This window comes from Taudactylus pleione, unplaced genomic scaffold (genome assembly GCF_031769625.1).
Source record: "Taudactylus pleione unplaced genomic scaffold, aTauple2 ptg000186l, whole genome shotgun sequence".
Taxonomy (NCBI): Eukaryota; Metazoa; Chordata; class Amphibia; order Anura; family Myobatrachidae; genus Taudactylus; species Taudactylus pleione.
Genome location: NW_028284588.1, coordinates 13,600,394 through 13,888,751, shown reverse-complemented (window position 1 = coordinate 13,888,751; position 288,358 = coordinate 13,600,394).

Here is a 288,358-nt window from a genome sequence, read left to right as displayed (position 1 = left end):
TGTTGGTGATGTCATTGCGCTGCAGTCGCGATGTACCAGGGACGCATGCTGATGATGTCACACATCATGCGCCTGGTGGTCAGCACACGGAGGTAGCACCAATCACTTGTGACACCCTGTTATATAGGTAAGTTGTTTGATCATCTAGTCTGTGTTCTTGATAAAAGACTGTATTGACTGAAACGTCAGACAAGATTTGACACACTTGTCAGTGTGATTCTTTTTCAACAAGACCTGTGAGTGCCGCCATTTATATTTGACTTTGCGGATCTGCGGATGTAGTGACAGGGATCATGCAGATTCCCAATTATCGCCTGACTCGTACTACACATGTACAGTTCGGGTCTGTTATCTCAAATGCAGTCTGGCAGCAGACTTTAAGTGATTGACAGTTGGCTGCCATTTCTGGGTGGGGAGCGGGTGGTGATGAACTCTGGGCCTGATTCAGACCCACTCGTGAGCGCTGAGTGCTCGCAAGCGGGCCGATGTTGGCCAACTGCGCATGCGCATAAAGGAGCCGTCTCAGTCGTGTGCATGCGCGAGACCCGCATAGCGACGGGCAAGCCGTCGCTATGGGTCTCGCTACAAAGGGGGCGTGCTGTGGATGTTGAGTGACAGCACGCCCCCTTTGGTGGGCGTGCCGGGAGCGTTGCTGCCCAGACGGAGGCGTTGCCATGGGAACGCCTATCGTCTGGGGCTGGCCCCACTGACATCACACATGATGTCAGTGGGAGTGCTTTTGGCTCTGATAGAGCCAAAAGCACTCCAGGGCTTGCGGCAGACGAGACCTTACCACAAGGGTCTCGTCGTAAGCCCGATGGTCGCGATTGTCTTGACCATCGCGACCATCTTTTTGGCCGCTCGCTATTGCTGTGGGTGGTCACCCACAGCTATGCGAGTGGCCAGGAGGCCGCTCTAAAAAAAGAGAGGGAGGGCACTGATTCAGAGCGAGGGGGGATGAAAGGCCAGGGGATTTACTGGCATATTTTACTAAACTGCAGAGGGTGGCTTGCATGAATCCATAGCCAAAGGGATTGCAGATGATCCAAAGCTGGGTCCCTGGATGCAGCTTGCATAAGTAATGCATGCAGGAGGCGTGATGCATCCTACATCATTACCATATTACAACTACAGTATTGCAGCTGCAAACATTTTAGCAGCTGCAATAACATATCTGTCTGCAGCTGAATCACCCACTCTGTTCTGCAGTAATTTCTAAAACTCATGTGATTTCGAAAGCTATACTGATTCCTGTTCTGTAAGTCAGTCTGCTCCTGATATACCCCAATCCAAATGGTATGAGAATATATCTGACTGCACTGTAATTGACATCTAATTTGCATAGTTATCCAGGTTATAGATGAGGACAATGTAAAAAATGATGGCTGCATGTATACTTCAGGGTTCAGTTTTCAACCCGGGCAATGCTGAGTATCCCAGCTAGTATTTTTAGATTTATATATTAGTACAGTACATAATAGTTTACACCCTAGGATTTTCGTGGGCAGGGCACATTTGAATTGTGAAGGGCAACATTTTGGATGCATTGTTGGAGCTGATGTATACAGTTATATGTCCATCAGTAATATAACATTAATATACTGTAATCAATGTTACATTAATGTATTGTAATATAAAGGGTATGCTTTCGGCATCCCAGAGGTCGGGATGCCAACGCTTACATTACTGGTGCCAGAATATCGACGACGGTCAGAATACGGGCGCCGGCATCCTGACTGCCAGGATGCTGAAGGTAAGTAATGGGGTGGTGGAGAGGGTTAGGGTTAGGTTTAGAGGTTAGGGTTAGGCACTAGGGGGAGGGTTAGGGTAAGGCACTAAGGGGGGAGGGTTAGGTTTAAGGTGCAGGGAGGGGAGAGGGAGGTTAGGTTCAGGCACTAGGTGGGAGGTTACGGTTAGGCACCAAAGTGGAAGGGTAGGGAAAGGGGGAGGGTTATCATACCGACCAGCAAGTACTGGTATGTTAACCCTGTTGGGATCCCGGCATCAGGATTCTGACTGCCGGATCCTGACTGTCGGTGTTTCATACCGATTCCATATAAAGCCCCCAATTCACATGCCACACAATAGTGCCCCTTCACATAACATCACACAGTAGTGACCCATATTCACATTATACCACACAGTAGCGCCACGTATTCTTTTTATACCACACAGTAGTACCCATTATTTTTGACCAACAAAAATATTTATTTATTAACTTTACAGTTATGTAAAGCTAAGTGCCTGTCTGATAAATCATTGTGGAATTGTCATATGATTTCATGTTGGAGATTTTGTGTAGGTATTAGGGGTGAGCGGGTTCGGATTTCTGAAATCCGAAACCCCCGAGCCTCCCCGATCCGAGGCAGATCCGAGTCAGGCTCGACTTTTCCCGCCTGACTCGGATCTGAAATCGAGGCAAAACGTCATCATCCCGCCTTCCGAGTCTCGCGGGTTTTGGAACCTATATAAGGTACCCGCGTCTGCGCCATTTTCTCACTCGGCTGTGGACAGTGAAGAGAGAGGGTGGGAGTTAGGGCTGGCAGGGCTGTGTAGTGTAGTGTAGTGCAGAGTAGTGTTGTGCTGTGCTGTTCTGCGCTGTGCTGCTGTTGTCCACTACTTCAAAGTCCATAGGGGCTGGCTGTGTTGTGCTGTGTTGCTGTTGTTAATAGGGGCTGTGTCCACTACTTCAAAGTCCATAGGGGCTGGCTGGACTGTGTTGTGCAGTCAGTTCTCCATAGGGGCTGTGTCCACTCCAAAGTCCTGTGCAATGTCCCAGTCCTAAAGGGGTGCTGTAGTGTTGTCCAGGGAGTGCTCTGTCCATCAGGGGTGCTCCCCCCAAGTGCTAAAAAAATAATATTTTTTGTGTGTTTGTGAATTGTGTGTGCAGTAGCCGCACGTGCATCAACAAAGTAGTGACAAGCGTGCGCCTGTGTCATAAGTAAAGGGCCGGCTGGCTTGACCATTAAAGGGTGCTGTAACCCCCAAAGTACACTCCAGTCCAAACCAAAAAAAAAATTATTTTCTGTGTTAGTGAATTGTGTGCGCAGTAGCCGCACGTGCATCAACAAAGTAGTGACAAGCGTGCGCCTGTGTCATAAGTAAAAGGCCGGCTGGCTTGACCGTTAAAGGGTGCTGTAACCCCCAAAGTACACTCCAGTCCAAACCAAAAAAAAAAATTATTTTCTGTTTGTGAATTGTGTGCGCAGTAGCCGCACGTGCATCAACAAAGTAGTGCCAAGCGTGCGCCTGTGTCATAAGTAAAGGGCCGGCTGGCTTGACCGTTAAAGGGTGCTGTAACCCCCAAAGTACACTCCAGTCCAAACCAAAAAAAAATATATTTTCTGTGTTTGTGAATTGTGTGCGCAGTAGCCGCACGTGCATCAACAAAGTAGTGCCAAGCGTGCGCCTGTGTCATAAGTAAAGGGCCGGCTGGCTTGACCGTTAAAGGGTGCTGTAACCCCCAAAGTACACTCCAAACCAAAAAAATATATATTTTCTGTGTTTGTGACTTGTGTGCACTGTGGCTGCACGTGCATCAACAAAGGAGCAGCGCCAAGCGTGCGCCTGTGTCCCATAAGTAAAGAGCCGGCTGGCTCATTTCTTAAAGGGTGGTGTAACCCACAAAGTGCACTACTCTCCAGCAAAAATAAAAAAATATTTTCTGTGTTTGTGTGCGCTTTAGCCGCACGTATATATCAATATAACATAAATGGAGGACCAAACTTTCTCCAATAAAAATAAAATAGGGAAACTTCAAGAACCACTTCCTCCTAGTGCTATTGCTGCTGCTGGGAGTTGTTCATCATCCCAGAGATGAAGTAGGAACATCACTACTTTTACTAAACAATTGACCCTCCAACAGTCCCTAGCGATGAGAATGAAGTACGACAGCAGTCATCCTGAAGCAAAACGTATAACTGAGGCCTTGACTGCTATGTTGGTGTTAGACGTGCGTCCGGTATCCGCCATTAGTGCAGTGGGATTTAGACAATTGATGGAGGTAGTGTGTCCCCGGTTCCAAATCCCGTCTAGATTCTACCTGCATTCTCAAAGCAGCAGCGACAAGCGTGCGTCTGTCTGTTAAAGGGTGGTGACACCCTCAAAGTGTGCTACACAAACAATAAAAATATTGTTCTTTTTTTTCGGTCTTTGTGAAATGTGTGGGCTGTAGCCGCACCTGCATCCTTAAAGCAGCAGCGACAAGCATGCGTCTGTCTGTTAAAGGGTGGTGACACCCTCAAAGTGTGCTACACAAACAATTAAAATATTGTTCTTTTTTTTTCTGTCTTTGTGAAATGTGTGGGCTGTAGCCGCACCTGCATCCTTAAAGCAGCAGCGACAAGCATGCGTCTGTCTGTTAAAGGGTGGTGACACCCTCAAAGTGTGCTACACAAACAATAAAAATATTCTTCTTCTTTTTTCTGTCTTTGTGAATTGTGTTGGCTGTAGCCGCACTTGCATCCTCAAAGCAGCAGCGACAAGCGTGCGTCTGTCTGTTAAAGGGTGGTGTAACTCTCAAAGTGATCCAAAATATAAAAAACTATTTTTTTAATGGGTTTGTGACTTGTGTGCGATGTAGCCGCACTTGCATCCTCAAAGCAGCAGCGACAAGCGTGCGTCTGTCTGTTAAAGGGTGGTGACACCCTCAAAGTGTGCTACACAAACAATAAAAATATTCTTCTTCTTTTTTCTGTCTTTGTGAATTGTGTGGGCTGTAGCCGCACCTGCATCCTTAAAGCAGCAGCGACAAGCGTGCGTCTGTCTGTTAAAGGGTGGTGTAACCCTCAAAGTGCGCTCCACAAACAATAAAAATATTCTTTTTTTTTTTTCTGTCTTTGTGAATTGTGTGGGCTGTAGCCGCACTTGCATCCTCAAACCAGCAGCGACAAGCGTGAGTCTGTCTGTTAAAGGAGTACATCGGTGACAGCATCCAAGTAGGCATGTCAGACAGTCCGTACCTGTACTGGCAGGAAAAAGAAGCAATTTGGAGGTCCCTGTACAAACTGGCTCTATTTTACCTGAGTTGCCCCCCCTCCAGTGTGTACCCCGAAAGAGTGTTTAGTGCAGCCGGGAACCTTGTCAGCGAAAGGCGTAGGAGGTTGCTTCCACAAAATGTGGAGAAGATGATGTTCATAAAATGAATTATCAACTCTTCCAGGGAGACCAGCCTCCAGAACATACAGAGGGACCTGTGGTTCCAGCGGGGACGAATTAATACTCTGTGAGGATGAGGATGTACACACTGAAGAGGGTGAGGAATCGGTGGATGAGGAGGATGAGGATGACATCTTGCCTCCGTAGAGCCAGTTTGTGCAGGGACAGATTAATTGGCAGCTTGTTTTGTGGGGGCCCAAACGAACCAATCATTTCAGCCACAGTTGTGTGGCAGACCCTGGCGCTGAAATGATTGGTTTGTTAAAGTGTGCATGTCCTGTTTATACAACATAAGGGTGGGTGGGAGGGCCCAAGGACAATTCCATCTTGCACCTCTTTTTTTTCTTTGCATTATGTACAGTTTGGGGCCTAGTTTTTCAAACTGCCATCCTGTCTGCCACTGCAGTGTCACTTCTAGATGGGTCACGTGTTTGTGCCGCCCACTCGTGTCGCTTAGCATAGTCATCCAGCTACCTCGGTGCAACCTTTTGGACATAAAAACACTATTGTGAGGTGTGAGGTGTTCAGAATAGATTGGAAATGAGTGGAAATTAAGGTTATTGAGGTTAATAATAGCATAGGAGCAGAAAAACCTACAAATTCTGTGATTTTAGCTGTTTTTATGCTTTTTTTCATAAAAATACAGATCCAAAACACAAAACCCAGAACCCAAAACACGGAAGGGTGGTTTTGGCAAAACCAATCCAGATCCAAAACACGAAGAAAGATCCAGATCCAAAACCAAAACACAAAACACGAAAAGTGGCCGGTGCACACCCCTAGTAGGTATGCATAAGTTAGTCTTGCAGAACAAACATGTGTCAGCTTAATTCGCAGCTCTGGGGTAACCTTTTTCAACTTCAGGAAATAATCAAAACCTGGGTGGTAGTTGTGAAATAATGCAAAAAGAACACTGACAACATAGTGATCACTGCTCCTTTAGGGACAATAGGTTGCAAACAATGGATTACGGTATCGGAAGTATCAAATTGCCAAAATAAGGCATCTCCCTTTATATTGCAAGTGCCAGATTGATATTTCACAGGGAACTAAAATCACCCAAAGATTAAAGCCCAATGAGATTCTCAAGAGTTCAGTTGTCTGGATGCCTAAATATATTGAAAGCTTTTATGGTAAGCAAAAACTGTAAAAAGAAACAGGGGCCCTTCTAATAGATGACACTTTTTGAAAACAGCTTTAAAAGCTCAGAAGGTGGCCTGATTCAGATATAGGAATAGAAGGCCTGATTCATTACGGAACGCAACTGCGAATGCAATAGCGATTACACACGCAGTTCAACTGCGATAGCATGCAAATTCATTGCGATAGCAATGCCGCCGCACCACTACATAAGGACGTCCACTATACCTGACACACATCCGTAATGTTTAGCAAGACTGCAAAAACAACTATTCAATCGAGTACCATCGCAGCCTCACGCACACCTGCACAAGCTCTGACCTTACTCAGGGATTGCTAACTCCAACGCATGTTATCAGGCCTCAGGCTGCATATGGCATTACCGTGGATAATTTATGCACGTCCATGCAACGGCGTCCAAATGCACTGACACGCCTGCGTTTCCCCGACCACACCCTCGTCACCACCCACAAATGGCACTTCCTGTCAATCACTCTGCGATGGGTATGCATAGTCACTGCGATTGCAATCCTGATCGCAATGGCTAGTTTGTGCACGCACACTGCGATTCACATGCATGTGCAGTATACAACAATTGGCCGATTGCATGTGTATTAGCAACTGCGTTCCTTGCTGAATCAGGCCCAGAGTATGCTAGAGCAAGTAACTTTGTACCTGGACAAACCATGTTGCAATGCAAGGGGTGCAATACATATATTGTTTTTGCACCTTGGGTAAATACTGGCTGCTTTTGCATGTAGCCTACAAATACTAGATAGCTTTATTTTTACACTGCAATTTAGATTTCAGTTTGGACACACCCCTCCCAAATCTACACATTTTATATCTGCCCCACCTGCAGTGCAGCATGGTTTTACTTAGATGCATAGTTACTTGCTCTATCTTACTATGGGGGTCATTCAGACTCGTTCGCGAGCAAAGGACTCTTGCAAACGGGTCGATGTTGCCCCACTGCGCATGTGCACGACGGAGGGAGCTCCGTCGAGCGCATGCGCGAGACCCGGATAGCGACGGGCTCTCCGTCGCTCCGGGTCTCGCACCAAAGGGGGCGTGCTGTCGATGTTGATTGACAGCACGCCCCCTTTGGTGGGCGTGCTGGGGGCGTGACTGCCAGATGGAGGCGTTCCCATGGGAACGCCTACCGTCTGAGTCCGGCCCCACTGACATCAGTAATGATGTCAGTGGGAGTGATTTTGGCTCTGATAGAGCCAAAATCACTCCTGGGTTTGCGGAAGCGAGACCGTACCGCAGGGTCTCATCGCAAGCCCGATGGTCGCGATGGTCTTTGACCATCGCGACCATCTTTTTGGCCGCATCTTTTTGGTCACCCACAGCTATGTGAGCGGCCAGGAGGCCGCTCCAAATTTAGCTGGGACGGCCCTGATTCAGAGCGAGCGCTCTGAATCAGGCCCAGAGTTCTTTATAACCAATCCCATAAGTTTACTCAGCTGGTAGCCCTCTTTTTGAAAATAATGGAATAGGAATGAAATGGAGAACTATTTTATTCACTTTTCTCTGTGACAAGAAAACTCCTAGAGCCTGATTCAGCAAGGAACGCAATTGCTTTTACGCATGCAATCGGCCAATTGTTGAGTACTGCGCATGCGTATGCATTGCAGTGCATGTGCATGAACCAGTCATTGCAGTGGTGATGCAGACCAATCGCAGAGTGATTGACAGGAAGTGCCATTTGTGGGTGGTGACAGGGGGGTGGTCGGCGAAACGCAGGCGTGCCAGTGCATTTGGACGCCGTTGCATGGGCGTGCATAAATTATCCAGTGTGAAGCCATACGCAGCCTGAGGCCTGATAGTGTGCGCTGAAGTAAGCAATTCCTGAGTGAGGTCTGACCTGCCTTACCTGTGCGTATGGGTCTGATGGTACTCAATTGTACCGATGTTTGCACAGCCTTGATAACCATTAGGGATGTGTGTGTAAGGAAAATTGGGCAACCTTATATAGTGTTGCGACAGCATTGTGATCGCAATAGATTAGCATGCAATCGCACTGAACTGTGTGTGTATGCTATATTGCATACCGCAATGAATCAGGCCCCTAGAGCAGAAGTTCACAAACTTGGGGCCTCAGGGGAGACATGGAGGCTGGAGCTTTTTTAACACTGTGTGGCTGGATATACACATAGAGCCTGGAGCTTGTGAGACACTGTGGGGCTAGGGAGAAACACAAGAAGGCTGGAGCTGGGGAGACACTGTGAGGGTGGAGAGACACAAGCGGGTTGCAGCTAGGGAGACACTGTGAGGCTGGGGAGACACAATGGTGCTGGGGAGACACAAGGAGGCTGGAGCTGTGTAAACACTGTGTGCCTTTTGAGACAGAAGGAGGTTGGAGCTGCGGAGACAATGTGGAGCTGGAGAGACCCAGCCTCCTTGAGAGACCCAGTAACATGAGGCTAGAGGAACACAAGGGGGCTGGGGCTTCAGTGACATATGGAATGAGGCTTGAGCAACGGGGCTGGAATGACACGGGGATGAAGCTGAAGTGAACTGGGGGGAAGGAGCTGGAGATTATCCACAACTAGCAGAATTAGAAGGAAAAGACTAGGGATCAGTAATCTTCGTTGAGGCACCAATTCTAAAGAAACCATATTATTAATACAAATGGTATACAAAATTAGCAAATACAGTTTAATTATATAAACTTGTATGATCAGGAAAGTACACATTTTCCCCTGCACCAAAACTTCTGTTACTATGTATTAGCTATTTGAGCATTTGTTATATGATTATGACATTGTTTATATTCCTATGCAAACATGTGATCTCCTATGTCAACAGTGAATATTAACTGATGTCACCATCTGCCCAGGGAGGATCAATTTCTTCAGAGGTTCCCCATCGCAGAGAAACCACCTTATAGGTAAGGAAGAATCTCACTTATGACAAATCACACAAATATCAGAGAATATCAAGTTAAAAACTGGCATATCAGGGGCAAACAAGGCTGTTAGTAGAAAGTGTGTCCAGCAGAGGTGCATTCTATGAAAAGACTTGTGTGCCCCTTATATACCAGTTTTGTATCTGCATTAGTATAAAGCAGTGATTCCCAACCTCGGTCCTCAAGGCACACTAACAGTCCTGGTTTTAGTGATATCCATGATTGTGCACAGATGGTTAAATCAAAATAACTGAGGTACTAATGAAGTGAGTTGTGCTCAAGTATGGTTATCCCTAAAACCTGGATTGTTAGGGTGCCTTGAGGACCGTGGTCGGGAACCCCTGGTATAAAGTCACAGACACAACTGCAGCAAAAGATGCAAGGAAGGCCGTGGCTTCCTTTGACTCAGAATCAGGCACTATGAGGAAGAAGAATCCTGCCTCCTCCACAGATCCACCCCCCTTTAGGGCTGCTTCCAGAAATTTCCCAGGCTGGTTTTCCATCCCAATCCGCTCCTGCTGCTAACTGTCAGTTTCTGTCCATTAGCTGGGTCTAGTCTGCAGATCAGTCTTTGTTGCTATGGCAACCTCTGCCTAATTGCCCTGATGAATTGTGGTACTTGTAGTTTCTAATAACTGTGGCTTCTCTGCAACTGTGAGCAAGAGGTTGTGCAGTTCACAGTTTTGTGATATCTCACGAGAATAACAAAAGCAACAAATTTTCAAATGAGTCTGTAATGCAGGGTACATATGCCTCACTGTTATAACTCAGAGTTTAACAATGGTGTCCATCGCAAGACTTTTTGGACATCTGAAACTTGTGTTTTTGGCTGTGAATGGAATGGGCAGGTAAGTTCTTAGGAGAATCCTACTATAAGTAATAGATTACCAAAAGCCCTGACAGGACATACTGTATTTAGATAAAAAAATTATATAACGTTTAATAATAATACAAAACAAATCTTTAATATGTATCATACTTGCTGACTTTCGATAACCCCTTCCCTTCTAAGAGTGTTCTGGAGGAGGCAACCCTATTAATGTGTGGGTGACATGGTGCCCCATTCTCATAATTTTTGCCTTACCCCCAGTTTTTTAAACTTGCATTTAACATTCTTTAATGAGGAGCGGGGCTAGGATGACACGATTCAAAGTAAACTGGATGGCACTGGGATACTGGCCAACTCTATCAGGAGGTCCAGGATAGCTGCCCCAAATTTGGGAATCTCCCAGACCTTCCTCGAGAGTTGCCAAGTATGACCTGTATGAAGTATAATGTGTCTGGTAAGCTCACATTTCCCACCAAGTAAATAAGAATAGTGCTTACACAACCAAGCATTGTATCATAAAATGTGTTATGCTATTCTGTTTTTAGCTTCGTTTGAACTCATCATGCAAAGGAAAAGTAATTTAAAATTAAATAAATTATGATAGTAATACTGAATGAAGTTCTCAGTAGGTTTAAGACACCACCCTTAATTTATTTTAACCTTTTGTTGCTCTTCCCAAATTCCTTTCAGCAATGCTAACAGATCCATTACCAGAGGGAAAAAATGTTCTTAATGGCGTTATTAAAGTTTTTTGGCAACTGTTAGTGTTGTGTGCAGAGCTGAAAATTATTCTCATCGTGTGAGTCCAACATTTGATCCTAGAAAATTAATGATACTTTAATTAAACAGAACATACAGTTTTCTGTATTATACAAAGGTGTCATTTAATCTTTTCACTTGATTTATTAAAATATGTTCTTACTTGTTTCTTATCCTTTATCACTCTTTATATCAAACAAACATTGTTAAAGTATGAATGTAAAGTCTATAAAATGTATTGGAACCAAATATGCATTAATTGTATCATTCAGAAAGTCAAGCTTGATAATTGTTGGCCCACAAGAAAAGCACAAACAGAATATAGCATGTGCTTGTGATTAGCTAAGCACAATTAGACTGCATGTTTGAACAGCATTATACAAGAATAAATTACCTTAGATTTGTTAAATACAAAAGTAAAACATGTCCACAAACATTTAAAGACTGTGTTAACATTAATGGGCTTTTAAAAAGCAACATGGAACATATCGGTGTAAAAATGTTTTTTTAGTATTGAATGAAACAGAGAGGGTGTTGCTGTTTTCTTTTGCTTGGATATAAACTTAAAACTATTGTATTAATCTATTAACGATACTGGATCAGAACCTCTATATACCCCTGCCTATACCTTCTAATATCCTACCTATAAACCTCTAAGGATGACGCTAATTTGTGTACGCAGTCATACAGTTAATAAAGACTTAAGACCTGGAATCTGTGGTTCCAAAGCACAAGTATTATTCAAGTAAAAGTACAGTCAGTTACACGCTATTGATCCAGACACAATTAGGCGCAAAGGATTTATACAGACCCAAGTACAGTATACATACGCAGCGCTTCCGGACCAGATGTTAGGCATCAGCAAGAAACCCTCGTCTATCAGCATACAGCACAAAGACTAAAGACCCAGTGTTGGAGCACACATATTTATACCCCCCAGGAATAGACAACACAATAGGGATGTTTGTTGCTGATGCTATTGGTTCCCAAGGGGGATCCATCTGTGACAGAGCATTTAACAGGCTGATTCAAATAGACACAACCCAGCCTCCAACAACTGATGGTCCCTAGATTCCCGCCACATGCAACATCCTAACAGTTATTCATATCATATACATTTTGTTGCTTGAAGTCTCTGCGGTCCATAAGTCGAGAATGCATGATGCGATCTCCCCACCGTTAACACCAGAATACTATGGAAAGAGTACACATCAGTACAAAACCAAACATGGCTTACTTATCATGTATAAAACCTTAGTTACCAAACAATCTTTATTTCATAGCATCTATACTAAATGAACAAACTTAAATCTTATACCTTAAAGCTTATGAAACCTTGTATGTGAATATGTAATGTGTGAGTATGCGGGGTTTGATATAAAGATGCTAGTTAACTTGGTGCGGGTGCGTGCGCATTTAGCTACTAAGAGGTTTTTGCATATAGGATCTTATGCATTCACTAATATGAGACTAGTTAACAGCGCAATTGTGCGTATTAAGGTGTATATGAGAAATGGTGAAAGATGCAATCACATGATGCTATAAGTAATATCGCCATATGTACTTAAATGTGAGTTTATCTAAAATGGCGCTTGGGTGGCCATTCGCAAAATGGCGTCTTGCGATCTCATTTCCTAGATGGCATCTTGCGACCAGTCGCAAGATGGCGTCGCCGCGATCCAATTTTAAACTGATCTTGTCTCAGCCAATTAGCCAGCTTTGACAGTCCACCCTTTGATAGCAAACAACATGCTATCACAATCTACTCTTTGAATTTAATTTAGGCTTACATTTACATATTATTTACTGTTATTGTGGGATGGCACAGGGTGGTTCTTAATCCATCAATAATGTGTCTCTGGGTGGGGACATAAAACTACTATTATATGCACACCGCGGATCTTGAAAGATCATGTGAAAAGTGTGGGAATGCACCAGTCTTATAAAAGCAGTCTTGAAGGGGAATTGAGACTTTACATTATCTGAGGTGTTCTAATAATAACATTTCAATAATACATTCTATGTACGTCTAAATATAATACATCAAATGATGGTATTTCCTAGTTCAGGGTTGTAATGCAGTTCTATATTTACCTCGGTATTCATATTGTCATTACTGACCACCATCATAGTTTCGTTCTTGCGTTTTACTCTATTTTTACATTTTCCACACTTCAACACAATAGGAACACACCGGACGCATATGCCAATTATTATGATGACAATTAGTATAAGGATCAAGAATTTGCCTATGCTGGCGATCACTTCCTGGACCCATTCCCCTAGACCTGAGAACTATTTTACTGGGTTCAGCCATGAAACCCATCCTTCTATCTATTCCCCTACTTCAGCCACTGAAGCGTTATGGTTCTTACGAAACTCCCATTTTAGCTGCAGAATTTCATCCATCTTCCGGTCTATCACTTCCTTAGGGTCGCTGGTATCATTGGTGACATAGGTGCAACATTTTACTCCAAACTGGGTGGCTAACGTTATGCAATACCCTCCAGTAACAGCAGTTAAATAATTCAACACTAGCCTGTGTTGCACCAGTTCTTTCTTGTACGCTTGCAATTCTCTCCCTGTATACCTGAATGTGTCATCGTACAACTCGGTGATATTATCTATCAATTTAGCAAGTTCCTGAATATATCTAAAATTTTATGTACCCCGAGCAATCCTGGTGGGATCCAATGCGACTAAAACTTGAAAGCCAGTTGTCTCACTGATTAACTGAGTGGCTTTATGCACGTCACCAGGTATCATATTTCTTTTGCCTCTGTGTTCATATTGCGTGTGAAGATATGGTGATGGTGTGTTCTTATGTATACCAAGCATTTCAACATGTGTGAGGGTCATAACTTCTGGGACTACTCTTCCCAGGTAACACAAACCTTCGAAACTTGGGGAGAGCCATTTATACGCTTTTCTTCCACATATGAAATATACATTATCAGGGAGAACATAAGGAATGGTATGCATCATTATGATTAAGCACATTTCCCTTGCAAACAATCCTATTTCTGGGTCTTCCATCTGGTACATGCAAGTTTCTGGCTGTATTATTTTAGCACAATAACCATTTGGCACCTTACCAATAATTTCTTTGGTGGAACTCAATGTATACCAATACCTAAAATGTTTCCCACCAGATTTAATTGAGCATAACAGATCATGGTTTATGGGCTCATTATCAGCTCTTTGTGAGAAGGCCATCGTCTGGTTATTCCCCGTCACTTCCCAACTCCCGGGTTTATTGGGGTTTATTAAGTTTAAACACAAAAGTGATCAATCTACTTGGAATTGATAGAGTTTGAAATAAGGTGGTTTGGATGAGAGGAACTTTCCATCCAATGTTTTCCCTTTCTGTAATTCTAAAATTTCCGTGATATTCAGTGGAAATGGCACCAACCCTACATTATGCTGTCCCTGTGGCACATGTGAACACACCCAGCAATCAGTTTGATTTAACACTTTGCCTACCAAGCTATGATAATCCTCTAAAAGATACCCACCCCAGTACGGGTTATATTTAGGTTGGCACCGTTGGATACAGTTCTCATCAACTAGGGACCCACATAGCTCACAAATACAGGAATCTTCAGACGATAAACCTCCACACCTTCCCCGAGTATCTGGAATGAATGCTCTCTTAACAATAACAGTACTAAGATTGGTCAGACACTCCCCTGATTGGCATTGCACTCCTCCTGACTCCACTCCATGAGCACTGCCATCAGCTCCCATTTCCTCGATTGGTCTCCCATCACAGAAATTGGATATTCCCGAACCGACCAAGATGGTGAACATTCTAAAAGAGAATATGAAAATGAACACAGCAGGCCTGTCCATTGTCACAACAAGACCTGCAAGTTTCTTTTAGTTCAGGTATCTCACTACAACCTTTTCAATCCTCCCGGAACAAGCTCGTGAGCGACAGGTCCACACTATCAGCCTTGTCTCCGACTTGTTTCTCCACCGGTTGATTGACCTTTTTGCAGTGAGTGGAATGGACCCAGGTATCTTTCTTGGCCACCTTCAAAGATGTAGTACTTGTCAGCAGCACCTGGTACAGACCTTCCCACTGATCAGTCAAACAACCTGAATGCAAGAAATTTCTGATCATAACATTTTCTCCTGGTTCAACATCATGACAGTTAGTTTCAGGCATATCATTAGACAACAATTTCAGTTTCTGCTGCTGTTGCTTTAACTGCTTACTCATTGATATAAGATACTTTACAGTTACCTCGTTGTTACCCTTCAGGTCTTCCTGTGGACTTATAATCGAATGAGGTTGTCTACCGAACAGTACTTCAAATGGGGACAGATTTAGAGGGGGTCTATGAGTGGTCCTTATGCTATGTAGGACCAATGGCAATGCTTCTGGCTATCCTAGTCCAGTTTCTGCCTCGAGTCAGTGTAAATGTTAGCAGATTTGCCTGCTGCCAGTTCACACACTCTAGTTAGTGCTACTAACTCTGCCACCTGGGCTGGGTGAGGAGGACCAAGAGGTTTAGCTTCTATGATGTCTGTGTCATTTACAACAGCATAACCTGTACATAATTCACTTGTGTCTGTTTGTCTATGACAACTCCCATCCATATAAAATGTCACATCCACATTCTCTAAAGGTGTGTCATGTATGTCAGGTCTAGCAGTAAAGGTCTGATTCAGATATGTCATACAATCGTGCATATCATTATGTCGGCTGAACTCACCTCCCACCAGCAACTCCTCTCCTTCCACCCTTTGTACATCATGTTGTACATATGGTAAATACGTTGCTGGATTCAGCGTGCTGCAACGTTTAACAGTAATGTTTGCGGGTACGATTAGAGCTAATTCCCATTTGGTAAACCTAGCCAAAGAGATGTGTCTGGTTTGAGCTGAGTTCAACAGAGCAGATACAGCATGGGGAGTGTAGACAATCATATCATGACCCAATACTACATCCTCACTTTTACTCACCAATAGAGTGGTAGCTGCTACACTTCTCAAACAGGTGGGGAGTGATCTCACCACAGTGTCCAATTGGGCACTGTAGTATGCTATGGGCCTACTGGCATCACCATGTTTTTGTGTAAGGACACCTGCAGCACAACCATCAGCTTCCGTACAATACATATCAAAAGGTTTTTCATAATCAGGTATTCCCAAAGCAGGAGCTTTTGTCAGACTATCCTTAAGATTAAGGAAAGCCTGCTCTGATTCCTCTGTGTGTACAACATGATCGGGCTTTGAGGAAGAGACTAATTCCTGTAAAGGTAAGGCCAAAATCGAAAAACCTGGGATCCACATTCTACAGTATCCACACATTCCCAAGAAGGTACGAATATGCTGTTGATTCTGCGGCAGTGTCATGTTTTGTATGGCCTGGATTCTATCTGTTGTAAGATGTCATAAACCCTGGGTTAGGCAGTGTCCCAAATATTTTACTCTGGATTGGCATGGTTGTAGATTGTCCTTAGCCACTTTGTGTCCTGTATGCGAGAGATGAAGTAACAAAAGTTTAGTATCATTTAAACATGACATAAACGAGTGAGAACATAGCAATAAATCGTTCACATATTGAATTAGAACAGATCCATTGGCAGGTTGAAAAGATTGTAAACAGTCGTGCAATGCCTGGGAGAAGATACTGGGGCTGTCTATGAAACCTTGAGGTAACCATGTCCATGTGTATTGTAAACCTCTGTATGTAAATGCGAATAGATACTGACAGTCAGGGTGGAGAGGCACAGAGAAGAAAGCAGAACAGAGGTCAATGACAGTGAAATGGGTTGCATTTGGTGGGATTTGCATCAGAATGACAGCTGGATTTGGCACTACCGGGAATTGGCTCTCTACCACCTTATTAACACCTCTAAGGTCTTGTACCAGCCTATAACCCCTCCCACCACTCTTTTTCACTGGAAAAATGGGACTGTTGGCTATACTAGCTGTTCGAACTAAAATTCCCTGTTGCAATAATCGCTCAATTATTGGAAAAACTCCTAATTCTACCTCCTATTTTAGTGGGTACTGGGGAATTTTTGGAGCTTGCCTACTGCCTTTTAAATTTACCATTACAGGGCTTCCGTTTGCCATTAATCAAGTGTCCTGTCCATCCTTAGTCCAAAGGGAATCTGGAATTTGGGATAACATTTCATCTACCTGGGATGGATTTTCATTTAGACTTGTAGAGTGATACATTATCCTTTGGGGAGTGTTCAATATATCCCGCACCTCGTGTGAAACTCTCTGGGATATCTAAAAATGGACCATCAGGGGTGTAGTATATAACACATCCCATCTTACATAATAAGTCTCTACCCAGCAGGTTAGTAGGAGCCGCAACAGCCAGAAGGAAAGAATGCCTGGTATGCAATGGCCCAATAATAACCTCTGTGGACTTTGTTAAAGGATAATGTTCCACTTTACCTGTTACACCCATTGTTGGTACTGTCTCGTTGGTCACCTGTAAATTAACGAGAGATTTTATCACTGACCTGGTCGAACCTGTGTCTACAAGAATAGGATATTCAGTACCAGCCACATCAACCATCATGACCGGTTCTTCCCTAGTACTTCCCGTTAACCTGACTATCTGTAGACTACAGGTATGACCTGACCCCTAGTGTTGGCTACCATTCTCCAATAAAGCATTTACGGCCACAATTGGAGCTGGTGCTTGCTGGACATTTGCTGGTCTCTGTGCATATCCCTTATAGGGATATCCAGGTCTTCCCTGATTTGGGGTTCCTACTCTTTTTACTGTACAGTTTCTACTTAAGTGTCTTGTTTACAGTTAAAACATGTTCATGGATCGGTTGAAGACATGTGTTGTTGTGAGGTTTGAGCAGAGGGTAAAGGTGGTGGATATGGGTAAGGATAGGGAGGGTAAGGGTATTGTGGGGGATATGAGGTTTGTGAGTAGTATGGGACCTGTGGTTGTATAGGGTTAGTGGAATAGAGCTGTGTTTGTTGTTGCGTGGGGTTAGTGAGGGCATATACTTGTTCAGATGTAAGTGTGTGTGCAGGAGCAAGTGTGTCTGTTGGCTGTGATGTTACCATCATTCCCTCCAGAGCTTGGATACTGACAGCCATTAGTTTTTTGCTCTGGGCTTCTCTCTTCTTTGAGATGCTTTAATCATGTTCGATGGCGGATTCTATGAGGGTATCTATTGTGAGTCCCCACCAGCCAGGCTGTGAGGTCTGAACCCGAGTCTTTAAATTCTATTTCAGACCGTCCATTAGTACCATGACTATCATTCCCCTGTGGTGAGTGCTATCGTTTATATCTTCTATCCCAGTGTACTGGTTGATAGCCTGCAGAGCCACGATCGCAGTAATCTTCTGCAGTTTCACTCTCCTTTGCTTAATGGTGAAAATTTTATTCCAGTTAACTACTACTGGAAAATATATACCCAATTGAGTTACAATACGGGAAATGTTACCTTGGTTTACTTGGTCTGTTTAGGGAACGGCACCATCCAATACACAATCCGTGATAAATTTTGTCACGTCGGTATTGCGTGGTAGACAGGCCCTTAACACCACACACAAATCTTTATTAGTGGGCTCATGTGAACTACCCAAATTTCTCAAAAATCTTTGACATTTAGCTAGTTCCTTTTTGGGATCGGGGAAGTCATTTATGATAGAATTTAGTTCTGCTCTTGTCCAAGGACAATGCATTACTACTTCCCTCGTGGGCACTACACCGTTCGCATCTGCATTTCCATTTGGAACGGTTATTGTCCGAATGGGATGCAGACCGGTAGCGCTGCTACCTTTGACCTGGTTACCTGGCTGGGGGTTTAATCTGCTGCTGCTACGTATGGTATGAACAACTTCCTCTACGGATGCAGAGGGTGTTAACACTTCCCTTGCTGTTACCGATGGAGATGGCGGTACCACTCGTGATTGTGGTGATGCAGCATCTATAATTTGCACAGCATGGTAAATGGCAGACATTACAATAGGCTCATCATCCACATCATAAACATTGTCTTTATGGTTGCTTAAGAGACGGTACAAATTGCTTGTTACATTTTTATGCTTATTATTGGTAACTGTACTTGCACCTCCATCCACATAAGGTGGGGGAGGTGAGCGTGAACTGCTGGCAATACTCTCTGCAACGCTACCTTGCTGCAAGTGCGCGCCATTTTGCGGCTCGCCCATTATGCAATTTAGCGTCGCGGATGTATTCTCTGGCAATGTGCTCGCGACTCTAGTTTGCGTCGTTTGCACATTATTAAGCCACGCATCCCCTTCATGCTGCCACAGTTTTAAACATTCATAATATTTAACCTTTTTCTCTTGGGAGCGCATCAGACTGATATGATCCCGGACATTATCTAATACATTTTTATCAAAACTACCAATTCTGGGAAACGGTCTAACACTCTTTATCGTCATTTTAAACCATACATCACAATACCTTATTGCATAAGTACCCTACTTAGTATGCATAATACGATGAGCCGATCCGATCAGCGCCTCCATTAGCAGCACATCATTATCTAACATCTCTACTGTTTGCGCAGCTCCCATTCTGAGACAAAAATCCTACGCTTTTCAATAAAGATTTAAACTGGTGAAAGACTATCAAGATACTTTCACTTACCTGTGGACGATTTAAGTCGGCGGCGCCCACACACCTGGATAAGATTTGAAAAAGGCACCTTCCACACCCGGATAAGATTTAGTAAGGCAACTTCCACACCTATGGAAGTTTGTATGTCGGCTACTTCCACATGTACACCTGCTACTGTGTATAGAACGGTAAAGCTGCTTACTGAGCGACTAGCACTTAGCCCTTAAAGGTCATATGGTACCTCTAACTGTAGGGAACAAGTTACCCCTACCAACAAACGCTCACTGTTACACACTTTTTCCTGCACAGAAAAATACACGTTTACCCACATATTGATAATAATTGAAAAATGCAAACCTCAACGGCTTTATTTAAACACGTGGCAGCACAACCAGAAGTACGTATACGCTATTGTGCGACCCGTCGCATACACAATGATGCGACTACCGTGACAACCTTTTAGCTGCGTACACAAAAAGTGAGTCTTAGCTGTGCGCAAACCTGCGACTCAGCCGCATACTCAATACAGCGGCACCCCTTTAAACGTTAGGTTCTATCAACAGAGGAAAACAAACTTTTTCCTCTCTTGTCCCTGGATTCTAGTCAGCTTCCTTGGTTCACATGGAGACGGATAGTGACCTTTCAGCACAAAGCAGTTGCAGGTAAACCCTGCATGTGGCCACTCCACCCTTTGCTGAAATATCGATAGCCGTATGTACCGTGTGAAGCAGGTAAGTGACTTCACTACGAGCCCCCAACTAACAATACTGGATCAGAACCTCTATATACCCCTGCCTATACCTTCTAATATCCTACCTATAAACCTCTAAGGATGATGCTAATTTGCATACGCAGTCATACAGTATAATAAAGACTTAAGACCTGGAATCTGTGGTTCCAAAGCACAAGTATTATTCAAGTAAAAGTACAGTCAGTTACACGCTATTGATCCAGACACAATTCAGCGCAAAGGAGTTATACAGACCCAAGTACAGTATACATACGCAGCGCTTCCAGACCAGATGTTAGGCATCAGCAAGAAACGCCTCGTCTATCAGCATTCAGCATGAAGACTAAAGACCCAGTGTTGGAGCACACATATTTATACCCCCCAGGAATAGACAACACAATAGGGATGTTTGTTGCTGATGCTATTGGTTCCCAAGGGGGATCCATCTGTGACAGAGCATTTAACAGGCTGATTCAAATAGACACAACCCAGCCTCCAACAACTGAGGGTCCCTAGATTCCCGCCACATGCAACATCCTAACAGTTATTCATATCATATACATTTTGTTGCTTGAAGTCTCTGCGGTCCATAAGTCGAGAATGCAAGATGGATCTCCCCACCATTAACACCAGAATACTATGGAAAGAGTACGCATCAGTACAGAACCAAACATGGCTTACTTATCATGTATAAAACCTTAGTTACCAAACAATCTTTATTTCATAGCATCTATACTAAATGAACAAACTTAAATCTTATACCTTAAAGCTTATGAAACCTTGTATGTGAATATGTAATGTGTGAGTATGCGGGGTTTGATATAAAGATGCTAGTTAACTTGGTGCGGGTGGGTGCGCATTTAGCTTCTAAATGGTGTTTGCATATAGGATCTTATGCATTCGCTAATATGCGACTAGTTAACAGCGCAATTGTGCGTGTTAAGGTGTATATGAGAAACGGTGAAAGATGCAATCACATAATGCTATTAGTAATATCACCATATGTACTTAAATGTGAGTTTATCTAAAATGGCGCTTGGGCAGCCATTCGCAAAATGGCATCTTGCGATCTCATTTCCAAGATGGCGTCTTGCGGCCAGTCGCAAGATGGCGTCGCCGCGATCCAATTTTAAACTGATCTTGTCTCAGCCAATTTTCCAGCTTCGACACTATTGTATATAATAAAGATGATTGCCAATTAAAATAAGGTGACCAAATTGGTTTGACTGTGCATTGGACCTTACATACACAGCACGTGCAACTTCGCTGTCAATGGTCACGTGCTGAGCATGCCTCCATCCGGGCAACAGCGGAACATCATTAGTTGGGTCAGTGCAAGTCTGTTCTAATGTGCACCACCAATGATGCTCTGCTTGTGACTGGAGGTGTCTGAAAATGGTAAGAGGACTGGATGCAATGTAAATGTAATAGAAGCATTAGGGGGAAAAAGAGGCTGTGGGGCAGGTGAGAAAGATAGAGGCAGTCATAGGAAAAGGGATATAGAGGTGAAAATAGAGATGAAAAATCTCTGGCAATGCCGTGGATAACAGCTAGTTTATGGTAAATCAGTATCTCAGTCTTCCACTGAATTGTAATTTGATAATGGGACCATATTAATACTAAGGAACCTAACAGCTGTGCTTTAAAAAACAGACTTCTATTATTTTGCAGAGAACATTTAGGGGAATATTTATCAACACTGTTTTTGAGGAAAGCCCCCCAAAAACAGCTGGTTACTAAGCATTAATCATCCTCAGAATATAAGCATCTGCAGAATATAAGAAGGATGGATCTGGAGGATCCCTCTCTGGTAATGTCCTATTGTGCATGCGCAGTAGCTTTGCCAGATCAGAACCAGAAAATAAAGTGACCACGTGATAGCAGAGTGTCTGAGTAGTGAGAAGACCAAAAGCAGATTCTTTTAAGGATTTTCTTGCCTGTATATACAAATGTACAAAAGTATTTTAAATCATGCCGTGATTGCCAGTTGTGTTCCATTTTTGTAGTCGGCAAGTGCCATTCCCAATTATAGATGTTCCTATTGAAAAGATTTCTATGGATCTCATTGGTCCTTTAGTTAGGTCCACTAGGGGGCACCAGTATATTCTGGAAGTATTGAAATATCCCACCCGATTTCCAGAAGCAATTATTTTTAGAACCATGACCTCTAATAATATTGTCCAGAAATTAATGCATACTGTATGTTCACCCTGTGGGAATTCTAAAATAAATTATGACAGATCAGGGACCTATGTCTCCAATATTATGAAGAAGTCTACTGTTGAAAATTTAACATTTCCAAGCCTTAGTCTATCATCCCCAAATAGACAGTGTCATAAAAAGTTGTAATAAAATGTTAAAAAGTATGCTTTCAAAAGTGATAGCTAAGGATGGGGAAGTTTAGGAGGACAGTCTCTTATTTGCTGATTGCTAATTTAGTGGTACCCCATGCTTCCATGGCCTTTCCCCCATTTGAATTGTTGTTTGGTTGGTAGCCAGTTAGTCAACCTCTCCATGTGCACAGATGGAACATGCAGGGCTGTAGCCGCTCTATGACAATTTGAAACTTGCTGTCTAACAGAATTTCTTTTACTAACAAGCTTTGCACATACAGTACTCGCCTACTTTTTAAAAAAGCATTTCAGGGAGATTGTGAAAGCATGCGGTAAATGAGCGCGGCGGTAAAGTGGACGTGTACTGCTACATCTGAGAGGTGTGTCATAATACTGACTTACATCCACATGTAAATGAGCCCCAAAGCAGTTAGTAAGAGCTACTTGTTGATGAAAACACACTGATACTTTTCAGAAAATGCATGTAGCCATAGGATTCATTGTGTCTTATATCAATGCAGGGAAAAGATACTAATGGTCCCATTTGAATGTATATATATATATCTGTCTTTTGATAAATTCTAACAGCTACATAATGGGGGTAAGGTGCAATCAGGGAGATTGCTAGACTCTTCAGGAAGTCAGGGAGTTTGCTACTATTTTAGGAAGTCTTCCTGAGAATCAGGAAAAGTTGGCAAGTATGGCTTTGTATCCATTTTCCTTTATAGAAGTAACAAACAAAAACTTCAGTTTACTCACCCTCCCATGGGCTTTTGCAGAAATGTACATCCAATTAGCTGTTTCTACCTTTGTGCACTTTTAAAATGGATGTATTCCAACATTAGCTGCACAGATCATTTTTTGCAAGTCAGTTATCCACCAAATGTAGAGCTATCAATCCTTCACAGGAAAAGTCAGTACAAAGACATACAGTATGTACAGCCATGGCCAAAAGTTTTAAGAATGACACAAGTATTGGTTTTCACAAAGTTTGCTGCTTCAGTGTTTTTAGACCTTTTTGTCAGATGTTACTATGGTATACTGAAGTAAAATTACAAGCATTTCATAAGTATCAAAGGCATTTATTGACAATTACATTAAGTTTATGCAAATAGTCAATATATGCAGTGTTGACCCTTTTTTTTCAAGACCCCTGCAATTCGCCCTGGCATTGGGTTTATAAATCCAACAGCACCAGCAGAAATATCACTCCACAAAGTGCTGATTTGATGAGTGACGCTCCCATGCTCTAAGCCAATCAGTGCTTCCCCATTTATTTCTATGCAGTCACCTGGCGTGATCCTTTCACATTCATGACGGGACCCTGCAAGGGTACATGTGGAAGCTACATGGAATGAAGAGGAACTGATCTAAGGATTTTGTGAGTATTAAAGTGGCGAATGTGTGGGGAGTGATTATTTATTCAAACTTTCAATGGTGGGTGTTTACCTTGGGGGTGTTATCTGCTCTAATGATGAGAACCTTGATGTTTTACCAGTTGTATGAGAAGGACATAATATTGGTGTTGTTAATTAAGTAAAGGTCATGGTCACTTGAGACTATTGGCCATAATGAATTGCTTTTTTGTTAGCTACTGCACTAACATGCTTATAATGATTAATCCAGAAATTCTTTTGATATCTGGTTTCTTATTTTTAGGGGTCATCATCTTAGCTCTTAAGTAGGCTGTTAAGTAGCTTTTCTTTGAGTGCTATAAGCTTATTATATTTATAGTCTCTATACACAAGAGGACATCAAATGTAGTTGCACTTTTGTTAACTTTTTGATACTCATAATCGTACACTTGTAAAAATTACAAATATGCTAGTTCCTCCTTGAGTGAACGAGGGTGGAAACTGTTGTGCAGCAACACAGTGTTTCTATCCGTTGGTTCTGTAAAGATAGTTGTTTCCATCACAGAACCTTGCTTTTTAACGGAGATGTCCAAGTTGTTGAAATGTTCTCCCTGGTGTGTGGTGAACGTATTTATATTGTATCGTGTTCTATATGTATCCCTGAAAAAAGAACCATACACAGTACTGTATTTCTGAAACGTTGGAGTCCTTAACTGGTCCCTTTGTATCTTGATGTCACGAGTGCCGTATCAGACTGTGTGTGTTGGTAACCAGAGATGAGTAAATTAGAAATGAATCACTAAAGTGTTTATTCATGCATAAACCGTAATAGTGACACTTCAGGAAATGCAGTGCCCTTTATCAAGCAACACTATTGTGCAAGATTGAATGTATTGCTAAGCAACATAAATTGAAAATTACACCATAAAAGGCTAAGTGACGTAACCACAATATCATTCTGCTACAAAACACCACCCAGTCAATGCAATTCAAAAACAGTAAACAAGAATGTAATTTAAAGATACTGTCATGTGGAAAATACTTAAAACATGGATAACAGTTACAGCACAATAAAACAAATTAATTTAATGTCATAATGTATAACCAAAAGGTGGCTAGCTAAACAAAATAAACTTGAGCATGAATGTGAAGAAAAGGGAAACAACTAGTCAAATAACTCACAGGCCTAACATGTAAAGCAATCGTAGCACAAAGAGCAGCATCAATGCTCAAGCACAGTGACACTGCTATTAATTTAATTTAATAGAGTCACATATATGACATATAGGGGACATTAAAATTACCACCAAGAGATACTTGGTACATATGATAGCTACATTATACATGGAAGAAGAGACAGAAGGCATTTAATATGTCTGGTGTAATTTAAACCTCTATGCATGGATCATTTAGTAGAAAGGGTTAACTGTCTTTTAAACAGGTTTGTCTTTTTTGTGGTATGTTTTTGTTTCTGCCCCTCTGGGATGTTTGGGTGTGCTGTGGACATTTTTAGGTGCTTAGTATCACTGTACATGGAGCTGTGAGGTACTGTGTCTTGCTTCTGTGATCATTTCCATCCACCTGCCCTTATCTTTTTATTTTACTGTCAGCTTTACTTGCGGGTAAGAATGTTAGCAGTGGTTGTCTTGATGTGCTCTATCTGCCAATACATGGATTTGGCATATTCTACCTTACTGGGGTCAGCACCACTGGTAATGATGGGCTACTTGAATGTCATTGGAAAGGGAGATTGGATACCTTAAGTTGTTGGTAATGGGCTTGCAGTTGGCCCCCATTTAAGCCACTTAGGCCCTGATTCAGAGCCGGACGCGCTTTGTGAACGCTCGCTCTGAATCAGGGCGTTTTGTTTTTTACCCCCCATCTCCTCCAGACCTCTCGCTAAGCTGTAGGTGACCACCCACAGCTTTAGTGGGCAGCCTGGCGATGGTCACAATTATTGCGACCATCGGGCTTGCGATGAGATCCTTCTGGTAGGATCTCATCCATCGCACGCAAGCCCCAGTGAACTTCCTGCTCTATTAGATGATAATGATGTCAGTAGGGCCACCCACAAACGGCAGGCATTCCTTCAGGAGTCCCTCCATTTGTCTAGACACCACCCCTGCACCACTACAAAATGGGGCAAGCTGTCAATCACAATCGACAGCTACCCCGTCTTGTAGTGAGTCCCGCAGCGAGTGAAAATCCACTCGCTCTGGGGCTCGCGCACGCACGCAGTATGCAACACCTGGCCATTGACCCACTTGCGAGCGGGTCTGAATCAGGCCCTTAGTTCCATCGGACAGTTATGCTGCATGATGGGCTGTACTTTCTTTACCACCATACCCTTCCCCATTTCTTAAAAGAAATTAAGTTGACTTTTTTTCCTCATCAATGTATCCCTAAATCATTATTTTGCTTTATTTGTGTATAAATGTGGGCTGGCATTATTTATCGCCAGAGTTTAACACCAGTGATTAAGACAAAATATAAGTAGAAATATTTTTTTTTTTAGAAAATAACCACATTAAAAGAATATGGTAGGCTATTATGTTCATTCATACCATGGGAACAGTTCATCCTAAATGTATAAATATAATGTGCTTATAAATATCGGACAAGATTGGAATTGTCCCCTTTCTGAGTGGGGATGTGGTCAATGCCAATATGTCTTTGGGTCTATTTACTAAGCTGTGTTAGGAGATAAACTGAATGATGATAAGGTATCAGCCAATCAGCTCCTAACTGCCATTTTTCGAACACAGCCTGTGACATGGCAGTTAGGAGCTGATTGGTAGGTACCTTATCACTGTTCACTTTATCTCCTAACACAGCTTAGTAAATAGACCCCTGAGTGAGTAATCTTTGTGCCTTAGTTGGTGAAATGTCCCACCACTGGCTGGTAACTTACTCATGCTGAAATTGCCTTCTTGATGGCTGCTTTATGCAATGCTATCTTCTCACAGACAGTTCTTTTTGATTTGCCCACAGTAAACAAACTGCAAGGACAAGTGAGGTAATACACCACAAAGGTGCTGAGGCAGGATTAGTAATATTTTATCTGAAATGGGTGTTAAAATGTTAGATGTGAGAAAGAGTTTCCCATCAGCATAGACTTACAGTCAGGACAAGTGCTACCATTTAGGCGGCTGTCTAGGGGCGCCGACCACTAGAGGGTGCCACTGAGTCCACAAAAAAAAGAAAGATGTCTCTTTCAGTCCCAGCTGGGTCTACTGATGACCAAGGCTGATGCAGTTGTGTGTGTGTGTGTGTGTGTGTGTGTGTGTGTGTTAATGAGTGCAGACAGGCTTAGCGTGGGGGGGGTTTATTGAGTGCTGACAAGGTAAGTGCATGTGTAGGTTTAATGAGTGCTGGCAGGGTAAGTGTGTGTGTATGTGTGGGGGGGAGGTTGATGAGTGCTGACATATATTGGGGCACAGATGTGTTGCATAAATATATATTGGGGTATGGATGTGTAGCAAAATGTATTGTGGGCACAGTTGTATGGCATATAAAGAATTTGGGGCAACTGTGTGACATATTTATTAGGGGCATGGCATAGTATAATTCATGGGTATGTGACACAATACATTTTGTGTACAGCTGTGTAGCATATTGAATTGGAGGCATTGATGTATAGAACAATTATGAATTGGGGATATAGCTGTGTAGCATATAATGAATTTGTGGCACAGATGTGTGGCATATTATGAATTTGGGCAGTGTTAAGAGACCTAGTATGATTTTGGGGCTCTGCTGTGTGGCATATTAGTTGGGGAATTTCTATATAGTATATTATTAATTTGGGACAATGCTGTGTGGCATATTATATATTTGCATCACTAATGTGTGGCATAGTATTGGAGGGATCAGGGGCATTGGAAGAAATGTTGCCTAGGGCGCCCAGACACCTTGCACTGGCCCTGTTTACAATTCATACATTTAACACATTTGGAGCATCCATTTGCTTTTTGTGATGCCACTTAAGGGATAGACCAGTATAGTCAGGGCCAGTGCAAGGTTTCTGTTCACCCTAGTAACATTTAACCCAACCCTCCCTGCTCCCTCCAATTCATAATATGCCACACATCAGAGTCCATTCATACAAAGTAGGGGCAGTATATTACCATGCACAATAAACTGGATATAAACATCCTCCAAAACCACCACATAGAAGGAAACACCAACTTCAAGCAAAACAGGCAAATGATGATGTGGGTGGGAGGGATGGCGCTATTACCTCAGAAGATGTTTGTAAGAACATATCATCCAAAAACCAGGATAATTTTTAGACAAGAGAACAAATTTATTACAAAAAGACATTTTTACATAAAAACATATATCAATAATGGGGTGACCATAAACAGCATCTCACCATAATAAGGTGCTGCGGTGGGCTTAAATGCAAACAAAGCATAAAGGGTCCTGGGCTGTGCAGCTTGGCACCACCTCAGAGAGCGTATTTAATCCAGATTGGCTCCAGATTTACCCTGTAGCATGCAGTCCATAACACTTTTCGAATTGGATAACAGCAGGTATAAGTCCAATTGGTTGGCTAAACTGCAGTCTTGTTTATTGATGGTAAACTCTGTTATGCTTAGAATTCATCAAAAGGATACAGTATATTTTTAATCAGGATTCATCTCCTATGTCTTATCATAATGATGCCAGAATTATTAGTTATGTGATACTTTGATTCTTCCAGATCATTAGGGCTCGATCCAAATAGGTGCGAATTGCAAGTAGCGAGTTTGTTTCTTTAAACTCGCACACATCGCCGCAAAGCACGCTATCGAGAATTCTCCAATCCAATTAAAAATGCCTTCTTCGCACTACTCGCAGCGGAGGGGTGCGAATTGACTGCCAAATGAGATTTACGGGAAATGCATGAAAATGTGTGGAGACCACCCTGGAACCCCCAAAATGGATAATTTTGTTAGCAGGACTGTATAAACGGCTGTTTGTGGCCATTAGGAAGTTACTAGAGGTTTTGAAATGGTGTAAAAAAGCCGATTTGTCCTTTTTTTTTTTAAATGCAAGAAAATGATAAAAAACAAACTTTTTCATTTAATCTCAAATGAATTAAACGAAAAATGCAAAAGAAAGTAGGAAAAAGGGTGATTTTGGGGTACTTTGAGGGTACCTTGAAAAATGGAAAAAAAATTATAAAATCAATTATTTTTCAACTAAAAAATTATTGTAATTTAATTTGGGGTGCCTAAACTAGCGAAAAAGCTGATTTTGGGGTAATGACATTTCTTTTTTACCACAAAAATTATATGTAATTATTGAACTAAACAAGCTAATTAGAAATTTCCAATTGCCTAATTGGTCATTAGGGGGGTGTCCAAGGGGTTCAGCACAGTGTTCCCACATTTTAACCCTAAAATAAAGATTCTCCTTTCCATCTCCCACCCTCAGGGAGGTGCGAGTGTAAAGTTGCAAATTCAGTCTCACTGATCAGTGTGAGCTGCTAATTGGATTGCATAATTAATTCGCTATGTGAATTCGAAATGAAAATCACAACTCGCACCTCGAATCTCACAATTCGCACCTAATAGGATTGACCTCTTAGACTTTTATGTTCACTTTTTTAAAAATAATTCCTTGCTTGTACTAGTGAGAATTGTTTGCTATATTTTGACTTGTTTCTCTATGGCATAATGGTTTTGTATTATTGAAGTGCATTTTTGTCAAAGAAATTATGGCCCTCATTCCGACCCGGACGCAAGTGGCCGTTCGTACGCTCGGCGTACGTACAAACATATGTAAATTCAAGCACTCGCTCGTATTTTCGAACGCAGCTAAACATCCTCCCCAAACTCTACCGACCCCTTCTCTAACTAACGAGCGTGCCAAATAGCGAGCGTACATCCCCAAAGTGGCTTGAAGGGAATGCACGCACAAGTACAAACCGGAAGTGGGACTGTCAGATTCCGATTACCTGCTCCTTTATTCTGCCTACCTCCCTCAATCGTATCATGCCAATCAATATATCAATTAGCTTAATTGTTTTTTTTTTTTTTGGGACAATGCAATAAACTTTAATCTTGTCCGTGTTTGTGTTTACCCGCAGAATACGTACGGCTTAAACATTCGCTTTTCTTTGTCAAAATACATGTTAGAGCCAATTAAACATTTGTTTTATTTGTTTTTAACCACGCATATTTTCCTTGGTTCATTTATTTATTTAAATTTGCTTACGCATGTCACTGCATCAAGCCTATCATAACTCTCAAGAGATTTGTGGCCCTGTTGAACACATGACTCATACACTAACCAATAGAATTGGTCCTGTTAATTACCCAAATACATTAGCCAATCAAATTTAATTTCGTGTCTTTATTAAAAATGCTTTTTACCAAATACACCATTGCCATCATGAGAGCCTCGGCATTCACCAGGCGCGAGCTGCTGGTGTTAACCGAGGTGATGGATAGGCGGATCACCAGCCAGCCTCCACCCATCACAAATAGAGAAAAGCGTTCCGCATATGCGGAGGTACATGGCGGCCTGCGTTCCTTCGGCTCACGCCGCCAGATCGGCCAGCTGGAGCGCAGGTGGTCCGACCTGCAACGGCGGACGCCCCGCTTGCTGGCATGCTTTCGCATGCAGATCGCGGAAAGTAAGTTTTTGGGACTGTGGTTTTCATGTTTATCTTTGTGGCCCTAACTGCGTGTGCATGTTTTCATGTATGTCCTATTTATTCATTGTACTCATATCTGCATGGCCATGTTTTCATGTATGTCCTATTTATTCATTGTACTCATATCTGCATGGCCATGTTTTCATGTATGTCCTATTTATTCATTGTACTCAAATCTACATGGCCATGTTTTCATGTATGTCCTATTTATTCATTGGACTCATCTGCATGGCCATGTTTTCATGTATGTCCTATTTATTCATTGTACTCATATCTGCATGGCCATGTTTTCATGTATGGCCTATTTATTCATTGTACTCATATCTGCATGGCCATGTTTTCATGTATGGCATATTTATTCATTGTACTCATATCTGCATGGCCATGTTTTCATGTATGTCCTATTTATTCATTGGACTCATATCTGCATGGCCATGTTTTCATGTATGTCCTATTTATTCATTGTACTCATATCTGCATGGCCATGTTTTCATGTATGTCCTATTTATTCATTGGACTCATATCTGCATGGCCATGTTTTCATGTATGTCCTATTTATTCATTGTACTCATATCTGCATGGCCATGTTTTCATGTATGGCCTATTTATTAATTGTACTTATATCTGCATTGCCATGTTTTCATGTATGGCCTACTTATTCATTGTACTCATATCTGCATGGCCATGTTTTCATGTATGGCCTATTTATTCATTGTACTCATATCTGCATGGCCATGTTTTCATGTATGGCCTATTTATTCATTGTACTCATATCTGCATGGCCATGTTTTCATGTATGGCCTATTTATTCATTGTACTCATATCTGCATGGCCATGTTTTCATGTATGGCCTATTTATTCATTGTACTCATATCTGCATGGCCATGTTTTCATGTATGTCCTATTTATTCATTGGACTCATCTGCATGGCCATGTTTTCATGTATGTCCTATTTATTCATTGTACTCATATCTGCATGGCCATGTTTTCATGTATGGCCTATTTATTCATTGTACTCATATCTGCATGGCCATGTTTTCATGTATGGCCTATTTATGCATTGTACTCATATCTGCATGGCCATGTTTTCATGTATGGCCTATTTATTCATTGTACTCATATCTGCATGGCCATGTTTTCATGTATGGCCTATTTATTCATTGTACTCATATCTGCATGGCCATGTTTTCATGTATGGCCTATTTATTCATTGTACTCATATCTGCATGGCCATGTTTTCATGTATGTCCTATTTATTCATTGGACTCATCTGCATGGCCATGTTTTCATGTATGTCCTATTTATTCATTGTACTCATATCTGCATGGCCATGTTTTCATGTATGGCCTATTTATTCATTGTACTCATATCTGCATGGCCATGTTTTCATGTATGGCCTATTTATGCATTGTACTCATATCTGCATGGCCATGTTTTCATGTATGGCATATTTATTCATTGTACTCATATCTGCATGGCCATGTTTTAATGTATGTCCTATTTATTCATTGGACTCATATCTGCATGGCCATGTTTTCATGTATGTCCTATTTATTCATTGTACTCATATCTGCATGGCCATGTTTTCATGTATGTCCTATTTATTCATTGGACTCATATCTGCATGGCCATGTTTTCATGTATGTCCTATTTATTCATTGTACTCATATCTGCATGGCCATGTTTTCATGTATGGCCTATTTATTAATTGTACTTATATCTGCATGGCCATGTTTTCATGTATGGCCTATTTATTCATTGTACTCATATCTGCATGGACATGTTTTCATGTATGGCCTATTTATTCATTGTACTCATATCTGCATGGCCATGTTTTCATGTATGGCCTATTTATTCATTGTACTCATATCTGCATGGCCATGTTTTCATGTATGGCCTATTTATTCATTGTACTCATATCTGCATGGCCATGTTTTCATGTATGTCCTATTTATTCATTGGACTCATATCTGCATGGCCATGTTTTCATGTATGTCCTATTTATTCATTGGACTCATAACTGCATGGCCATGTTTTCATGTATGTCCTATTTATTCATTGTACTCATATCTGCATGGCCATGTTTTCATGTATGTCCTATTTATTCATTGGACTCATATCTGCATGGCCATGTTTTCATGTATGTCCTATTTATTCATTGTACTCATATCTGCATGGCCATGTTTTCATGTATGGCCTATTTATTAATTGTACTTATATCTGCATGGCCATGTTTTCATGTATGGCCTATTTATTCATTGTACTCATATCTGCATGGCCATGTTTTCATGTATGGCCTATTTATTCATTGTACTCAAATCTGCATGGCCATGTTTTCATGTATGGCCTATTTATTCATTGTACTCATATCTGCATGGCCATGTTTTAATGTATGGCCTATTTATTCATTGTACTCATATCTGCATGGCCATGTTTTCATGTATGGCCTATTTATTCATTGTACTCATATCTGCATGGCCATGTTTACATATTTGTGTTGTCATAAATTAGTGTTTAACTAGGTTTTGGTTGAAACTAACCACAATTTGTTTCACATCTTTTAGGGGCAGAGCGAAGACTACGGCGTCATCGGCATCAAAGACGGCGCTCTCGCCCACTCTCCCCAACCCCAAGCCAAACCTCCACACCCCCAAATTCACGTATTTCCCTCTCCTCCCCAGCCTGCACAGACCCTGTGGAGGATGTTTCGGGGCTCCTTCCCCTCCATCCCAATTCCCCCTCTCCTCCAACCACCCCTCTTGTAACTACCCCCTCCCCTGAATCCCAAATCACCCCGTCAACCTCGTTGGGGAATGGAGGCACCTCCGAGGAGGACGAGGGAGTGGCTTCTGGAGCGGCCGTTAGTTTGAACGGTATGTTTTTTTTTAGTTTAGTTTTTTGCAAAAACTGTTTGTATGTAATCATGTGTCTGTGCCTTTTTTTGTGTTTTTTTCTGAGAATTTGTTGGAGTTTTCGGTTTGTCTTTACCTTTTACTGCTGATTTCCCCATACACATATCACACCTGTCTGAATCTGATTTTTGGCCTTGTAATTTTTGTGGGGACCATTTTTGGGTGCTTGGTATTTTTGGTGTAATTCTGCTTTGGGTCACAATATTGACATTTTTGGTTAGCTTGGTTTGGCTTGTTTTTTAATGTGGTTTCATTATTGATGTATTTATCCCCACACTTTTCTAACCCACAGAGGAACAGAGGCGTATGGCGGAATTAGCCGTATGGGTTGGACGGATGCGTGCCCACGTCATCGGGCTGCTGGTGGTCCTTGACCATATGTCGGTCATCCTTCGTAACTAATTTTAGGATTTCATTTTAAAAAAGTTTTATAAATTAAAAAATTAATCGTTCTGTCTCATTCCTTGTTTCCAAATCAGAGATTGTTTACACTGACATAAGTAGACTCTTCCAGCAAGGATTTGCAATTATTGTCACTAAGATTGTGTGTTGTATTTTTTAGGAAAACAGGCAAAAGAAACACCTAACAGTAACAATCTGATTGGCCATTTTTGGTGTTTTACAAATTATATATTACTACATTTTACAGGTTCCAATTTGGGGGGGAACCTGCTTAGGCTGATATTACAAAGCCAACTGATTGTACAGGATTTCTTTTGGTGTTGGTTTTGACCCCGAAAACATCTTACATTTTAGCTCAACTTGCGTCATTACAGGATTACCCCTTAGGAAATTTTAACGTGGGTGAACCTGGTTACACTTGCTTGTAATGGGCAATAAAATGTACAAAATTACACTCTCAAAACATTTATTCACAACATAACTAAAATAACAAAGTGTTCACTCACAAACAATACACACAGTGATAATCATAAATACAACCCATACAACAACATTTTAAAATAAAAAATAAAAATCAAGAACTGGTTGACGAAGGACCATGCCAACATGATTCCACAAATGTGGCATTGCAATATGGGTTCCATAATATATTTCCAATGTGTCCCCATGAAGGTTTTTTTTAGGGTAGCAGGAAGTAGTCATCGTTGGAGTCCCAAAGACCTCCCTTCCTGCAGGAATATCAGGATCCTCCACCTCTGGTACAACATCAACCAATCCTCCAAATGTGCCTAGCCCTGTGCCTAGTCCAGAGGCCACAACATCTGCCTCTGGACAGGCCTGCCCGATGACATCCCGGACCCGGTCTGGCGCCCTCCCTCCCCCTGCCAAACGGGGGAAAAAACGTTGACAGCACTGGCTACTTTTCCCACACTCCTTCTGTGCTTGCCCCATATTCCTTTCTGGCCAAAACTTCCCTCTCCTTTCTTGTGAATTGTTTTTAATTTTTAGCTTTACGTTTCCATAACTTTTATGTTTGCACAATTATTAAATTTTTTGGGAAGAACACTGCAAAAAATGTTTGGGCAAAAAATGTGCATGAAATTGTTTTTATTTTCAAATAAATTTGAAAAAAATGTACGACATTGTATTGTGACATTATTGTAGAAATGGTTTACATTTAATCCTGGCCCACAAGGCAAAAACGCGCTCCACCAACATTTTACCAGGAAAAAAAAAAGGGCTCTTTAAAGAACGTTTTAAAATTTACATAAGGACGCAAATTCACCAGCCAAAAGCAAAATGGCAAAAAACACACAAACATGATGACGTTATTGTTACAATAGGCCAAAAACAAAATATCAACCCAAAACAAAACACCCACAAATGTACGCTAATTGATTGTGTAATCCTGACATTAGCAGCTATGATTTCCACCTGCGTACGGTTTTGTGCTAACCCAAAAAACTGATTTCAAAACACATTCCAAGCCGGTTTTCAATACAACACTAATTGATTTTCTGACAAGCCGTGATTAATCGATGCAACATCGTGGAGTGCCGGGACGGAGGAGAAGGCCATCGCCAATGTGGTCGAGTAATCCAGACCCTAAACTGTGCGAGCATTTTGAACGGAAAGAGGATCATCCAGTGACGTATGAGTTAGTACGAACACATTTGACGTTCGCATCTGATAATGTATGTACGCCCCAAAAACGCCTCGCCACGCCTGCGTTTTTCCATCTCCACCCCCGTCAACGCCCAAAAACGCCCTGTTCTGTCAATCACATTTGACATGTCACTTCCTGTACGCTATTTGACGAACGAGACAAAAAAAGCTCGCAATATGCTGTACGCACATGCGCAGTGTTACACCGACGCATGCGCGCTTTCTCAACATCGGAACGCAACGAGCGTACTGCTGTTAGCGAACGGCTCTGAATCAGGCCCTATGTATTTATTTACAATAATTGTTGTTGCACATTTCCTGTTTACACATAGCTCAACTCACAAGTGAGTAAGACAATTTGTTCCAATTAATATAGACAGTATACTTTTCAGCAGTCCTTAAAAGCTTGCTCACCCCATTCAATGTGTAAGAGATTTGCTCTAAGATCGCAACTGCTTAAGCATACACAGATGGGCGATTGTTGTGTATTACACATGCATATGCATCGCAGCGTGCGTGCACGAAGGCATTACTGCGATCGCACTGCGATCACGCAGACCATGGAGAGTCATCGCAGAATGATTGACAGGCAGTCAGCATTTGGAGGGGGTGATGGGTGGTGGTCGGCGAAATGCTGGCGTGCCTGGCCATTTGAATGCCATTGCATGGGCATGAATAAATTAGCCATTTTGACGGCATACGCAGCTTGAATACTCTCTGCATACAACGAGGTTAGCAATTTCTGAGTAAGGTCAGACCTGCTGTAATTCTGCATGAGGGGCCAATGGTACTCGATGTTGCCTATATATATGCAGGACTGCAATGTATTGCAAATGTGAGATAGTGGTAGTGGGCAGCAGTGGGCATCTATATGCTGACTGTGCAACTGACTTGCAAGAGCATTCATTAGCATATTTTTGCAGCAAATCTGCTTGAGCAATTCGTAGGGAAATGAGGTCCACAGTATGTATCCTAGACTCCAATCTATACCCCTTCAATGCTGGAGAAACCATAATTTAATTTATATTTATTTTTATATATAACACAGTCATGCATCTTCTGTAACTTCAAGTTCAATGTGTGAGTCTGACATTTCTGACACTGTAATCCTAGAGAAGTGCCCTTCCACCATTTCTGCACCCTCTGCAAATCTGATGATGAGTAGCAGTAAAAATAATGATGGAAAAAATGAGGTTGCCACTGTAGAGGTGCAACAGGGTGAGGGGAATATTTGTGTATCTGATACATAAAGCTGTTGATAATGAATATGTTGGACAAGAAGAAGTTGATAAAATTTAGGAAAAGGATGTTGTTTTTTCTCAAAGTAAGTCAGCCACCAGTGGCTGCAGTTCTTGCCAGTGATAAGAAGAAGGCCATTGCCGTTTCTGGCAAGAAGACCTAAAAAGTCACCTCTTTTGTAAATCCTGACAACATTTGTCAAGCCATGACAAATGTACCATTTGTGAGGGCCAAAGTGGAGGTAGGGACCATATAGACACCTCCTCCCTTTTATGTTAATTGCAGTCAGTTCATGCAAATTATTTGGAAAAGTCTAAAAAATCCTGTAAAATAAAAACAAACAGTACAGAATCAGCTAACAGCATGGATAGATCTTAACACATGCAACCTCCACCGCCAACACCTTCATCATAAATCTCCTTATTAATGATCAGAGGAGGCAAAGGTTAGCTGACTCCTCCTCTATCCAGGATTCCAAAGAAGAATCATTGTCCACTAGAGTTGCTGATGCAGCAGGGGGGAATCTTCATCACAGAAGTGACCAAGAAGACTAGTAGTTTCAAACAACAATTATTTTCAAGAGAAGGCAAGTATGAAAGCTGTCATCCAGTTGCACAACAGATCACTGAAGCCATGATTGCTTTGCTAGCATTAGATTAGGCTTAACAGAATTGCACAAAATGATTGACACCTCTACTGTGACTTAATCTGATACAGTAAGCTTCAATAGAATGGTGGAGGATTATTTTAATGACTATGTACAAATTAGCATGTCACACAGTCCCTTTTAATACTGGAAGGAAAAAAGGCAAATTAAAGTCCCTTGTGCAAACCAGGTTTGCTTCCCTTTAGCTGCCCACCCTCCATTGTGGATTTAGAAAGAGTTTATCACAGCCAGGAAACTTGTGTGATTGGCGTAGGATGCTACTTCCAAAATATGTGGAAAAACTGATGTTTATAAAAATGTACTACAAATTCTATGAGGAAGACCTTTGCCACCAGTACATAGACTTCTGTAATGGTGGGGTCCAGTGGGGATGAGATAATAGTATGTGATGATGATATTAACACTGATGAGGGTGAATATGAGGATGAGAATGACATCTTACAACTGTAGAGATGATTAAAAACACTATTAGTTGCCATAAAGCCACTTGTAGCTTGTTTTGTGGGGGCCCAAACAAACCAAGCACTTCAGCTATAAAAGTGTCAGTCCCTGTTGCTGAAATGCTTGTTTTGTTAAACTGTACAAGTCATTTTTAATACACAACATAAGAGTGGGTGTGAGGGCCCATGGTTAATTTCATCATGCACCACTTTTCATTATGGGCTATGTCCAAGGAATGTTGCGCCATCTATTTGAAATGACCCACCAAGCCATTGTGAGTTTATGCTGCTCACATTTTGGTTACAGCTGACTTGACCAAATGATACATATGGTACAAGTGCTGTGGCAATGTTACTATGGTGCTAAAAATATTTTGTTGTTATTGTTTTGTATTACTATGATTATGATTATTATTAATAATTATTTTATTTATGACAACATGCTATGCAGGACATTGCAATGTATGTTTTAATCATTTGCATCACTGTCTCAGATACTGAATGACACTTATTCTTTAGCTGCACTCATGAAAATTATAGGTAGAGTGATTTACTGTTCCAAGTAAAATGTGAACACAGTTGTCCAAAGGTCATGCTGACTGTCCTAATTAGTTTTATATTTATTTTGTGAAGGCTAATTATACTTTTAAATTCTCCTACAGATGTTCATGAATAAAATGAAAAATAATTGGATGTCATAAGTAAAAAGACAGTATGTTTTAGTTACATTTGATCTTATTTTTTTAGCATACATTAGAAAATGTAATAACACATTATTTAATTTAATATTAAAATGACACATCATGTGGCACAAATTGTTCACAGTGCCTTCCATAATATTAATTAAAGCTGAAAGATGATAAACTATAGTGTCAAGAACACCTCAAATGTCATTTTGACATGGAGAAAGCAAAAGTGGGTGGGATTTACTTTGGTGTCAGCAGCAATCCATTGCATGGGTAATGTCACACACCTCACACATTTTGTGTTTAACAGTGACACCGATCCAATTGCATGCCGCCAACTGTCTAAACGGATTTCAGCCATACATGGATTTTGTAGATTGTGATTAATATAAAATTCAATGTTTAAGTGACCTTTATATTCTGTTACCAACATGAAGGTGATGCAAATGTCTTTATTTTATGTTTAATATGTAACACTCCATAAACAAGTTAATTTTAGATTGCACTCCATTCCTAATAACTATGCTATTGACTATTACACCTTATTGAGGATATAAAGAAAAATATTTTATATATACAATATGAAAAAAGCTAATTTAAAATTAAACAACAGTTACAATACCTTTTTTCTATCTAATGGTATTCCATATAATTATATTGAGAGATCTTTTGGTACATGTTTGTAAAGCAATAGAAATCAGTATATACAGTATGTTGACATGCATAGGTGACAAATATATATAGTGACATTTTGCAGAATATGATGTACAGTATGTATCTAGTTTTGACTGCTACATAAGACCTAACTGGTCATCTGGCACTTTGGCAAATGCCAGAAAGGCCGATAACCAGATGGGATGGTCCAACCTGAAAACCTGACCAAGTAACTCTTCTTCCCAACTGTCTGCTCGGTCAATATGCAGAGAGCTTCACAGCATGCATATACAGAAATGCAGTCTCTACTCTGCTTCCAAGGTTTGAGTTGCTGTGCAGTATCTGAATTACAACCCCAGCCATCCTTGCTGCTACGGGTAAGTAAGCAAGAAAGTAAAGAATTAGTTAAAGCACTCAATGTGATAGAAAAATTATTTTGTCAACAGTAATAGTGCATGATATAAGTTATAATTAATTCTAATAGGAACAATTTCCAAAGTATTGCATAAAAAATTGTCACTAGAGAATTTGCTTCTCTGTATTATGTAGCTATATGCACTAGCGCAGAGGTTCTCAAACTCGGGGCCTGATTCAGAGCCGCTCGTAAGCGGCCGCTCGTTCGCTCCGAGCGATGTTTGCCCAACTGAGCATGCGTACGGATCGTTATACGCATGCGTGAACCAGTTAGTGTGGCCGAAATTCGTTTGTTCGCTAAACAGCGAATGCCTGCTATTTTGAGTGACAGGAGGAGGCGTATGTGGGTGGTAACAGGGGAAGGTGCTTGAAAGCGGGGAGTGGAGATCCGAATGCAGGCGTGCTTAAAGGTCAAAACGGGCGTTTTAAGGGTGTGTATAATTAATACAGGAGCGTCATTGACCACATCACTGGGTTATTTTATAGCCAGAACTGCTCGCAAGATTGTGGTAGCAAAAACCAACCACAAGAATAGCGAACAGTTCATACACTGGTCGATGTACTCGATTAATCTAATAAATAGCGGACATGACGTAGGATGCAAGCGGCCAGGGGATGTATTTTTCCAAAAAACGACCGCAAGTTTTGTTCGCTCATTCAGACCTAGAGGCGTGAACAGACCGCAAAGAGCGAACGGTTAATTTGAATAGCCACCCCTATTTTCTGGATGAGCGAGCGCTAATTGCGTCCGGCTCTGAATCAGGCCCTCGGTCCTCAGGACCCCACACAGTTCACTTTTTCCAGTTCACCCAGCAGGTGCACAGGTGTGTTCATTACTCACTGACATGTTTGAAAAGATCCACAGGTGCAGCTAATTATTTCACTGGTAATTATGTGAGGAGACCTGCAAAACATGCACTGTTTGGGGTCCTGAGGACCGAGTTTGAGGAAAGTCCATAATTGACATCAGGGTTCCGATAACATGCCTTGCAGTGCGGTGTGATACTGGAGTCAGACGTGAAAAACTAACTGTCTCTCCCTATATCTGCCTACCTTTAACGGCTTCCGCTCCGTCCAGCTGGTTCCCTGCACGGGGTGATCGTCTTCTTCGTCCGTGTAAACGGCCCGATGCTGCAAAGGTGCAGTGTGATGACGTCACTATGTCTCTGCTGTGTGTCAGATGTGCGCTAAAACCAACGCGTTTCAGGCTCCTGGCCCTTTTTCAAGGATAGCGTTCCATCCTGTGTGCTCCATTTTATTGAAAGATTTAATTGATTCAATTAAAAACCTAATTCTATAACTAGAGCACAGGTTCTCAAACTCGGTCCTCTGGACCCCAAACAGTGCATGTTTTCCAGAATCACAAGTGAGATAATTATCTCCACCTGTAGATCTTTTAAAATGTTTCAGTGAGTAATGATTACACCTGGGCTCCTGCTGGGTGACCTGGAAAATGTGAACTGTGTGGGGTCCTGAGGACTTAACAGTACAAATACAATTTGTAACTTTTTTATGTTTTAAACTTCTTTTGCTGACAAATATGGAGTCACACTGTGAATGCAGTGGGTGGGGCCTGTGGAGTCAGTGCAGCACCAATGTGATGGAATTAGACTAAGGAGACTGGACACAGCTTCTGGATGGACACAGCACAGCCACTTAGATGGACACAGTGACAGCACAGCCCCTTGGAGATGTACACAGTAACAGCACAGCCCATTACAGATGGACACAGTGACAGCACCACAGCACCTTAGAGATGGACACAGTGACAGCACCACAGCTCCTTAGAGATGGACACAGCACCAGCAGCACATCTCCTTAGAGATGGACATGGCCCCAGCAGCACAGCCCCTTAGAGATGGACACAGCACAACTTGGACACTGCAGAGCAGAGTGCAGCATGCACAAGTGTGACTGGACTGGAGTGAAATGGCGCAGAGAACCAGCCACAGCTCCTTACATGGAATCCGATGCCGGGAGTGTGACAGTCGTCCTTGATCTGACATCCGAGCCTGTCAGGAAACCCCAAGCCAGGACTCGGATGCAGTTCTGATTAACAAGTTTGGAGCAGTCCGGATTCAAGGTAATTTTGACTGTCCATCTCTATTACTAGATACCTTTGTGCTGCAGTAACACTGGTCGTGACTGGTGCTCTAAAATATCCATATAATATACTGTTTAGCTACTGGATTGCCTGTGACAACACACTGATTTGCACTATTCATTTGGGTCTTTGAGTCTTTATGCTGCATCTAGCTACCAAGTTTCTTGCATGGTTCTTTTTATTATATTGTAGCTGCACTTGCCTATCTGTATACAGTCTGTTGACACTCCTGGCATACTTGTACCACATCATGGACAAGAGTATTCATTCCTACAGTAATAATAATTTGGAGAATTTTCTATGATCCATAATCTGTGCTACTTCTACTAACATATATCAACCTTCCCACAACCAGCCCAGTAACCTTTATTGGGCGTGCCACTGAGTGTGAATGATGGTACTTTTGCAGGAAGTTTTACACCACACAAATATGTGTGGTGTTAAAACTAGTGAAGTACGTGTTGACATATTATTGATTTACAAAAAGCAGAGAAAGATGGGGGAGGCAGAAAGCTGCATATCTACCTTGAAGGGTATGCAGTCGGGAAGCCGGTGGACCTAATCCCGACAGCTGGCTTCCCAACTGCTAATCCTGGTGAGGGTTAAATGACAGGCGTCTGAAACTAGACGCCTGTCATTTTACCGACGCCGGGAGACCGGCGCCCCGGCATCCCGATCGAAGTGATGCTGGGCGCCGAGCGTGGACAGCCATGGGGGGAAGGGTTAGGTTTAGGGCTCCAGGGGGAGATTTAGGGTTAGGCACCCCCCCGGGAGGTTAGGGTTAGGCTAGGGGAAGGTTAGGCTTAGGCTAGGGGGAGGGAGGGTTAGGTTAGGCACCCCCAGGGGGGACTTATGGTTTGGCACCCCCCCGGGGGACTTAGGTTTAGGCGGCGGGGCAGGGGGCACTTTGAGGGGGGATTAGGGTAAGGCACTGGGGGGGAAGGTTAGGGTTAGGAGGTAGAATAGGTTAGTGAATACTTACCTTTAGGATGATCAGGATTTTCATCCTTGTCGGGCCGCCACTGTCAGGATTTGAACTGCCGGCCTGGGGTCTGGTGGTAAATCATACCGATTCCACCTTGAAGGATTCCCTCACCATACTGAAGGGCGAAGTTTGGAATTTCAAATGATAGTATTCAAGCAATGCTTGTCCAAAAGTGATGGTCAGTTTAAGAGTAATAATATCTGTAGGCTTGCTCGAAAAATTTGAGGGTGTGACCCTGGAGGATTTTTTATTTAGTAATGGCTACTTCAGGTGTTTGGAAGGGAATTCTTCTCAGCACAATTTTCAATTGACAGATTGCCTTGCATCCCTTCCCATGCACTGCCCCTGGGGCACCTCCCCAAAACTTCACTAAAAGTTCCCTAACAAAGATATATATATATATATATATATATATATATATATACAGTCAGGTCCATAAATATTGGAACATTTACAGAATTTTCAGATTTTGGCCTCTATTCACCACCACAATGGTTTTGAAATGAAACAAACAAGATGTGCTTTAACTGCAGACTTTCAGATTTAATTTGAGGGTAATTACATCCAAATCGGGTGAACGGTGTAGGAATTACAACAGTTTCAATATGTGCCTCCCACTTTTTAAGGGGCCAAAAGTAATGGGACTATCAACTCAAAAGCTATTTCATGGACAGGTGTGGGCTATTCCCTCATTATTTCATTATCAATTAAGCAGGTAAAAGGTCTGGAGTTGATTCTAGGTGTGACATTTGCATTTGGAATCAGTTGCTGTCAACTCTCAATATGAGATCCAAAGAGCTGTCACTATCAGTGAAGCAAGCCATCATTAGGCTGAAAAATCAAAACAAACCCATCAGAGAGATAGCAAAAACATTAGGTGTGGCCAAATCAACTGTTTGGATCATTTTAAAAAGAAAGAATGCAACGGAGAGCTCAGCAACACCAAAAGACCCGGAAGACCACAGAAAACAACTGTGGTAGATGACAAAATAATTATTTCCCTGGTGAAGAAATACCCCTTCACAACAGTTGGCCAAATCAAGAACACTCTCCAGGAGGTAGATGTATATGTGTCAAAGTCAACAATCAAGAGAAGACTTCACAAGAGTGAATATAGAGGGTTCACCACAAGATGCAAACCATTGGTGAGCCACAAAAACAGGAAGACCAGATTAGAGTTTGCCAAACAACATCTAAAAAAGCCATTACAGTTCTGGAACAACATCCTATCGACAGATGAGACAAAGATCAACTTGTACCAGAGTGATGGGAAGAGAAGAGAAGGAAAGGAACTGCTCATGATCCAAAACATACCACCTCATCAGTGAAGCATGGTGGTGGTAGTGTCATGGCGTGGGCATGTATGGCTGCCAATGGAACTGGTTCCCTTGTATTTATTGATGATGTGACTGCTGACAAAAGCAGCAGAATGAATTCTGAAGTGTTTCGGGCAATATTATATGCTCATATTCAGTCAAATGTTTCAGAACTCATTGGACAGCACTTCACAGTGGAGATGGACAATGACCCGAAGCATACTGCAAAAGCAACCAAAGAGTTTTGTAAGGCTAAAAAGTGGAATGTTATGCAATGGCCAAGTAAAATACTTTGCTTGCCTGTTTGTCTGTACTGTTCGGTGATAGCATATGTTTCAGATGGGCGTGACCATGGGAGGAAGTAAGATATGTGTTTTTTATGTATTTTCTCCTTTTTAATCATGCTTAAAAGCGTACGGGGGAAATTTACAAAGAATCATGTCTGGATGTGATCCATTTTCACACATTTTTGCTGGAACAATTTTGCACATTAAAATGCATATTTACCAAGATTCGTGTTTGCTTGTGTTTTGTCATTTGATGGTGTAACTAGTCGTGTTATGGTGTGTGCAAGATTAGTCAATTCAGGGGTTTATCTCAACTGAGTTTGCAAAAAAAAATCAACAATTGTTTAGTAGTGTAAGTTGTCTTTTGTATTTCTGTAATCTTGTAAGTGTTTAAAGTCTGTCATTTATTTGTCCTGTCATATTTTTTTATAGTCTTGTCATTGTTTGTGAGTGTCTGTAGTGTGTGTAAGTGGTAGCAGGAGGGCAGGGGTGATGGAATCAGATGTGGAGGAGTTTTCAGTGCAGCAGCCTTTGCTGGAATCTGGCTTGAAGGAGGAAGATAAAAGTACAGTGGCCCACGGCAAATCAAAACAGGCCTCAAAGTGCGTTTTGCTTTTGAGGATAATGTGGTCCTTGGAAATGGGGTCATGAAGCATTATGACCATTTTTTCGGGTGATACTCCTCCCGCACAAGTGGTTGGAACAAATCACTGTTGTGGAAACAAATTTTGGATCAGGTCAACTGCTCCAAGACGCTGAAACACACAGTCGATGTCTGTAAAAAGCCATTCAGCAAAATGTAATTCTGATCAATGTCAATAATTAGCATGGCAATTATATGCTGCAGATAAAGAGACACCCTAACAGTGATTTTTTTATACATGAATTCTATCAAATAGATGGGATGCTGATCTTGAAATTAATTAAAATGATTTTCACATATCATGAATTGATCTTCTCTGGACTCATGTCCTTTGACCCCCATTAATAAACATACTTGATGATTCTATTTATTAAGGATGTCATGTGGCGGATTTTGCCTAGGGTCTGTGAGGCAGCAGCTTCCCCAGCAAAATCCACCACTTCAGTGTAGTCAGTGCAGTCTGTGACTCCACTCTCTACACTGTGACTGGCAGTGGCTTCGTATTGTAAGCACCACCTGCCAGTCACATATACAACAGGCAGCCCCAGGGGGGGGTGTCTCCTCCTCCTGGGACTACCAGTCTAGGCTGCTAGTAGCAGAGAGTGGCTTCCAGGAGGAAGCCACTACTCTGTCTTTCCGCCAGCCCTAACTGGCTCCTAGGGGCTGCAGGCGATGCAGCCCCCTGGATGGCTGTGGCATGCGCGGCTCCCCACCACTAGTGCGCATGCGCCAGGTCTGGCGCTTGACAGATTGATTGCGCAGGCGCCTGGACCTTGTGAGGAGGCTGGAACCAGCAGTGAGTGACCTGGTGGCAGTCCCCGTCATCAAAGAGGGTAGGAGCCGCCGCTGGTTATGTCATGTTACTTTGTGTATGGGGCTAGAGGACAATAAATCTTGTGGAGTCATTGTCAATGAAGAATGAAGAACTTCTGTAGCTGCCAACTGAGCTACAGAAAAAGTACCATGTGTTATGTTCTGGGTTGTTTGTGGACCCGGGGTGGTAGCAGGAGCGATCATATAAGCGGGTTTGAATATAAAACTAGGTTTTTTAATAAGTGCTTGAGTAGACATAAAATATGGCAGTAAATAAAAGTCCAGGTATATATAAACGTGCACTATAGTTCTGTGGTGGGAGTAATGGGTTAATGTCCAAGTAGAAACAATTAGAACTGTCCAGGTGTGCAGGTAGTGAGACTGGAATAATCAACCAGGTATGCAGGTAGTGATGCAGGAAAATAATAAGCCAGGTATGCAGGTAGTGAACTAAGGCAATGAGCAGGATGTCAGCAGGCTCTGGCACGGGCAAGGGTGGTGGAGGAAGCGGGGTAGTCCAGCGGAAGCTAGGAGCTGACAGGCAGACTGGCAGACAGTGAATTTCACAGGAACTGGATAAGCACAGAGAACTCCCTCTCAGCTAAGCTGAGATACACGTTGCACTGGCAAAGAAGGAAGGCATGGACCCTTCCTAAATACCCCATGCCGTGCTGTTACTGGCTGGAGGGAACATGTGACTCACCAGGAATTGCCAGCCGCATCACATGGCTAGAAGGCTAAATGGCAGCACCCATGCCAAACGGAACAGAGACGCCGCCAGGCCTTACCAGCGCAGAGTGACAACAGGCCCGCACAACAATGCGTGCAGCCAAAGCCCCCCGCCAGACACCAGCTCCGCCACCAGACAGCCCACGTCACAACGACCTCACAGGTAACACCCGCCTAGCACCATGCTGAAATACCCTGGCCGTGACACCATGTAAATCTAACTTGTCTGTGCCGACACCAACACCTGGGTACCACTGATTCATTGGGTGCGTGGCTTCTGGCCAGGTTCAGAGAAGCATAGAGAGCATCTTTTGGACAAGTATTGCATAGTCAGAACATTGAACAGTCACAAACACACTGCAAGCAATGTTGCTATAGCATTCTTGGCCCCCAGTTCTGCTTTGAAAAGCATACCTCACTCAGAAGAGTACAGTGGGGTGGTTGGGGAGTGGCAGTATAAGCTTACCACTACTCTTTTCCAAGAGCATTCAAGTCCAATCACTACCACTTTTGTCAGAGATGTCATTGATGAGCCAATCATGCCAAAGGTGCCATTGACAAGCAAACCATGACTAGTGGGTGCCCGGCCAGAGATTGCCATGGCAAATTAATCCCAGACTGCCATGTCATCTCCGCACTCACAGGTGGCAGTGGGGAGTTCATTGATGGAGAACTGCAGAGAAGAAAGCCAAGACCTAGACCAGCATCCTGAAGAAAGATGCTCCTAACTGTTAAAAAAAAAGCTGTCAGCCAATGAAGAAGCTGATGAAGATGCATAAAACCCTGAGTTAGCAGTGGCCATTGCAAAAAAGCTGCTGTGATTCTCATTGTGTTGTAATTTGTTGTAGCTACCCTGCCTTTCATGTGTTAAGTTATCTTAAATAGTGTTGATTAAATAGTTATATTGTAGTGCATGACACCCAGGGGTAAATATACCAAAGTGAGAGTTTTTAGAAGTTTTAAAAGTGATGTTGCCCATAGCAACCAATCAGATTCTACTTAACATTTAACTAGCTCCTTCTAGGAGATAATAGTTAAAGTTATATTTTAGCAAGGCCAGTTGTGTGCTTGTAGTTCAGTGTGTTGTGTTAATTAATGGGTTGGACATATTGTTAGGATCTAGTGGTTAGATAGCCATGATGGAGGATATGTTCTCACCCACAGATCACAGAATGTATACCTCACAATAAGAATGTTAGGGGTATTTCCAATTAGGTGCAAGGTTTTTGACTGAAAAATTACTGCTGGTATCGCACCCATTTTTTCAATAATGTGTGTATAATGTGTGTATTTGCTATCCAATTGAAAGAAATTGTTGTCATTTTTCTGAAAAAAACCTGGGTGAATTTTTTAAAAAAATTAGGGAAGTCTGTACCCTAAAAAAAGAAAAATAAATATAACAATATAGATGTCTATTAATGTCCCAAATAAAACAATTAGCATTTTTAAAAAGCATAAAATGGCTGATTTGTGCATTTTTTTAAAAGTTAAAAAATGTTAAAAATAAAAAAATATTTTTTTGAATACAAAAGATTAAAACACAAAAGTTGAGGCCATTTTAAATAAAAAAAAATGTAAAAAACAGCAATTATTTTTCACTTAAATAAATACTTTAAATTTGGTACATAAACAAAGAAAGAAATAGATTTTGGGGTAATTTGAGGCCATTCATTTTTTTTCACCACAATAACTTCAAATTTTCTAATTTGTCTTTGTAGGAGTGGCCCAGGGGTTCTGAACAAAGTCTCGAAATATTTACCTTTAAAATAAGGATTTTCCTTGACTTTACACCTGTTCTGGAACTGTGAGAAAAAAAGCTGTGGTAATTACTAAACAAATTACCTAAATTTCTCTCAGCAAATTGAATGGGAAACTCAGCGCCGCTGGAAAAATTAAGATTTTTGAATATGCCCCATAGTGGTGAGTGTAATTTGCCCCATAGTGATGAGTGTAATGAATGTGAGTGTTGTCTTCCTTTCCCCTCGCCCCCCTCTCAGTGAAAGATATAGGTTTTACCATAGAGCAAAAGTTCCATCAGGTGATAATTGTGGCTCTGAGGCCATTTTGCTAGTAATGACCATTTCCCTTCCATGGTAAAAGGGCACCATCATTCTAAGAGTTTTCTGTTGTTCTAAGGGTTTTCTGTTTGCTCAAGGAAGAGGCTGTGCTATTTTTATTCTTGTAGAAACAGTATATTCACATGTTAGCAGGAACCACCGTTGTCCAAGGGGAAGTACCCACATTGGACCCTCCCTTTGGACATTTCAGAGCCCCCTTAGGGTTGTGACAAGAGGCCTTAGGGAATGATGTGTGGTCCTTGGGGATGGGGGCTCAGAAAGGCATAATTCTGCACCCACTGTAATTCTGCCACTGGGCAAAACAATTGTAGTTTGGGGAATTCTGCTGCTTCATGTGGAGGACACTGCTGTGAATAACACATGAGGATTCAAGCTACTATTCCTCCATATTAGATGATGATCTCATAAGAGATAATGAAAATAAAATAGCAGTTGAATATTAGATGAAGTAGAGATGTTTTATAATAATTTGTTCATATTTGTAATTTGTTCATATTTGTAATATGTCTGATTTTAGGTATTTGGGAGACCTTAAATAAATGTCAGACCAGTTTCATGATCATTTGTAAAAATACAAAGTTTGCAATTGTCACTAAATATATTTTTTAATATTGATCAATAGTACAGTAAAATGTTTATTTTTTGCTTTTAGTCTTTTGCTGCTCTTTAATTCTTAATGTTTATTTTGGGAACATTATATATTTATATTCATCACTGAAGAATAATAAAAATGCAAAAAAGTATGTTGAATCCAAAATATGGAAACATAAATAATAGCATTTTGTTCCTGAAGGGTCAATGAGGTAGTGTTTGATGTGACAGTCTTACCTACTATATCAGAGTGTCTCTGGAATGTTTTTAAAATCTTGCCAACACTGCATTCTACTGAAAAGAAAAAAATCACCAAAAGTGCACAATAGCTTTGAGTGTTAAATTTCTGTGAATCCCACATTTCCAATTACAGTGTCTTTTTTCTGAATAAGCTTCGTTACTATAAACATTTTTTTTAAGTTTGCCAGTACTTTTTAATTAAATTGTTTTCAAACTATTTTAAAGGACATGATTCTTAACAGTCTATCATATCCCATTTTGTGATACAAGATAGGCTTTTGTGATACAGTATGTGCACGAAAAATCTTCCAGACAGAGCATTATATATTTTGAAAAAGGAAGTGAGATTGCAAAAAAACTTCCTCAATGCAATGGGCATATCTAAAAGAATGAATAAAACAGTGTATACTACAATGCATAATACTATTGGATCAATGACTTTCCTAAATCTTTTCTTTTGTCCAAAATGAAAGGTGAAAGTTTCATCCATTGGATTCCTACACATAATCATAAAAAAAGAGGTGATATAAAAACAAATAAAAAAAATTAAACTCAATTTTTTTTTGTTCAACAGTTTTAAACCAGTGGTTCTCAAACTCGGTCCTCAGGAACCCCACACAGTAAACGTTTTCCAGGTCAATGAGCAGGTGCACAGGTTTATTCATTACTCACTGACACATTTTAAAAGATTCACAGGTGGAGCTAATTTTTTCACTTGTGATTATGTGAGGAGATCTGGAAAACATGCACCGTTTGGGGTCCTGAGGACCGAGTTTGAGAACCTGTGGATTAAACCAAATGAAAAGTTACAAGTGAGAGAATCAAAATGAAAATGCAAAAGGACATCCAATTGTAGATATGCAATTCATGTTGGCTGGACATCTGGAAATTAAAAAAAAAAAAAAATTTCGGTAAACTTACAAAACATTTTGTAAAAGATTTGTCTGAATATTCTTTTATAGATATATGCTGATTATGCTTTTATAGATACTGGTACAAAGCCTGTAATTGTGATGAAATGAGAGGATAAGTTTATATCACCATTGCTGTGCCTCAGTTCTCATGAAGGGCCTGATTCAGAGATGGACGCTAATGCGATTTTTCTGCAGCGTATAAGCCGCACCGCACGTGTGCAGCAATCGCATTGCAGATATGGACAAACAGAGGAAACTTTTGCAAGTGAGTGACAGGCTGTCAGCAATTGGGGGTGGTAAAAGTGGGGTGGTTAGAAAACGCAGGTGTGTCTGACGGTTTAAACGCCGTTACATGGGCATGCATAAATTAGCCTTTGCAATCTCCTATGCAGCATGAGAGCCCTTTGCATGTCAGGAGAGTTGCCAAATTTGCAGCTGGTCAGATGTGCGGCAAGGGCAAGATGGCCGCTCGATATACGTCAATGTTACAGATATTTACGCTGGTAAGCAACATCATATGCATAGGAGAAGGCAGCAGTGGGCGTCTTTATGCTGGCTGTGCTTCGGCATGCATTAGCAGATTTTCGCAGCTGCGTTCTGTGCAAAATCGCAGCTGTGATCACATTAGCGTCCATCTCAGTATCAGGTGCAAAGTGCAGACTGTAATCATCACTCTTTTTAGCCCTTTGTTCTCCCAGATCCCCTGCCATGTTTTAAACCATGCATTCAAGGTACAGCTTTAGAGATTGCTTTCTTTTACAACAGAAGGGCTATCTGTGTGCATTTGTATCGTATCTAAATGATACATTGGGGGTGATTCAATTAAACGAGAATTGAATAGCGCCGGGAGAGAGCACCCGGAGCTAATCAATTCAGTGTGCTGTGTGGTCGGAGAGTGCCGGTTATCGCAGTCATCACGCCTTAACAAGGGTGTTAAGACACGGTAACCGGCATTCTCTGACCAAAGTGCCGGGCGCTCCTCTGTTAGCGCCACGCTTTGCAGAAAAACAGCCGCGCACCTGGCACTTTGGTCGGATTTCTCTTCGCATCCACACGGGGGTGCGAGAAGAAATCCTTAGCACGACCAAACAGTGCATGTATCGAATAGCTTCAGGAGTCCCTCCCATCACTATTCAATAGCGCGTTGAATTGAATCCCCCCCGTTGTTGTTAAATTACATATGGATATAAATTTCTGATATTTTATCAGTATATATTGCTTAAATACTGATTTTAGATACCCTCCTGTGCCCTGTTATCAGTCCACCCCTTCTGATGTTCATCAGTAATATGCAATATCCCTGTGATGCAAGTCAGCTTGTTTGCAGGATTAGAGATTAGTGAGCCACCGAGCCCGAAGCATGGTGAGCAAGGCAAGCCCACGAGGGGACAACTTTCTTCTTTAGATGGCCTTTATGGGCATAGAACCACACTTCCGCCCTCACTCACATCACTTCCAGGTCCCTAGCGCGAAGGGGAAATAAACTAAGCAAGAAATTAACTGGTCATTCTCCTAAAGGTCCATTATCCCAGTGAAACCATGTTTGTATTCCCTGGCCCTGGACAGGCTGCACTCCCTGACATATTGGCTGTTCTGTTCAAGCACACACCAGGTGCTTGAACTAGTGATTATTTTGATTTATGACTGGGACAGGTGGTTATTTAAATGTATGAGTGGCACAGGGATTTATATAATGAGCACATGCTTCTGTATCTCAGTCTCTCTGCAACCTGGAAGAATGGAGTGTCAGGACTGATGTGGTTCACAGGCTCCAGCTGGACTGAAGACTGAGGTGTTACTGAATGAATGGAGGACCAGCGAATCCATGTTTCGGTGTGAACAAGCCCAACCCTAGTGCACCAATACATTTGTGGATTCAGGTGCTGGCATTAGCATTTTCCATGGCAAAACAAAATGTACACAAACAAACAGAGAAATTGAAGGCTTGTGTGGACATCATATGTTGGCATATACAGTAAGAATATAAATAGCTATACTTTATGCACATATTTTAACCAGTTATTTACAAGAAAATATTTTTTAAATTTATATTATTTTAAGACAAAATACTTAACTAAATGTGTTATATTTGCCTTTAGTATTAAACATTATTTGTTTCTGCAGTAAAACCTATAGTGAAAGGAAATGCCAAGCAGGATACAATGTACACTAGCCACATAGGTGAACCTGAAGCAGTATTACATTCCTTGAGTGCAAAAAGACATATAAGTGATTATTGATAAACCTGTTCAAGATTTTTGACCAGCGACTTTCCTTTCCCATGCACCAGTCTTGTCCTGGTGAGTCATGGCAAATGACAGTGAAATATTAATGTCCTAGGGGTGTGCACCGGCCACTTTTCGTGTTTTGTGTTTTGGTTTTGGATCTGGATCTTTCTTCGTGTTTTGGATCTGGATTGGTTTTGCCAAAACCACCCTTCTGTGTTTTGGGTTCTGGGTTTTGTGTTTTGGATCTGTATTTTTTTGAAAAAAAGCATAAAAACAGCTAAAATCACAGAATTTGTAGGTTTTTCTGCTCCTATGCTATTATTAACCTCAATAACCTTAATTTCCACTCATTTCCAGTCTATTCTGAACACCTCACACCTCACAATAGTGTTTTTATGTCCAAAAGGTTGCACCGAGGTAGCTGGATGACTATGCTAAGCGACACGAGTGGGCGGCACAAACACGTGACCCATCTAGGCGTGATACTGCAGTGGCAGACAGGATGGCAGTTTGAAAAAATAGGCCCCAAACTGTACATAATGCAAAGAAAAAAAAGAGGTGCAAGATGGAATTGTCCTTGGGCCCTTCCACCCACCCTTATGTTGTATAAACAGGACATGCACACTTTAACAAACCAATCATTTCAGCGCCAGGGTCTGCCACACAACTGTGGCTGAAATGATTGGTTCGTTTGGGCCCCCACAAAACAAGCTGGCAATTAATGTGTCCCTGCACAAACTGGCTCTACGGAGGCAAGATGTCATCCTCATCCTCCTCATCCACCGATTCCTCACCCTCTTCAGTGTGTACATCCTCATCCTCACAAAGTATTAACTCGTCCCCACTTGAATCCACCACCACAGGTCCCTCTGTACATTCTGGAGGCTGGTCTCCCTGGAAGAGCTGATAATTCATTTTGATGAACATCATCTTCTCCACATTCTGTGGAAGCAACCTCCTACGCCTTTCGCTGACAAGGTTCCCGGCTGCACTAAACACTCTTTCAGAGTACACACTGGAGGGGGGGCAACTCAGGTAAAATAGAGCCAGTTTGTACAGGGGCCTCCAAATTGCCTCTTTTTCCTGCCAGTACAGGTATGGACTGTCTGACATGCCTACTTGGATGCTGTCACTGATGTAATCCTCCACCATTCTGTCAATGGTGACAGTATCATATGCAGTGACAGTAGACATGTCAGAAATTGTTGCCAGGTCCTTCAGTCTGGACCAGATGTCCAAACTTGGTCCTGCCTGCCCTGCATCACCGCCAGCCCCAGTTGCGGGAGAAAATGAAGAAGGAGCTGTTGACGTGTCACGTTCCGCTTCAGCTGACAGTGTATTCACCAGCAGGTCTTTGCACCTCTGCAGGCTTGTGTCGGCTGGAAAGAGAGACACCACATAGGCTTTAAACCTAGGATCGAGCACGGTGGCCAAAATGTAGTGGTCTGATTTCAACAGATTGACCACCCTGGAATCCTGGCAAAGCGAATGAAGGGCTTCATCCACAAGTCCCACATGCCGAGCGGAATCGCTCCATCTTAGCTCCTCCTTCACTTTCTCCAGCTGCTTCTGCAAAAGCCTGATGAGGGGAATGACCTGACTCAAGCTGGCAGTGTCTGAACTGACTTCACGTGTGGCAAGTTCGAAGGGCTGGAGAACCTTGCACAACACGGAAATCATTCTCCACTGCGCTTGAGTCAGGTGCATACCCCCTCCTTTGCCTATGTCATAGGTGGATGTATAGGCTTGAATGGCCTTTTGCTGCTCCTCCATCCTCTGAAGCATATAGAGGGTTGAGTTCCACCGCGTCACAACCTCTTGCTTCAGGTGATGGCGGGGCAGGTTCAAGAGTGTTTTGTGGCGCTCCAGTCTTCGGCACGCAGTCGCTGAATGGCGAAAGTGGCCAGAAATTTTTCGGGCCACCCAAAGCGTCTCCTGCACGCCCCTGTCGCTTTTCAGAAAATTCTGCACCACCAAGTTTATTGTGTGAGCAAAACATGGGACGTGCTGGAATTTGCCAAGATGTAATGCCCGCACAATATTGGTGGCGTTGTCAGATATCACAAATCCCCAGGAGAGTCTAAGTGGGGTAAGCCACTGGGCAATGATTTCCCTCAGTTTCTCTAAGAGGTTGTCGGCGGTGTGCCTCTTACTGAAACCGGTGATACACAGCGTAGCCTGCCTTGGAACGAGCTGGCGTTTCTGAGATGCTGCGACTGGTGACGTTGCTGCTGTTGCTGCGTAAGGTGATACATCTACCCAGTGGGCTGTCACAGTCATATAGTCCTTAGTCTGCCCTGTTCCACTTGTCCACATGTCCGTGGTTAAGTGGACATTGGGTACAACTGCATTTTTCAGGACACTGAGGACACTTTTTTTGACGTTTCTGTACAGTCTCGGTATCGCCTGCCTAGTGAAGTGGAATCTAGACGGGATTTGGAACCGGGGACACACTACCTCCAGCAATTGTCTAAATCCCACTGCACTAATGGCGGATACCGGACGCACATCTAACACCAACATAGCAGTCAAGGCCTCAGTTATATGTTTTGCTTCAGGATGACTGCTGTCGTACTTCATCCTCCTTGCTAAGGACTGTTGGAGGGTCAATTGTTTAGTAAAAGTAGTGGTGTTCCTAATTCCTCTCTGGGATGATGAACGACTCCCAGCAGCAGCAACAGCAGCAGCGGCAGCAGTAGGCGTAGCAATGCAGGATCCTCCGGAGGAATCCGGGATAGGAGAGTCAGTCATGCCAGTGACATGGCCTGCAGGACTACTTCCGATCCTGACTAAGGAGGAAATTGACGAGGAGGGAGTTGACGGTGTGGTTTGCAGGCGCTTGGATACAACAGGACAACGGGATTTAGGTGTCCCTGGACTGCTTACGGTCTTAGCCAAAGTTTCTGAACTTGACAGTAACTTATTATGAACGCGCTGCAGGTGCCGTATAAGGGAGGATGTTCCTAGGTGGTTAACGTCCCTACCCCTACTTATTCCACCTTTACATAAGGTACATATGGCAAGACAGTTGTTGTCCGGATTTAGATAGAAATATTGCCAGACCAAAGAGGTGGAATGTTTGGTCTTCTGCCCAGGCATGACCGTGATGGGCTTTTTCATCCCACGGACAACAACTGTCTCCCCCGGAGCCTGATTTAAACAAACCACATCACCATCAGAATCCTCCTCGCCAACTTCCTCCTCAGCGCCAGCTACACCAGTATCCTCATCCTGTTGTACTTCAACAGTGACATCTTCAATTTGCATATCAGCAAGTGGACTGTGGGTGCTCCTTTCAGCACTTGCAGGGGGCGTGCAAATGGTGGAAAGAGCCACCTCTTCCCGTCCAGTGCTGGGAAGGTCAGGCATCGCAACCACCACCACACTTGGACTCTCCTTGGGGATTTGTGATATCTTCTTAGAAAGCACAGTTCTTCGCTGTGCTTTTGCCAGCTTAACTCTTTTGAATTTTTTAGTGGGAGGAGGGCTTCCATCGTCATGTGAAGCTGAACCACTAGTCATGAACATACTAGGGATCGACCTTAGCCGTTCCTTGCCACTCCGTGTCGTAAATGGCATATTGGCAAGTTTACGTTTCTCTTCAGCTGATTTAAATGTCTTTTTCAAGGTCATTTTCCTGAACTTTGCCATTTGGGATTGTATGTGCCCTCTACTATGACATTGGGCATCGGCCTTGGCAGACGACGTTGATGGCATGTTATCGTCTATGTCATGACTAGTGGCAGCAGCTTCAGCACTAGGAGGAAGTGGTTCTTGATCTTTCTCTATTTTATTTTTATCGGAGAAAGTTTGGTCCTCCATTTATGTTACATCGATTTGATATATACGTGCGGCTAAACACAGAAAATAATTTTTTTTTTGGTTTGGACTGGAGTGTACTTTGTGGGTTACAGCACCCTTTAACGGTCAAGCCAGCCGGCCCTTTACTTATGACACAGGCGCACGCTTGGCACTACTTTGTTGATGCACGTGCGGCTACTGCGCACACAATTCACAAACACAGAAAATAATTTTTTTTTTGTTTGGACTGGAGTGTACTTTGGGGGTTACAGCACCCTTTAACGGTCAAGCCAGCCGGCCCTTTACTTATGACACAGGCGCACGCTTGGCACTACTTTGTTGATGCACGTGCGGCTACTGCGCACACAATTCACAAACACAGAAAATAATTTTTTTTTTGGTTTGGACTGGAGTGTACTTTGGGGGTTACAGCACCCTTTAACGGTCAAGCCAGCCGGCCCTTTACTTATGACACAGGCGCACGCTTGGCACTACTTTGTTGATGCACGTGCGGCTACTGCGCACACAATTCACAAACACAGAAAATAATTTTTTTTTTGGTTTGGACTGGAGTGTACTTTGGGGGTTACAGCACCCTTTAACTGTCAAGCCAGCCGGCCCTTTACTTATGACACAGGCGCACGCTTGGCACTACTTTGTTGATGCACGTGCGGCTACTGCGCACACAATTCACAAACACAGAAAATAATTTTTTTTTTGGTTTGGACTGGAGTGTACTTTGGGGGTTACAGCACCCTTTAACGGTCAAGCCAGCCGGCCCTTTACTTATGACACAGGCGCACGCTTGGCACTACTTTGTTGATGCACGTGCGGCTACTGCGCACACAATTCACAAACACAGAAAATAATTTTTTTTTTGGTTTGGACTGGAGTGTACTTTCGGGGGTTACAGCACCCTTAACGGTCAAGCCAGCCGGCCCTTTACTTATGACACAGGCGCACGCTTGGCACTACTTTGTTGATGCACGTGCGGCTACTGCGCACACAATTCACAAACACAGAAAATAATTTTTTTTTTGGTTTGGACTGGAGTGTACTTTCGGGGGTTACAGCACCCTTTAACGGTCAAGCCAGCCGGCCCTTTACTTATGACACAGGCGCACGCTTGGCACTACTTTGTTGATGCACGTGCGGCTACTGCGCACACAATTCACAAACACAGAAAATATATTATTTTTTTAGCACTTGGGGGGAGCACCCCTGATGGACAGAGCACCCCCTGGACAACACTACAGCACTCCTTTAGGACTGGGACACTGCACAGGTCTTTGGAGTGGACACAGCCCCTATGGAGAACTGACTGCACAACACAGTCCAGCCAGCCCCTATGGACTTTGAAGTAGTGGACACAACCCCTATTAACAACAGCAGCACAGCACAACACAGCCAGCCCCTATGGACTTTGAAGTAGTGGACAACAGCAGCACTACACTACACTACACTACACTACACAGCCCTAACTCCCACCCTCCCTCTTCACTGTCCTCAGCCAAGTGAGAAAATGGCGCCGACGCGGGTACCTTATATAGGATCCAAAACCCGCGAGACTCGGAAGGCGGGATGATGACGTTTTGCCTCGATTTCAGATCCGAGTCAGGCGGGAAAAGTCGAGCCTGACTCGGATCGGACTCGGATCGGGGGGGCTCGGGGGGGTTCGGATTTCAGAAATCCGAACCCGCTCACCCCTATGTCACAGTAAGGTGAATCCTCATATGGCTGCCATTTTGCTGGGTATATTGACTCTGTTGGACAAATTGAAAGCTGCAGTAGTGGATTTGGCAATTCTTTTTTTTTCTACAGTATTCCAATTTGCATATACATCACTACTGAGATACAGTGACGTGCGGTGAGGTCAATGGCTGGGGAGGCATACATGAAGATGAGTCTGAGTGCTGGGAGCCTGTCTCACCCCCTACTCACTGTAACTCTCCCCTCACTACACTAAGCTTCAGTGTCAATTGATTCTCTTGTTTCTGCTGACCGAACTCTGATCTCTAAAAACTGCAGTGCACTTCCTGATCTTATGACACATCCAAGATGTCCATGAGGGCTCAAGGCACGCCCTCCCCCCATACTCAGAGGTATCCCTCTATTAGCTCTCTTTCAGAGCAGCTTACTGTACATGGTGTGGCCCTGCCCACAGCTCTGCAAGCAGTGTCTGACTATACAGAAGTGAGACTAAGCTGTTGCTGCCCCATCTCTCATTTCCCTGCAGTCCCAGGGAGCTCCACAAAGTTGATGAGTGTCAACTATACAAATGATTACAATAAACAAAGAAGATGTTATAAATATCATCTTTGTATTATTCGAAACATTTTTATATCAAATCTCATTCCTTCTGAGATATCTCAGGGATATCTACATTATTCCACTATTTGTATGGACTCTAGACTTGTCTCAGTTGGATTTAGTATTAACAGTATTTCACTCTATTGATGACAATATTTTGACTGGCACTTCCACACCTCATTGCACACATGGAATTAAACAGACATAAACTAGTCGAAGGTATCAAACCCTGCCCAACCTGGGTATTATATAGGCCAAATGAAAACTTTTCCACATCCTGTATCAGTTGTATATTTCCAGAAAATAAAACTCCTGCAAAAATCTTTAACATGTTTGATTTTGGTGCATATTTATGGGTTGGGTATAGGATCCCAATGGTCACAATGCGTATGGTCAGAATACCAACAGCGGCATCCCGATGGTAAAAATCCTGACAGATTTTGGTAAGTATTCTAAATCCAATCTTAACCCTAACTGTCCCCTCCCACAGCCTAACCCTAACTGTCCCCTCCCGCAGCCTAACTCTAACTGTCCCCTCCGGCAACCTAACCCTAACTATCCCTTCCCGTAGCCTAACTCTAGCGATTCCCTTCCGCAACCTAACCCTAACTATCCCTTCCCGTAGCCTAACTCTAACTGTCCCCTCCCACAGCCTAACTCTAACTGTCACCTCCCGCAACCTAACCCTAACTATCCCCTTCTGCAGCCTAACTCTAGCCATCCCCTCCCACAACCTAACCCTAACTGTCATCTCCCGCAGCCTAACTCTAACTGTCCCCTCCCACAGCCTAACTCTAACTGTCCCCTCACGCAACCTAACCCTAACTATCCCCTCCCGCAGCCTAACTCTAGCCATCCCCTTCCGCAACCTAACCCTAACTGTCATCTCCCGCAGCCTAACTCTAACTGTCCCCTCCCACAGCCTAACTCTAACTGTCCCCTCCTGCAACCTAACCCTAACTATCCCCTCCCGCAGCCTAACCCTAACGGTCATCTGCCACACCCTAACTCTAACTGTCCCCTCACGCAACCTAACCTTAATTGTCCCCTCCCGCAGCCTAACTCTAGCCATCCCCTCCTGCAACCTAACCCTAACTGTCCCCTCCCGCAGCCTAACTCTAAACCACCCCCTAGTGCCTAACCCTAAACCTAACACATACTCACAGCCAGATTCTGTCAGAATTCTGACCGTCAGGATCCAGACTACATCCCACATTTTTTAGCTCATAAAGAACTGATATTGTGGCCTATCTATGATGTTACCAGTAAAAAGATTGTGTTCCCAAAACATCTATACCAAGACAATGTCCTAAAAACTGCTAATAAGACAATCAGGACACACAATCGGTTATGGCCTTAGCATCCAAATCAGCCTTCCATTTATGTAATGAAACTGAGCATCGATTCCCCTTGGATTTCTGGCAAAAAGGAACAAAGAGGGGCAAAAGATTTATTAGTGTTTTGGTTCAAACTATTTAGAAAATATATTCTGATATGTTCTGCATATACACTACAAGTAACGCTTTTTCTATACCTTCTATACCTTCAGTCAGTGATCTACAAAGCCAGCTCCAGGCTTTTGCATGGCTGTTCTTATGGACAAATCCTGCTGCAGGTGCAGCTTCACCAGCTCTCTCCTACCTCTAGAGCTGGTGAGTCACACTGCATAATTATTGTGTATCATCACTGCCATTGGATTCACACTGTATTTGGCAGTGACACCTAGATAACATAGACAATATGGACAACACTGACATGGCATTGGATATACAATGGCAGGGCCGCTACTAGGGGGGCTAGAGGTGCCGGATTGCAGGGGGTGAAAAAAGCTGACACGAGTTGGCTTGTGGGGGCTGCACACTCAGATAACAGACATCCAAAAATGGCCGCCGCCAAAGAGGAGACAAATGCTAGAGGTCCTTACTTGCCCTCTAGTGTCTGTCTCCTCCTTGGCGGTAGCCATTTTTGAATGGCCATTTTCAGCAAATTCCATGCGGCCTAGCCATCCACATGGACTCTGCTGACAACGGCCATCCAAAAATGGTCGCCGCCTAGGAGGAAACAGATCTAGTGTCTGTTAGGCCAGCGCAATTCACACAGCATTCCCAGCACTGGGAACACTGGTGCTGCTGGGAGAAGATGCTGAAAGCTGCATTTTCTCCCGTGAAACCCCCTGGCAGCGAGCATAACCCCCCTGGCAACGAGCATGAAACCCCATGCCAACAAGCATAAACCCCATGGCAACTAGCATAAACCCCATGGCAACGAGCATGTAACCCCTGGCAATGAGCATGTAACCCCTGGCAACGAGCATAAACCCCCTTGTAACAAGCATAAACCCCATGGAAATGAGCATGAAACCCCATGGCAACAAGCATGAAGCCCCATGGCAACGAGAATGTAACCCCATGGCAATGAGCATGTAACCCCGGACAACGAGCAGGTAATTTTAAAGAATTAGAAGCCTTACTGTGGGGTATAAAATGGTGTTGGCCAAATATGTAAGTGGCACTTTGGTAATAGGCATTACAGTGTGTGGCATAATGTGTAATGGGCATTATGGTGTGTGGAATAATGTAAGTTACAATATCAGGGACGTCTGAGTAGTGCACTGCCTTATGGAGGAGCAAGGACAAACTTCAGGTACAGGAAGGGAGGGGGCGCAAAATTGCCTTCTTGCACCAGGTGACAGATATCCTAGTTTCGGCCCTGACAACGGGATATATACCCCATCATCATTGTATGGGACAAATCTGATTTGTCATGGCCTTTATTCATGAGGCCACGCCATTTTAATGGGTGTGCATCTTATGTCCCTTTTTGAAAAATAAGGAGGATGTTAATGCTCTTTCTGGCCCAGGGCACCAAAAAGTTACGGCCTTGACTACCTTTAACTGTAAGAATGAATTTAGCCATTGAAAGTATGGCTAAATAAGAAAGTTTTGCCACATGAACAATCACAGCAAAAAGTAGCCTGATGAAATGCTAGTTGTACATGCCAGAAATGGGGATAGTTTATTTGGTCACAGGAGTGAAGCTAGGTTTTCTGTCACCTGAGTCATAGAAATTTTTGACCCAAATCTACATCAGGTCCTTTAAAACATTAGTGATGCTATTAGTACCATTTCCCTATTAGATACTGGCTTACTATTGTTTGGAATAGGCACATTAGAGACACGTCACCTTACTTTTGGCTCTTGTACTGAGCAGTCACAAACGTTGAGCTCTCCACTCGGAGGCAAAGCATTTCCTATAAAATGGGCCCCTGATACATCTAGAGGCACCCAGCACCCACACAGAGGTGAAACAGTCTAGAGCTGAGACCCTCGCAGACTCCAACTATTGATTCCTACCTATCTATACACTCTAATATGTCACTATTTAGCGTAATAAGTTGCACAAGAAATAATTGCTCTCCAGACTTTGATTGTGTTTCCAAAGCACAAAAAGATATTATTCACCAAAAAGCAGATAGTTACACGTCTTGATCTAAAATACAATTGGCGCAAAAGATTATACATAAACAGGGTACAGTCAATACATTACGCAGGCACTCTGGATCCAGATTTCCGGCATCAAAGGTGAAGCCTCCGTCAACTGAAAGAATATGATGACTCCCTAGCAGGTTCAGGGAGCTTGCATATAAACCCTTGCAGAGATAGGTAATACAATAGAATAAATTGGCATAATCCCATTGGTTCTTCTTCCTGGTTCTCCTGTTATGATGCAGTTCATAGGTCGGTTTGTATGATCACAGTCCAGCCTCCAACAGCTCTTTGTGTCCATTTTCCCACTGAAGAACAATTGGCTGCATTAAAGAGTACATTTTAATGCCTATCTCTCTATGATCCATAATTCCCAGACACATGTTGCGATTTCCTCACTGATGGAACCGGAAATCTGCAAATATACAGTGGTTTAGAATAGCACCAAACACGGTCTGTTTATCATGTACTAAACATGAGATCTTAAATACAGTCGCTTTATTACATACTTAATAATGAATTAACCTTGATTATTAACCTTAATGCTAGGGAACCTTTTTAAGTGTGCAATGTGTAAGTGTAAGAATATTGCATAGTTTCGCTAATATGTGTGGTGTATTTATGTGTTTTGTGCTTTGATATATTTATATGTTTTATTTAATGTGTGTATACATGTAAGTCTATGTGTGTGTGTTATGCATGTAAGTCTATGTGTGTGTGCTATGCAATTCAGTGTATTTATGATGGATTTAATATATATATTATCCCTTCCTAATATATTTTAAAACTACAGTGCAAGGTGTTACAAGCAGTGAGGTTCACTTTCAAGCAGAGTGGATACCTCCAGCTGACTGCCGTTGCCACTTCGTCTGATAGCTAATTCAAAGGTTTCCCTCTGCCTATTTAGAATACACTTGTCAGTACTTCTTAAGCAAACCTCCGACCATTGTTCCTAACTTCTCATTCAGACAAATTCAATTGTGCATATCAGTGTCTGGGTTATATTTCAATTGCCACAGCCATACTTGTCTGTATCCGGGGCTTCTCAATTTATATGTAAAACACTCACAGTATCCTGGTGTATATATTTTTTAATTACTTTTGTCAGACATGTATACAGAAGCTGTTTCTCATTACTAACTAAACTCTGCATGAATATTGTGTTTGTCAGTGTGAGAGTGTTGTATATTATTCGCTATTTAGTGTTGTGCGAATGTGTGGCTACGTGCGCACACTGGGTGCGTGAGCACGCAATGGTGCATCATGACTTGTACCAACATAAATCGGACAGTGGACGACCAAATCATCCGATAACAGTTGAATTGCTGTCGCATGCAATTATTCGACTTTGACACAACCTACTCAAGGCAGCCAATGGAAACAGAGACCCAAGCAGAACCAATCTCTTAGCTGCTGAATATGAGAGTTGTCTAGTGACTAAGCCACCTCCTTCCACCTGCCAGGACCTCAGTTACCTCCTAGCACCCACTGGGGGGGGACTTGGTGTCTCAGAAAGATGGCACAAGGATCCTGCATACCTACCTCTCCAGGTGAGCAGGGAGCTGAGGAGGAAGAGCACTGGGACTAGGTTGTATCTGCCATCTTGCTGCCTGTATGCTTCCCTGCTGCTGAGAGGCCACCACTGCAGCATTACTGTCAGTTTCCACCTGTATTTTCTGTCATACCCGACCAGTGGCTGCACCAGGAGAAAAGAACAAACAGGTGGCCTTTTGGTTCAACACAGCTCACCATCTTACTGCCCACTCCCCTGCACAGCTGCCTCCATGATCCAGGGCTGATTCACCTACCTGGACACCGGTGGGCTCCACACCAAGCAGTACAGGCTGTCAAAACTGTGGTGAGATCCATTTAACAACAGTCCAGCCAGCTTCTTTCATGGGTAAACAGCAGGCTATTTTATTTGGTTTTATTTAATGGTTAACATATTTAAATCCCCTACTAACCACTTGTCCCTTACCCTCCTATTGTGTCTTCGCACCCCCCCCCACCATATCTGCTTCCATTGTTATAAGTTGGACTTGGTTCTATACACATGATTTAGTATTTTCTTTATGCCACTTGCTCAATCTTCTGCTTGCAACATTTTAATCTAGAACTATCATTTATTCTTGTTTAGATGCTATTGTATTTTTTCCTGCCCTTACTGCTGCATTTTGGACTCCACCTCAACTGTTCTTTTTTCTTTCTCTGCAATTTCCCACTGTTTGTCACACTTCTATGAATTGTGCATCCTGCCCACTAAAACCTAAGCAATGACCGTAGATGGCTGAATCACCTGGTACTTTCAAGGGCAGGATGAAAGTACTGCTTATGCAGTGGGTATCCTATTACTGTAGTTTACTGTTCATTTTTTCCTGGTTTGTCTTATTCAAATGTACTCTTTATTTTCACATTGTAAGTAACCAATTGTAGAGCGTCCAACATGGCTGCTTTGCCTGGTACTCTGAGTAGAATGAAAAATGCATGGTTCTGATGAATTTGCAATGATCTTAACAAGTATTTTTATAAGTCCCATTATGTGTCATCAATTCTAAGCATTGCCTATTGTGCCCAGTATATTCCTATATAATCAGCGTAAAATGGCTGCCTCATCTGGATCATTCATGGGTAGGATGAATAATTCTTGCAATTAATGGCCAAAAATAGCTTCCACATCCTTTTGTAGTATCGCCTTGGTCTCTGTATTTCTTGCAAAGCTAAACCTTTTTTATTATGTCCATAGTTTCTGTACTGCATTATATTCTTACTGGCTGTTAAGCACCTTGAGTCCTATTGGTGAAAAAGTGCTATATAAATAATAAGTATTAATAATAATAATAATAATAATAATAATAATAATAAATAAGGATATGCACCGACCCCCATGTTTTGGTTTTGGATCTGTATCTCCTTTGTGTTTTGGATCTGGATTTGGTTTTGCCAAAACTGCCCTTGCGTGTTTTGGTTTTGGATCTGTATTTTTTTTTTAAAATTGATACAAACCACTAAAATCACATAATTTGGGATTTTTTTTTGTTCTTACAGTATTATTAACCTCAATAACATTAATTTCCACTCGTTCCAGTCAAATTTGACCAGCTCACAATATTGCTTTCATCCGGTTTAGGCCCAAAATTTGCAACAAGCTAGCTGGTTAACTAAGCTAAGCAGCAGCAGTGGGCGTCACACAAACACGTGGCAGTTTAACTTCCAACATGGCACATTAGGAAACATTTGTTTACATTAATCAAGAGGCCTGAGGAAGATCAAGTATATATGTAGTTGAAGGGTTGATTGGTAGTAAATTTAATTACATTTGTTGATTCCAAAGCAAATTTATGAGGGAGGAGGGGCAGTGGCGTCCCTCCCCACGGTGACACCCGGTGCGGGGAGGGACGCCATGCGCTCGGCACCTGCCGAAATGGGGGCGTGGCCTTCGGGAGGGGGTGTGTTGGAGGCGTGGCATCGCATGGCGGGCCTTCGGGAGGGGCGTGGCCTCGCGGCGCGAACCCGGCTCATGGCCGTGGTTAACAAAATGATACATTAGGTATCAATGGGGTGATGCCCGGCGGGGGGTGCAGGAGGTGCAGGCATGGGCAGTGCCGGCTCCCTCACTGACAGGAGCCGAGTGCTGCACTTAATGCTATAGTGCAGCACCCGGCTCCTGTCACTGAGGGGGATCCTGCACCTTGGTGTCACCCCTTGGCGGGTGACACCCGGGTGCGGGCCGCACCCCCCGCACCCGCCTTGTGACGCCACTGAGGAGGGGAGAGCATGGGTGAACAATATGTCCCATGTTTTTCCCACAAAATCTAATTTTTTTTTTTTTTTTATATAATATTTATTGAAGGGTTTTACATGGTAAAAATAAAACAGATCATACATAAAATGACACGACTCTAGTGAAGTAATCATGGGCGTCCACGAATACCTCTACGTCTATTACAAAAAAACTTAAAAGCACACTTGCTTTTCAAAAAGTAGCTTGTAAGCGATTCTAATTAGACTCTAGGTAATCTATGTAGGGGTGGCTAATATCCATCTGGACTTATAAAATTATGACAAAATAATGTAATGAAATAAAACGGAGACAGCAAACAAATATATAGATTTGTCAAAAAAAACATTCATACGATGTAAAGGTATCATATTCAATAATACTGATCAACTTGTTCAGGAAAGTATAATGCTAGGAAGAGTAGCTCATAGAAAATTGCTTCTGAAAGATTTTTGGACAAGAACCAATCAGTGTTCTCGAACAATATGAAGATATGCTTTTGGGCATCATCGTCTAAAGACTTTATGAATGGTTCCCAATAAGTATAAAATTTTTCTCCTCTTTTATCTAGCTCAGGTATGGATGATCTTCTATTGAAGTAAAGAAGACGAAGCAATTTCTGTTTAACCAAAGCTAATGATGGGGTGGATTTAGAAGTCCAATTGATTAAGATTGCTTTCTTACCTAAGGTTAAGGAATTAATCAAGAACGGTATCTTGTTTTGTTTAAGAGGGCCCAACTCCCAGTTCCTGAAGTTTAAAAACAGACATGCTAGCGCATCTGGGAGTACTTCTATGGAAAGAATTTTCTTAATATAAGCAATCAGCTTATTCCAAAATTTTTAGATTTTTCTACATTCCCACATGTAATGGATAAAGTTTCTCATCGAGTGCCCACACTTTAAACATTTTCTGGTCTCATCTGGAACCATGTGTTTGCGTTGGGAGGGGGTAATGTAGGCTCTATGTAAAGTACTGAAATGCACTTCCTGTAGGTATGCAGATTGAAGATGTTTTAAAGAAGATTCATAATGATCTAGCAAACATTGAATTCCTTGTAACTCTGGTATATCAGACTTCCATTTATCAAACAATATAACCCATTGACCGGAGGTAACATTGGGAATTATGTTTGGGTAGATATATCTGGTTCTAAAGGTATTATTGATCAAAAATGTTAGCGTTTTATCTATGTAGTTGGGTTCAGAGTCAATAGGTATTACATGGTCAAGAGAATTTAGGTAGTGGCGAGTCTGTAGGTACATGTAAAAATGTTGATTAGGAAGGTCAAATTTATGCTGAATTTCAGAAAATGAGAGAATATTTCCCCCAGGGTCAAAAACTTTAGAAGTACAGGAAAGGCCTTCTTTGCGCCAAATTTGGAAAGTGGAATTCACTAATGAAGGGGCAAATGATGGGTTTCCCCATAATGGCAAATATTGTGTGACAGACGGATTTCTGCCTTGTTCTTTATTAAGAGCCAACCATGCCAAATATATGTCTTTAAATAATAAATTATTTAATATGTTATGAGGTATGTGGGATATTTTTGTCTGAGTAAGAGCAGCTGGTGCATAAGGGTGAAAAAGAGCTATATCTAAAGCTTTATCTGTATAAATTTCCTTTTCCAACAGCCAGTCACCGGGGATCTAAAAAATACTGCTAAAGAGTATGCTTTAATATCAGGGAATAATAAATCCTCCTTCTTTTCGCAATACTTTTAATTTCTGTCTTGCTATCCTCGGTCTCTTGTTTTGTCAAAGGAATTTTGAGAAGATTGCTTCGATTTTTAAAATATCTCTCTGTGTTATAGAAACTGGGAGCATCTGGATAATATAAAAATTTTTTGGAAATATGATGCTTTCTATTACTGCCATTCTTCCTAGTAGGGATATTGGTAATGACTTCCAATTATCAAGAAGAAGTGAAATTTTCTCCATGACCGGGTTAAAATTCAATTTGTATAAGGCAGAGAGATCTGATCCTATATTAATCCCCAAATAATTTATATGAGATGAAACTACTTTAAATGGAGGAAAGTTTTCTATCACTGGTTGTTCTGTAGGAGAAGTATTAATATATAAAATTTCCGATTTGTCGGTATTAACCTTGTAACCCGACAAGGATCCAAAAGAGGTAATTAGTTCCATAACTGCTGGCAAGGATTGCTCAGGTTTAGATAAAAATAGGAGAGCATCGTCTGCAAACAAAGCAATTTTCATTTCAATACAGCCAACTGTGATCCCCTTTATCTCTTGGGGAAGAACGTATTGCTGCTGCTAGGGGTTCTATTGCCAAGGCAAATAAAAGAGGTGACAATAGGCAACCTTGTCTAGTACCTCTACAGACAGCAAATGGAAGGGAAAGATAACCATTACAAGAGACTTGTGAGAGAGGCGATGAGTATAAGGTGCGAATAGTCTCTATAAAGTCTCTAGGGAATCCACATTTTTCCAGAGTGAGAAACAGGAAAGGCCATGAAACTAAATCAAATGCCTTTTCTGCATTTAAGGCTAAGACAACTTTGGGTTCTTTAATAAGATTAGTTGAGGATTTAGTGTGTTGGATAACTGACAATAGTCTTCTGAAATTTATCACCGAGTGTCTCCCCCAGATGAAACCAGTCTGGTTGGGGTGTATGATATCGGGCAGAAGAATCTTAAGTCTTTCCGCTTATATTTTTGTGAGTAGTTTGTAGTCAATATTAAGGAGTGATATTGGCCTATATGAGCCAGGAAGAGTAAGGTCTTTACCTGACTTGGGTAGCACTTTGATAACCGCAGAGTTAAAGTAATGCGGAATGTCTTTACTATTCAGTATTTGATTAAAAAAGGCAAGAAGATGTTCACTCAGTCTAGGAGCGAGTATTTTATAGATCTCGCTTGTGAGGCCATCTGGGCCTGGTGCCTTAGAGGGTTTTAATTTCTGAATGGCCGAATTAACTTCTAATAAAGTAATAGGTCCCACTAACATTTGACCCATTTCAGATGATATCTGAGGGAGAGGAAGTGATGACCAGAATGGTGGGAAAAATTGTGAAGCAGGTATGTCAGGTAGGCGGTTTTTCTGGAAATTGTGTCCCATTTTTTACTGGAGAATCACTGATTAAAGAGTTAGGGTGGTGTTGTGGAGAGGAGTACAGTGACTTATAAAATTCTGACATTACCTCAGTGATCTGGCTGTTGCAGGTGGTAAGTGAGCCATCAGCTTTAGCCAGAGGTTGAACCACCATTTGTGGACGAGAGCCTGTTAATAAATTTGTAAGGAGTTTACCGGTCTTATTTCCAAATTTATGAAATTTATAGTTAATTGCAAATAAATATGTATCACCCATAATGTTAAATAGTTCTTCAAAGTGAATTTTGGAGTTAAGTTATGTATTTTTAGACTCTAAACTTGGGGACAATTTATAGTTCTGAAAGGCCTCCGAGAGTTTATGCTGTGCTACAATATACGAGTTTGCTCTCTTTTTCATAATGTTGGCCGAATATGAAATGATCCTTCCCCGCAAAACTGCCTTCGCTGTTTGCCAGAATATGGAAGAGTTTGTTGTAGCATATGAAAGGTTGTCAAGTTTGTATTCTTCCCAGTAATATTCTATTTTTTTGCGAAAAGTAATAGATTGTGCTAAATGAGTCAGAAACCTCCATAACCTGTTTGGGCATTGTTCTATAGTAAATCAGTAAAGCTCTGTCTCCTGTGCTTATCCCAACCCTAACTAAAATCTGTAATCTCTCTCTCTCTACTGGCATCTTTCCATCACTGTTCAAGCATGCAGTGATTACTCCTATTCTGAAAAAACAAAACTCTGACCCCAACACTCTCTCAAATTACCGTCCTATCTCCCAGCTCCCATGCCCCTCCAAGCTACTTTAGAGACTTGTCTACACTCGCCTCACACACTTTCTTAACTCACACAACCTATTGGACCCACTTCAGTCTGGCTTCCATTCCCAACACTCCACAGAGACAGCACTGACTAAGGTAGTAAATGATCTGGTCACTGCCAAGGCTAAAGGCCATTACTCACTCCTAATTCTTCTAGATCTCTCTGCTGCTTTTGACACTGTTGACCACTCTCTTCTCATACAAACACTACAATCCCTGGGTTTTAAGAACACTGCTCTTTCTTGGTTCTCTTCCTACCTATCTGATCGCTCTTTCACTGTTCATTTTTCTGATTCTGCCTCCTCTTCGCTACCTCTATCAGTTGGAGTACCTCAAGGCTCTGTGTTAGGGCCTCTGTTATTCTCAATCTATACCTCCTCTCTTGGCAAACTAATCAGCTCTTTTGGATTTCAGTACCATCTGTATGCGGATGATACTCAAATCTACCTATCTTCCCCAGATTTATCACCAACTGTACTAGTCCGTGTCACTGAATGTCTTTCTGCAATTTCATCTTGGATGTCATCTCGCCACCTGAAACTTAATATTTCTAAAACAGAATTAATTATATTTCCACCAGCCAACAACAGTTACCAACATGATCTCTCTATCACAGTTGACAAGTCGACAATCCACCCTGCCCCACAAGCTCGCTGCCTTGGTGTCATCCTTGACTCTGAACTGTCCTTTGTTCCCCACATTCAATCTGTCTCTAAATCATGTTACATACATCTAAAAAACATATCCAAAATTCGACCATATCTCACACAAGACACTGCAAAAACTCTAATCCATGCACTTATTATTTCCCGCCTTGACTATTGCAATAGTTTCCTTACTGGTCTTCCCAAAAACAGGCTATCGCCATTACAATCAATTCTGAATGCAGCTGCAAGGCTTATCTTCCATGCCAAACGTTCATCGTCTGCTGCCCCGCTCTGTCAGTCCCTCCATTGGTTGCCGGTTTTCTACCATATTCAATACAAAATACTCTTACTTACACATAAGGCTATTAACCAAACCACACCAACATACATCTCTTCAGTCATCTCAAAATATCGCCCTACCTGACCTCTCCGCTCAGCACAAGATCTGCGTCTCTCATCCCCATGCATTACTTGCTCCCACTCACGGTTACAGAACTTTCTTAGGGCTGCACCCACTCTATGGAATGCCTTACCATGCAAAATCCTTCAAGCGATCCCTGAAAACTCACCTCTTCAGGCAAGCTTATCAGATCCCAGAACCGCCCTCACAACCTTCATAGTTACCATATCTAATTACATCCCCTTTTACAGTCCACACATAACCTCACACATTGTCTTTCTCTCACATCCTCATGACATTTGGCCGACATTCCTGTGTGACTGGATCATGCAGCCAACCAAGAAACTGTGCATTGTGGCTGGACCAAGATGCAATATATAGCACCTATCCTTGTGTATTACTGCCTATTTCCCTATAGATTGTAAGCTTGCGAGCAGGGCCTTCCTACCTATATATCTGTCTGTTATTACCCAGTTTTGTTCTATCAATGTTGACAATTGTAAAGCGCAACGGAATATGCTGCGCTATATAAGAAACTGTTAATAAATAAAATAAATAAAAATAAATTGGAGATCAAACCATACAAGACCATGATCCGAGAGAACTATGGGTTCAATTGCAGATTTATTTCCTTTAGAGAAAAGGTAATTAGATATAAGTGTATAATCTATGCGCGACAATGTGTTGTGTGCTGCTGAAAGGCATGTGAAATCCCTTTCTATAGGGTGTAAGGGTCACCATATATCAACGAGATTAAGCCTTTTAGCAAACAAAGGGACTCCAAATTTAGGGAGCGGTGTGGGGTGCTTAGGAGGATTGGATCTATCCAAATACGTAGATGCTATAAGATTAAAGTCACCGCACACAATAAGTGTGTTGGGAGCATACATCAGCAATTTGGCTAGTATAGATTGGAAAAAAGACTTTTTATAAACATTTGGGGCGTAAATGTTGCATAAGTGGAATTTGACCCCTTTGACCAGAATTTCAACAAAAACATATCGACCTTCTGCGTCTATCTCAGCCGATGTCACATGTACCCCCAGTTCTTTTCTTGCTATTATAGCTACACCTCTAGCCCTAGAATTATATGGGGCAGCTGCTATTAATGACCATTGTAACATTTGAAGTTTCTTTGTCTCTATAGATGTTAGATGGGTCTCCTGTAAAAAAAACAAATCCATGGTATGCTTTTTCAAATACATTAAAATTTGTCTACATTTGGCTGGGGAGTTAATCCCACCCACATTAAGTGTGCCAATTCTCAGGGAGGCCATACAATTACAGAGACTAAGAATTCAACATGAAAATGTAGACCAGCGTAAAGAGACACCACATAGAAATCCCGGGTTGGTAAGAGGGGGGTAAGGAAAGAGACATCACAAAACACTGGAGGGACATAGGAGACAGTAAAAAATAAAAAAGTAAGATAAAAGATTGAGCAGAACATTTGAAGTCATGAAACTTCCGGAATGATGTTCTAAATGTATTGGAACACATGGTATTCATTACGAGCAATAAAGAGGAGCACGGCTTCCCGCCGCCCATTTATAAAAGATAACAAAGAGGCAGGTACCTGAAAAGGCTATTCCTAACCCTTAATATAAGATAATGAAAAACTATTACCCTCATAGGGAAAACTTGAAAATCAACCTTTTAGATTGTAACAACTAAGACAAGTTATCACATATTGTGCGATAATAAAAGGAGAACAAGCATCTCAAATATCTTAACTTCTAGTATTTCAGTTCACAGGTGTTGGGACGTCATGTATCAGCTCTTCCTTCTCTTCATTCAGGAATGCCATTGCATCTGCAGGATTAGTAAAGTTCTTCTGGGATGATCCGTCAAATATGCGCAAACGTGCAGGATACATCAGGGAATATTTGCGTTTACTTGCAATTAATGAGGCACAAATAGGAGCAAAGGCTTTCCTGGCTCTAGAAAGTTCCACTGAATAGTCTTGGAATATATATAACTTAGGCCCTCATTCAGAGCCGTACGCTCTGAGCAGAGCGCACGCTCTGAATGAGGGCCGCCCTCCATAAAAATGGAGCGTCCTCCTGGACGCTCGTATAGCTGTGGGTCACCACCCACAGCCTATACGAGCGTGCAGTTTGATGGCCGCGATGGTCTTGACCATCGCGACCATCGAAACTGCGAGCCGGAGCCTGCGGTTGAGGTTTTCAACCGCAAGCTCAGGAGTGATTTTGGCTCTATCAGAGCCAAAATCACTCCCACTGACATCACTAGTGATGTCAGTGAGCCAGCTTCTGACGGGAGGCGTTCCCTTAGGAACGCCCCCGTCAGGGAGGCACGCCCCCGGCATGCCCACCAAAGGGGGCGTGCTGTCAATCAACATCGACAGCACGCCCCCTTTGATCAGACACAACGAGCGAAGGAAAGTCCTTCGCTCATCGCGTCTGGCGCATGTGCACGACGGAGCTCCCTCCGTCGTGCGCATGCTCAGTGCAGAACATCGACCCACTTGCGAGCGGACAGCAGCTCGTGAGTGGGTCTGAATCAGGGCCTTAGTCCCTTCCCACATTAGCGGGAATTTCTTACGTGAAGCTGACCAGATGAGAGATTTGTGGAGATAATTCAGGCACTTAAAGAGTGTAACTCTAGGCTTCGCTGAAGCAGATGACGAAGGGATCTTGCCAATTCTGTGGACCCTTTCTATGACAAGGTCTGTGCAATCAGATTCTATCACTAACAGAGTGGGTAGAGTATTGCATATGAGATGGGCCAGGGCTGGGCCTTTCACCGACTCTGGGATTACCACCACCCGTATATTGTTGTGGCGTGACCTATTTTCTAAGTCATCAACTTTGTTCCACAGCTGCCAGTTTTCTTTTTCTAGATCACAACATGTCTTTTTCATCTGCGCTATGTCACGAAAATTTTCACCAATACGTGTTTCTGCTGAGTCAACTCTGTGAGTGAGATGTTGAAGCTGGGAAGTGATATCACTCACTGCCTGTGATAATAGGGGTGTCATGGTCAACTTAATAGCCTCTACTATATCACTATATGTGACTGGAGAGTCAGATAATCGCCGTACCTGGGAAGGGTCAAGATCCAGTGAGGCATTAGAGATTGCCTTCTTAGCTGCTGGGGACCCTGCTGCTTTATCAGCGTCCGGCGCCATGTTATATTTAGCGCAGCGTTTCTCCTGTCTGGGAGGTAGCGGCTGTGAGGGTTGCGGCGGCTGGTGCTTCCGGTGCAGAGATTTGAGATACCTGTCCATCAGCAGATAGACAGGAAGATTGAGGCTATTTTGCCTGCAGTGAGGCTAATATCTTAGCCGAGAAAAGGTTAGGCTCATGGTAGAAGACAGAGCTCACGGAGGCTGCTGCTCACACCTCCATACCAGAACCAGAAGTCCAATTTTTTTTAATTTAAAGGGGCATGCAGGAGATGCTGTCTGTGGCCATAAACATTTCTCAACATTTTTGACATTCAGAAACCACATGTCAAAGATTGCAGCAGCTGTGGCAGTTCAACTTCCAGCATGGCACATCAGGAAACAAATGTTTTTATTATTCAAGAGGCCTGAGGGAGTTGGAATATGTATATAGTTGAAGGTTGGGAAAGGAATATTTGATTAGTAGTAAATGTAATAAAACATTTTTATACCAAAGCAAATTTATGAGGGAGGAGGAGAAGGGAGGAATTTACAAAAAAATATTTAAATCACATCAGTCCTTGCCTCAGTAGAAGAGTCCTTGAGTGCTATGCCTGCTGCTGCTGCTGGGAGTGGATTTTCATCACAGAAGGGGACCAGAAAGACTACTAGTAGTACTTTAAAAAACAATTGAATGTTTAAACAATTATTTGCAAAGGGGAGCAAGTATGACAGCAGTCACTCAGTTGCATAACAGATCACTGACGCCATAACATCTATGCTAGTATTAAATGTGCGTCCAATATCTGCAAATAATGCAGTGGGTTTTAGACAGTAAATTGAGGTCCTGTGCCCCTGCTACCAAATCAAATCTAGATTCCATATCACTAGAAAAGCAATTCCCAACCTGGCAGCAGCCCCTTGATGAACAACACAGCACCCCCTTATGGACAACAAAGCACCCCTGTGGAGTGCGGATGGATCACCTGCAGAGTCACAAATATGTGGATGATAAACTGCAGTCTGGCCGGCAGTGTTACAGAACAAAAATAGTGTAGCTACTAGCTACAGTAGCACACGCAAAAAAAAAAAAAAAATAGATATTTTTTTTTTGTGGAATGATAATTTTATTTAACTTTTATTTTTTTAACACTGGGGAAGTGCCCCCCTGGATGAGGCAGCAGCCCCTTGATGAACAACACAGCACCCCTTTATGGACAACAAAGTACCCCTGCAGAGCAGTGGAGTGCGGACAGATCACCTGCAGAGTCACATGTACATGGATGATAAACTGGCCGCTATTATTGTCCAGCAGTGTCGCCGAACAATAATAGCGTAGATACTAGCTACAGCAGCACACACACAAAAAAAATCAAAACAGATTTTTATTTTTGTGGATTGAAAATGTTATTTAACTTTTATTTTTTGAACACTGGGGAAGAGCACCTCTGGATTGACACAGCACCCTGTTATGTACTGAAGCCCTAGCACCTTGATAGACAGGACAACACAGCAGCACCATTTTATGTACTGCAGCCCCCCTTTAAGTACTGAAGCCCCTTTATGGACAACACAGAAGCACCCATTTATGTACTGCAGCCCCCCTTTATGTACTGCATCCCCAGCCCGACAACACAGCACCCTTGAACAACAGCAGCACAGACCTCCAGCCTGACAACACTGCACCCTTGAACAACAGCAGCACAGACCCCCAGCCTGACAACAATGCATCCTTGAACAACAGCAGCACAGACAGAGCACACCTGTTCTGCACACTCTCTACAGCCACTGGCTTCACTAGGGGGGTGCGGGCCACACTGGGTGACACCATCCAAGGGGGTGACACCAAAATAGGAGAGCTGCTCTGCTATTTTGGTGTCACCCTATTGGATGGTGTCACCATGACATGGAGAGAGGAAGGGGAGAGATTGTGGGCTGCCCCAGCAGCTGCAGGAGCGCTGGGGAAGCCCACTGTGTGCACACGCCTCTGGCGTGCAGAGCATTTCAGTCCTGCCGCACTGCAACGGGTGTCACAGAGGTAAAATCCAGTACCCGCTAGAATCAGACAGCAGGAGGATGACATTTTGCCTCGTTTTCGGATCCGAATCAGGCGGGAAAACCTGAACCGGTCTTGGATCCGACTCAGAATTGCAGTGTTCGGGTGGGTCCGATTCTCGGAGAGCCGGACCCGCTCATCTTTAATAATAATAATAATATGGTCTTCTTCCCAAGTCACCATCTGACTGTTCACCCCGTGCTTTTAGAATGTAAGCTTGCATCCCTCTTGTTTTTCCCCTTTCACCATACTTGTGCATATGCCACAGTTGGCGACCAACATACATTTTAAAATAGTTCATACTTGCTAAATCTCCTGGAAGTCCTGGGAGAGTCCCAAACTTAAAGATGTTTTCTTAGCCTCCCAACAGAGTTGCTTGCCCATTTCATGTTGAATCACATCATCCTAGCTGCTGCCATGGCTTGTCTATTATAGTCAATGGAGCTGACCGAAAATTACCTTAAGCAGGGCCGAAACTAGGATTTTTGTCACCAGGGGCAAGACAGTAATTTGGCACCCCCCATGTAATTCCCCCTGCAGTAGTGCCCATATTGTAATGCCCCCACAGTAATGCCCATATGTTAATACCCCCATAGTAATGCCCCTGTAGTGCCAACCATACAGTAATGCCCCCCTATAGTGCCCATGCTCCCATATTAATGCCCCTGTAGTGCCCATGCTTTCATAGTAATGCCCCTGTAGTGCCCATGCTCTCATAGTAATGCCCCTGTATTGCCCATACCCACATAGTAATATCCCTGTAGTGCCCTTACAGTAATGCCCCTGTAGTGCTCATGCCCCCACAGTAATGCCCTTGTGGTAATGCCCCTGTAGTGCCCATGCCCCAATAGTAATTCCCCTGTAGTGCTCATGCCCCATTAGTAATGCCCCTTATTGCCTATGCCCCCATAGTAATGCCCCTGTGGTAATGCCCCTGCCCCCAAAATAATGCCCCTGTAGTGCAGCTTATTAAAAAAAAAAATACTTACCTTGAACCCCGCCCCTGCATCCAGCGTCGCGTCCGGTCCGCCGGCTGCTCCTTGGAACTATGGGGGAGATGTCATGACGTCTCCCCCATAGTGCCCGTGGGGAGAGCCGGAAGCTGGAGTTTGGGAGAGAACTCCAGCCTCCGGCTCCGGCTACACCGCGTCGCTGCAGAGAAGGAGCCGGGCGCCCGCTGGTAATAAATATTACCAGCGGACGTCCGGCTTGGAGCCTCTCTGCAGCGCCGGGCTGGAGGTCACTGGCACCAGGTACAGCGGCTCACCCGGTGCACGTGCACCTCCAGCCCCCCCCTAGTTGCGGCCCTGCCTTAAGTCATTTTGGGTAGCAGCAGGCACTGTCCATGGAATCACAACTGTTTTGGTATTTTACTAAGACCTAGGGCTTCTACTGGAGAAGTGGACCTACTTCCTTCAGAGATTAGGTAAGTACTGTATGTAGAGTGAATGCGGGTGAGTGAGTGAATGAATGTGTAATAAAGATGTACAATATTCAGTGTGTGTGTACTGTGTTTTGTTTAATATTTTTTTTCACAGTGGAGATACAGGTGCCACCGGCCTGCTGGCACTTCTCATACTACAAGTGCCAAACGGCAGGTTGAATAGTGCGTGTTGTTCCAATGTGAAAGGATGCAGGGAAGAGCTGGTTAATGATTTGGGGAGTGCCCACTTTGTAAGGATTGCCAACCCTGGGATGACTGGTTTGGGCCTAGTTTAATGCTTTGGAAGCAGGACCAAACGCTGTGTGTCCTCCTGTTGTGGCATTACCACCCTGGCCCATTCAGCCTGATGGTGGTAAATGGAATAAAGGAGGAACCACACACTGTTTTCCCCCCAATTTACCATGACCAGACTGGGCTAGAAGGTCCAGGGCTGGTTATGAAATTAGGGGGGAACCCCATGATGTTTTTTGTTACATTTTAACTGTTTAACTGCTTTAATACACCATCTCTCTTTACTTGTGCTGGCCTTTGGTCACTACTCTAGCTCTTGATTAATTAAAACCTTCCATAGCATTGTATAATTTATATTAACTATCATCCTGTCTGCCACTACAATGCCATTATGTTTCCTATATGTGCTATATTCTTTTTTAAACAGCCATGTGTTTGTACTGCTGCTCTGTCGCTTAGTTTAGCCAGTGAGTTCATTGCAGCCTTTGGCCAATATGGGTGAAAACAATATTGTAAGCTGTGAGGTTGTCAACATTGACTGCAAATGACTAGATATTAATGTTGTTATGATTAAAAATACTGTAAGAACAAAAATAGGCCAAAAAATACACAATTTTAGCTTTTTTTATCAATTTCGTTTACAAAAAATCCAGAACCAAAGCCAAAACACTTAAGTGTGGTTTTGGCAAATCCAAAACCAAACACGATAATGTATTAGAACCAAAACACGGGGGCCCACGTACATCTTTACTAGTAAGTCTAAATGAAAGCTGAAAAGAAAATGAAGAGGCTTCATGAACACATGAGTATTTGCCAGAGAGCAAAAGATTTGTAATCCTAGTAACAACAAAATCACTTCGATAAAATGTTTGAAATACAACTTCACGCAACCACAATAGAACACAAAAGCATATATATATAATATACATGTGTCTGTTTTTTTTTTCATTTTCCACATATCATCATATTTTACATTATTTTTTAACTCTCTGAACCACACATCTATGATCTTTTGAACTCTTATGTTTGGATAGTAATAAGGTAGTTTATCAAAATGACTTTGTATTCCAAAATACAGTGGATATATACTAAAATATTTAGAAGTCACTATTCAATATTTAAGACTCTGAAGATCCTCTGAGAAAGTCATATCATACCCACTGGGGTTGCGTTACAGAAAAAGCAAGTTTTAATAGACTTCACACATTAAAAAGTCAGCCATGGTTAAGTCACAGTTCAACCTAGAGCCAAGGGGCACAATATGTTTCTTAGGTCAAAAGCACACGTCCTGAAGGAACGAGTGAACTGGAACAGTGTCTTGGTGTTATTAATCCGGAAATTGCATTTCTGGAACATTGCTGCTTACTAGTGGCACTAATTCCTCCCCTTTTGGCATAGTCACTTCAAGTTTGCTCATGTCTATTGTACATTCAAATATATCATTCTGATTTTTAATCAGTAATCAATAACATATACTATTTATAAGTGAGGGAATGATATTGTATGTTCCTCTTGAATATTTTTATTTTCATGTCTTTGTGTTTGAATTGAGAGCATTGTAATTAATAATGCATACACAAGGTTTACTTTGAATAAGGTTTGTTTATTTCAATATTACCACCTACTGTTTTTAATATTCTATATGTATGTTGCAACTTACAAAATATATCTAATATGGGAACTAGAATATAAGGTTGAAGAGCACTGCATAAAATAAGTATACAGATGTCAAATATTTTTAGGAGGTTAAGGGTAATGCAAAATCTATGCAGACCTTAACAATTAGTATAACATTTAGTTTACTTTTGCTCTTCAGATATTATTTAGGAAGTTTATAAATTAACCCTTTCACTGCTATAGTGTTAGAAATTTTGTGTCTCAGGTGTCCAGCTATTATTTCAGATATTTAGTGTACATCAGTTTAGGCCTTATTCATGAAAACAGATTTCTGCCTCCACAGTATAAATATATTTTTCCAGGACAAGATTAGTTTTTACTTGCACTTTACACAGTTATGGGTCCATAAATAAAACATCAAATGTAAACATAATGGTGGTATTCTATACATTTTATTTCTGTATTGGCAAGACACAGTTAAAAAGAATATACATTTTGGAAGTCTGAAATCCCCTTACTACATACAGTATATGAGCAGCTATCACAGTACAAGTAGCGTTCCTGTGATAGATAGTTAGAGTGACTGTAATGATTACCCTGTGAGGAGGCTGGACAAAAAGGACCTTGGAGAACGCTGATGATAAGTGTTGTGCTGAGGCGGTGTTAATGAGTTTCCCAAAACTCCCTTATTAGCAAAAAAGCTGTCAACCGTTTTGTTTATAAATTAGAAAGCAAAGATTATTTTCTCTATTTAAGAAGAAGGCAGCCATATAACAATATTACACTTGTATCAGCTTATGTTTTTAAACCTTAGTTTTCAGAAATCATTTATGGTGATAACATAGAAAGGTCAAATGTCTGCATGGAATATCTGCCATATTGTAGTCACTAACTTGCTCCATTTTATTTGTGACTGAAAGCCACTGATGTCATAACCCTGTATGTGAGAAATAGTAAGAGTTTTATTTTACTAACATTGCACTTTAGTGCAATATTCACAGAACATAATTGCAACTAGGGGTGAGCGGGTTCGGATTTCTGAAATCCGAACCCCCCCGAGCCCCCCCGATCCGAGTCCGATCCGAGTCAGGCTCGACTTTTCCCGCCTGACTCGGATCTGTAATCGAGGCAAAACGTCATCATCCCGCCTTCCGAGTCTCGCGGGTTTTGGATCCTATATAAGGTACCCGCGTCGGCGCCATTTTCTCACTCGGCTGTTGACAGTGAAGAGGGAGGGTGGGAGTTAGGGCTGTGTAGTGTAGTGTAGTGTAGTGCTGCTGTTGTCCACTACTTTAAAGTCCATAGGGGCTGGCTGTGTTGTGCTGTGCTGCTGTTGTTAATAGGGGCTGTGTCCACTACTTCAAAGTCCATAGGGGCTGGCTGGACTGTGTTGTGCAGTCAGTTCTCCATAGGGGCTGTGTCCACTCCAAAGTCCTGTGCAGTGTCCCAATCCTAAAGGGGTGCTGTAGTGTTGTCCAGGGGGTGCTCTGTTCATCAGGGGTGCTCCCCCCAAGTGCTAAAAAAATAATATATTTTCTGTGTTTGTGAATTGTGTGCGCAGTAGCCGCACGTGCATCAACAAAGTAGTGCCAAGCGTGCGCCTGTGTCATAAGTAAAGGGCCGGCTGGCTTGACCGTTAAAGGGTGCTGTAACCCCCGAAAGTACACTCCAGTCCAAAGCAAAAAAAAAATTATTTTCTGTTTGTGAATTGTGTGCGCAGTAGCCGCACGTGCATCAACAAAGTAGTGCCAAGCGTGCGCCTGTGTCATAAGTAAAGGGCCGGCTGGCTTGACCGTTAAGGGTGCTGTAACCCCCGAAAGTACACTCCAGTCCAAAGCAAAAAAAAAATTATTTTCTGTTTGTGAATTGTGTGCGCAGTAGCCGCACGTGCATCAACAAAGTAGTGCCAAGCGTGCGCCTGTGTCATAAGTAAAGGGCCGGCTGGCTTGACCGTTAAAGGGTGCTGTAACCGCCAAAGTACACTCCAGTCCAAACCAAAAAAAAAATTATTTTCTGTGTTTGTGAATTGTGTGCGCAGTAGCCGCACGTGCATCAACAAAGTAGTGCCAAGCGTGCACCTGTGTCATAAGTAAAGGGCCGGCTGGCTTGACCGTTAAAGGGTGCTGTAACCCCCGAAAGTACACTCCAGTCCAAACCAAAAAAAAAATTATTTTCTGTGTTTGTGAATTGTGTGCGCAGTAGCTGCACGTGCATCAACAAAGTAGTGCCAAGCATGCGCCTGTGTCATAAGTAAAGGGCCGGCTGGCTTGACCGTTAAGGGTGCTGTAACGCCCAAAAGTACACTCCAGTCCAAACCAAAAAAAAAATTATTTTCTGTGTTTGTGAATTGTGTGCGCAGTAGCCACACGTGCATCAACAAAGTAGTGCCAAGCGTGCGCCTGTGTCATATGTAAAGGGCCGGCTGGCTTGACCGTTAAGGGTGCTGCAACCCCCGAAAGTACACTCCAGTCCAAACCAAAAAAATAATTATTTTCTGTGTTTGTGAATTGTGTGCGCAGTAGCCGCACGTGCATCAACAAAGTAGTGCCAAGCGTGCGCCTGTGTCATAAGTAAAGGGCCGGCTGGCTTGACCGTTATGGGTGCTGTAACCCCCGAAAGTACACTCCAGTCCCAACCCCAAAAAAAATTATTTTCTGTGTTTGTGAATTGTGTGCACAGTAGCCGCACGTGCATCAACAAAGTAGTGCCAAGCGTGCGCCTGTGTCATAAGTAAAGGGCCGGCTGGCTTGACCGTTAAAGGGTGCTGTAACCCCCAAAGTACACTCCAGTCCAAACCCAAAAAAAAATTATTTTCTGTGTTTGTGAATTGTGTGCGCAGTAGCCGCACATGCATCAACAAAGTAGTGCCAAGCATGCGCCTGTGTCATAAGTAAAGGGCCGGCTGGCTTGACCGTTAAGGGTGCTGTAACCCCCGAAAGTACACTCCAGTCCAAACCAAAAAAAAAATTATTTTCTGTGTTTGTGAATTGTGTGCGCAGTAGCCACACGTGCATCAACAAAGTAGTGCCAAGCGTGCGCCTGTGTCATAAGTAAAGGGCCGGCTGGCTTGACCATTAAAGGGTGCTGTAACCCCCAAAGTACACTCCAGTCCAAACCCAAAAAAAAATTATTTTCTGTGTTTGTGAATTGTGTGCGCAGTAGCCGCACATGCATCAACAAAGTAGTGCCAAGCATGCGCCTGTGTCATAAGTAAAGGGCCGGCTGGCTTGACCGTTAAGGGTGCTGTAACCCCCGAAAGTACACTCCAGTCCAAACCAAAAAAAAAATTATTTTCTGTGTTTGTGAATTGTGTGCGCAGTAGCCACACGTGCATCAACAAAGTAGTGCCAAGCGTGCGCCAGTGTCATAAGTAAAGGGCCAGCTGGCTTGACTGTTAAAGGTGCTGTAACCCCCGAAAGTACACTCCAGTCCAAACCAAAAAAAAAATTATTTTCTGTGTTTAGCCATACGTATATATCAAATCGATATAACATAAATGGAGGACCAAACTTTCTCCGATAAAAATAAAATAGAGAAAGATCAAGAACCACTTCCTCCTAGTGCTGAAGCTGCTGCCACTAGTCATGACATAGACGATAACATGCCATCAACGTCGTCTGCCAAGGCCGATGCCCAATGTCATAGTAGAGGGCACATACAATCCCAAATGGCAAAGTTCAGGAAAATGACCTTGAAAAAGACATTTAAATCAGCTGAAGAGAAACGTAAACTTGCCAATATGCCATTTACGACACAGAGTGGCAAGGAACGGCTAAGGTCGATCCCTAGTATGTTCATGACTAGTGGTTCAGCTTCACATGACGATGGAAGCCCTCCTCCCACTAAAAAAATCAAAAGAGTTAAGCTGGCAAAAGCACAGCGAAGAACTGTGCTTTCTAAGAAGATATCACAAATCCCCAAAGAGAGTCCAAGTGTGGTGGTGGTTGCGATGCCTGACCTTCCCAGCACTGGACGGGAAGAGGTGGCTCTTTCCACCATTTGCACGCCCCCTGCAAGTGCTGAAAGGAGCACCCACAGTCCACTTGCTGATATGCAAATTGAAGATGTCACTGTTGAAGTACAACAGGATGAGGATACTGGTGTAGCTGGCGCTGAGGAGGAAGTTGGCGAGGAGGATTCTGATGGTGATGTGGTTTGTTTAAATCAGGCTCCGGGGGAGACAGTTGTTGTCCGTGGGATGAAAAAGCCCATCACGGTCATGCCTGGGCAGAAGACCAAACATTCCACCTCTTTGGTCTGGCAATATTTCTATCCAAATCCAGACAACAACTGTCTTGCCATATGTACCATATGTAAAGGTGATATAAGTAGGGGTAGGGACGTCAACCACCTAGGAACATCCTCCCTTATACGGCACCTGCAGCGCGTTCATAAAAAGTTACTGTCAAGTTCAGAAACTTTGGCTAAGACCGTAAGCAGTCCAGGGACACCTAAATCCCTTTTTCCTGTTTTATCCAAGGAATCGGTGGATGAGGAGAATGAGGACGACATCTTGCCTCTGTAGAGCCAATTTGTGCAGGGACACATTAATTGCCAGCTTGTTTTGTGGGGGCCCAAACGAACCAATCATTTCAGCCACAGTCATGTGGCAGACCCTGGCGCTGAAATGATTGGTTTGTTAAAGTGTGCATGTCCTATTTATACAACATAAGGGTGGGTGGGAGGGCCCAAGGACAATTCCATCTTGCACCTCTTTTTTTTCTTTGCAGTATGTACTGTTTGGGGCCTAGTTTTTCAAACTGCCATCCTGTCTGCCACTGCAGTGTCACTCCTAGATGGGCCACGTATTTGTGCCGCCCACATGTGTCGCTTAGCATAGTCATCCAGCTACCTCGGTGCAATCTTTTGGCCATAAAAACAATATTGTGAGGTGTGAGGTGTTCAGAATAGACTGGAAATGAGTGGAAATGAAGGTTATTGAGGTTAATAATTGCATAGGAGCAGAAAAACCCACAAATTCTGTGATTTAAGCTGTTTTTATGCTTTTTTTCAAAAAAATACAGATCCAAAACACAAAACCCAGAACCCAAAACACGGAAGGGTGGTTTTGGCAAAACCAATCCAGATCCAAAACACGAAGAAAGATCCAGATCCAAAACCAAAACACAAAACACGAAAAGTGGCCGGTGCACACCCCTAATTGCAACCAACTAGTATAAAGTAAGAAAATAAATGCTAAAATATCTCACGCTGCATCAAAATTCAATGTTAAAAAATAACCCTCACATTAAGGTGTGACAGTGGGCAGGCAATGGGCAGGAGGTCACAAAACCAATAATTTGTCTCATCTATATAATAAGATCTCCTGATGATAAAAAAAATGATGTTATTGCATTGCCATTACTTACTCATCACATGTCACCTCATGATGAAAACAAAGACACTCCTGAAACTCATCCAATAAAAGTATCACAACATTATCCACAACTGAAAACATATAACAACATGGAAGAATGGAAAAAGACACACCAGGATTCACAGGCCACATACAGAAAGGAAAAAAAAAACACTCTGTAGAGGAAAAAAATGAGGACGTCCAAAAAAGGTGCTATAGAAAATTTGAAAGGAGAAAAATAATGCTAAAGATAATTAACATAAAAACTTAAAATATTCAGAGTGCTAACAAATTTAATTTTGTGCCTATCAGACCTAGGGCCTGATTCAGAGAGCCGCTCGCAAAAAGCGACCACTCGCTCTGAATCAGGGCGGCTAATTTTTTTTTTAAAGACAGGTCTCCTGGCCGCTCGCTTTTGCAAGCGGCCAGGTGATGGTCACGATGGTCACGACCATCGCAACCATCGGGCTTGCGACGAGACCCTTGTGGTAGGGTCTCATCTTCCGCAAGCTCCAGTGAGCTTCCGGCTCTAATAGAGCCAGAAGCTCACTACTGAAATCTCTCATGATGTCAGTAGGGCCGCCCTCAAACGGCAGGCGTTCCCTCAGGAACGCCTCCGTTTGACCAGCCACACCCCCCCCTCCCCGCCTACAAAATGGAGTGAGCTGTCGATCGACAGCTGCCCCGTTTGTAGCAAGCCCCAGAGTGAGTGAAATTCTCACTCGCTCTGGGACTCGCACACTGCCCAGCCATCGACCTGCTTGCGAGCACATAGCACTTGCGAGCAGGTCTGAATCAGGCCCCTAATGTGCACATTGAGCACCTAGCACTGAGTCTTCTTTAAAAAAAAAGCTTCCACTCTCTCTGAGCATCCGACAGCTCTGCACCACTCCCCAAAAAAGAAATACAAAACATTTACACTAGCCCTCCATAAAGTATAAAAACATAATTAATTCATGCAATGAGCCTGTGGAAGTGGAGGTACAGAAGTAGTAAAAAAAAAAAAAAAGAAAAGAGAAGAGAGAAAAACAGAAATAGAGGGGCAACAAAGCACAAGGGATTAAAAGAGCAAGGCAGAGGAGGAGTAAACGGAGAGAGAAAGGAAGGAGAGAGACATAGAAGTGGGAGAGAAAGAAAAAGAAGAACAGGAGAGAAAAAGGGGGAAGGAGAGAGAAGAAAGGGTTTGGAAAGAGAGAGATGTAGTAAGATCGGTAGACAGGAGGATGACAAGTGAGGTAGCACTGAAGAGAGAGAGAGAGAGAGTGAAACCCCAGGCAACAGTGGGGACAACAGCTAGTAGTCAATATAGCGGTAACAAATCTAAATAAAGCAGTTTCTTTACACCTACTTTACATTTGTTCCTTAAATAAGTGCACTATAAATTTTGGTTGTACCTGACATTTTTTGACATGTCATTTTTTTCAGCTTTCCTGGAAAGAGGTTCTTCCTGTTACCACCATGGTTGTAGACTTATCTTATTTGTGTACTCATATTGGATTTTTAGATCTTACTACTGGCTTTTTGGGCTTGTACATCATCTTACTACCTCCACCTTCTGATCTGCTTTGAAATTACATTATTGGATGTCCTTCTGAGTTTTTAATTAGCCATTATATAATGGTATGCTTGTTATTGCACATCATTTGCATTAAGTTTTGATTTGTACTAATAGCATTTTGAAGCTATTCTTCTTGTTGTGACCCACTTAATAAATATTATTTTCATTTTTTAATTGTGTCAGATCTTACACATATGCAGTCATGATGTAGAAGTGGAGAAGAAAAATGGAAGGTGCACTAATAGTATATTACAAAAAAACAATTTGTATTGGTATTATGAGATGCGTGTTGGAGGGTATGGTGTTGGTAATGATCGTTTAGTGTAGCACTTACCTGCTTTATAGCTTTCACTTTCAGGATGCTCAATGTTTTGCCATAAGTCCTGGAATACAGGTCAGACAACACTAAGAAGAAAGAGGAACATTATGACCTGATTTTACCAACCCATCACAGCAGGAGAAGACCTAAAACCATCCACCTATTAACCAGGATTTATGTAGGTCATCACTGGCACAAGCTCTACAGACACCTTTTATCTCCTACAGAGTACTTGCACTAATGCCTCACAGGAGTTTACACTAAAGGAGTATACTCACAAGGGGAATCTTTGTCAATTTAATGGAAGATGCATCTTAGCATCTAGACATAGCACATACCACAGCCATCCCTCATGGCTGCTCTATTCTAACTTGATTTCATCTGGCTTCCACTTGTACATCCTGGACTGGGATATTTGCTGAAAAGTAATCAAGAGCATCCCTTGACCTACTAACATGGTGCTGTATAGGAAACCTATTAAACACCAATACCTTGATTCCATTCTGGATAATTAGGGACTTTTGCTCTAGCCATACATAAACTAATGGCTGGTTTGTTGCTTCCATTCAGGGGCGGATTGGGATGGAAAACCAGCCCAGGATATTTATGGAAGCAGCCCTAATGGGGGTGGGGTCTTTTAAGGGGATGGGGTCTGTTGAGAGGGGTGTGATACCTTCTCATATGGCCTGATTCTGAGTTGGACACAGTCCCGAAATTCCTTGTGTCTTTTGCTGCAGCTGCGTCTGCAACCTATTTGCTAGTTCTGCTACAAACCTCTTCCCTAGAGTGCATCAATGTGTAAAAATAAGCAATATAGAAATCTCAGACCAGCAAATAACTTTTGGCTGTGATAAATAATAGGGAAAGCTCTGGTCACTGCTAGGTCGGATTCTCACAGGTTTTGGATTGTATAAAGGTTCCCTGCACTCGCCGACATTTTCATTCTGGCTGTGGAGAGTGAAAAGGACGCAAGGGAGGGGCTGTGCTGTTGCGTTGCATAGGGGCAGGCTGCTGTTGTCATAGGGGCTGGCTGCTGTTGTCTATAGGAGCTGGCTATTGTCATAGGGGCTGGCTGTTGTCTCCCAGTGTGAAAAAAAATAAAATAAAAAGTGTTTTTTTTCTGTGTGCGTGTGTGTTAGCCACAATTATCAGCAACGTAGCTGTGCAGGGGTGCTGTCTGTGTCATTTATCAAGGGACTGCTGCCTCATTCAGGGGTGCTCTCTCCCCCCCAAGTGCCAAACAAAAATTAATTAATTAATAAAATAGTTTTTTTTCTGTGTGTGTGCATTAACAACACTTATCAGCAATATAGCTGCACAGGGGTGCTGCCTGTGTCATTTATCAAAGGGCTGCTGCCTCATTCAGGGTTGGTCTCCCCCCCCAAGTGCCAAAAATATATATTTTTTTTTCCTGTGTGTGTGTGTGTGCACATTAGACATACTTATCAGCAACATAGCTCTGCAGGGTTGCTGCTTGTGTCATTTATCAAAAGTGCCCCCAAAAATTAATAAATTAATAAAAGTGTTTTTTTTTCTGTGTGTATGTGTGCATGTTAGCCACACTAATCAGCAACATGCTGCCTGTGTAGTTTTTCAAGGGGCTACTTCCTCATTCAGGGGTGCTCTCCCCCAAGTGTAAAAAAAAAATTCATCAAAGTGTTTTTTTTCTGTGTGTGTGTGTGTGTGCGCATGTTAGCCACACTTATCAAAAATGTAGATAAGCAGGGGTGATGTCTGTGTCATTTATCAAGGGGCTGCTGCCTCATTCAGGGTTGCTCTCCCCTTAGTGGAAAAAAAAAAAGATGTTAATAAAAGTATTTTTTTTCCTGTGTGTTTGTGCCGCGTTAGCCACACTTTTCAACAACGTAGTAGCACAGAGGTGCTGCTTGTATCATTTATCAAGGGGCTGCTGCCTTGTTCAGGGGTGCTCTCCCCCCAGTGTAAAAAAAAATTAATCAAAGTGTTTTTTTTCCTGTGTGTGTGTGTGTGCGCGCACGTTAGCCACACTCATTAACAATGTAGCTGTGCAGGGTGATGCCTATGTCGTTTATCAAGGGGCTGCTGCCTCATTCAGGGGTGCTCTTCCCCAGTTTTATAAATATATATATATATATGCATTAGCAGCAACTTAGCTGCACCATATTTGCTTGGTGACACTGCTGCAAGACCACAGTGAGTATGCATTACAGTCACATGACAGGAAAGCAGGAACCACATACCAGTCTTGTAGCTGCTAGCAGCAGTCATGATGACGATGCAAGGCCGTCAACATCATCTATGAAGGCCGATGCCCCAGGGCTTAAGTCAGGCCATGTAAAATCAACTTTTACCCTGTTAAAGAAAAAAAAATCTAAAGCTAAGTCAGCTTTAGAGAAACAAAAAATTGGCAATATGCCATTCACTACATGAAGTGGCATGGAATGGATAAGGCCTTGGCCTTTATGTATGACTGGTGGTTCTAGTTGTGATGATTTAAGCACTTCTGCTTGTAGTAGAGGTATAAAAAATATTAAAATTGTTAAGACGAGTAACACACCGGAACCAACTGTGTGCTCCAAAAAGTCACAGATCCCTGAGAAGAGTTGAAGTGTGTCCACAGTTGCCATGTGTGAGCCTGACCTTTCTAATACTGTACTTGAAGGGTATCCTCCTTCCACCATTTGTGTGCCCTCTGCAAATGTGGGGATGAGCAGCACAATTCAACATGCTGATGTTGAAATTGAGGATGCTTCTGTGGAATTGCACTAGGAGGATGAAGAGGATATTTATATAGTTTGTGATAACAACAAGGATGATGTTGAAGATTATGAGGATGTTGATGCCGATGATGTTTGTGTAAAAACTGTAAATCAGGCAACAGTTGCTGCCCATGATGGAAAAAATCCCATTGTTGCCATGCCTGGGCAAAGGACCAAAAAAGCAACTTCTAATGTGTGAAATTATTTCCACCCAAATCCGGACAACCTTTGCCAAGCTATTTGTAACCATTGCCAAGTAACAGTGAGTAGAGGTAAGGACCTTAACCATTTAGGAACCTTCTCCCTGTTACATCACTTGCAGCGCATTCATGAAATTGAAAAGGGTTTTTAAAATTCAGAAACTTTGGCTACAAAAAAAACCTATCAACAATCAGTCCAGTGTTACCTAGCTGCTCCCTTCTATCAGGATCCAAGTGCCTGCAATCTCCAACACCTGCATCCTCATCAACATCCTCATTCATGGCAGAAGTAGTCCTGCATCAAATTTCGTAAGGACTGACTCCTCTCCTATCCGTGGTTCCTCAAAAGGATCCTTGAGTGCTATGCCTGCTGCTGTTGCTGTGAGCGGGTCATTATCCCAGAAGGGGACCAGGAAGAAGACTACTTTTAGTAGTTTAACCAAACAATTGACTGTCAAACAATCCTTTGCATTGAGGAGCAAGTATGACAGAAGACACAAAGTTGCACAGCGGATTACTGATGCCATAAAAGCTATGCTGGTATTAGATGTGTCCAGTATCTGCCATTAATCCAGTGGGTTTTAGACAGTTAATTGCAGTCCTGTGTCCCTGCTACCATGTTCCTTCTAGATTCCAGTTCTCTAAAATAGCAATTCCCAATCTGTAAAAAGACATTAAAAAAACGTATTAATGTCCTCCAAAATGCCATTGTGCCCACTATCCACTAAACCACAGATATGTGGACACGTAGGAGAGGGAAATCTAAAGATTACATGACTGTGACAACCCACTGGGTTGTCACCAGTCTCCAACAGTGCAAACAGCAGCAGCAGCATCTAACAAATGCCAGCTCATTCAGAGGCAGGCTACTCAGTGTATCACCAGTTTCACTAAGAGGCACACCACTAAGAGCCTCTTAGAAAAACTCAAGGAAATCATTGCAAATTGGCTTACCCCACTTGGACTCTCCTCAGGATGTGTAATTTCTGACAATGCCAGCAATATTGTGAAAGCATTACATGTGGGCGAATTCGAACACATCCCATGTTTTGCTCACACAATTAACTTGGTGGTGCAACATTTTAAAAAAATTACAGGGGCATTCAGGAGATGCTCTCAGTGTCCCAAAAGATTTCTGATCATTTTCGACATTCAGCAACTGCGTGTCAAAGATTGCTGAACCAGCAAGAACTGTTGAATTTGCCCTCCCATCGGCTAAAGCAAGAGTTAGTAACTAGGTGGAATTCTACCCTCTATATGCTTCAGCAGATGGAGGAGCAGCAAAAGGCCATCCAAGGCTACTCAATGGCCTATGACATAGGGAAAGAAGGGGGAATGCACCTTAGTCAAGCACAGTGGAGAATTATTTCCTTGTTGTGCAAGGTTTTCAAATCCTTTGAACTTGCCACATGTGAAGTTAGTTCAGACACTGCCAGCTTGAGTCAGGTCATTCCCCTAATTAGACTTTTGCAAAAGCAGCTGTAGAAACTGATGGAGGAGCTGAAATGGAGTGATTCTGCCAAGTATGTCGGAGTTGTAGAGCAAGCCCCTCATTTGCTTCACCAGGATCCAAGGGTGGCCAATCTCTTGAAATCAGATCACTATATTTGGTGACCATACTTGATCCTAGGTTTAAGTCATACCTTGTATCTTTCTTTGTGATAGACATAAATCTGAAAAGATGGAAAGAGCTGGTGATGAAACAATTGTCAGCTCAAGCGGCATGTGACACGACAGCATCTCCTCTTTCAGTTTCTGCGGCTGCCAGGAAAAAATTACATTTTCCTAAGAGACCCACTGCTAGTGGTGATGCAAATCAGTCAGCAAACCCTAATGACATCTGGTTGGGTCTGAAAGAACCGCCTACAATAAGTGACATGTCTACTGTGACTTTGTCTGATATGGTCACCATTCACAGAATGGTGGATGATTATTTTAGAGATAGCATTCAAATAGGCATGTCACACAGTCCATTTTACTACTGGCAGGAAAAAAGAGGCAATTTGGAGTCCCTTACACAAACTGGCTATGCTTTACTTAAGTTGCCCACCCTCCAGTGTGTACTCTGAAAGAGTTTTCAGCGCAGCCGGGAACCTTGTCAGTGATCTGCATAGGAGGTTACTTCCCCAAAATGTGGAAAAGATGATGTTTATCAAAATGAATTACAAATTCCATGAGGAAGAGCTTTACCAGCAATTAAGAAAAAAAATACAGGAGCATCTGTAATGGTGGATTCCAGCGTGGACAAATTAATATTGTGTGAAGAAGAGGAGGATGCACACATTGGGATGACGATGATGATGATGACATCTGATCTTACCTATGTTGTAAAGTCAGTTTGTGTACGGGATCATTGCCACCAATATCCACTGTGCATTGGCAGCTTGTTTTGTGGGGGGTCCAAACAAACCAATCATTTCAGCCACAAGTGGCAGTCCCTGTTGCTGAAGTGATTGGTTTGTTAAACTGTGAATGTCCTGTTTCATATGTACAACATAAGGGTGGGTTGGAAGGCCCAAGGACAATTCCATCTTGCACCTCTTTTCTTTGCATTATGTGCTGTTTTGGGCATTGCTGCCTGACATTTTTAATTTTATGGTTTATGAATGTCCAGAAATTGTAATGGCCACAGACAGCATCTCCTGCATGCACCTTTCAGTTTTTTTAAAGACAATTCTGAACCACCAAATTGATGGGTTGGCAGTCTGGCTGACATCACCTCTGCTGGAACAGGATTGGTGCATCCTCCTTTTTCTTTTTCTACCTTGCTGATGCATTGCTCAGGTGGTGGTGATAGCGTTCACATGTGTTTCCAGTTCTGCTTATTTTCAAGTCAAGTGTCCAGTTCCCAAGTCTGCGTTGTTTTGTTCTTGCCATTTGTGTCAACCAGGCGGCATGGACTGCATTTCTGTCACTTGCCATATGTTTCATCCAGGTGGCACAAGCCTCACCTCGGCACCCAGTGTTTGCAATCCAGTGTGCTTGTGTCATCCCGGTGGAGCAAACCACACTGCAGCATCAAGGGTACACAAGCCAGCATACTGCCACTTGTGTCAACCCGGTAGTACAAGCCGCACATTAGCATCAAGTGTATGCAAGCCAGCATACTGCTGCTTGGGTCAACCCGGCGACACAAGTCGCACATCAGCATCAAGTGTGCACAATCAAGTAGACTGCTGCTTGTGTCAACCCAGCAGCACAAGTCGCACAACAGTGACATTCAGCCAAGTGTTCTCAGCCCTCAAGGCTGCTACATGGCCCAAAGGCTGCATCCTGCTTCACGGCCAAAAGGCCACCTGTTATAACTCCTCACCAGCCCTCAAGGCTGTAACGGCCGCAACATGCCAAGAGTTCCAGCCCTCAAGGCTGTTGCAGGACTTGTTCCTAATCATAGCTCTGTATTCCACTACTACTCAGCCCAGAGGCTGCATCAACAATTAACTATCAATTCTTACTTCAACCAGTGGCTGCACCAATTATCAACTATCAATTCCTCCTTCAGTCAATGACTGTATCAATTATCAACTATCAATTCTTAAATCCTCAAGGGGTACCCCAACCATCATCTATGCACAGTCCTCAACTGTATTTATCACTCAGTTTTGATTCTGCCTAGGAATCGTGACAGTCAGCTAGCTGGATGCAACCTTTTGGCCCTTAACTAGATGAAAAAATCAATATTATGAGCTGTGAGGTCGTCACAATTGACTGAAAATGAGTGGAAATAAATGTTATTGAGGTTAATAATACTGTAGGAAACAAAACATGCCCATTTTATGAGATCTTAGCTGTTTTGATGATTTTTTTTAGAAAAAATCCAGATCCAAAACCAAAACACGGGGGTCAGCGCACATCTCTAATAAAGGGGAAGTCGACTAGGCGATCAATGACTCTTGGTTGATCCTATGGCTGCAGCACTAGGGGTGAGAGAAGTCTCAATCTCTCATGAAATAGTACAGGTTAAGTCTCACATATCCAAATATTAAAAAATATGGATTTTACCAAAATGCAGAATTTTTGGAGCATGACTGAGATAGTGAAGCCTTTGCTTTTTGATAGTTCAATGTACACACACTTTGTTTAAGGCACAAAATTTATAAAAAATATTGCATAAAATTACCTGTATGTACACAAACTTTGTTTGAGCAACAAAATTATTTAAAATATTGTTTAAAATTACCTGCAGGCTTTGTGTATAAGGTGTATATAAAACATAAATGCATTCTGTGTTTAGATTTGTGTCCCATTCCCAAGATATTTCATTATGGTATATAATATTCCAAAATACAGAATATTCCTATATCCAAAATACTGTACCCCTGGTCCCAAGCGTTTTGGATATGGGAGACTCAACCTATAGATTAGGCAGGTCTGCACTCTAGAGAATTTCTCTACTTATGATAAGATGTAGTGTACTATGGAATGTTCAGGGGGTAAAGTATCAATTGATTTATTGAGTCGCAGTGCTCAAAAGTAAACATAATAAATATAAGAAACAAAATGGTCAGAAAGTGTCATGCGGTAAGTACTAAATATCAAGGATAAAATAACAGAATAATAACACATAAAAAGCAATATCTGTTGGTATAGTATATTAAGAACCGCAGTGGTTATAATCACTGTAATGTTGGGTGAAAGGACTTGATCCAACTGTAAAAACAGTTCAATGGTCAATATAGGGATATGATGGGTGTAGGTAGTTCTGGAAAAAGTCTGAGCTATTTATTGTACCTGAATATTAATTGCTTGTTTTTACACAATATTTATATGTAACTAGCTGGGATACACCTGCAGCCTTTATTTGTTTACTTTATCCTCACCTATAACCCCATTCCACTGATCCTGAAAATTACCCCACTGTTTGCTAACATGCATGCAAACTGAGGTGTGACTACCGTGGGTGCAAGGAGTGCGACTGCTATGGTGCTCGAGATGCCTCTGTGGCCCACCGCTCCTCCTGCACATGAGGCTGGCTGATCCAGTACAGGGCTCCCCAGCGTGGCCCAGGTGGCAGTAATGTTGATTTGGTGCCAGCCAGGTAGACATGGAGAGACTGTACCACAGATTGAGAGTCAATCGCATACCGGGAGCCAATCAGCAGTGATGACTCCTGATTGGCTGCCAGTCGGCAAGTAGTATGCTTAAATAAGGCATTAATACTTAACACCTTTCATGAAGGATGCCTTGGAATTACTCACCAATCATTTGTTGTATCTGGCTCATGACCGGCGCCAGATTCAAATTGTGCCAGTGCTGTCTGTCCATGTCTGCCACTGCCTGCCAGTGCGATAGCTGTAATTAGCTGTCTGCCTGGCCCCAAATCCACCCCTGCTGGCTGCTGATGGCACACAGGGGGAGGCAAGAGGCCGCTGGAGGGACACAGGGAAGTGAGTTGCTGTGGGGGGCATAAGGATAAGGAGCATTATTGTTTGGCATAATGTATAAGGGGCACTACTACCACATGGCATAATGTATATAAGGGGTTCTACTGTGTGGTATAACCTTAATGGGCTGTGTGTGGCATAACATGAATGGGCTCTGTGCAGGGGCAAATGTATGTTTTTATTTTACCTCTGGAGGGGACCTTTTAAGATCTTGCTATGTGGCCCCCAAAGTTCTAGTTACGCCCTTGCATGCAAACAGAGAGGGCTGACTAATAAATATGATCACTTTAAATTAGGGGTGAGCGGGTTCGGATTTCTGAAATCCGAACCCCCCCGAGCCCCCCGATCCGAGGCCGATCCGAGTCAGGATCGACTTTTCCCGCCTGACTCGGATTTGAAATCGAGGCAAAACGTCATCATCCCGCCTTCCGGGTCTCATGGGTTTTGGATCCTATATAAGGTACCCGCGTCGGCGCCATTTTCTCACTCGGCTGTGGACAGTGAAGAGGGAGGGTGGGAGTTAGGGCTGGCTGGGCAGTGTAGTGTAGTGTAGTGCAGTGTACTGTTGTGCTGTGCTGTGCTGCACTGTGCAGCTGTTGTCCATAGGGGCTGTGTCCACTCCTCCAAAGTCCATAGGGGCTGGCTGGACTGTGTTGTGAAGTCAGTTGTCCATAGGGGCTGTGTCCACTCCAAAGTCCTGTGCAGTGTCCCAGTCTGAAAGGGGTGCTGTAGTGTTGTCCAGGGGGTGCTCTGTCCATCAGGGGTGCTCCACCCAAGTGCAAAAAAAAAACAATTTTTTTCTGTGTTTGTGAATTGTGTGCACAGTAGCCGCACGTGCATCAACAAAGTAGTGCCAAGCGTGCGCCTGTGTCATAAGTAAAGGGCCGGCTGGCTTGACCGTTAAAGGGCGCTGTAACCCCCAAAGTGCACTCCAAACAAAATAAAAAATATTTTCTGTGTTTGTGAATTGTGTGCACTGTGGCTGCACGTGCATCAACAAAGGAGCAGAGCCAAGCGTGCGCCTGTGTCCCATTAGTAAAGGGCCGGCTGGCTTGTCCGTTAAAGGGTGCTGTAACCCCTAAAGTACACTCCAAACAAAAAAAAAATATTTTCTGTGTTTGTGAATTGTGTGCACTGTAGCCGCACATGCATCAACAAAGTAGTGCCAAGCGTGCACCTGTGTCATAAGTAAAGGGCCATCTGGTTGACCATTAAAGGGTGCTGTAACCCCCAAAGTGCACTCCAAACAAAATAAAACATATTTTCTGTGTTTGTGAATTGTGTGCACTGTGGCTGCTCGTGCATCAACAAAGGAGCAGCGCCAAGCGTGTGCCTGTGTCATAAGTAAAGGGCCATCTGGCTTGATCATTAAAGAGTGCTGTAACCCCCAAAGTGCTCTCCAAACCAAAAAAATCTATATTTTCTGTGTTTGTGAATTGTGTGCACTGTAGCTGCACGTGCATCAACAAAGGGGCAGCGCCAAGCGTGCGCCTGTGTCCCATTAGTAAAGGGCCAGCTGGCTTGTCCGTTAAAGGGTGCTGTAACCCCCAAAGTACACTCCAAACAAAAAAAATATATATTTTCTGTGTTTGTGAATTGTGTGCACTGTAGCCACACGTGCATCAACAAAGTAGTGCCAAGCGTGCACCTGTGTCATAAGTAAAGGGCCGGTTGGCTTGACCGTTAAAGAGGGTGCTGTTACCCCCAAAGTACACTCCAAACAAAATAAAAAAATATTTTCTGTGTTTGTGAATTGTGTGCACTGTGGCTGCACGAGCATCAACAAAGGAGCAGCACCAAGCGTGCGCCTGTGTCATAAGTAAAGGGCCGGATGGCTTGACCATTAAAGGGTGCTGTAACCCCCAAAGTACACTCCAAACAAAATTAAAAAATATTTTCTGTGTTTGTGAATTGTGTGCACTGTGGCTGCACGTGCATCAACAAAGGAGCAGCGCGAAGCGTGCGCCTGTGTCATAAGTAAAGGGCCGGCTGGCTTGTCCGTTAAAGGGTGCTGTAACCCCCAAAGTACACTCCAAATGGAAAAAATATATATATTTTCTGTGTTTGTGAATTGTGTGCACTGTAGCCGCACGTGCATCAACAAAGTAGTGCCAAGCGTTCGCCTGTGTCATAAGTAAAGGGCCGGCTGGCTTGTCCGTTAAAGGGTGCTGTAACCGCCAAAGTACACTCCAAACAAAATAAAAAAATATTTTCTGTGTTTGTGAATTGTGTGCACTGTGGCTGCACGTGCATCAACAAAGGATCAGCGCCAAGCGTGCGCCTGTGTCCCATAAGTAAAGAGCCGGCTGGCTCATTTCTTAAAGGGAGGTGTAACCCACAAAGTGCACTACTCTCCAGCAAAAATAAAAAAATATGTTCTGTGTTTGTGTGCGCCTTAGCCGCACATATATATCAAATCAATATAACATAAATGGAGGACAAACTTTCTCCGATAAAAATAAAATAGGGAAAGATCAAGAACCACTTCCTCCTAGTGCTGACGCTGCTGCCACTAGTTTTGACATAGACGATAACATGCCATCAACATCGTCTGCCAAGGCCGATGCCCAATGTCATAGTAGAGGGCACATACAATCCCAAATGGCAAAGTTCAGGAAAATGACCTTAAAAAAAACATTTAAATCATCTGAAGAGAAACGTAAACTTGCCAATATGCCATTTATGACACGGAGTGGCAAGGAACGGCTAAGGTCTTTCCCTATGTTCATGACTAGTGGTTCAGGTTCACATGACGATGGAAGCCCTCCTCCCGCTAAAAAAATCAAATGAGTTAAGCTGGCAAAAGCACAGCGAAGAACTGTGCGTTCTAAGAAGATATCTCAAATCCCCAAAGAGAGTCCAAGTGTGGTGGCGGTTGTGATGCCTGACCTTCCCAGCACTGGACGGGAAGAGGTGGCTCTTTCCACCATTTGCACGCCCCCTGCAAGTGCTGAAAGGAGCACCTACAGTCCACTTGCTGATATGCAAATTGAACATGTCACTGTTGAAGTACAACAGGATGAGGATACTGGTGTAGCTGGCGCTGAGGAGGAAATTGGCGAGGAGGAATCTGATGGTGATGTGGTTTGTTTAAATAAGGCTCCGGGGGAGACAGTTGTTGTCCGTTGGATGAAAAAGCCCATCACGGTCATGCCTGGGCAGAAGACCAAACATTCCACCTCTTTGGTCTGGCAATATTTCTATCCAAATCCGGACAACAACTGTCTTGCCATATGTACCATATGTAAAGGTGAAATAAGTAGGGGTAGGGACGTTAACCACCTAGGAACATCCTCCCTTATACGGCACCTGCAGCACGTTCATAAAAAGTTACTGTCAAGTTCAGAAACTTTGGCTAAGACCGTAAGCAGTCCAGGGACACCTAAATCCTGTTGTCCTGTTGTATCCAAGCACCTGCAAACCACACCCTCATATCCCTCCTCATCAATTTCCTCCTTAGTCAGGATCGGAAGTAGTCCTGCAGGCCATGTCTCTGGCATGACTGACTCTCCTATCCGGGATAACTCCGGAGGATCCTGCATTGCTATGCCTACTGCTGCCGCTGCTGCTGTTGCTGCTGCTGGGAGTTGATCATCATCCCAGAGAGCAAGTAGGAACAACACTACTTTTATTAAATAATTGACCCTCCAACAGTCCTTAGCGAGGAGGATGAAGTACGACAGCAGTCATCCTGAAGCAAAATGTATAACTGAGGCCTTGACTGCTATGTTGGTGTTAGACGTGCATCCGGTATCCGCCATTACTGCAGTGGGATTTAGACAATTGATGGAGGTAGTGTGTCCCCGGTTCCAAATCCCATCTAGATTCCACTTCACTAGGCAGGCGATACCAAGACTGTACCGAAATGTCAGAAAAAGTGTCCTCAGTGTCCTGAAAAATGCGGGTATACCCAATGTCCACTTAACCACGGACATGTGGACAAGTGGAACAGGGCAGATTAAGGACTATATGACTGTGACAGCCCACTGGGTAGATGTATCACCTTACGCAGCAACAACAGCAGCGTCACCAGTAGCAGCATCTCAGAAATGCCAGCTCGTTCCAAGGCAGGCTACGCTGTGTATCACCGGTTTCAGTAAGAGGCACACTGCCGACAACCTCTTAGAGAAACTGAGGGAAATCATTTCCCAGTGGCTTACCCCACTTAGACTCTCCTGGGGATTTGTGATATCTGACAATGCCACCAATATTGTGCGGGCATTACATCGGGGCAAATTCCAGCACGTCCCATGTTTTGCTCACACAATAAACTTGGTGGTGCAAAATTTTCTGAAAAGCAACAGGGGCGTGCAGGAGATGCTTTTGGTGGACCAAAAAATTTCTGGCCACTTTCGCCATTCAGTGACTGCGTGCCGAATACTGGAGCACCAGCCAACACTCTTGAACCTGCCCCGCCATCACCTGAAGCAAGAGGTTGTGACGTGGTGGAACTCGACCCTCTATATGCTTCAGAGGATGGAGGAGCAGCAAAAGGCCATTCAAACATATACATCCACCTATGACATAGGCAAAGGAGGGGGTATGCACCTTACTCAAGCGCAGTGGAGAATGATTTCCGTGTTGTGCGAGGTTCTCCAGCCCTTCGAACTTGCCACACGTGAAGTCAGTTCAGACACTGCCAACTTGAGTCAGGTCATTCCCCTCATCAGGCTTTTGCAGAAGCAGCTGGAGAAAGTGAAGGAGGAGCTAAGAAGGAGCGATTCCGCTTGGCATGTGGGACTTGTGGATGAAGCCCTTCATTCGCTTTGCCAGGATTCCAGGGTGGTCAATCTGTTGAAATCAGACCACTACATTTTGGCCACCGTGCTCGATCCTAGGTTTAAAGCCTATGTGGTGTCTCTCTTTCCGGCTGACACAAGCCTGCAGAGGTGCAAAGACCTGCTGAAGCAGAACGTGACACGTCAACAGCTCGTTCTTCATTTTCTCCCGCAACTGGGGCTGCCAGGAAAAAACTTAGGTATCCTAAGCAACCTGCTGGCGGTGATGCATGGCAGGCAGGACCAAGTTTGGACATCTGGTCCGGACTGAAGGACCTGGCAACAATTTCTGACATGTCTACTGTCACTGCATATGATACTGGCACCATTGACAGAATGGTGGAGGATTACATCGGTGACAGCATCCAAGTAGGCATGTCAGACAGTCCGTACCTGTACTGGCAGGAAAAAGAGGCAATTTGGAGGCCCCTGTACAAACTGGCTCTATTTTACCTGAGTTGCCCCCCCTCCAGTGTGTACCCCGAAAGAGTGTTTAGTGCAGCCGGGAAACTTGTCAGCGAAAGGCGTAGGAGGCTGCTTCCACAAAATGTGGAGAAGATGATGTTCATAAAAATGAATTATCAACTCTTCCAGGGAGACCAGCCTCCAGAACGTACAGAGGGACCTGTGGTGGTGGATTCCAGCGGGGACGAGTTAATAGCCTGTGAGGATGAGAATGTGCTAAACACTAAAGAGGGTGAGGAATTGGTTGATGAGGAGGATGAGGTCGACATCTTGCCTCCGTAGAGCCAGTTTGTGCAGGGACAGATTAATTGCCAGCTTGTTTTGTGGGGGCCCAAACAAACCAATCATTTCAGCTACAGTCGTGTGGCAGACCCTGGCGCTGAAATGATTGCTTTGTTAATGTGTGCATGTCCTGTTTATACAACATAAGGGTGGGTGGGAGGGCCCAAGGACAATTCCATCTTGCACCTCTTTTTTTTCTTAGCATTATGTACTGTTTGGGGCCTAGTTTTTCAAACTGCCATCCTGTCTGCCACTGCAGTGCCACTCCTAGATGGACCACGTGTTTGTGCCGCCCACTCGTGTCACTTAGCATAGCCTTTTGGACATAAAAACACTATTGTGAGGTGTGAGGTGTTCAGAATAGACTGTAAATGAGTGGAAATTAAGGTTATTGAGGTTAATAATAGCATAGGAGCAGAAAAACCAACACATTCTGTGATTTTAGCTGTTTTTATTCTTTTTTTTTAAAAAATACATATCCAAAACACAAAACCCAGAACCCAAAACACGGAAGAGTGGTTTGGGCAAAACCAATCCAGATCCAAAACACGAAAAAAGATCCAGATCCAAAACCAAAACACAAAACACCGAAAAGTGGCCGGTGCACACCCCTACTTTAAATAGGACTCTCTCTGAATTTAATATGAACTTGCAAATTTGACACATGCTCAGACTGCAAGGTTAAAAGGATGCTTTTGAAGCTTTCACACAGATTTTTGGCAGACAGCCCCAAAACCTTTGTAATTTAAGAGTGTCCCCATTTTTAGGAATTGTGTGACAATGTGTGGCCCTGACAAAGTTCAAATGTAGACAAAAACCTAATCTTGGTCAAACTACACCACCCTGCAAAATTTGGTGAAGCTAGGTGCAAAACTCTGGCCGTGGATAAAGGCCAAACAGATGGACAGACAGACAGACACGCTTTCTTGCTTATTATATAGATATATTGTCATGAACAATTATACTCGTCTTATAATTTATATGAAGTATATTAGCACAGCTTTTTCTTTCTATTTCTGAAGTGGTTATGGGCATCTTAATGTCACTCATCCAGTGATTTAATGTTCTGGCAGTGCCCCACACACAGAGGGCCTGATTCAGACCCGTTTGCTAGCATGCGATCGTTCGGAGCAAGCAATGTTTTGCAAAGTGCGCATGCGTATGCATCGCAATGCGCGTGCACAAACTAGTCTGAGCGATCAGAAAGCAATCCCTCGCCCTGCAGTGACAGCACAGCTGAATAAGTGATGGGTCAAGCTGTTTGTGGGTGGTAACAGGGGCAGGCCACTGGAAACGGGGGAGTGGAGGTGCGAATGCAGGCTTGCCTGAGCATTCTAACGCCGTTTCAGAGGCGTGCATAATTAACAGGCAGCGTCATAGTACATGTAACCTGGTTTAATTATACACTGAAGCAGTGCTTGTGGTAGGGTACAGACAACTGCAAGCGCTGTGGTCAGATCTGATGGAACCCGATGTACCGATGGTTGCATACACTTCCTGGAGATGACATGCGCTAATGGGCGGCTAAAGACTTGCTGGTGGGTGTCTGCATACACAAAGTGATCGCACGCCAAGACATAGTGGGTGTGCTTATGCCTTGCTGTGCGATCGCCTGCCTTGATGTCACTTAGCTGAATTTGCATACGCTTCTAGCGACCGGGTCTGAATCAAGCCCAGAGTGCTATCTGCTGATATAGAATAGAAGCAGTCAGCTGCTGCTCTTCAAAGTCTCAGATATGCTGGGAGTGTGGCACTTGGCTGTGATTTTAAAACCAAACACCACACTCCTCACATTTTGAGGAACAGATGATGGTTCTTCCACCTACCAATTGCTGAGATAAGAAGCACTGGACTGGAGGCACCAAACAGGATCTAGAGCTAGAACTGGTAATTTGACCATGCAATCCTAAATTTAAAGTGACCTCAACATTACAAATATTAATTGCTTATATGTGCTTGCCACAGGGGTATGTATATCTTACAAATAATTTATGTTATTACCTCAGTGCAAGCTAGGAGCAAACTTACTGGCTGTGTCTGCTGCCTCATTTCTGTTCTCTGTAAATTGTTGGCAATTTTTGGATAAAGCTACACCTTCTCTGATGTTGCCTCCACCTCTAACAATGCAGACATATCCATTGCCAGTAGGCCATGGTGCAAATGATTGCATTGTAGCAAGATTATTTCACCTGAATCCAACCTCTGGGGGGACCTACAGTTATTATTGGGAAGAGTAAACATGGCAAGTATAATGACTGCTGTGCTGTGCAAGCAGACTTATTAGCAACATCATAGAATGAAGGTAAATTTGTATAACAATAATATTTTAAAAGACAAATACAGAGATAAAATACAAAGTATAGGGTTAGAGTAGTTATTATAGTTACAGTATCCACATTAAAGTTTGTTATTGTTCTAATGATTATGGAATAGCACTTGGTTTTCTTGAAAAACTTATCAAAGACAGTGCAAACTCTGTCTATCTGTTCAACATATATATATATATATATATATATATATATATATATATATATATATATAATTATAATTTACTGACTGGGATACCCAGAGTTGCCTGGGTTGAAGAATGGATCTTGAAGTATATCTGCATCCTTCATTTTTTATATTGTCCTTGACTATAACCCCATTCCATTGATCCTGAAAAGTACATCACTGTTAGGACCTATCTATGCAACTGTGCAACATTATCGCTTGTTTCACATAACATCTCTACCAAGACTGGGGGGCCTATTCATCATACCCGCATGGAGTTCTACCTAATTACCGGAGGAATTCATCATTCCCCATAGCTATCTATTTCGAAAAGCTGTCATTTTTGCGATTCTGGAAATAGATAGTTATCTCTATCTACACTAACTTACCTCAGCTGGAATCCGTTCTGCGCATACGCTGTTACATTCGCAAAGCCAGCACATGCGCAGCACTGCCTACAGCGGCGGTAAGTTTGTGTCCCTCCTCACTCCCCCGCTCACCTCCCCCCATCCCCGCACTTACCTGCCCGCTGCAGCGCCTCCGGCTCTGGTGGCTGTGCTGTCACGTGTTCTCCCAGCAGCCCACAGTACAGTTTAGAAAAAAACATTTTTTTTTTCTAAACTTTACTGTGTTCTGCTGGGAGAACATGTGTCTGCACAGTCCCAGGAGCCAGAGGACGGACCAGAATGCCGGAGGAAGACGCCGGGGGATCTCACCACTGGAAGCAGGTAAGTGTCACCTGCTATTTGCCACCTCGCAGTGGCGAATAGTAACTCCATCAAATTCCGTAAATACATAATTTTCGGAATTTGATGAATACCATAATTTCCATATTTCCATACTAATGTATGGAGAGTGTGGAAATTAACGCAGGGGGACTTAGCAAGGAGATGTCAGTGATATCTCCTGTGCTAAGTGTGTTCATGAATACTAAAATAACGTTAATTAAGGAAAATGTCCTTAAAAACGTTATTTTAGTGTTGATAAATAGGCCCCTGGAAGTCTTACTTCTGTCAGGAGTTGGATACCCTACCTGATGCAGACTCTTGCCTACCATCTGCTTAATGTTGTCCTCCAAGCTTATGAGAACTTGACTGAACATTGCATCAGTGTATTGTAACCTCAGTATTGACTCGTCTTTCTTCAAAATAAATGTCTTCACTCATATTTTCTGTAAAGTCAAGCCCGGGTTGACTTAGTAACTGCCAGTGCAGGTACTGTGACAGTTGATCCTCCGACCCTCTGCTCTTCTGTTGTAGCTCTGCTAGACACCCACAGTGCCTTCAGATTAGTGCAGTTTTAGGCACTGGAAGACATCCTGAGTGAACTTGCTTAAACAAAAATGTCAAATCAGAAACTTCTCGATCTCCATGGCCCTGACAAACTTCAAATCTAGTCCTGGTCAAACTACACCACCATGCCAAATTTGGTGGAGCTAGGTACAAAACTCTTGTTGTGCATTAAGAACAAACAAACAGACAGACACATACAGTTAATCGCTTATTATATAGATTAATATATAATTATTTCTGCAAGAACAAATATTGCAAAATAGTCAAACCCAAATTCTTTTATATTATTTGCTATAACCAAATTTTGTAGTGTCACCACAGATATCTGAACTTAGCTATCTATCCCAACTCCGTAAAAATTTGTGTGATATACGTGACTAAAATTCAAATGAGGATTTGTAATGACAAATCCTCAAATAAATATTTTTTGTATGGCAGAAGATTTTTGTCACCAAAAATAAAATGTGACTGTTATACCCTCCAATGGACCTTGGCTAATCTCTTACAGTTGTATGTGGCTTTAATCTCCAAACAGAGGATGGATTCCGGAAACACTGGAAGACAGATGGAGAAAATCAATTTAGTTATGCTTGAAATGTGGGAACATGACATTGAGTGGGTAGTACTAGTTTTATTTGGAGAAAGAAGTGAGGTTAAATATGTACAACATATTCTTTAAACTGTCATTAGTTGTAAGTGTTAGCAAAGAAAACTCCAAACTCTTGTTTAACAAAATGATTAGCAATTAAGTGGTCTGCATTGTCTTATCATCTGTAATGCACTTGTACATGTAAGGCAGTATAAGGTGTGTATGACATTTAAGATTATTTACGATAATGTCATTCAGTATTTAAACAAAGCATGTCAGAAATTCATGTTTTAATAAATTAGGTGCTGTACTTGTTTATAATATGCATATACTGTACAGGCTAAACATTGAAACTGATGCCAATAAATGATGTGCCAAGCTAGTGTCAATGAGAGGATTTTAAATTGTTTACTCGCCTGTAGACAAAATTAGATTATACAAACACAAAAAGAGAGATTTTCTTCCAGGTGTGAATCTGGCAAATTGGAATGGCACCAGGGTAATGTAAGCAGTAAATCATTTGTTTTTATTGAACATGTTTTTATTTTTTACAATGCTTTGCTCTTTTTCCCACCAGAGGACATTAATCCCTGTAAATATGACATGGTCTAAGAGCTTCTAGGGTGAATAGAAATCATCAAATACATTTGAGGTATTGCATATTCTCACATATCATCACATTGGCTTAGTGTAATAATTATTATATTTATTATTGTTGTGTGACACAAAGGGACATGTAGGACAGCTGTGCTTAGTACAAAAGCAAAGTACTGGCCTGATTCAGAGGTAGACATTAATGGAGCCATGACTGCATCTTTTTACGCAGAGTGACTGCTCCTTTATGCTAATGCCGCAAGTGATGAGCGTTGTGCAGAGACGCCCACCAGCTGTGGTGCTAATCCCCTACTTTTTGTATTAAGATGCATCCTTGGATGCACATCAGTTGCACCATCAAACACTGCACCAGCCCTATGGAGGCACAGAATGGCCAGCTGAACATGGCTGCCAATATCAGTACAACTGTGGAAAAAGCCACTTTTGATGACAGCGACATGCCTGCATCTGGATAACCTCCCCCCTGTTACCACCCTAGGAATGCTCACTGAAATTGCCTCTTTCTGGGTCCACATTCGTTCTGTGCCCCTCGGTGGCAACCATTGGGACGCATGCGCAGTGTAGCACACTTTGAGGGTGTCACCACCCTTTAACAGACAGACGCATGCTTGTCGCTGCTGCTTTGAGGATGCAAGTGCGGCTACAGCCCACACAATTCACAAAGACAGAAAAAAAAAGAACTATATTTTTATTGTTTGTGTAGCACACTTTGAAGGTGTCACCACCCTTTAACAGACAGATGCACGCTTGTCGCTGCTGCTTTGAGGATGCAAGTGCGGCTACAGCCCACACAATTCACAAAGACAGAAAAAAAAGAACAATATTTTTATTGTTTGTGTAGCACACTTTGAGGGTGTCACCACCCTTTAACAGACAGACGCACGCTTGTCGCTACTACTTTGAGGATGCAAGTGCAGCTACAGCCCACACAATTCACAAAGACAGAAAAAAAGAAGAATATTTTTATTGTTTGTGTAGCACACTTTGAGGGTGTCACCACCCTTTAACAGACAGACGCACGCTTGTCGCTGCTGCTTTGAGGATGCAGGTGGAATCTAGACGGGATTTGGAACCGGGGACACACTACCTCCATCAATTGTCTAAATCCAACTGCACTAATGGCGAATACCGGACGCATGTCTAACACCAACATAGCAGTCAAGGCCTCAGTTATACGTTTTGCTTCAGGATGACTGCTGTCGTACTTCATCCTCATCGCTAGGGACTGTTGGAGGGTCAATTGTTTAGTAAAAGTAGTGATGTTCCTACTTCCTCTCTGGGATGATGAACAACTCCCAGCAGCAGCAACAGCACTAGGAGGAAGTGGTTCTTGATCTTTCCCTATTTTATTTTTATCGGAGAAAGTTTGGTCCTCCATTTATGTTATATTGATATATACGTGCGGCTAAAGCGCACACAAACACAGAAAATATTTTTTTATTTTTGCTGGAGAGTAGTGCACTTTGTGGGTTACACCACCCTTTAAGAAATGAGCCAGCCGACTCTTTACTTATGGGACACAGGCGCACGCATGGCGCTGCTCCTTTGTTGATGCACGTGCAGCCACAGTGCACACAATTCACAAACACAGAAAATAATTTTTTTTTGGTTTGGACTGGAGTGTACTTTGGGGGTTACAGCACCCTTTAACGGTCAAGCCAGCCGGCCCTTTACTTATGACACAGGCGCACGCTTGGCACTACTTTGTTGATGCACGTGCGGCTACTGCACACACAATTCACAAACACAGAAAATATTTTTTTTTTGGTTTGGAGTGTACTTTGGGGGTTACAGCACCCTTTAACGGTCAAGCTAGCCGGCCCTTTACTTATGACACAGGCGCACGCTTGGCACTACTTTGTTGATGCACGTGCGGCTACTGCGCACACAATTCACAAACACAGAAAATAATTTTTTTTTTGGTTTGGACTGGAGTGTACTTTGGGGGTTACAGCACCCTTTAACGGTCAAGCTAGCCGGCCCTTTACTTATAACACAGGCGCACGCTTGGCACTACTTTGTTGATGCACGTGCGGCTACTGCGTACACAATTCACAAACACAGAAATTAATTTTTTTTTTGGTTTGGACTGGAGTGTACTTTGGGGGTTACAGCACCCTTTAACGGTCAAGCCAGCCGGCCCTTTACTTATGACACAGGTGCACGCTTGGCACTACTTTGTTGATGCACGTGCGGCTACAGCGCACACAATTCACAAACACAGAAAATAATTTTTTTTGTGGTTTGGACTGGAGTGTACTTTGGGGGTTACAGCACCCTTTAACGGTCAAGCCAGCCAGCCCTTTACTTATGACACAGGCGCACGCTTGGCTCTACTTTGTTGATGCACGTGCGGCTACTGCGCACACAATTCACAAACACAGAAAATAATTTTTTTTTTGGTTTGGACTGGAGTGTACTTTGGGGGTTACAGCACCCTTTAACGGTCAAGCCAGCCGGCCCTTTACTTATGACACAGGCGCACGCTTGGCACTACTTTATTGATGCACGTGCAGCTACTGCGCACACAATTCGCAAACATAGAAAATATTTTTTTTTTTGGTTTGGACTGGAGTGTACTTTGGGGTTACAGCACCCTTTAACGGTCAAGCCAGCTGGCCCTTTACTTATGACACAGGCGCACGCTTGGCACTACTTTGTTGATGCACGTGTGTACTCCGAAAGAGTGTTTAGTGCAGCCAGGAACCTTGTCAGCGAAAGGTGTAGGAGGTTGCTTCCACAAAATGTGGAGAAGATGATGTTCATAAAATGAATTATCAACTCTTCCAGGGAGACCAGCCTCCAGAATGTACAGAGGGACCTGTGGTTGTGGATTCCAGTGGGGACGAATTAATACTCTGTGAGGATGAGGACGTACACAACACTGAAGAGGGTGAGGAATCGGTGGATGAGGAGGATGAGGACAACATCTTTCCTCCGTAGAGCCAGTTTGTGCAGGGACAGATTAATTGCCAGCTTGTTTTGTGGGGGCCCAAATGAGCCAATCATTTCAGCCACAGTCGTGTGGCAGACCCTGGCGCTGAAATGTTTGGTTTGTTAAAGTGTGCATGTCCTGTTTATACAACATAAGGGTGGGTGGGAGGGCCAAAGGACAATTCCATCTTGCACCTCTTTTTTTTCTTTGCATTATGTATAGTTTGTGGCCTAGTCTTTCAAACTGCCATCCTGTCTGCCACTGCAGTGCCACTCCTAGATGGACCACGTGTTTGTGCCGCCCACTCGTATCTCTTAGCATAGTCATCCAGCTACCTCGATGCAACCTTTTGGACATAAAAACACTATTGTGAGGTGTGAGGTGTTCAGAATAGACTGGAAATGAGTGGAAATTAAGGTTATTGAGGTTAATAATAGCATAGGAGCAGAAAAACTCACAAATTCTGTGATTTTAGCTGTTTTTATGCTTTTTTTCAAAAAAATACAGATCCAAAACACAAAACCCAGAACCCAAAACACGGAAGGGTGGTTTTGGCAAAACCAATCCAGATCCAAAACACGAAGAAAGATCCAGATCCAAAACCAAAACACAAAACACGAAAAGTGGCCGGTGCACACCCCTAATATATATATATATATATATATATATATATATATATACGTATTCATATATACATACTGTATATGTAATTCACAACACTGATTGCTAGTATATAATTGGCATATCATGAAAACGTTACATATCAATGTAGGGTAATCTCTTATCACACTTAAATTAAGTAGTCTTACACTTGGCAAGAAAGTTGTATAAAATCAGAATAATGCAGTATAGCTTTGATCATGTAATGCACACCTGGATGGAAAAGGGTAAAAAAATAGAAACCAAAAGGTTGTTCTATGTCATTGATTTAATTTTGTTTTTGTAACTGTGCTGTTATACTAAATGAACTCTGTTTAGAAACCAGAACATGGCTTTTAGGTGTGTTCAGTGAAATGCAGGCTCTTTTATTGTTTTCATGATTGATATACAGTATATTAAACTTCAACTATTATTGTACAATGAGTTAAAATGAACGCGTTTTAAATTAGTTCTCCACTCGTAGCTATAATTGTCACACATTTATAATAACATTTTTCAATATACATTCCTAGCCAGCGATCTGAGTGCTGATAGGGGCTATAACTTTTTATATTTAGTCTCTCTTTATAATGATCTAATGTAAAAATTAATGGATTAAGTAAAATTTGTTTTTGTTATAGAACATTACATAGTTTATATGATGTGATAGTGAGTTTATTTGAAAAGTTCACAATTTGCACTATTCCATTATTTGCCTTCACTCCAACAAAATTCCCTCCCTGAGTTTGTCATAGTGAAATGCATACTTACATACTTGCAGGGCACCTTCCCGGGAGCCACCGGAGAGGACCTGCTGCTCACATCTTTGAGGGGCAGGGCCAGACTTTAGCTGTCATTAGACCCCACCCCCTTTACAGGAAAACCCCACGATTCGTGGTCTGTGAGGAAGGGGCGGTGCTAAATGACACAGCATTTCTTGGAAAATCTCCCCATCCTGCCCACTCCACTAGGAAGTGGGCGGGATGCAGGAGATTTGTCTACTCTTTCGGGGGTGCGGGGGTTACCTGAAAAATCATGAACCCCCGCGACTCCCAGGAGAGTAGGCAAGTATGGTGAAACGTAATAATCTGGGGTGCAGCATACTGGAAAGGTGTATGTATTGAGAATAAGGTATGATTCTTTTGGAGATGCTGTCATGTCCAGAAGGACCAGAAATATGGCGTCCACTTCTTATCCCCATCCCCACCAATATTTTTTGTAAGCTCAACAATAAAGAAAATAAAGGGTTAGAATGGTAACGTAAGTATTACAGCACTGATCCAATAAGTAAAGAGACTGCAACTCTGTCAGTTTCTTCTCCCCATCCTAGATGAAGTTGACAAGAGAGGCTTGGATATTCAGACCCAATGTAATATTCTGCAATTTGCAGGCACCAGTGCAATTTTGGCGATATAGCTACTAGATTTAAAGGGCAAATATGCTTTAAACTAAGGGTGTGCACCGGCCACTTTTCGTGTTTTGTGTTTTGGTTTTGGATCTGGATCATTCTACGTGTTTTGGATCTGGATTGGTTTTGCCAAAACCACCCTTCCGTGTTTTGGGTTCTGGGTTTTGTGTTTTGGATCTTTATTTTAAAAAGAAAGCATAAAAACAGCAAAAATCACAGAATTTGTGGGTTTTTCTGCTCCTGTGCTATTATTAACCTCAATAACCTTAATTTCCACTCATTTCCAGACTATTCTGAACACCTCATACCTCACAATAGTGTTTTTTATGTCCAAAAGGTTGCACCGAGGTAGATGGATGACTATGCTAAGCGACACGAGTGGGCGGCACAAACACGTGGTCCATCTAGGAGTGACACTGCAGTGGCAGACAGGATGGCAGTTTGAAAAACTAGGCACCAAACAATACATAATGCAAAGAAAAAAAAGAGGTGCAAGATGGAATTATCCTTGGGCCCTCCCACCCACCCTTATGTTGTATAAACAGGACATGCACACTTTAACAAACCAATCCTTTCAGTGCCAGGGTCTGCCACACGACTGTGGCTGAAATGATTGGTTCATTTGTGCCCCCACAAAACAAGATGGAAATTAATCTCTCCCTGCACAAACTGGCTCTTCGGAGGCAAGATGACGTCCTCATCCTCCTCATCCACCGATTCCTCACCCTCTTCAGTGTTGTGTACATCCTCATCCTCACAGAGTATTAATTCATCCCCGCTGGAATCCACAACCACAGGTCCCTCTGTACGTTCTGGAGGCTGGTGTCCCTGGAAGAGTTGATAATTCATTTTTATGAACATCATCTTTTCCACATTTTGTGGAAGCAATCTTCTACACCTTTCACTGACAAGGTTCCCGGCTGCACTAAACACTCTTTCGGAGTACACACTGGAGGGGGGGCAACTCAGGTAAAATAGAGCCAGTTTGTACAGGGGCCTCCAAATTGCCTCTTTTTCCTGCCAGTACAGGTACGGACTGTCTGTCATGCCTACTTGGATGCAGTCACCGATGTAATCCTTTAACAGAAAGACGCATGCTTGTCGCTGCTGCTTTGAGGATGCAGGTGTGGCTACTGCGCATACATTTCACACACAAACACAGAAATAAAGAAGATTATTTTATTTTGGTTAGATCGCACTTTGGGGGTTACACCACCCTTTAACAGACAGACGTTCGCTTGGCACTGCTGCTTTGAGGATGCAGGTGCGGCTACTGCGCATACATTTCACACACAAACACAGAAAAAAAGAAGATTATTTTATTTTGTTGGCGCGCACTTTGGGGGTAACACCACCCTTTAACAGACAGACGCATGCTTGTTGCTGCTGCTTTGAGGACAGTATCATATGCAGTGACAGTAGACTTGTCATAAATTGTTGGCACGTCCTTCATCCGGACCAGATGTCCAAATCGGCCCTTGACTTATGACACAGGCGCACGCTTGGCGCTGCTACTGTGTTGATTCACATGCGGCTACATCGCACACAAGTCACAAACACATATACAAAACAAAAAAAATTTTTGGAGCACTTTGGGGGATACACCACCCTTTAACAGACTTATGGGACACAGGCGCATACTTGGCACTGCTCCTTTGTTGATGCACGTGCAGCTACAGTGCACACAATTCACAAAGACAGAAAAAAATATATATATATTTTTTGTGGAGCGCACTTTGAGGGTTACACCACCCTTTAACAGACAGACGCACGCTTGTCGCTGCTGCTTTGAGGATGCAGGTGTGGCTACAGCCCACACAATTCACAAAGACAGAAAAAAAAGAAGAATTTTTTTATTGTTTGTGGAGTGAACTTTGAGGGTTACACCACCCTTTAACAGACCGACGCACGCTTGGTGCTGCTGCTTTGAGGATGCAGGTGCGGTCACAGCCCACACGATTCACAAAGAGAAAAAAAAGAAGAATTTTTTTATTGTTTGTGGAGCACACTTTGAGGGTTACACCACCCTTTAACAGACAGACGCATGCTTGTCGCTGCTGCTTTGAGGATGCAGGTGGAATCTAGATGGGATTTGGAACCGGGGACACACTACCTCCATCAATTGTCAAAATCCCACTGCACTAATGGCAGATACCAGATGCACGTCTTACACCAACATAGCAGTCAAGGCCTCAGTTATACGTTTTGCTTCAGGATGACTGTTGTCATACTTCATCCTCCTCGCTAAGGACTGTTGGAGGTTCAATTGTTTAGTAAAAGTAGTGGTGTTCCTACTTCCTCTCTGGGATGATGAACAACTCCCAGCAGCAGCAACAGCTCTAGGAGGAAGTGGTTCTTGATCTTTCCCTATTTTATTTTTATCGGAGAAAGTTTGGTCCTCCATTTATGTTATATTGATATATACGTGCGGCTAAGGCGCACACAAACACAGAAAATAATTTTTTATTTTTGTTGGAGACTAGTGTACTTTGTGGGTTACACCACCCTTTAAGAAATGAGCCAGCCGGCCCTTTACTTATGGGACACAGGCGCACGCTTGGCGCTGCTCCTTTGTTGATGCACGTGCAGCCACAGTGCACACAATTCACAAACACAGAAAATATTTTTTTATTTTGTTGGAGTGCACTTTGGGGGTTACAGCACCCTTTAACGGTCAAGCTAGCCGGCCCTTTACCTATGACACAGGCGCATGCTTGACGCTACTTTGTTGATGCACGTGCGACTACTGCGCACACAATTCACAAACACAAAAAAATATATATTTTTATTTTTTTTGGAGTGAATTTTGGGGGTTACAGCACCCTTTAACTGTCAAGCCAGCTGGCCCTTTACTTATGACACAGGTGCACGCTTGGAACTACTTTGTTGATGCACGTGCGGCTACTGTGCACACAATTCACAAACAGAAAAAATATTTATTTTTTTTTGCACTTGGGGGGGAGCACCCCTGATGGACAGAGCACCCCCTGGACAACACTACAGCACTCCTTTAGGACTGGGACACTGCACAGGACTTTGGAGTGGACACAGCTCCTATGGACAACTGACTGCACAACACAGTCCAGCCAGCCCCTATGGACTTTGGAGGAGTGGATACAGCCCCTATGGACAACAGCAGCACAGCACAACACAGCCAGCCCCTATGGACTTTGGAGAAGTGGACACAGCCCCTATGGACAACAGCAGCACAGCGCAGCACAGCACAACACTACACTGCACTACACTGCACTACACAGCACAGGCAGGCCCTTACTCCCACCCTCCCTCTTCACTGTCCACAGCCGAGTGAGGAAATGGCGCCGATGTGGGTACCTTATATAGAATCCAAAACCTGCGAGACCCGGAAGGCGGGATGATGAAGTTTTGCCTCGATTTCAGATCCGAGTCAGGCGGGAAAAGTCGAGCCTGACTCGGATCAGCCTAGGATCGGGGTGGCTCGGTGGGGTTCGGCTTTCAGAAATCCGAACCCGCTCACCCCTACTTTAAACGAGTTTTGTCTTAAAGCTAATTGCTATTTTAAATCTGATAGCTATAGCACATATATTACATTTACAAAAGCAAAAAAAACTGTCAACCATTTTGTTTATAAGTTATAAAGCAGAGTTTTTTTGCTCTATTTAAGAAGAAGGCAGTCATATAATAATTTATTTGCAAACCTTAGTATTCAAAAAGAATTTATGGTTATAAGAGTGAATGGGTAAATGTCTGCATGGAAGATCTGCCATATTTATTTTGCTCCATTTTATTTGTGACTGAAAGTCACAGATGTAATAAACCTGTATGTGAGATAGGGGAAGATGTACTAAGCCTTGGTGGGAGATAAAGGGCCTATTTTTCAACAAGTTTTATCATACGCAACAAGTGATAAAACTCTTTGCGTATGATAATGGTGCTCCATCCAATCAGCTCCTACCTGTCATCTGTTTGAAAAATGACAGTTGGGATCTGATTGGCTAGCCTACCATTTATAATATGCAACAAGTTTTATCACTCGTTGAGTATGATAATACCCGTTGATAAATAGGCCCCAAAGTACCAACCAATCAGCTCATAACTGTAATTTTTCAAACACAGCCTGTAAGATAGCAGTTAGGAGCTGATTGGTTGGTACTCTTTCTTTCTGCACTTTATCTCTCTCCAAAGCTTAGTAAATCTCCCCTATTAGTTTTAGATTTTGATATAATATGGGACAATTATTCATTTGGGGTGGAGAAAAACTCTTTGACAAAAGGATAATTAGTGATTTCAGTTAAATGGCTTTCATTTTATTTTGATTAGTAAATATCAAAATAAATAGCAAGCAGCCCAGCACACTACTCGCCAAAAAGAAAGGTGGCCTCGCCATATCTTCATGCCAGAAGTAATTGGGGACATAGGCGTAGCTATAGTGGGTGCGTTGCCATTGCTATGGAGCCCAGAGGCTTAGGGGGCCCAGGACCAAGCTCATATAGTTGTCTACCAAGAAATTGAGTCCGGCCTATTGTCCAGGCCTGAAAATGGGGAATCATCAGTGGTGGTCTCTGTTTCTTCCTCTCGATAAAGCCCTATGCTGCTTTGATCCGTCTCCCACTGATATCATCCATCTTTGACACTTTATGCTCACAGACACGGCTGAGCTAATCAGTGAGTCCAGTAATGTCGGAGATTAAGCTTCTCCTTGTTTATAGCCTTTGTGTAGCTGGGGGGTGGGAATTGAGCTCCGAAATTAGGACTGTCCCAGAGAATAGACAGTGGGCCTGATTCAGAGGTGGACGCTGTGTCCTGGAAATCCCTCTTGCACATGCAGGGGCATAAATTATCCACTGCGATACCAGATGCCACCTGAGGCGTCATAGCATGCGCAAAAGTAAGCAATTCCTGAGTAAGGTCTGGGCTTCCCTAACTGTCCGATGTTACTCGATGTTACCAATTGTTTCACTATGTTGGTCAAGTATACTGATGTGAGTAAGGGGAAGTGGGCGTCTCTATGTCAAGCTGTGATCGCAATGCGAATGCAAACATTTACATGTCACCGCTCATATTAGCAACTGCTTTGCGTGCATATAAGCAGAATAGCGATCCATAGTGAGTCAGGCCCACTGTGTAGTATAATGTATACTGGCAGCACTATATTGTGAACTGAAGAGAACTAAGGCACTACTTAGGGGCATAAGATGATCTAAGCCACTATTACTTTATGGTACATACAATGAACTAGGACAATATTATGGGTATACAATAAACAATAATATTATTATTAATATTACTATATTGCCATTTGCTGAACATTGCATATTTTGATACCCATTGGTTCATATATATGTATGCTGACTTAACAGGACATTGGTCTCTGTCAACTTTCTATTTTATATGTGACTAATCAGAACTTTTTTACATTATTAAAATAAAATAATTATTTATTTTCCACGATTTTATCAACATACTTTCATTTAGTCTAAAAGGTTGAGCGCAGCCCCTGGCTATCTTTTCATATTATCCCCATTGGATGAGGTCAGACATCCCCCAGGACAGCAGCACACCTTTTGAAGTCTACACCATTTACTTAAAGTGCGCTAGACCAATATCACTTATAAAATAATACAATAAACAACCACTGTAGAGAAAGGTGTCTCTCTAGAAGCTAAATGTTGCTATGGGGCTGTACAGCAAGTTTTAGGGGGAGTGTAATGGTGGTTCACCCACCCTGGAGAATGAAAGAGAGCTACCCGAGAAACAGTACTTAAACATTTAAATGAGTCTTCAATGTGCACCAAATCAAGCTGAGAAGAAAAGACTGAGGATTTCAGGAGCTGGTAGACCAGCATTGCCAAGCCCTCTACACTAAATACAGTAGACTGCTTCGGGACTAGTTTAGTCACCAGCTACACCTTTTCTACAACTCCTATCCTATGCAAGATAACATTTTCTCACCATAATAACTGACAGTTACAATAGCAAAAAGTTTAGAAATATAGACCATTAAAGTGATTAAAAAATACATCTTAATGCATCATACATTACAAAATATCCAACTCTGGATGGCAATCACAGGGCTTATAGTAATAAATAGTGGTACCTAACCCTAACCCTAACCCTAACCTCCCTCCGGGGGTGTCTAACCCTCCCCCCTAGGGGTCCTTAACCCTAACCTCCCCCCAAAACCTAACCCTAACACCGCTACACTCCCTAAACCAAACCCTCCCACCCCCAAGCTAATGCTAAGGATGCCCCGGACTTACCTCATTTGGGCTGGCGTCTTTCGGCATACAGGTGTCGGGATTTAGATAGGCGTCTGTATTTCAACGCCTATCTTAAGTCCCTTGTTGGTATTTCCTTGTCGGTATTGAGACTGGCGGCATCGCGGCCACTGGTCTCATAACTACATCCCATTATTATTATTTATTTGAGTGATATCCAGAGCCCAAAACTGCCAGTGATCTTCTGTGGTAAATATGAGAGATGCAAGGAGTCAGAAATTCAATACTATACCAATACGAAAAGGTCTCAGTATTAATAACTTACTCAACTATATTTAAACACAAAAAAAACAATGTGGCCATATTCACCAATCAATTGCAAATATATTCTAATTAAGTAGCAACAAAAGTGCTACAGCTGAAATAACTAATGGCTCTCTGCCAGACCAAATGTTTTATTTCAAATGAGGACATACTGCTTGCATTATCTGTACTTTTCTGATCAATTAAAGTCAAACTTTCTCTTCAGCTATCACAGGATTTTCCAACCCCATTAAAAATTTTATTAACTGTAACTCCTCTTATGTAATATATTTGCTTGAATGTACATGTGAAAAAAACAATATATTGGCAGTACTACACGCCTGTTATGGTGCAGGTTCCTAGAACATAATAAAAGGGAATGTTTTACATTCTGTTCCTGTACATTTTTCTTCACTACACCACAATGGCCCAATAGAGATTAAAATAACAGGCATAGGGGTATATTTACTAAAGTAAGAGTTTTTACAAATGGAGATGTTGTCTTTAGCAACCAATCAGATTTTACTTATCATTTAACTAGCACCTTCTAGAAGATAATAGTTTGAATCTGATTGGTTGCTATGGGCAACATCTACAATTCTAAAAACTCTCACTTTAGTAAATTTACCCCATAGAATTTATTCCAATAACAGTTAGAGGAGCTGATCATTTTCAGAGGTTAAGTACAAGAGAAAGCTCTTGTATTTATATATTGAGGACTCTAAGTCCAGAGGGACTCCATGAATATACTATATAGAAATTGATCTTTAATTAATCTTTTAGCTCTTGTTTAATTTTATCTTTAACATTCCCCTGAGATTTTCTGTTCAGCTAAGCATAGTTAAGTGCGGTCAGCCTGTGGTTGGGAGACCCTTGTATCTACAGCACTCTTCTCAGTTCCCAGAATGGCTGCACACAAATTGTTTATTATATATTTTTTATAGAGAGTTTTTTATTAGCCTTTTAATTCTGTGTTTTATCTATTTTCTTATGTATTATTTTCTTTTGTATCCAGGAGTCAGACATTCATTTAGGTCTCTTTGAGTGGTTGTAACTTAATTAATGAGTCACACATGTGTAACCATCATATTATTATTATTGTTATTATTATTATTATTGTATATTTATATGGTGCCACAAGTCTTTCGTAGCGCCTTACAAATTAAATAAACAAATAAGTGACCAGAGATTTTTCAATACAATACAGTGCAGGACAAGGACATGGATAATATACATTGCTACATAACACCCAAATAGCAACAACATAAGCAACCAAGTGTTAGGTGCCCAAGTGGGGAGTAAGGAGTAGAGAAAAATAAAGTAGAGAGAATCACAAGAGAGTAGAGTACCCTGCACATAAGAACTTAAATTCATATATAGCTTGTCCTGTGCCTCCTTACCATGCCTTTGAAAAAGTCACGTGACATTTGACAAAACTAGTCAGGGTGAGAGTGGGCTTCCAACAGGAGTCTTGCTACACTGCCTGCAGTCCTGGCACATGTGGAATTAACTTGAATTTTTGTACAGCATTGTGTAAGACTATGATCAGTACCTTCTCCAGTGCACTGATGAACGCTAACCATCTGCCAGCATCTTGATTATCAGTCTAACCACCAGACTTTATAGTCTGTTTACTCAGTGGTGTACATCAGTTCAAGCCGGCTGTTCACAGTTTTTCGGCCCCTCACTGTCAAACACAGATTTTACTGGACCCACATTGCACTCACTGCTTTCAGGATACTAGTGTCTCCTAACAGGTTGACCACCTGATTGAATTATTTACATCTGGATGTTGTATGCTTTAATGGAATAACAGCAGACACAAGTTCCCAATGGGCATTTGACCAGTATCTGAACACCTGGGATTTTCAAGTTCAACAATCTCTAGAGTTAACACAAAATAGTGCAAAATAAAAAACATTCAGTGAGGATTGTCAGTTCTGTGAGAAAAAATACCTTGTAATGAGAGAGGTCAGAGAAGAATGAGCAGGAAGCTGACTGTTATCAGTTTCAGGTCTAGACCAAGCAGAGCCCCTACCCCACCCCCTCTTCCAATACAAAAAAATTGCATATCTCTGGTTAATCACAACAATATGTAGTGCAAGGTATGGCAATGTCTCTCGTATTGGTCCTTTCAACTTTGCCTTTTTTTTATCCAGATTGCATACTTAATTCAATAATAATGTGCTAAGTACCTGGGATTAATATTTTATTGGCCCTTCTATACCCTACACTACATTAGTGGTCCTGCTATTTCAACCACTACATTATGAACCCCTCTATACCATACACTACATTACTAACCCATATATACCCTACACTACATTACTGACCCCTCTATACCCTACACTACATCACTGACCCCTCTATACCCTACACTACATCACTGACCCCTCTATACCCTACACTACATGACTGACCTCTTTATACCCTACACTACATTACTTACCACTCTAAACCTGCCACTACATTATGGTCCCATTTATAACCTACACTAAATACTGACCCTTCTATACCCTACATAATATCATTACCCCTCTATACCCTGCACTACACTACTGACCCCTCTACACCCTACACTACATCACTGACCCATCTAAACATACACTACATTACTGAACCCACTATACCCACCACTACATTATGGACCTCTCTATACCCTACACTACAGAACTCTCTATACCCTACATGACATCACTGGCCCCTCTATACCCTAAACCACATTATTGACCCCTCTATACCCACCACTACATTACTGACCCCTTTATGAGCTACACTGCACTGTAAAAAAATCACTATCTCTGCACTACATCAGAGAGAGAAAAAAAATAAGACAAAGGGTAAAGTGGGAAAAAGACACTGATGCACTAGATGGATGAGAGAGAGAGAGTCTAAAAAAAGAGAAGCACTGGGGAAAAGTAGGGCAACAGACACACCATACAGAGAGAGAGAAATTTAATAGAAAAACTAGAAAAAGAAAAGGGAAAGTAGGCAAAGGCTTCTGACAAGGCATAGAAATATGGGGTGAGGGGAGTGGAGTGAGTAAGTGGTTTAGGGAAAAAATGAAAATTATATGTTACCATCATTGCTGACATAAATTCCATTCCAGACCCTTGAAACAAATCCCCAGCCTGCTCTGTCTACTTTAAATTCTAGTTCTTCCTTCACTCCACATCCTCCTGGTAATCATTTATTTTATACAATTCAATTCAGTCCTGCATTCCTTTAATATCATTATGCATATTTAACCCACTCTCTCCAGATTCTCCTCTATCTCCTTTATCTTCAATATCGATATAATTTCCATTCTCCTTATTTTCCCTCATACCTCCAAATCCCCACTTATTATACATTGCTAGCTTCTTACACCCTTTCACCCCTGTTCCCCTTTGTGCTATATATACAATACTGTGCAAAAGTTTTGGGCAGGTGTGGAAAAAATGCTGCAAAGTAAGAATGCTTTCCAAAATAGAAGTGATAATAGTTTATTTTAATCAATTTACAAAATGCAAAGTGAATGAATGAAAGAGAAATCTAAATCAAATCAATATTTGGTGTGACTACATTATGCCTTCAAAATAGCATCAATTATTCTAGGCACATTTGCACAAAGTCAGGGATTTTATAGGATTATAGTCAGGTGTATGAGTAACAAATCATACCAAACAGGTGATAATGATCATCATTTTCATATGTAGGTTGAAACACAGTCATTAAATGAAACAGAAACAGATATGTAGAAGGAATCGGTATGATATCCCGGCTGCCGAATGGCCGGGAGTTCGAATCCCAGCAGCGGCAGCCGGACAATCCAGCAGAGCCCGGCAGCGGAAGCCCGGCAGCGCTGGAAATCCCGATCGTCCTAAGGTAAATATCTACTAACCTAACCCTCCTAACCCTAACCCTCCTTAGGGGTGCCTAACCCTAATCCCCCCTCTAAGTGCCTAACCCAAACCCCCCTCTTCCATGCTGCCTAAACCTAAATCCCCCGGGGGGGTGCCTAACCCTACATCCCTCCCGGTGGTGCCTAACACTAACCCTCCCTCCCCCTAGCCTAACCCTAACCCTCCTGGGGGGGTGCCTAACTCTAAGTCCCCCCCGGGTGCCCTATACTTAACCCTCTCCCCCGTGGCTGTCCGCTCGTGGCGCCTGGCATCCCTTCGATTGGGATTCCGGGCGCCTGTCTCCCGGCATTGGAGAAATGACAGGCATCTAGTTGCCTGGCATTTCACCCTCCCCAGGATATGACAGTCGGGAAGCCGGATAGTATACCGTGTAGGAGGCTTAAAACTGAGTGAGGTACAGCCAAACTCTGCTACAAAGGTGAGGTTGTGGAAGACTGTTTAATGTCACACACCATGGCAAAACTGAGCACAGTAACAAGACACAAGGTAGTTATACTGCATCAGCAAGGTCTCTCTCAGGCAAAGATTTCAAAGCAAACTGGGGTTTCATGATGTGTTGTTCATGCTCTTTTTAAGAAACACAAAGAAACGGGCAACATTGAGGACCGTAGACGCAATGGCAGGCCAAGGAAACTTAGTGCATCAGATGAAAGACACATTATGCTTACTTCCCTTCCAAATAGAAAGATGTCCAGCAGTACCACCAGCTCAGAACTGTCAAAAACCAGTGGAACCCAGGTACACCCATCCACTGTTCAGAGAAGTCTGGTCAAAAGTGGTCTTCATGGAAGAATTTTGGCCAAAAAGCCATACCTTTGAAATGGATACAAGGCCAAGGAACTCAATTATGCACAAAAACATAGAAACTGGGGTGCACAAAAATGGCAGCAGGTGCTCTGGTCTGATGAGTAAAAAAATTTGGCTGTAACAGAAGGCAGTTTGTTTGCCAAAGGGCTGGAGAGTGGTACAATAATGAGTGTCTGCAGGCAATAGTGAAGCATGGTGGAGGTTCCTTTCAAGTTTGGGGCTGCATTTTAGCAAATAGATTTAGGGATTTGGTAAGGATTAATGGTGTCATCAATGCTGATACATACAGCAGGTACTTATCCATCATGCGATACCATCAGGGAGGCATCTGATTGGCTCCAAATTTAGTTTGCAGCAGGACAACGAACCCAAACATACCATTAAGAACTATCTTCAGCAGAAAGAAGAACAAGGAGTCCTAGAAGTGATGATTTGGCCCCCACAGAGCCCTGATTTCAACATTATTGAGTCTGCTTTCTTACTTTGCAGTATTTATTCCACACCTGCCTAAAACTTTTGCGCAGTACTGTATATATATTGTAACAGGGTCTGGCAACTGGTACCATCTCCTTGGGTAGATGGCACAGTGCAGCAGCTGAAAAATCACACAAAGTCCGTTGGTCTGATGCAACTGGCCTAAGCCAGTTTTATTATTATGCAACAAAACAAAATAAACAGAAATAAATGCCTTGCAGTCTGGCACTAACTAAACACAGAAGTGATCCTAGCTCACTAATAAAACAAAGTACAAGAAGTTTTTACTAGGCTTGGTTTACCTGGTTTCAGCAACCTGACAGCCCTAAAAACCTACCACACAGCTGAAAGCCCTAATTAGCCTCCTGTGAAGCTAATAGCCCAAAAAGCTCCTAACACAAAAGACCTTCCTGAGGTTTTAAAAGACATAGGTCAGGAATCTAGGGCAAATATACCTGCCTTCCACTATGAATCCAGTGACCTTGTCACATATCCCCCTCCCCTGTTTCAACCCAGAGGGTAGAACACTTGCAGCCCCCAAATAAAAGATGCGGGACAATGCATCTGCATTAGCCAGTTGGGACCCAGGCCTATGTTCCACAGTGAATGTAAATTCCTGCAAAACCAAAAACCATCTTGTTACATTGGCATTTTGGCCTCGCTTTACTGACATCCATTTTAATGGGGCATGATCCGTTATGAGCTTAAACCGTCTGCCCAAGATATAATACCTGAAAGTGTCCAACGCCCACTTAATGACCAATGCCTCTTTTTCAACAACAGCATACCTTTTCTCATGGTCATTGCTCTTCTGCTCAGATAAACAATGGGGTGCTCCTCCCCATCCCTACTTAGGGATAACACTGCTTCTACGCCTACCTCTGAGGCATTCATCTGAACCACAAACTCTTGAGAAAAGTCAGGTGTTATCAACACCGGTTGTGAACACAAAGCCACTTTCAATGCCTAAAATGCTTCTTCAGCCTCAGGGCCACATTTCAATAAGTTAGACTGTTTCCCTTTTGTAAGATCTGTTAGTGACACTGTTGTAGTAGCAAAATTTGGGATAAACCGTCTGTAGTACCAAGTGATCCCTAAAAAAGCTTTAACTTGTTTTTTGTTTACGGGATTGGGCCAGTTTTGTATGGCTTCAATTTTGTTTGACTGGGGCTTAATCAAGTATTTAACCTCTTCCATTTGCAAGGCTACATTTCTTAGGGTTGGCTGTTAGGCCTAATTGAGTCCAGTACCACCTGTACTCTGACTAAGTGAGATTCCCAGTCTGGACTGTGGATTACCACATCGTCCAGATAGGTCACTGTATACTGTCTGTGGGGTTTCAAAATTATATCCATTGTTTGTTGAAAAGTTGCTGGGGCCTCATGCAACCCAAAAGGCAACATCCTATACTGGAATAGCCTGTCTAGAACAGAAAAAGCTGTTTTTTCTTTCGCCCTATCAGTTAATGGTGTTTGCAAATAAACCTTTGTCAGGAACAGTGTGGTGAGATATCTGGCTGATCCTAGCTACTCTATCAACTCATCCACACATGGCATGGGATACTCATCAAATTTGGAAACTGCATTTAACTTATAAAAATCATTACAAAAGCATAGGCTGCCATCTGGCTTCGGAATCAGATCTATGGGACTGGACCACTCACTATTAGACTCCACGATGACGTCAAGTTCTAGCATATTCTTAACCTCTTTAGAGACAGCCTCACGCTGTGCTTCAGGAACTCTATATGACTTTAGATTGACCTTAACCCCTGGCTCTGTAATGATATCATGCTTTATTATGGCCGTGCGGCCGGGCAGTGCTGAAAACAAATCTCTATTCCTAATAAGCAACTCCTTAGCCTCATTCTTTAGAACAGCTGACAGGGTTTCAGACACTTTTACTTCTGGAACCAAAGGGACTGACGCTACTGGTAGGCTTGGTTCAGCTAACAGAGCTAACCTATCTTTCTAGGGTTTGATAAGGTTAACATGGTAACTTTGTTCAGGCTTCCTCTTGCCTGGTTGGTATACTTTATAGTTAACCTCACCCACTTTCTCCCTGATTTCATATGGACCTTGCCATTTCGCCAAAAACTTGCTTTCCACTGTGGGTATCAAAACAAGCACTCTGTCCCCAGGGGTAAATGTATACCGGTTATACACTCTCTGTTGGGCTTGTTGGTCCTGCTCCATATGTTCTTTGACAATGGACACCATGGCCGCAATCCTATCTTGCATCTGAGACACATGTTCAATTACACTTTTATAGGGTGTGGGTTGTCCTCCCCTTGTCTCCTTAGCAACATCTAGCAACCCTCTGGGATGTCTTCCATACAACATATCAAAAGGAGAGAATCCTGTGGAAGACTGTGGTACTTCTCTAATAAACATAATCAAATATGGCAAAAAATAATCTCTGTATTTCCCATCCTTGTCAACAAACTTTTTTAGCATACCTTTTTAAAGTTTTGTTGAATCTCTGTATCAACCCATCTGTTTGAGGATGGTAAACTGAGGTTCTCAAGTGAGTAACTTTAAACAATTTGCACAACTCCTTCATAATTCCAGACATAAAGGGGGTACCTTGGTCAGTTAAATTTTCTTTTGGTATTCCCACCCTGCTGAAAACATGCAACAGCTCTCTAGCTATACCCTTTGTTGACATATTACACAAAGGGATTGCCTCAGAATATCAAGTAGCATAATCCACTATTACGAGGATATACTGATGTCCCCGAGGAAACTTTAACAAGGGCCCAACAAATCCATGGCTATCCGTTCAAATGGGACCTCTATAATGGGCATGGACACTAAAGGACTCTTGAAATTGGGTCTAGGAGCATGATACTGACACTAGAGGACTCTTGAAATGGGGTCTAGGAGCATGATACTGGCACTCAGGGCAGGAAGAACAGAATTCAGACACATCTTTTTACACCCCAGGCCAAAAGAACCGCTACAAAACCCTTTCAATTACCTTTTCTGCCACTAGGTGTCCTGCGGTGATATGACCATGAGCAAGGTCCAATACAGTTCTTCTATATGTCTGGGGAACAACAGGCTGTTCTACCACATCCTCACCCCTTATGGTCACTTGATACAAGAGCTCATTGTTAAGGGCCATGTGTGGAAAAGTAAGCCTGCTATCTGGGTCTAATGGGTTCCCATTAACAGGTTCAGGAAACTGGTACCAGCTGAGAAATCACACAAAGTCTGTTGGTGTAATGCACCTGGCCTCAGACAGTTATATTATTATGCAACAAAACAAAATAAACAGAAATAAATGCCTTGCCATCTGGCACTAACTAAACACAGAAGTGATCCTAGCTCACTAATAAAACAAAGTAAAATACGTTTTTACTATGCTTGGTTGACCTGGTTTCAGCAACCTGTTTCTCTCACAGAGACAGAAAATACTCTCCTTTCCCCACGGAGTGTATTCCTCTAATGATCTCCATCACAGCCCTAAAAAACAGCCACACAGCTGAAAGCCCTAATTAGCCTCCTGTGAAGCTAATAGCCCAAAAAGCTCCTAACACAAAATACCTTCCTGTGGTCTCAAAAGACATAGGTCAGGAATCTAGGGCAAATATACCTACCCCTTCCACAATGATGCCAGTGACCTTGTCACAATATATATATATATATATTAGGGGTGTGCATCGGCCACTTTTTGTGTTTTGGTTTTGGATCTGGATCTTTCTTCATGTTTTGGATCTGGATTGGTTTTGCCAAAATCACCCTTCTGGGGTTTGTGTTTTTTTGTTTTGTGTTTTGGATCTGTATTTTTTTGGAAAAAAGCATAAAAACAGCTAATATCACAGAATTTGTTTTTTTTGTTCCTACGCTATTATAAACCTCAATAACCTTAATTTCCACTAATTTCCAGTCTATTCTAAACATCTCACACCTCACAATATTGTTTTTAGGCCAAAAGGTTGCACCGGGGTAGCTGGATGACTATGCTAAGCGACACAAGTGGGCGGCATAAACACGCGGCCCATCTAGGAGTGGCACTGCAGTGGCAGACAGGATGGCAGTTTGAAAACTAGGCCCCAAAGAGTACATAATGCAAAGAAAAAAAAGAGGTGCAAGATTGTAATTGTTTATGTTGTATAAACAGGACATGCACACTTTAACAAACCAATCATTTCAGGGTCTGCCACACGATTGTGGCTGAAATTATTGGTTCGTTTGGGCCCCCATGAAACAAGCTGGTAATTTATCTGTCCCTGCACAAACTGGCTCTACGGAGGCAAGATGTCATGACAGGTGTGCCAATGATAGTGACAGGTGTGGCTAACACGTACACAAAAAAAAAATATTTATCTATTTTTTCGGCAGCAGCCTTGCCACAGAAGAATCCTTGAGCATGGCTGCTGCTGCTGGGAGTTGACTTTCTCATCCTTTGCAAACCTTCTAAAGGCATTTCCCAACCTGTACAGGGACATAAAAAAACATAGTTAGTGGCCTCAAAGTGCCACTTAACAGATATGTGGACAAGCGTAAGATCTATGATTTAAGGCAGGGGTAGCCAACCCTGATCCTCGAGAGCTACCAACAGTGCATATTTTCCAGGTCTCCTCACAGAATCACAACTGTAATAAATAATTAACTCCACCTGTGGATCTTTTCAAATGTGTTGCTGAGTAATGAATACACCTGTGCACCAGCTAGGTCATCTGGAAAACATGAGCTCTCGAGGACCAATGCTGGCTACCCCTGATTTAAGGCCTTACATTGTGTCTTTCTTGAGAATCCTGCTCCTGCTTCTGCGGCTAGGAGTGGATTTTCATTCCAAAAACATTTGACTTAAATAATCCTTTGCAAACCTTCTGTAAAGGCATTTCCCAACCTGTACAGGGACATTAAAAAAACAGAGTTAGTTAGTGGCCTTCAAACTGCCGTTGTTCCCACTGTTCACTTAACCATATCAGATATGTGAACAAGCGGAACATAGCATTAAATGCAACATTTCAGATTTAAGGTTTAAGTCTTACGTTGTGTCTGGAGATCATTGAGAAAACAGAAAAAGAGCTCCATCACAAGCGGCAGATGACTAATCTCACACACAAAGGTTTAATAGAAAAATATACAACACCAGATCAGATGTTTACCCTGAAGGATCTGTCTGATTCATCATGGTGCCTACAAGAGTGTGCAAATTCTGCCAAAAGAGAGACTAACACCATGGCTAAACAAAAGAGTCACCTTCTGGATGTGAATTGTCTCATTTGCTTGGGGAAAACCCAACCCTCAGATAAGATGGATATCAGCCAGTGGACAACATTGAAATCACCATTAAAAGTCACAGTTGAAAACTACAGTATGGAGAATCTATCTTCACAGTCAGGAGAGGCCTCAGAGAACATGAAAAAAGATGCTGTAGGTGCTGAACTTCAAGGGATTTCTCCATAATGTTCTGCAGTGTGGAAAGGTTTCATTCACATGTTTTCTACAAAGAAGTTCAAAGTTAAAGCTTACAAAGTGTCTGGCTATAACACCCACATTGAACATTTTTGGGCAGCGTAGCCCCTGTAAAAGTTTTTTTTTTTTTTTGAAGGGCAGTGTACCCCTGCACCACACAGGACAGCACCTGTGAAAATTGAAGAAGGGCAGCATCCTACACTACAACACACAGGAGAGCACCTGTAAAAATTATTTGTATTTTATATTTTTGGGCAGCGTAGCCCTGCACCACATGGGACAGCACCTGTAAAAATTATTTGTATTTTTGGGCAGCAGCCCCTTGATAGGAGCACAGCACCCCTGTGCACCTACCTATGTCAATGACAGGTGTGGCTGGCTAGCACGGCACGCACACAGAATATATTATTTTTAACACTGGTGGTGGTAGGTGAAGAGAGCACCCCTGAATGACGAGCACCCCCTGAACACAGCACTACAGCCAGCCAGCCCCTATGGACATGATAACAGCCAGCCCCTATATGGACAACAGTAGCCAACCAGCTCCTATGTATATGGACAACAGTAGCCAGCCAGCATTAGCAACAGCTCTCAGCTCCATCCCTCTTCGCAGTAGTTAGCCAGCCCGCCCAGTATTGTAATGTATATAACTATATAAGTAGTGTACTACTAAGTTTATTATTTTTATTTATTTTCACAACAGTACAGTAGCCAACAGCTCCCAGCTCCCTCCCTCTGCAGCTCCTATGGACAGGACAACAGCCAGCCCCTATATGGATAACAGTAGCCAGCCAGTCCCTATAGTAGTCAGACAGCCTCTTCACAGTAGCCAGCCAGTCCAATATATTACATATTGTATCACACAACACTAGCCAACTGCTCCCAGCTCCCTCCCTCTGCACGCACGCTCCACAGCCGGAATGAAAAATGGCGGCGATCGTGGGACCTTTTATAGAATCCAAAACCTGCGAGAATCCAACAGCGGGATGATGACATTTTGCCTCAATTTCAGTTCCGAGCCAGGTGGGAAAGCCTAAGCCTGACTTGGTTACTGGCTCGGATCGGGGGGGCTTGGGGGGGGTCGGATTTCAGAAATCCAAACCCGCTCATCCCTAATATATATATATATATATATATATATATATATATACATATATATATATTCTAGAAGTATGAGCAGGCAGGGCGATGCAACAAATGGTAAAATAATCCATAAAAGCACAACTTTAATAGTAGCAAACACGTACAACTAGGTTTCCAGATACAGTATTTCACCAGAATGCTGATCCTCGGAACCTGAATAATATTGATTCCTCCTGGCTTCTATTTTCTCCTCCACCCGATTAAACCTAGTCACTTCCTGGTCACCTCCCAACACATTGTGTTTTGCAACTTCATCAGACGCTCCTGCACAAAACGGCCCCTGCCTTTCAATCACTTGCTAATAAAACCTCTGGCTAGGTTATTTGCAATTCAATTGCATAGCGTGCACATTGCGGCTGTGACACATGCGTGATCATCGGCATAGTGTACAACTCTGAATTATGTCCTATATTATAGTTTATGTATAGAGATTGGTAATAGTTAAGGCCTAATTCTACAGCTAGCCTGTAAAATTTCACAGCCAAACACAAGATGAGTTTTTCATGGAAGAGTTTTGAAAATTATGCTGAGCTTTAAAAGATAGTCAGATTTTACATCTACAATAGCAAGCATTAGCTGTAGATGGTTAGTAATAGACATAGAGGTATAATAATGTTGTGCTTATTTCTTATTTAATTATTGGGGGGGTTAAAACTTAACAAATAATTGCTTTTATGTGTGATTTCGTTTTTTTTGTTGTAAATACACAACCCTACAGTGTAACCTGCTGGAGAAATAATGACATCTCAAGTAAAAAATATTTAAGTGAGTCAAGTTATTTAGCCAAAAGAAAACGGCAAAGTGGGAGGATCAACTGCAATGTGAAACAGATAACAACTCATAATAATGATGACAGATTGTCAGGAAAGTAGAACATAGGTCTATAATTATTGTGTGATGTGCCTAGGGCAACCACAGGTGCGAGTGATGCAATAAAGCTGGGCATGCAACAACGAACTTATTCTGAGGTCTTCTGTTAAATCCCAACTGCTAGTTATCTATTAGCTTGTTTAATAAGGGTTGGTGTGTAACTTTGATGAACTTCATTGACTTTTATGACTACAAGCGGACTATAAAGTTAAATGAAAACTATTATTATTGATAAATTACATTATTTTGTATACATCTATTATTTTAAAGTTTATATAACATGAAAATATTATGTTTGCTGAAAAAAAAACTTGACTATTATTGATATTACTACCATTTTACAGTCTCCAAATGTTTAAATCAATATTTTGTATCAAGCATTAACTAAAAAGTATAAAATTAAAATTATGTTTTTGCCATGATGCTATAAAACTGCATGACAATGTTGTGCCTAGTTGCACCTGTTTATATGGGAAGCACATAGAGAAGACAGCAGTGACTACAGGGTGTAAAGATTTTTTCTTTTGCTGGGAGGATTGAGGTGAAGCTGAATGTAGGTTACAACTCTCTGTTACAAAACAATTAGAAGCAGTGAATAAATACATGTTCAATATAGGTAAAGACTTATACATCAATCATTAGGACAACTCGTGGGACTAGATTCCAGTGAACATAACTAATGCTCATATAATATGGAAGTCCTATGCATTTGGTGCACAGTGTTTAGGCGAAAAACAAGTTAAAGAGAGAAGCAGATATTTAGCTTAGATCAGAGTTTCTAAGCTCCATAACCCCAATATGTCATGTTTTGAGGATTTATTTGTGTAAGGACTAATAGATTTAATTCAGACACACTTAAATGGATTCAATTAACGGTTGGTAATACTTAAGTCTGTAGTTCAGAAACCCAGGCAAAGAGCAGAGACGGGCAAAATAAATAGCTTATTTTTGCAATGTTTTTCAGACTGGGCATTTAAGGGGTCTACAATGTATGTAAATGTTTTGTAAGTTTGACAAATAAGGACCAAACACAAATAGAAAAGGTCACATGGTACCATACAAACTACAGTGTGACAGCAACTTTAAGCATTAAACATACTGAGGAAAATAGGAAACATGTATAGGAAAAGTTATTATGTAATATTTATTTGATTCCTAGTGCACATTTTGAGGCCCATCTACCACAAAATGTGACCTTATTCACCATCTTTCTGTAACAGCGAGATGACCCTCCTTTGGCACATTTCTGAATACAACATGAATACTACAAATAATGCTGGTAGGAACCTGGGCATATTCGTCTCCAATTAAAAACAACAATGGTTAGATGAGTTGGTCACAGACATATTATGTGACTACTGAATGAAGTTCAATTTTAGGTCCATTCTTGTGATATAATGTGTCAGGGCCGTAACTAGGGTGGTGCGACCAGTGCCATGGCACAGGGCACCACAGGGCAGGGGGCACTGTTTGGGCATGTAAATTTTCCTGTTTATTATCATTCGCACTTGTGGCTTCCTCTTCTTTTATCTCCAGCATCTCATGGCCTCCCTTATCTCTTCACTGGCCCTTCACCATGAGGCCATGGCCCTTTTTTCAGGTGCACTATCTTATGTCCCTATTTTAAAAAATTGGGGAGGGGTGCCAATGCTCTCTCTGGCACTGGGCACCAAAAAGTCTAGTTACGGCTCTGTCATGTGTATATGGGTGGTTATGCCAGCACCATATAAGGGCCAGCTTGATGTAGAGGCTAAACAGTGCTATAACTGTTTACCATCCATTAAATAAATACAAATTTGAATAAAATTTGCCCATTGAGACCACTTCTCCACTCTTCTCAATGCTTGATACTTTAACCCCTTTTCTCGCCTGCTAAACAAGTATTCACCAAAACAAGTATTTTGTACAAATCCAAATGAGCATTGATTTAGCAGTGACCTTTTATTTTCAGCACTATTTTTGAGAGGCCCCCCAAGGTCCAATCTTTATGTCAGTGTTTGTATCATACTACTGGAAGTTTAGGAACTGCTGGGGTTCCAGTGCATGGTCCTCGACCAAAGTCCTCTTATAGGCAAGGATGAGGGGATTGTTACTTTTGATATTATATTTGAATACTCTTTTACTGTACCATATTTGTAGCTCCATTTCAAAATGGTTGTTTAAAACCTATTCTAATTGCTTTTTCTAATTGCTACTTTAAGTACAACTTCTCAAACTCATTTACAAAGAGATTGTAACTATACAAATAAATTCCTTCTCATTGCAGTTCACACAAAAGGTGCATCGAAACAACAACTAATATGCTAATCAATAATATAAACATTTAAGTCATATAATCCCAATAGCAGTGAATGGCAGATCTGGTGACAGTTGTTCATGCACTAGACAGAGTATTTGACCAAAATGGCAACTATGTATTTTGAACCCCTACTATCACCTGCCTCCAGGCATACACAGTAGCTTGAGGACATGGAAAAAACACTTACTATATAAAGTGCTCTTTACAATACTCAGTAATCATAGAGTTGAATATGGAATAACATTTCCAAATTTACAATATAAAGTAAAACATTATATTGTAATACATATACCTTTTCTGTCTTACAAAATGTGTCTGAAATAACTATGGATATGCTTTTTCTTTATCTTCTTACTCCTCTTACTCCCTGTCACTATCTGTATTATCTAAAAATAAAAAAGTAAAAAGCCATGCTGTTAAAAAAGCACAGTTCCCTGCCATGCTTCTTAATTTCTGTGGAGTGGGGCGGAATCTTGTCATCTTGGGAGTGTGCACTGTGATGTGACATCATTAGCCCAGTGCCACACTTCCAGGCCAGTATCAACATGGATGAGCATAAACCACGGGTAATAAATAAAAACTGATAACAATGAGAATAAACACATAAAATACTGCAAGTGACATTGTGTCACACAGCCAGCCCTCATGTCCTAGATGACTGCCATTCTTCAGCTAGTGGTACCTGTTGTCCTGAGAACAGGTAGCACTAGGAAAGAGAGTAGAGTATCCTAAAGTTTTCCATGTATTGCTGATACATATAAGTCACATCATGGAAACATTGTTTTACTGCACTGACTAGGAGTAGTGAGCACAATGCATGTTACTTAGCATGTGATAAAGTTGTATATAAACTGTTTAAACTCATCTTATAGAAATGGCATAAATTTGCTAAAACTAGCCAATTGTCTATTTCTTTCCTTAGAGACTAAAACGGTAGTTATTAATGCCAGTGAAGTAGTTTCTCAGAGATGTACCAAAAGGGTCACCAACAGCTCTCTTTGAATAGCTCAATTCCTAAAAGATCCATAGCTGTCTGATCCCCGAGATTTCATGCCAACACAAGACCATAAGGTTTAAGTGTATACAATATTTTACTGCTGCTTACAAATTAAAGTGTTCAACATGCTTGTGAAATAATTGCTCAGGTCAGTCAATCAATGTGTTGATAAACATTTTGCCTAAAGGGAAATATAATTGACAATTAATTTTTTATTAATACTTTCCTTTCTGCATTTTTTTTTATAATTTACCAGCATTCATTCATTTATTTTGGGACTGGACAATTATGTGTATCTTTGTAGGTTTGTAGGTATTATAAAATATGAACTGCAATACATGATTGATTGATTTTTTGTGTCTCATTTGCTCATCATAATTTTATCCTTGCATTAGCTGCAGTAATACAACCATAAATACAAATGTAGTAGCAAATCAGCAATATGTAATTGGAATTGAACTGTTGTTAAATTTAGTAATTACATGGCTCACAAATTAATTTTCTGTAAGTATTTATAAGTGAAACCTAGAAGATGCTTCACACTAACACAGCAAAATTTAACATCTAATTTTATGTGACTAATTACATATGAATTACAGTTTACAGTGATATAATTATAAGTTTAATAGAGAACACTCCAGTGGTTTTTCCATGCTTCATTGATGATCGATATATTCTTTTGATTTCATGTATGTTTACACTTAAATATTTTATTTGACAGTGCTACATCTGAAAGTTTGGTTTAATATAATTCAAATTACAGACATAATTTAAGCAAAGAAGATAAGAAAATACTAGTTTCAAATATACTGTATAGATAATGAAATATGAAATTTGGAATATACAAGAAAATCATATTATCCCATGTAAAAAATATTAATATTTACCTGAATGACATGGGATTCAATATGTGTTTTATCTGATCTTAAGTCTTAACAGACTCATTGACCTATAATTAATAATATTGTGCTGTAGTTGTCTACAAATGGTTAAAAGGCTGAGCAGAGATGGCATTTCTGCTAAGCTTTCAAAAACATGACTTTATAGTGCTAAAAATATTTTTTAAATTTTTGATTAATTGTATTGTTTCACAGACTTATATTTCTATATTTTCATCTACTCTTTATCCCTAACCTGGTCCAGAGTCAAATAAAGAGAGTTGTTGCTTTCACTGTTGCTTTAGTATTGTGGATGACTTGTGCTAGAAGTGTCTGAAATTCGTGAAGACCAGGGATATGTTGCCTGGGACGTTAAGACCATTCATCGTCAGTTCCAGGGGTTTGTAGTTTATAGATAGGGAGTTCTGTCCTGGTGCTTTTTCGGTCTTATTGGTGTGTGTAAGTAATATAACTTCCTCTCAACAATGTGGTTATAAAATCGAAAGAAAATAAATCCAGATAATAGTGTATACTGTTGTACAGTGGTGTCGGTATAGGTGTATGGTGAATTCTAACCACTCAGTAGGCCATTTTTTAGTACCACCTCCAGAGCAGGGTGAAAACTTAGGGAAAATTCCTATTTTAAGGTAAAAATGTCAGGACTTGGTTCAGAAGCACTGTGACACCCTCCTTAATAACTATTTAGGGAAAATATTTTTTTGAATTAGATTATATAATTTTTGTGTGAAAATGTGCAAAGTGCAGGAAAATGTGGTAAATGACGTGGGACAGGTATATGGGGGTACTGTATGAATGTGACAGGTGTTTTTAAGATTGCAGGTGGGCGTTAGAGGCATACTGTATATTAAAGGTGTTTTAAGTGGCTGAAAATTACACAAATATATACTTCCAGGCATTTTTATGCACCCCTAATTTATGTAGTACATTATTAAACAGAAAAGCTCTTGCTTTCTATAATTTATTCACTGTTTGAGAAAAATGCTTATAACAGCCATTTGACACAGTTTAAGAACCCAAAATACTTTTATCATGTCCACTAATAGACATCTATACTGTTATCCAATATTAGTTTGTTTTTTGGAAAGGGACAAAGCAGAATTCCCCATTTTCACCTATACTGAGTGTAAAACCAGCAATAATTATCACCCATTTTCTAATTGCATTTATCAAGTCATAATGCATCCAGAGAAATTATATATTTGCCAAATTTTGATAATTTTTAACTGCATACCACACATACATAAATTATCTAAGAAGCGGTTTAAAAATTCAGTATACAAGTGAACATGCTTCACTTAAAAATAAAAATACTAAGCAATTGACTGATTGGTAAATGTGAATTTTAGAACCTCAAATCAGCAACAAACAGAGAACATTGACTTTTTGGACTGACACAATTTACTTTTTCTGTGCATTTTATACACTAAAATGCTTACTTTAAAAAAAATTTTTTTTGATGATTTCATATAAATCAACAGATGTTTTTGAGATGGCATCCACATGTCCTTAGTGTTCTGCATGTATTCACAGAAGTAATTAGGGCTGATGAAAAATGAATGACATATGTGTTGATGAATTGACAAATGTTCTCAATGATGGTTAATTTGAAACCATGTTCTGTATGTCTCTGGCAGAATGTATTGTATTGTCTCTGTAGTACCAATGGGCACGTTGACAAGTAAACATCTGTCCTTTTCCTCTCTTGATGCTGACCTTAGTGCTACTGATCACAATGATACTTGTGCAAAGTTCTTAATTTATTTCAACCTACACATAATCAGCTGGTCTTTAGTATCCATCCATTGATATCCAGGGCAGTCTTTAAACTCAGTGCAGCAGAAGGTGGATTAGTCCATCAGACTATCCAGGCTGTCATGATGAGGTTTTGCAGCAAGTTAGTGAATTTTATCAGCTTAGAGTAGTGGTATTTTTAAAGAAGCTGCTAACAGGAATATTGAGCAAGTCTACCTGCACCGATCACTTAGAGATTTGTAGAAACATAGATGAGCTTCTCACAGTTGGCACACCGAATGTTGTTCTTGAGCATCCTACTTATTGGTAAACATTACAGCATAGATTTTAGGAGTCAATTTTGGACAGGACAGTCATCAGGTAAATGTTTTTCAAATGTATTTCTTGTGGTGTTCTGAATGGAAATGGCATTTATTCATCCTGTGACAATGGTGTCTGAAGAATACTAACAAAATGAGATGATTCCTAAAGGCAGAAGCAGGTGAAGCCATGACTATCAATAACACAAGGGCTGAAGGTAAAAGGAAAAAAACAGAGGGGTTACAGCCTGAAAATTCAAGTAGAGGAAAAGAAGACACTGTGCTGTGAATAGGATTAGGAATATATTGTCAGTATAAAAGAACATCAGTTAGGGTGTCAGAAATTGGCTCTACTGAAGATTGTATTAAGTTTATAAAGTGAGAAGATGGATTTGACTGAAAGTGGGATAAGTAATGATGGAGGCCAATTAATTACATGAGTATTGACTCATTAATTTGCTCACAGCTACATATAGTACAGATTGATTATGGAATCATAACTATGATTGACTGATGTTGCCTTTGTCAATGTTTTTAACTATCATCAACTGGGAGACACCTACTGTCCTTCATGTAGAGGCCTCATAGTGTTAAAATTATTTAAACTATTTTAATCCAAGCAGCCAATGGGGCACTTGCAGTAAATGCCCAGTTTGTAAAAGAAAAACATCAACAACCAGTTGTGTGATCCTAGTCCACACACCTATAAGCAAGACCAACAGTTACAGTATGGAGAACAAACCATGCAGATTTGCCTCCCTGGGAAAAGATATGCTCAAAATTTGAATGAATTTCAGTGTTCTGTTAATGGATGTTTAATTAAATGTGGTTGCAGTACATTTGGCTATGGAGCATGAATCGAACTTGCAGTTCGTTATTTGTGTCTTGCATTTGCTGTCCATAATTCACATTTACAGTTAGCAATGGCAAATGCAGGATTTCTAGAGGGGGTAACCAAATGCCTGATTTTAGAATGAGTGTGGCCAGTTTATGAAGAGGGCATAATTAGCATTTAGCCAGCTTTAATATGCATCATACAAAGTGTATTGTATGTCATAATTCCAGCATATACAGGACCAGCGATCACAGTAAGACATCATATGCGGCAGTAGGGCCATCCTGATTGAGCTGAATGTTTTATTTCAGATGTGGGCACCATTGCAGAGCATTGGAGCAAATCCAGAAGTCTGGGGGAGCAGCAGCAGAAAATAGCACTGCCCTGGACATATATGTACACATTGGTCTCATTTTGCACTGGATAGTGTGCTATTATACAGTATTAATAATTAACCCTGCTAATGGTCTATACCAGTACACCCCTAAATGTGCATGTTTTTCAGATCTCCTAGTTGGTGCACAGGTGTATTTATTAATGGCTGACACATGCTAAAAGATCCACAGGTGGTGCTAATTACTTCATTTGTGATACTGAGAAGAACAGCACTAGTAAAATTCTATTATATTACTATTTCCATAGTGGTCATGCTGTGGACTGGGGGGGGGGGGGGGTTTCCAAGCAACAGGAAATCCCCTTTGCATTTGCCTATGGTTAGTGTTAGATGTTCCCTGCTTGCTTTTGAGATTTGAGCTTAAGTTTCACTGCTTAAGGTCCACTTTTGCTACTCACGCTAAAATTTGTGGTGGTGTTTTTAAAAACAGTAAATACATATTTTTGCATGAATTTAAAGTAAGTTTCATTATGTTTAAGTCCTGTCACATTTATGTCACTTGCAATAAAAAAGCCCAAATTATTAAAATTTAACTGAAACATGTTTGTGCTAGTTCGCAGTCACACACACCAAACCAGTTTCAGAATCAAATTGCATCCATTTCACGCATCTCTCCATGGGAACATTGTGCGGGTCTATTTAAAAATATTCTATTGAGCTTAACTCCCAGTGTGAGAACAGGCTTATCCACCAAATTCCATCAAGTTTGTGAGCCTGGGGACTTCTGTGGTCTTCTGTTCTTATGTATGCCCTTTGGGTTTGTTAGCTAATTCCAACATTTCATTAATCATCTTTGTTACTTAGATACTAATTTGTATATAATGGCTTTGATTATTGTCTGGATGTTGTCTATTGCTGTGAGCTGTACATATTAGAAATATAATAACATAGGTATGTAGTTTCAAAGATATTGAAGTACTGAATGAATAATTTTGATTAAAAATAAAAATGTATTATGAAAAATAATAAAGAAAATACTTTGCACAGTTAACATACCTATTATGTGTCATCTTGGAGTTTCAATCTCAAAGATCTCAGTAAAAGGCAAAGCATAAAATATGAGCTACCCTGCAAGCATATATAGTACACAGCGGGTAACCGCTGATCACCACCAAAGCTAATCAGAGAGGCTGACAACCTATTTCATTTAATGACAATCTGACATATTATTGTACTTGCAACTTTGGAGTAATTCATCATGTCAATTCAGGAACCCTTTTCTTATAGACATAGTTACACATATAGTTGTAATTGTCCAACTCTCCTTTAAATTCAATTAAAAGCTTTTATTTTACACACAGTGAATATTTTAAATACAACACTTTATCCAATAAAGAACAAAAATGCATTAATGCTAAATTGTTTATTAATGTACCTCTTTCACAGCTGACAAGATCAGCGCCACCGCTTGTATATTGTATGGAAATTTGGAAATGCATACTTAATCATGCAAAAATACATAGGTCTTACATAGTCAGCAATAAAAATGGGTAACTCATAGGTATTTCATGTGTCTCTCAAATGTCATCTTGGACAACATGAGGCTTTAAGATATAATAAATTGCTTTTTTTTATATCAGACACAACTACAAATTTCTCCATAGGAGACAGAAAGAGAGATAAAGTAAAATAAAAGATATAAATTCACCAAATTAACAGTGATTGCTGGACTCTAGAAGATCTATTTTTAGATGTAATATTTGGTTTTGCCTGGTATACAAGAGCCCACTACCCCCAATGAATAAAGGTTTTAGGAAAACGCCAAGTAGTGGTTCTTCCAGATTACAAATAATGCCTAGACAGAATGAATGTGGCAAATTGAAGTGAACTGAAATGGATCCCTACGGAGAGAATGTATAAATCAAAATAGTCTCCTCTTTCGTCTGTTATATAAAGCAATGTACGACCAACCATGAATTAGATTATTGAGCTCTTCTGTATACTTTACTGTATTTATATATTTACAAAAACAAATATAATTAATTTTTTCTAGCCATTTAATGTCGTTTTAGAAATATCTTGCAAATTGGCATTTGATTTACTTTATCCATAGTATTACCATCTCCATACTTGAGTGAAAACATTTATTCCTTTAAGTTCTTGAAGCATATGATGTAAATGGATCGTCTTTTTTCCTTTTATGTATGAAAAGCCTAGTAAACAGAACTCTTACATAGATGTTAGTAAGTTAAACTGCATTTGGCAGAGGCTATTCCAGAATATTTTATTATGCATGAACATTATCTTTTCAACCATAAGGAGAAAAAGGCACAGAGAGTCAACAGCTTTTTCCTCTGGGAATCCCTTAGGAAATAAAGTAGACTTTTCTTTCATTTCTCACTTGTATGCCCCAGAGAGAAGGGAATAGTGCAGGTTTACTACAAAGTCATGCATGCAGTCAGTAAGCAGGGGTAAAAAGGACTTGGCCACCAGATTTGTGTTTTTACGTGATGAAATTAAACAGCACAGCTCCTTAACTATACTAAATGTTCTTACTACTGCAGTAACAATATATGTATTCTAAATGTTTGTTATAATAAGGAATATATGAAATATCTGTTTAACAATAATTAATGTTGTGTGAAAAGATTAAATATGTTAGCTATTGTGCTAAGTACAGTTATTTGTGAATACTGTCCACCCTGCGCAGGAGGTTGCTCTGCCTTATTGACTGGCTTGGGCCCTTTAAGCCCCCTTAAAAGCCATATAATTAGAACCCCCCCACGGCACACTTTCTTTTAGAGTATCATATAGAGTTGGATGTGAGTTCATTTGATGAGCTGTTGATGGAGTCCGGGGGTGCGGGGTCTTTCACAATGAAAGATTTGGGCTTTACTGATGACTACCTACAGGTTGCGACCCCCAAGGTAAGCACTGGATATAACTGGCTAGGGTTGCATAGGATGCTTGCAAGAGAATTTGGGTCAACAGTTGCATAGTAGCAGATAAAGATTGAGGCAGAATCAGGGACAGGCAAGGAGTCTGAGAAGAACAGCTCTAGCAAAATTTTATTATATTACTAAGCAGAGTAATTTTAGACAGTCTAGTTCCTGGGTAGGTGGCAGGCAAAAGGTTATCTGGTAAACTGGAAAGGCCCAAGGGCAACAGGCAATCATATGTGGTCAAACAGTCAGGGTCAATAACAGGTACGAGGCAAAAGTAAGGTGTACATTACAAGTATCTTCCAGAAAGCAGGACATATCACTGGATACGTTCACTTCCTGCCTTATATACCCACAGCCTGCAAGAGTTTGACTTTGACCAGAAATTGGGTGGAGAGTAAGGATTGTTCAGAAAGATCAAGCATACCAGAAGAACAGTCTAAATAAACTGCATCTGCTGTGGCTCAACTGGCTGGACCACCAAAATAATCACTGTAAGGCACTTGTTAGTATATTAAAACAATAAAAAAACATTTAGTTAATTAATATAACAAACTGCATTTGTGTGAAGTGTCTCTAAACCCAAGCTGCTGCCAAGATGATGGTCACAAACCACACTACATACAACAACAGAAAGAAAATGTTGACTATCCACAGACTGTAAACAATGAAAGTATCATATATAGAAAAGCGTATCTTGCCAAAATAATCACACATATTGCTGTAAATGTACTAACCTGTGGCCTGCATGCGTCGGCGAGTTCTGTATGAGACTGCCCAATGTTGTAAAATAGCAGTCGTTTAAAAGACAAAACCAGGTTGATTTTGCCTTTTAAATGACTGCTATTTTACAACATCGGGCAGTCACGCACAGAACTTGCAGTCTGCAGACTATTATTTACCCCATAATGAGGTTTGATGCAGAAAATAGCTTATTATAGCCAACAAATTAGTGCTGCATCTTGTAACTTTGACACAGTTACTATAACAACTGCAGCAATAACCATTCCACAATAAGTGGAATTATATGTAACTCATAATAATACCTACATATAGTATATGCAGTTTGCATTGATCATCCACTGATGGACTTCCTTCTAACTCGGAATCAGCCCCTATAAGTATATCATTCTCTCTTATGTAAATGATACTTCATTACATTATATTGCATACAAATAGGATAATGTGAACTTTGTATTTATAACTAACACTAAGACAGATCTGTATGCTATCATTGGGTGTAAAAAAAAACATGTGTACATCTTGAGGTACACACTACTCAACATATTTAAGTAAATCAGTTTTTTTATGTAAACTGTTTCAGATTCAGTTTTATTCTGGTGGGAAGAATTAACAACCACTATTAGAGATACAGTAGGCTGCTTACTTATCCGTTTTTTATATGGTTTGCTTGTTTTCTTACCTGACCGATGTGTTTCCTACAATGGAATATTGGAGAATTATATCTCGGGAGACCAATGAAGAATATGCCAAAATTGCAGTAAATATTATATTTTAAGTGATTTCCCAATGAATATAAAGTAATCACACAACGAAAGTGTTGTAAATTTAAAATTAAAGTACCAGATTCACTGTTCTGGTGATAGAGACCATAGAATATATTTACTAAGCAGCAGATTTTAATTTACCAGAGGGATTGCTTCACGCAGATTTTACTAAGCTCAACCTGCCACAAAACCACAGGGCATCCATACTTTAGAATTAAATTGATCATGAAATGACCATAGATATTTTACCTATTAGAGGAATAGAAACCCCAGATTTACTAAGTGGTACGTTTAGAACCTACTGCAAAACCGCAGCAAATGTTTTCTTTTTTTATAAATGTTGTGTGTGTGTGTCCCAAATGATAACCAGATCTGGACCTTTAAGCCTATGCTGGTAGTGAAAAAAATCAGAGGGAAATACAGTGTGACTTCCCTCTCCCACGCTTTTTCACTAACCAGTACTGAGCTGGTGACACTATAGCTGGGCATGGGACTCCCCTGCCATAATGTCAACCAACCCTACACTCATCCAGCCAGTACTAGAATTCCCTAGTAAAGAGTACTCCCCCAAAGAATGGGGCCTCCCTACCTATGGACAACTAGCCCTGGGCTACAAAACATTGAACAAATTGTTCTTTACAGGTAGACTACTGATTCCAGCAATCCTTCCAAGCTCGATTACCTTTGGAGAACCACAAGTGCCAGCATGCTCTTTGATCTAGAGTGCACTGGCACCTTTAGTACACATGTAATATATAAACGACAAGAAATAGACACCTAAGTTAAAAAGTAATTTATTGAAAGAATGCTCCCCCACACCCCTAATTTTCCAATTTATTAATGAAATATACCTAGATGTGGTACTCTTTGTTCCATGTAAGCAATTCTCTGGTCTTGCCATAAAAAACACTTCGTTCAAGGTAAAACTTTTCCTTCCATATGCCCGATGTGGACACTTTTATAGGAATAAATAGGGCATAGAGGAGAACATAGCTTCTCCTCTGGCTTTGATCAATCAGGACAGGACCACACACCATTTTTTTGTGATTTTCTGCATTTTAAAGATATACAAGACTGCATAGATTGAATGTGATTTGTTGCTGGTTCTGTGGCTGGTTTGCGGTGGGAAAGGGGTTTTGAAACTGATGGGGATTGATAGAGGGTTCTTTTTAGAAGCTCAAGCCACCTTTAGTAAATGCTGTATTTTGATCTCAGCAGCGGGTCCTATTAGTTTAAAAATCCCAGCAAACCTGGTGCTTACTAAATCTTGTCCCACCTGACTTTCGGGATATTCACATTGGTTACATATTTTTATTACATTGTTCACATGGGTTAATGATCTTATCTGAAAAACTATATATAATATATTTTCAATTTTTCTCTTTTTTACATGCCATTGGATAGAGTAATACATCTGTGGATCTGCTTAAATCATGTTATCACATAATTTTTAGATTGTTATAGGTATGTTCCTAAAATTAAGATTACTACAACAGTATGTTTGATGTAAAGTCGTCTTAGTGTAAATTATTATAAAATAAGCATAAAAATAACTAGACATAACTGTGTTAAATAGCACAGCCATAATCAATATTACTTTTCTTATATTTAGAATTGGTACAAAAACTTAAGCATACAACATTTTGCTTTGAAATGTATAAATGTACCAATGGATAAAGAAACATTACTGTTCAGACTGCCAAGTAGTCAAGGTTAATTAGGAATCAATTTTCTCTCTTGCTCCCCAAAGGAAGATAATTTCTTGATTGCTTATTAATTAAGAATGTAAAAAGTGAATCGGTTTTGCTGAATAATTGCTCTCTAATGTGCAGCCCATGTTTTAAAGGCTTATCCATCATTCTAAGCAACCTATTTTGTATACAAGAACATGATTCTTAAACATCTCAATTGACAACACATACTGTATGCATGTGTAAAACTAGTTAATAGTGGAATAAGGTGTATATCAGCACATGGAGTTAATCAATGTAGAATAAAATAACTATTTAATCAAATCCCTTTTTCCAAATAATGCTTGTGTTTATAGAGTATTGATTAACCCCAAATATTTATTATTTAACACATTAGTGACTGCAGCAAGAATCATATTAAATTTAATAATAAGTGCTGCTGAACATTCAGTTTTCTCTGGGTTGTTTATATTTCATTGGCATGTGTTATAATGTGTGACTGTTACTATAGCCTATATTAATGACTATAATTAAATTATCCTAAATTATGAACATTTACTATGCAATAGACCAAATTCAGAATACATTAGAATGCTATTTTAGAAAATTATCATTTTAAAATATGTAGAAGGGAACTGAAAGAGAAGCAGGAAGCATGGCTACACAACACTGTACATTCAGTGTCTGAGCAGCATGGGAGATAGGTGGGGAGGAGCTGTTACAGACAAAGGGGCAAAGGCAGGCTTTGTAAAGGGGAATTTGTATATATATATATATATATATATATATATACATATATATAAATATATATATATATAAATACCGCCAACCCCCGACAACCGTATATATATATATATATAATATATAAATAAAAACAGAAAACCCAGCACTCACCATGTTTAAACACCCACAATGATGTATAAATAAGTAAATAAATAATGGGGATTTGGTTCATGGATTGATCAATGCATTTAAGCCCGCAGCCCACATCACGGGACCCCACTTTCTGCAGGTCCTACACTATCCGTCACACTGATGGAAACCTGGTAGCTGCTATCACATAGTTTAGACAGAAAAAATGTTACCTGGTTTAAAGCTCACCTGCCAGCTAATGGCTTTTAAAGGTAAGGCAGTCACCTGACATAGCTTCTATCACACTACCAAAAAGACTTCCTTGTCCTCTATGAAGGCCCATTCCCCAGGGCTTAAGTCACACCATGGATATGGTAAAGCTACTTTTACTGTAGTAAAGAAAAAAAAATCAAAAGGCAAGTTGCCTTTAGATAAACAAAAAATTGGCAATATGCCATTCACTACACGAAGTGGCAAGGAAAGGATAATGCCTTGGCCTTTATTTTTGTTGACTGCTGGTTCTGATAGCCCTTCTGCTTGTAGTAGTAGTGGTGGTGGTACCATTAAAAAAATGTAAAGTTGTTAAGAGTAAGACAGCTCCGGAAAAACCAACTGTGTGCCCTGAGAAGTCAAAATCACAAATCTCCGAGGAGAGTGCAAGTGTGTCCACGGTTGCCATATGTGAGCCAGACCTAAATACTAGTGTACTGGAAGATCCTCCAAGTTCCAACATTTGTGTGCCCTCTGTAAATGTGGGGAAGGGCAGTCAACATCTTGCAGACGTAGTCAGTGAGGATGCTTCTGTGGAATTGCACATGGAGGAGGAGGATATTTTGGTAGTTGAAGACGCTAAGGATGATGAGGATGTTGATGATGAAGATGTTGGTGATGAGGATGTTGATGATGAAGATATTGGTGATGAGGATGTTGATGCCGAGGATGTCCTTTGTGTAAGTAAGGCAGCAGCTGTTGCCCATGGATTGAAAAGAGCCAAAGCCCATTGTTGTCATGCCGGGGCAAAAGACAAAAAAATCCACTTCTCACGTGTGAAATTATTTCCACCCAAATCCGAACAACAGTTGTCAAGCCATATGTAACCATTCAACAAATATCAAAGTGTATGTCGCCAAGTTTCAAAACTCAAAACGTAACAAGTCCAGTGTCACCTACCTGCTCCATCTCTGTGGGATCCAAGCATCTTCGATCTTCAACACCAACACCTGCATCATCAACATCCTCATTCATCATCAGGAGTAGTCCTGCTGCATCCAATGTTGTTATTGGAAGCATGATTGCTCCTCTCCTATCTGTGATTCCTCAGAAGGATCCTTGATGACTATGCCTTGTGCTGCTGCTGTTGCTGTGAGTGGATCTTCATCCCAGAAGGGGACCAGGAGGAAGACTACTTGTAGCGTATCCTCCAAAAAACAATTAACTGTCAAACAATTGTTTGCAAGGGCAAACAAGTATGACAGCAATCACACAGTTGCACAGCAGATTACTGACGCCATAACAGCTATGCTGGTATTAGATGTGCATCCAGTATCCGCCATTACTGCAGTGGGTTTTCAACAGTCAATTACGTTACTGTGTCCTTGCTACCAGATCCCTTCTAGACTCCACTTCACTAGAACAGCAATTCCAAGTCTGTACAAGGACATTACAAAAAACCTTATTAATGTCCTCAGAAATGGCGTTGTATCCACTGTCCGCTTGACCACTGATATGTGGACAAGTGGGACAAGGCAAACTAAGGATTACATGACTGTGACAGCCCACTGGGTAGGTGTATTGCCTACAACAGCAACAGCAGCAGCAACATCTACCAAAACACAGCTGATACAGAGGCAGGCTATTCTTTGTATAACTGGTTTTACTAAGAGGCATACTGCTGACAACCTCTTAGAAAAACTCAGGGAAATAATTGCTAAATGGCTTACCCCACTTGGACTCTGTTCGGGATTTGTTATTTCGGACAATGCCACCAATATTGTGAGAGCATTACATCTGGGTGAATTCCAACACGTCCCATGTTTTGCTCACACAATTAATTTGGTGGTGCAACATTTTTTTTAAAATTACAGGGGAGTACATGAGATGCTCTCTGTGGCCCGCAAAATATCCGGACATTTTAGATATTCGGCAACCACTTGTCGAAGATTGCATGACCAGCAAGTACTGATAAATTTGCCCTGCCATCATCTGAAGCAAAAAGTAGTAACTCAGTTGAATTATACCCTCTATATGCTTCAGTGGATGGAGGAACAGCAAAAGGCCATCCAAGGCTATACAACGCCCTATGACATAGGCTGTGGAGGGGGAATGCACCTTACTCAAGCGCAGTGGAGAATAATTTCCATGTTTTGCAAGGCTCTCAAACCCTTTGAACTTGCTAACTTGTGAAGTTAGTGCAGACACTGCCAGCTTGAGTCAGGTCATTCCCCTCATCAGACTTTTGCAAAAACAGCTGGAGAAAGTGAAGGAGGAACTGAAACGTAGCGATTGCGCAAGGTATGTCGGACTGGTGGATCAAGTCCTTGATTCACTTCACCAGGATCCAAGAGTCGTCAACCTATTGAAATCTGAAAAATATATTTTGGCAACCATTCTGGATCCTAGGTTTAAGTCCTACCTTGTGAGTTTTTTTCCAACAGACCAAAATCTAAAACTATGCAAAGAGCTGTTGGTAAATAAATTGTCATCTGCAGCCGCACGTGAAATGCCATCATCTCCTCCTTCAGTTTCTGCAGTTGCAAGGATAAAACTACATTTTCCTTACAGAATGCCTGCTGGTCATTGCAGATCATTCACCAAAAAATTACATCTGGTCAGGCCTGAGAGAACTGCCTGCTAGTGACATGTCTTCTACCATGATTATGTGTGATACAGTCTCCATTCACAGAATGGTGGAGGACTATTTCAGAGATAACATCCTAATAGGCATGTCAGACAGTCCCTTTCAGTACTGGCAGGAAAAAGAGGCAATTTGGAGTCCCATACACAAACTGGCTTTGCATTACTTAAGTTGTCCACCCTCCAGTGTGTACTCCAAAAGAGTTTTCAGTGCAGCTGGCAACCTTGTCAGTGATCGGCGTAGGAGGTTAATTCCTCAAAATGTGGAAAAGATGATGTTCATTAAAATGAATTACAAATTCCACGAGGAAGACCTCTACCAACAATTACATGAAAAAATTACAGAGGCTCCAATGGTGTATTCCAGTGGGGATGAATTAATATTGTGTGAAGAAGAGGATGTACACACTGATGGGGATGATGAGGATGATGACATCTTGTACTGTAAAGCCAGTTTGTATATGGGATCATTTTAATTTCCATGTCCAATGCACATTTGCAGCTGTTTTATGGGGGTCCAAACAAGCCAATAATTTCAGCCACAATTGGCAGTCCTTTTCGCTGAAATTATTGGTTTTTTAAACTGGGAATGTCCTGTTTTGTATACCACATTTACTATTCCAAATTGCACCTTTTTCCTTTCCATTATGTGCTGGTTCGGGCACTGCTGCCTGACATTTTAAATTAATGTTATGGTTGGTTTAGGAACCAATGATTTGTTTTTAAATTAATTTATTATCAATTTTACAGCCAGGGGCTGCAACAATGAATTTCTTTTTATTAATTATTCAGCCAGGGGCTGCACCCAATGAATTGTTTTTTACTTTTGAAATTAAATTATTATTAATTATTCAGCCTGGGGCTGCACCAATGAATTGTTTTTCAATTAATTTATTATCAATTTTACAGCCAGGGGCTGCACCAACTTTCAACTATCAATTCTTCAACCCTCAAGGATATCCCAACCATCATCTTTGCACAGTCCTCAACTCTATAAGTAATTATATCAATCAGTTTTGAGCCAGCAAGTTGGATGCAACCTTTTGGCCTTTAAATAGATGAAACAAAATCAATATTGTGAGCTGTGAGGTGGTTAAAATTGACTGGAAATGAGACAAAATAAATGTTATTGAAGTTATACTGTAGGAACAAAAAAAGGCCCATTTTATGTGATTTTATCTATTTTTTTTTATTTTTTTACAAAAAATCCAGATCCAAAACATGAAAACAAAACTCGGAGGTGAGGTTCTGGCAAAACCAATCCAGATCCAAAACCAGGGGAGATCCAGATCCAAAACCAAAATACGGGGGTTGGCGCACATCTCTACTTCTAACTAGGGATGAGCAGGTTAGTTTCTCAGAGAACCGAGCCCAACCAAAGTTTGCAGATCTGAGTCGGATCCAAGCAGGCTCGGAATTTCCCAACTGACTTGGATCTCAAAACTGAGGCAAAACCATAGAGTCATAAATCTCGCAGTTCACGAGCTTACATCTCTATGATCAATGTAGTATATAGGGACCACGTGGCGGATGCCATTTCACTCCGGCTGTGGAGACTGAACAGGGAGTATGGGTAATGTAGGGCTGGGACAGTGGTGCTGTGTACTGTGCTGTCTGCTGTGTCCTGTGTCCTGGGCTGGTGCACTGCTGATCCATTCTGGGCTGGTGCTGCTGAGTGCTGATCCATTCTGGGCTGGTGCTCTGCTGTCTGCTCTGTCCTGGGGTGCTCAAGTGCCGATCCATTCTGGGCTGGTGCTCTGTTATCTGCTGTGTCCATCTGGTGCAGAATACATGTGGGCTGGTGCTGCGTCCATCTGGGCCCAAGTAATGGACTCCCAAAAAAATATATATTTATATATATATATATATATATAGTAAAAAATAAATAAAATAAAAGTGTCTTTTAGTGTAATATTTTTCTGTCTGTGTGCGTGTTAGGCTTAACCGCACAAGATCCAGCCAGCAACGCAAATTGCAACCTAGTGCTGCCTGACTCCAGTCAGTCGTGATCAATCGGTGCTCTGGGCTCAAGCTCTGGAGCTGAAAAAACATAAAAATTTTCTTTTTTTTTACTTATATTTTTGTGTGTTTGCATGACTGCACGTGTGTGAATTTTGAAATCGCACCTTGGCTACACTATTGGTGCTTGTGACACTGCTTCAATACCCAAGAAAATATGGAGGACTGTCACATGACAGGAGAGCAATGCCAAGAACCACATGTTGTAGTTGCCGCCAGCAGTGCAAGGCCGTCAACTTTCTCATCCTCTATGAAGGCTCATGGCCCAGGGCTTAAGTCACGCCATCGATATGGTAAAACTACTTGTTCTGAAGTCAAGAAAAAAAATTAAAGGAAATTTGCCTTTAGATAAACAAAAAATTGGCAATATGCCCTTCACTACATGAAGTGGCAAGGAAAGGATAAGGCCTTGGCCTTTCTTTAGGAAGACTGCTGATTCTGATAGCCCTTCGGAAAAAACAACTGTGTGCCCTGAGAAATCGAAATCACAAATCCCCGAGGAGAGTGCAAGTGTGTCCGCAGTTGCCATGTGTGAGCCAGACCTAAATACTAGTGTACTGGAGGATCCTCCATGTTCCAACATTTGTGTGCCCTCTGTAAATGTGGGGAAGGGCAGTCAACATCTTGCAGACATAGTCAGTAAGGATGCTTCTGTGGAATTGCACATGGAGGAGGAGGATATTTTGGTAGTTGAAGGCGCTAAGGATGATGAGGATGTTGATGATGAAGATGTTGTTGATGATGAAGATGTTGGTGATGAGGATGTTGATGCAGAGGATGTCCTTTGTGTAAGTAAGGCAACATCTGTTGCCCATGGATTGAAAAAGCCAAAACCTATTGTTGTTATTCCAGGGAAAAAGACAAAAAAATCCACTTCCCACGTGTGGAATTATTTCCACCCCAATCCGGACAACATTTGTCAAGCCATATGTCACCATTGCAAAGCAAGAGTGAGTAGAGGGAGGGACCTAAACCACCTAGGAACCCCCTCCTTGTTACATCCATTACACCACATTCATCAAATATCAAAGTGTATGTTGCCAAGTTCAAAAACTCAAAACGTAACAAGTCCAGTGTCACCTACTTGCTCCCTCTCTGTGGGATCCAAGCGCCTTTAATCTCCAACACCAAAATCAACATCCTCATTCATGATTGGAAGTAATTTAAAAAAACAATTGACTATTAAACAGTCTTTTGATAGAGGAAGTAAGTATAACAGCTGTCACCCATTTTCACAGTGGATCACTGATGCCATGATGGCTGTGCTAGCATTAGAAGGTGAAATAATAAAAAATGAGGATGATAGTGTGGAGAAAGTGCAAAAGGAGGATGAGGGGGAAATATGTGTCATATCTGACGCTAATGTGGATGTTGATGATAAGGATGTGGTTTTGCGTAAATCAGCCACTAGTGGCAGCAGTTCTTGCTAATGATAAAAAGAAAGCCAAAAAAGCAATGTCTTGGGTGTGGAATTATTTTAATCTAAATTCTGACAACAGTTGTGAAGGCATCTGTTCCATTTGTAGAGCCAAAGTTAGCAAATGAAAGGACGTTAACCATCTAGGCAGTGCCAGATTAAGGTCCAAATGGGCCTGGAGCTGAAATTCATGAAGGGCCTATTGTGTTCCATTGCTGGGGGTGTGACCAGCACCACGGGGGTGTGATTAGAGATGTGGGATGTGTGACCAGTATTTTCTGAGGTTTGGCCTGTACTCTAGGGTGTAACTAGCGCCTACCTTCCCTCCCCTCTTTGCTTATATCAATAGTGTAATGTGAAAATCTGTAAATGAACAAAGGGAAACAATCCTTGTTAACGTGTCTGTAATATGACAAAAAAATGGCACCTAATGATGCAAATGTAAAACCCCTCTACTAAAGAACATACGGGTCACCTAGTGATGTCATTAATGTGAAATATAAAAAAAGAGACACCTTACCTTATTATAAGCTACAGGGGTATATTTATTAAATTATGTAATTTGCCCCCTGAAAATTAAGAATCCTTATCTCCTCAAGGGGTCTATTTATCAAGCAGTGAAAGCGGGGAGAAGTGGACTAGTGGAGAAGTTGCCCATAGCAACCAATCAGCTCCTACCTATTATTTTATAGACAGTACTTGATAAATGCTACTTCAAAGCTGACTGGTTGCTATGGGCAACTTCTTCACATTTTTCACTTCTTGATAAATAGACTCCCAAATCTTAGCAATAAGGATTCTTGTTCCATTTGAATGCATCAATCTTAATCGCTAGGACAAGGGCTCCAATGAGAACCTGTCTGTGATCACTTTACGTCTATCTACCAACCCCCTTAAGGCTACTGCGACTTTCCAGCTGTGCAATGCGCAAAAGCAGCTCTCTAGAGAGGGATCACAAGATCCACTACAGCAGGGTAATGCCATAGCAGGTAATGGGCTGACACCATCCCGCGCATGCAAAATCTGCAACGCTTTCCTTTGTGGATGTTATTAAGTTCCCTTCCAATTAAAAACTATGGGAATAGCTGCTGTTCAAAGGGTTTGATGTCGAGTCGACATTGTTGAAATGTTGACAAGAAATATTTCAACATTTGCAGAATGTTGACATGCTCACAATGTCAGCATATGAATTGTCATCTTCGGCAGAAGGGTTAGGCTATGTGGGGAGGATTAGGGGTAGCAACTCACAGCTTGGAACACCGCATCAGCTGACACCCAGAAAACACCACTGCGCTGACATCCAGATGACACTGCTGCACTCAATAGCTTGGTAATCGCCCGCAAATCATGCAGTTTAATGTCTAATACGACCAGCGATGCGCGTGCCCGCTGGTCATATTGGACATCTATCACTGGGCAAACATGCTGGTCAACCTGACAATAACGTCGTGTTCAGCATGTTACCAGATGATTGATGAGCCTGCACTGAACGACTGCTCATTTAGTGTAGGCACATCACAGACTGACAAACAACTGCACGATTACAATATCATAATCATGCTGTCATTTCTATGTTGTGTAGTGGATGGGCAGCATTACAGTACAATACAATGCAGGACAAGAACATGGTATCATACAAATTGCTGTATTAGTGATTGGAAAACTCAAAATAAGCAGCAGGGAGTCAGCAATCAAGTGTTAGGTGCCATTGTGGGGAGAAAGGAGTAGAAGAAAGTATAAGGATAAGCACACGAGGGAAGAGGGCCTTGCTCATGAGAGCTTACATTCCAATCATGTTGACATTTCATCAGTGTCGACTTGATGAATGTCAACTTAACATACCAAACCCATATGTACAGTATATGTAATGTTTAGATCTTTCCCATTCAATGCCCCTTCAATGCCTATCTGACATGCCCCTTATGGGCTCCTCAGTTGTCCCCATATTCCATCAGACTGCTATTCATGCCCCTGCAAAGCCCAACCAAGTAATTGTACAGACCTCTGTGTAGTGTTCCTGCAGAGAGGGAGAAAACCAATGGCCACCAGAGAGGGGACATGCAGGTTGCCGGGACAGTGAAGAAAAGGTGAGATCAGCGGGTCTCTGCTGCAGTCACAAGAACCCCAGTTCCGGCTACTTCTTGCCAGGCACACAGAAGGCCTGATTCAGACCCTCTCGCGAGTGCTGAGCGCTCACAAACGGGTCGATGTTGGCCCAGTGAGCATGCGCACAATGGAGCTGGCTCCGTCATGCGCTTGCGCGAGACCCGGGTAGCAACGGGCAAGCCGCCGCTACGGGTCTCATACCAAAGGGGACGTGCTGTCGATGGCTCACTAATGGTTTCCATCTTGTGGTCAAGCCTCTATATTCACTCTTGCGAAGTCTTCTCTTGATTGTTGACTTTGACTCATATACACCTACCTCCTGGAGAGTGTTCTTGATTTGGCCAACTGTTGTGAAGGGGTTTTTCTTCACCAGGGAAATAATTCTTCTGCCATCCACCACAGTTGTTTTCCGTGGTCTTCCTGGTATTTTGGTGTTGCTGAGCTCTCCGGTGCGTTCTTTCTTTTAAAGACTGTTCCAAACAGATGATTTTGCCACACCGAGGGCCTCATTCAGAGGCGGTAGGAGGATGCAAGCGGTCGCTCAGAAACTGGGCGGCCACTTGCATCCTGACTGCCCACCTCTGTTGAGGTTGTTAGGCTGTGGGTTAACACCCACAGCTCTAACGACCGCTCCGGTGATGGTCGCGATGGTCAGAGACCATCCTGACCATCGGGGCTTACGATGAGACCCTAGGGCCCCGGAGAGCTTCTGGCTCTGTCTGAGTCGGAAGCTCTCCTCTGACATCACTAGTGATGTCAGTGGGGCCGCCCCCAAACGGTAGGTGTTCCCATGGGAACGCCTCCGTTTGGGCAGCCACCCCCCGGCCCGCCTTCCAAACAGGGCGAGCTGTCAATCAACATTGACAGCTCGCCCCCTTTGGATCGAGACCCACTACGACCAGCGCTGTCGGTCGTAGCGGGTCTCACGCATGCGCATGACGGCGCCGTCGTGCGCATGCTCTGTGGGGGGCCATCGACCCGGTCCGAGCGCATCGGCACTAACGACCGAGTCTGAATGATCCCCCTAATGTTTTTGCTATCTCTCTGATGGGTTTGTTTTGATTTTTCAGCCTAATGATGGCTTGCTTCACTGAGAGTGACAGCTCTTTGGATCTCATATTGGGAGTCGACAGCAACTGATTCCAAATGCAAATGTCACACCTAGAATCAACTCCAGACCTTTTACCTGCTTAATTGATAATGAAATAACGAGGGAATAGCCCACACCTGTCCATGAAATAGCTTTTGAGTTGATAGTCCCATTACTTTTGGCTCCTTAAAAAGTGGGAGGCACATATAGAAACTGTTGTAATTCCTACACCGTTCACCTGATTTGGATGTAATTACCCTCAAATTAAATATGAAAGTCTGCAGTTAAAGCACATCTTGTTTGTTTCATTTCAAAGCCATTGTGGTGGTGAATAGAGGCCAAAATATGAAAATTCTGTCAATGTCCCAATATTTATGCACCTGATTGTATATTGGTGTTTCTATCTATTTATCTACCATATATACAATACACAAACACACACACACACACACATATATATATATATATATATATATATATATATATATATATAAACACCATAAGTCCGGCTCTCCCTGGTGTCAGGTAACTTGGCCCGGTGCCTGCAAGAAGAAGGTAGGTATTGGGCATGAAATTGCGGCACTCAGGGTACTTAAAAAAAGACAAATTTAATGCGACATCATAAATAGCAGCAACGTTTCTGTGCCCACAACCGGCACTGTCCTCAGGCTAAAGAACACTAGACAAAATCTTACCTTAAGTAGCACCCGTGAAACATGCAGATGCCCAAGCCGGAAGCGGGACCACTCACCCGGGCCGACGGCGCTTGAGAGTGACATCATCACTCACAACATCATGTGCCCATCACCTAAGTAACAAACAAGACAAAACAAAACAAAATATTGCGCTACTGCTCTACTGTATATAACGGATGAATGAAATGCACTGTAAGTAGAAATAACATAGCAGTGTATACTGCAGAGCGAGGCAAACTACATAAGCAAATAAGTCTGATGGTTAAGATATAAAGAGCCAGTTGGAGGCTTAATAATAGCTAAGTAGATCAGCATAACTAAATATAAAACGTCAATGTAAAAAATGTAACTACAGAAATTACATAGCATGAGGGCTAGCAAACTCAATATTGATATCCCAATCACAGCCAATAATCAAATAAAGTATTGTAAGCCTAGATGCTTGTTAAGTCCCTTGGGAGCAAGAGTCCCTAAACGAAAAATCCAGCGACTTTCCAATTGAAGAAGTTTTTAACCGCGATCACCGCCCCGCAAGGATTGAGGGACATGATCGATCATCTGGTAACGCAGAGTAGATAGTGGATGTGGAGCTTGACCAAAATGTCGTGCCACCGGCTGCTCACTGTTGCCACTCAAGAGAGCTGCTCGAATGGCAGATCTGTGGGCAGCCATACGTTCCTTGAAGGAATGTTCGGTTTTACCGATATAGGAAAGCCCACACGGGCAAATAATCTGGTAGATAATAAATTTAGAATTACAAGTGAGTCTAAAATTGATAGAATATTTTTTACCAGAATGTGGATGACTGAAGGTATCACCAGGGATTAGAAAACCACAGGTGGTACACGTACATTTGATACATCCTTTCTTTCCAGTCAAAAAATGACTAGGCTTTTGGGACAATGAGGTGTGGACATTGGGTTTAACTAGAAAATCTCTAAGATTACGCCCTCTTTTATAACTAGCCATTAGTCTAGTATCAGCTAACTTAAGATCTGTGTCAGATTGAACCATCAGCCGTAGATATCTGGATGTCTGGTTAATAAAGGTACTAGCAGTATTGTATTTAGTAACCCATGGTAAAATGTTAGTATTAGAGTGTTTAACAAGTTTTTTTAATAAGTCCTCTCTATTCATACCAAGGACTTTAGTCTTGGTCTCATAGAGAAGTTTCTCATCGTATCCCCTATCCAAAATTTCTGGATCATAGATTCCATCTGTACATCGGCAAGGTTGGGATCAGAGGTAATACGTCTAATACGTAAAAGTTGAGAAAAAGGTAATCCTCTTTTGAGCGGGTAAGGATGGAAACTAGACATACGAAGCAAATTATTGCGATCAGTAGGTTTGGTATACAAAGAAATTTCAATCTTGCCCCGATCAAGAGTGATCTGTACATCGAGAAAGTTGACCGTGGTAGCACTGATAGAATACATGAATTTTACTGGATGGTTCAAGGCATTATGCTTATCCATAAGTAAATTAAAGGCAGATTCACTGCCACGCCAAAAAATCAGCAAATCATCGATATATCGTCTATAAAAGGCGATATTATCAGAGATATTGCTGTCAGAAAAAAAGACTTGATTTTCAACATCAAACATGTACGTGTTGGCGTACGACGGGGCCACACTGGACCCCATCGCACAACCAACACATTGCAAATAGAAATTACTATCAAAAATAAAAAAGTTATTATGCAAAACCAATGACAACAGATCAATAATCAAATCAATGTTGGGCCCACTATATGTGGGATTATCAGTTAATAAACGCCTCATGGCTAATAGCCCTTGGTCATGTGGTATCACATTATATAGACTAGTGACGTCAATGCTGCAAAGTAAGATATCTTCAGTAAAAACTGGTAGTTCGTTGAGAGAATTGAGTAAAGACATCGTGTCCAGAAGATAATACTGGTTTTGCTGGATACAAGGTTGGCATAGGGTATCCAAATAGGTAGCCAGCGGTTGATAGAGAGATTTAGTGGCCGCAATGATAGGACGTCCAGGTGGCTTGTCAAGAGTCTTGTGTACTTTAGGAATAACATATAGTACGGGTACAATGAAATATGCAGGGATCAATGCAGACATTAGATCAGAGGAAATCAAACCTTCATTCAATGCCCTATGTAAAATTTTGTGCAACTGTTTCTTGAATACATCGGTCGGATCACCTTTTAATTTTTTATGTGTCAAAGTATCACTCAACTGTCTTTGAATTTCAGTGATATAGTCTGTCGTATTAAGAACTACCAAAGCGCCACCCTTATCAGCCAGTCTGAACACCAGATCAGGGTTTTTAGACAGTCTATTCAAGGCACACCACTCAATGCCAGTAAAGTTACTTCTGGAAGGTGGCTGTTTTGTTTTGTCTTGTTACTTAGGGGACGGCCACATGATGTTGTGAGTGATGACGTCACTCTCAAGCGCCGTCGGCCCGGGTGAGTGGTCCCGCTTCCGGCTTGGGCGTCTGCATGTTTCACGGGTGCTACCTAAGGTAAGATTTTGTCTAGTGTTCTTTAGCCTGAGGACAGTGCAGGTTGTGGGCACAGAAACATTGCTGCTATTTATGATGTTGCATTAAATTTGTCTTTTTTTAAGTACCCTGAGTGCCGCGATTTCATGCCCAATATATATATATATATATATATATATATACAGTCAGGTCGATAAATATTGGGACATTGACAGAATTTTCATATTTTGGCCTCTATTCACCACTGCAATGGCTTTGAAATGAAACAAACAAGATGTGATTTAACTGCAGACTTTCAGATTTAATTTGAGAGTAACTACACCCAAATCAGGTGAACGGTGTAGGAATTACTACGGTTTCTATATGTGCCTCCCATGTTTTAAGGGGCCAAAAGTAATGGGACAAACTAAAGAATCCTAAATATAACTTTCACTTTTTAATACTTTGTTGCAAATCCTTTGCAGACAATTACAGCCTGAAGTCTGGAATGCATAGACATCACCAGACACTGGGTTTCATCCCTGGTGTATTGCTCTGTCAGGCCTCTACTGCAAATGTCTTCAGTTCCTGCTTGTTCTTGGGGCATTTTCCCTTCAGTTTTGTCTTCATCAAGTGAAATGCATGCTCAATCAGATTCAGGTCTGGGGATTGACTTGGCCATTGCATAACATTCCACTTTTTAGCCTTACAAAACTTTTTGGTTGCTTTTGCAGTATGCTTCGGGTCATTGTCCATCTGCACTGTGAAGTGCTGTCCAATGAGTTCTGAAGTATTTGACTGAATATGAGCAAATAATATTGCCCAAAACACTTCAGAATTCATTCTGCTGCTTTTGTCAGCATACACATCATCAATAAATACAAGGGAACCAGTTCCATTGGCAGCCATACATGCCCACACCATGACACTACCACCACCATGCTTCACTGATGAGGTGGTATGTTTTGGATCATGAGCAGTTCCTTTCCTTCTCTTCTCTTCCCATCACTCTGGTACAAGTTGATCTTTGTCTCATCTGTCCATAGGATGTTGTTCCAGAACTGTAATGGCTTTTTTAGATGCTGTTTGGCAAACTCTAATCTGGTGTTCCTGTTTTTGTGGCTCACCAATGGTTTGCATCTTGTGGTGAACCCTCTATATTCACTCTTGTGAAGTCTTCTCTTGATTGTTGACTTTGACACATATACATCTACCTCCTGGAGAGTGTTCTTGATATGGCCAACTGTTGTGAAGGGGTTTTTCTTCACCAGGGAAATAATTCTTTTGTCATCCACCACAGTTGTTTTCCATGGTCTTCCGGGTCTTTTGGTGTTGCTGAGCTCTCCTGTGCGTTCTTTCTTTTTAAGAATGTTCCAAATAGTTGATTCTGCCACACCTATTGTTTTTGCTATCTCTCTGATGGGTTTGTTTTGATTTTTCAGCCTAATGATGGCTTGCTTCATTGATAGTGACAGCTCTTTGGATCTCATATTGAGAGTTGACAGCAACTGATTCCAAATGCAAATGTCACACCTAGAATCAACTCCAGACCTTTTACCTGCTTAACTGATAATGAAATAACGAGGGAATAGCCCACACCTGTCCATGAAATAGCTTTTGAGTTGATAGTCCCATTACTTTTGGCCCCTTAAAAAGTGGGAGGCACATATTGAAACTGTTGTAATTCCTACACCGTTCACCGGATTTGGAAGTAATTACCCTCAAATTAAATCTGAAAGTCTGCAGTCAAAGCACATCTTGTTTGTTTCATTTCAAAACCATTGTGGTGGTGAATAGAGGCCAAAATATGAAAATTCTGTCAATGTCCCAATATTTATGGACCTGACTGTATATATATATATATATAGTTATATACACACACTATACAGCACATACAGTGTATATATATATATATATATATATATACTGTATATATACTCATACACTGTATGTATGTGTGTGTATATATATATATATATATATATATATACATATATACACATATACATATAGACATGTACATATATCACAATAAAAATACCTTTCATTGTTAAAATCTTCAGCCAGAGTCAGTGGCAGAAGGAGCATGCCTTTACTGAGGCACTGCAGGACACCCCATCCAGAAACATCAGCAGCCAGCAGGTTGTTCCTGATCACCATCAACAGCCCTCTAAAGTCAGAGCTGTGGCAGTTGAGTCACTCGCGATCACCCGGGCCGCCTTCCCGGAGCTGAACTTGGCTGCTGCTGCTGTTCAGCACTGTTTTGGGGCAGCGCTTCTATCATGTCACATGGCATGTCACGGCGCAGGAGAGGGGCGCCACAGAGTAACTGTGCGGCGCTGGGAAAGCTTCCACTGTGCTGCCGCCATTAGCAAATATATCTGGTATTTCAACCTCAGAAGGGAGGGGGAGAGGGCAGGGGTATTAGGGGTTGCGGCTTGAGTGGGTGCGGCCACCGGCGGCTGCTGCCAAGGTATAACAGGATTTTTTTTTCTGTCTCCAGTGCAGTACAGCAGATGCTGTGGGCCTTTTTTGATGTGGGGCCTGGAGCTGCAGCTCCACCCGCCCCATTGTTAATCCGGCCCTGCATCTAGGCACCTCCTCCCTGTTACGTCATTTGCAGCAAGTTCATGCAATTTGTTTAACAAAATTATAATTTGTAAATGAATAACAAGCAGTCCAGTATCAGCTACCAGCAGTTTGGACCAGCACATGCAATCTCCACCACCAACACCCTCATAATCAACCTCCTCCTTAATAATTGAAGGTAGTCCTTCCAAAAAATGTTTTGTGGGGGCCCAAACAAACCAAGGAGTTCAGCCACGAAAGTGTCAGTCCTAGTAGCTAAAGAGCTTGGTTTGTTAAACTGTGCATGTCCTTTTTAATATCCCACATAAGAGTGGGTGGGAAGGACAATTCCATCTTGTACCTCTTTCCTTTACATTTGGCACAATTTGGGTCATTGCCGACTGACATTATTATAGTTTATTAAACTGCCATCCTGTCTGCCACTGCTGTGTGGCAATGTTTCATAGATGTCCTATATTTTTTTAAACTGCCGTGCATTTGTGCTGCTGCTTTGTTGCTTACTTTAGCCAGCCAGCTCGCTGCAGCCTTTGGCCTGTATTTGTGAAAAATAGTGAAATCAATATTGTGAGGTGGTTAAAATGCCTAGAAATGCCTGAAAATTATTGTTATCAAGGTTATTTATACTGTAGGAACGAAAACAGGCCCAAATTATTGTGGTTTTAGCTGTTTATATAATATTTTGGAAAAAATACAGATCCAAAAACAAAACCTAAACACAAAACACCAAGGAAAAAATTCCAAAACAAGATTCAGATCCAAAATCAGGGGAGATCCAGATCCAAAACCAAAACACGGGGTCAGAGCACATCTCTACTTCCAACTAGAGATGTGCGCCGACCCTCATCTTTTGGTTTTGGTTTTGGATCTGGATCTCCCCTGGTTTTGGATTAGTTTTGCCAAAACCTCACCTCCGTGGGCCTTTTTTTGTTCCTACAGTATTAATAACCTCAATAACATTTATTTCCACTCAGTTCCAGTCAAATTTGACCACCTCACAGCTCACAAGGGGACCAGGAAGCGTACTTTCCAAAAATAAATAAACAATTGAGTTAAATAATGCTTTGCAAATCTTCTAAAGGCATTTCCCAAACTATAGAGGGACATAAAACAACATAGTTAGTTAGTAGCCTTCAAACTGCCATTTTTCCCACTGTCCACTTAACCATATGAGATATATTGTGAACAGGTGGAACAGAGCAACAAATGCAACATTTCAGGCCTAAGGTTTAAGTATTACGTTGTGTCTATCTTGAGCGCCATGACTGCTTGCTGGCATTTGATTTTTTTCATCCCAGAAGGGGACCAGGAAGCATGCTTTCCAAACTTAAATAGACAATTGACTTAAATAATCTTTTGCAAACCTTCTGTTCTGTAACAGAATTTTCCGATCTGTACAGGGACAGTAAAAAAAAGAGTTAGTTAGTGGCCTTCAAATTGCCATCGTTCCCACTGTCCATTTCTTCTTAGATATGTGAATTTTTATGTGGAAGGCCAAAAATTGGGTGGGCCACACATGGCTGATTGATCAACCATGGCGACTGAATTAGTGTCATAAGGAAGAGGAGACTTTTAACTGGGTGTCATGTTATTAGTTGGCCATATGGGGTATGTTGCTGTTAAGGGATCAGGCTGGTTACTTATCAGTGGACACATTATTTATATTATAGTTGTTATTATTCTGGGTTGCCATCTCCTGAAGGGTGTTTACCAACAGACAGAGACTACCTACCTATCAGCTAAGGTAATAGACACCTCCTGAGGAACAGAGCTCTTTTCTCTGGAGGGAAGCCAAATAGGTGGGAGCCCCTGTACTTCCAACATCTGAAGCTCTTATCTCTCCACATCAATTATGATAGAAGAAAAAAATGTAATTGGAGAAATCTAGCACCTCTTTTTGTACCCTGCTTACCCTTTTTGGACAGGAAGTCCAGCATGGATGGTTTGAAAAAAGAAGGCCTAGGAACAGATGGGGATGGTCATTATCAAGACCTTACCCCCCCCCCAGTGTGTGTAGTCTGGGAGGTATTTGTTGGCATGCAGGCAGCAGAATAACAAAGGCCTCCATGTTGTCTGTGCTTACTATTCTGTATTTCAGTTTGTGATTCAGGTAGGAATAAAGTGGGCTACAGAACACAGTGACAGAATCACTGGATGTAATTCAGGCCAAATACAATCCATGAATTCCCAGATAGATACAGGACAGACGAATCCTTTGCTTGTAAAAGTCTTTGGTAATACCTTGCAAAGGTGGGTGTTATAGCCAGACACTTTGAAGGCTGTAACTTTGAACTGCTTTCTAGAAAACATGTGAGTGAAACCTTTCCACACTGCAGAACATGATGGAGAAATCCCTTGAAGTTCAGCACCTAGAGCATCTTTTTTCATGTTCTCTGAGGCCTCTCCTAACTGTGAAGAAAGATTTTCCACACTGTAGTCTTCCATTGTGACTTTTTAATGGTGATTTCAATGTTGTCCACTGGCTGAGATCCATCTCATCTGAGGGTTGAGTTTTCCCCATGCAAATGAGACAATTCCCATCCAGAAGGTGACTCTTATGTTTAGCCGTGGTGTCAGTCTCTCTTTTGGCAGAATTAGGCTTTAGTTTTTTACAAATATAGGCTTTAGTTTTTTAGAGCATATAACTTTATAAGCTGTTAGGATAACATTTCTGCTATGTTTAAAATGAAAAAAAAAAACTTTTGCAACCCAATAACTTAAAAAAAGTTTTCATTGCAATATTCATGCTGCCCCTTGACAGACAGCAGCACAGCACCCCTGCTCAGCTATGCCGATGACAGGTGTGGCTGACACGCACACAAAAAAATTCTTTATTTATTATTTTGGGCAGCAGCCCCTTGACAGATAGTAGCACAGCACCCCTGCGCTGCTACACCAATGACAGTAACAGCCAGGTATAAAATGGATGATAAATTAATTAAAAAACAATTCTTTGGGTGCAGCCCCTGGCTGTTAAATTGATCATAAATTAATTTAAAAACAATTCATTGGGTGCAGCCCCTGGCTATTAGATTGATCATAAATTAATTTAAAAATAATTCATTGGGTGCATCCCCTGACTGTTAATTTGATCATAAATTAATTTAAAAACAATTCATTGGTTCCTAAACCAACCATAATATTAATTTAAAATGTCAGGCAGCAATGCCCCAACCAGCACATAATGAAAAGGAAAATGGTGCAAGATGGAATAGTCCTTGGGCCCTCCCACCCACCCAACCCTATGTTGTATACGAAACAGGACAGTTTAACAAACCAATCATTTCAGTGACAAGGACTGCCAATTGTGGCTGAAATGATTGTTTTGTTTGGACCCCCCATAAAACAAGCTGATCTCATACACAAACTGGCTTTATATTACAAGCTGTCCTTGTCCTTGTCATCCCCATCAGTGTGTACATCCTCTCCTTCGCACAATATTAATTTGTCCCCGCTGTAATCCACAATAGGTGCCTCTGTAATTTTTTGATGTAATTGTTGGTAGAGGTCTTCCTCGTGGAATTTGTAATTCATTTTAATGAACATCATCTTTTCCACATTTTAAGGAAGTAACCTCCTATGCAGATCACTGACAAGGTTGCCAGCTGCACTGAAAACTCTTTTGGAGTACACACTGGAGGGTGGGCAACTTAAATAATGCAAAGCCAGTTTGTTTATGGGCCTCCAAATTGCCTCTTTTTCCTGCCAGAACTGAAAGGGACTGTCTGACATGCCTATTAGGATGTTATCTCTGAAATAGTCCTCCACCATTCTGTGAATGGAGACCGTATCACACATAGTCATGGTAGAAGACATGTCACTAGCAGGCAGTTCTCTCAGGCTTGACCAGATGTAATTTTTGGTGAACAATCTGCATGACCAGCAGGCATTCTGTAAGGAAAATTTAGTCTTTTCCTGGCAGCTGTTGAAACTGAAGGAGGAAATTATGGAATTTCACATGCAGCTGTAAATGACAATTTTTTTTGCCAACATCTCATTGCACAGTTTTAGATTTCAGTCTGTTGGAAAAAACTCGCAAGGTAAGACTTAAACCTAGGATCCAGAATGGTAGCCAAAATATATTTTTCAGATTTCACTAGATTGTTGACTCTTGGATCCTGGTGAAGTGAATGAAGGGCTTGATCCACCAGTCCGACATACTTTGCGGAATCGCTCCATTTCAGTTCTTCCTTCAGTTTCTCCAGCTACTTTTGCAAAAGTCTGATGAGGGGAATGACCTGACTCAAGCTGGCAGTGTCTTAAGTAACTTCATGTGTGGCAAGTTCAAAGGGTGTGAGAACCTTGCACAACAAGGAAATTATTCTCCACTGCACTTGAGCAAGGTGCATTCTCCCTCCACTGCCTGTTATAGGCTGTTGTATAGCCCTGGATGGCCTTCTGCTGTTCCTCCATCCGCTGAAGCATATAGAGGGTAGAATTCCACTGAGTTACTACCTCTTGCTTCAGATGATGGCAGGACAAATTTAACAGTACCTGCTGGTCATGCAATCTTCGACAAGTGGTTGCCGAATGTCTAAAATGTCCAGATATTTTGCGGGCCACGGAAGGCATCTCCTGTGCGCCCCTGTCATTTTAAAAAAAATGTTGCACCACCAAGTTAATTGTGTGAGCAAAACATGGGACGTGTTGGAATTCACCCAGATGTAATGCTCTCACAATATTGGTGGCATTGTCCGAAATCACAAATCCCAAGGAGAGCCCAAGTGGGGTAAGCTATTTAGCAATGATTTCCCTGAGTTTTTCTAAGAGGTTCTCAGTGGTATACCTCTTAGTGAAACCAGTTATACAAAGAATAGCCTGCCTCTGTATCAGCTGTCTTTTGGTAGATGTTGCTGCTGCTGTTGTAGGCAATACAGCTACCCAGTGGGCTGTCACAGTCATTTAATCCTTAGTTTGCCCTGTCCCACTTGTCTACATATCAGTGGTCAAGTGGACAGTGGGTACAACAGCATTTCTGAGGACATTAATAAGGTTTTTTTAATGTCCTTGTACAGATTTGGAATTGCTGTTGTAGCAAAGTGGAATCTAGGAGGGATCTGGTAGCGAGGACACATGACCTCAATTAACTTTTGAAACCCCACTGTGGTAATGGCAGATACTGGACTCACATCTAGTACCAGCATAGCTGTTATGGCATCAGTAATTCGCTGTGCAACTGTGTGGTTGCTGTTATACTTGTTTGCCCTTGGAAATGATTGTTTTACAATTAATTGTTTATTGGAGGATATACTACAAGTAGTCTTCCTCCTGGTCCCCTTCTTGGATGAATATCCACTCACAGCAACAGCAGCAGCAATAGTCGTAGTCATCAAGGATTTTTCAGAGGTGTCACGGATAGGAGAGGAGTCAATTATGCTTCCAATAACAACATTGGATACACAGGACTACTCCCGATGATGAATGAGGATGTTGATGATGCAGGTGTTGGTGTTGGAGATCAAAGGCACTAGGATCCCACAGAGAGGGAGCAAGTAGGTGACACTGGACTTGTTACGTTTTGAGTTTTGGAACTTGGCGACATACACTTTGATATTTGATGAATGTGCTCCAAGTGATGTAACAAGGAGGAGGTTCCTAGGTGGTTTAGGTCCCTCCCTCTACTCACTCTTGCTTTGAAATGGTTACATATGGCTTGACAACTGTTGTCTGGATTGGGGTGGAAATAATTCCACACGTGGGAAGTGGATTTTTTTGTCTTTTGCCCCGGCATGACAACAATGGGCTTTGGCTTTTTCAAGCCATGGACAACAGCTGTTGCCTTACTTACACAAAGGACAGCCTCTCCATCAACCATCAACCATCAATCATTACCAACATCTTCATCATCAACATCCTCATCATCCTTAGTACCTTCAACTACCAAAATATCCTCCTCCTCCATGTGCAATTACACAGAAGCATCCTCTCTGACTATGTCTGCAAGACAGAGGGCACAAAAATGTTGGAACTTGAAGGATCCTCCAGTACACTAGTATTTAGGTCTGGCTCACACATGGCAACCGCGGACACACTTGCATTCTACTCAGGGATTTGTGATTTCAATTTCTCAGGGCACACAGTTGGTTTTTCCAGAGCTGTCTTACAAATTTCAAATTTTTAATTGGACCACCACCACTACTACTGCAAGCAGAAGTGCTTTCAGAAGAATCAGCAGTCTTCTTCATAAAGTAAGAAGGCCAAGGCTTTATCCTTTCCTTGCCACTTTGTGTAGTGAATGGCATATTGCCAAATTTTTTTTTATCTAAAGTCAAATTTCCTTTCAATTTTTTTTTCTTAACTTCAGTAAAACTTGCTTTACCATATCGATGGCATGACTTAAGCCCTGGGGCATGGGCCTTCATGGAGGACGAGGAAGTTGATGGCCTTACACTGCAGGTGACAGCTACAACATGTGGTTCTTGAACTGGCTCTCCTGTCATGTGACAGTCCTCCATATTTTCTGTGGTTTTGAAGCAGTGTCACAAGCACCAATAGTGTAGGCAAGGTGCCATTACAAAATTCACACATGTGCAATCGTGCACACACAGACAAATATTAGACAAAAAAAATTATTTACATTTTTTTTCAGGTCCAGAACTTGGGCACAGAGCACTAATTGATGTCGTCTGGAGTCGGGCAGCACTAGGTTGCAACTTGCGCTACTGGCTGAATCTTGTGTGGTTAAGCCTAACAATCACACACACAGAAATAGTTTACACAAAAAAAGACACTTTTAGTACTTTTTTTTACAGGTCCAGACCTTGGGCCCAGAGTACCGATTGATGACGACTGGAGTTGGGCAGCACTAGGTTGCAACTTGCGTTGCTGGCTGAATCTTGCGCGGTTAAGCCTAACACACACACACACACAGAGAAAAATTTAACACAAAAAGACATACATTTTTTTTTTTTGACAATATATATATATCTATTTATTTTTTTTGAGTCCAGAACTTGGGCCCAGATGGACGCAGCACCAGCCAGGATGTACCTGCACCAGCCCAGATGGACACAGCAGACAGCACAGCACCAGCCCAGAATGGATCAGCAGCACCAGCCCAGGACACAGCAGACAGCACAGCAGACAGCACCAGCCCATAATGGATCAGCGCACCTGCCTAGGACACAGCAGACAGCGCTGCAGACAGCACCAGCCCATAATGGATCAGTACACCTGCCCAGGACACAGCAGACAGCACAGCACACGAGCAGGAGCACAAGCACCAGCACCTCTCCCAGCCCTACACTATCCACCCTCCCTGTTCAGTCTTCACAGCTGAAGTGAAATGGCATCCGCCGCGTGGTCCCTATATACTACATTGATCATAGAGAAGTAAGCTCGTGAACCGCGAGATTTCCGACTCTATAGTTTTGCCTCGGTTTTGAGATCTGAGTCAGGCGGGAAACCCCAAGCCTGCTTGGATCCGACTCGGATCTGCTAAATTCGGGTGGGTTCGGATCTCTGAGATCCAAACCCGCTCATGTCTAGTTAGAATTGAACTTGAAGTGAGCTGCACTTACAATTGTTTTTCATAGATGTGCTATATTCTTTAAAACTTCCATGTGTTTGTGCCACTACTGTGTTGCTTAGTTTAGCCATCCAGCTCGGTGCATCTTTTGGGCAATATTAGTGAACTGAGCTGGGACGTGGTCAACATTGACTGAAAAAGACTGAAAACGATTGTTATTGGTATTGATAATACTATAGGAACAAACCAGGTCCAAGTTACATGATTTTAGCTGTTATATACATTTTTAAATAAATCCAGATCCAAAACCAAAACATTTGGTGGTGGTTTTGTTAAAACACGATAATGATTTAGATGACTCAAAGCATAGAGGTATGTGCACATGTCTATTGTGCAGTGATGGAAGGGAGTAGTAAGCAAAGTGGTACCCAATGAACCTGTAGGTAGGTAGAAAGGATGAGAGTTGCCGGGGTAGAAAAGGGAAACAGGGGAACAATAGCACACTGGTGACATGGACAGTGCTAGGAGATAAGAGTGAGGGCCCTGGCAGTGAGAGCTTGTAGCCTAATACTTTAATATTATCATAAGCGTAGGTACAATTGCTGTACCTAGTACACATAATAATACACTGAGCATGATTGACACAGTTGCAGCCACCAACGCAACTGCATCTTCATTCTAATACATTGGCCAATGGTCTTCCTAGTGATACACCCACTAGCTATGGAGCTAATCTGTCGCTGTTCATATTAAGACACACCATCAGTCGCACCATTGAAGATTACACCAGCCCCAGCCCTATAGAGGCACAGATTCTACATCTGAACAGGGTTGTCTGTGTCAGTGCAGTGCAGTCTTTGGACACAGACACTGGGCCTGATTCAGAGATGTACGCTAATGCAATCGCAACTGTATTCTCTTACGGATCGCAGTTGCTAAAATATGATAATGCCCTCCCACTGCTGCCTTCTCATATCCATCCAATATATAGAGATAGTATCCTCGAGATTCTCGGATGAAGGCACTCACTTTAAAAATAAAATTTTTTATTGAGACATATTATTCAAATTTTTCATATAATTGTTCATGTCAGACACCACATTACTTGTGTCGACGTTTTGGTCTGCAATCAGACCTTTTTCAAGACAAGTGTCTGTTTGATGTGAGTCACAAAAATAGACATTAATGACTCGCATGTCCAAAACCAAGTCAGTTTTTTTCCGCCATAACGTCCAATATATATATAATTGATTTTTTTTTTGCAGACAATAGCAGTGATCCTGGTCCTATGGAAATCCACTTCAGCTCCTTCTATTAGAGATTGGTTCAAGAAGATGGATTATTACATGGACATGAACGATATTATTTCCTTTTCATTAGGTAATCCTACTAATTTTACTGCCACCTGGTTATTATGGCTGGAATTCAAGGAATCCCCTCTATATGCCACTTATATGAGTCTAACCTCCATGGCTCCACCTTCCTCTTCTTAGCCTTCTCACTAAGCTGCGGTGGGACCAGTTTACCAGCTTGCTTTAGATAATGAAAGTGTAGTCTTTTGATTTATTAAACCTCCTTCCCTTTCTTTCTTTATCCCTCTGACGTTCCTTGCCCTATTTTCAACCCCTTTCTATATCTTCTTTGTTTGTTTCCTATTTTTTCCTTTTTTATTAAAGTTGTATGATTTGTGAAACATCCTTAGTATTAAGACTATTTGCAGCCTTGTACTGTGATATATTTTCTTTATAATCCCAAAGTAGAGGACTGTTTATTTTATGCAATGTATTGTATTTGCTCTCACTCCTAGAATTTATCACTGTGTATATGTTTCTGAATATGTATGCCCCCCCTTTTTCTTTTTTCTCAATACAAACAGTTTGGGTAAAAAAAAGTTCTGTCTACCAGCTCTCTAATAAAATGGTCTTGGCAATGTGCTCAGAAGGACCATGATGTTTGGTGCTTGAAAACAGTAAATTGCACCTTTGTTATCATATGCAATGTTGACAGTGTTATTTGGATTAAGAAGACCTAACTCACAAAAGGGGGTATATTTACTAAAGGTCAATTGTAATTAATTTTGATTGATTTAAAATTGATCAAAATCGTTCAAAATCGGGTTTGTGTAGAGATGTGTGGGTCCAGTACCCAGAGAACTGACAACAATAGAATTTAGGGGTTCCGAGTTGAATCGAGTCCGTGTTCGGAATCACTTTGGGGTACCGATTTGAACCAAGTCCTGGTTCGGATCTTCCCGTGGTTCAGAACTCGGAATTAAAAACGGAACTCAGGTTTTGGATTGCATCCAAAACCAAAACACGAAGATGAATTTGGATCCAAAACCAAAATACGGGCGTCAGCGCACATCTCTAATGTTGTGTTTCTGGGGCTAAATCACATATTTACTAGCAGACAATTACCATTTTTTCTTGCTTTTTAAGTATTATTAAGTGTGCGATTTAGCCCAAGAACACACAGGGTGCCAATAGGGGGAGGGAGAGGGGGCAGCGGATCCGGACCCCTCCATCAAGCCCAGGTCTGGGTAATTAGTACCTTTCCCCCCCTCTTGATGCCCCTGCTTAAACCGCAAGACTGTGGGCTGACCCAAAGTGTAAATCATATATTGTTTAGCCTATCAGATCTAAAGGCGTGTGCTTATCACCTTTAAGATCTATGCCTTACTCAGCCCAAGCTTGTTTGTCAGTGGATCTTCAACAAGGAAGTACCTGACTGTAATAGTGTGCATTCTGGCTGCGTATTGATTTCCTTTCTCTGTTACTTATGTTCCCTTATTTATTCTGTATTTTACTACTAAACCTGTGTTTTCTTCTTTTCTATCCCCCTTTCCTGTTTTTTTTTTATAAATTTTTTTATATTCTGTTTTTTTAAGATATGCAAGTAGACATAAATAATACAGACAATTCACACCTGCAGTAAAGCAGAACAGAACTCACTCAAAAAAGTGATCCAAAAATCTCAATAAAACAGGTAATGTAATGCATACCGTATCAAACTAAATATATTTATACAAAAACAACAAAACCAAGAAAGAAAGGTAAAGAAAAGAAGAAGAACGACTAGAAGAAAAGGCAAAGAGAGGAGAAAGGGGAAAGTGAGGGAGAAGAGTAGGGAAGAGATCATCTCATATAAGGAAAATGGTAGATACTTTGTTAGTATCATGAGTTATGTAGTAGGTGGGGAAAAAAGACATATAATTCTTATAGTCATCCAAGGACTTGTACTCCAGCCATGAGAACTAGGTATTGGTAAAGTCAGAAGGCTTGTTCGAAGAGGAGCTTGAAATATCTTCCATTGACATACAATAGTTGAGCTTTTGGAACCAATCTTTGTGAGTCGGGGGTTTAGTAGATTTCCAAAATACTGGAATGACAGCGCATACTGATACTGATACTGGAATGCAGCATGCATTGTTAAGGTGGCTGTCACAAGCCTTAGCCACGTCTTGTTGGACAACGGAGCTCCTGGCGGTTCTCTCAGGCTGGTTACTGGGAGACAGAGACGCCACGCTGTCAACTCATGAAGTCCTCCCATTCGGCTGTACGTCATCTCTGCTGGTATTGGATTGGTGCTTCCTCCTATTTCTGTCCTGCTGATGCCCTGTTCGGGTGCCGGTGATAGCGTTTCACATGTTTCCATTTCTGGTGTTTGCATCATGTCCAGTCATGTGTCTTGTACCTCTGCCAGTCTCGAGTATCTCCTGCCGCTTGTGTCATCTCGGCAACACAGGCCATTCTCCAACTTTCTGTCGCTTGTGTCAACTCGGTGGCACAAACTGCACTCCAGTGTCTCCTGCTACTTGTGTCATCTCAGCAGCACAAGTCGCATTCCAGTGTATCCTGCCTCTTGTGTCATCTCGATGACACAGGTCACATTCCAGTGTATCCTGCCGCTTGTGTCATCTCGGCGGCACAGGCCGCATTCCACTGTATCCTGCCACTTGTATCATCTCGGCGGCACAGGTAGCATTCCACTGTATCCTGCTACTTGTGTCATCTCAGAGGCACAAGCCGCATTTCAGTGTATCCTGCCACTTGTGTCATATCGGCGGCACAAGTCACACTCCAGTGGCTCCTGCCATTAATGTCATCCTGGCGGCACAGGCCACCATACAACGTCTCCAATCCATACCATCTAGTGTACTGCTGCTTGTGTCATCCCGGCAGCACAAGCCGCACTCTAGTGCCACCTGCCGTTTGTGCAATCTCGGCGACACAAGTCGCACTCCTGCATCTTTTGCCGATGCAACTTTGTGTCCTGCTACACAGCCCAAAGGCTGCTTTCTGCCAAGTTCCACCTGCCCTCAAGGCTGCTACACAGCCCTAAGGCTGCTTCCTGTCAAGTTTTACAAGCCCTCAAGGCTGCTACTCAGCACAAAGGCTGCTTCCTGTCAAGTTCTGCAAGCTCTTAAGGCTGCTTCATGGCACCTGGTTCGCACCTGGTCAGGAATTTCCAGCCCTCATGGTTGCTACTCGCCAAGGCCACACCAAGTCAAGCACCACCAGCCCTCAAGGCTGCTACATGGCCCAAGGGCCGCACTGGGCCAGAAGCTTCCAGCCCTCAAGGCTGTACTTGGCCAAGGCCACCAAGCCTAGCACCACCAGCTCTTAAGGCTGCTACTTGGTCCAAACCGACTCTTTTCTATATTACCAGCCATCAAGGCTGTTGCAAGACTTCATCCTAAAGGAGTACCCCAACAGTCATCTTTGCATAATCCTCAGCAACTGTTGCTACTCTGTGGTGAATCCACTCAAGGTTCATAACATTGGCGAAGCACAGATTTTTTGTAATTGGCCACCTGGATGAAGAGAGGTTGAGTAGCCAAAATGCGGGTCTTGTAGGAATAGAGGTACCTAAAATTTGATAAAGTCAGACTAAAAATTTTATAGGAGGGGACAATCCCACCAAACATGTCACAGGGAGCCCAAGGTGGTAGAACATCTCCAGCAGGAACTGGAAATTGATGGAAATATGGAATGTAACAAAGCTGGATGTCTGTATTAATACATTAAGATCTTGTATTTTATGTGTCTCTTTAACAGTAATACAAATAGAGCTGGTATGGGCTTTAAGAAAAAATAGTCTGCCACTCCAAGTCTGAAAGAGAGAGGCCTAAATCTTTTTCCTAGGCCTTAGCCCAAGGTGGGGTGGAAGAGATCTGGTCAGAAAGTGGCAATTGGTAAAGGGCATCCCGAAGGTCCATCACCCATCTGCCTGCTTACTTGACTGTTTGTTCTAGGAGGCTGCATCCATAGATGTGCTACCTTTGAAGCCACAGCCACCTGTTCTGGGGCACAGGCATCTGGCATTGTAGCTCAGCCTCTGCCATTTATTGCAACCATGCAGTGCTTCACCGTGGAACTCGTGATGCTGCACTACTTAGAACTATGGTTCTGAGGGCATGTGATCCCTCTAGGTTAGAGGGCTTTTTTGTGGCCATGGTCAGCTGTGGCCATTATTTTAGATGCCTTGGTGCAGGACAATCAGGAGCGGCGTTTGTTGAACCACTGTTAGGGGGGTTGCAAGCTCTCCCCAGGGCTCAGTCAAGGTACAGCTGGAGGTACTAAGTGGTGGTACAGTGCAAAAGCCATAGATGGGGCTGCAGTGGTGCTGCCAGCAACTGAGATTAGTTCTGGGGCTTTGTCAGCTGATGGGGCACTATACCTTCTTCTCCTGTGGACAGAAGGAATTTACCTGCATCTTGGGTCACTGGTGCCTCTACTATGACAGCTCCTGTCACTGAGATTATGACATCTACTGCTGTCAAACCCATGCCCCAGGTCCTACTGGATATTGTGATGTTCCCGTCTGTTTTCTCCTCTATGGCTATAATGTTCTCCCCTTTTTTCTCTGCCTTGGTGGTTTCACTGCCTCCGTTGTTTCCTTCAATGCCTGCCAGGGCTTCTCCCTTGCTGACTGCAGTGCTGGCTTCCTCTGGCCTAGTTTCCAGGCTTTCAACATCCCCTGCCACTTCACTGGTACCAGCTGTCTCTGCAGATCCTCTGCCTGCTGCTTTTCCTGCTCCTCCTTCTGTTCCTACTTTTGGTGCTTGGCCTCCTATGGCCACTTTTCTGGATGTTCTTTTACTGTCTTTTTCAGATTCTTCTGCTTCTTTGTGTTTGCATATTGCTAAGGAACATGCTGCTAAATATGCAAGTTTAAAGGCTATACAGAAGGAGCTGGGTGTTGCATCAGCAGAATGGTGTACTGATGGAGGTTCAGGGTCCCATACTGCTTGATGCAGGGGTGGTGCACTGCAACTTTAGAGCATTGTAGTTGAGTTTGCACCTTAAATGTCATGATAACATCCACAAAGGTCATTACGTTGATGTTTTAACCTTGACTAACAAGGCTAAGAAGGACATGAAAGTGGCTCGAGCCTACTCCATCTGGCATTTATGTTTTCTCTGCTTACTATTTGAGGACGCAGCCTTGTGAACATCCGAACGTGATCCAATACTTGTATCTCATTCACTCTAAGGGATACATTTACTAAAAATCATGTCTGGCTGAGTAGTAAACATGCTTGACATCACATGGACATGAGGGAGTTTGTTTCAATCAAACTCACAAATTTACTAAGTATCATGTTTGACTGAATCGTGTTTTCTGATGGTGTATGAAATTGTGTTTGCAAGTGTGTGTGTTTAGTCTGTTCAGTCATTTTGCACTGAACATAATAGACTTGCCTGTCAGCAGCATGTTTTACAGAAGCTCTGCATAAATCAATGTAATCTATGCAGTCTTCTGAGTGCAATAAAGTAATGAAAGTGTTAATTAAAAAAAAAAAAAAAAGTGGGGTCCTCTCCCCAAAAGCATTACCAACCCTAGACCTCTTAGCCTGGGCTCGTAGAGGAAAATCGGGGGGGAAACTAATGTGGGGTTACACCTATTTTCTTTAAACCACTGCCAGGCTGAATCAGCAGGGGGGTTATTCACTACAGCAGGGAAGCACACAGCGTGGGGTCCTCTTCCATAATGTAAACCAGCCCTAAACTAGTCAGCCCAGGGCTGGCAATAAAATCTTTCCCTCTCCCAAGCGTTAACCAGCCCTAGGCTGAAAATTATAAAACATTTGATATCCAATTCTTGTTGTTTTATAATATATTTTTCACAGTGGGGGTACCGGTGCAAACAGCCTGGTGGCACTTGTAATTCTTAAATTAGGCTACCTCCCTGATCCACATGGATGCCATGGCAAATGGTTGGTTTTGCTGAGGTGGTTAAGGCTAAAGCGGTTAAAAGGTGTGGTTAGGTCATATGGCTGGGCCTTTTAAGTTGCTGCCAGCAGATAAGTTGGTGATGTCTCCCATGGGCGTGGCTCCTAAAAAAGCGCATGGCAATTTTAGATTGATTCAGCATCTTTCTTCCCCTTCGGTGTTGTCATGACAACACCATTCTGATGGAGGTCTGCTCTGTGTGCTATCAGTCTTTTGATAGTGCTCTGGAGATGGTGTGCTGCTTTGGAACAGGAGTGCTTTTGGGTGTCGATTGATGGAGAGTCTGCCTTTTGTTTGCTTCACTTGCATCCTGACTCATTAATTGTGTTTTACATAGACAAATGCTTGGTAATGAGATCTTCCATTCTCTGTTCATTTTTTGATAGATTTAACATTTCTCTCTATATGTGTATGGAACAGGACTCAGGGCCTGATTCAGCAAGGAATGCAGTTGTTTATACGCATGCAATCGGCCAATTGTTGTGTTCTGTGCATGCCTGAGGTCTCATAGCATGCGCTGGAGTAAACAATTCCTGAGTGAGGTCTGACCTGCCTTAACTGTGCGTATGGGTACGCTGTTACTCAATGTTACTGATTGTTTAGCTGTGTTGCCAAAGTATACGGATGTGAGTAAGGGGAAGTGGGTGTCCTTATGTCAGGCTGCGATCAGAATGTGAATGCAAACATTTACATAGCACCGCTGACATTAGCAAATGTGTTGCGTGCGTTTAAGCAGAATAGCGATCCTTGCTGAATCAGGCCCTCAGTGGGTCATGCGATTGCTCACTATCTTGATGATTTCATGTGCGTTAGTCCTGCCAGTTCTGGTTGGTGCGAGCTTTTACTTTTTCTCCTGCGTTTTTGCTTTTCCTTAATTTTGGTTTGTCCATTGCAGATGACAAGATAGAGGGGCCCACATAGAGGACCTCATTCAGAGTCGGTCGTTGCGGCCGCACGGTCATACGCCACCGATGTTCTCTAAACCGCGCATGCGTAAAATTCGCAATACGCGTGCGCAAACTAGCTATTATGATCAGAAATTGCTCTCTTCTTCAACTTGGCCAGGTCGTTAGTTTGAGTGACAGGATGAGGCGTTTGTGGGTGGTAACAGGTGAAGGTGCTTGAGAACGGGGGAGTGGAGATCCGAACGCAGGCGTGCCTGACTTTGCAAATGGTGTTTTATGGGAGTGCATAATTAACTAAGTAGTGTCATGGTACATGTGACATGGGAGGTTTTTACACTGACTTGATCGTAGTGCTTAAGAGAGGGTATGGTCAAGCTTAAGGTCTACGACCAGCTCCGATGGTTCCCGATGGTCTCGATTAATCCTTATATGCCCGGAGATCACGTGTAATGGGAACGAGAAGAGGGTGTATTTTTAGTCTTGCGGCCGCATCCTCCCCTCGCTCGTCCAGCTAACGATCCCATCTTAACGACGCAACTTGCGAGCGCTTCATTTGCATATCTGGCCCCTTTTACCTTACGACCGTGCGGCCGCAACGACTGACTCTGAATGAGGTCCAGAGTCCTATTTGTGTAGCGAAAATGATACCTTCTATAGGTGTTGTCACCTTCCGGGTGACAAGGTGCTGAAACTCAAACCGCTCATCAAGTCATGCTTGTCTGCAAAAAATTTCTGGGATAAATTGATGGGTTTAATCAACTTTATCTGCCGGGTTACACTGATAGATAGGGAGAAGGCCACCCTAGATGCCGCCACACTACAGTACAGCATTTTATTAGTTTATCTGTTGAGTTGAATAGGAATTGTCACGTCCAGAGTTGGTGCACCTGGTGAGTCGCGGTCTCTGACTGTACTGCCCAGCACTAAGTGTCTGACAAATTTGGAGCAGGCAGCATAACCAATACTCTATCTTCGAATAATCCAGTCAGAAGTGATCAGGAGAACTGAGTTTATTATTCGATAGAGGAACTTGCGTGGATGTACACAGATCGATGCGTATAAACAAGTGTGCACGTGTGTGCGCATGTGTGACATGATGAGATGGTAAAACTGTAAACAAACAATGAAGGCAATAACTATATGTACATGGGAATGCAAGGCAAACATATACATAACATGGGATATGCAAACAACATGAAACATACAGTATGCAAAGTATAGACTGTAGTGTCACATAGTACAGCTAACATGCATAACAAAACTGGCTAAGCAGATCTATGGCACAATTGAAGCTTAGAACTCACCATCGGAAGCTGTACCAGGTTGAGCATATGTAATGATGACTGTCTGGGACCATGTGAGAAAGAAATGGCTGCTTATAGCTCCATTAGCCCAGAATGCATTGCTAGACTGCTATGGAATGTTAAGAAGGAAAAAATAGATCAGATTTAAACTGCTGCTGTCCTGACCACTAGGTGGGGCTGCTAATGTGAGTTAGTATAACATAACAAACCCTGTGCTGAAGGCATGACACTGACTGTGCGGGTGCTTTGGTGCAGTTCTACCGGTGGGGGTGCTGGTGTCTGGAGGTTGGTGCATGGATGTCTTTTTTCTGCCTGACACCTGTTTCCAGGCTCATTAATTGGACTTTGTTTCCCTGCCAGACATTTGTTTTCTGCCTCACCTTCACTTGGACTTGTTTATTTTCTGCCAGTTTATATCTTTATTACCACTTCATGAATAATAATACTCCTATTAAACCTGTGCATTTCAATACTACAAACCCGTTCCTGTTCCTTCTCCTGCATCCACCCCGGGTTCAAAAAAGAATCCAGACCTGACAGGGATTTGCTGATTTTGTCTTTTTTTTCTTTGTGAGACTATTGGTGTGGTCTTAGGGCCTGATTCAGAGCCGACGCTATTTAAAGTCGTTCGTTAAGAAAAAAGGGGTGGCTATTCAAATGAACCATTTGCTCTTTGCGGTTTGTTCACGCCTCTAGGTCTGAACGAGCGAACAAAACTTGTGGTCGTTTTTTGGAAAAATACGCCCCCTGGCCACTCGCATCCTACGTCATATCCGCTATTTATTAGATTAATCGAGTACATTGACCCGCGTATGAACTGCTCGCTATTCTTGTCGTTGGTTTTTCCTACCGCAATCATGCGAGCAGTTCTGACTATAAAATAACCCAGTGACGTGGTCAATGACGCTGCTGTATTAATTATGCACACCCATAAAACGCCCGTTTTGACCTTTAAGCACGCCTGCGTTCGGATCTCCACTCCCCGTTTTCAAGCACCTTCCCCTGTTACCACCCACATACGCCTCCTCATGTCACTCAAAATAGCAGGCATTTGCTATTTAGCGAACAAACGATTTTCGGCCGCACTGACTGGTTTGCGCATGTGTATAACGATCCGTACGCATGCGCAGTTGTGCAAACATCGCTCGGAACGAACGAGCAGCCGCTTATGAGTGGCTCTGAATCAGCCCCTTAGATTTATGTTGTTACCTGGAAGGATATTGTTGGTACTTTGTACCTTGGCCCATGGATTGGGTTGAGAGGGGGCTTACTCATAACTTGTTGCATTCTGAATTGTTCCCTATTGCTGTAACATTAGAAACTTGGGGTGACAGGATCATAATACTGCATTATGATATCCTTGGTGGGGTACATTCCATCAACCGCTAACAGGCTTCTTCACTGCAATTTTTGCTTTTGCATGCACGGCTTGTCTTGTGTTGCTTACAATGTAATATTGTGTTTAAGGTGTTGCATGTCCCTGAGACCTGAGAATGTTGTAGATTATGCTTTATCTTAGTTTCATTGAAAAAAATTAAAATTGCTTGCTCCTGGTGCTGATGAGTGTGGCAAACCATGCCCTTCTTATCTCTGAAAGGTCAATGTGCCGGAATGGACCTAGCTGGGTGATTGCTTGCCTTGAGCATTTTGGGGGTGTATAGGAGCGCATAGCGTGATTGGGAGAATTTTTCCAGAAAACATGGGTGTGCAGGTAGGAGCAGGCATCACACTAAGCTCTCTTTCATTTGGTGGCTCTATGTGGCTGGCAGGTCTAGAGTGGCTGTTCCTAGGTGGGCATTTTTTGTTTTTCCAGGCTGAAGTGTTTGCCTGACTTAACTAAGAGCTTTGTCTTTGTCAGAGTTTTGAAGGGCTTGGATAGAGTTACTGTGATTGTACCCGACTGGAGGTGTCCGATTGATCTTCATTTGTTCACTTAGCTGCTGGTGGCAGTTGAGGTGGTGATATCATCCATTTATGAGATGGAAGTTTTTTTATTGTCTTTTGCTATGGCTTTGCATGTGGGCCTTTAAAGTGTCAGAGCAAGTTGCACCCTCAAAGCATTTGGTGGTGATGCTGGTCCATGAAGATGTCCTTATCAGGTCAGTACTGTGTAAGATTGAGCACTCAAAACACCTGGTAAGGGGAGATGGGTTTCTGGGCCTGATTCTGACCTGCTCGCTATGGGTCTCACACCAAAGGGGGCGTGCTGTCGATGTTGAGTGACAGCACGCCCCCTTTGGTGGGCGTGCTGGGGGCGTTGCTGCCCAGACGGAGGCGTTCCCATGGGAACGCGGCTACCGTCTGGGGCCGGCCCCACTGACATTACTAGTGATGTCAGTGGGAGTGCTTTTGGCTCTGATAGAGCCAAAAGCACTCCTGGGCTTGCAGCAGCGAGACCCTACCGCAGGGTCTCGTTGCAAGCCCGATGGTCGCGATGGTCTTGACCATCGTGACCATCTTTTTGGCCGCTCGCATAAGCTGTGGGTGGTCACCCACAGCTATGCGAGCGGCCAGGAGGCCGCTCCAAAATTAGGTAGGAGGGCCCTGATTCAGAGCGAGCGCTCTTGTCAGAGCGTCCGGCTCTGAATCAGGCCCTCTCTTCCTGCATCTGCTGATGAGCACTCAAAAAACCTGGTAAGGGGATGTGGGTTTCTGGGCCTGATTCTGACCCGCTCGCTATGGGTCTCGTACCAAAGGGGGCATGCTGTCGATGTTGAGTGACAGCATGCCCCCTTTGGTGGGCGTGCCAGGGGCGTTGCTGCCCAAATGGAGGCGTTCCCATGGGAACGCCTACCGTCTGGGGCCGGCCCTGCTGACATCACTAGTGATGTCATTGGGAGTGCTTTTGGCTCTGATAGAGCCAAAAGCACTCCTGGGCTTGCAGCAGCGAGACCCTACCGCAGGGTCTCATTGCAAGCCCTATGGTCGTGATGGTCTTGACCATCTTGACCATCTTTTTGGCCGCTCGCATAAGCTGTGGGTGGTCACCCACAGCTATGCGAGCGGCCAGGAGGCCGCTCCAAAATTAGGTGGGAGGGCCCTGATTCAGAGTGAGTGCTCTTGTCAGAGCGTCCGGCTCTGAATCAGGTCCTCTCTTCCTGCATCTGCTGATGCTAGAGTATGTCCAGTGGCATTGGTTCATGTTTATGCAGCCTCACGGCCAATGGTGGCTAGTTCCTGGTTCCTGCATGCCGACAGGTCTTCTTTGTCCAAGTTCCAATTTGCTTGTGTTTAGAAGTGCTGTGTCTTCTGCATTGATCTCTCACCTGCCAGTTTTGGTGTGCATTAATTTCGTATCAGGCTGCCACATCTATGGCTTCAGCTTGTTGTTCTGTATCGGAAATCAAGAATTTAGACAGATGGAAGTCATCCTGTTATAAGTGTTAGATTTATCCTTTTGTTTTATTTTTTTTATTGCTGAATTCCTCTAGTTTTTGCTGCTGCTGTTCTCTTTGCTGAACAATTTTTGTTTATGGTTGTGTGTTTCGCTTATGGCTTTATTGTTTTGCTTGGTCCTAAACTTCCCCATTTCCATTCCTTCTCCAAAGTCCTCAGCTTGCTGATTTCAGTGAGGGATTTTTAGGAGATTTTCTATTTTTCCCTGACTAGATGGACACAATTGGCAGGATTTTTTTTAGTCTGTCTCGACGTTCACATGCATGTTCCTTTGTCTGCCCCTCCACCTGTTGTTTCTTTTAACCTATTTCTATTTTTCTTGTCCTCTCCTTGTTTGGCTTCCTGATGATGATTTTTGATTTGTTATTAATTAATATGTTTTTTCTCCCTGTTTGGTTTAAGTTTTACTCCCAATGGACTTGATATTTGGGTTATTAACCATTCACCTATCTTTTGGTCAGCTCAGTTTGAGGCAGTTAAGCATTCTGGCTTATATGATAATGCAGGTAAAGTGCACTCACTTGGTTGGTGAGGTTTGCTATAGGATTGTTTGTTGAACAATTTTAGAAAGTCTGCCTTAGATATGTCTCTACCTATTGTGAGGGATTTGGGGTGTTTGTTCACGGCCTGGTCATGGTGTTGACTTGCATGGCCGCCAGGTCAAATCCTGGCAGCGGCAGCCTGACAGAGAGGAAATCCTGATCATCCTTAAGGTAAGTATAACTAACCTAATCCCCCCTAACCCTAACCCTCCTTTAGTGTGCTTAACCCTAACCTCCCCCCCTGTGCCTAACCCTAATCCCCCCTCTAAATGCCTAAACCTACCCCCCCCTTCCCCACCACCTAAACCTAATTCCCCCGGGGGGTGCCTAACCCTATACTCCCCCCGGGGGTGCCTAATGCTAACCCCCCCTTCCCCTAGCCTAGCCCTAACCTCCCGGGGTGGTGCCTAACCCTAAGTCCCCCCCGGGAGCCCTAAATGTAACCCTCCCCCCGCAGCTGTCTGGCCTGGCGCCCAGCATCCCGGTATACTGGCATCAGTAAAATGACAGTCGTCTAGATTTAGATGCCTCTCTTCTAAACCTCGCCGGGATTAGGTAGTCTGGAAGCCGGCTGTCGGCATTGCGTCTGCCGGCTTCCCATACGTATACGGTTGACTTGTCTGCGCACAAATGGTACCCACACTGGTGTGGTGTGATGCTTGAGATTTTGTTGCTATAGATGAGGCCAGTAAGAAAATGAATATGGCTGCTATGGCTGTTTCTAAATTTCTCTTGGTCCATGAGGGATTAGTTATTACACATTTTTTTATCCATTTCCACTATAAATATCTCTATAGAGTAGATGAAGTACATTTTAGTGGTGATGGTTTGATGGTTTTCTTAAGGGTTCTTGACAGATTTGATTAGCAAGTGTATGGCAGCAGTGCAGCGGTTCTATAGCCAGACCCTTGCGTATGGCCGGAAAGTATGGTAGGACAGCATTGATTTCTTTAAAAGACATAATTTTCCCTCTGGGAATGCATCAACATTGTATTGGTCCTATGGCTCCATGTAAATCTCTTTCCCTAGCTTACCATTTAAGAAGGCTGAATCAAAGTCTAATTGGTATAGTAGCAAATCATACACAGTAGATATATCAGTGACCACATGTACTGCATGTTGTAACTGTACTGTATGTTGGGGCAGCACAGACGGTGTAATGGTTAGCAATGAGGTCATGGGTTCAAATCTCACCATAGCCCTAACTGTGTGAAGTTTGTATATTCTCCCTGTGCTTGCGTGGGTTTACTCAGGGTACTCTGGTTTCCTCCCACACTCCAAAAATTATACTGGTAGGTTAATTGGTTCCCCACAAAAATTACCACAAAAATTAACCTGTGTGTGCATGTGGTAGGGAATATAGATTGTAAGCTCCACAGGGGCAGGGACTGATGTGAATAGCCAAATATTCTCTCCGTAAAAGCGCTGCGGAATATGTTTGCACTATATAAATAACTGGTAATAAATATATAAATAAATGTTGCAGCAGGCAAGTAGATTTGGTTGTCAATGTCCCACAATCTGCATCCTTTTCTCTCTTAACAGTATCCCAGCATGTACCAGGAGATGGCATTAGGATCCAGCTTGCACCTCTTTTCTTAAAGGATGTGGGCAACTGCTGAACATCCAAAGAGACTGCAGACAGGCCTGTCGCCACCCAGAATTTCATATCCAAACTCGCATCACTTAGTCTCTAAACTTCTGTATTATATTTGCCCTTTCACTCACTCCATTAAGTTCAAGTGTGTAGGCAATTGTCAATTGGTGTTGGTTGCCACTCCTCTTTAAAAAGATAGCCAAATTTCTGTTTTCTATTTTCTACTATTATTAGACATTAGGATCTTCAATTTTTGGCCTGTTTGGGTTTCCACCAGACTCTTTTAGACGCCTGTCATTTAACCCTCACCGGGATAAAGCAGTTTGGAAGCCGGCTGTCGGGATTAGGTCAGCCAGCTTCCAGACTGCATACCCATTGAGAGGGGGTGTCCCCCACGGCTTGCACAGTTCGGCACATGCTAGTACACAAGGGGGAGTCTGAAATTAGTATTTGCATATTATTGTTGTTGCTGCTCTGCAAAAAGTTGCAATCATGGCTGCATAGCTTGCACCTCTGAATCAGGCCCTACACCTTTGTCTTCTTAAGATGTCTGCAAAGTGACTCACATATCACATGCAGATGTTTTCCCATGGATAGTAAAATACATGTGCTACTCTACAGCTAAGCCTATGATCCCTATGGCTTTATTTGCATACTACATAACCTGGATTGAGGTGCTCCTCGGGGTAAATAGTAACCTTCCACAGCATTTCCTGCTTTAACTGCATCTCCATGGTGAACTTCCATGTAGCATAATTTTATAGCTCATTAACGTAATAATGCTCATACTAGTCCTTGTACTGTACATTTTACCTTAGTATGAATAAAGGACTTTCTCTGTTACTCACAGATTCCATGTCACTGCAGCTGCTTTCCTGGTTTCATTATTCTTTAATACAGTAGTGCTTGTGTGTATACTTAGTAGTGTAGCACACTCTTATATAGCCAGTGGTGGCAGTATCTTTAACTGTGATACACAGTCTCCATTTTGGAGACACTCAGGGGCACATCCTCTGCCATGTAAGACAGAGAATAGAAGATGCTTGGTGTAGAATGCGCAGTAGCGTATTTCACCCCAGGGTTGGAGGTAGTGTCCGTGGTGATGCACCTCTGTCTCTAGGATATGGATTCACCATATGATACAAACCAAAAATCTTAGTAACGTTCCTTGCGCATAAAAGCTGCCAATGATTCAAAAGCCCTCTTGAGGAGTACTCCACACTCCTTATCAACAATAGAACAAAAACAAGTCAAGGCAATGTTATCCTCCGGCGCTCAATGAAAAAGTGAGAATATAAATATATATGAAATATGTCCCTTAATTAGGTGAATGGAATGAGTCACTCTTTGTCCTACTTCCAAAATGCAAGGGACCAAATTACCAATTTATGTGTGTATTCTACCAATCTCTTACAGTCCTCTTTTTTGTTGTAATACAATCTCATGCCTCTATATAATGCTGAGAGGGAATACAATTAGATAGATGGATTCTGTATAGTTAGGTTATGGTTCACACTATTGCTGATTGGTCAATTTGTGCTATTATAGGTGACAGTAAGAAGGCACACTGACTTATCTGCTTAGCCTTGAAAAAGACCCATTGTGTTGGGTGGAAACGCATTGGAATTATATTAGGTGGTGTCCAGAGTGGTGACGAGGACTTCTGTCAGCGAAGGTGTGTTTCAGAACTAGGGGGATTCCAGGGACTCCATGGGATTCGCACATAATGCTTAAACAGAACTAATGACAAACCATTGAAAGCACTGCTGGTAATTGTTCTCACTTTACCACATAGGAATTCCAGCTTATCCATCTTGGTCTATTTTGTTTATTTACTTTTGCTTGTCTGTGTGTATTGGTTTTTATCGCATTTATTTATTTGTCCTTCTTCCAAAATGCAAGGGACCAAATTACCAATTTATGTGTGTATTCTACCAATCTCTTACAGTCCTCTTTTTTGTTGTAATACAATCTCATGCCTCTATATAATGCTGAGAGGGAATACAATTAGATAGATGGATTCTGTATAGTTAGGTTATGGTTCACACTATTGCTGATTGGTCAATTTGTGCTATTATAGGTGACAGTAAGAAGGCACACTGACTTATCTGCTTAGCCTTGAAAAAGACCCATTGTGTTGGGTGGAAACGCATTGGAATTATATTAGGTGGTGTCCAGAGTGGTGACGAGGACTTCTGTCAGCGAAGGTGTGTTTCAGAACTAGGGGGATTCCAGGGACTCCATGGGATTCGCACATAATGCTTAAACAGAACTAATGACAAACCATTGAAAGCACTGCTGGTAATTGTTCTCACTTTACCACATAGGAATTCCAGCTTATCCATCTTGGTCTATTTTGTTTATTTACTTTTGCTTGTCTGTGTGTATTGGTTTTTATCGCATTTATTTATTTGTCCTTCTTCCAAAATGCAAGGGACCAAATTACCAATTTATGTGTGTATTCTACCAATCTCTTGCAGTCCTCTTTTTTGTTGTAATACAATCTCATGCCTCCATATAATGCTGAGAGGGAATACAATTAGATAGATGGATTCTGTATAGTTAGGTTGTGGTTCACACTATTGCTGATTGGTCAATTTGTGCTATTATAGGTAGCAGTAAGAAGGCCCACTGACTTATCTGCTTAGCCTTGAAAAAGACCCATTGTGTTGGGTGTAAACGCGTTGGATTTATATTAGGCGGTATCCAGAGTGGTAACGAGGACTTCTGTCAGTGAAGGTGTGTTGCAGAACTAGGGGGATTCCAGGGAATCCATGGGACTCGCACATAATGCTTAAACAGAATTAATGACAAACCATTGAAAGCACTGCTGGTAATTGTTCTCAATTTACCACATAGGAATTCCAGCTTATCCATCTTGTTCTATTTTTTTATTTACTTTTGCTTGTCTGTCTGTATTGGTTTTTATATCATTAAAAATGGAATTACACTATGCTTTTGCCTTTTAAGCTTTCTTTGAGATACACAGTGAAGGAGCATTATATGAAGGCATGAGATTTTATTACAAGAAACAAAGGACAGCAAGACATTGGTTGAAGTCAGCAATAGAGACACACTGTAAAATATAAGTTAATTTACCTCAATGTTACGGTAATAATTTATTTGTGAACTTCACCACAGTATAATGAACAATCCTAGATTTCTATCAATGTGACACAGGCAGGTACTTTATATGGGATGGGTACGGGATGCCGGGGTTCAGGATCCTGGCAGTCAGAATCCTGATGCAGGCATCCCGACAGGGTTAGAATACCGACACTTTGTTGGTCAGTATCCTAACCTCTCCCCTCTCCCTACCCTAACCTCCCCTTTCCTGGTAACTTCCCCCCTAGTGCCTAACCCTAACATCCAACCCTAACCCTCTCCCTAATCCCGCTATTTACCTTTGGAATTCCAGAAGTCAGGATGCCGGCGCCATGATACTGCCGGGTGTCGGGATTCCGGCGTCGGCATTCTGTCCGCCAGAATTCCCTCCATCAGTATATTAACCCCTTCATATTGTTGTACTTATCAATAATTGAAGAGGAACTTATGGGAGATCCCAGAGATCCTGGTGATAGATACAGGTGGTGCCATGAATTGCTTCACTGTGGTCCTAAACCCTGCTGTGGCAATGTGTAGCAGAATAGGGGATACAATAGCACCTTTCTCCATCCCAGTGGCAAATGCAGGATTTCTAGAGGGGGGTTTCCAAATGCTTTATTTTAGATTGAGTGTGGCCTGTCCATGAAGAGGGCATAATTAGCATTTATCCAGCTTTAATATGTTACATACAAAGTATATTGTGTTGCATAATTCCAGCATATACAGGACCAGTGGTCACAGTATGCCATTAGATGCAGCAGTAGGTCCATCCTGTCTGAGCAGAATGTTTTTTTTCAGATGTGGGCACTATTCCTGAGCATTGGAGCAAGTCAGGGAGTCTGAGGGAGCGGCAGAAGAACTTAGCACTGCCCTGGACATATATGTACATATCGGTCTCCTTATGTACTGGATAGTGTATTATTATACTGTATTAATTATTAACCCTATTGATGGTCTATAGCAGTGCACTCCTAACAGTGCATATTTTCCACATCTCCTAGTTGGTGCACAGGTATATTTATTACTGGCTGACACATTTTAAAAGATCCACAGTTGGTGCTAATTACTTCATTTGTGATACTGAGAAGAACATGCAGCACTAGTAACATTCTATTATATTAATATTCCAAATAGTGACAAGTGTAATGTGATTATGATTTGGAATATTTATGTCTTGATTTTGTGAGGATCAGAGTGTATAGGCAGAATTGATTTGCGTACCAAGATATATTATATTTTGTATTATATTCTGTTATATTACTATTTCTATTGTGGTCATGGTGTGTGCTGGGGAGGGGGGTTTCCAGGCAGATGGAAGCCCCCGCTGCATTTGCCTATGCATCCCTCATGTCATCAAGCTCCTGAAAGTGGTTGAGATCTGGAAGAATGACCTTCTCTACCAGGAGCTTCCTGAAATTCAGGAGTCCCTTAGAAATTTCTGGGAGAGTAGGCTAGTATGCCATGCAGGGCCTTATTCAGAGATGGAGAATGTTGTTAACATCGTTCCTGGACATGTGCAGAATGGTGCCTTACGCATGTAAAGATGCCCCACTATCAGAGTTGTACGCAAACCATCTGGTTTGCATACATCTCTGAAAAAGACATACAGTGCTTGAGTGATGCAGCCAGATTACACTTCTACCACTGCTTATTGCTGTATTATTTTCTGATCTGTAAGTTCTCTCTCTCTCTGCTGTTCTAGCTTTCTGGAAACTTACACTTTGCACATTTTTTTCCCTTATTTTTGAAAAAAAGCAACTACAGTTTTTCAAAAATAAAAAAAATAACTACATCTTTCAGGACACATTGAAGTCTACATCATCGCTATACCATCTATATCTGTAACATATTGTACTTTCTCTTAGATGAAATACACTTGTTTGGTTACTTTAATTATATTATATGTAGAAAACACCACAGGCACAACAACTAAAATTTTGTTATCAATTTCAAATATAATTTGATTCAAAATTTTCAGGTTAGCACCTGAGCCAAATGAATTATTTCTCGCTATGAGGCATGGTAATCTCATTAGACAGAATATACAATGAAGAAATGCATAACATTGCCATGATTGAGAAGGGATAAATGTTTGAAAGTTTGTCCATTTCTAATAAGAAATGAGGTCTGGAGAAATAGACTCTTAGGTATAGTGAATACATAAGCTTGTTAAATAAAATAAATATATTTTTAAGTGTAATAAATCAGTAAATTTTTTTTAGTTTCAAGGAAAATAACAGTTTGGCATATTTTAAATCGCTGTGCAACTAAATGCAAATTATTTATCTCTGTTATTGCCAATTTTCTCTAAAAGCTGGCTAAATGAAGCTGTCTGCACTGTCAGTCAGTAGGATTACTGACAGGGACTTGGCTTTGTGTAGGAAAATATTTCTCCCATATTCACAACTTTATCTTAAATATCTTCCATCCTGTTAAGCTGCAGAAACAAGGGATTTACATGGAATGTAAGCTCTGAAATATATGACAATTCTGTAGGTGCCCATAGATTCCTTATGGTGCATTGTGTACACACTCTTCATTTAGAGATCAGATGAAAATTTGCAAGGGACGCTGGAAAAATACTGTCTGCTTTTGTCTGTAGCACACAAACATGTGACAGCTTTACTTTAACACTAAAACTCAGATCAGAGTAAGGAAGCACATCCCCCTCTAATCAGAATGCACATTTTATATTTGTCCTCCCATCTCCATCCTACAGTGCATTATGTGACTTATTCTGAATCGGACCCAGTTGTGTCTGTGCATTTGTTGGCGTTTGCACGTCTGTGGCTTTACACTAATATTGCTACAAGGCCATCCATGTGTTTGAATGTACAATGCATGAGCATCTTTAGATGCTGCACCATCAAAACTTGCACCAGCCCTGTGCTAGGTGCAGATTCTCTTCTTTAGTATGGCCTCGTATGTGAGCGACTAAGCGTCTGTGTATGCAAGCACTTCAGGAACACGCCTTGACACTCCCATAACATACCTATCTCCATGCATCTGAATAGCCACCACCCAAGATTGCCTAATACATTTTTATACACTTCTCTGTGCATGCATCTAAAATAGCAAGTGTGACTCTGTATGAACACAATTGGGGCTCATGCATGTTGCGATTAAAATGCATGTGCAGTAGAAAAAATTGCATAACTACGTCCAACATCAACATAGCGTCCGACTCACTGTATGGCTTTGTAAAGGTGCAAGTGCAGCTACTACTTCTCTTACACACCAAAAACACTCTACACCTCCTCTCTGCCCCTGTACTCCATTCCTTTGTTGTTTTTGTTTCTTAAGACAACCTAGACTCATTATCTGCACCCACGGGATGCCGATGGTCTAAATGCGGACCGTCGGCATCCCAACTGTCTAATCCCGGCAAGGGTCTAATGACAGGCGTCGAAATCCCAACGCCTGTCATTTTACCTATGCCGGGAGCCTGACGCCCGGCATCCCAATCGAAGGTAAGCTGGGCGCCGGGTGCGGATAGCTGCAGGGGGGGAGGGTTAGGTTAGGGGCTCCCGGGGGGACTTAGGGATAGGCACCCCCCTGGGAGGGTTAGGCACCCCCAGGGGGAGGTTAGGGTTAGGCACCCCCCCAAGTGACTTAGATTTAGCCTGCGGGGAAGGTGGGGGTTAGGTTTAGGCACTTAGAGGGGGGTTAGAGTTAGGCACTTGGGGGTGAGGTTAGGGTTTAGGCACCCCTAAGAGAGGGTTAGGGGGGGTTAGGTTAGTGAATAGGAAAATACTTACCTGTCGGGATTAGAACCGCTGGTCTACCAGCGTCGGGCTTAGAACCGCCTGACATATTTCATGCCGACCCCCACGCTAATAGGTACAGGGTTAAGCTTACCCTGAATACTGTACCCCTTGCATTCAGTGTTGAGAGTTGTAGTGGTGTAGTGCTATTTCCTTTTAATCTTCTGTATTGTACTGTACTCTTTTACCCTGTAATGTCATTTTGTTTTGCCCTCTGTATGGCGCTGCAGAACACTTATGGCACCCTAGAAATAAAGTTTATTATTATTAATAATAATAATAATAATAATCCCCTTTAAGTGCAAAATAACAACAAAAGTGCTGACATGATATTGACATTAAAGTACCTTTATGCATCAATTCTGAGATACTAAGTAATTTTAATTCAAGAAACACCACCAACTAGCGGAACCATGTGACCATCATCCTTCTAACAATTAGCAATCAATGTAGGGAAGAAATTAGTAACATATTGTGTGGTTTTGTAAATGTTTCAGTAAATCAAGTCATTTTTTTTTAAATTACACTTAAGTTTCCCAGATTTTGAGTAAAAAAACAAACCAACTTCTGTCAAGAAAAAAAACTTTTAAACAGTTTAAATCAGTGCTAGACGCTTTCACTGCTATTCATAAGGCATCTGTCAGGCACCTAGCCCAAAGCTGCCTCTGAGCATGCAATGCATATTGCTGATGCACTTAGGAAATAACTTATTCATATCAAATGCACCGAATACAATGAAAATAAGGTACATTATGTTAGAGAGCATTTTATTGCAGTTTTAGTATCTTCTTTTATGCAAAAACTAGTAAATGGGTTACCTTCTAATGACATAGCCATGTTATTATCAAAGTGTATATTGCCTCATCCAAGATGAAAGTAGTGTGTTTGGAAATTCAATTACAAATTCTTTCAATCAAACATGCTGAGAACGCATATAAATCTATTTTTTTTCTGACCTAAAAATATTAAGACTACAGGTATAATGTGTATTTAACACACGGATAGTCTTCATGCTTTTCCATTTATTTCTAGCTTTGTCAGAAACGAAAAAAAATAGTCCTGTCAAGATCAAGTAACTTTGATGCTCTCTCTGCCTGGCATATTCTAGTAAAATTCTCTAATGCTTATTATTATTGGATTGGTTTGCTCAAATTCTGAGACACTGACAGTAGTGTTTCTAATTTACAGCTGACTGGTGTTCTATTCATCCCTGTAATACCAATTAATAAGCAACTTTATGTGTATATGTTTATGTTTATATATATATATATATATATATATATATATATATATATATGTGTATATATATATATATATGTGTGTATATATACATATATATATATATGTATATATATATGCTAAAATAAAGGCAAAAGGAGCCTCCTAGTGCATTAAATTAAGAATTTCCTAGTGTCATATAAATTGTATAGACTCCACACATACCATTTATAAAGCCCTGGTACTACCTTTGGGCTAAAAGCTCTTGTAATAGTGATTAATCCTGGAATTAAATCCCATCTCTACCGGTCTTCCCAGGTACTTTCACCAGAAGTGCACATATACAAAATAAAACAATATATATAGTGCAATATGCTTAAAAATGTAATTTATTTAACAAAAACAATATAAGTTAAGCGTACATAAAAGGATGTGCACAGAGTTTTAATCACTGCAAAAAAAGCTTCTCTGAGTCACAGGGAACAGCAGCACGCCATACAGGTCCCAGAGTCTGAGTAAATTACAACCTCAACGCATTTCACCCATCTGTTACTAACAGGACTTCATCTCTGAGAAAATAGTGTCGACACAATTTTCCCAGAGACATGAACATGCGCAGTCGGCTCTGATAGCCAGTGAGTGTTTGCTGCTTGCAAGTGGTGGGTCAGGATGCTGGAACAGCTTTATGCGGTATACACTGGGGTCTCTCATGAGCTAAACAGAAGACTTCTGTCTCCCACCCTGTCACTCACACACAGACAAGATGGTTGCAGTCACATGTGCAGTAGGACATCAGGTTGGAGATCAGACCTCCGTGCAGACTTTGGGTCCTTGTGCCTAGCATATATGAACAGCGAGGAGACAGTAAAGAAGCACACAGCACATCCTTATTCCCCCTTGTTACAAGCTTTGCCATATTACACAAACATTTAATTTCAGCTTTTCTGTAGTGACCTATACAATAAACTGGGTTAAACACTTGAAAAAGAATCAACATATCATGTGACTTAACTTGGCCTTTTTGGAAGATAAATTGGTAAAAGTTCATTTACTGACACCATAGGTCTTAACAACAGTCTCTCGACTCACAAACTTTTGACTGTGGCAACTATTGTTGATGCTTTTCACACTTGTGGTTTTTAAATCTTACAAAGTCTCTTTGTATATCTTGGATTTCCATTCACACCAATCAGACCTTAAGCTGGCCACACACTAGACCAATTTACATCCAACCAGCCAACTTGTTGATTGGTTGGAATGAAAATCTGGTAAGGTATGGGAGTAACTGATGATCAGCAATTTGCTCCTAAATGCCAGAAAACAGATGAAAATGGTCGGTCAGACAAGTTTGTTAAATGTTTGATTTAAACAATTTGTTCAAACAACAGTTTTTGTCCATTTTCCGGTGTTTGGGAGCAAATTGCTGATTGTCATTTGCTTTCATACCTTACCAGGTTTTCATTCCAACCAATCAACTAGTTGGCTGGTTGGATGAAAGTTGGTTTAGTGTGTGGCCAGCTTTAGTTTTGGCTTCTGGACATCTTGAGGCTCACTGACTGCAATGTTTGCAAATTCTTCATCATACCTCTTAGGTGGTTTGCCAACATTTGATCTTGCAGAAGTTTTCTGAGGTTGAACTTCCACACTGATAGTCTCTAGTTCAAATACATCTTCAGCTTCTGGCATGTCTAGTGACACATACTTGCTCTGCATATCAGCTTCCAACTTTTGATCAATTTGTGCTGGTTCTTGAAAGACAACATCTCTGAACCAATTTTTCTGGTATTTGGATTCCACAATCTGTAACCTTTACTCTCATGGTAATAACCAAGCATGATGCACTTTACTGACTCTTAATCCAGCTTGCGTCTCTTTTCTCTTTGATATATGTATATATGCCATACTTCCAAAAGTTCTGAAATGTCATATTGTTTTCTCTTTGACCACACTTCAATAGGTGTTATGTCCTTTAGGGCAACTGTAAGAGAACAATTCTAGCAATAAACGGCCTTGGGCACTGCTTCTGCAGAAAACTGCTTGTCTAGGCCTGCATCCTTTAACATATATCTTAATTAATCTACTAGTGTATGGTCTGCTCAGTCACTGAAACCATTTTGCTCAGGAGTATTGTCAATGGTCAATTGAATTCCATTTTTTTTTAAGAATTGTTTCACCTCTCTATTGAGATATTCTCCACCATTATCAGATCTCAGAGTCTTAAGTCTGTGATTCATCTGATTTTCTACAAGCCTCTTGTAATCTGCAATTTTCTTTGCAACTTCAGATTTAATAGAAGTATACATATCATCCTTGTGAAGTCATCTATAAACATCACAAAATCTGTATCTAATCAGACTTTACTTCCATTAAACCATACACATTTCAAGTGGTTTTGTTGCTCTATTTGTTGATTTTGGAAATGGCTGAAGACTTTGTTTCCCTGCAAAACAGCTCTCACATATTGGTTTCTCTGTTAGTCACCAACATTATTGTGACTATCCCATTCTGTATCTTCTAAATACTGTCATATTCAAAGTGACCAAATATTATATGCTAGAGTTCCAGTGACTGTGACTCAGTTGTCATCATCGCGCAACAATGCTGTGAACCAAGGACGTACAATTGCTGACATTTTGTACCTTTAACTATGTGATCCCTTTTCTGTTTCTCACAATGCACTTTGCTTTAGCAAAGTGAACTCTGTAGCCTCTCTGTACTAGGCCACTGATGGCATTAAGATTTGTTCCCATTTTTGGTACATAGAGCACATCTTGGATTTCAGTGAAGTTCATTCTTGCACCAATTTTTAATCAAGCTTTAATTTTCTCAACTTTAGTAACTGTAAGAACTTGATTGCCAATTCCTTTGATTGTGATAGGGTCACATTTGGTTAACTTGGTGAACAATTCCTTATTGAAGCTAAAATGCCTTGTTGTATCTGAATCAACATACGAAAAATCTTTTCTGCATCTATGTAACACTAATGGCTAACTCATTTCTGACATTGCATTTCTTGCTTTGTATTGGTATTCCTTTTCTTTGCTTACACTCAATTGCTTTGAGACCTATGATGTGACAATTGTGACACTTGAATTTAATTAAATGTTATTTATTTAAAATTTTCAGAATTTATAACATTTTGAATGTAATGCAGTGGTCTCAGTACTTAAATCACAGGGCACAAGTTTATGAAACTGTAATAAATTAGCTCTGACTGTGGGGCCCATTTATTTGCAATGCAATCTGGGCACAATATTAGCGCCAATGATCGCATTGCAGGATGCAATTTTACCACTAGATGTAACAAAAAGCACATGCAGGGACACGGGCTCTGATAGGAGCCCATTCCTGCAATGTTCTTGGAGTGAAGTGACCGCTGGAACCCTTACAAAGGGTACCCATATAAATCAAGCAAGTCCAGTGCTAAATTATATTTTGCAAGTTACAGACAAATATAAGTTTTTAAAATGTTATCAGCAAATTCAGTATTTACTTTTGGGTCTAGTAGTGGTCGCACCACTTGATGTTGTTAAGTTAGTTCATTCACTTACAACAAACAAAATTGCTAGGGTTTTGTGTACCTCTGATAGTTGTCAATAAATCATTCTTAAATAATGATAGACGGTAACAAATCAAATAAATAAAATATGATTATGTCAATTATTAAAATTTAGTATAGTATTCTTTTACTTAAGACTGAGTACTAAAGTGATTTGCACAAACGTAAATAATATAATCAACAGCAAAATGCATTCTGTGCACATAAATGGGCTGCATATATTTATTCACAGATGTTCAAAGCGTTGAATCAAATTACATTTTTTGCAAGATCACCTTACCTTAACAGTCCATTCTAAAACAACAAAACAATGTAAATAAGGTATATTTTGAAATGTAATCACTGCAGCAGAAAATGCTGACTTGCCTGTGATTATCTTTTACATGGGAGGTTAGACAACTGACTGTGAACTACAAGTCAATACTTTTTATGTCACATTAAGAAAAACAATGAGTTCTCTTTTATTCATTACAAGGGAGGCAAGCGAATGTACGGGGGCTGGATAAAAATTAGACTTTGGAACCCAAGCTAGGAATGTTCTTTGTTGTGGAAAATAGAGCTTTGCACAACTCTGTAATAGAAGTCATGCATGGAGCTAAAATCATGTTTAAATACATTTTCAAATTGAAAACATTATAAATTGCAGTTAAAATGGTATTACTCAGTCCTCTTAAAATTGATGAAGATTATTAAAGCAATCATTAGTAATGAAGTAAGATCAAATTTTCCGTTTCAATAAAAAAATAATCTCCATAGTTCTAACAGACACATTAATAATTTCTTAAAATAACAAAATTACATAAAAAAATGTACTATGATCATGTGTGTTTAACTTAAATAGTTTAGATCCCATTACTTATACATTTTCAAAATCAATTAGGTGACCTATAGACATGTAATGCAGATAAAAGAGTCAAACATAATGTAATGTAGAGCAGGTAGGTGTGAGGAAAATGAATGTATTCAACAACTCTATATTCATATTTCCATTTGTAATGGTTCTGTCTGTAACCTGGGCACAATAGTATATGATGTATCCAGGATATACTGAAGATAGATAGATAGATAGATAGATAGATAGATAGATAGATAGATAAATAAATAGACCCACACTACACTCTCTGCACCCATTGAATATACAATATACCTTTGTGTCTGTCGCTGAAGAAATCTTAGAAAATGACACAAGCTATTTTCCGGAAGATATGCACAATAGGCACTGCCACAGTGCCAGAAACTATACAGCACATATGCCATCGCAAGGGGCACCAGCTCGGAGACTGCTCATGGGCCCCCTCCTTTCATAAGTTGCCCATGGTACCAATGCAAAACTGATAAGTTTTAAAAAATAATAGTGACTCCAAACTTAGAATTTAAATAACCACTGAAACTCTATGTAATTTCTTTACTCATCCTTCTTGACTAGGTGAGTAAGTTTGTTTAAATTAGTCAAATGTTTGAGATAATATTATTAATATGTGTGACAGAGATATGCGCTGACCCTTGTGTTTGGGTTTGGGTTTTGGATCTGGATCTACCCTGGTTTTGGATTTGGATTGGTTTTGACAAAACCTTTTCTTATAAAATCATAAAAACAGCTAAGATCACATAAAATTTGCCTGTTTTTATTCCTACAGTATTATTAACCTCAACAACATTTATTTCCACTCGTTTCCAGTCAATTTTGATCACCTTACAGCTCACTATATTGTTTTCATCCAGTTTAGGCCGAAAATTTGCACCAAGTTAGCTGGCTGACTAAGTTAAGTGGTAGCAGTGGGCGGCACAAACACATGGTTCAACTTCCAACATGGCACATCAGGAAACAAATGTTTTTATTATTCAAGGCCTGAGGGAGTAGGAGTATGTATGTAGTTGAAGGCAGGGCAGGGCAGGACTAGGAAGGGTTGATTGGTAGTAAATGTAATTAAATTTTTTGATTCCGAAGAAAATTTATGAGGGAGAAGGGGAGGAGGCATTTACAAACAAATATTTGACACATTCCCATCAGTCCTTGCCCCAGAAGAATCCTTGAGCACCATGCCTGCTGCTGCTGGGAGTGTGTTTTCTCATCCCAGGGGACCAGGAAGACTTCTAGTAGTGCTTTACACATGAAAAAGCATTTCCCAACACAGTTAGCTGGTGGCCTCAAAGTGCCACTTAACCAGCACAGATAGGTGGACAACCGTAAGATCTATGATTTAAGGCAGGGAGGGGTAGCCAACCCTGGTCCTCGAGAGCTACCAACAGTGCATGTTTTCCAAGTCTCCTCACAGAATCACAAGTGTAATAAATAATTAAATGTGTCGAGGATAGGTTGGCTACCCCTGATTTAAGGCCTAAAGTTGTGTCTTTCTTGAGCATCCTGTGCCTGCTTCTGCAGCTAGGAGTGGATTTTCATCCCAGAAGGGGACCAAGAATAGTGCTTTCCAAAAGCAATTGACTTAAATAATCCTTTGCAAACTGTAAAGGCATTTCCCAACCTGTACAAGGACATTAAAAAAACAGAGTTAGCAGGTGGCCTTCAAACTGCTGTTGTTCCCGCTGTCCACTTAACCATATCAGATATGTAAACAAGCGGAACAGAGCATTAAATTCAACATTTCAGATTTAAGGTTCAAGTCTTGCGTTGTGTCTTTCTTGGGAATTCTTGAGCGCCATGCCTGCTTGCTTGGAGTAGAAGTGATGAAGATATTTATTTTTCTTCCCTACGGACACAGATCTGAAGAGAAATAGGTACATGTAAATAACTACTGGCAGGAAAAAGAGGCAATTTGGGGGTAATTTTAGTTTGACTAAAGCTTCTAAAAATGAAAAGTGTTCATGTTGCCCATAGCAACCAGATTGTAGTTATCATTTCTCTATTGCAGAAAATGATAGACAGGATCTGATTGGCTGCTATGGGCAACATGAACACTTTTCATATTTAGAAACTTTAGTAAATAAATATACCCCTTGGAGGCCCTTACACAAAAAACTACCTTTGCTCTACTTGAGCTGCCCACCTTCCAGTGTGTACTCAGAAAGAGTTTTCAGCACAGCAGGGAACCTTGTCAGTGATCAGCCTGAGACTACTTCCCCAAAATGTGGAAAAGATGATGGCCATCAAAATGAAATATAAATTCTATGAGACAGACCTTTACCGCCAGTTACGTTCAAAAATTACAGAGGAACCTGTAATGGTGGATTCCAGTGGGGAAAATTAATATTGTGTGAAGAAGATGATGTATACAGTACATCACCCCAGATTATACCATCACCCAAGCCTATATCGTCATCCCATCCTGTGTTGTGTATAAATTACAGCTGCGCTCCCTATTAGATTGGGGATTAATTGTCCACTTTAGTGGATGTGAGCTCGATTTTAGTCCATATAATCACCACACCCCCTACACAGCTTCTGACCTGGGCTACAGGAGAAGCAGCTGCACTCTGGAATATGGTTGCATGGAGTTGCCCTCTGACTCCCTGAAAGGTAGGTAGAGGGGCCATGGGTAGGGAGTAGGGAGACTATAATCAGAGAACACAGTTTTAGCTGCTTTATTAAATTTTGTAAACCTTATCCTCTATTTTCACCTTTGAAAATGTTTATGCAAATCTCAGCAGAGGCATTTGTGATGCCATGGCTAATGCGCGCACACACACACAGAAAAAAAACACATTGATTGATTGATTGATTTTTTTTTTTTGGCACTTTGGAGGGAGAGCACCCGAACGAGGCAGCAGTCTCTTGATAAACAACACAGGCAGTACCCCTGACACACACACAAAAAAAGATTGATTAATTGATTGATTGAATTAATATATTTTTGGCACTTGGGAGGGAGAGCACCCGAACGAGGCAGCAGCTTCTTGATAAATGACATAGACAGCACAGCACCCCTCTGTGTTGCTGATAAATGTGGCTAACGCGCACACACAAAAAAAAATGTTTTTAATATTTCACTGGTGTTGTGGCTAACATGCACACATAAAAAATTGTTTTTATTTGAACACTGGTAGTATGGCTAACATGCACGAACACAAAATTGTTTTTATTTGGTCACTGGTAGTGTGTGGCAGGCTAACACACACACACACACAAAAAATAGTTTTTATTTGAACACTGGTGGTGTGGCAGGCTAACATGCACACACAAAAAAAATTATTTTATTTTTTTCACACTGGGGGTGAATAGCAAACCATCTTTCTTCAATACAAAGTAAGGCACTACTTCTATCACCCCCCATATGGGGGACCATGGTACAGTATCAATCATTTTAGAATGTAATGCAGATATGTTATGATGAAAATTCTTAAAGTGACGGTGACAGACTGATCACTTTATTTTCCCTCCAATCCCTGTCTAATGGAGGTATGGTGCATAGCCATGGGTTCTTTATAACATCTCATGGTCTTCCCAATATAGAGAAGACCATATTGGCATCTTATAAAATAGATTAAATATTTGCTGACATGGGTAAATACTGATTTATTCTTTAATTTTACTCCCGAATGGGGATGGTAGAAGGTAACTCCAATTTTCAAATAACTACAGGTCATGCAACCTGTGCACCTGTAGTTACCAGGTTTCCTTGTAATAAAATGACTTTTGTCCATTCCCGATGCTGGGTCACATCCACAAGAACCTCATGATCTCTATATATACCATGACGTTAACATGGCATTATCCTTGTCTGACTCAAAACCAATAAAGTTGGGTCACTTGTAATCACTGGCCAGTAGTTTTTGGCTACTTTTACAACAGAACTACTGTACGTAGAAAATTTATTAATCCAAATCATTCTGTCAGATACTTCTTTTTCCACAGGCTTTGTTAGTAAGGTTTGAGATCTTGGGATAGACAGGACCCTGGCTTTTGTTGTTGTCAACATCAATGGTTTAGATCCTCTAACAAATAATTTCAATATCATAGAGTTCATCTGGATTGCTGCATCCATGGGGTCACTACAGATACGGTGTTATCTTAACATCTGTGAAAATGGCAGCCCATGTTTCAGCACCACAGCATGATGGCTCAAGGCCCGTAAAAGCATATTTCGGTATTTGCTAATCAATGATCATCAATCCATATAACTCTAAAGGTTATGTAGGGTATGTAGTCAAAAGGTTGACAGTGACAATGTCAATATTCATAATGTTGACATAACAATATTACCAGTTATCTCAACATTGTTACAATGACGACATTAGGGTTAGGCTGTGGGGTGAGGTTAGGGTTCAGCATTAGAGGGAGTGTTAGGGATAGAGGTTAGGGATTTGGGAGAAATACTCACCAGAACAATATAGGATCACAGGTCTGACCTGTAAGTCACTATCACATGACCGTTGGGACCTGAAAGCCACGCTGGACTCTCTGCAGCTGTCGAGAGCAAGGTAAGTCAGGGACAATATGTCGACATTCAAACATGTCAACATTTCTTCACTGTCTATATGATGAATGTCAACATGGTCACCTTCAACATTGTGATCTCACGTTGACATGATGAATCTCAACATTATGAATGTTGACATATCATGCCACACCTCTATAAAGACAGGTGTTACAGATAAACCTATTGCACATTATTTCTTAGATTGAAAATACCAACTATAAAAATGATGTTGTTATGTTGACTGATTGGGTGGTACAACTCAAGAAAGGAGGTGACAGAGCTAAGCTGCTCCTACAGAGAGAGTCAACATGGATTCACAATTTAGACACAGTTTGCTCAAGAGTCTTAAAGGAACCGGTACATCTGGGTACCATCTTATGAGGGGTGTGCACGAAGATCATTTGTCATATGTTTGTTGATCTATGGATTATTATTATTATTATTATTATTATTAATGCTGTGCCACAAGGGGTCCAGAATGCTTTACAAGGTACATAAACAGAAAAAGTATGAACAAAACAAGAACAAAGGCCCTCATTCAGAGCCGTATGCTCTGAGCAGAGCGCACGCTCTGAATGAGGGCCGGGCTCCATTTTCATGGAGCGTCCTCCTGGACGCTCGTATAGCTGTGGGTCACCACCCACAGGCTATACGAGCGTGCATTGTGATGGTCGCGATGGTCGAGACCATCGCGACCATCGAATTTGCGAGCCGGAGCCTGCGGTTGAGGTTTTCAACAGCAAGCTCCGGAGTGATTTTGGCTCTATCAGAGCCAAAATCACTCCCACTGACATCACTAGTGATGTCAGTGGGCCGGCTTCTGACGGGAGGCGTTCCCGTGGGAACACCCCCGTCAGGGAGGCACGCCCCCGGCACGCCCACCAAAGGGGGCGTGCTGTCAATCAACATTGACAGCATGCCCCCTTTGATCGGACACAACGAGCGAAGGACTTTCCTTCGCTCGTCGCGTCTGGCGCATGCGCACGACGGAGCTCCCTCCGTCGTGCGCATGCTCAGTCCATAACATCGACCCACTTGCGAGCGGACAGCCGCTCGCGAGTGGGTCTGAATCAGGCCCAAAGTCACTTGCAGCAAAGCACATTGCAGGACATGAACATTGTATATAAACATTGCTGCATCAGCAGTCATTATACCCAAGGGAAAGGTGCCATTGTAGACAGTGGGGAGGAGATGATGGTATAAGTGAGGGAAGGCAAAGTGCATGAGTGAAGAGGGCCCTGCTTGTGAGAGCTTACAGTTAAAAGGGATGGGCATTCAGACACAAGTGATACAGAAGGGAGAGACAGTGAGCAAGGGAGCCTTTGATAAAGAAGTGGATCTTAAGAGCCCATTTAAAGTTTTGCAGATCGGTGTAGAGAGGTCTGATATGGAGTGGGAGAGAGTTCCACAGGAAAGGAGCAGCACAGTCAAAGTCTTGGAGCCGACAATGGGAGGAAGTAGTCAGCAAAGGTGGTATTCATTTGTGGAGCAAAATGGGAAGGCGGGAGTGTAAATGGAGATATGGTCCAAGATGTAAAAAGGGAGAGGATTGGCATTGTAAGGTTGTGTGGGTTCTGAAGGTTAAGGGGAGCTAGGGCTTGCAGAAGGGGGAAGGCAGATATAGTATGTTTAGAGGGGAAGATGAGCCGGGCAACAGCATTGAGGCCTGATGAGAGAAGGCTGCACTAATCCAGTCAGGAGATGACCAGTGAGTGAATGAGGATCTTAGTTGCCTCCTGGGTAAGAAAGGGTCTGATCCTAGAGATATTTCTAAGATGGAAACGGCAGGACTGCGAAAGGTAGTGAATGTGTGGTTTGAAGGAGAGGGAGGAGTCAAGAATAACTCCAAGACAGTGCACTTGCAGGCTAGAGGAGATGGTTGTGCTATCAATAGATAGTAAAATTGTGGAAGGTGAGGTAATTCAGGAAGGTGGGAAGATTATCAGATCAGTCTTAGATATATTAAGTTTAAGAAAGTGCTAGGACAAGCAAGAGTTAATTGGAGAGAGACAGTTTGAGATAGAAATAAAGGTGGGAGAAGAAAGGTCAGGGGAGGAGAGGCAGTTCTGAGTGTCATTAGCATAGAGATAATATTGGAGACCAAAAGAGCTGATGAGCTTACCCAAAGAGGATGTATAAAGAGAGTATAGGAGAGGACCAAGAACAGAAGCCTGGGGGACACCTACTGATAGAGGAAGTGGGAGAGAAGTGGAGTCATTTGAGGAAACAAAGAAAGAATGGTCAGATAGGCAAAAGGACAGCCAGGAGAGGGCAGTATCATGCAGATCAAAGGAATGAAGGTTTTGCAGAAGGAGAGGGTGGTCCACAGTGTCAAAAGCAGCAGAGAGGTCAAGGAGAATGAGGAGGGAGTAGTGGCCCTTGGATTTGGCAGCAAGGAAGTATTGCTGACTTTGGTTAGGGCAGTTTCTCTGGAGTGGAGAGGAGAGAAGCCAGACTAAATGGGTCGAGCAGGGAGTGGGAGGAAAGAAAGGTGGTATAGTGGCTGTAGGCAATCCACTCAAGGAGTTTGGAGGCAGAGAGAGATGAGGCGGTAATTGGAGTGTCAGCATCAAAAGTGGTTTTTTTCAAAGAAGGGGTAGACAAGAGCATGCTTGAATGCAGAGGGGACAGTTCCTGATAAAGAGGAAGATATTGAAGAGATGGGCAATATGAGAACAGGCATCAGGAGAAAGGGAGCGGAGGAGGCGAGAAGGGATAGGGTCAAAGGGGGTGGAGGGTGGAGGACTGGATTTGGTCATGACTTCATCTCCAGTTACTAAGGAGAATGAAGTCAGAGTTGGCAAAATGGATGGAGAGGATGGGGATAGGCATGCGAGGGAAGAAGGGGATGGGATGGTGAGGGTCTGGTGATATGTGATGTCTTGGTGTATCGATTAAATTTTAGATATGAAGGGGGTTACAAAACTATTCTATTTTTGTTTTGTTTTTTTAATTTTTTGCATATATTTTCTGGTTTGTCCGATCCTGTTCTGTGTCATTTATGTGCAGTCTTATTTATAGTGTTTGTGTTATGTTAGTTGTACATATTGTGTGTGATAATATTATTTATAAAAAAAATGTACAAGATGCCTATCATTAATAACAATATTTCCATATTGTCCACTATTATGGAGCGTACACACGGTCAGATTTGTCAGACTTGTCAGATTTGTCAGATGAACGACTGAACGATTAAACGATTTGAACGATTTGGACGATTTGACCAAAGTTTTGAACGATTTGAACGATTTGGATGATTGAACGATTTTTGACTGCATTAAAATGAATGGAATCGTCCAAGTCTGACTGCAAACCCATCAGATGTCAGATATCGTTATCTGACAAACGGGAACGCGCATCGTTGATCGTCCATCATTCAGGCATGTCAGATATGAACGATTTTCCATCAGATATGAACGACTGAACGATTTTTAAATCGTTATCGTCCATATCTGAAGAAAAAATCTGATCGTGTGTATGCACCATTAGGGATGATATGTCTACAAATTATGGATTTTTCATTAATTCATTACTGATCGTTATATGCTAAAGTTTAGTATTTAATGTTATATACCCTATGACAGGGCTCGACAATTTTTTCTAAAATCTAGGAACCAGGGCAAAAGTGTAGGAGCCATACCACCCCCCCACCAAAAAAAATAAAAAAAATAAAATTGCAGGATTAAAATTGTGTTATGCAGCTGTAACACAGCACATGGGGTAGTGGTTACCTCCTTGCTTTTGCTGGGTGCCCCTGGCCAGGTCACTGAAGCAGCTCCCTCCTCTCTGCAGTGTCCATCGTCCCTGCATCCTCGTGCACAGAGCTTAGCTTGCTGAAGGAGCACCAGCTACTAGATGGGCCCGGCACCACCAACAATAGACTTGCCCGATGGATGCAGTGCAAACAGGTGCCACGGAGAAGACGATTAGCAGGGGTGACGCCGCATGGTGATTGGCTTGCTAGACACCGCGCGGTGATTGGCTGGGGGGAGGTGCCTCACGGTGATTGGCTTACTAGATGCCGTGCAGTGATTGGCTGGGGGAGGTGCTGCCGCCGCAACACCAGTGGGTCCTACAGGACCCGATCAATTTTTAAAACTGCGATCACTGCAGGAAATGCCCACCACAATAATCTCTGCTGGGGCTGATCTGCTTCTTCCCTACCTGTAAAATCTGGTTGCCAGGCACCAATATCTGGTCGCCATGGTGACCTGTCCCCCGGGATTTGTCGAGCCCTGCCCTATGAACTGGATGCTGGATCACATGAAATGCTGGCTGTTTGAGATCCATGTGTACATATCTTTTAGAGATAGTGGAGGAAGTGATGTCATTCTCTGATGTACGCCGGCGTAAACTCCCAGTGGCATGTGTTACACATGCCTTCCACTACAGAGTATATGCTGGATACAGCTGGCTCTAATAAGAAATCAGTTTGCTTTTGAAACAGTTCAAACATGTGGATATGTATGAGGGGCCGTTCAAGTCAAAATTACAGCTTTCTGGATATGTCATATAGCTAAATTATTGCTTTCTGGATATGATGTATCCTAAAATGGATATGACGTATGCTGAAATGGATATGACGTATACTGAAATGGATATAACATATGATGAAATGGATGTAACATATGATTAAATGGATATGACATATGTTGAAATGGATATAACATATGCTGAAATGAATATGATGTATGCTGAAATAGATATGACGTATGCTGAAATGGATATAACATATGATGAAATGAATATGACATATGCTGAAATGGATATGACAAATGCTGAAAAGGATATGACATATACTGAAATGGATATGACGTATACTGAAATGGATATGACGTATACTGAAATGGATATGACGTATGCTGAAATGGATATGACGTATACTGAAATGGATATGACGTATGCTGAAATGGATATGACGTATACTGAAATGGATATGACATATACTGAAATGGATATGACGTATACTGAAATGGATATGACGTATGCTGAAATGGATATAACATATACTGAAATGGATATGACGTATGATGAAATGGATATGACATATACTGAAATGGATATGACATACTGAAATGGATATGACGTATGCTGATATGGATATAACATATGCTGAAATGGATATAACATATACTGAAATGGATATGACGTATGCTGAAATGGATATGACCTATGCTGAAATGGATATAACATATGCTGAAATGGATATAACATATACTGAAAAGCACATGACAGTGCCAGCCAATCAAAGCTCTCCTATATAAGCACGGCTGCTGAAGGAAGAACAAGAGTACAGTGTGGCAGAGCTGTAAAGTTGAGGTGAGTGCTAACACTATAGTCAGTGGTGGAAATACCTTTGCTGTGCTGATGATGTTAATGTAACACATAACTACTACTCATGTACTATTAGTTACAGCTGCAGATAGGAGACTGCCTCTTTTCAGCTTTTTTCTCCTGTGAGGATCGTGCTCCTGCTGCAGGCAGGTTATGTATTAATGTTACTTTCACTTTCCTTTCTGTCCTCATTCTCTCATCTCAGCTTTCTTTACTCTCCTTTCTTTTCTTTCTCTATGTCTGATTTCCTTGACAGTGCCCCAGGTCCCTGCTCATGTTAGGGAGTGCCCTGACTCCCAGCAAGATGGCTCCTTCATAATCCAGCAGGTTGGGTAGGATTCCCCTATTGTCTGGCTAGATGTACTGTTACTGTATGCAGGCTGCTTGGTCAGACAATCAGCAATAGGCTGTGGTTTTTACACCCCACACGTGCCAAGCATTATTATAACCATACCACCCAACTGTCCCACATTCAGCGGGACAGTCCTGTTTTTTTGGGACTGTCCCGCTGTCCCACCCACGGACAGCAGTGTCCCGCAGTTGGGGGGGAGTTGGGGAAGCATACACCGCTGCTCTGCAGAGCAGCGTGTACGCAGAACGAGAATAGATGTGCGCATGCGCACAGTATATTTCTACTTCAGGGTCCATAGAGTATCCACAGGATACCTTGGGGTATAGGCGGATGATGTCAGACATTGGGCACCACAGAGTTAAAGTTTTCAGCCTCCCAGGATGCACTGGGATCCCCCTCCTATACCTTGCCTCTGAGCCAAGACAAACTAGTTTCGTAGGTGCACGGCTCGGAATCGGATCACCATTTAACAGAGGGGGGCTGTAATGGCCACTGAAGTTCTTCAAGGCTACTGTGGCTGCTCAAGATGAGCTGCACAGCATAGATAGTCAGTACTGACATCTATGCTGTCGCTCCTTCACCCCACCAGACCAGAACGGCGGTACTGACCTGGGGATGCTGGTGGGTGTCTGGGGTCACAGCTAGCGGTGACCCCGGATTACCCGGACTGTGGCCAGATTCAAGGGGGCAGGTAAGTGGCAGGGTCCCTCGGATGGTACCCACTGAAACACAGTCCTAAGTCCCCAGGCAGGGGGCTCCCTGGGGACTGGCTGCACGTGGAGCCTGGTGTTAATTTGCTTTTCTACTAGACCACCAGGGACAGCGGGCCGCGGCTGAGCGGCAAAGGTCTGGTGTCCCAGGGGTTAATTGCATGTCAGGGGAGTGCACCTTCCCTGTCTCACAGCTGGCACCTCCTGCGCTGCACAATGCCTTTCCATAGTGGTCTGGCGGGCTGTGTCAGCGCTCCTCCCCCTGGCCTGCCTCCTCTCTGCTCCTCGGTGGCCATTTTTGAAGAGTGTGCAAACACTGCTGGATGCTGAATACCGGTGGCATCGCAGTCCGGGTCCTCCCGCATACCTCTCCTGAGATTAAGGTCAGAGTATGTAGCACTGTTTCCTACCAGGCTCTGTGTCTGTGTAGTTGATCTCCATGGTGGTACTGCAGGTGATTTATTTCTGCATTGTATGTGACTAACTGCTAATGCTGCTGCCTGTACTTTCACTTCTTACTGTCAGACATTTTACTATCCCTGTTCTTCCTTTGCTAAAGCCCTTGCGGTGTTGCAGGGTGTTCATTGCCTCACTATAAAAGCATTTATCTGTGAGGGGAGTCACATACTCTACGGGTATACAATCGGGAAGCCGGCTGCCAGAATCCCGACAGCCGGCTTTGCGACTGATTTATCCCGGCGGGGGATAAATGACCGGCGGCTATATCTAGACGCCTGTCATTTTCCCAATGCCGGGAGACCGGCGCCCGGAATCCCGATCGAAGGGATGCCGGGCGCCGCGAGCAGACAACCGCGGGGGGAGGGTTAGGTTTAGGGTACCCAGGGGGTACTTAGGGTTAGGCACCCCCCTGGGAGGGTTAGAGTTAGGCTAGGGGGAGGGAGTGTTGGGGTTAGGCACCCCCAGGGGGGACTTAGGGTTAGAGACCCCCCGGGGGAATTAGGTTTAGGCAGCGGGGAAGGGGGGGTTAGGGTAGGCACTTAGAGGGGGGATTAGGGTTAGGCACTTGGGGGGGAGGTTAGGGTTAGGCACCCTAAAGGAGGGTTAGGGGGTTAGGTTAGTATAGAATATACTTAGCTTTAGGATGATTGGGATTTCCAGTGCTGTCGGGCTTCCTCAGCCAGGCTCTGCTAATCTGTCGGCCTGCCGATGCTGGGAATCGAACTGCCGGCCATGCGGCCGGCGGTATTTCATACCGATTCCACACTATGTTACACTCATCATGTCTGAGAGTAAACGTGATTTTCCTCTTCAGCTAAAGTGTACCACATGTAATGTACCATTAGCGGAGGGGGATGGAAACACTGAGGGGTTATGTAGGGTGTGTTATCTTATATCATGCCTGATTTCTGTCACTGCGCCTGTGCAGGAACCGCCCTGGGTTTATTTTGCTAAGGCACTTACAACCCTTGTGGGCCAGCTAGCGACTCCCACTGCATTTCCCCAGATGGGGTTATCACAGCAGTCAGTTGTGTCGTCATCTATGCAGGGGTTCCCCAGGCAGTTGATGGTACCCCAGGTCTTGCAGGAGCCTGCGTGGGTGAATTCATTGTCCAATATGGTGCAACACCTGTCGGATGTTTTACAGGGGTAGTCATCATTGCAGCTTCCTAAGCGGCCTTTAGTGTCTCAGACAGCTCAGTATGATGTTGTCTGATGACAATGAGATGTTTGACTTTTCAGACCAGGAGCCCCTCCATACTAAAGAGGCGGAGTCTAAGTCTAAAGTCTATATACCTGGCCTTATATGGGCAGTCCGTGCGGCCTTGGTTATTGAGGATGATGATTCCCCCGTGGCTAAATCTAAATACGCCTTCTTTAAGGATATTAAGGGAGTTACCACTGTATTTCCTCTATCTGGTCAGTTAGTGGATCATTTAGAGGAGGCGTGGAAAAATCTGGGTAATTGGTACCAGCCTTAAAAACGTTTGGCCTTTGCATACCCCTTTGCGGATAATTATTTTTTGAGGGTTCCTCTGTTCCGGATGGAGACCCTGCATTCCATCATTTTAGCGATGGAGCCTGGGGATTTTATGGTGTCGCTAGATATTCAGGACGCTTACCTGCATATCCCCATTGTTTCAGCACACCAACGTTTCCTCAGTTTTGCAGTGGTCGACCACCACTTCCAGATCAGGGCCAAACAGGACCTGTCCATTAAAAGGCAAACATTCCAAACCTTTTTGGAATTTGTGTCGGCTTTCCAAGAGCGCAACCATAGGGTGTGGTGAGCCGCCACCACTACCGAGGAGATTCTGGAAGTGAGGAGACCTATATCCGAGGCTGCCTCATTAATGTACGTGGCTCCGTCTCTGAGATTAGCCACTAACTCCACCTGCTCAGGTGAAGAGTCAGTGTCCAGAGACGCCTCCAAGCTATCAGCCAAACACTCCATGGCTCTGGCCACCCAGCACACGGCCATAGCCAGTCTGGACGCCCCCCAGGAATGGGGGGGCTCACCCCCGAGCCGAGGCAAACCAGTTATATAACAAGCCATGGGCCAGAGGAGGAGAAGAAAGAGAGAGAAGAAAGTCTGGAACACACAAAAATCACATTCTCACCAGAAGGAAACGGAAAAAATGGTGACCAGAACAAAGCACATCTGCAGTGCAGGTGCGACAGGGCGGGAGTCCTGTGGAACCCTATGGACTTCGTAGAAATAGAGATAACAAGGGTAAGTTCTTACCATATCTCATATTATTCACAGTACGGGGGGAAGTCCGGGGGCAGCCCAGCATCTCGATACTGGGCACGCCCCTTAGCAATGTAAACAGGGCGTGCCGCTAGGTCATGCCCTTTTTTCATAGGTGACACCCCTTTTCAGGAACGCTTCACTGCGTGGATCTCCCGAGTGGAACTCTGCAAAAGTTGGGAGGTATGTTATAACACTTACATGGCTTTGTGTGTTTATTTAGTGCATATACTGTATAGGTACTGTATGTGCATGTCTACATGCAATTCTATGTCAAGGGCTTTATATTGTGTATGTATGTATGTATGTATGTATGTATGTATGTATTTGTTTTGCCGCTGCCAACTTGTGAGTGGCAGAATAAATACATACATACATACAGGGCCGTAGAGAGTCTGGCCGGGCCCGGGTAAAGGAGGGGGCATGGCCTAATCGTGGGACACATGGCCATGCCCCCTTGGAAAAACACAAAAATATATCAGCCCAGCGCTAAGCAGGGGGGGTGTGAACAGTGTGATCGCTCCCCCCCACAGCCATAGGAGACTGCTCTGGCTGCTGCAGCAGCTCCAAGCAGTCTCACACTGCAGCCCAGCACAAGCTGTGTGCTGACCAGCTGTGAGGGAGGGGGTGGGCCACACTGGGCCCCTCTTGCAAGCCCAGGCCCGGGAAAACTGTACCCGCTCCCCCCCCTTTCGGCGCCCATGTATACATACATACACAATATAAAGCCCTAGACATAAAATTGTATGTAGACATGCACATACTGGGCTTCATTCAGAGGCGGCCGTACGGTCTATGACCACACAGCCGCCTCGATGTTTGTCCAGTGCGCATGCGCATGAGGGAGCCGGCTCCTTTGTGCGCATGCGTGAGACCCGCTACAACCGACAGCGCCAGTCGTAGCGGGTCTCTTTCCAAAGGGGGCGAGCTGTCGATGTTGATTGACAGCTTGCCCCATTTGGAAGGCGGGCCGAGGGGGTGGCAGCCCAAACGGAGTCATTCCCATGGGAACGCCTGCCGTTTGAGGGAGGCCCCATTGACATCACTAGTGATGTCAGTGGAGAGCTTCCGGCTCTGACAGAGCCGGAAGCTCTCCGGGGTTTACGACAAGTGAGACCTTACCCTAGGGTCTCGTCGTAAGCCCTGATGGTCGCGATGGTCTATGACCATCGCGACCATCACCCTAGCGGTCGTTAGAGCTGTGGGTGTAAACCCACAGCCTAACGACAGAAACAGAGGTGGCCGGTCAGGATGCAAGCGGCCGCCCAGTTTCTGAGCGACCTCTTGCATCCTCCGACTGCCTCTGAATGAGGGCCACAGTACCTATACAGTATATGTACAAAATAAACACACAAAGCCATGTAAGTGTTATAATAATGCTGTGCATGTATGGGGTGTGAAAACCACAGCCTACTGCCGATTGTGGCAGACTATAAACCTCTGACCCAGCAGCCTGCATACAGTAACAGTACATCTAGCCAGACAATAGGGGAATCCTACCCCACCTGCTGGATTATGAAGGAGCCATTTTGCTGGGAGTCAGGGCACTCCCTAACATGAGCAGGGACTTGCGGTACTGGCAAGAAATCAGACATAGAGAAAGAAGAGAAAGGAGAGTAAAGAAAGAGCTGAGATGAGAGAGAATGAGGACAGAAAGGAAGTTAAAGTAACATTAATACATAACGTGCCTGCAGCAGGAGCACGATCCTCACAGGAGAAAAAAGCTGAAAAGAGGCAGTCTCCTATCTCCAGCTGTAACTAATAGTACATGCAGTAGTAGTTATGTGTTACATTACCCTCATCAGCACAGCAAAAGTTATTACACCATTGACTATAGTGTTAGCACTCACCTCCCCTTTCCAGCTCTGCCACACTGTACAAGTAAGAGGGGTGGGCCACTCTTCAAATTATTATTTATATTATTATCATTTATTTATATGGTGCCACAAGTGTTCCGCAGCACCTTACAAAGTACATAGACATATAAGTAACCATTGACTTACAAAACAATACAATACAGGACATGGATAAACATTGCTATATTAGCACCCTTTATGCCCGCATAAGCAGCCAAGTGTTAGTTGCCCTAGTGTGGAGTAAGAGATTAATTAAATTGCAGTAGGGAGAAGCACAAGAGGGTAGAGGGCCCTGCTTGAAAGAGCTTACATTCTTTAAGGGAGGGGAAGACAAACAGGAGTGACACAGATGGGGTAGGCAGGGAGAAAGGAAGATGTAGCAGCAAGTTAGGATGAGAGCTTGAAGGCTTTAATGAAATAGTGGGTCTTAAGAGCTCATTTGAAAGATTGTAGAGAGGTGCAGAGTCTGATGGGGAGAGGGAGGGAGTTCCAAAGGTGAGGAGCAGCACGGGCAAAATCTTGGAGGCAGGAGTGGGAGGAAGTAATCAATTGGCATGAAAGGTGGCGTGCATTAAGTGAACGAAGAGGGCGGACAGAAGAGTGAAGGGAGATGAGATCAGAGATGTAAATGGGAGAGGAATGGGTAAGGGCTTTGTAAGTGAGTGTGAGAGCCTTGAATTGGGTTCTGAAAGGGAAGGGGAACCAGTGGAGAGTTTGCAAAAGAGGGGAGGCAGATGTAGAGCGTTTGGAGAGGAAGATGAGCTGAGCAGCAGCATTGACCATGGACTGGAGAGGAGAGAGAAGGGATTTGGGGAGGCCAGCTAGGAGAAGGTTACAGTAGCCAATCTGGACATGACCAGTGAATGTACAAGGGTTTTGGTAGCATTCTGGGTGAGAAAGGGTCTGATCTAGAAAATATTCTTGAGATGGAAACGACAGGACTGTGAGAGGTTCTGAATGTGTGGTTTGAAGGAGAGGGAAGAGTCCAGGATGACTCCAAGACAACGCACTTTGGAACTAGATGAGATAGTTATGCCATCTATTAATAAAGAAATAGTGGGACATGATGTTATGTGGGAGGGTGGGAAGACTAACAGCTCAGTCTTAGACATATTAAGTTTTAGAAATTGCTGGGACATCCAGGAAGAGATAGCAGAGAGACAGTTAGAGATACGAGTCAGTAGAGAGGGGGAAAGATCAGGTGAGGAAAGGTAGATCTGAGTATCATCAGTATAGAGATGATAATGGAGGTCAAAAGAGCTGATGCATTTACCTAGAGTAGACGTAAAGAGAGAGAATAGGAGAGGTCCAAGAACAGAACCTTGGGGAACACCTACTGTAAGAGGCTGTGGGGGGGGGAGTCGTCATGAGAGGAAACAGAGAAGGAACGTTCAGAGATGTAGGAGGACAGCCAGGAGAGAGCAGTGTCACGTCAAGTGTCAGTGTCAAGGGAGTGAAGGATATGCAGCAGTAGAGGGTGGTCCACAGTGTCAAAAGCAGCAGAGAGGTCAAGGGGAATGAGCAGGGAGTAGTGGCCTTTGGATTTGGCAGCAAGGAGGTCGTTGCTGACTTCTCTGAGGGCAGTTTCAGTGGAGTAGAGAGAACGGAAGCCAGGCTGAAAAGGGTCAAGGAGGGAGAGGGAGGAAAGAAATGTGGTGAGGCGGTTGTAAACAATATGTTAAAGGAGTTTGGAGGCAAAAGGGAGAGAGATCGGTCGGTAGTTAGAGAGAATGTTAGGATCAAGATTATGTTTTCTAAGAATGGGGGAGACAAGGGCATGCTTGAATGCAGAAGGAACAGTGCAAGAAGAGAGGGAGAGATTAAGGAGGTGGGGCAAGATGGGAGCAGGCAGAAGGAGAGAGGTAGCGGAGGAGGTGGGAGGGGATAGGGTAAAGGGGAAAGGTGAAAGGGGGGGAGTACTGGATAAGGGCCTTAACTTCCTCTCCAGTCACAGGGGAGGCGGATGTAAGAGTCAGTAAAATGGATGGGGAGGGGTGATCTGGGAAAGGAGGAGGTGGAGAGCTGGGGGACTGGTTGGATATGATGTCCTAACATATGGAATCAATTTTAGATGTGAAATAGATAGCAAACTCAGTGGCAGAGACCAAGGAGGAGAGACGAGGTGGGGGTGGGCAGAAGAGGGAGTTGAAGGTGGAAAAGAGACGCTGGGGATATGAGGACAGGGAGGAGATGAGATTCTTGAAATATGACTGTTTAGAGAGTGAAAGAGCAGCACTGTAGGATGACAGCATGAATTTGAAATTGAGAAAATCTGCCTGAGAGCGTAATCTTCTCCACTGTCGCTCGGCGGTTCGTGAACTTTTTTGTAGGTACCTGGTGCATTTGGAATGCCAGTGTTGAGGTGTGAATTTGCGAGGGTGAGTAGTGATCGCCAGAGCAACAGAGTTAAGAGCAGAAGTAAGGGAGGCATTGTATAGGGAAGCAGCTTGTTCAGGGCAGGAGAAAGAGAGGACAGGGGAGAGAAGTGAGTCAAGTAGGGAAGAAAAGAAAGCAGTGTCGATAGCTTCAATGTTACGCTTAGTGATGGTGGCTTTCGGAGGTAGAGGAGGGGAAGGAGAGAGGGATGTGTTAAAAGAGAGGAGGTGATGGTCAGAGAGGCGGAATGGGGAATTGGAGTAGGCAGAAATATCACAATGGTGATTGAATACCAGATAAAGCAAATGCCTACTCGCATGGAAGGGTGAGGAGGTCCATTGGGAGAGTCCAAATGAGGAAGTTAGGGTGAGTAGTTTGGAGGCTGTAGATTCTGTGGGGATATCAATAGGAATATTGAAGTCACCAAGGATAATAGAGGGAAGGTCTGAGGAGAGAGAGTGGAGGAGTGATGGGGTGAGGATGGGGGACTGGTGGGAGTTGGGATGGGAAGTGGGCAGGTTCAGCAACATGATATTAACAGGAGTACCAATGCCTGCAGGTAGAATATGAGGAATAAGGGGTACACGGGCGCTCCTGCTGGGTGTGTGTGATACCATGGTGTGGGGGAATTGGCTGGGGAGGGGGGGGGGCAAGGGGAATGTGGGGAGGGGAGATGTTGAGGGGGGGTGTGTGTATTGTGGCTAAATGGAGGCTATGTTAGTGGGTGTGTGGGTGAGAAAAAATGAGGCAGACAGTAAGTGTGGAATCCAACATGTTTTATTCGGTAAGACACAGTGCTTGCCTAGGTGGTTCTGTTATGGGGTGTGTGGATGAGCAGATGGCTCTGTGCGATCCTCGGTTGGGGAGTGGGTAGACCCTTTGAGGGGGCTCCTATCCGTGCAGTCCTTACTCCTGCATGTTCCCCTGCTGGACCTATTGTCTCAGTCTTCCAGAACAGGGATGTATGGGGTGTTGTTCAAGTCCTGTAGCTTGTGCAGTTGGCGGCATCCCGCACTGTCTCTGGGACCTGTTTGACATACCGGTAGGTGGAGAGATGTCCGTGGTGCTGTGCAGCGTATGCTGTGGTCCCAGATGCTGGCCAGGTGTTGCGTTGCACCTCTGCGAGCCCGCGGGGTGCCTGGCAGATGGGCGCCCATCAATGTCCTGCTGTGGGCTGTAGAGTTATGCGGAGAGCCGTGGTGTGGTGCTGCCTCATGGTCCCGTGCGGTCAGTCTACTGTGCTGTATGCACTGCCAGGGCGGGAAAGGGGGACCCAAGGTTTGCTGGGTTGTACAGTGCTGGATCCTCTGCGGCCTGGATTCGGTGTAGCAATAAATGGTTGATTAAAGTTCTTGTAGTGGTGGTGAGTGTGGGTGGCTTGATCTCTACTGCGTTTCGGCCTTGGGGACTTTTTCAAGGAGTTCTTGAAAAAGGCCCCAAGGCCGCCCTGGCAGTGCATACAGCACAGTAGACTGACCCCATGGGACTGTGGGGCAGCACCACACTGCGGCTCTCCACATCACTCTACAGCCCACAGCAGGACATTGATGGGTGCCCATCTGCCAGGCACCCTGCGGGCTCACAGAGGTGCAACGTAACACCTGGCCAGCATCTGGGACCACAGCTTATGCTGCATAGCACCACGGACATCTCTCTACCTACCGGTAGGTCAAACAGGTCCCAGAGACAGTGCGGGATACCACACTGTACTCCTGCTTTTCCTTCTCAGCAGCCCTGCTTATATAAGAGAGCCGTGATTGGCTGGCACTGTTATGTGCTTTTTAGTATATCTTATATCCATTTCAGCATATGTCATATCCATTTCAGCATATGCCATCCATTTTAGCATATGTCATATCCATTTCACTATATGTCATATTCATTTCAGCATATGTCATATCCATTTCATCATATGTCATATCCATTTCAGTATATGTCATATCCATTTTAGCATATGTCATATTAATTTTAGCATATGTCATATCCATTTCAGCATATGTCATATCCATTTCAGTATAGGTCATATCCATTTCAGTATAGGTCATGTCCATTTCAGCATGTCATATCCATTTCATCATGTAAGATCCATTTCAGTATATGTCATATCCATTTCAGAATATGTCATATTCATTTTAGCATATGTCATATCCATTTCAGCATAAGTCATATCCATTTCAGCATACGTCATATCCATTTCAGCATACGTCATATTAATTTCAGCATATGTCATATCCATTTCAGCATACGTCATATCCATTTCAGCATACATCATATCCATTCCACAATACGTCATATCCATTCCAACATACATCATATCCATTTCAGCATAAATGATATACTTTTCATCTTAAATCATATCCATTTCAGCATATCATATCCATTTCAGTATACATCATATCCATTTTAGCATAAGTCATATCCAGAAAGAAATAACTTAGGTATATGACATATCCAGGAAGCTGTAATTTTGACTTGAACGGCCCCTCATAAATGGCCCCTCATAGATATGGCTTATTAAGGTTTTATCACTGTTGTTTGTACATTTGCACAGGGCAACCTGGTTCCTTGTGATTCCATATAAGATTTATATGTTGATCCACTCTTGGTTTTCTGAAATATTTATATACTCACTGGATGGGTGGGATGAAGGAGCATTTGAGAGTTGTGACTTGTGTATGTTTGTGTGTCTTCACAGTGGTCCCTTAAAGGACCACACCTTTACTCCTGATAAATACTTCTATGTCTATCTAATTAAAGGATTTAATCTGCTAATCTGGTGAATGCACCCTGATTTATTTCTACTATGGGACAGAGGATTTTCTCCAAATGTCTAGTTTGTGCTGCACCCCAGTGATCTATTACATATACTGTATATATATGTATATATATATATATATATATATATATATATTCCATTGACAAAAAACCTTACGGTTTCATATGTCCCATTAAGGCTGCTTAGGCATGATCTGAAATTTCACAAAACCTATTGATTTTCTACCACTCAATCTTCAAAAAACAATGAAATTACGATCATTTAGGCTGACACCTTAATGGACGTGTTCCTTGCGCAATACAGATATGGTATGCCATCACACCCTGTGGTTAATGGCAGATTCAGCACTCTCACAGAATGAGATTGCTGTCACTCACAAAATGGTGGAGCTGCTAATTCACATAATTGTGTGCTCATTGGAATACACACATGCAGTCTATGCAACTGAGGTCAAAGCAGACTATAGAGCTGTGCAGATGGGATAAAATGGTGTGAATTGGGGGAGGAGACACAGCAGCATGGATAGATGAGACACAACCAGCACAGGACTCTGAGCCAGTCCTGGTTCTGGAAATATAGGTGGGAAAAAAATGCATAGGGTTCCCCCTGTATTTCCCAAAACCAGCACCGGACTCAGTCTAGCAGGGGGGTGATGCCACAGCCAGGGGAGCCCTTTTACAGGGCCCTCCAGCCACAGCATCACCCCTGACCGCTAGTCAGCCCAGGCAGGGGATCCCTGGGAAGTTGGGGACCCCACCAATAAAGGGGTCCCCCTCCTCTGGGCACCCCAGGCCCAGGTTGATAGCCCGGGGCTATCCCCGACATCCCTGGGTGGTGGGTGCCAGGTTCATTATGTATAGTGTGGTGCATAAGAAAATATAAATATTGTCTTTTGCAATAGTACTACAAGTCCCAGCAGGTGGGGTATTAAGGGCCTGCTGGCACCTATAGTACCCCTGCAAAAGAAATGTTCAAATAAAACACACAAACACAGTTTTTAAAAATATTTTATTATGCCGCACCTTCACCTGGAGGGCGACGGCCTTTAAGCTCTTTTACATGGCCGTCGCCCATCCAGGACTTCTACGGCATCTTCACCTGGAGCGCGGTGGCCAGTAAGCTCTTTTGCGAGGCCACCACACATCCAGGGCTTCTGCAGCGTCTTCATCTGGAGCATGGCGGCCAGTAAGCACTTTTGCGTGGCCGCCGCACATCCAGGGCTTCCCGTCATCTTCATTCTTCAGCTGGTCTCTCCAGCTCCCGGGCCAGCGACTGAGTGGATGGGGCTCACACTGCTGGCTGTATTTAAGCCAGCCGAGGGGGCGGGTCGATGACATCGCGAGCCGTGATTGGCTCGCGGTGGCCATCTTTTAATTTCAAAAATGGCACTAAGGCGCCATTTGTGAAAAGTTCACGCTTGGTTCTCACCATTGAATTCAATGGTGAGAACCGCTCATTGGCTGAGAGGCGAAAGACTCGCCTCTCTCAGCCAATGAGTGCTCCGCATCGGGATTTCTGTACTGAAATCCCGGTCGGAGTTGGCAATTGGGCAGTTCCGGTTATCTCCATTTTTTTTTTGCCAAGACGCTGGATTGTGTGAAGAGGACCTGATCCACGCATAGGAGGAGGTGAGTATGGAATTTGTTTTCACAAGTAATCCATTGGATTAGAAGAAGACAGATTGGCTTCAGGGATACATAGGTGAGAATGTGAGATAGTGTGTATGAATGTGTGAGCACATATGTGTGTGCATGTATGTTTTAATAAAATTATACTTTTCTACGGTGTGTGTGTGTTTTTCTCAATATTGCTTTTGCTGTGGAACTAAAGGTACCAGCAAGCCCGTAATGCCCCGCACGCTGATACTTGTGGTTCTCCAAGTACTGGCATGCAGGAGAGGCTTGCTGGGAACTGTAGTTCCACAGCAAAAGCCAATATTTATATTTTCAAATGCACCACACTTTACCCGGTTAGCTGGAGAGACCAGCTGAAGAATGAAGACAACGGGAAGCCCTGGATGTGCAGCGGCCGCGCAAAAGAGCTTACTGGCTGCCGCGCTCCAGGTGAAGATGCCGCAGAAGCCCTGGATGTGTGACGGCTGCGCAAAAGAGCTTACTGGCCGCTGTGCTCCAGGTGAAGGTACCACTAAATAGAAGACTGTGTCTGTGTGTTTTATTTGAATATTTCTTTTGCAGGAGTACTATAGGTGCCAGCAGGCTCTTAATACCCCGTCTGCTGGTACTTGTGGTTCTCCAAGTACCAGCTTGTGGGGTATACCTGCTGGGACCTGTAGTAATATTGCAAAAGACAATATTTATATTTTCTTATGCACCACACTATACATAATCAACTCAGCACCCACTGCCCAGGGGTTCCGGGGATAGCCCTGGGCTATCAGCCTGGGGTGCCCTGAGGAGGGGGAGCCCTTTATAGGGGGCGTCCCCAACTCCCCAGGGATCCCTGGCCTGGGCTGACTAGCGGTCAGGGGTGATGCAGCGGCTGGGGGACCCGGTGAAAGGGCTCCCCTGGCTGTGGCATCAGCCCCTCATTAGAAATAGTACGGTGCTGGTCCTGAGAATACAGGGGGACCCTACTCATTTTTCCGCCCTGGAAAACCCGCCAGGGCTTCGATAACTTCACCTAGTGGGCGGCAGCCTGTGATAGCTCTTTTTCATGGCTGCCACCCACTAGGACTTATGGCGCCTTCGCCTGGCGGGCACCAACCCACCAGGGCTTCGGCGTCTTTGCCTGGCGGGTGCCCACCCACCAGGGTTCCCACCAGGGCTTCAGCGTCTTCGCCTGGTGGGCGCCCACCCGCCAGGGCTTCTGGCATTTTCACCTAGTGGGTGGCAGCCTGTGTCAGCTGTTTTGCATGGCCGCCACCCATTAGGACCACCAGGGCTTTGGTATCTTTGCCTGGTGGGTGCCCACCCAATGATGATGTTTGTCCATGCAGATGACATTTTGCCTCTTTCTGAGTTCCGTTTTTTTGGAGGGAAAAATCCGAACTCGGCGTGCAAACTCGAACCTATCCGAGCCTGCACATCCCTAGTCTGAAACCTCTCTGTTCCAGGCCTGCCGCCAATGCCCTCACCGCCGCTGGACCCTCCGCAGCCACCGGACCCTCCGCCGCCAACACCCACATCCCCCACCGACACCCGAGTCCCCCCGCCGACAACTGCCGCCCGCCGCCACCGCTGAGGTCCCCGCCGCCGCATCCGTGTCCCCGCCGCTGCTTTGCCCACTACTGCCCGCAAATGATGGCCATCTTGCTGCACCCAAGTGAAGCCACTATGACTACATCAGCTGGAAGCTCCTACTGCAGCTGCGCAACAAGTTGAAAAGGCCGATCTTTATAATGGCGCATTCTTGAGGTAATAGTTTAAAAACGGTGACTCTCTAATTGACCTGAACCCCAAAAGCACGTACCTTGGCACAATAGCTACCTAATAAAACAAACCCCAAATCTAAGTTCGCCCCCTACCCTGAGTTTTGCCTTCCTAAAAATCTCCCATAGACTATAGCAGAAAAAGGTTCCTAATTGAGAATGTCAGAAAAAAGTGACTTTTGGAGATTTAGATTACTCCCATGTTCTAATTTTTTATGTTTTTGCACTGAAATTTGGCATGCAGCACCGAGCGACAGTTCTACCCGGCCATGCTACATTTCAGATCCGTACCTCCTATAGCTTTTGAGGTGTAGCCCCTTGAACACCCTGCCCCCCCTTCAGAATTCTCTATGGAGAAATCAGTTTTTTTAGATGCAGCCTTAATAAAAGGGCACGACTGTGCCCTTATTTTATATATATATATATATATATATATATATTCAAACGAGGGTCCGGCGCTCACAATGACAATGAGAAACTTGTAGAGGTGCCCTCACAAATAGGGAATACAATTAGGCAGCGTTGCGGCACTCTCAATAAATAAAACACGACAACTGTGTCTGTAATATCGACGTTTCAGTACTATTACGTACTATCTGAAGATATTATCTTGAAGATAGTACGTAATAGTACTGCAAGGTCGATATTACAGACACAGTTTCGTGTTTTATTAATTGAGAGTGCCGCAACGCTGCCTGATTTTATATATATATATATCCCAACATTTCAGAATTGTTTTCCATCATCAGGATACAGATAGAGAACAAACAATACAAGTGTGACACTCACCAAAATAGTATATTCGCTCACAGTAAATTCTCCTCCTATACATTATATTGGAGTAGAGATAATTTCTGCTTAGCCGGATGTGGCTGTAACTTTATGCTCAGTAAAATAACCACTCTCTCACCGAAACGTGTTTAGTGAATAACAAGTGCCACATGCATCACATTTGTTTATTTCATTTTTCTCCTAATTGTCCTGGAAGACTTGTTTCTATTTCTCATTTATGTGGACAAATGTTGACAGGAATTATAATCGGAAACATTATTGCGGCTGCAACCAGGGATACACTAAAGAACTGACGATACATAATCACAGACACTCAGACTGATTTAGTGCTTGGGTTCACAGCTTCTGAATAATATTCTTTGCATACTGTGCAATGTGTATTGGACCTACATTATGCATGATTATGTATAAATCTTTATGATTTTTTAACTTTTTTATCATATGTATTCACTATTTTGTATTGATCGGTTTATTAAATTATTAACAGCACATTTGCATTTTTATATTAATTTTTACTGATTCATTTATTTATTAATTTATTGTAGTGATGTGTACATTGGATTAGTTCCACGCCCACAAATAAGGGATTAAGGGCCTGAATCAGACCAGCTCGCGAGTGCTGAGCGCTCGCAAGCGGGTCGATGGTGCCCTAGTGTGCATGCGCACGATGGAGGGAGCTCCGTCGCGCGCATGCGCGAGACCCAGATAGCGACAGCCAAGCTGTCGCTCTAGGTCTTGCACCAAAGGGGGCGTGCTGTCGATGTTGAGTGACAGCACGCCCCCTTTGGTGGGCGTGCCGGGGGCGTGGCTGCCAGATGGAGGCGTTCCCATGGGAATGCCTACCGTCTGGGTCCGGCCCCACTGACATCACTAGTGATGTCAGTGGGAGTGATTTTGGCTCTGAAAGAGCCAAAATCACTCCAGGGCTTGTTGTCACCGAGACCCTACCGCAGGGTCTCGTCGCAAGCCCGATGGTCGCGATGGTCTTGACCATCGCGACCATCTTTTTGGCCGCTCGCATAAGCTGTGGGTGGTCACCCGCAGCTATACGAGCGGCCAGGAGGCCGCTCCATTTTTAGGCTGGAGGGCCCTGATTCAGAGCGAGCGCTCTGGTCTGAGTATCCGGCTCTGAATCAGGCCCTAAGAGAGAACATTACACAACTGAGAACTCTTGTTACCTTACTTATTGAATCGCCCTCATACTGTATGTACTACCAACCATCCTTCCCATCTCCTAGATTTGGCCAAAAACCCCTCAATACCCAGGCCCATCAGTGCTCTTGACGGCCCTGAATGCTGCTGAGATGTGAAGTACACTGAATCACTCGTGGTTGCTCAAACTTGTGTATGCAGTTCAGACACTAGTGCAGTGAGAAAACCCACAAAACAGATTAGCGTGAAACTCAAAATCAGGCCTTTTTAATACAAGATATGAATAGCACAAACTTATAGAATATTTTCTGTTTACAGTGGTTCTAATTTTATTCACTGTCTGATATCTGGTCCAATTTTCTAAGAACAGTTGAACAATTCATTTAACATTAATACAGTCTGACTGTGAGTTGAGGAAAGGGATTTTCAATATTTTATTTTATGATCAGCTCTAACTGAGAATCTTAATCCTTTGTGTGGCCAGGGAGAGCCTTTACATTTTTGCAAATCTTAATGGAAAACTCAGGTCAGTTGCTCAGGTATGATGTACCAGCTGCTAAAAAAAAGATGATGCATTGTCTCTTAGTATATATTATGCTGATATAGTTTAATATTTAATATATGCCATTCTAAGAACCTAAGCATCAAACACACAGACATAAGTGATAGCAAAAAAGTAGCCTGTATTTAAATAATATTTTCCATGGACTTTAGAAACCCATTATTTTAGGTGAAATAATGAAAAGAAATATAAACTTATCCAAATTCATTATTTGATTTTGACATACAGTATATTAGTTGTATAATATATTCTGCTGGATCTTCCCATCTTGTGTGAATATGCTAAAGCTATTCCAGAAGGTACTCATTGTCCCATGCAGTGGATTATGGGGGAGGGGTTTGTCAGTAATCAGTGTGAAATAAAATATGTTTCATGCTCAAGAAGCTGGGAGACTTCTGGTGTTGATGGAAAGGTAAGAACTGCTCAGCAGAGCATGGCTTATTCTTACTGCTCATATAACTACTGAAACAATGAGAACAGTAAGGTGCTCACATTCAGAGAGCATCAGTGCTCATGTATCATAAACTTCTGCTATGTGCAAACGGGTTCAAATCCTGACAGCGGCATCCCTGCAGCACTGAAAATCCCGATCGTCCCCACGTAAGTATTCTCTAACCTATTCTACCCCCTAACCCTCCCTTAGGGGTGCCTAACCCTAACCTCCCCCCTAAGTGCCTAACCCTAATCCCCCCCTAAGTGCCTCATCCTAACCCTCCCTTCCCCGCTGCCTAAACCTAAGTTTTGCATGGGGTGCCTAACCCTAACCTCCCCCCGGGGGTGCCTAACCCTAACCCCCCCTTCCCTTGGCCTAAACCTTACCACCCGGTGGGGTACCTAACCCTAAGTCCCCCATGGGAACCATAACCTAAAACGGCTGTCCGCGCCCAGCGTCCAGCTTACCTTCGATCGGTAAGCCGGGTGTCGGGCTCCCGGCGTAGGGAAAATGACAGGCATCGGGATTTCGAAGCCTGTCATTTAACCTTTGCCGGGATTATACAGTCAGGAAGCCGACAGTCGGGATTCCGCCCATCAACTTCCCGACTGTTTCCCGTGCAAACATGTATATATATTAATAGCAGAACGATGACTTTTATGAGTGACATATTTCTATGATGTCATTGTCTGAGCAGGGCTACCAAATTCAAGGTCTTGGTTCATAGATTTTCAGAAAATTATTGGCGTTGTAATTGGTTACTTCGTTTCGGAGTTATGTGGCAAAACCGTGGCCCGCCCGTCACTCCTTGTGCACTGGAAAATGTGACAGATGGTGAAATCTCCCTGTGCACCTGCTGGGTGACCTGGAACATGTGGCCTGCTAGAAACTGTGACAACCACATATATCAGCGCATCTTGCGGGGACCTCAATCACCAACTGCTGTTATTTCATTATTCACTTCACCTCGCATTGTTTACACCAAACATGCCTAGAGGCCGCCCCTCGAGGACGTTGACATGGTGGAGCAAACAGTTAAAAAATATTATAGTTAAAAAATGGATTGTCTCAACTAGAGATGAGCAGGTTCGGATCTAAGAGATCCGAACCCACCCGAATTTCGGGGATCCGGGGTGATCTGAGCGATCCCTCACCCAGGGAAAAACCTTGTGACCCCGCTGTCGGGTCGCGAGGTTTTGTATTGAGCGGGCTTAACGTTGATTGGCTGAGAGAGCCGTCTGTCACGGCTTTCAGCCAATCAGCATTAAGCCCATTGAAAATGCACAAAAAGAAGAAAAAAAGAAAATGGCACCCGCCATCCCCCGCGGCCTGACACCGCCGGCACCCCTCGCTGACGACACCGCCAGCACACCCGATGCCAATGCCGCTGGCATCCCCACTGCTGACACCACCGTTGCCGACACTGCCGGCACCCCTGCACTGCTGCCCCATGTACAGAGGACACCATCAGCGACCCCCACACTGCCGACACCCCCAAACTGAGGACACCACCAGCACCCCTGCACTGCTGACACTGCCAGCACACATGCACTGAGGACACCGCTGGCACCCCCACTCTACCGACACCGCTGGAACCCTGCATTGAGAACACCCCTGCACTGCCGGCACAGTCAGCAAACCTTCACTGAGGACACCGCTGGCACCCTGCATTGAGAACACCCCTGCACTGCCCACACAGTAAGCAAACCTGCACTGAGGACACCGCTAGCATCCCCACTCTGCCAACACCGCCGGTACCCTTCACTGAGAACACTGCCAGCACCGCAGCACTGCCATTCCATGTGCTGAGGATGCCGCCAGCAACCCCCGCACTGCTGACACAGCCAGCAAACCTGCACTAAAGACAACGCTGGCACCCCCGCACTGCTGACACAGCCAGCAAACCTGCACTAACACACCGCTGCACCCCCGCACTGCCGACACAGCCAGCAAACCTGCACTAAAGACACCGTTGGCACCCCCACACTGCCGACATCACTGGTACCCTTCACTGAGGACACTGCCAGCACTGCAGCACTGCCATTCCATGTACTGAGGACACCATCAGCAACCCCACTCTGCCGACACTGCTGTCACAGTAAGTGCACTATTGGTGTATCCAACCCACACTGTATAACACACTGTATCCATGTTGGAAATTAGAAGCTGAACTGCCACATGTTAGTGCCACCCACTGTGTTACTTAGCTTAGGGGGTCATTCAGACCCACTCGCAAGCGGCAGTACGCTCGCAAGTGGGTCGATGTTCCCCACTGCGCATGCGCACTGCGGAGGGACTTCCGTCGTGCGCATGCGCGAGACCCGGACTGCGACAGCCAAGCTGTCGCTCCGGGTCTCGCACCAAAGGGGGCGTGCTGTCGATGGTGACTGACAGCATGCCCCCTTTGGTGGGCGTGCCGGGGGCGTGCCTGCCAGACGGAGGCATTCCCATGGGAACGCCTACCGTCTGAAGCCTGCCCCACTGACATCACTAGTGATGTCAGTGGGAGTGATTTTGGCTCTGATAGAGCCAAAATCACTCCAGGGCTTGTGGCAGGGAGACCCTACCGCAGGGTCTCCGTCGCAAGTCCGATGGTCGCGATGGTCAAGACCATCGCGACCATCTTTTTGGACGCTCGTATATGCTGTGGGTGGTGATCCACAGCTATACGAGCGTCCAGGAGGACGCTCCATTTTAATGGAGGAGGGCCCTGATTCAGAGTGAGCGCTCTGGTCAGAGCGTCCGGCTCTGAATCAGGCCCTTAGTCAGCCAGCTAGCTGGATGTAACCTTTTTTGCCTTAACTAGATGAAGCAAATAATATTGTGAGGTGGTCAAAATTGATTGGAAATTACTGGAAATAAATGTTATTGCGGTTAATTATACTGTAGGAACAAAAACAGGTCAATTTTATGTGATTTTAGCTGTTTTTATGATTTTTTTAAGAAAAAATCCAGATCCAAAACCAAAACACAAAAACGAAACACGGAGGTGAGGTTTTGGCAAAACCAATCCAGATCCAAAACTAGGGGGGATCCAGATCCAAAACCAAAACACGAGGGTCGGCGCATATCTCTAGTCTCAACCAACGTGTAATAAGATCAACTGATACGCTGCTTGCACTGTACATGACATAGTCACGACTTGTACCCAAAGACTAGTACTATGCATAGTACTACTCTTTGGGTACTATGCATAGGCAAACGCAGGGGGGTTTCCATCTGCCTGGAAACCCCCCTCCCCAGCACACACATGACCACAGTAGAAATAGTAATGTGTAGAAATAGCTGTGGTTGCATGTTCTTCTCAGTATCACAAATGATATAATTAGCAACACCTGTGGATCTTTTAACATGTATCAGACAGTAATAAATAACCTGTGCACCAACTAGGAGATCTGAAAAATATACACTATTAGGGATGCACTGCTATAGAGCCAAATATGTACATACTGTATATGTCCAGGGCAGTGCTACGTCCTTCTGCTGCTCCTCCAGGCTCCCGGACTTGCTCCAATAGTCTGGAATGGTGCACACATGTAAAATAAAAACATCCAGCTCAAGAAGGATGGCCCTACTGCCGTATCTAATGGCTTACTGCAGTGATTTTCAACCTTTTTCAACTCGAGGCACACTAGGCAAGATTTTAAAATTGCCAAGGCACACCATCCGGCGATGCGGCGTGCGCGACCTATGCAAAAACATACACATTGGCTCTCACATAAAAAAACACGCTTTGGCCTTCACAGGAATAAAACACACATACAATGGCCCCAAAGATATAACACACACATACATTGGCCCCCACATAAAAAAACATAACATAGGCCCCCACAGAAAAAAAAACATAGGCCACCACAGAAAAAAATTAACATAGACCCCCACAAAAAAAAAAACATAGGCCCCCACAGAAAAAAATAACATGGGCCCCCACAGAAAAAAAAATAATAGACCCCCCACAGAAAAAAAATAACATAGGCAACCACAGAAAAAAAAAATAGCAAGGACCCCCACAGAAACAAACAAAAAAACAACAACACATTGCTCTCCACAAAATCAAATCATACTGGCTACCTCATCAAAAATAAATGTACATTTTTTTAGACTTACCTGTCTGTCATCGGCTGCAGGTTCCCACGGTGCAGAGCTGTCAGCAGTGGCTGGCTGGTCGCGGGCGGCTAGGAGGAAAGGGCTTCCTGGCCGCTGGAGGGAGAGATGTACTGGCTGGCCACGGGCGGGTGGGAGAGAAGGTGTGGCTGGCCGCGGGCGGGTAGTACTGGTTGGCCGCAGGCAGGAGTTAGTGAAGTGTGGCTAACCGCTGGCAAAGGTGGGAATACTGCCTGGTCGCAGGCGGGAAGGAGAGAAGGACTGGCTGGCCGCGAACGGGAGGAAAGGACTGGCTGAGACTCTGTTGGGGCGGGCAGGCAGGCCAGGCAGGCAACGCGGCATGCGTGACCTGTGATGTCACGCTGCCGCGTTCAGGCAGGTCACGGCCCGGGCGTGCCCCTGAGCCTCCCAGAGGATCTCAGTGGCTTCGCTGCCCGGGCCGCAGCTCTTTAATGTGACCGGCGGCTTTAGCGCTGTGGCACACCTCACAACCGCCCGCGGCACACTACTGTGCTGCGGCACAGCGGTTGAAAACCTCTGGCTTACTGTGATCACTGATCCTGTATATGCTGGAATTATGATACACAATACGCTTTGTATGACGCATATTAAAACTGGTTGAGTACTAATGCTGCCCTCTTCATGAACTGGCCATATTTGCTCTAAAATCAAGCATTTGAAAACCCCCCTCTAGAAATCCTACGTTTGCCACTGCTATGGACGTGCAATGTGTGAACTGTGGTGACCTACACTTCTTGGTAGAGGAGATTTACAGCCATTTATCAGATTTCTGTCACAATGTGGTTGTTCCACCATTTTTAGCAGAACTCTTTATGACAAATACCCTCAAATCACGTACTCATTATCTTCATAATATCCTCAGTAATGAATATCCATAAAATTCTCCATAACTAAGGTGGTTACCGCTGGGATTACCTGGTTAATATATTATTAGTTTTTTAACCAATTCACCACTTAACTTTGATAAAACTACAATTTTAAGGTTTTCCAACCATCAAATATTTATTTAGCCCTCACTAATATGGAAGTTTTCATCAACAGGTATATACAGTACATTCCCTTTAGTTGTACTAGATATAAACAGCCACATGTGAGCAAATAAATACTTATTTTCTATACAGGGACCCACACTATCGGTACCACTGAATAGCTGGGGGCAACCCAGCCGTCTCCAAAACTGTATAAAAATAAATGTGACATATTAATGCAACTGTCATGGTTTTTTCACAATTAGACACCATTATTCAATTAAACTCCAGATGTAAATTTACTAAATGTGGATTGATTGGCATCCACAGCTTTTTTGTCACTTTCTTACAGAACTCCAGGACTCTAGTGGAGGTTATTTTAAAACATTAACTTATTTCTGTAACCAACTACAGTTTGTCGTAATAGGGATGTTATGTGGCAAATTTGAGAAAACAAAACCACACAATGCCTCCTCCAATGGTCCAGCATCCTAGTCCTCCATTAACCCTTTTCAACTGGTCACTAGTGAAGGGTCTTTTTCCTCCTCAACTGACCCGTCCTCTACCAGCTCCTCTTCTACCACTGACGAGCTCCTCTTTGGGTCTGTGTGCATTGGGTTCCTATAAACACACACAAATGTGATTATATTTTTTTATGCTGTAAAATAAATATCAACAAGACAGTACGGCTATTATATAGCATGATGTTATGTCTGGTCACATACAATATTCATATGCAGGGGCAGATTGGGAATTGAAAGTGGCCCTGGAAAAATCTGTGAAAGTGGCCCTTGGAGTGCGCGTCGAAGGCGCGCGTCGAAAAAGTGGGTGTGGCCTCATGAAAAGGGGTGCAGCCTAATGCGAAACACCATGCCCGCAAGCCACTCCCCCTGTTTCAGTCATAGTCATACTGGGGCCATGCCTACCGCTCCAGGAGCTGATGGGTATGCCCACAGTCCCTCTCTCCAGTGACTAAGAACATCAAGCATGTGAATGAGTATTTTCTTACCTATATGATTTCTCTGCAATGGGGAATCTCTGAAGAAATTGATCCTCCCTGGACAGGCAGTGTCTTGAGTTGGTATATGCTATTCATGCCCGAGATCCCATGGTCTGGAAGCCGTCTATATGTGTCCCAATAAAACCAATGTTATTATCATGCAACAGAGGTTCAACCAGATAATAAATGTGGGATTCCCATATCAACCAATTTTATATTAATAAAATATATTTGCTCCTTTGGTTCCATTTACATCAGAATATGGTTTCATTAGAATTGTTATCTTACTGAAGATTACTGTGCCCCAGTGTTTTCTTCTAATAGTATCAGCGTTCCTACCATCCTATATGTGTGTCTCCAGCACCACCGCCTTGGTGTGTCTCCAACCTATCCCCTCTCTTGTGTTTATTCAGCGCTATCACCCTGCGCCTCTCCAGTGCCACCCCCAATTCACTCCGGCACCATCCACCCACAGTGCCATCCTCCTGTGTCTCCCGAGCGCCATCATCCTGCGTCTCCTCAGTGACATCCTCCTGCCCTAGCACAGAATAGCCCTTCTTTCTCACACACAGATCATCTCCCCTTAGCACAGAATACCCTCCCTCCCCAGACAGATCAAACCGCCTCGTCTCCACAGACAGATCATCATTTCCCCCGCCCTTAGTATAGCAGACCCCCCCTCCCCCAGACAGATCATCTCCCCCACCCCTAATGTAGCAGACCCCCATCCCCAGACAGATCATCATCTCCCCCGCCCTTAGTATAGCAGACTCCCACTCCCCCAGACAGATCATCTCCCCCACCCCTAAGTTAGCAGACCCCCATCCCCAGACAGATCATCTCCCCAGCCCTTAGTATAGCAGACCTCCCTCCCCCAGACAGATCATCTCCCCTGCCCTTAGTATAGCAGACCCCCCCCTCCCCCAGACAGATCATCATCTCTCCCGCCCCTAATACAGCAGACTCCCCTCCCCCACAGACAGATCATCATCTCCACCCCTAGTATATCAGACCCCCCCTCCTCCACAGACAGATTATCACCCCCTAGACTGCAGCCAAACCTGATTGTCTCCTCTCCACTCTGCCCCCTCCCCAGGCTGTGAAATGAAACTTAAACATGACATTTCACAGCCTGGGGAGGGGAGAGTGGAGAGGATGTGATCAGGCTGACAGACTGCTCTGACCGGCCCCCCATCCCCGCCGCAACTTACCCTCACCGCAGCCACGCTGTCACCCGCGGTCCCGCGCCACTTCACCTCACTCCTCCTTGTTGACGCCGACTATACGCTGGCCTCTCTTCTCGCGAGAGAGGCTCTGACGCGCGGCCAGGCAGTACTGATAGGCAGCCGGGCTCCTTGTGTAAAACACATAGGACACGGCTGAGTGACGCGAATCGGGGGGCGGAGCCTCAAATAACAAGCGGCCCCACAACCAATCGGCCCACCGGGATTTTCCCCGCAAAATGTAATGCCCAATCCGCCCCTGCTCATATGGTATGTGATAGCATACAAGTTATAATGTACCTGACATTACACCTGTTGGGGTGTGGTTATGTCTCGTTGCTAAATGGGGCACTAGATTTATTTACATACTTACAGCAGTGACTTTTCTGAAGATTTTCTTGCCAGAAGCCAAGGCAGCTCAACTTCCAGTGTATTCACACTTAGCAAAGTAATATACAGGTTGCTACAGGATGGTAGTTCCTTAAATTATTTATTACCAATTATTTATATAGCGCTCACATATTCTGCAGCACTTTGCAGGGAATATTTGACCATTCACATCAGTCCCTGCCTCGGTGTAGCTTAAAGTCTAAGGCCCTCATTCAGAGCCGTACGCTCTGAGCAGAGCGCACGCTCTGAATGAGGGCCGGGCTCCATTTTCATGGAGCGTCCTCCTGGACGCTCGTATAGCTGTGGGTCACCACCCACAGGCTATACGAGCGTGCATTTTGATGGCCACGATGGTCGAGACCATCGCGACCATCGAAATCGCGAGCCGGAGCCTGCGGTTGAGGTTTTCAACCGCAAGCTCCGGAGTGATTTTGGCTCTATCAGAGCCAAAATCACTCCCACTGACATCACTAGTGATGTCAGTGGGCCGGCTTCTGACGGGAGGCGTTCCCGTGGGAACGCCCCCGTCAGGGAGGCACGCCCCCGGCACGCCCACCAAAGGGGGCGTGCTGTCAATCAACATTGACAGCACGCCCCCTTTGATCGGACACAACGAGCGAAGGACTTTCCTTCGCTCGTCGCGTCTGGCGCATGCGCACGACGGAGCTCCCTCCGTCGTGCGCATGCTCAGTGCATAACATCGACCCACTTGCGAGCGGACAGCCGCTCGCGAGTGGGTCTGAATCAGGCCTTAAGTTCCCTACGACTTGTACACACACACACATACACACCATGGTTAATTTTTGTTGAGAGCCAATTAACTTACCAGTATATTTTTGAAATGTAATAAATGGAGTAACAGGAGGAAACTCACACAAGCACAGGGAGAATATACAAACTCCACATAGTTAGAGCCATAATGGGAATCGAACCAATGACCTCTCTGAGGCAGTAATGCTAACAATTACACCATCAAGCTCAGTGTCCAGATCTGAGAGAAGCAGGAGCTACTTTCATGTGAAGCTTGCTGACATATTGCTTGTGATAACGCGGTTTGTTCTAGGTTTACTTATCAAACTTGTAAGGAATCTATATTAGAACCTCTATACACTCCTTCCTATACCTTCTAATATCCTGCCTATACCTTCTAAGGATGACCCTAATTTGCGTACGCAGTCATACAGTAAATAAAGACTTCAGACCTGGAATTTGTGGTTCCAAAGCACAAGTATTATAGAAATAGACAACACAATAGAGAAGTTTGTTGCTGATCCCATTGGTTCCCAAGGGGGACGCATCTGTTACAGAGCATTTAACAGGTTGATTCAAATGGACACAGAACAGCCTCTAACAGCTTGTTGCCTCCTCTATTTCCCCTGAATGCACAAAAATACATTTTGGTTCTTTATGTCTTTACAGTCCATAAGTTGCGAACGCATGTTCCGATCTTCACACCGTTGATACCGGGAAGCTGTGGATAAAGTGCGGATCAGTATAATATCAAACACGGCTTACTTATGTATTAAACCTTAGATACCAAAATAGTCTTTATTTCACAGCATTTGTAATAAATGAATAAAACTTGAATCTTTTACTTTACAGCTATGGAACCTTTTGTGTAAGTGTGCATTATGTAAGTATTAGGGATATGGGTAAAGACGCTAGTTAGGTTTATCTGATTTGGGGCAGATGTGCACGCATGCAGCTAATAAACAGCGCTCGCATGCAGGATATTGTGCATTCGCTACTGAGCGTCATGTTAGCAGCTCAACTGTGCGTAATGTGCGGTGTTCATGCATGAGATTCCATATACACATATTTTCCATACACACAATTTGTATGTAAACACTCACAGTATTCAGGTGCATTATCTATTCTATTTACTTTTTCTCAGGGGCTGTTCTTCCAGTTGCCCTTGGTAGATTATCAAAAACATTGCCATCTGTACTTAGCTGATGAGTTGTAACTTAAAAATGGTGCTGGTCGCAAGATGGCGTCTTGCAGATTCTTGTATCGAAAATGGAGTCTAGCTGGCATTCGCAAGATGGCGTCGTGCACGCTAATTTCTACGCTGATTCCGTCTCAGCCACTAATCCAGCTTCGACACTTGTTATAAAGGATAATGAAATAATTCACACAAATACAGATTCTAAATAAATCACAATGCTTTTACATTTAGACAGCAGTCTCATACATTTTGCCAGTGCAGAGTTGCAACAAAAAAAAACATAACATTTAGGTTATTTTAGTAGCAGTCTGAATACTTGTAAAATAAATTTGTGACACCTAGTGCCAGTCATACCAGTCAGCCAATTTCATACATACCGCACGGCTACCACGCCCAACACCACCCCCTTCAGACCCTCGATGTGCTCCCACTCTCCTCTGTCCTCCGACTGCCCCCCTCCCTCTTTCTCTCATAAGCTTTATACTATACTTCCAGTTAACCCAAAAGGGGGAATATTAATTTATTTAATATTCATACGTGCTAGACACTAATTGGTTATATGCCTTAACCAAAATATAATATGTCATCTTCTTGTTCTGTTCCCCTGTAGCTACTAGTTCTTGCTGCATGTGGGCCAAGGCCATCTTTATTAGCTCTCTGAGACTGACGGTCTGCTCATTCCTGTCCATATTAAACTTGATTTTAAACTTCAAAGTCCTTTCTATCTGAACCATAAAAAAACATGGCTGCCTCATCAGTTCTAACTTATCCATATCTCTGCAGTTAATCATAACTGCATAGAAATAAACACTAATCTGTATATACTTGTTAATACATCATTTAAGATACGTTTGGATACAATATTAAACAAAATAACTGGTGTAACAATCTATTTATCTACTTTGAAGGGGGGAGGGTAGGCCTCAATCCTCTCCAGGGCTGGAACCATTCAACAAATGTGACCCAGCTGCACCTCACAATACTGAATATCATCTTAAACATTTTTAGATATTTTTCTTTGCAATATAAGGGAAAGTAAAGGAACATAAGCATGCATATACTCGTGAATTGCTGAGGAGCATGTACGACCACATATTCCTGTGTTATCACTTGCTATTGAATGATGCTTGTGAATGTTATGTAGCAACTATAACTGGCTGTCTGAGGATATGAAGGATGTCCTTCTCATCCATCACACACTACTTTCCCATGAAATAAAACGGAAGTTACTGATGCGCATCAGCAATAAGTAAAATTAGCTTTTGCATATTAAATACATTTGCAGCAAAATGTGACAATAAAATACATCATCAAACAATACATAAAATGTCCCAACCTGAAGGTAAAGCTCCAAACCCAAACATGACCTTTTGGAGTGACTGTTAAGGGCTCAGAGTTACTAGTGGAAAAAGTCCTGCACAGCCTTGAGGGCTGGAGTATCTTGGCAAGATGTGGCCGTATAATTGTGATGTGGCCTCTGCGGCCTATGGCAGCCTCTGGGCTGGTTGAGGCCTGAGGGCCTAAAAGTAGTGATGCGGCCTTTGGGCCTGTAGAAGCCTCTGGGCTGGTTGAGGCCTGTGGGCCTGTGAGTTGAGATGCGCCCTTTGGGCCGGGAGCAGCCCCTGGGCTGGTTGAGGACTGAGGAACTGAAAGTAGTGATGCAGCCTTAGGGCCACTAGCAGCCTCTGAGCTGGTTGAGGCCTGTGGGCCTATGAGTTGTTATGCGGTCTTTGGTCCGGTAGCAGCCTCTGGGCTGGTTGTTGCCTTTAGGGCAGAACGACTTAGCAGGAGGATGCTGAGTAGCTACCAGTGCCGCTGGAATGACACTGGCAACAGTGCGCTGGATTACAAATTGAGGATGCTGAGTCGCTACCAGCATCGCCAGTATGACACTGGTGACGGTGCGCTGGAGTGTGCACATGGACCGCTGAGTCGCTGCCAGTGTCGCCGGGATGACAAAGGTGATGGTGCACTGGAGTGCGCATTTGGACTGCTGAGTAGTGGCCAATGTCACCGGATTGACACTGGCGCTGGACACAGACTGGCGCTTCAGGTGGAGAAAGCGCACCATGCCGCCTAGGTGACACAAGCAGCATGAGCAGGTGGAATGCAGACTGTACCGCCTGGATGGGACAAATGGCAGTAGATAAACACAGCAGACTGGCTCTGGAACTCGACTGGAAAACAGGAGACTGTAACAACCGCAAGTACGAGAACTTCTATCACCAGCAAGGAGTAGAAGGGCTGGCTGGAATATAACAGGAGCAGGGCCCAACCAGAGCAAGTTTCCCTAATGACAAATTATTGAGCACCTGGGCTGCATTCAGACAGGAGAATCAATCAGTGTGCACCTGATAGTGCACACAGGCAGTAATTAGTGCAGAGGCTCAGTAGCAACCAAGACTGGAACTACAACAATATGCTGCTAACCACTGATCCTAACAGGAGGAAGGAGGAGACTTCAGCGAATGGTTGTCTGGCATACACCCCACACAGCATTGTCAGCATGGCGGTTGTGACAGTAACCCCCCCCTCTTTGATGAGGGGATAAGGAACCCCTAGATCCCGGTTTGTTCTGAAAGTTCTCAAAGAATCTTCTTTGCAATGTGGGAGCATGCAGAGTACTTTCTGGAACCTAAGAATGCTCCTCTGGTCCATACCCTTTCCAGTGAACCAGGAACTGAAGATGTTTACAAGAAAATCTAGAGTCCAGAATCTTCTCCACCACAAACTCTTGGCAGCCCTGGACGAGCACTGGTGGAGGTCTGACTGGTCTTCTAGAAGTGAACCTGGAGGAAAAGAATACCGGCTTGAGGAAAGAACAATGAAATGTGTTGTTGATCCTAAGGGTCTTTGGTAACTTCAGCCTGAAGGCTACTGGATTAATCTGGGCAATGATGCAAAATGGCCCGATGGATTTTGGCCCCAATTTCTGCGAACTCTGGTGCAAATTGATGTTCCTGGAAGATAGCCACACCAGATCACCGGCTCTGAAATTACACGGTCTCCGATGCTTGTCTGCCCATGCCTTGGATCATCCAGATGCTTGAAGGAGAGCCTGGTGTACCTTCTTCCATACTGACCATAGCCTTGACACAGAAGAAGAAACATGAGTTCCAGTAGTAGAAGGCTCAAATGTATTACTCCTTGGATGTGTTCCATAGGTGCAATAAAATGGAGAGACGGAGGATGCAGAATGGCAGGAGTTGTATGCAAATTCTGCAAAGGGCAGAAGTGGAACCCAATCATCTTGACATTTGGAAATGAAGCAGTGGAGGAACTGCTCCAATGACTGATTGGCCCACTCCATCTGACCATTGGACTGTGGATGGTATCCAGAGGATAGGCTGATGTTGATACCCAGATCGGCACAGAAGCATCTTCAAAACCGGGCAACGAACTGCATACAACATTCTGAGATGATGTCTACTGGAAGTCCATGGAGCTTGAAGACATGGTGGATAAAAAGTGTAGACAACTCCTTAGTAGATGGTAACTTGCTCAAGGGAACAAAGTGCACCATTTGGAGAACCAATCCACAACGGTCAAGATGACAAAGCAACATGAGGACACTGGCAGGTCGACAACAAAGTCCATAGCAATATGGGACCATGGCTTAGAGGGCATAGGAAGAGGACACAGCAACCATTGAGGAGCAGTCTGGAGAGTTTTATTTCTTGGGCAGACATCGCATGCCAAAACAAATTCCAGAGTGTCCCGTGACATGGACTGCCACCAGACAGAATGGGACATCAGCTCCAGAGTTTGGCGATGCCAGGATGACCCCCCATCTTGGAAGAATGAAAATCCATTAGCACTTCCTTGCGTAGTCTCTCAGGGACAAAGAGCACTCCAAGTGGTGTCTCATGAGGGGCTCCAACTGACAAGCACTAATAGAATCTGCCAAGGTCCTGGTCACAGCAAAATGGATTCTGGAAGTCGGCACGATACAGTCCTTGGAGGATGAGTGGTGGAAAAACTTTGAGACAGGGCATCCGCCTTGACATTTTTAGATCCCGGTCTGAAGGAGATCCCATAGTTGAATTGAGTAAAGAACAAGGCCCAGCGGGCCTGTCTCACATTCAGCCTTTTAGCAGTCTCAATATAGGTGAGATTCTTATGGTCCTTGAGAACCGTCACCACTTGATTAGCCCCCTCTAACCAGTGTCTCCAGTCCTCAAAGGCCCACTTGATGGCCAACAGCTCTTGATTGCCCACATCATAGTTTCTCTCTGCTGAATCAAATTTCTAGGAGGAAAAGGCGCACGGGTGAAGCTTGCCATCTTTGACATCTTTCTGCGACAGGATAGCACCTACTCCAACTTCCGATGCATCAACCTCAACCATGAAAGGAAACTTGGGATTGGGATGCCGGAGGACAGGAGCTGACACAAATGCCTCCTTCAAGGTTTTAAAGGCCCAAATAGCCTCAGGAGACCAATTCGCAACCTCTACTCCTTTCTTCGTTAATCCACAATGGGTGACACAATCGAGGAGAAGGACTTAATGAACCTCCGATCATAATAGCAAAGCCCAAGAATCGCTGGATGGCCTTCAGCATGGTGGGTTGTTCCCAATCAAGATGGCTTTTACCTTGCCAGGATCCATAAAGAAGCCTTGCAAAGAGATTATATTTCCCAAGAATGATACCTCCTTCATGTCAAATTCGCACTTCTCAAGTTTGGCATATAGGTCGTTAGACAAGAGTCTTTGTAAGATTTGCCGTACGTGCCTACCTTGTTCCTCTACAGACTTTGAATAGATGAGGATGTCGTTGAAGTAAACCACTGCAAAGACTCCCAAGAAATCCCTTAGAAACTCATTGATGAAATCTTGGAAGACGGCTGGGGCATTGGAGAAATGGCATGACGAGTTATTCAAAGTGTCCAGAATGCGTGTTGACCCTGTCTTCCACTCATCTCCTTTCTGATGCGAATGAGGTTGCATGCGCCTCTTTGATCTATTTTTGAAAAGATGGGAGCCTCTCGTAGTTGGTCAAACAGAACGGAGATGAGCGGTAAGGGATACGCATTTTTGACTGTGATCTGATTTAGTCCACCGAAGTCAATGCAGGGTCTGAGGGATCCATCTTTTTTCTCCACAAAGAAAAATCCCGCTCCCACTGGGGTTTTAGATGGACGAATGAAGCCTTTCCCCATGGCCTCCTGAATATTGTCCTGCATGGCTTTGTCCTCTGGTATGGATAAGGCATATAATCGGCTTTTGGGAAGTCTGGCACCTGGCAGTAAATTAATGGCGCAGTCAAAGGCACGGTGAAGAGGCAGGACATCGGCTTTTTTCTTAGAAAAACTTTGGCTAGGCACATATGGAGGCAGAATAGAAGGAGCAACCGCAGCAGCAGCTAGCCTGATAGGCCGAGACAGACATTGTGAGAAGCATGACGTGCCCCATTTCTGAATTTCACCAGTCTGCCACTGGATCACAGGGTTATGCTTCTTCAACCAGGGTAACCCCAAGACAATTGTAGCCAGCGGACATTGCAAGAGCAAAAAGGAGGGTTCCTCATGATGGAGAGTCCCGACTGACAGCTGCACATGAGGAGTCCGATAGAGCACTGGGATTTTGGAAAGACTGGACCCATCCAATCCAATTACTGACACAGGCATGGACAATGACAGCGGAGTCAAACCCATCATTTGGAAAAAAGACAAATCCATAAAATTGTCCGCTGCACCACTGTCAATAAATGCTGGGAAAGAGACCTGTGTGTTGGACAGATGAATGACTGCGTGGACCAGGACAAAATTCTCCAGGGAGACAGATGCAAGGCCTAGATGAACCTCCCCAAGTTCACTTAGACCTTGCCTTTTCCTGACTACAGAGGGCAAAGCTGGGCCATATGACCTTTATCTCCGCAGTAAAGGCATAAGCCCAAAGAACATCTACTGCATTTCTCCTCAGGGGAAAGGCAAAACGCTCCCAGCTGCATGGGTTCATCAAAGTCAGGTGGCGCAGTCCATAACGGAGACCATGGGGCTTGAGGAGGTAACTTCTTCTGCATTCTGCATTCCCGAAGCCGTCGATCAACACGAATGGCCAGTCTCATGAGATAGTCCAGAGAACATGGGGCTGGATATTGGACCAGAATATACTTGATTTTGTCTAACAATCTCCACTGGAACTGACTACACAAGGCCGGATCGTTCCACCCAGAATCGACAGCCCATTTGCGGAACTCTGTGCAAAAGTCTTCTGCAGCTCTATTCTCCTGTTTAAGGGATCTGAGGCTTGCCTCTGCCAAAGCTGCTTTATCTGGGTCATCGTAGAGTAGTCCTAGTGCCTTGAAGAATGCAACAACAGTCAAGAGAGCAGGACTGGGGGTCGGGAGCCCAAAGGCCAAAGTTTGTGGGTCACCTTGAAGCAGGGAAGTGACAATGCCTACTCACTGGGTCTCTGAACCCGAGGACCTGGGCCGATGTTTGAAATAGAGCTTGCAGTTCTCTTTGAAATTTAAAAAGTCTTTCCGGTGTCCGGAGAACCGGTCAGGTAGGTTCAGTTTAGGCTCCACTATAGTGGATGCAGTGGCACCACGGGTTTCCTCCAGTCGGAGAAACAGTTCCTGCACTTTTTGTTTCAAAATCTGGATCTGGCTAGCCAGTATCTGAGCTGGATTCTGACTGGGGTACATGATGGAAAAGATCACAAACCCTGCGGATATATAATTTATTTTTGGCCGGTGTTAATGTTAAGGGCTCAGAGTCACTAGTGGAAAAACTCCTGCACAGCCTTGAGGGCTGGAGTATCTTGGCAAGATGCGGCCGTATAATTGTGATGTGGCCTCTGGGGCCTGTTGCAGCCTCTGGGCTGGTTTAGGCCTGTGGACCATTGAGTTGAGATGCGGCCTTTGGGCCGGTAGCAGTCTCTGGGTTAGTTGTTGCCTTGAGGGCAGAACGACTTGGCAGGAGCATGCTGAGTAGCTACAAGTGGCACCGGGATGACACTGGCGACGGTGCGCTGGATTGTGCACTGAGGATGCTGAGTCCCTACCAGCATCGCCGGGATAACACTGGTGATGGTGCGCTGGAGTGCGCACTTGGACCGCTGAGTCGCTGTCAGTGTCGCCAGGATGACAATGGCGATGGTGTACTGGAGTGTGCACTTGGACTGCTGAGTAGCAGCCAATGTCGCCAGATTGACACTGGCGCTGGACACAGACTGGCGCTTCAGGTGGAGAAAGTGCACTATGCCGCCTAGGTGACACAAGCAGCACGAGCAGGTGGAATGCAGACTGCACCGTCTGGATGGGACAAACGGCAGTAGATAAACACAGTAGCCTGGCTCTGGAACTCGACTGGAAAACAGGAGACTGGAACAACCGGAAGTATGAGAAACTCTTTCACCGGCAAGGAGTAGAAGGGCTGGCTGGAATATAACAGGAGCAGGGCCCAAATAGAGCAAGTTTCTCTAATGACAAATTATTGAGCACCTGGGCTGTATTCAGACAGGAGAATCAATCAGTGTGCACCTGATAGTGCACACAGGCAGTAATTAGTGCAGAGGCTCAGCAGCAACCAAGACTGGAACTACAACAATATGCTGCTAACCACTGATCCTAAAAGGAGGAAGGAGGAGACTTCAGCGAACGCTTGTCCGGCGTTCACCCTGCACAGAATTGGCAGCACGGCGGTTTGTGACAATGATACCAGCTTAGCTTCAGTTACAAATAAGTAGACGTTCTGATGGAAAAGTTACACAAAACCTCCAGACAAATCACAGCTGGGGCTATGCTGGGAAATGGGATGAAGGGTGTGGTATATGTCGACATTCATCACATCGACATGGTCATTGCAACATTCATCATGTAGACAGCGATGAAATGTTAACATGGTAGGATGTGGACATATTGTCTCTGGTGGTCCAGCAGTGACGTACCTGCTGCCAACAGCTGCAGCGAGTCCAGCACGCCTTCTGGGTTCCAACGATCATGTGACCCACACTTCCAGGTCAGAGTTGTGATCCTCTGACATTACGTTGAATATTTTTCCTCTAACTATAATTCTTACCTCTAACCCTCCCTCTATTGCCTAAAGCTGGCCACACACTAGACCAACTTTCATCCAACCATCCAACTAGTTGATTGGTTGGAATGAAAATCTGGTAAGGAATGGGAGTAAATGATGATCAGCAATTTGCTCCTGAATGCCAGAAAACAGATGAAATTAGTCGTCAGACAAGTTTGTTAAATGATTGATCTAAACAATTTGTTCAAACAACAGTTTTAGTCCATTTTCCGGCGTTTGGGAGCAAATTGCTGATTGTCATTTGCTTTCATACCTTACCAGATTTTCATTCCAACCAATCAACTAGTTGGCTGGTTGGATGTAAGCTGGTCTAGTGTGTGGCCAGTTTAAGACTATGCTTCCCCCCCCCCTCCCGCAGCCTAGCCCTAATCTCCACCCGCAGCCTTACCAGAATATCGACATTTCACCTGTCAAAATTCTGAGAATGTTGATATGCTGTCTCTTAACAATAGAAAAGAAGGGGGAGATGCAGGTGCACACTATAAGCACTAAGAATTATGATAAAACATTCCAAATAAGGAATTTTAAAAGCTTCGTATTGTTCCTTTGGCTAATTAAATTTGTCTTACATATTTATTTTATTTTGACATATGCTATTAACATTATAAACTGATTTAGAAAACAAATTTGTTATCACACAATAAATGCCTTTTTGTTCCAAAACATTAATCTGATTTATTTATTAGCATGGCAATATTTTTTGCCCAAATGGTCGTGTTTATCCTTTAAGATGATTTATTACACGATTATCAATAAAATGTCAACAAAGTATCCTATAAGGACAAAAAAAAATTAAAAGTTGACAATTTTCATATAAAAATAGCTGTAATACAAACATGTAGTGATAATCATACCACATATAACAAATTGAAAGGACACATATGTGCAGGTAATACTTACTGCATATAGGACGCCAGAAAAAAAAATATGAGGCACAAAAATATTCTCAATAACAAACATGAAAATAAGTGTAACAAGATAAAAGGAGAATGCAATTGTTTCATTATTAATTTTTGCAGTTAGCCGCTCAGCTAGTGAAGCACATGCATGCTTGAATGAATGTAGACAAAGGGAAAAATATTAGCACAATTGTCAGAGTGCTTTACTCCGTGCTGTAAAGTGCCACAAATTTAATCACATGATATCGGTGTGTGTTTAGTGATTTAAGTGTTGTCATCTGTGGTAGTGATTCTGCAATCATCCAATGAGAAATCATGAACTCATGTTGCAGTCTATCATCATCATCATAGTGGATTTGAAACTGCCCTGCAGCTGGTTCAATTTATACACTTACTTTCATGTATATTAATCTTTTTATGTCTTTTCCTTTCTGATCTTTCCTTATTTTTCAGATAATGATGCACAGGGAGGTGCAGACATGGAGTATAAGACATCATCTGTTGCCTCAGGTAGTGCACATCAGGTTGATCTCTCCTACAGTCATTGGAATCCAGTTCCTTGAGTTCTTACTCTTGCTCTCTTCTATCCAACTCAGAAAGCTCTAGCAAGGTGCATGAGCAGGCTGCAAAGTACGCTAGGCTTCGGGCGTGAAAGGCAAGTTATTGGCAAGAGCGATTGTGTAATTTTTAGCACATTTCAGGGTGTTGTGCACTGCAATAATACAGCTGTGTTGCGCGGCTTGCGAGCGGCCTTTCGGAATAAGATCCGTAAAGGTTCTTATGTGAACACCTTCTGGAGCAAGCTAAGAAGGACATTAACACAGCTAGGGCCAAAGGCCTTGAAGCATTCAAGTACTATGGGAATTGTCTAGTAGGGTTTTATATCTTTTCTGCTTGCTACCTCAAGACGGGCTCAGATGAATACCTTCACATTATAAAGTACCTTCAATTGATACACAGCATGCAGCAGTCATCCAGAGCCAAGGCTTGGCGTGCTTACAGCAAATCATTTTGTGGTAAGCATGACAGTATACTGGACTTTGGGTGTGAGGGCTTGTGGCTGGAGGTCACACAGCTTTCACGTGTTATGCCTGATGTCCCTATTGCACATAGGGTGTTGTGGCCTGTCTAGGCCACTGTACAGCAAGCTCCTAGAGCCAGATGCATTACCTTTAATAATGCCTCCACACAGGGCCATCTGTGTCATTTTCAACACCTCTCTCTGTGATGCCAGTTTGGAGTACTTAGCAGAACAATTTCTAGCCACGGGCACTCTGCAGGTTTATTGCTAGGATTGGGAAGACAAGTGTCTTGATCAAACAGACTATGTTCTGTATGTACAGTCAGTACAACTGGAAATGACAATTCCCACGTGGGTCACTTGGCTAAAAGCTGATTGGTTTTATGGCAGTGGTCGCTCTCAGCCAATCAGCAGCCTCTGTCATAGAAACCATATGGGAATGAGAAAGAGAGTTTTTTCTCAAATATCAGGGGAAGGGACATTTGTTTGGATTTGCCAAAAACCCATACAATCTTGGAGGATTAATACTGTCCTCCTCCTCCCCCTCTCCATGACACTGAATCAAAGGATGATTTAACACAATGACTATGCCCTTTCTCCCTTGAACTGGTTTAGAGCTGTTAAGATTAACATTGATGGGAGGGGCTGCCTCTTTCTGGTGGATACAGGAACTGCAGGTTCATTTATAGCAATACTCCTCTTATCAAGATAAGCAGTAAGTGCACTAGGGGTAGTAAATAAAACTCTTACTTTACAAGAAACTAACATTGCAATGGGATTCATTGTGTACACTAACATTGTATAGTATGTTGATGATCTTTTACTTTGTTCTCCATCTAAGCAGGCCTCGTTACAGGATACAGAAGAATTGCTCACCTTCGTGGCACACTACGGGCATAAACCATACAGAGACAAGCTCCAAATATGCATCTCAAAAGTTCCATATATAGAGCACTATCTGAAATACAAGAGGACTCTCTAGTGCTCTCCCTAGATGAGTGAGTAAGGCCATGCCTAGTTATAGTTCTGTGTCATAGACACTTGTATTATGTATGTACCCTCCCAGAGCCGGAAAGGCTTCTTTTATTTCAATTTGTACCCTAAGGGTTGGGTAAATCCTTGTATCTGCTGAGGCTGCAGGTACAGGGTACCCTTTGGAGCTGCCCATGCCCCCTGAGTCTTATATGGAGGGCACTGCCTCCGCCCAGGCTATCACCATATTTCAACGAGGGTGCATACATTCAGTGCTACAAATAACATTACAAATCAATAAGAAACAAGTCTGTGCCTTTCTAGGCATGAAAGGATACTGCAGGCAAGGGATTCCTAATTATTCACAGTTAACTGCACCACTTTATGCATTGACCACACAAGAGATTCCAGAACCTCTCATTCACACTGATGAGATAAAGCTATGTCTCTCACAGCTACAAAAATCATTAACTGGGGCTCCAGCACTAGGCATCCCAATTATAACATGCCCTTTTCTGTATTCAGTCATAAATGCATGGACTTTGCAGCACAGGTTCTCACACAAAAGCATGATGATCATCAGAGACCAGTTACTTTCTATAGCAATCCCCTTGATCCTGGTATGAAGAGCTCTATTAGTATGTCTCCATGCAGTAACTGCTGCAGCCTTGTTGGTGGAAATAAAAGCTGACATTGCTTTAGCAACCTAGCTTTTGCTTTTTGCTTTATGTACCCAATGCAGTTAATTTACTCCTCACCTGTCATCAGACACTTCACATCACTACATCATGTCATCACAAAATGGGATCTGCCATTACTTGCCCCTTCAAACATAATCCTACAAAGATGTGATGTACTACATGTATTCCTATAAATGAAACTGAGCAGTTTCAGAGGGTGGAAGGAGAGGAGTTAGCATCAATGCATTGCACAATTGTTTAACATTTATAGAACAACATTTTCTCCACAACCTGATCTCACTCAAATTCCTATATCTGATGCAGACCTCATAGGAGGCACCCTTGCTTCAGGATATACAGTGGTTACGGAACACAGTGTTAAAAGCAGAAACACTTCCCAGACCGCCACACTCTGCACAGATAGCAGAATTATAATAGAAGCATGCACACTTGCTAATGGAAAGACTATAAACATTAATACTGACTCTCGCTACTCTTTTGGGGTACTGCATGATTTTGGAGTCCAACTGATACATTCAGTGCTACCCCTATTGCACATGCAGAAGCAGTAAAGGCCCCTACACACGGAACGATGTAGGCAACGATACGATCTGGAAACATCCCTGAGGAAGCATGCGTGTGAAATGGCCGTCTGACTAGAGGGTGCCCGCTGTGCATGAACAGGTCTCCCAGGCAGCGCAGCGTTAGAGCGTAGTATCCGATGAAGACATAGGAGAGACTTTCATGGAGGCAGGGAGGAAGTCAGCTGGTAACTTTTCTCCATCTAATGTTAGTTGTTGAACACCGACAGTGGGTTACTTAACCTTGCAATACCTACAGGCACCAAGGTCCCATCCACCACAAGGCTAGTAAATACTCTCATTACTGCACTTACTTCATTTAACATTACCTAGGATGTGGCACTACTCACTCTCCGTATAAATGCACTTGCGCATGGAGAGAAGCAGCATGCACCCTCCCAAGTGGTGGTGAAACCTTTATTTCTGCACTAAACCCACTACCTTTTTTTTTCTAAGGTCACTCTCATTGCAAGTCTGTTCTGGGGATCTCTGTGCTGGCTTCAACAGGGCTAACCAGATACGAGACTGCGACAGCAGATGCCCTATCTTACTTATTTGAACTCCTGTGTGCAATATCAGTATGCTCACTTACTGTATTAATGCACAGCACACTATGAAAGGGAGTATGAACTTTATTGATTTTCTATTGTTTCCTTCTCACTGAGATCTATACTGCATACCTGCTGAAGTTCCCTCCTGTTATGTGACATTCTAAGAGAAATCCAACTATGATCTAATGTTTTCATCAATATGATTGTTAAATTAGTTGTCTCTCTGAAGTGATATTCCACTCAGGGAAAGTGGGAAATTTTACATAAGAATTATAACTGCATGCTTTATCCTAGAGGAAAGCTCATTTAGCCTTCATTGATCGGTTGCTAATGACAACAGGAGTATGACAATTTGTTGAATTATACTGAGTATCAAGAGATATTGGCCAGGATAGCACTCGCCAGGGGTACCGACCAAAGGGGGGGTGCTGTCCGGCAGTGTCACCAGCAGCCAAGGGGTGGACTACCCCCACTAGTCCCCCAGCCCCACAAGTGTAGGGCAGCCCGCAGTGAGAGTGGTCTGCCCTACACAGTTTACAAACACACAGCTGCCAGTGGCAGCTTTGTGTTTGTTATATCAGCCAGCCAATGAGAGTCAGACAGACTCTCATTGGCTGCTGCGTCATCCACGGAGGGGGCTGACTGGAGCTCACTCATGAGCTCTGTTTTCTGGCTCCCCCCACAGATGTCATGACATCTCTCCCATAGGGCAAGAGAAGAGCCGGGACTTGGAGCGGATAGCGGCGGTCGCGTCAGGAGCGGGGATCAGGTAAGTTGTATTTTTTTTCTTCTGTGTGTGTGTGTAAGCCTGGCACAGCAGTGGGACAGGGCACTGTATAGTGGGTGGCTGCTACTGGGGGCACTGTATAAGGGGCTGCTACTGGGGGTACTTTAGGGGGGTGGCCACTACTGTGGGCACTGTATAGGGGGAACTACTACTGGGCACACTGTATAGGGTTACTACTACTGGGGGCACTGTATAGGGGGGACTACTACTGGGGGCACTGTATAGGGGGACTACTACTGGGGGCATTACAGCATAGGGGGGACTACTACTGGGGGCACTGTATAGGGGGATTACTACTGTGGGCACTGTATAGGGGGACTACTACTTGGGGAAATGCAGCATAGGGGGGATTATTACTGGGGGCACTGCATAGGGGGGGAGGCGCCATTGCATTACATTGCCAGGGGCACTTGGATCCCTAGATACACCCCTGGATTCAACTATATATGGTAAATTTGTGCATGCTTCATCCTAGAGGCATGCTTTATCCTAGATGAAAACTCATTTAGCCTTGATTGCTGGTTACTAATGACAACAGAGTATGATAATATGTTGAATTATACTGAGTATTAAGAGATACAACCATATAAGGTAAATTTGTTGATATATGTGTCATTATAAAACCCAAAAGGAGGCATGAGTGATATAGAGTTACTATCATTATATAATTGTTGTATATAGGCAATTTGATCCCCTCATTAAGGGTTACCATTAGCAGTGTCATGAATAAATTGAATTCTCTAACTTAAAGGATGTTAAAATCATGGAGCAATCCAACTATTAAGTGATGTTGATTTGATAAGGATGCTTAACAATATTGAGTATTAGAACCCATTAATTACACAATTGCTGCTTACATTATTGTGAATTCTCACTATAATTTATTTTAATATTTCTTGCTATTGTACTAATATTTTGCCTGCATACATACTTATTTATATAAGTTTTCATCTTATTTTATATTTGTATGTCCTTTTATGTCATTACTTTTTATTTTTAAACCATATTAAAAGCTAAGTTTTTAATTTTCTATTAAGAGTGCCTCCAAAAAGAAGAGAGTTCCCCTTATTTTCTTCTTTGGTGTATTCAACGATAAGATCTCATTAACAATTTCCCTTGAACTCCTGAACACTCCCGGACAAACGATATTGTGCATACACATGGAACGATTGTACAAACAATTAAAGGATATAGATGGGTCATTAACAGGATTTGGAACACGTTTCCAACCCAGATCAGACCTGGGACAGACCCCTCCCACTGTGGCACCAACACAGGTTATGCCCGGGTTGGCACTGTTCACACTGGACTCGGTTCTTCCAAGCGCCATTGAAGCCGGCCAATCAGCTAGCATGTGATGTGGAACACACCGCGTCACTTCTGACACACAGGATTGTGGATTAGCTATGTCACTTCTGCTCCAGATATATTCAGTAACAGGGAACAAAAGCTGTGGTCAATGCTTTCAGCTTGAATCCCATGGTTCAGCTATAGTGTTTGCTGCAGCCATATTGTTAAAGACCAAAAGTGTTGAGCACATTTAACCTGAACCCGGGGTTATGATGATCATCTTTATTAAAATGAGTCCCATATTGTTAAATAAAATGTATAAAGGGCTGGAAAGAAAGGGGGACAAAATTAGTAAACATTCTTACCACCATAATTATACAGATTATGGAACTTTAAGCATCAATATACAGACATATATATGTGTGCAGGAATCTTTAATATATCCTTATATTTTGCTGCACAAATACATGGATTTGTTTCTTATTTTTACTGTGGAGTGAGGGCTTGTGTATCTCTGCTGCATATTAGAAAACTGATCTTGTGTTATATTAAACTCCCCATCGCCTGATGAGTGGTCTCTCCTAACAGTGCAGGGTAAATCATCAACCATAGTCATAATGAAATAATGACACAGAGACTTATATAAGGGGAAAGGAAGGTCAGCTTTATTTAATTTTAAACTAATTAAACTATTTAATGTATAACTGAACTAACTAATAGAATAAGAAAGAAAGACAGACAAAGTATGGTGGCGCAGAAAGAACGGCCCCACAATGCAAGATCACCAACTGCATACTCACATCGATCGTCTAAATGGGAGGCGAGCAGCCAGCCCATTACCACGCCCAAGGTATCCACCTCCCACCCCAATGACACGATGTGAGGCCCACCTGGTTAGGTGGTTGCCGCTGACCCTAGTAGGGTAAAATCAGACTAAGCCATGTATTGGAAGGGAGAGCACCTCAAGCTCCAAAGACAGATGGCGACTGCTACCGTTCTTTCCCGCAACAAGAAAAGCTGACACCAAACAACTCCATGAATAAGGGAGGGAGGGCGGGAAACAGCCGACCAGAGAAATTTCTATAAAATGGCTGCCAAGCAGCAACTCTGAAATAGCACTGACCCACCCTCTGCCAATCCTATAGGCTAACCAAACCTAACCCAACAACACTACCTCACTAAACAACTAGCCCCTTCTTGTCTAGAGGCCGACACCCACAGGCTCAGGTGTTTACTGTAACTCCTTGCATATGAAATGCACTCCGTCCTAATAAACTCCCCATCACCTGATGAGTGGTCTCTCCTAACAGTGCAGGGTAAATCATCAACCATAGTCATAATGAAATAATGACACAGAGACTTATATAAGGGGAAAGGAAGGTCAGCTTTATTTAATTTTAAACTAATTAAACTATTTAATGTATAACTGAACTAACTAATAGAATAAGAAAGAAAGACAGACAAAGTATGGTGGCGCAGAAAGAACGGCCCCACAATGCAAGATCACCAACTGCATACTCACATCGATCGTCTAAATGGGAGGCGAGCAGCCAGCCCATTACCACGCCCAAGGTATCCACCTCCCACCCCAATGACACGACGTGAGGCCCACCTGGTTAGGTGGTTGCCGCTGACCCCTGTAGGGTAAAATCAACCTAAGCCATGTATTGGAAGGGAGAGCACCTCAAGCTCCAAAGACAGTTGGCGACTGCTACCGTTCTTTCCCGCCAACAGCGGTTGCCAGCTAAGAACTGCACCGCTACCATACCCTAATCTACAACACCTTGACTTCTTCTAACTAACTCCTCAATAACTCCATTCCAATGCACCATCCATCCTTAAAGAGGAAATCAGTGGACCTAATCAAAGCATGTAAAAGGACCACTCATCCAATACCCTGGACACTGCAACTCACAGCCAGGTTTATCCATCTTCTGACCACCTATAGGGTCCCAGGAGACAAAACCAGTTCTCCAACTCACAGCCAGGTTTATCCATCTTCTGACCACCTACAGGGTCCCAGGAGACAAAACCAGTTCTCCCGACCTGCTGTGGAATTATATAAAACCACAAAACTCTGCAATAGGGGGCACATGGCAATGATCGTCCCCAAATGAGCTGAAATGGAACACTCCAAAAACCCTAAACCATCTAACCCTCTCCAAAACTGGAATAAATTCTGTATATTAAATAAATACACAACAAAAACACAAATAGGAAAGAAAATAGTAAAGACAGATGCCTAATACAGGGAGAGAGAGGGAGGGCGGGGAGGAGTGATCCTAACTTGACCTGAGTCAAAACACAAAACGTCCACCAGCCGGCATGCAGCCAAAGTTATAAACTAGTGGTAAAACAAAATTCCTCAGGACCCCCAAATATGACGAGTAGCTAGTCCTCAAGTTAGGATGTAAAGCAAAATTTTTACCAAAGTCTAAGGTACGTTTTTAAGCACTAGACTTTCCTCAGCTCATGGCCTAACTGTGATCAACGGAAAAAACCCGACGCAATAGTCAATGCAGCTGCATCAGGACTCTAAAACCGAAAAACTGCCGAAAAAACTTGTAATAACCATGCAGGAAGATGCAAATAGAGTGGGCGCTGACCAACAGGAGGAGCAGGGACCACCTTGTCCCACCCCCTTCAAAGCTCTCTTGACCAAGAAACACTTTGAAAGGTCCTCCAGGCCCAAGACACAGAAAAAATTGGGACAGGCCTGCTAATATCATTACCACTATAGCACTGGACCTGTCCCAATGCAGAGAAGCTCTACGCAAAAGCAAGAATAAGCTTTCTACTGGTCTTACCTCGGCTCCCTCCATGGGCCAAAATGCAACGCCATGCCCACCAAGCAACCTGATAAATTGCATGGTCCTGGGAGCTAAGGACTGATATGCTAGCCCCTCCATGCTGGCTTGATAATATGCTGTACAGCAGAAGGGCAAAAATCGCTGATCTAACTAGGCTAGCAGGGCCAAATCGCATAAATGCAACTAATCAAAATGCGACAAGGCATAGGCAAGCATGTTCTAACACCAGGGGTATGCCTGGCACGAAATAGACTATTAGAACAATGTACGGCTTCATCCAGGTCCTCCAATACGGAAAAACTATGGCTGCTAGGCTTATGCCTTCACCGTCGCTTTGACCAAGTGGGTTGTGGTGTACCTTTTTAAGGTAGAGCGCTTGGACCTTTTTATTTTTTAAGAATTTGTATCTTGTGATCTGGTGTTTATCACTTAGGTATTAAGCATCCTTCCTTCAGTGTGAGTGCACAAGTGTGTATTTATAATGTGTATACTCTACTATAATACACAGCAGTATAATTACCTCAATGCAATCACTACACACTGTGTATACTATGTACCATATACATAGTAGTGTGTACACCTCAATGTTATCACTACACACTGTGTATATTCTGCACTATACACAGCAGTGTGTACACCTCAATGTTATTATCACTACACATTGTGCATATATGCTGTACTATTATACATGGCAGAGTGTACAGCTAAATGTTATTATCACTACGCACTGTGTATATACTGCACTACTATACATGGCAGTGTGTACAGCACAATGTTATCACTACACATTGTGTATATTCTGTACCAATGTACACAGCAGTGTGTACACCTCAATGTTATTATCACTACACATTGTGTATATACTGCACTACTATACATGGCAGAGTGTACAGCTCAACGTTATCACTACACCATGTGTATATACTGTACTATTATACATGGCAGTGTGTACACCTCATTGTTATTCTCACTACACATTGTGTATATATATTATATACTGTACTATTATACATGGCAGTGTGTACAGCTCAATGTTATCACTACACACTGTGTATATACCGTACTATTATACATGGCAGAGTGTACAGCTAAATGTTATCACTACACACTGTGTATATACCGTACTATATATATATATTATACATGGCAGAGTGTTTACCACCAGTGATCACCTCAGTGAGGATACTTAAATATATTTATAAAATGGGAAGAAGGAAGACAGGGCAGAAATGGAGGCAGATATATAAATAAATGGGAAAAGAAAAAGGCAGAATACAGGGTATAAGAACAGTGAAAACATGCAGAGGGGCAAAGAGAAGGAGATGAAAAGACAGAGATAAGAAATAGAAGTAGGTAGAGATAATAAATAGAAGTACAAGTCACATAAAGTGAAGTTTTCCTGTCACTAGCACAGCACCTGCTCAAACAGCCGACCAGAGAAATTTCTATAAAATGGCTGCCAAGCAGCAACTCTGAAATAGCACTGACCCACCCTCTGCCAATCCTATAGGCTAACCAAACCTAACCCAACCAAACAACACTACCTCACTAAACAACTAGCCCCTTCTTGTCTAGAGGCCGACACCCACAGGCTCAGGTGTTTACTGTAACTCCTTGCATATGAAATACACTCTGTCCTAATGATTCTATAGCAAAATACATATAAGCTGTTATTAGATCAAGAATACATTTATTAAATTGTCTGTCGAAACATCTCCTCCACCAAAGGATTCTTTTCACCCAAGTCACAGGTTCCCAAACTCCGCCATTACGGCCCAGGTTTTAAGGACAGCCATGCTTAAATCCAGATGGTTAAATAAAGTTGACTGAGGTACTAATAAGTTACCTGTACTCAAGTATGGATATCCTTAAAACATGGACTGTAATGGCGGAGTTTGGGAAACTCTGACCTAAGTGAATTCAAGTGATATTATAGTGATACTACACAGATTGAGTACTCAAGAAATCATACATGCAAGAATTAGGGGTGAGCGGGTTCGGATTTCTGAAATCCGAACCCCCCCGAGCCCCCCCAATCCGAGTCCGATCCGAGTCAGGCTCGACTTTTCCCGCCTGACTCGGATCTGAAATCGAGGCAAAACGTCATCATCCCGCCTTCCGAGTCTCGCGGGTTTTGGATCCTATATAAAGTACCCGCGTCTGCGCCATTTTCTCACTCGGCTGTGGACAGTGAAGAGGGAGGGTGGGAGTTAGGGCTGTGTAGTGTAGTATAGTGTAGTGCTGCTGTTGTCCACTACTTCAAAGTCCATAGGGGCTGGCTGTGTTGTGCTGTGCTGCTGTTGTTAATAGGGGCTGTGTCCACTACTTCAAAGTCCATAGGAAGTGTCCCAGTACTAAAGGGGTCCTGTAGTGTTGTGCAGTCAGTTCTCCATAGGGGCTGTGTCCACTCCAAAGTCCTGTGCAGTGTCCCAGTCCTAAAGGGGTGCTGTAGTGTTGTCCAGGGGGTGCACTGTCCATCAGGGGTGCTCCCCCCAAGTGCTAAAAAAATAATATATTTTCTGTTTTGTGAATTGTGTGCGCAGTAGCCGCACGTGCATCAACAAAGTAGTGACAAGCGTGCGCCTGTGTCATAAGTAAAGGGCCGGCTGGCTTGACCGTTAAAGGGTGCTGTAACCCCCAAAGTACACTCCAGTCCAAACCAAAAAAATAATTATTTTCTGTGTTTGTGAATTGTGTGCGCAGTAGCCGCACGTGCATCAACCAAGTAGTGCCAAGCGTGCGCCTGTGTCATAAGTAAAGGGCCGGCTGGCTTGACCGTTAAAGGGTGCTGTAACCCCCGAAAGTACACTCCAGTCCAAACCAAAAAAAAAATTATTTTCTGTGTTTGTGAATTGTGTGCGCAGTAGCCGCACGTGCATCAACAAAGTAGTGCCAAGAGTGCGCCTGTGTCATAAGTAAACGGCCGGCTGGCTTGACCGTTAAGGGTGCTGTAACCCCCGAAAGTACACTCCAGTCCAAACCAAAAAAAAAATTATTTTCTGTGTTTGTGAATTGTGTGCGCAGTAGCCGCACGTGCATCAACAAAGTAGTGCCAAGCGTGCGCCTGTGTCATAAGTAAAGGGCCGGCTGGCTTGACCGTTAAAGGGTGCTGTAACCCCCAAAGTACACTCCAGTCCAAACCAAAAAAAAAATTATTTTCTGTGTTTGTGAATTGTGTGCGCAGTAGCCGCACGTGCATCAACAAAGTAGTGCCAAGAGTGCGCCTGTGTCATAAGTAAAGGGCCGGCTGGCTTGACCGTTAAAGGGTGCTGTAACCCCCGAAAGTACACTCCAGTCCAAACCAAAAAAAAAATTATTTTCTGTGTTTGTGAATTGTGTGCGCAGTAGTCGCACGTGCATCAACAAAGTAGTGCCAAGCGTGCGCCTGTGTCATAAGTAAAGGGCCGGCTGGCTTGACTGTTAAGGGTGCTGTAACCCCCGAAAGTACACTCCAGTCCAAACCAAAAAAAAAAATATTTTCTGTGTTTGTGAATTGTGTGCGCAGTAGCCGCACGTGCATCAACAAAGTAGTGCCAAGCGTGCACCTGTGTCATAAGTAAAGGGCCGGCTGGCTTGACCGTTAAAGGGTGCTGTAACCCCCAAAGTACACTCCAGTCCAAACCTAAAAAAAAATTATTTTCTGTGTTTGTGAATTGTGTGCGCAGTAGCCGCACGTGCATCAACAAAGTAGTGCCAAGCGTGCGCCTGTGTCATAAGTAAAGGGCCGGCTGGCTTGACCGTTAAGGGTGCTGTAACCCCCGAAAGTACACTCCAGTCCAAACCAAAAAAAAATTTATTTTCTGTGTTTAGCCGCACGTATATATCAAATTGATATAACATAAATGGAGGACCAAACTTTCTCCGATAAAAATAAAATAGAGAAAGATCAAGTACCACTTCCTCCTAGTGCTGAAGCTGCTGCCACTAGTCATGACATAGACAATAACATGCCATCAACGTCGTCTGCCAAGGCCGATGCCCAATGTCATAGTAGAGGGCACATACAATCCCAAATGGCAAAGTTCAGGAAAATGACCTTGAAAAAGACATTTAAATCAGCTGAAGAGAAACGTAAACTTGCCAATATGCCATTTACGACACGGAGTGGCAAGGAACGGCTAAGGTCAATCCCTAGTATGTTCATGACTAGTGGTTCAGCTTCACATGACGATGGAAGCCCTCCTCCCACTAAAAAAATCAAAAGAGTTAAGCTGGCAAAAGCACAGCGAAGAACTGTGCTTTCTAAGAAGATATCACAAATCCCCAAGGAGAGTCCAAGTGTGGTGGTGGTTGCGATGCCTGACCTTCCCAGCACTGGATGGGAAGAGGTGGCTCTTTCCACCATTTGCACGCCCCCTGCAAGTGCTGAAAGGAGCACCCACAGTCCACTTGCTGATATGCAAATTGAAGATGTCACTGTTGAAGTACAACAGGATGAGGATACTGGTGTAGCTGGCGCTGAGGAGGAAGTTGGCGAGGAGGATTCTGATGGTGATGTGGTTTGTTTAAATCAGGCTCCGGGGGAGACAGTTGTTGTCCGTGGGATGAAAAAGCCCATCACGGTCATGCCTGGGCAGAAGACCAAACATTCCACCTCTTTGGTCTGGCAATATTTCTATCCAAATCCGGACAACAACTGTCTTGCCATATGTACCATATGTAAAGGTGAAATAAGTAGGGGTAGGGACGTCAACCACCTAGGAACATCCTCCCTTATACGGCACCTGCAGCGCGTTCATAAAAAGTTACTGTCAAGTTCAGAAACTTTGGCTAAGACCGTAAGCAGTCCAGGGACACCTAAATCCCGTTGTCCCATTGTATCCAAGCACCTGCAAACCACACCGTCAACTCCCTCCTCGTCAATTTCCTCCTTAGTCAGGATCGGAAGTAGTCCTGCAGGCCATGTCACTGGCATGACTGACTCTCCTATCCGGGATTCCTCCGGAGGATCCTGCATTGCTACGCCTACTGCTGCCGCTGCTGCTGTTGCTGCTGCTGGGAGTCGTTCATCATCCCAGAGAGGAAGTAGGAACACCACTACTTTTACTAAACAATTGACCCTCCAACAGTCCTTAGCGAGGAGGATGAAGTACGACAGCAGTCATCCTGAAGCAAAACGTATAACTGAGGCCTTGACTGCTATGTTGGTGTTAGACGTGCGTCCGGTATCCGCCATTAGTGCAGTGGGATTTAGACAATTGATGGAGGTAGTGTGTCCCCGGTTCCAAATCCCGTCTAGATTCCCCTTCACTAGGCAGGCGATACCGAGACTGTACAGAAACGTCAGAAAAAGTGTCCTCAGTGTCCTGAAAAATGCCATTGAACACAATGTCCACTTAACCACGGACATGTGGACAAGTGGAACAGGGCAGACTAAGGACTATATGACTGTGACAGCCCACTGGGTAGATGTATCACCTTACGCAGCAACAGCAGCAGCGTCACCAGTAGCAGCATCTCAGAAACGCCAGCTCGTTACAAGGCAGGCTACGCTGTGTATCACCGGTTTCAGTAAGAGGCACACCGCCGACAACCTCTTAGAGAAACTGAGGGAAATCATCGCCCAGTGGCTTACCCCACTTAGACTCTCCTGGGGATTTGTGATATCTGACAACGCCACCAATATTGTGCGGGCATTACATATGGGCAAATTCCAGCACGTCCCATGTTTTGTTCACACAATAAACTTGGTGGTGCAGAATTTTCTGAAAAGCGACAGGGGCGTGCAGGAGACGCTTTGGGTGGCCCGAAAAATTTCTGGCCACTTTCGCCATTCAGCTACTGCGTGCCGAAGACTGGAGCGCCAGCAAACACTCTTGAACCTGCCCCGCCATCACCTGAAGCAAGAGGTTGTGACGTGGTGGAACTCAACCCTCTATATGCTTCAGAGGATGGAGGAGCAGCAAAAGGCCATACAAGCCTATACATCCACCTATGACATAGGCAAAGGAGGGGGTATGCACCTGACTCAAGCGCAGTGGAGAATGATTTCCGTGTTGTGCAAGGTTCTCCAGCCCTTCGAACTTGCCACACGTGAAGTCAGTTCAGACACTGCCAGCTTGAGTCAGGTCATTCCCCTCATCAGGCTTTTGCAGAAGCAGCTGGAGAAAGTGAAGGAGGAGCTAAGATGGAGCGATTCCGCTCGGCATGTGGGACTTGTGGATGAAGCCCTTCATTCGCTTTGCCAGGATTCCAGGGTGGTCAATCTGTTGAAATCAGACCACTACATTTTGGCCACCGTGCTCGATCCTAGGTTTAAAGCCTATGTGGTGTCTCTCTTTCCGGCCGACACAAGCCTGCAGAGGTGCAAAGACCTGCTGGTGAACACACTGTCAGCTGAAGCGGAACGTGACACGTCAACGGCTCCTTCTTCATTTTCTCCCGCAACTGGGGCTGCCAGGAAAAAACGTAGGTATCCTAAGCAACCCGCTGGCGGTGATGCAGGGCAGGCAGGACCAAGTTTGGACATCTGGTCCGGACTGAAGGACCTGGCAACAATTTCTGACATGTCTACTGTCACTGCATATGATACTGTCACCATTGACAGAATGGTGGAGGATTACATCGGTGACAGCATCCAAGTAGGCATGTCAGACAGTCCATACCTGTACTCGCAGGAAAAAGAGGCAATTTGGAGGCCCCTGTACAAACTGGCTCTATTTTACCTGAGTTGCCCCCCCTCCAGTGTGTACTCCGAAAGAGTGTTTAGTGCAGCCGGGAACCTTGTCAGCGAAAGGCGTAGGAGGTTGCTTCCACAGAATGTGGAGAAGATGATGTTCATCAAATTGAATTATCAGCTCTTCCAGGGAGACCAGCCTCCAGAAGGTACAGAGGGACCTGTGGTGGTGGATTCAAGTGGGGACGAGTTAATACTTTATGAGGATGAGGATGTACACACTGAAGAGGGTGAGGAATCGGTGGATGAGGAGGATGAGGATGAATCTTGCCTCCGTAGAGCCAGTTTGTGCAGGGACACATTAATTGCCAGCTTGTTTTGTGGGGGCCCAAACGAACCAATCATTTCAGCCACAGTTGTGTGGCAGACCCTGGCGCTGAAATGATTGATTTGTTAAAGTGTGCATGTCCTGTTTATACAACATAAGGGTGGGTGGGAGGGCCCAAGGACAATTCCATCTTGCACCTCTTTTTTTTCTTTGCATTATGTACAGTTTGGCGCCTAGTTTTTCTAACTGCCATCCTGTCTGCCACTGCAGTGTCACTCCTAGATGGGTCACGTGTTTGTGCCGCCCACTCGTGTCGCTTAGCATAGTCATCCAGCTACCTCGGTGCAACCTTTTGGACATAAAAACACTATTGTGAGGTGTGAGGTGTTCAGAATAGACTGGAAATGAGTGGAAATTAAGGTTATTGAGGTTAATAATAGCATAGGAGCAGAAAAACCTACAAATTCTGTGATTTTAGCTGTTTTTATGCTTTTTTTCAAAAAAATACAGATCCAAAACACAAAACCCAGAACCCAAAACACGGAAGGGTGGTTTTGGCAAAACCAATCCAGATCCAAAACACGAAGAAAGATCCAGATCCAAAACCAAAACACAAAACACGAAAAGTGGCCGGTGCACACCCCTAGCAAGAATTGAATCAATTGGTTCCTGATCAATCACTCATCACAGCAGTGACACTCCATTATTGGGGAAACATGTGTAAGAGAAGAGCCACAATGGACAGCCATCATTTATCTGTGTAGCTTATATAAACCAACAGCTAGTTTGTTTATTACAAAAATAACCAAACCAACCCCATCATTATCATTAACTGACATTCAGTAAATCATGCTTTCTCATGAGGTATACTGCACAAAGATGCACAATCTGTGCTATAATTCATGAACAAAGTTTGTTATAGACACACTATATTGTGTTTTACTTATGTTTTTTAATTAATAGAAATTGTCCCTCAATATCCCTTTAATTATGAATTCATTAACTTTACAGATTTCACTATACAGTTAATTTCAATAAGTCACAAACAGTATTAATGGAAAATTTTACAAATCATTATTTGGAAATTTAATACGACCTCCATTGGATTATTGTTAATTAATCACATTAAACACCTTTTTTAGCTTAATTTAACTTGACCTTAACTAAATAAATAAAGACCTGTAGGAACGGGGCATGCAAGACAGAATAAATGTGGAAAATTTAAAAGGAGGACAAAAGCAGGAAAAATTAAAAACAGAGAAAAGATGACAAAAGAAAGTAAAGTGAACAAACAAGAGAGGCAAAGGAAACGAGAGCAGGGAGTTTCTTCAGAAATCTGAATACATCCAAATTTCGTGAATCCAGACAGATCCAAGTCATGGTTCTGATCTTACCTCGTTTCAGAATTCCGATTTTAAATACAAATTTCAGATTTCGGATTGCAAAAATTACATGAATTTAGCGGTTTTCAAAAAACTTAAAAAAAAAACAGATACAAAACCAAAACACTTGAGGGTGGTTTTGCAAGACCAAAACATGAAGATGAATCCAGATGCAAAACCAAAACATGGGGGTCAGCTCACATCTCTAGTATAAATCAACAGTGACAGAGGACAGAGCAGAGAAAGCCACAAAAGTTGCCTGGATACTTATCCATGGGTCCCCTTCAAAACTACAAAAAGCCTGTTTACCAAACAGCCTCCAGCTCAGGGACATATCTAAACTGGGTGTAGGGTGTGCAGTGCAAATGGGGGGGCCCACACCACACACCCAGCACCCATTTCTTTAATAATTACCTCTCCAGAGTCCCCATCAGTGATAGCAGAGCCGTATAAATCACTGGCAAAATGGTGTGGCAGCCATTTGTTTGGTGTTTTGCGCATGTACAGTAGGGAAATTGCCGGGAAAGTGGCTGCCGCACCATTTACTCAGTGACCTGCACATGCGCAGTAGACTCTGGCATGGCACTAGAGTCTACTGCTGCTTTCAGTGCGCTGCCGGCTGCCAGGAAAGAGGAGGGGGCCCTGGACGGAGACTGCACACATGCACTCTTCTCTCTTAATATGCCCCTGCTCCAACTTATGTACAAAACTAAAAGGCACCACCCCTAAAGGACCCTACTGGCCCAAATAATGTCTGATGCCTAAAACCATATAACCAAATCTGCCTAGTAACTGGGCTGTCACACTCTTTTAACAAAAATTCATGATTCTGATATATCCTCAAACTTAGCCAGCTTTCGAATACTCAAACCATAAAAGTAGAAAACCATAGTACAAATGTTCTTTTGTGAGATCACACTCCTACTTTTGCACTATTGCACCTAGCTTTATAGGGATGTGCATGTTTTTTCAGGTCAATATGGGGGGAGTAGCAGGGGTGCACAAGTTTGCACTAACAAATGGATGCAGTTACCTAAGAAATGCAGCTTAGTCATACAAGTGCTCTCCCCCCATTAAAGTGTAAAGAGTCTATTTAATTTGTGATACAGAATAATTTAAAGGGATAAAGGAGTTGAAAGGGTGCATTTATGCATACTTGACTACCCATTCAGAATGGCAGGGAGGCGCCAGAAAATCGGGTGGCACTCACCTCCACCTGGAAAGGTGAACAGGTCTCCCAAGGGCTGGAGCCACCCAGCAACGGCCACTCACTTCCCCAGTGCAGTGGGCGGCACAGACGGCAGATGACCCGTTTCATGTTGACTCACGTCATCATTGCTCCACAATGCCGGTAATCTCAGCATTGCATATCCCACCTCCACCAAACCATGTCCATTACCACCCCCAGACCCAGCGACCTCTGATGAGCCCCGCCCCCTGCAGTGCCAACCTGGTTGCCTCCTCCCAGAGGAGGCAGCAAAAAGGTCAGCAACTATCCGTTTACGTGGGCATTCCCTACTTGGTGGGAGAATGTACAGCTTTTTCTTCTCCCTTGATAAAGACTTCAGTTTACCATTTATACCAATACTTTCTAGTCATATTTTGACAAATGTTAAAACATTGCAAGCCACAAAAGTCACACATAATAAAAAGAGTCCTGATGTTATCCCTCTCTGCTGATTACTGTGATAATTAAATGAGGCAAAACTGAGTATTATTGTAGAAAGAAAAGTAAAAATTTCCAATTAACTTTCATCTGATGTTTTTACTGTTGCAATGTGAATCCCTATTAGCAGAAGAAGAGGTGAACTTGAGCACGTGTGTTGACACTTTTTGTGATCAGAATTACCTCTGTTGATTACAATTAAATTCCTTTTAGTGCAATACTATAGCAATAATATTTTTTATTGCATTAATATAAAGAGGTTCCCTGTATAAATAAAAAAATATAAGGTTTCCATCACTGAGAGAAGTGTTCATTTCCAGTGTGAGGAAGAAAATAAAATGTTTATCTGACTGATGAAAGGGATGGGAGCTGTTATTGTAGTTCTTAGGGTTTGTACATGAAATGACTCTGACAGTCTGTCTTGCTGTGACACTTTATGTGCTTGATCTATATACGCACAAGTTGGTCAGTGTCCATCAATTTAAGAAAAGTACTTCAAATAAACTTTCCTGTATAATGTTTTGGAAAACCTACTTATATCTTCATGATTTCCTTTGTGACTTATTTTCTATATAAATAAACAGAGGACTAGGTAGGAGAGAGGGCCACAGTTGCTGTTACAGTTTTGACCCCCTGCCTTTTCATACAGCCGTAACTGCATCTTTATGCTAATGCAGCAGGTGATGGAATTCACACAGAGACACCCACCGGTTTATAGCCACAACATTGATTGCACCATCGGACATTGCACCAACCCTATAGAGATGCAGAATGTCTGTCTGAACATGGCCACTGAAATCAATACAACTGCGGAAAAAGTTGCAGTCTCTGACCATGACATGCTGGCGTCTAGCTAGCTGACTCACTGTTACCTCCAGGAACGCCCACTGAAATTGCCTCTCTCTGTGAATAAATTTGTTCTGCATCCACAGACGGCAACCATTAGGATGCATGCGCAATGTGACTTGGACGCATGTGCAGTGTGACTTGGACGCATGTGCAGTGTGACTCGGACGCATGTGCAGACTGAAAGCATTGGTCACTTGTATCCGATGCCATTACAGCTTTCACCTTTGAATCAGGCCCATACTGTGTGAAAATAGACAGTTGTAAGTGTTGAATTACATCAAAATGAAAGTATAGTAGTATTTATACATCAAGTTTAGCACAGAGATGCAGCACAGAATCTGCCGCATGGTCTGAGAATTATAATGGGCGTTTTTGAGAGGCAAACCCGACATGGATGTTTCACGGGCCTGTCGCTAAAAGCGGATCCATTCAACGTCACACACCTCCTCACACAGGAGGCCATATTCAGATGGAGAAGCTGCCATAGAGCTGGTGCAACCATCGATGGTGCAACGAATGGTGCGCCGATAAAAGTCACAATGACGGAAATCCACTGTCCTCAGAAGCTACAAATGGACGTCTCATTTATTTGAAAATCATACACAGCATTAGCATAAAGATGCAGCTGCAGCTGTCTCTGTGTCCACCTCACAATCAGGTCCTATAACTCCAACTTTTCCTGCAGTTGTCAAATTTGACAGTATGAAATTCAAATAGACTGCTGCAACTTGACATGATGTAGGTGCAATCTAAAGTGGCCAGATAGGGCCGCTGATTTCACCACTGTCAGCACAGTTTACAACATGCCATGATGCCTGCAAAATAAATACATCCTAAAAACCATATCTGGAGATGCAGCCATGAATAATTAAGATGCATCTCAACAGGGCATGCCACATTTGCAGTCCTGGATTAACAACATGGCAGCCGGGATGGTTTCCCAGGGGCCACCTCACACAGGGGGCCCCCACACATACTGTAGCTACATCATCAGTGTGGAAGGCACTATGGCATATGTAAACTGTGTTTCTGTGTGGCATAATGTGAAGTGGGGGCACTACAGTGTTTTTAACACAATTGTGGTGCTGGGAGTATTTACTCATTTTCGTTTTTACATCACCAGCATATCATATTCACACTTTTATTGGTAGGGGCACAAAGCAGTTAGTGGCCAAATATGGCCCTGCACATTTATGTATATATAGCCTTATCATGCCTAAATTATGCTACCTCTTTTTTTCGAACTCATAAGGTATTACATGTGTAAATATGCTCAATTCTATATAGAATTATATTTTTGTATATACAGTATGTCCAGCACACTAATATGTTCAACGCTAAAACAGACCCATAGTTTTCCTGGAGTTTTACTTTCAATTAGTGCCTGGAAAAGGTTTCAGGAGGATGGAATGTGTCAGAGTCATATTATCACCTACAGTAATTGGATAACCGTAGCACTGCTAAGAGGCAAGCAGGAAATAGCCCAACAGAGAACGTACTGAAGTATTGTTTAGATAACTTTTTGAGTTATTATCATACAGACAGTATACATCAATTTATGCACTCTTTCCAAGGGCTGGCCCAATCCTAATTTTGTTGGTAAGTGACAAAAAGATTTTGGCCCTGCATGGTTGAATAAACCCTCATATAATAATATGTTCTTATCGCATTTCATTAAAATTTTAGTCTGAAACTGGACTCTCAATTCAATTGTGTTTGGGCACCAAAAGTAATGGGTGTCCATTGGAGCTATTCAGTTGCTCCTCAGTTAGGGCGCAAGTGTCATGTGTGAGCACCCATAAGCAGGGCCACCATCAGTTGGGGACTGCCAGGACTGGAGTCCCGCGCCAGCACACTCCTACCACAGTGTATTAAAGTGAGAGGGGGTACCATGCCTGCTCCCACCACCTGCTGTTCTGACAGTAACTAACTAGTCTGTGCAATAAAAAGCCAGAGGGGGCTGCACCTACAGCCCAACTGTTCCTACTGCCGGGCCGGCGCATTCATAGTGCAATAAAGTCTATATTTGTTTGAAAGCCAGCGTACATGACGTCACGCCATACTGCAGATCCTCTCTTACCTTATTGCACTGTGGCTGCACTGACCCATCAGTAGGAGCAGTAAGGCGGTAGAAGCGAGGTGAGGATCAGCCACAAGAGAAGATTGTAAGGATGAAGGGACTGGCTAAGGCTGGAGAGACAGAAGGGGACTGGATGGGCTAAGGAGGCAGCGCAGGGCTGGAGACACAGAAGGGGTGCTGGCTGACAGAGAGACAGAAGGGGTGCTGGCTGGGGAGATAGAAGTGGTGCCACATAGACATAAGGGGGCTGGTTGGACTTGGAGAGACACTGCAGGGCTGGAGTTGCAAAAACCCTGGGGGGCCCTGCCTATTTTTTCCATCTGGGCCCCACAATGTCTGATGGCAGCCCTGCCAAGAAGCACTGAGTTTAGCCACTCAATGCAGTTAAACCCATCAATAGCACTGCTTTGGGTTTCCAAAGTGCCAACTTATTACACATTTCTGTTTGCCACCTTGGGAGGCTGTGAGCAGAAATGTGTGCAGCTGCAGCTATTTTTGCCCAAACGAAGCAACAATTGAATTGCCTTATTGGGTGCCCAAAACAAATAGTTGTGGTAAAAACAATTGAATCACCCCCTTGGCTACATAACCAATATAAAGCCTATGTAGTCTTGCCCCATGCTCGGGTCAGAGGAGCATGTGTACTGGGCTCCTCCAATCAGCACTCTGCATGTGCTCCTGTGAACCCTGGGTCTCACTGTAGAGAAGCAGCAGGAAGGATCTGCAGTGAGTATCCCACTCATTGCCCCTGGTGGCCCTGGTGAAAGTAGGTGGGCGCTGGTCCCCTTAGGACCACTGAGCCCTATGCTCCCACCAGTTTCACCTCATATCCCCTCACTGTCACTGTCATGCTGTAGCAGCACCCTCCTCAGCATACCTGATGTAATGGTCGGGCTGGCCCTGCTCTTTCCTGAAAAATATATACGGTACAGGGGAAGAGACATCCCACTGAAAGTAGTGGTCAAGTCTTGACTATCAAGCCTTAGCAATGGTGTGAAAATGTTCTACTAGTTTCTTCTAAATTATCAATGCCCCAAAATATGTGCAGTCTCCACTCCTTGGAATTCATTAGAATATTTTATCCAGAAAAACATATTTCTAATTTTATTTTTCCACAATTGATGCATCTTGATACAACTCATGAGGGTTATTACTTTGGGGACATGCTGTTTTTTCTAATTAATAATTTACCTCTTTTGAGTGTCTCCATATATTCATATGATTTAGCAAACCTTAATATGGTGATGTATTATTTTGCTGGTAACCATATAATGCACAATGAAAGTATCAGTGTCACTATTGTTATTGATTACGGTTACTAGTTGTGTTACTAAGTAACCACAACTAGCTGCTGTCTTGAATCTATGGTAATCATAAGGGAAATTAACAAACCACAGAAAATAGTGTGGATCTGCAATTCTTCTTTATGCTGCTAGTGCCACCTTCTTTTGATGGTTGATGTAGTATACTGTCACAATCATTGCACAAAGAGCTGTGATGAAAAGCTGCCCTCCCCCACCAGGACTGCATTTGGAAAAAATAAGAAGCTGCTACTTGCATTCACATAAGATCTGTCTTTATTAAATGTGGCTATTTTGTGTGCCTAATGGATTTCATTACATTGCTGAAAGTGGAACTAGAGAAGCACATACCTGCAAAGGTACAACTCCAATGTGTTCATTTAAAAGTATAAGGACAAGACCTAGGGGACTATGTACTAAGCAGTGATAAGTGACAGAGTGAAAAGTGATGTCTGTGATAAGTGCCAGCCAATCAGCTCCCAACTGTCATTTATCAAACACAGCCTGTGAGATGACTGTTGGGAGCTGATTGGCTGGCACTTATCATAGACATCACTTTTCACTATGTCACTTATTACTGCTTAGTACATAGACCCCTTAATCTCTGGCACTGCCAAAACATAAGTACTTCTGTGAGGAGAAGGACAGAAGACTGTTTAAAAGACTGGTGGGGTGTAACCCCCAAAACTAGGGCAGTTTGGGACATTAAAGTGGTTTTATGATTGGTAGGGGTAGTTTGGGATCATTTCAATTTGATTGATAGCTGATTGGATCTTAAGGGATATTTATAGGCAGATATAGGATGGGGGAATTGTTTTAACTGTGAGTCACTGGGTCTGAGACCTCTTTTCTGCTATAAATTCCCACCCGCCGTCACCTTAACTTTGTCAGTTGTTGTGGTAGGGAAGAGTGGCAGTTCAGTGGCCATCTTCCGCAGTTGGTTGTTACATGAGTTTGACTGATTTCATCCTACCGGGGTCAGTGGCAGCACCCTGCCATGTGGGCTTTTTGTGTCACTGGGAGTTTGCATACCTTGTGTTCTATGTGTAAAGGACTGGCAGTTGGCACACATTTCATGTTCCTTGTTTGAAAGGCCTGCAGATGGCCCCCATCTTATATATGTCAAAACTTTATTTGGTCAAGTGGTGACTCCATGGGCAATGATAAGGGGAGACAGCCAGGGTTTGTGCGAAGAATGACAGAGAGAGGGGGCACCAGCAGGGGTGCAGGAGTTGAAGCAGACTCAGCAGCTGTGATCTTGCACTGAGAACAGGGTGTGAAGGGAGGGCAGGTCAGCACACAGTTATCCAGTCCCAGGGGCTGCACCATGCCTGTCTCTCCTGCCTGTTTCTGCTTGGCAGGGCTGGATTAAGGCCCACATGGGCCAGGAGCTGAAAATGTTCAAGGGCCTATACTGAGAAGGGGAAGAGCTGTGATCGGTGCTGTGTGGCTGTGGTCAGAGTCACCTTGGTGAATACACCCCCTAAACTATGACCACAATGTCTCCCTAACTACATAGAAATAGAAAAATTGCATAATTTTGTTTTTTTTGGGGGGACAGGGGACTAGAAAAACTATTTAAATACTTAAAATTTATGGCCAGTTAGGTAGCTGGTAATCATTCTGTCATGTTGATGGGCCTATTTTTATTTGGAGGCCTGTAGCTGTAGCTCCATCTGCCCCATTGTTAATCTGGCCCTGCTGCTTGGCTCTGCCACCCTCACTGGGAACTGCATAATTGGTAGTTTCTACTACTTCCTGCTTAATCAGCACTTCTGTAGCTGCAACAGAAGAGTTCTTCAACAGGCAAGTTAGGGTATAGGTGGGAGGAGGGAGGTGTAGCTTATGGTAGGTAATAGTAAATATAAGGAGTTAATGCTTTAATAAGATTAAAATGACACTGAGTTTATTTTATGACACTGAGGGAGGTAATTAGAGGGTTAATGTACATGAAATTATTTAATTATTTTGGTGCTAATTAATAATGGAGATTATGTAGATAGTTAAAAGGATTAATTGTATTAATTACATTGAATGGGGTTATTATGATGATGCTGAAGTAGGTATGAGCAATCAGCGTTCCTGCATCAATCTGTATTTCATTCAGACAATAATTGGTAAAATAATATCCATCTTTTCTTAGATCGATAATAATTATCAATAGTTAGCGGGACTGGTAAAATGCACATGCACAGTTAAAAGAAAAGAATTCAAAGTTGACAGTGGAATGAACAGGGAACTAGTCAGTAAATTGCTGCTGCAGCACTGGGATTTTTGGATCAATCCTATCAGTACATCCATACAACCAGAAACGATACAAATATTGTTATGTATTGGGCATTAACATCAATCTTTGTTTTTTTCTTTATAAGATAGATGTTCATGTCTATACCTGTGCTGAAGTGCTAAATACTTTTTAAGGAAGGGTTAATAATTGATGAAGGAATGATATTGTAAAGCCATTAAAAATACTCTTTGTATTGTATGGCGGTCGCACTCTTCTGTATTATATAGCATTCACTGATGTTTTATATATTGTCTGGCGGCCACTGATGCTCTCTGTATTTTATGGCAGTTACTGTAATGTTTTCTGCATTATATTGTGATCATTGCAATGCAATATTTATTGTATGGTGGTCACTGTGATGTTTTCTGAACTATATGAAGGTCATTATGATGCTCCCTGCATTATTTTGCAGTCACTGTGTAACACCCCCAATTTGGTGGGTTGTCAATGAGTTATTCATACCTACTGTTCTTCTGGAACCTGTTTGGGAGTGGATCGCTGGATGGATCAGGGCCGTTCCTCTTCTATGCTTCTCCTACCAAATAAGAGATACAGGAGAGCCCCCAGAACCCAGCACAGTAAACACACATTGGGGAAAGTAACGTTAAATTTATTATGCTGAGACATTTTGTTATGCTTGTACTGTTCTGAATAAAGGTTAAAGTATGCAAGAATATGGCAATCTAAATTATACAGTATATGCAGTTGCTTGAATCAACTTATAATCACTTTCCAATGCTCACTATAACTACCACAATATGACATTTACAATACTTTTTTCACATTTGTTACTACTAACTGGTAATGACTACTTTTAGTTTAACTTATCACTAAAACCAAGGTGTCATTCCTATTAGGTGCAAATTGCGAGTTTGTTTCATGAAACTCGCAGACTTTGCACAAATGCACGCACCAGAGAATTCTCCAATCCAATTAAAAATGCCAATTCGTAGTACTACCAGCTGGGGTTTGCGAATTGACTGCCAAATGTGATGTGAGAGAAGTGCATGAAAGAGTGGGGAGACCTTTCTGGCAGGGGCGTATCTATAATGGGTGCAGGGTGTGTGGTGCACAAGGGACCTGGGTCCAGGGGGGGCCCACACCGCACACCCTGCACCCTTTATAGTCTTTATACTTACCTGTCCATTGTCTCCAGAGTGCTGGCGCTGCAGAGAAGCAAAAATCCCTGGGAAAATGATGGCGGTCATTTTCCAGGGGACTCGCGAATGTGCAGTACTGCTGTCTCAGGAAAATGACACTTAGCCAGAATCTACTGCATTCGCGGCCATTGTGGCACTGCCAGAGAGAGGAGGGGGCCCGCACTAAGCCTGCACATGGGCCCCCTCCTCCCTTAAAATGCGCCTGCATCTTGGACCACCCAAGATTGATAATTTCATTAGCAGGACCGTATAGAAAGATGTTTGTGGGCATAAGGAAAGGACTGAAGACTTTTAAATGGTGTAAAATGGCTGATTTGTGCTATTTTTAAAAATGCAAAACAATGCAAAAAAGCTAACTTTTTTCAGTAGTCCCCATACTCAGGAAATCCTCACAGGCCTGCGACTGGTTATGGGTGCTGGGCTCTTGACCCTCAATACTACCATCAGTGGACAAGCTTCTGCGGTAAGTTAACGTCAGGGGAGTGCGCAGGGTTAGGAAGGAGTGGGCTGGGATGCTTGAAAGTATGATTTTGGTTCGTGTAAGCCCCACAAATTATTTGCCACGTGCTCCCACACACCTTAATCCAATGTGCACCCTTCTAATAATTAGGTAGTTTTGTTCCATAATACAGATTCTAGTGTTTAGATGAGCAAAAGTAAACATTTTATACTGTACCAGCAGATAGTGCAAGAATTTACAATACTGCAGATGCTGCCACATTGGTACAGAAATCATTGCACTGCTCCATAAAACCAAGCACAGTTGTTCAAAAATAGGAATGCAACATCACATAAGAGCCTTGTAAAATTATAAATGCTACCTATATTGTTCAGTCATCTTGCATACTTATTTTTATTTTGTTAAGAAAAATTGGAGGTGAAGTTGATATTGTTATCTGCAATCCCGTAATATTAGGTACTTTAAATGTCATATAATTTTAGCTACTGTATATACATAGGTGCATTCAACTAAAAAGTAATCCACAGTTAACATGTATGACTGTTGCCTCTTGTTTTCGCTTGGGACGGCACATTTTGGATGTTGATATGAATTAATCCTTATAGGCCTCAACAAAGTTAAAATTATCTCTGTTTTAATTTTTTAGGTCTAATTTCAAAATACAGGTTGAGCCACCCATATCCAAAATGCTTGGGACCAGAAGTATTTTGGATATCGGATCTTTCTGTATTTTGGAATATTTGCATACAATAGTGAGATATTTTGGGAATGGGACCCAAGTCTAAACACAGAATACATTTATGTTTGATATACACCTTAATACACACAGCCTTAAGATAATTTTATACAATGTTTGTAATAATTTTGTGCATTTGACAAAGTTTGTGTACATTGCAAAATCAGAAAGCAAAGGTGTCACTATCTCAGTTGCGCTCAAAAAATTCCATATTTTGGAATATTTGGATATGGGAGACTCAACCTGTACTATCGTTGGGAATATACTTTACACATTTCATTCTTTGCCTCAGTTATTATTGTATTTTAATGGAACGAAATAGTAAATACCAATTGTCATTTTTGAATAATGTACTTGATTTCTATGGAATCAATATGCATTTGTCCATGATTATGGAGAAATGCAGATATAGTGTAAGCACCAAAATAAAAGAAAATATTACTGGAGAGCAATGCTATTTTATTTAGGGAGAGTAAGTGACCAACTTGGAGATTTCTCAGAGACTTCCTCCAGCCTTACCATTCTTATGAGTTACCCCAGGGAAGAAGGTAGAAATAATTGAAAGTCTTGCCTTAAAGCATAATTTTGACTCTGCCTCTCATGGGTTTTGAAATAGCTAACTGCTTGAATCTTTCCAGTGATCTACAGTGATTCAGAAAAAGATGTGCGATTCAGATATTTTCTTCAGATCACTTATGTTAAATATTTTTCCGCAAGCGTTGCATGACCTGTCTATTTAAAATGTATAAAGATAGATAGATAGATAGATAGATAGATAGATAGATAGATAGATTCCTTAATAATCAGTTATACAATATTAGGCCTTAGATAGAGTTGGAGCAAAGGGGAAAACAGGAGCAAATTTGCACCATGGCACAACCAGATTGCACTGCAGGGTGTGGAATTTAAAATTCCCAGACAGATTTAGGGGGATATTTACTCAAGGTTGAGTTTAGCTGATTTGTTGTTTTTTAGTGCTAAACCCCCAATTTAGAAAGTCGGAGATTTACTAAGGGCAGATCCGCATAGATCTTAATAAACCCTAATTTGTAAACCAAATCAAGGCTTCTCACCATCCTACAAAACATCCTTGGAATGACATTGACATCACTGCAAATCACGAATTTACTAAGATTTGTGTTTGCAAAATAACTAATCAATACACAAAATGAAAAGAGTGTAAAAAAAATGTGTTGAAGTGAATCCTGCAACGGTCAGGGAGATCCGTGCAGGCTTTTATGTTAAAAGTGTATTTAAAGGGTTAATTGTATTTAAAAAAATGACGTGAGTCCCCCCCAAAGCACAACTAGTATTGGGCTTTGTGGGCAGGTCTTGTTTCGGGAAATACGGGGGGATAAACAGTGTGAGGTTCCCCCATATTTTAATGAACCAGCACCAGGCTCCTGGGCTGGTCCTGGTTGAAGTAATATGAGAAAAAATGTGTAGTGCTCCCCAATATTGACATCAGCCAATACCTTACTAGCGGATCATACTAGCGGGGACATAATGCCACAGCTGGGGGACAAAATTCACGGAGTTCCCCGGCCAAAGCATTCATCACCCCACACTAGTCAGCCCAGCCTGGGGATTCCTGGGGAGGTGGGGACCCCCAATAAAGGAGTCCCCCCTCTCCAGTGTACCCCGGGCCAGAACTGAAGCCTGGACAGTGGATATGGGGTTGATAAGTGTAAAGAACAGATGTAAAAAAATATTGTTTTTTACAGGGGGACTATAGGTCACAGCAAGCCTCTACAAGTATCAGCATGTGGGGCATTAAGGGCCTCTAGTCCTATCGTAAAATAAATATTAAAATAAAGACATGACACACACACAATGTTTCAGTATGTTATTATAGATGCACTCATTTACTTACTCACAATCACCTGCACTCACACTACTTACTTAAATTGTCCCTTTTGCCGGTCTGTCCACTTGTCCGGTAGAATCCCAGATCTCTATAATAAAAACAAAACATACTCACCCACCCCTTTGTTCAGTGCCTTCTGTTCATGTAGGCATCCAGGGTCTTGGTAAAATAAAAAAAATAAATCATGGAACCTACCATACACAGTATTGTTCTCTAGGGACAGTACATCCCGAAAAACAGTTCAGCCATGGCATTTCCCATATAAAATCATTGCTGACTATCTCACTCAGCCAATAAACACTTCCTCCATAGACTTCAGTGGTGGAAACTGCATGGTTAATTGAGTTCATTTCCTCCATTGATGTCTCTGGGGGAAGTATTTATTGGCTGAAAGAGCCTATGAACCAAAAAGAACCTTAACTAAGGGGTGGGTGAGTATGTTTTTTTTACAGCAATTGGGGATTCTACTGGACAAGGGATCAGACCGATGCAATTGACAAGGTAAGTATGCAGTGTGAGTGCGGGTGAGTGTGAGTGAGTGAGTGAAAATGAATGAGTTAGTGATACACACATACAAGAAGAGTCAAACATACATATAAGTGATTCGAAACCCCCCCGTGTGCAAGCGAAATGGTCTCATGCATACCATTGCACACAAGTACTAAATAGCCACTAATTTGACATTTTTGACAAGAACACTTCACAGGGAGGCCCATGTATTTGCTGTTCTATGAACACAATTAATGTTTTTATCAGGATGACAATGCCATCTGTCATGTTTCCAGGGCGACCCTGGACTGGTATACAGAAAATTTGGTTACCCGGATGGACTGACCAGCTCATATTCCATATCTTAACCCCATTGAGAACCTCTCTGATTAATTGGAGTGACGGGTGCATTCTAGGTTAACTCAACCTTCTTCAGTGTCACATTATTTAAGGAGGAATGGCAAGGCAAATCAAAACACAAAATTCAATCAAACGTCTCTGACGTAATCTCACAGACATGTCTTCCTCATCTGCCATTACAATGTACGAAGATCTTCCACTCACTGTGACCAAACAAAGCAGTCCAACCGTAGGTTTAGACACATCAATGTATGAGCATCACAATAACCAGCATAGCATTGCCACATCTACCTATGGAACAGAAAAACAAAGGCAGACTCATTACTTTTCAATCAGCCCTAGTGTGTATATGTATATACATTCATATGTGCTACATACCAAAGTGCATAGAAACAAGGGCACTCACTAGATTTCTTCAAAAATAGTGTTCAAGAGTGTATTTCCCATCAGTGCAAACAAATCATTCCAGGTTGCATTCAAATAACTCCAACGTTTCGATCTAGAAACACACCTTTTTCAAGGCTTGCAATCCATGTTTAAATTCATTTAAACTGTATATATGTATATACTATATTTATATATATATGTATATATATATATATTTATATATATATATATATAAATATATATATATATATATATATATATAATAAGTATTGAACAAACCAACATTTTTCACAGTAAATATATTTGTAATGGGGCTATTGTAATTCCATTTTCGACAAATGTCCGCAACAATCCATGCAATTTACTCATAAAAAGAAATAACACCATAGATGTCCATAAATTAAGTTATGTATAATAATGTGAAATGACACAGGGAAAAAGTATTGAACACGCTTACTGAAATATATTTAATACCTCGTACAAAAGCCTTTGTTGGTACTGACAGCTACAAGATGCCTCCTGTATAGAGAAACTAGTCGCATGATGCATTGCACAGGTGTGATTTTGGCCCATTCTTCCACACAAACAGTCTTCAAATTTTGAAGGTTCCCTGGGCCTCTTCTATGAACTCTTTCCATAGATTTTTAATTGGATTCAAGTCAGGTGATTGGCTGGGCTATTCTATCAGCTTTATTTTCTTACTTTCTCTGAAACCAATTGGCTGTATGTTTGGGATCATTGTCTTGCTAAAATGTCCACGCTCATTTCCTCTTCAGCATTCTGGTGATGGCAGCAGATTTTTATTAAGAATCTCTCTGTACATTTTTCCTTCAATCATATGAAGTATGCCAGTACCGTATGCTGAAAAACACCCCCACACCATGATGTTCCCAAACTTCACTGTTGGTATGGTGTTTTGGGGGTGATGTGCAGTGCCATTTCTCTTCCACACATTGTGTGTATTATGGTATCCAAAGAGTTCAATTCTCATCTGACCAGACTATATTCTCCCAGTATTTCACAGGCTTGTCCAAATGTTGTGCAGCAAACTTTAAACAAGTTTCAACATGCTTTTTCTTCAGCAATGGAGTCTTGCATGGTGAGCGTGCATACAGGCCATGGCGGTTGAGTGCATTACTTATTGTTTTCTTTGAAACAATTGTACCTGCTATTTCCAGTTCTTTCTGAAGCTCTCCACAAGTGGTCCTTGGCTCTTGGACAACTCCTCTGATAATTATTTTCACTCATCTGTCAGAAATCATGCGAGGAGCACCTGGTCATGGCTGGTTTATGGTGAAATTATGTTCTTTCCACTTCTGGATTATGGCCCCAACAGTGCCCACTGGAACATTCAGAAGTTTAGAAAACCTCCTGTAACCAATGCCACCAGTATGTTTTGCAACAATAAGGTTGTGAAGGTCTTGAGAGAGCTCTTTGCTTTTACCCATCATGAGATGTTTCTTGTGTGACACCTTGGTAATGAGACACCTTATTATAGGCCATCAGTTGGGACCAGCTTGACAAGGGGCGGGATTGCATTCTAATTACTGATAGCTTTCAGCTGGTGTCCTGGCTTTCCATGCCTTTTTGCACCCCCCTTTCTTCATGTGTTCAATACTTTTTCCCTGGGTCATTTCACATTATTACACATACAGTAATGTGGACATCTATTGTTTGATTTCTTTGCATGTTTGGACTGCATGGGTTGTTGCTGACATTTGGTAAACATTTCATAACAATAGCCCCATTACAAATATATTTACTGAGAAAAATGTTGATGTTTTCAATACTTAGTTTACCCGCTGTATATATATATATATATATATATATAAAGTCAGGTCCATAAATATTGGGACATTGACAGAATTTTCACATTTTGTCTTCTATTCACCACCACAATGGCTTTGAAATGAAACAAACAAGATGTGATTTAACTGCAGACCTTCAGATTTAATTTGAGGGTAATTACATCCAAATCAGGTGAACGGTGTAGGAATTACAATGGTTTCTATATGTGCCTCCCACTTTTTAAGGGGCCAAAAGTAATGGGACAAACTAAACAATTCTAAATCTAACTTTCACTTTTTAATACTTTGTTGCAAATCCTTTGCAGGCAATTACAGCCTGAAGTCTGGAACCCATAGACATCACCAGATGCTGGGTTTCATCCCTGGTGATGCTCTGCCAGGCCTCTACTGCAAATGTCTTCAGTTCCTGCTTGTTCTTGGGACATTTTCCCTTCAGTTTTGTCTTTATCAAGTGCGATGCATGCTCAATCGGATTCAGGTCAGGGGATTGACTTGGCCATTGCATAACATTCCACTTTTTAGCCTTAAAAAACTCTTTGGTTGCTTTTGCAGTATGCTTCGGGTCATTGTCCATCTGCACTGTGAAGCGCCGTCCAATGAGTTCTGAAGCATTTGACTGAATATGAGCATATAATATTGCCTGAGACACTTCAGAATTCATTCTGCTGCTTTTGTCAGCAGTCACATCATCAATAAATACAAGGGAACCAGTTACATTGGCAGCCATACATGCCCACGCCACGACACTATCATCACCATGCTTCACTGATGAGGTGGTATGTTTTGGATCATGAGCAGTTCCTTTCCTTCTCTTCCCATCACTCTGGTACAAGTTGATCTTTGTCTCATCTGTCAATAGGATGTTGTTCCAGAACTGTAATGGCTTTTTTAGATGTTTGGCAAACTCTAATCTGGTCTTCCTGTTTTTGTGGCTCACCAATGGTTTGCATCTTGTGGTGAACCCTCTATATTCACTCTTGTGAAGTATTCTCTTGATTGTTGACTTTGACACATTTAAATCTACCTCCTGGAGAGTGTTCTTGATTTGGCCAACTGTTTTGAAGGGTTTTTCTTCACCAGGGAAATAATTCTTCTGTCATCCACCACAGTTATTTTCCGTGGTCTTCCAGGTCTTTTGGTGTTGCTGAGCTCTTCGGTGCATTTTTCTTTTTAAGAATGTTCCAAACAGTTGATTTGGCCACACCTAATGTTTTTGCTATCACTCTGATGGGTTTGTTTTGATTTTTCAGCCTAATGATGGCTTGCTTCACTGATAGTGACAGCTCTTTGGATCTCATATTGAGAGTTGACAGCAACTGATTCCAAATGCAAATGTCACACCTAGAATCAACTCCAGACCTTTTACCTGCTTAATTAATAATGAAATAATGAGGGAATAGTCCACACCTGTCCATGAAATAGCTTTTGAGTTGATAGTCCCATTACTTTTGGCCCCTTAAAAAGTGGGAGGCACATATTGAAACTGTTGTAATTCCTACACCGTTCACCCGATTTGGATGTAATTACCCTCAAATTAAATCTGAAAGTCTGTAGTTAAATCACATCTTGTTTGTTTCATTTCAAAGCCATTGTGGTGGTGAATAGAGGCCAAAATATGAAAATTCTGTCAATGTCCCAATATTTATGGACCTGACTGTATATGTATATGTATATATATATATATATATATATATATATATATATATATATATATATATAATGTAACAGGGTCATGATAAGTAGGACACATGATTGGCAGGTTCACTGCACTTCAACATACTCAGACAGAAGCCTGGACAAACAGGCACAGTAGTTAGATATGCAGGTGTAGGTAAATGAACCAGCTCTAAACTGCTAATGTTCAGTGTGCTGTGGTAGAATGCAGCCACAATCTGCTGTGCTGCTTAGCACAGCTAGTTCAGAAAAGTCCTTGGCACTAATAAGACTCCGGCTTACTCGATGGCTGCTCTTCGGTGTGGATGAGTGTTTTATACCCTTCCTGACATCCACTGATGACATCCAGTTGGACCTGTGCAACCCAGAAAACCAGGAGTTACAAACCTCCACTGCTGCTGCAGACTGCACAGGATTTGCTTTAGTGCCATGGAGGGAGCTGATCCCACAGGGGTAATTCACGTGAGAGGTAACCCCTCTCTCTGCATATTCTCCCACTCCTTTCACTTTTCCAACACCCTTTAGACTTCCTTAACTCTCTGGAAAAGATGTCTTTGTATCTGTGTCGGTTACACTGCTGATGCTTCATGACCACATTCCCAGGTGTGTCTTCCTCCAAATGTGGTGGATTCTGGTAGAAAAGTAAACAGTCCTCATTTTCTACGAATGCCTGGTTTTTCTTTTTTCCACTGCTCTGTGGACAACGTATCCCTCAAAGGGACAGTAGGGGATCCAAGTGGTCTAGCCAGTAGTACAGGGTGTGGACTCTCCTCTTGCCAGGGTTTGAGCAAGTTAATATGATATATCTGCTCTGTATGTCTCCGTCCTGGCTGTCTGACTCAGTAATTTACCGGTCCTACAGGTTCCATCACTTCGTATGGGCTGTGCCAATAAGCAAACATCTTGCTTTCTTGTGACAGTACCAACCCTAGAACTTTTTCCCCTGGATGAAATTTTTGGACCTAAGACATCATATGTTCATTTCTGATGAACTGTTCTCAGTTTTCTCAGTCAATGGGCCCTGTGATAAACAGCCGTTCATATAATTTTCTAACAAACTCCACAACGTTCATGTCTACTATTTTCTGCTGTTCCCAGCTTTCTTTCAAAATGTCTAGCATCCCTCAAGTTTGTCTTCCAAAGAGGAGCTCAAAAGGGCTGAACCAAGTTGGATATTTGGGTACCTCATTTATAATAAACATGAGGTAATGGGGTACTTCATCCCATTCCTGTTTATTATCCAAGACAGCCCAGCAGATCATAGACTTTAAGGTCCTGTTGAATCTCTCCACCAACCTGTCTGTCTATGGATGGTAGACCGAGGTATGGAGACGTGCTATTCCCAATTTTTTACACAACTCTGACATCACCTGGGACATAAACGGAGTCCCCTGGTCTTAAGGGAAACCAAGGCGAGAAAAGAGTTACAGCAAATCCTTAGCAACAGTAGTTGTATTGGTGTTCTGCAAGGGTGTCGCTTCTGGATAACAAGTGCAAGATTACCAGGATATGTTGGTTACCACCTTTTTAATTTCTCCAGTGGACCTATGGGATCCATTGCGATGTGGTCAAATGGAACTCTAATAATGGGTATTGGGACCAGAGGGTCCCTTAAATGGGGTCTAGGGCTGGTCCTCTGGCACATAGGAGACCATTGGCAGAACTTTTTAACATCGGCCGTCACTCCTGACCAAAAGAACTGGAACACAATACAGTTTAGGGTTTTCTCTTCTCTGAGATGACCTCCCCAGACATGGGCATGAGCAGCTCATAACACTAGTGGTACATGTACCCTGGGTACCAATAGCTGCTCGACTTTCTTCATTTGTTCCAAATTAACTCTATACAGTAGGTCTGACTTGAGGATAAAATATGGGATGCCTTCCGGAGGGTAAGCACTTTTTACCACACCATTGACTTCAACAAGATTGGACATAATATTCCCAAGGGAAGCATTGTTCTACTGGTCCTGGGCAAAGCTTTGTAGATCTGTGTAATTTTTCAGTGTACTCCAATCCGGATAAGAAGTACCCTCATTTGATATTGGTTGTTATGGGGTTTCCTCTCCAAAGAGGACCAGTTGTTTTATTACACCTCTATCCACTTTGTGAAGTAGGGCCTTTATATTTGTTCTGTCTCTGAGGTTCCTTCAAGAGCTCAGCGAACCCTGGGAAATTGCATCCCAACATAACCGGTTAAGGGAGCTTGGGCCCAACAGCAACTATTACCTCATAAGTGCACCTCTTTTGGGTGAAACTCACTTGTACACGGGAAAAGTTTTCTGTGGACCCATGCACACAAAGCACCTCAACTAACCCTGGCACTTTTTCTACTGACCTGTGTAGGGCAGCCTCTGAAATCAAGGTTAGCTCACTCCCTGAATCTATTATAGCTGGTAGTTCTTGACTACACAGCAAAACAGACTCCCACACTAATGGGGGTCTGTAGTCCAAGGATACCATAGTACAGAATGCTGGGTACATAGCGCCTGTGTTGATCACACTACTGCTCTGATTTTTTTTGGACAGGCATGCCTTACATGACCTGGCTTTCTTCACTCATAGCAGATGACCATGGAGTCTCCATTGGGGTCTCCGTGTATAGTGGGTATAGACGGGATCACAGACCAGTGGGGTGCCAATTAACAAGGCACATATTCCCTGGTCTCTTTCCCTGTATTTTTGCCATATTTTTTGCTGTTTCATACTGCTCCAATACTACAGCCAACTCCTCCAGGTTCTGAGGATTGGCGTGTACCACCCAGCACTGCATACTTCGCCCTAGGGTCCTTATTCACTGGTTGAAAACTACTGACTCCACATTCTATGCAACAGTGTGGACCTCTGTCTGAAGTCAACTTCACCCCTGTCTAGCAAGTTCTGCAAATTGCTTCTGAATCAGGATCCCTGGTAGTAGGGCCTACTCGTAGGAATGCTGCGCCTTCCCAGCTGCTGAATTTTGACCAGACCAAATAATATACTTTATCTGTAACCAAAAACACAAGATACTGCAAACAAACATAGTATAACAAATCAACATTTTACTTGCACTCCAGTTCCTATTTTCATAGAAAGGCATTCAGTACATGTGACATCAGACCTTTGGTTAACATATCAGCAAGGTATTCCTTATTTTCTACAAACCTCACACTGACTAAAGTGCTATCGACCAGCTCTCAAATAAAATGGTGCCTTATAACAATGGGCCTAATTCATTATGGATTGCAATTGCAATAGTGATTACTCACGCAGTCTCACTGCGATAGTGTGCTAATCCATAGCGATCACTATGTCACTGCAGCACAACATAAGGAAGCTCACTTTACCTTACACACATCCGTCATCCTTAGCAAGACTACAAAACCATTGGTAACATTGTGTACCATCACAGCCTCATGCACACTTGCACATGGTCTGACCTTACTCAGAAATTGCTAAGTCCATTGCACTCTATAAGTAGGCTGCGTGAGGCATCGCAGTGGATAATTTATGCATGCCCATACAACAGCGTTCAAACGAACTGGCACGCCTGCGTTTGCCTTATACGGCCCCCGGAATCATTTGGTCTGGTCCTCTGAGCTTTTTTCTGCTAGCCTCATTTGGCTAGCAGGGTGCCTATAATAGCACCCTGCAGCCAAAATCTGTGCAGCAGTGCCGCTTCAGACGGTCACACAGCTGCCCTTACAGCTCCCATAGCATCCTCCGGTAGGGTCTACCCTTATGGTAGACCCTACCCCGCCACAAGCACTGCGATCACTGTAGGCTGAAAAACAACCAGGTGACGTGTACAATAACGCTGGCATGCTAATTATGCTCGATCAAAGAAAGCCATTTTCAGCCTCAGACATGTCTGCGTTCACACATCCACTACCCCTTTTTCCCGGACCTTCCCTTGTTACCACCCACAAATGGCACTATCTGTCACTCAAAGGAGCAGCCCATCTGTGGACTTCGAGCAAGCATTTTCCCATCGCAAAGACTGGTTTGCGCATGCGTATTTTTCTGCATTCGCAGACAAGCGACAATTGCCCATAATGAGCGAACGCGGCTTAGCATCCAGGTCTGAATCAGCCCCCAAGTTCATAAAAGTCTAATTTAGCTATAATGCTTCTTCAGCTGTTTCTGGAAGTGCCATGTACTCAGCTTTGGTGCTATACACGGCAAAGGTAGGCTGCTCCTTTCCATAATTGATTGTAAATTGGGTAACACGACTAACTAAATATGTTATGTCTGGTCGTGTGCCAACACTTACATACATTAAAGTTTCAAAGGCACTTTGATAGGGAACTCCTCTCATCTCCTCTAAATCTGCCCTTGTTGTTGGACACATAGGGGTATATTTACAAAAGGTTGATTTTAATAGATTTTCATCTATTTAAAATCAATCAAAATCACTCAACATTGATGTTCTGTTTTTGGGGGTAAATCGCACTTTTAACAATACTTAAAAAAACAAATAAAAAATTGTCTGTTAGTAAATGTGAGATTTAGCCCCAGAAACACAACATTGATATTTATCGATTTTTATCAATTTTAAATCGATTGAAATCGACCTTCAGTAAATATACCCCCATGGTTTTTATTTGTTTTGTACTTTTGTCAATTGGTGTGCTTACAGGCTTAACATCTGCCATTCTGAATTTGATAAGCATCGCCTCAATACATCCTTGTTGGTTAACAGTAAAATTCTGTATGATAGAGCAGTTGGTACGCTGGCCCAAGGTCTTTTAGTTTGAACGTGTTACTTAGCAACAATTTTTCTTTGAAAATCTAGCTTTCTTGCCCAGCAAACAATAGATCCTCCTTTTTTTCCTCTTGTAGTATAAGCAGTGACCAGTTTTGGAGTGTACAAAGTAAATTTCCAACAATACACTGTCAAGCTTTATCTACCCGCAACAGCCATTTTATTTAAGCCCATATAATAATATATTTAACAGACACACTTTTCCCTTTGGTGATGCATCAACATTGTAATGAGCCAGGGCTCCACGTAAATCTCCTCTACTCACCATTTAAGAAGTTTGAATCAAAGTATAGTTGGTAAAGCAGTAAATCATACACAGTAAACATTGCCATAACCATATTTACTGTAGAGCACCTTGCAACGGACCAGAAGATCTCCCCAGTGCCACCACCTGTTTTCTGGGTGTAACACTTAGCAACAAGATGGGCTTTGTAGTGAGCAAGACTTCCATCTGTATTTATTTCTTGTTTTTTAATTGTATTGTAGTTAATTAGCCTGTCCATAGTTGTCCATGTGTCACTGTGGTTCAGGGCTGTAAGCTCTTGCTGTGTAGTTGCAATATCCAGCTTGACTTTGATTGAAGCTGCCTCTTGAAAAACTACATCACTTGACTTAATGAGCTTTTGGTTGACAATGTCCTACAATCTGTATACTTTGCTTTCTTGACAAGAACCAAGCTTAAAATGAGATGGATTTGGGATTTAACTTGTATCTCTTTTCTTTAGGAATATGAACATATGATTTAAACCCAAGACACAGAGATGACTGACACTTGGCGTTTAACCGGACTACACCTCCAATGGTGTTGTACTTTTAACTGGCACTGTAGGTGCTCGATTCTTGAGGGATTCTTGATTCATACAGTTAAGACTGCATGTGCCCACAATCTCTTATCCAGATATGCATCACTTAATGTAGTCTATTCTTTTTCTATCATTGTTCTATTTGCCCACTCATACATGCCATTCTCTTCAGGTGAGTAGGCAAGTGTCGCAAACTCTCAGATGTGGATGCTTGCTCATAGTTTGGGATTAACTAAGACCCAGTACAGAGGCATGGAGTCTAACATGCCGATGGTATTTACCAGAGACCTGCAATGATTTTTGGACTTAGCTGCATCTGACACGCAGGGTATGGCCCTCTGACTTGGTTCCCTAGTACAGGTGCCAGTGTACACTGGAGCATAGCGGGGTATGTTGTAAGTGTACAAGCATAATCAGCCTAATCAACAAGCCGGGTCAGAACCAGACAGATGAATCGCTACCAGGAATCAGAGAGAAACAGGTCAGGAATTAAGCCAAGGTCAGGAATGCATGGTAATAGTCAAAGGTAATGGAGATGCTGGAGTAAGTTTTGGGAGACTGTGGCAGGAAAGTACTCCCAGGGGTTTCCTTTTATAGGAGCATCATCTAGCAGCTAGAAGGGGGGAGAGATCATTGAGCCCACTGCAGCTGATAGTCAGCAGGACTCACTGCAGTGGGTGTCAGCATCTCCTGCCTGCTACCTTGCCATGGTCCCTGGAGCCCAGTGCCACGAGACCGGATAAGTAGATACCAGAATCCAGCTTGCTGTGACATTACCCCCTTCTCTAGGGGTGGGCATTGAACACCCCACAAATGGCTTGTTAGGGAACTTCTGGTGAAATTTCAGGAGGAATTGAGGAGCATGAGTACCCGAGGCATTAACCACACAATTTTCTTTAGGACCATATCCTCTCCAGTCCTCTAGGACTTGAACTGAGCCTCTAGAAATACTGGGATCCAGAATTTGTTTAACTCATATTCCTCTTGGTGGTCCACTTGAATTGCCAAAGTAGTGTTACCATGTGTCGAAAACTGAATAAGAACCAGTGGTTTCAGGAGAGAGATATGGAAAACATTCAGTATTTTAAGTGTGCCAGGCAGTTTTAGATAGTATGCCACAAGGTTGACTGCTTGGAAGATCCAAAAGGGCCCAATAAACCTGGGAGCAAACTTCATTGTGTGCACCTTCAATCGCCGACGTTTGGTTGATAAAGTCACCAGGACTCAGTAAAAGACCCGTTTTCCTGTCCACAAACCTGTTTGTACCTTGAAGAGGTTTTGCACAGATTCCTTTTTACCTCTTTCCAGATATTGAGGAAATGCTTCACCGTACCACGGATCATTATAACTATGTTAACACATGATGCAGACCACACTTGATGAAGAATGGAGATTGACCCAATGCCTCGTGAAATGGATTGTTGTGGGAGAATTCAGCCCATAGCAACAAGGATACCCAAACATCTTGATTGGCTGAAACATACATTTGAATAAACTTCTCCATATCCTGGTTTACTCACTCCATCTGACCATTACTCTGAGGGTGGTAGGCTGATGAGAAACTCAGGTTAACACCAAAGCACTTACCCAGTGACCTCCAGAATTTAGACGTAAATTGCACTGCATGGTCCAATACAAAGGATGTCCTTTGGGATCCCAAGCAACCTGAATGTTTTATGAATGCTTCAGCCAGTGTCAGAGCTGTAGGAAGGTCTTTTAACAGAATGAAATGAGCAACCTTGGAGAATCTGTCCACCACCATGTACATGGTATTGAAGCCTTGGCAAGATGGTAAATCTGTAACAAATTCCTTGGATATATGAGACCAAGGATGATCAGGCACTGATAGTGGACATAAGGAACCCAATGGAGGACAGCAGACCACCAATAATCCCTGAGGATTAACTCCAGGATTCTTTTTACTCCTGCATGACTGGTGAAACATGTAAAATGTGCCCATTTTAGTAACAACTTTCACTGAGTTCAAGTGCTACAAATGTTTTCCTCTGGTGAATGTTGACCTTGTTGGTTACCACTATAAACCAAGTAGGGTCCAGGTTAGGCTTACTTTCTCGAGATTCATCCTCATCAATAGAACAAACCACCCGGGACAAAGCATCAGTATTGGTGTTTTTACTACCCAGGCAAAAGGTGATCACCAGGTTGAAGCAATCAAAGAATAATGACCATTTGGACTTATGGTAGTGCAAGCAGTGAGCTGTCTTGAGGTACATAAGATTCTTGTGGTCATTATAAAAACTTGCACAGGGAATTTTGCCCCCTCTAGCAGATAATGCCACTCTTGCAGGGCCAGCTTGATGGCTAACAGTTCCTTATCCTCAAAGGCATAGTTCTGCTCTGGAGCTGATAATTCATAAGAAAAGAAGCCCAAGAGTACCACTTTCCTTTCTCGTCTTTTTGCGACAGCACTGCCCCAAGTCCAATTGTAGAGACATCCACTTCCAAGAAGAAAGGCTGGTCACAGTTAGGCTGTCTTAGAATGGATGCTGAGATGAAACACTGTTTTAAATGAGTGAATGCTTCTTTTGTCTCAGGATGCCAAACCCTGGTATCTTGGCCCTTCTTGGAGAGAGTGGTGATGGGAGCTGCAACAGACAAGTAGTTCCTGATGAACTGCTGATAAAAGTTACAGATGCCAAGAAAGCACTGGATGAGACCAATTAACAATGGCAAAATTTTTCTCAGGGTCCATGTGGAGAATAGAACCTGAAATGATGTATCACAGGAATGCCAGCTCTTTTTGTTTGAAAGAACATTTCTCTAACTTGCAGAAGAGCTGATTAGCCTGGAGTTGTGACAGCACGATACATATATGAAGGCGATGGCTCACTACATCTTGGGAGAAAATCAGGATCTCATCCACATACACCACCACGTACTTGTATATCAGAATTGCTTTATTCAAAAGGCATGACCAAGTACACGTACTGACATCATAAGTGTTAAAGGCCATCTTCCACTCATGCCCACCTCATATATTGGTTGGTTTATAGGACCCATGTGAATCCAACCTGGAAAAAATATTCACCCCTTTATTATGGTCAAAGAGTTCTGAGATCAGGGGTAGTGGGTACCAATCCTTGATGGTAATGGCATTCAGTCACTGGTAATCAAACCATCCTTCTTTTGGGTGACTTGGACTCTCTAACCTAAAAAATCAAGATTCTTCAAGATGTATTCAGACACCGCTCTGGAATCAAGAAAGAGAACACTCTTCTACATTTTCCCAGGTAGCAGGTCAACAGAGCAGTTCCACTCCCGATGCATAGATAGTGTCTCAGTGGCTTTCTTACTGAACACTTCCCGGAAGGATTGATATGGAGCTGGAAGAGGGTCATTTGGTGAAACAGTTTAACTCTGAATAACTCAATGTGGAGGTCTAATAGTGAGTAAGCACCACTGATGGCTTGTGACCCCGATAACAGGACTTTGGGTTCACTTCATTCTAATGTGGGGGTATGTCTGCATAATCATGGGAGTCCCAGGATGATTGGACTTTCGGCTGATGGGAGTATATTGAAGGAAATTAATTCCCTATGAAGAATGCTCACTTGAATGGTGATTTCTGCAGTCCGAGAGCGGATGGAAGTCTATTCCCATCCACTCCAAAGAAACAAAGTGAAGACTGCAGAGGCACACTAGGAATTCTTAACTCTTGGACTTCTTCAAAATCCAAGAAGGCCTTGATGGTTCCTGATGACTACTTGAGTAGCAGAGTCAAATGGCTAAAAACATTTTATTTTGGGGTGTGCTGAAATTCAGCTAAACTGACCATCCCTTGATCAGTTAGACCCTATTTTTTCTCAGGTGTTTTGGACAGCCCGATCTGCATGGGCTCTTTAGAAGAAATAGTTGGAGCCATAAAATGAAGAGCAAGTTTGAAGCTGAAGCAATGAGACTGTTCCCTCTCTCGTGCTCATTCTCTATGGCGAAGGTCTACCCAGATGCACCAATGTTTTAAAGTAGCAGCCATTTAACAGGCAAAACCACATTGATTTTGCATGTTAAATAACTGCAACTTTAAAACATTGGTCAGTCTCGCACGGGACTCACCGATGTTAGAACTCTGAACCCTATTATATTTATCCCATTAAGTTATCCAGAGATGTCAGCAATTCTCTAGATAACATGACATCCTTAATTTGCTATGAAAGTCCTTGCATAAATGCAGCAACCAGGGCATTATTGTTCCACCCCAACTCAGAAGCAGGGGTTCGGAACTGCACCACATACTGTCCAGCAGTCAGATTGCCTTGCTTCATTTGCAGAATACCCAATGCTGCAGAGGATGCTCCTCCAGGTTCGTCAAAGACTTTATGCTGCTATGAAATCAGCACTGTTATTGACCAGTCATTTATCTCTCTCAATGGGAAAGCCCATGCTAGAATTTGATCGGACAGCAGTGAGATGAAATAAGCCACCTTCATCCTCTCAGAGGGAAAATTTGCAACCTGGACTATGCACTGAATTTAGCACGGTTTCAGAAAGCCCCAGCAGGCTTTGGTATCCCCATCAATTTTCAAGGGGTTCAGGATACATAGTGGTACCTTCATCTTGAACAGCCACTACAGGAGGTGGTACTAGTTGTACCAGAGCTGGCTGGGTGGTAGCAACTCACTGCATGAGCATTTGTAGGCACTGCATAATCTAGGTCTGATCTTGTTCTTGTTTCTCGACTCTGGCGAGAAGGTTCTCCAGAAGTTCTCATGGCGAAAGATTACCAATGGCATCTATTTGTAGGCCAGAGTATTCTGTCACAAACTCTCAGATGGATAATGGATGCTTGCTCATACTTTGGTATCAACTAAGACCCAGTACAGATGCACGGAGTCTTATGTGCCAGTGGTATTCACCAGGCACCCCTGCAAGGAGGTTTGGACTTAGCTGCATCTGACATGCAGGTCATGGCCCTCTGACTTGGTTCCCTAGGGGTACACTGGAGCATAGCGGGGTACATTGTAAGGCATACAAGCATAGTCAACAAGCCGGGTCAGAATCAGATGGATCAAGTTGTACCAGGGATTAGTCGGAAACAAGTCAGGAATAAAACCAAGGTCAGGCATGCAAGGTATCAAAGGTATTGGAGACACTGGAGTAAGGTTTAGGAGTCTATAATCTGGCAGGGAAGTACTCCCAGGGGTTTCCTTTTATAGGAGGAGTTTCCATAGGATGTTCAATTGAGATTTAATTTTGCACGAACGTCCCTATGGGAGCTGTTTGTGCAGTCTGAGCAGGAAGCAGCATGCTACAGCCAGGAGGACGGAATGATCATTTGTGAGCCTGTAGCAGGACTCACTGCAGTGGGTGCTGGCACTTCCCATCCGCTGCCCCACCATGGTCCTCGGAGACCAGTACCACCAGACCTGGCAAGTAGATGCTGGGTTCCGATGTGATAATTGTTAGTTGAAAGATATTTTGATCTCTGTTTTCATACTCTCCACTTTATTTTGTGGCCGTTTTGAGTTTCCACCAAAATCTTGTATTCTGCAATTTTTGCAGAAAGTTTACCTTGCAGTTCTCACCATTGAAGTCAATGGTGGTAACTGCTCATAGGCTGAGAGAAAGAATGCTCAGCTCTCTCAGCCAATGAACGCTCAGTCCCAGCATTTCTAAGGGAAATGTCATGGCTGAGCCCATCATTCAGGAAGTACCGTCCTTACAGGATGGTATAGTTTGTGGTTCAGTCTACTAATTTTTTTGTTTTCAGAAGATGGTGGATGCCTATATGGTGGAGAGGACCGGTCCAGGTATTGTAGGTGAGTATGTGTGAGTGTGTATGTGTGTAATAAACTTATACTGTCATGGTGTTACTTGTGGTTCTCCAAGTACCAGCATATGGGGGAGGCTTGCTGGGACCTGTAGTTCTACTGTTAAAGACAATGTTATCACTTCTATTTTTACACCACACTTTACACTATCAACCCGGCACCCACCACCCAGGGATGCTGGGGATAGACCCAGGCTATCAGCCCAGGCCTGGGGTGCCCTGGAGAGGGGGACCCCTTTATTGGGCATAATGTTTTGGTGAAAGTGTTCCCCTGGCTATGTCATTACCCCCCAGCTAGAAAGAGTTTGGTGCTGGTTATGGCAAATACAGAGGAACCCTACTCATTTTGTCGCCTGTATTTCCAAAATCAGCACCAGTTTGCTTATCCCAGTGATGGTTGTGCTAATTACAGGGGACCCCTATGTCATTTGTCTCCTGTATTTTTACAACCAGGACTGGCACTGAAAAGTCCGGGGCTGGGTGTGCTTTAGAGAGTCCACATATTTTTTTTTTATTTTAACACTTTTGAAGCTTTTTGCCCACAAATGCATGCACAAATCTCAATGATCAGTGCATACATCTGTGTCAATCAGACCTGCTCATGCTAAAATCGAAAGCATGAAGCAATTATATTCTTTTGGGGATTTGAAGTTCAATTTTCATTCGATTTTGTATTTGATTTCAAATTGAATAATAGTAAATAAGGGATTTGTGTATTGGTCTATGTAAAAGTATTGATGTCCATTTTGAGTGGGATTTGAGTGAACTTTAATTTTATGTTTGATTTGACATTCAAATTTGCCTTTAGTAAATCTCTAAATGCAAATTCAAATGAAAATCAAATGTCAAATGACACTAAAATCAAAATCGAACATTAGTAAACATACCCTTTTATCTCTTAATCTCCTGATGTTTACAGGATCACATAACTTTAGTGACTTGAACCAACTTAATTACAGATGAAGAGCCTTGTGCTCCTGAGTCTATTTACCAGCAATCTTTGTGGTGATTGTCAGCTACATTTAATGCTGACACACTCTTTCTGTCACTCGTGTATGACAAAATTCCACTTGCTTCAGTTGCTCTACATTTTGAGGCCTTGGGCCTGATTCAAATGTGGAAGTAAAAAAAAGAGCATGTAACTTTGGGTCTCATTCAGACCCGCTCGCAAGCGGGTCGATGTTACACCAATGCGCATGACGGAGGGAGCTCCATCGTGCGCATGCGCAAGACCCGCACAGCGACAGCCAAGCTGTTGCTCCGGGTCTCGCACCAAAGGGGGCATGCTGTCGATGGTGACTGACAGCACGCTCCCTTTGGTGGGCGTGCCAGGGGCGTGGCTGCCAGACGGAGGCGTTCCCATGGGAACACCTACCGTCTGGGTCCGGCCTCACTGATATCACTAGTGATGTCAGTGGGAGTGATTTTGGCTCTGATAGAGCCAAAATCACTCCAGGGCTTGTGGCCATAAGACCCTACCGCAGGGTCTCGTCACAAGCCCGATGGTCGCGATGGTCTTTACCATCGCGACCATCATCATGGACGCTCGCATAAGCTGTGGGTGGTAACCCACAGCTATGCGAGCATCCAAAAGGCGGCTCCAAATTTAAATAGGACGGCCCTGATTCAGAGCGAGCGCTCTGGTCAGAGCGTCCGGCTCTGAATCAGGGCCTGTGTACGTGGGCAAAGTATGTTACAAACATTCAGTTGTAGCTTCTCTGTAGCAACCTGAAAGGGAATCAAGGTTATACAAAAAAAGCATCCACATATCACGTGACTTTAGTTTGGTCTTCTTGGTAGATTTATCATAAACAGTCCCCCACTTACAGCATGGATCACAACAACAATCTCTCAACCCACAAACTCAAAACTGCTGCCTGATTCAGCTTCAGACGGAATTGCTAAGCTACTCACAAGCAGATTTGCAATTCCATCTGCACAGATATGGTAATGCAGCAGGAGGCATCATGCCTCCTGCTACATTATGTGCCCAATGCAGCATCGGATACTTTGTGGAAAATTGGCCAGCTTAAGTGACCCATGGGATCATGCGGCTGGCTGCCACAGATGAGAGGAAGAAGCCAGGAAATCTCCATCAACTGATGGAGATCCTAGCTTCTTCCCTCCCCCACAACAGCGGCAACATGCCTCCATTTCGGGAAACAAAGGACATCGCTGCCCCCTCCCTGCCCACAAATGGCAGCAAACTGTCAATCACTGGCAGTCTGCTGCCAGTATCCGTGGAGGATCGCAGACCCATACTGCACATGTGCAGAATGGGTTATGTGCCTGCAAAGATTCTCGATCATAAGGCCCACTGTCATGATTCTTGATGGCTTTTACACTTGTTACTGCTTGATCTGTCAAAGTGTTTTTGTCTATATTGATTTTTCTTTCACATCAATAGGATATTTGCTTTGGCTTCTGGATATCTAGATGCTCACTAAATGCGATATTTGAAAATTCCTCATCATACTGCCTAGGTGATTTGCCGATGTTTAATCTCGCAGAAGACATTTTCTGTGATTGAACCTCTGGTTCAGACACATCTCCAGCTGTTGGCAAGTCCAACGACACATAATTAATCTACATATCAATTTATAACTTTTCTGTAACTTGTGCTCATGAAAACAGCATCTCGGAACTTGACAAGCCTTTTGGTACTTGAATTCCCTAATCTGTAACTTTTGCTTTTTTTGCTTCAACCAAGCATGATGCACTTTGCTGATTTTGAATCCAGCATGTGTCTTTTTTCTTTTGGTACGTCTACATAGGTTTTACTTACCAAAGTTCTGAGATGCTTTATACTTGATTTTCTCTTTAACCAGGCTTCAATTGGTGTTAAGTTCTTTAGGGCAATTATGGGAGAATGATTTTTGAGATAAACTGCTATGGACATGGCTTAGGCCCAAAACTAGTTGTCTAGACCTGCATCATTCAGCATACATCTTGCTTTTTCCACTAGTGTATGGTTTGCTCATTCACTCATACCATTTTGTAAAATATTTCAGTCAACAAGATATAGCCCTTTCTATCCCATGTTTTGCTGTAGATAATAACATATTGAAACTTACATTTGCTAGCAATCTTGGATAACATTCATAACTTTAAGACTGTTATAAGACTGTTATATGTAATATGTACATTGAGATCATAATCAACAGTTTAAGAAGAACCCTTTAATGTGTTCTGTTTGTGTGGGCGAAAGCCGGTCCTCATTGTTGGTGTATATACTAGTGTGTATATTTTCAATGAGTATAAATAATATTTGCTGTGTCTATTAATCCTGCACCTCTTAAAAAATCCCACAAGACAGCATTCACCTAATTAT